This window comes from Sabethes cyaneus, chromosome 3, assembly GCF_943734655.1.
Source record: "Sabethes cyaneus chromosome 3, idSabCyanKW18_F2, whole genome shotgun sequence".
In the NCBI taxonomy this organism is placed as follows: Eukaryota; Metazoa; Arthropoda; class Insecta; order Diptera; family Culicidae; genus Sabethes; species Sabethes cyaneus.
Window position 1 is genome coordinate 221046585 of NC_071355.1, and position 221947 is coordinate 221268531.

Genomic DNA, 221947 nt, shown 5'->3' on the forward strand with positions numbered 1-221947 from the left:
TTTGTGGCTGATCTCGTTATACGACCTTGTTTCTGCACGACTTCACCGCAATCGTCAACTCGTGACACTATAGGTTTCATTGTCCTGCCGAGTTGATGCTTTCCCGTGCCGGAGACGGAGCGTCAGCGCTGTGGCACGGAATACTTATTACCATGGAGGTAATTAAATTATCTAAATAATCTTATTTATTTTTCTGTTGCTAATCTAGTCCCCACATGTTTCATCTAAATCGTCACGTTCATTAGTTAATTATTAAAATAATTATACATATTTTTGACGGTCGCTAAAACCCTTTCTAAACACAATTGAAGGATTCATGCATCCACTAAGACTGATATTAAACAAAAACGTGAAATAAATTCGAACAGAAAATGATGAATACACCCTATAATGTGATGGAATAATCGCTCATCGGATCTGGCGAGCAATCAGATTTAGGCTATCAGATAAGCGTGTACACGAAATGAAATTGCCTGCGTTAAATTTCCCAACGTTCCTACCTACTTTCCGGCTGTTAGTTTAGGCAAAGTGTGTATAGCAACCGTGGATTATGCAAATTTTTCGTGTAGTCGAAAATTGTGCTCGAGTTCAACATCAAGCGGATGTGTGCTAGGAACACGCCCGTTAGGGATTTTAATCAAAACAACAGATCAAGTATCAAAACCACCCACTTGGTTCCTGGCTGGTTGCATTGTGTTTGGAAAATGTTGCTGTAGATGAGGCTTGAAAAACAACTTGTCTGTTATTACCGGTTTTTTTCGATGCAAGAGTATGTGTTTTGCATCTTTTGTTTTTCGATGATTACGTATCCTGTAAAACACCTAGAAATTTAACAAAGTGAACTACTACTGATACTTTTAATGTTTTTTGCATTGTTTGCTCACTTTTTACTAGACTTCCATGCTCGGGTTACGATTGTCACTGTCCCGCCAGTTTAAACTACAAAACTGTTTCACTGATAGCAAACAAAGCTTCTCTCTTCGCCACAGAGTATAGCCACATATTTATAAAATATGAAACGAAACTCATGCATCGTGTTAAATGGCTGCAACTAGATTTGTTATATGCAATATTTCTCTCTTCTTTACAAAACCGAAATGGTAGATAAAAGTTGGTAGGTTGCAGCCCGGCCCTGCGGGCGAAAACTTTCATAACAATAAATATATTCGGTGAAGATGTGCGCAAAACATAGTGTTGATATGCAAAAACATCCAGCACAAAGAAATGTAGGTAGATACTACACATGAAGTGTTGAAGTTTCATGCGATTGTCACTAGTTTTGTGTCGCTTCCGGCTGCTTGACTAAAAAGTTCGAACGAATTCCTGCAGGAAGATACGCATGAGGTGGTAGTTATGGCAATGACCACGAAATTATATGAGTGTATGTCATACCTACGTGCAGCTCAGCACAAAGACTCGTTTTGGAACTTAAAATTGTGCCCCAAAACCCGGTTATATTTAATATTAATGGTTGACGAGTCACAATTGTGGTCAAAAGCTACTCATGAAAATGATCTATGCTGGACCACAGTACACAGTACAGTACTTCGCATTTATTCGTAATTTTGAATTTGTGAAGTGCAGTTGAGTTTGAGTTGCGGCTACAGCTAATTTTTAAAGTTAAATGTGAAAGCAATTATTGGTTAATTTGACAATAACAGTGCTGATATTTTCTTTCGTACCTACAGGCCAGTTTGGTTGAAATTTTTATCTTTTAGGATAGTCTGTTGATGATGTTGACGAAGATAGAAAACGAAACGAAATATGATTTCGTTTAAGACGACATGCAAATTTATGCACATTTCTTATCCTGAGATCAATATTCCTTCGTCGATGTAGTAAGTATAGTTTGGTTTTGCTGAACTTTTCCATTAATTGTCTAGCACCAAATCATGTCTAGCACCTGGTTCCAACTTTGTTTCGTTTTACATAAAAGTAAGGTCCATGAAATAAAGTAGCAAGATGCTGTTAAGGATATAATTTCAACTTAGACGTTAAATTAAAAAATCTAGTAGACATAAGTAATACTAGTGATTATGATTTGTCAATCCTCCTTAATCTGAGAGGCTTCCAAACTGACAACCAGATGATCATTAAGTTGATAGATCAATTATGTAGATCGATAATTGTTTTTTCCATATCTCATTCTAACGTTTTCCTTAACGTTTCCATAACCGTATGTATCCATTATCCGTAGGTATCCATTAAGTGAAACAACCAAATATTTCCCAGTCAACAAGGATCGACTTCCATCATTTGAGAACATACATATCTTTTCCCTCGTGCTGCATCCGGCTTATTCGTGTTGCGAACACTACTGCCGTTGTGTACAATTTTGCCAGCAACATCATCGTCGACATTGCTCCAGAGCCGTAACCCGTAACCCCTTCGACCACTGTGTGAAGCTGTGTAGTAAAAGGCAACCTGCCGTTCGTTCGTCGACCCAGTCAGTCTCGTTCCTCCGGCCTTTTCTCCCTCTCGGTGCGGCCTACGACGATCGTTCAGAACAGCCGGCAGACGCGAAAGCGGGAAAAAGAGTTTATCAGAAAAGTGCTTCCAATTTATTTTGATGGCACGATTCAATCATCCCTGACATGTCGTGGTTGAAAGGATAATGGAAAATTGAACGCCTCGCGCCCTCCCGCGAGGAAAGCGATTACGGAGCTCCGCCATCCAACATGCGACATGAACAAGTTTTGCGATGCTGCATCCGGGGCTGACAATAACGGTCCAGGTCACCGCAGTTGTTGAACTTGTGAAACAAGCGTCATTTTCATCATGATAAACAATTATTGTTATAGCCTATGACACTTGCCGGTTTTTATGGGAAAGTCTAGTTCATTAGAATACTAAAGGGAGAAAGAATTGCATTGACAGTTTGAAGAGAACTAGAAGGAACATCGACAAGACTCGGGGATAAAGTAATCTGAAAATAGAAATTGCAATTATTTGTAACTTAAAGCCAGTTGATTTATAATATAGTTTACCTCTGAGATGCAACTGTCTTGGTTCAGTAAGAATCTCAACACCATTCGTTTTAATTGCGAAAACCGAAAATGCCATATAATCCAGTAACGAATATCGGGCTTCTAGTTCACTCGTGTTGTAAATCATACAACGATTCATAATAGATGTGACACTTATATCTATCCTTTGTGCTTCACCCAATAGATTGCCACCAGCATAACTGAATAATTGTATCTCTAAGCTGTCGATCCACTTCGCTTTCGGTAAATACGCAGATGTTCCTTTGGTTGTATGAAATTTAAATAGCGGACGATATTCGGTAGCGTTTTTAGATGCTTTTGAACAATATGCGTTGGAAGCATCAGGACAAACACATCCTGGTGGTACAACGTAGTCTGTTGAATATAGAAAATTAAATTCACATCTCACAGTCGTTATTCAACGTTCACCTACCTGCAAATTGCACTACTTCCGATCGTATCACTCGCATTTCAACATCTCCTACGAATTTGGATACCGTAACCACCTTTAAAACATCCCTCATTTTAACGCTCAAAAGAGAACTCTTAATCTTAAAGCACCCATCATCAACCCGTGTTGTGTAGACACACAAATCACAGCGCGTCTCCTTCGGTGCACTACTGTCCGGATTTTTGTGAATCTCTATGCCAAACACTTTGTGCTTTCGATCCCGCCTAGGATAATAAATCTCCACACTCTTCGATTCTACGATTCGAAAAAACGGTCGATCGACACTGGAATTTTTGAAAACCTCTTGGCAAAGTCCTGCCAAAGCCGTAACAACACAGGCAGAAACAAGCAGCACTCTCCGTGGTTGCATTCCTTTCCCGACCGTTCCAATCGATGCGAATAAATGCGCGCGCGATGGAAATGGTTTGTTCGATCAGTTGTTGGCACCGACCTGCTGGCCAGCTTGATTAGATTCAAATCATTCGGATTCATCCAGTGTTAACTGCCTGTACCCGTAGGGTTCCGGTAATTTTTAACCGCTACTGTGGACAACAGTCCCAGTTTTTACCGGACCTTGCGAGATTGTGTTTTCACGTTAGCCATGGCGCTCATGTGCTCAAGTGGTTGACGTTCCATTTCTTTTTTTTTTTCATGTAACGTCTATGTGAACACTTTATATTAATGAACTGTTTTCTCAAATGGATAAAAAAAAAGTAAATTGAGCAAACAAAACCAATTTTGACAACACGCAGTTTAGTCAAAATTTCATTTTGTTACAAAAAATGGAAAAACCCTATACTTCTATCGTGAGCCCTTAATTGTACAAACATAATCTCAGCCAGTTGAGCTTTTTGGTTTCTGTTTTATAAACCGAACTCTCATTTAGTTACTGATCAGGTGTTTGGGGAGGGGAAATGCAGATGGGAAATAGGGTGTGTGTTTCGGGGCTAAATTATAACAAGCACATAACTTCACTCGGGGACAGCACTGTCGAAACCAACCAATTATCACGGATGACGATTTTACCAATGAGAAAATCTTTCCTTTCACCTGGATGCTGTTATAAACCCACGAAATAACAAATCAATATTCAAAGCGGAAACCAAACGACGAGGGCTGACAACTCCTTTCGAGTTCGGTTCGCGAATAGCAAGAGCTTGTAAAATTTAGGATAATGCTGTTGTATGTGGAAAAGGCGTATTTGGCTAACTGCATTACAATTTTTCAGTGGGGGGCACCGCTAACCGAAAATTTAGCGTCGCTGATCGCTAATCCGCTGACCGAAAAAGTTAGCTCGCTAATCGCTAAACGCTAATCGATAAACTCAGATTACCGAAAATTTCGGTAATCGCTAATCGCTAAATCTAAATTACCCAAAAAATACTACTTTTTTGTTTGAACATATACAATATATAGCGCAAATAACTGTCGACAATTCATAATTTTTGGACATATTATGTAAAAAATTAACTGATTTTAGCAATTTTTCGTGCAATTACCCAACCAACTGGTGATGAACCCACCTATGTACCGTCAATCGTAGGAATTGATTGTGTACATGAGGTATATAAATAATTTGACAGCGTTATCAATTGATTTTTAGCAGTTGTGACGAAAACAGACAAACAACTACACTCGATTCTTGTTCGTATTGCCAGATGCAGCCTGGAGTGAAAAAATTGGACATCGTGAGGCACTTTGTGTCCGCCGGATATAGCCGATTCCTTTATCCTCTCCCTCCTAGGGAATGGTTAAGTGCACTAGAAGCTAAAAAGGGACGCCGAGAGCAAGGTGCCCTCAGCCCTCCGCGCCTTGGGGAGGTCGGAACTAAACAGTAAAATGGACATTTTTATGTGGATGCGTCAGTCAAGGCTGGCTGAAGGTGCTGGTAAAAATCTTCTTTACGGCGAAGGATGACCTTGATGTTAGACGGCAACGACTGGCAAAGCACTGGGTACATTACGCTCCACCAAGAAGGTAAGCGATGGCGTCAAATATAGCTCCAACACAAAGTTCCCAAATAATGTCCTTCTGTAACTGACGATCAGCGAGAAGCGAAAGTCCAAGCTGTTATTCTTTCCTTCGGGACTTGTGGTGAACGGGGATATATGCAGTATGAAGTGCTTGCTGCAAGTTACCGCCTGGAGGACGTGGTCTTTTGGCCGCCCTGACCTCGGCCCAATATGCCAAAAGAGGAGATGTTCCGGATCATTGTACTGACTACCGCCAACATTTCCAGTATCACCCGCTGCAAACAAAACCTCTTTCATCGTTTCATCGGCCATGACTAAGGTTCCGGCTAACTGTCGTAAGGCCGACCGGCAGGGCGTCCAAGCATTTGTCGTAAAAGGCTTAATAGAAGTAACATTTAAGGAAACCTTTTGTAGTTCTTTTCATTGCCGTCCGTATTTTGTTCAGTTTTGTAATGCATATGTTATCTTGTATCTTGAATTACTATCCATAGAGAAACAAACTTAGAAACTAAGCATCTATTATCCAGAAATATTCGTGTTTCAGTTCCATATTGCATGCTTTAGTAGTGTTTGTTTCTTATATTATTATTGCCGGAAATCAAATTTCGATTCAATTAGAACTCGTTTGAAGTCGACTTGTCCGAAAACGCTGAGTGGAACTCTCAGTATATCATGATACTTCCTCTGTCATTCACCAGACAGTAATACTATTAAATTAGTGATTCAAACGCATACAAACTTGTTAATTTGTGACATTATTTCTGACCAACGGCAATGCAATGTAAAACGGCGAGGTAAAGTTTGAATGATCTCACAATTTTCATGCAACTTTAGCGATTTAGCGGTTAGCGATTTCAAGGGTTTATTTTTAGCAAAGCTAACGGTTTCGCTAACGTACGCAAAATTTAGCGAAAACGCTAAATCGCTAACCAGAATTTGGCGTCGTCGCTAACTAGCGATTTAGCGGATTAACGAAATTGTGCCCAACACTGCAATTTTTATTTACCCAAACCCTACATTTTCTGCTTAATCTATATCTAAGTTGCTAGCGTGCATTTTTGGCTGGTGTACAACTAGGCTAGAATCCGGATTCAGATGTCGACGTCTACGTTGACTTTTCGTGTAGGAACGGTTGGCCTGGTCACGGTCACCGTAACAGATGATTCAGCAACGGGTAGGCTGATATGCTCAGCAACGACCACCGTAACGGATGACTTGACAGTGGCAATAACCACCGTAGAATATAACTTTCAGCAATGGCCACTGTAGCGGATGATTCAACAATGGCAACAGACACCGTAGAAGATGATTTTCTGCGATGGCCACCGTAGCGGATGCTATACCGAAGATGGCTTGTTCGTATAGCACCTACAGAAGTGCCCGGATGATGCAGCGGCTACGTAGATCGTTGCTGCCACGGAAGCTGCTAATGACGGCAATCGGCCTTGCAATTCACCAGGCCTGTGGAAGATATCCGGAAACACCGGCACCAAACAAAAAAGGTCCCTCGAGGACCTTTTGTTTCGTTATATTTTGAATCCAATAATACACTGTGCAAAATCTCGCTTCGTCTTCGCTTATTCCTTTTATCGCACTATTATAACTTTTAGTTTAACACAATTAAACAACATTATTTAATTTTACATAATACGGTTTTTACAAAACATTTGAAAATTAATCACCGCGCGCACCCCAGGCTTCGTTCAATTTTCAAACTAGAATCAAAGTTTAATTATTTTACGATGAGCCTTTTAAAGAATCCGAAAGTTTAAAATCGGGCTTTCGGAAGCTTTCCGATTTTAAACAATAAGCGCTCTTGGTAACACATCTCTCGGCAATCTCACCCTGTGGCATTGAATACCTTGGTTGTATTTTCTGCACATCTGAACGCGGCTATGTAGGAGTGACCCGTCCTCCCAAAGGCTTGGATGGTTATCACCCATACTGTTGCGAGTCTTCGTGGTTGTATTAACGAAGCTTACCACCGTGAGTTACCGCGCCGTCGGCAGACATGGAGTGTTATAACCCATACGGTCATTGTGTTCCATTTGGACGAGCCGTTCCGCCTGAGTCCCACTCCGTCTATAAGACGTGGAACGTTATCACCCACACAGATGACAGCTCGCCCAGCGATGGATACTCGCTATCCACATTGGAGAAAACTTTCCGCTCGGAATCACCTCTCCATCCAAAGACTTGGAGAGCTATCACTCCAACTGTCGACAGTTTGCTCAAAGGTGGACTTAGGAAGGGGCGTTTTCAAGCAGTTTTAAATAGCATACTAAATTGGCGATGACAATACCAAACCAAACCATTATAACCTTCGGTTATAGATGTACTACCATTGTAGCACCGTAACTACAACAGATACAACAAAATCCATCAATCCATTCCTCCGCTAGCTTCTCCTTCCAAATTTTTGAAATAACCCAGCGTAGAGCCGCTGCCAGCGGTTCTCGGCCATGTTTATAATGCTCTGCCGGTAGCCGGTCCTTACGAGCCACTTTGTTGGCAACGTCTACGTCTCGGAGATCAGGCACTGGGACATTACTAGCTTTCATGGACAGCCTTAGGCTGACTTCCATCCGCCTCCTTCTACAACTTCGCCATTGGCTTGTCTATTGTAGAGCTGCTTCTACCTGTCGGGTACCTCGGGCTCGTCTGTGATTGGCATCCCACGTCCCTACACATTCCTTACCTGTTTTGTTCACCTTCTCGTAAAACTTACGCGTGTCATGAGCTCGGAATACTTGTTCTAATACATCACGATCTCTGTCCTCCTTTTGACGCTTTTTACTCCTCAGGATCGCAGTCAACTGGTTCCTTGCTCGTAGGTATTTGGCCCAATTCTCCATAGTGGTAATGCTCAGATAACCTTTTCTTTCTCTCCACAGCTTGTTGATATTCCACATCGAACCAATCATTTTGTATACTACGAGCCTTTTAACCTAGTGCCGCAATAGAGACCTCTCCGATTGCCGCGCGTTTTCTGCCTCAACGTGATCAATCTGGTTCATTGTACGTTGTTCAGCTGATCCCCAGGTGACTTTGTGGATATCTCTGCGTCGGAAAAAGGTATTGGTATTTTGAATTACCAGACTTCGGGAAGCTGTGAAGTTAACACATCGTTAGCCGTCGTTATTCGTGTCGGAGTGCTGGGTACGGGGTCCTACCACCGGTCTATACGTTTCTTTCCTACTGATCTGGGCGTACATATCCCCGATGACGATATTGATGCCCCGTGGCGAGCAGCTGTCGTACATTCCAGCCTCGCGTAGAACGCTTCCTTCTCATCGTCGGGTCTACCTTCGTGCGAGCAGTAATTGAAGAAATAGACTCAATAGACACATTCACTCACCTTCTCATCTATTGCGCGATCCTGCATTCTGCCCAACACTACAAGCCCGTTCCTAGTTCGTTGGTAGTGCCAACACACAGTGGTCCGGTTCCGAAAAAGTGCGGACATTAAATATTCGGTAAAAAATGCATAATTTTTCAAGGGTGGTGTCGGAGAAGTTTAATCATAAAATATAGTGCCTCTTTCTGCACTATTAGGGTTACCGTGATCACTTATTAGGGTGATATAAACTTTTGTGTTTTTAAATAATTTAAAAAAAAATCTCCAAAAAGTTGCAGAACATACTAAAATAAGCAACTTTACTGAATATACACTCAAGTCGCTTTTTACGCGAAGGATACGTTCCGCGTAAATCAAGATCGCGTAAAAAAACCGCGTAAATTCCGAAATTCGCGTAGAAAAGCCGTTTAAATTCCAAAATTCGCGTTAAAAAAACAAAAGCTCGCTAAAAAAAATTTCGTGGATTTCAATACTACGCAAAAAATAGACTAATTGACCACATCCGCGTAAATTCCGAAAATCGCGTAAATTCCGCAATTCGCGTAAAAATAGTCGCGTAAAAACCAACTGCGCGATGGTTCGATCACTTTGACCCAATTTTGATTCATTTGACAATACCGTCTCAGCCGAGCGAAACTTGACAAAGTTATATTTGGGAACTAGTTACTATCTAGTGGTTTGTTCCATCTATAAAAAGGCTCGACTGCTGCAACTATTGCGGCATAACGCTGGTAAACGCCGCCTCCAAGGTACTCTTCCAAATCCCGTTACGCAGGCTGTAACCGATAGCACAAGAGTTCGTAGGGAATTGACTGAAGTTTTAGGAAGTTATTTAATTTCCAGGTCGCAGGGAATTTCCTAGCGGGCTTCATGGGGGCTCGTGCACCTACGGACCAAATTTTTACCATCCGACGGATCTTGCAGAAATGTCGGGAGTACGACGTGCCCACTTCTTTATTGATTTCAAAGCAGCATACCATACAGTCAATCGAGACCAGCTGTGACAGATAATGCATGCACAGTGCACACGGTTATCCTGTTAAACTGATCAGAGTGATCCGAGCTACATTGAATCTAGTGATGTGTTTCGTGCGCATTTTGTGGACAGACGAGGGTTGAGACAAGGTGACGGCTTATCCTAGAACCTGTTTAACCTGTCAATCGCTCTTGAGGGGATGATTCGACGAGCGAACATCGAAACGAGAGGCACGATTTTCGACAAGGGTCACCAATTCCTAGGCTTTGCAGACGACTTAGATTTAACTTTGCGACGGCAGAAGCTATCTACACCAGGCGGAATCTAGGAGGATTAGGCTAAAAATAAATGTATCGAGAACCAAAAATTAATTGATTACAGTCTATAAACGTATTACCACAACTTCAGGAATAAAAAAGTTTCCGCTCCGTTAGATCCCAAACCCAAAAAACGTTGCGAATCAATTTAACGAGAATAGGCAATAATCAGTTTAACAAATGAAACAAAATTATTTTGTAATAATAAAAATAATTACACGAAGAATATATTACATAATCAGTCTACGCTACACGCTTTTAATTTAGATAAATATTTTACCACAAGCTGACATCAAATGATTGTACCGAAAAAGGTGAAAGGTATGTCCAATATAGTTTTCATGAAATACAGCTCGAAAATAATTTGAAAATCCCGATGATTCCACCGCAAGCCAGCCGACCGCAAAACGAACAACAGATGTCTGAAACGTTGAAAATGTGATAAACGAGTTGACACTCCACTCCGGACGGATTCGGTTGCGGTAACAAGATGCAAGCAAGGCTAACTGCGGCAGCTTTCCGTCGGAAACCGTCGGCCGGCCTACGGAACTGAACGGAACCAGCAAATGGGAAATCTGCAAGATAAAAGGACCGTTAATCCGCTTATCTGACCGCTTTCGCTTACGGGCAAATTTTACATTAAATGGATTTCGCCGGGGGAGGTTCGACGACAGTGAAAAAGGATGGATATTTTCGAGTTGAGGTTAATCCGTTGTCGTCGTCGTCGTCGTTGTTGTTGTTGTTGTTGTGGTTGTTGCGGCTACTGACGAAAAGGGAAAAGTTTGACGATACAGTCTTCGCGTGATTCAGTTTTTGGACAACTTTGCAGATTTTATCACATTGAGCTGATCTGACTGACAGGCACAAGATGACGGGATGAAATAATCTGAAACGAAATGGATTTTTGGTTAGGTTTTAATAAGAATATAAGCTAGATTTTTGGGAGAAATCACGCAGTGGCTAATAATGTCATTCAACGATTAAATCAATTTAGGTGTAAGAAATTTGTAAATGTTTAATTAATAACTTTTTGGTAAACGTCATTTTGAAAGTTCGACCGATATGATCAGCAATTGTGCACTAAAGAAAATCTGTTGACTATGTTGATCTCATCATTCCTCACTTATTCATATTCATTGATTCTTAATGCTTGCACATACACATGATAATGATTCGTGATTTTTTCCTTAGTTGTGTAAACAAACAAAATCCCCGCGCAAATGAAACGCGGTATATTGCTGGTAAAATCTGAAGCAAACCAGTTTGATAAACATTTTTGGACCCTATCAGTAAGTAAGATTATTTTAAATTTTGGATTTTCATTCCCGTGTGCAACTACTGCACCCAGAAGTATTTCACGAAACAAATAGCTTTTAGATCATTATTGCATTATTGACATCAAGAAGCTGTATCGGTAATTTCAGTCATTCCATACGTTTAAGTCTAGGCTTGCTGGGACGAGCCTCAGTCATACTTATAAAAAAAACTAATGAACTTCGTGACTATTCCAAAAATTTCAATAGAGACTCACTTTATGAGTATTTCAAGGATTAGGGTTATTGATCGTGGTTCGGCCTATGCAAAAACTGATCCTGGTTCGGCCCATCAGCTTAATCATCGATAATTTATTGAATATTTAAAGATTTAAAGGCGAAATAGTTTTATAAGCTGCTTATATTATTTTTCTATGCATTGCCTTCATTTATTTGCCATGATAATTAATGTAACTAGCTCAGATAATTAAATTTATAACGCATGTAAAAGCGGCTTCCAATGTCGTCATCAATGCTGCCTTTTCAAACACCTAGAAAGTGTTTTAGTCTGTGAAATATAGGTTAAAATCAATTTTAAAGCATAGTTTCATCTATATTCTTTCATTATTGGAAAGTGTTATTCCAAGCAAAAAGCGAGATTACGACTTATTGTGAAAATACGATTTTAATTTTTTGATCTTAGTTCGGCCTACAAATGATCGTGGTTCGGCCTATCAGCTTCACTGATTCGCCGCTAGTGGCACCGCGCTTCGCCCACGTTTTAACCAATTTCTGATTGCACATACCACTCGTGTTAAATTTAAATGTTGGGTTTTATTCCATATTTTATTATTTCATGCATTTCAGAAACAAATTTATTATCATCCTAAAATTGAGCTTTTCTTTTAACAATAAATATGAGGGTATTTTTTCCAAAGTAGCGTACAAACTGGGTTGTAATGTGTCAGAATTTTATGCAACCTTGTACACAGCTTCAGGGCTTGTGCATGAAACGATATTTGAATAAAAATCATCACTCAAAAAAATCGACACGTCGCATCCACGTGAAAAATCATGTAAACTTCTGTACAGCAACTTACGTGAACTTCATGTACTAGTTAATGGGAAAGTTGATAAAATTTACCAGGATCGCACGTAAACTGGTTAATATGAGTGCGAGTTACCAATAATTCACGTGAAAATTACATGAAAAGTGTGATGGACGAGAATTACGTATGTTTTCACGTAAACTTGACGTGCTGATTTTTTTGAGTGATGGTATCGTGTTTTCCTAGAAAACTTAAATGAAAATCTTCCGATTTTCATGTACATCCCCTATTTTGAAAATTCATAGCTGTTGAGCCAAGTATTGTAAAATAAATATTTTTTGATTGTAATGTAAGCAAATTTATTCACCGATCCAGAAAAATACTATCTGGAAAAAAATTTCTATAAAATTTCATGATTGGGGGAACTGCAAGGAAAAATCAATAAAAGTAGTATCACGAACTAATTGGAAATGAATTCCTTTCAGTTTTACTGTAATTTGACTTACGTCACTTATACGCGTTTTTCGGTTATTCAGCGAGGCAAATTTCATCAGCGTGGCAAATTTCTGCAGAAATTATAGTAGAACTAAAAGGAATTCATTTCCAATTAGTTAGCGACATTTCGCGAGTTCTCCTAAGACGCTCTTAAATAATTTTTTATAAAAGTATGCGTTGCCTTTTGCTTTTTTTAAAAAGTTTTTCGGTTCGCCAATTTCTATTCATTTAACGATAGAAATTTAGCATTATTTTTTGTCCCTGAACTAGGTCAAAAACCAATGACTAACGTCGGTGTATGACGGGTTATTAGTTAACACAGTTGTTATTTCAATAGCAGCTATTTTCTTTGGTCCATTGGAAAATATTCTGAAATTTAATGTAAATTCTGTCTTTCTTCGAAGGCATCTTTTAGAATACAGGACAATTACGAGGCTAGTGCTTCGATCCGATTGACTCCTTGACGTGTGGTTTGTAAGATCAGCGTTGTACCTCGTCTCCAACTGGGAGGAGAAAATTAATAACTGTATCTAAATTAACCTTATTTGGAATAACCACATTAATGTCTATGTATAAGTTTATTTAACACTGCTAGGTAGATAAGGTAAAAAAGATACTAAATTTAGCATCAAAAATACAACTGTACTACTTGTAATGCTTCAATATTCTTTTGAATATGACCGAAGAAAGTAAAAAATTGTCTGAATTTATATAACTCGAAATAGTTAGAATATTAACCATGTACAAGCTCATTTAACACTGCTAGGTAGATAAATTGAAGTAAGATACTATATTAGGCACCAAAAATAAGCTTATAGCATTTCTGATTGTTTAATATATAAAAACATTCGTTTTAGAAACTTTATATCGGAATAGGCCGAACCAAGATCATCGATGGGCCGAACCACGATCAACGTAGGCCGAACCAGGATCATAATTTGACTGTCATTAAAAGTCAAATTATAAATCAACTGGTCTTCTAAGGTTTCTTCTAAATTAAGAAATAGAATCGTCTTTAATTATTCTTGCTATACATTCTAATTTTTTTCAAAAAACATTGTGATTTAGATAGATATACGTGCATTAGTCCAAGGGTGCTAAGTGAAACAATGAGAATAGGCCGAACCACGATCAATCACCCTACATTTGCTCGAATTCCCAACTTGTTCCTGCAAACCTACTTACCAGTTAGGAATGCTTTCCTCGGCTCAGTGCGTATCTTTTTCCCATTGGGTTTTTTCCGGATAACAACATAACTCAAATGATCTCCCAATGAAAATTTAGGGGCAAGCACCAGCGAATCGTACACGAAGCAACCATTTCGCTCGGAAAATGATTGAATGTTCAGATCGAGTCTTTTTTCGACGCCTTGGTAGAAGTTAGCATTCCGTATTGCCTTCAAACCAACCGTCAGACCATTCGCTGACGCTTTCGGCAGGAAAACGGCAAATCGGGTTTGCTCGTGCAACTTGAACAGAGGCCGATAGTCGATTACTTTGGTCGATGCCTTTGCACAGTAACCGCCAGGCGGATCCCGGCAAACGCATTCCGTTGGAATTACAAAATCTATTGAGCGAAATGATAGCTTGCCTTCAGCAGTTCAATAGCAAAATATGTCATGCAAATTTACACACCTGTAAATTCAACCTTTTTGGCGGAACCAACCAGCACATCTGGTGATTCGTTGAACTTATGCAACGTAACATACTTCAACACATCTCGCACTTCTATGTTCAACAGGTCACTCGATATTTTGAAGCACCCATCCTCAACAAGCGTCGTGTTGACGCACAAGTCACAACGCAGATCCTTTTTTCTTAAATCCTGATTTTTGTAGATCTTGATTCCAAACATTTCCTGTTTATCCCGTTTGGGATAGAATATCTCCACTTTCTGTGATTCAACAACCTTGAACAATGGCCGATCATCCTTAGACTTCTTCATTAAATCCTGGCAGATTCCTGCCGATGAGTACGTCACACATGCTGCAATAATCAAAACAACCACTTGAAGCCGCAGCATTTTAGACAAACAGGCTCCTCGAAAGCACCAATCGAACGATCAACATGAACTGAGCTTCAGCGATCAACCGCATTCATTTTAATCACAATTTTTCCATTGCACTCGGTCTTATCCGGTGAATACTACTTTCATGTGCGATTATCAAGCGATGAGTGCGTATGCTCTCTGTTTATTTTGTTTCTGCATTTTTTTTTTCAAACAGAGTCAGATAATGGTGTACTACGAATTTTTAACAGTGACCGATGCTGATGCATAATTTAACTTTTGCTATATGAAAACAGAGGTATGAAAATTCGCTGGAAAGTGAGCCGGAGCCCGAAGATTTAATACATTTTGATTTATTTTCCAAGCATATGCCAAAGAACACTTTCTCACTTATCATATCTCAATTCTCATTTCTCATTTGTCAGTTTTCTCTTTTCACTTCTCATTTTTAAATGTTCTCTATTCTCATTCAAAGTCTCTATCCTCATTCTTAAATTCTCAAATCACAATTCTCACTTATGCATGTCTTTTTACTTCTCACTTTTAACTTTTCACTTTTCATTTCCCACTTCTTGCTTCCCATTTCTCAATTCTCACCTCTCACTTCTCAATTCTTAAAACTCACTACTTACTTCTCACTTTTCAATTTTCAATTTTCACGTCTCAATTCTTCCTTTCATTTCTCATTTCTCACTTCTCACTTCCATATTCTTACTGCTCATTTAGCACTTTTCACTTGTCATTTTTTATTTCCCATTTCTCAATTCTCATTTCTCACTGGCGTCCACAACCATGCATTGAGCTACTTCTTCCATTTCTCGCTTCTCACTTCTCAATTATTAATTCTCAATTCTCACTTCTCAGTTCTAGAATTCTCACTTTTTACTTTTCATTCCGTTTTCACTTCTCATTTCTAAATTCTCGCTTCTTAACTTTCTCCTTTCACTTGTCGCTTTTCACTTCTCACTTCTTAGGCCATTACAAATATTTAAATTGTCCGTCCGGTGTTTGCCAACTGAAGGGGGAGGGGGGGCCAAAAAAAAACTAAGATTTTTTAATCGAAACCCGTGTTAGAAGCATTAATACTCATTTTTCAAGTTTTTTACACAAGTTGATTTCATAAAAAAATTTGACATATATTCGACAAATTATTTATTTGTCCCCCGATTTTTCATGTCAATTTCAAAGGGGGGGTAGGTGACAAAAACTTTAAAAATAATTTGCAATGACCTTACTTCCTATTTCTCAATTCTCACTTATCACTTCTCAATTCTTAATTCTCAATTCTCACTTCTCATCTCTCACTTTTCACTCCTTTCTTTTCATTTCTCGCTTCTCAATGCCCAATTTTCTCTTTTCAGTTCTCAGTTCATACTCGCTTCCCACTTCTCACCTTTCACTTCTCACTTCCCATTTCCCACTTTTAATTCCTCACTTCTTACTTTTCAATTCCCACTTTTCATTCCTCACTTTTTACTTCTTACTTCCCATTTCTCAATTCTCATATCTCACTTAACAATTCTCAACCTTATTCTGCGAGGCGAGTGATATGACTAATTTGGAGTGATATTATGACTAATTTGGAGTGATTTGGAGTGGCGAATGAGGTGACAATTGTCACCTAGGCGACTCGCTTTGTCACCTAGGTGACACGGTTTATCACTTAGATGACAGGGGTTAGGTAACAGCACTCTATTCGACGCCGTGGCTAGTCACGGCGAGTGACAATTGTCGTATTGAGTCACGTGACTCGCAGAATAAGGGTGTCTGACTTCTTCATTCTCACTTCTCACCTATCCAAATTTAGCGTAACAAACGAATGCGAGTTGGTCGACAAATGGAAGCAGATGAGCATCTAAACGGCAATATAACAGAAAGAGACGCAACGAAAGTTGACCTACGAGTGCCGGCTCCCGATCTCGAAGATATCCGGCGAGAAATCGGTCAGCTGAAGAATAATAGAGCCACCGAAAAGGATCGGCTAGATTGATGTAAAAACTGCGCCATTATGCTGGTCAACGCAGTCTACAAGGTGCTCTTCTAGATTTTGTTGCGTCATCTATCCCCAATAGCAAGGTAATTCGTAAGGCAGTATCAAGCGATCTTTATGGACCCCGTGCTACTACGGATGAAATTTTTAGTCTCCGACAAATCCACCAGAAACGTCGGGAGTATAAAGTGTACGAATCATATTTTCGTGGAATTTAGGGTTGCATACGATACAGTTGAACACGAACAGATATGGCAGCTAATGCACGAGTACGGTTTTCCGGGCAAATTGACGCGGCTTGTTAAAGCTACCCTGGAGCAAATGATGTGCTACGTGTGTGTTTCGGGGGCACTTTCGAGTCCTTCCGAATCGCGCAGATGGTTGCGGCAAGAGGATTGACTGTGTTATTCAATATCGCTATTGAAAGTGTGATCTGCCGAGCAAGCGAAGATCGAAACAAGGTGAACGATCTTCAACAAAACTAGTAACCTTCGCAAATAACTTGGACATCATTACTGGAAACCTGGAAACTGGGACGACGAAAGCAGTGTCCAGCAAACAATTTGGTTTGTATATCTCGGTTGCAACTGAGAGATACGAAGTCATATCCGCACGGAAAAGTTACACTACATAAGAGCATATAAGTACCAAAGTGAAGGCAATATACGTACAAAAATTTTGTCAACCATTTGTAATACAATCTTGAATTCTATACTACAGTTTTAGGAACACGCAACTTATTACTCCTAAATATACGATTAAGATATAACTAACTGTCACAATCATCTATACCGCTTTATAATTCACAGCCATAAGTTGTATATGACGATAAGCATGACTGCTATACAACTTATTATACACTTCGCTTTGACATACTCTAATCATTATGCAATTCCGATGCTCCGAAAATCAAATATATGGTAGGAACAGGCTCCAAAGAAAATAACATTTGCCTCGCACGGATAGCGACTATTGACGGTGATGAACTGGAACTGGTTGATGAGTTCGTATATTTGGAATCTCTGGTCACCGCCGACAATAATACGAGTATGGATATTCAGCGACATCTTCAATCTGGAAGTCGAACCTATTTTTTCCTCCGCAAGACGCTTCGATCAAGGAGCATTCGCTACCACACTAAGCTGACGATATACAAAACGCTAATCAGACCTGTAGTCCTCTGCACACTTGTGACCGTAACTTTACTTACGGAAAACATACGTGCGCTTGCCGTATTTGAACGAAAGGTGTTGCAGACTATTTTTGGCGGAGTACATATGGATAGTCGAGAGTGGCGTAGGCGTATGAACCACGAGTTGCAGGCAATACTTGAAGAGATTCCCATCGTATACCTGGCAAAAGTGTCGAGACGCTCAATGAATTGGCGATGAATTGACCCAGGACCAAGGGCAGTAGAGAGGAATTCTTGATACGGCAAGAGCCACCTCGGCTCTCGACTGGTAGAAGAAGGAATTTAACAGTTTTACAATTCACTCAATGAAATGGCAATAGGTTTTATTTATGTAGGTCTAGGAACTAGCAACAATACGTATACTCCTGCCTGCCATGCACGAAAATGTGACTAGAGATTTCCTTTCAATATAAGAAAACATTTCAATTGGTACAAAATATGAATTGAATTTCAGGAAAAAAAATAAGCAACACGTCACCACACATATGCTCTAATTGTTTCAAACTTGTAAAAACTATTTTAAATAGAACAACTTCTAAAACAGCAGAGGAATGTAGCTCACAATTCAGTAAAAAATGTGAATTATAGTGGCAAGTAAGCATCGATCAAATTCGAAAAGTTTTGTTACCTATTGCACTCTTTTTAGCACTGTGGTAATGCATTTTCACACTATTAACCTAAAAAAAAGAGGTACTATTTGTGTTCAAAATAATTTTATTTCCGTTTTTTATTACACATAGGGTAGAGTAAGTAAGTCAATCAGCTCCTCGAAGAAAAAGGCCCGCTGCACTATTTTTTGACCTGGACTCGTTTTAAAGTGTTGCCCTGCGATCCTATCCAAAGTTGCTTTGCCTTAAAAACTACCACCTGCGACCTCATAATCCACTACATGCCTTAGGTTGTTGACTCTAGCGTAATACAGCACCTTCTGTTTGGCAACGTAATTGCGCATCTCAAAGATCACTCCCCGCCCGATGGCAGGTCCGGCCGGCATTACGCGAAGAATTTCACTTCCCAGCTGCTGTAGTTCGGGATTGACTGACAGATAAGATTGCACAAAGTTCAACATCTCGTCGATTTCGCTGACCTGAAGTGGCGCCTGTTTCAGTAGTAATTTATTACTACTCAACTTGGCAGTGCAACCCTGCGTTTTCATGTGATTTATGATCTCGGACAATACTTGCACCTCCCGCTGCAGAGCACTCGGATGTTGAGGCAGGGTTTTACGTTCCACCTTTGATGTTCTACACAAATTAGTCGCAGGATCAAGATCACATTCGAATTGCGCTTCTTCCGACGAATCAACACCATTATGATGAGTTTTTTCAACTTCTGCAAATTCAACTGAATGTTCCGTTGTGGACTCAACTGGTGGACTAGCTGGGTTCGTATCGGATATGCGAACATCAATGTCAGGATTTTCGGCGGCAGGCTCACAATTACACTTGTTTATGATGGAATCTGTTGGCAGTAAAAATAAAAGCAATAAATAACTATTATTGTAGAAGTTAATATAGCCTAGCGCTCACCTGTAACCAATAGTTTTTGCAAATGATGCCGGAAGACATTAGTTTCATTTCCTGATAACATATAGTAGCTTAAAACATCTCCTTTTCTAATTACGACCGTAGGATCAACAATAATGAATTTTTTATTTATCACTTCAGTGGTATTGTAACAAACATCACAGGATGCATTCGCATCTTCAGGGTTTTGATCAACGTACAACTCAATTCCAAAAAAGGTTTCGGAAGGTCCTTTCTGGATCATGGAAATTTCCAATCCTTTGGGTTCACGAACTTCAAAATTGAGAAACGAGTGATGCGGCCCATGATGATGTCTTCCATGGTGCCAATCGTGATGGTGCGGCCAGCCATGATGGTGATGGTGCGGAAAGTATCCTCCGCCTCCGTGCTGATGATGGTGGTGATGATGTTGATACTGAGCAGCAACTATATTGGCAATCAGAATGCATCCAAAAATCACAAACTGGTAACGTTCCATTTCGACAAATAAATCGTACAACCAACTGCTTCTACACCCGATCACGAAATAACAAATGTCACACTCAACAAATTGAATGAACCTTTTACCGCGGAGTTATCAGTTTTGTTATGACGAACTCAATCAACAATATTAAATTGAGTACGAAAAAAGTTGGTGCTTCTGCTACGGCTCAATTAAGACCGTGTCTTGTTATACACATAGGCATTATTCCTATACTTGAATATTTCACAGCTACTGTTGTGACTAAATTTTACTCACACTAGCTTACATCTGCTTAAAACTCTGCCTTCTAAGTACTACAACTGATACAAATTTTATTGTGAACAACGCACACTCAGCCTTATATTTTGTTAACAAATCAATTGTTTTTAAGTTGATCGTTCATAAAAATGGGAAACCCCCTTTCATGATATGATAGCACTAAGCGTGGAAAATCCTAACATAGATGATTAACTTAAGTAGTAAACAGTATGTTAATAAAAATAAATCTTTAGTTTTTCTTCTTCGAATTATAGTATACCACGTTTGAAATAGATTCTCCAATTCATCATGGTTTAGCGATTGCACTAGATAATAAATTTGGAACATTAATATTTAAAGTTTCGTCTTCTATCGATACATCCGAAATATCACAGTCGCACTTTTTGATTAGTGAACCTATAATTAAACAACGTAAGTATTAGTTAACAACAATGATAATCAGCTTACGAAGCATACTTGTAATCACCATTTTTCGCATTGGATACCGAGTAACCTTCGTATCGTTTCCAACCAACACAAAATACATCAGCTGATCTTCCTTTTGAATGACCACATCGTAATCCTCAATGATAAACTTTCCATACGTGATCGAAGTAGTATTTCTGCACACGTCACATTGACTCCCATTGGCTCGAGGATCCTTGTTGATGAACAACTCAATACCGAATAGGGTGGTGGTCTGTTTCTTATGCACCATTGAAACCTTCAGACCCCTCGGCTCATACACTTCAATGTTCACCGACGGTACTTGAGATCGCCATTTATGTCTATCCAACGGTCTCTGATAACCATGTGGGTGCCAGCCCTTATGATAGACACCTTTGTGGCGCCAGTTAATCCGATAGCTAGCGACAGAAATCGCTCCTAACAGCACTAACACGAAAAGTTTCATCTTTGGTACTTAAAAATAAAATACTATGCAGCAGAATGCAATTGATAAACGGTACTATGTTTCACGCCGCAAGGGGAGTTTCTTTTATATAAAGGACAACTTCTAAACCAATTTAAATTGGTATTCCGTAAACAACGAAGGAACATTCTTTCGTGTTCCATTTTGCAGCATACATCCAATGGCCAAACCAAACATTACGTGATCTAGCTTGTTAAATCAGAAAATATTCAGTATAGAAAACTCATTCCGCGAAAGATGGAAGAAAAGCAAAAATCAATGACAATGTGCAGGAGCATCGATCGACCCAGAAACGCTGTAATCGTCTATTTCGTAAACAACCGAAAGCTTGCAATGGCTGGCAAAACAAGAAATTGCTTCTTTTTCCAATGACTTATTGCACATATTTTAAGTTCAAATTAAATTACGAAAAATTGACAAAACTGGACAGCAAAGCATTCTAATCTTTAGTTCAGTAATTATAAGGTGTGCAATGCACTATGTTTAATTTATGCATACTTAGTTTCCTTCAAAATCAACAGTTCATTGCTCACACGTCAGCGACTGTGCGAGTCTTTAGCAATCAAAGCACTGATAGGTTTGTTTCACTCACGGTCGGTAAACATGGTGTAACAAGTTCTGCGTAGGTAAGGTTATTCACCATGAAGTATGTATGAATCAGTTTGTTAACAACTTTAGAGAGGACTCCTAACCCTGTCTGTGACTTCCAAATCTCGCGTAAAGACGTAAAATCTAATTATAGTTAAGGTGAAGAAGCCAAAATTAGACCCATTAGGGAGCAGTTCAATGTTTAGCTAATAACATGTTGAAATTCTTCATTGCCAATAAGTAATTTAATGCTAAATAATTATTATAAATAATTATTTGTCTAACACATAAGCTGTTGGTTTACTTGACAAAATAAATGAAATTTGCACTCCTGGCGATTCTGGTGACGATTTTGTCCACGACGGTTGTAATTTGTCGCGTTCGAAAGGGTGGGATATTTATAAAATTTTGCAATCAGCTTTTCCTCTGTTTTATTAAAAGTACCACCAACACCAAGGAAAGTACGGAAACATTTTCAACAGAGCAGCATAGGGGGGCATTCCGCTAGTTCGCTAACAACCAACCAGATGAACTAACATTTCGGTTGATGGTTAGCGTTTTCGTTCATTTTTGAAACCGTTAGCATAAGTGTCAGTTTCCTTTAATTATTAATTATTATTATTAAGCGCTAATTAAATCTCTAGCTTTTTTCTAAGCTGAAAATCTACAAAAAAATTGGACTAGTTTTGACAAGAGAAAAACAGTTATGAAATATAATATAAGTTATCCCGGGGCAAGTAGGATCTAAAAATTGGATAGTTAGGGTTTATTCGATTGTGTAATCTCACCAGTTCCAGTTGCAGGTTAGCTAAATTATATTAGCTTTGCCTTCCCAGATTTACATAACTTCGGTTATGTGTCGCCAGAACGGGCTCAAACTGTTTACTTCCTCATAAGCCAAGTTAATGGACTTATTTTTTGGGTCCCGTTGGTTTGGCCCTTTTCGATATCATTTTAAAGTTTTACCGATATAAATATTAACCAGTAAACCATTTGGTTTACTGCAACTGCAACTGAGATATACGACATCATATCTGAACGAAACAGTTGTAATTTACACCGTATAAGAACATATATGTACCAATGTGGAGGCAATATACGTGCGAAAATTTTAGCAATTATTTGTAATTCTATCTTGCGTTTTATACAGTGGTTTTTATAACACGCAACTTAATACTCCAGAATATATGATTAAGTTATAACTTAATATTGCAATCATCTGTACTGCTTTATAATTTACAGTCATGAGTTGTATATGAGGACACGCTTGACTGCAAAGCAATTTATTGTTCACATTGATTTGACATACTCTAATCATTATACAATTCCAATGTAAACTTGACATGAAAACGATTTAATGTGAACTTTCTATTACGATCTTGTGTTATCTAGGAAGCGAACTTGTTGCTTTGGTTATTTAGAAAAGTTTCTACTAAATAACGCGAAATAAGTCAACAGTATTGATATTAGCGGTCTATTCTGCTATAAATGCCAAACTCTAAACAATGATCAAAACGCGGGTTTTATTTATTTGGTAACAGTAAAAAATATGAGCGGTAAATGGCACCCATATGGGCGGTGAATGGATCATCATATTTCAAGTGAGCGGTAAAAGGGGTCATGAGATTGCATTACTTTTATTTAGAAATCAAGTAAAGTTTTCTTGTAAACACAATTGTTTTCTCTATCTTATGGCGCAAATTGGGTTTCGATGGACCTCAATTTAGATTTGTTATGGACAAACTAACTTAGAATCGTTTTTAAATGAGTGGAAGATGGCGACCATACGGTAGTTATTGTGTGTAACTTGTTGATACACTAATTACACAGGTCTACAAAAAAATTTCAGACGCATGAGATATTTTAGGTGAATTATATATTTTTTGGGGTGCTGAGTCCAAAACTGTTTTTCTCCATCACGTACAGATTTTTTGCAAAATATGCTTCTTATATGGAAAAGTCACAAATTAGATGCAATTATTATCACATATTCGTAAAAAAAACCAAAATAAGATTTTTTTCTATTCACTAGTATTTTTCGACTGAGATATAAATATCGAATAATTGGGATTTTGGCCGATCAGTCATTAAATAATAGTAGACGTTATATTTGCCTTTTTACGCCAACGTTTCGATTCGGATTTGGATCTTCATCAGGGCTTCTACGGACGGGTACTTTTATTAACTGTTGTTATCTGAGATATAAGCAATTCAATTCTGAGAAGCATCAATTCTGGATCACAGCAACAAACCAACACGACTACCGATACTGGAAGCATGTCATATAATGACTACGAACAATATCAACAAACGCTCCGACACAGATGGAATCAACATATGTTATACGGGAATACTAAGCACACTAAAACAAAATATGTAGTAGAAAAACAACCACACAGGCAAACACTAACACAGAAACACAAGACCGGACACAAACACAAATAAACATCATGAATACAAACCAATGAAAAATAGCACAGTTAAAATCAAGCCAATAGTAAAAGTATCGTGCCCAATGTAGAAAGAACTATTCACGACAGGTTAAAATAGTAATAAATATAACGCGAACAAATGACAGTTACCAGTAAGTCTAAACAATACTATATACACAGTAAGAAATCTTTACTAAATTCTGATTAACTTAAACATTATGCAGTAAAACAAATTGTACCAAAATCCAAAACCAGACAACACTGTATGCTAAAATAATTTAGACAAAGACGATCAACACTTTGTAAGTAACAAACAAATTTTATCTCAGATAACAACAGCTAATAAAAGTACCCGTTCGTAGAAGCCCTAATGAAGATCCAAATCCGGACCGAAACGTTGGCGTAAAAAGGCAAATGTAACGTCTACTAAAATTTAATAACTGAACGGCCAAAATCCCAATTATTCGATTTTTTTCTATTATTTTTGCAAATTTTTACTTAATATATACGGGGAAAATACTTCTGGATTGAAATATTTAATCTTTACTATTGTTTTCTCCCTTTAAGACAGAGTTACTGTGCTCAGGTACATTCACTTACGCACATTTAACTGCAGTGCCTTACAAAAGCAAAATCTGTCAAAACTATATGTAAAGCATTTGTCGAGCTGAATGTAATCTACAATTTTGCTGAATAGAGCAGTATTTTATTTTTTCGATTTATAATAGAAACGGCTTTTAAACCTTGTTATATAAATAGAACGTTTGTTTGCGATAAGGATAAAGTTGCAACACTATTACTGCGTAAATACAAAAGATAATGGAGTACTCAATTCAGGAAGATTGTAGATTGCATTTAGCTCTACAAATGTTTCATACATGACTTTTACCGAATTTTTTCTATAAGGCAATACAGTCGACTAAGCGCAAGTGTTGGTGTATTTGAGCGTACCAAATATGCTTTAACATAATATTCTCCATAATTTCTCCATCATATATGGTTTTCTTCCAAAAAATGGAAGAGTTTACATTAATAAATACAATTCTAATGTAAAAATTAATTTTTTAATGTAAATTACATCCGATATATTTCTGCTGCTTTAAGGTGCATTTGGATTGGCAACATGTGGCATGCAACTTTTTCAAAACAGTGGCCCGATGTTCAGATGGCGACAGAAGCAACATTGTGCAACAACTAGCAGCATATCGCATACCACATGTTGCATTCCACATGTTGCCAAAAAATTGTCCAATTAAAACGCACCTTTATGTCTAAAACCAAATTTCAAGATTATTCAACAAGTATTGCATGAAAACGTGACATGATGAACAATTTTTATTATTTTTTCTGAATTTAGTGGAAAAAAATCTATAAGAATCAGTTAAAAAATCCTATGCAGTTTTTTTATTCAGCCCTGTGTTATGTATACCTACTGCCAGAATAACATGTAGTGTGACGAACGCCTGGGACCAAAACATCATTTATAGAAAGGTGCAACCTAAAACGCAAATTGAAAACGGCACCCAAATGAAAAGTTCAATTGTGGTGTTTGGAAAGCTAATTATAATTAAACTATAATTTAAATGTATGCGTAGGAGTTGTATTTTTCATTTCTAGAAAGGTTTAGTTGGAGAAAATCAGTTTGAAGCGAGTTATGAGCTCCGTTCCCACTTTCCCCGCATTCCTACTTGCCCTGGGGTACTTTAAATTTGAATCATAATATTTATTTATTATTCTGACGGATATGGCCTCTAACGCCTCTGACGTATTCTGCGGAAGACTTCCAAGCTCCTTTAGTGTGTGTTTTTCTAAAATCGACAAATAGCAGGCAAAAAATATGTCTGTCACCACTGGCGTGCCCAGTGTGGGGCACGTGCCCCATCTTCTCTGTAGAATTTAATCGTAAAGTAAATAATTTCTGAAACTCAGAGGTCCGCAGTTTTTAATTTAACCGGCCACTATTTTTGTTATAAGTAAATTATTTGCGTAGAAATAGTTTCAGTTTCAAGACCATTTTCAAGTCTAGTTATAAATTTAATTGCAAGTTTAGTTTTAAACATAATTTAAGCTCAATTCCAAGTTCAAATTCAGTTCTAATTTCATGCCCAATTTGAACACCTATTTGAAGTCCAATTTTAGGCCTAGTTTCAAGTCTAATTTCAAATACAATTTCAAACACAATTTAAATCCCACCTATATTCAATTTCAATTCTTACTTCAAAATCATTTTTTTTTGGTTCGACCCATGCACCTTCCAGCATTGGACAAAAGGTAGGAGTCACAACGACGACTTGTTAAGCGTAACTACGTATTCCCCCCTTGCCTTTCCACTCTTTCCCCTCCATTTTTCCAAAAAAGTTCATTACTTTCCCCTACCATCCTTTCATAAAATGTAGAACAATCGTTTCAAAAAATATTAATAATTTTTTGCCTCCCGATTTTTAAAGGAAATTTTAAAGGAAAGGGTGGGGGGAAGACAAAGCTTTAAAAATAAGTTGAAATGACCTAACTGGTATAAAAAAATAAAAACAAAAGAAGAATTGTGACAGAATGGGAGGGATAAACGGGACATACAAGAAAAAAAAGAAAATGGGAGAGAAACGAGGGAAACCGAAGGAAACGAAGGAAAACAAAAAACGGGGGTGACTAGATAGAAAAAAGATGACAAACGGAAAAGAAAAGAAAAAAATGAGACAAAAGAAGAAAAATCAAAAAAAGGAAAAAACGAGTGAGAAAATGAGGATAAATTACACAGAAAAGAAAAGAGGGGCGAAAAAAGTAAAAAAAACGGGATATGAAAGGAAGAAAAGAAAACGAGAAAATACGGGGAAAGAAAGAAGAAAAACCGAAAACAGAAAACAGAAAAAGTGAAAAAAACGGCACAGAAAAGGAAAATATGGTGAGAAAAAATTAAAACGGGTGACAAAAAAGATAAAAAGAAAAACAGAACGAAAGAAGAGTTAAAAGGTAAAAAAAGACAAAAACAGGACCGAATAAGTATAAACATAGAATACCGCCCGTGTGCTGCTACTCCGTTATTGACCAGAACCGATAAGACAAAAAACAGGACCGAATAAAAGAAAAAGGTCGAAAATCGGACAGAAAACGACAAAACACAAGACAGAAAAGAGAAAAAACAAAAGAAAAAAAGACGAAAATGGAAGAAAAAGGACGTAAAACGGAATATGGGAAAATCAGGGTTCAGAAAAACGGCAAAACGGGATAGAAAAAAGGCAAAAGGAGAATGAAAAAGAGAGAGAACGGAACGATAACGGAAAACGGAACAGAAGACAACAGAAATCATAATGAAAAAAAAGAATAGCGAGTGAGAAAAAAATCGGTACAGGAAACGAGGAAAACGGAAGATGAAGTTAAACGGGATATAAAACGAGAAAGTTTGGCTATAAAATGGAAAAAAGAAAAGAAAAACGAGATTAAGAAAAAGGTAATAGGGTATAGAAAGAGGCAATAAACCGCGATACAACAAAGTAAAACTGCAGACAAATAAGGAAAAGGGAGTAAAAACACGGAATAAACGATACAGAAAAGACAGAAAAACGTAGCACCAAAAAGAGGACAAACGAAACAGACGAAGACGGAAAATTAGAAGAAAACGAGATAAAAGAGTTATGAAAAATGAAGAGAAAAAAGAAAAACGGGGAAGAAAATAACAAAAAATGAGTGAAAACAGGACTGAAATAGAAAACGAGAAAAACGGAAGAATGAAACAGGAAGCACGGAACAGAAAAAATGGAAAAGGAAAAACGGAAAAAATGAGAAGAAGAAGAACGATGAGATAGAAATAAGAAAAAAAACAAAACAAAACTAACAAAAACGGGTCAGAAAAGAGGTAAAACGTGTGAGATAATAAGACGAAAAATGTCAATTTGATTTCAAGTAAAACCTCTTGTCTATGCCCCATTCAAGTTCAAATTAGTCCAAATTCATTGTATTTAAAGTCCAATGTCAAGCTCACTTTCAAGTTCAGTTGCATGTCCGACTTTAAACCTAATTTAATTGTATTTTCAGATACAATTTTAAGTCAAATTTCTACTTAAATATAAGTCAAATTAAATCCAATTCTAATTATATTTCAATTTCAAATAAAGATTTTAGTCCAATTTCAAATAAAAACTTCAAAAGTCTGTTTAAATTCCGACTTCATGTCTAATTCCATGTAAAACTTCTAGTTAAAATTGCTCTAAATTTAAGTCCAATTTTAAACCTATTCCAATTCAATTGGTGGTAAGCTTCAAGCCTAAAGTAGTCCAAATTCAGGTTCTATGTCAAGTCTAATTTGAAGTTCCATTTCAAGTCAAATTTCTAGTTCAGTTAAAAATTCAATTTATAATCCAATTCAAGTTTGATTTTAAAAGCAATTGCACGTGAAAGTCCGGATTTTTCCATGTAATCGACCGTAATTTTTGTGATAAATAATAATAGATTCAAATTAATGGACAAAGTAGTCAAATCTCAGATCCCCTCAAATTCAAATAGGCTTATATTTTGTCTTATCGTTCTTTCAATTTTATGATTGGTTTCAGAAAATAATGAAAATTGGAAAAATTTTACACATTCTATGGTTTTATTCGGACGTAGTACTTCTAAAATATATTTCCAAATATATTATAAAAAAAACACATATTTTTTGCATATCTTTTTATGAAAGTTCAACTATCCCACGTAATGTTACTTGGTATAGTTTTCACTTTTTCTTAATCACTCGCTCTGGGAGCAATTAGATACTCATCAAAATCTACCAATTTAAGCCGATCACGGCCAAGTTCTAACACTTTGAGCTTCTCAAGAATGCTTCCCATACTAAAACCTACTCCATCCGGTGCAATAAAGACATTTCTCACATGATCTAGTAATGGTCTTAAAATTTCTACTGTATATAGACGACTTTTCACAAATTTCATTGAATCGCTGACTAGATAGTTGGCATTTTCCATTGGGAAGAACAGGGTTTCCGATATCTCATTCAGCTCACAGTTATTCAACATTTTCTCGACATATTTTTCCAAAAAACGAACTGCAGCATAATCGTCATGATCGTTACATTCGTGCGAGCAGTGTTGTCCAGTCTCCCCGAATAACGTTACTATCAATATAAAGTAGTTCAGTATAAAACATAACAAAACTGGAATTGATTAAAACATTTACTATCTACAAACACAGTTCTCCATGGTGACCACTTAGCCTCGTGGCATTCGACCTCCAAAATTCTGTACTTAATCGTATCACCTATCGATACAAACAAGTTGTCATCTTGAATGAAATACTTCCCATCCGTAGGAAAACTGACGTTCCTGCACAAATCGCACCCAACATCGGTCTTGTCCGTTGGATTTACAACCAGCTCAACTCCGAAACCCAAGCTTTTAGCTTTGTTTTTGATCCAAATCTGTATCCCACGAGGTTCCAGGATCTGGATGTTCACCTTGGTTTGATGGTAGAATACAATCCACTCGGGAACGGGCACAATATTTTCGATCGACCCACTGTTCGACAGATCAATGATGCACAGCGCGGTTACTACAACGAGCACAGCTTTCACATTCATTATTTCCCTGTAAACTGATTTCAATAATCAGGCTAGACTGGTACATAACACACGAGCAAGTGGCTTGTTGTTGATCAGCAGCAGGAATAAGATGAGCATAGCATACGCCGGTCAATGATACGCTATTCGGTGTCAGAAAATTGATTTTAAATTGAATTCGTAAAATATTGTCAACTAGGTATATTTTCTTTAAATTTTGCTTAGACACCATTCTGCTACAATCAATAGTGTTTGAGTCATGCTTTTTTAAATTTTTTATTAGGAATATTGACGCACTTTTTAAAACTTGATAGTATTAGTCAATAACCAACCTATGAAAAAATGATTTCCTTCACTGTCGACAGAAATACATTCCGTTCGTAATCAAACGGTGCCACACTAACGATGCATAACTTTAGATAACATTTTAATGTTAAAATGTTAGCAAAGCATCTTATGCTAATTTGGATCGAGCGGCGTGTGATTAGTAGATCGAATATAAACATCCCCATTTGATCGCAATAAATCATATTATCTGAGAACAAAGTGATATTTCTATAACAGCCTTAAGCCAATGCTGGGAAATCCCCTTCGAATCACCGCATCGATTACCTCGGCGGTAAATTCCTGAGAGAATAGGAATTGTTCTGCTCAGTGAGAATCCCACCTCAGTTGATGACCTGTTTCGATAGTGAATTAACGAATTTGTTTACCACTGCGATTCAGTTGCACGTCGTGTTTGAGCGGGTCTGGACAGAAATTCTTCGAAAATGGCGCAAATTTTGATGCTGCTATCAGTGATTCTGCTTTATGCGAGTGTGGCTCATGCTGGCTTTCTGGACTGGTTTCGCAGCAGTGCTAACAAAGGTCACCAAATATGTAAAGTTGATTTCGAAGTGATCGAACCTCAAGGCCTGAAAGTTTGGACACCTCAAAAACCGGAAATGAAAATGTTCGGCATCGAACTGTACATCAATCCAACCGGGAAAAAAGATCAATGCAATCTGTGTAAAAACACCACCGAAGTGACGCATGGCAAATTCTTTGTTAACGATGATAACATGATTGTTAAAAAGGGTGACGTTCTAGAATACATAGCAATAACAGATAACGGCAAGACGGTTCAGCGCCATAAACGCAAGAAGTTGGTTGTTAGCGGTAAGTGATTTGTTATTTAATCTTCCTTCAGTTTTTAAAAAAATATGTTTATGTTTATGGAACTGATTTTTTGGAATTTTGGAATGTGTTTTTACTTTCAGATTATATAATTAAGCGACAGGGTCGCTGTGCTTGCTCATCGCCTGTCCCATCATCGAGTGTTCGTGATCCAGAACCAAGCGGTGAAATTGAACTACTTGAACGCATTATCGCCAACTTATCCAACCACTGTGCCGAAGGAGTTGTTTCCAATTACTTGTTCCTGCAAGTATCAACTCCTGCCGGACCATCGAACCTAGTGGAACGTGTAAAATCATACCTTTCGACAAACGCAGCCTTAAAACCGTACGCCAGCACCGTTACTACAGCTGAAGACTATGCGGATGGAATTGCGTTCCAGGTGAAGTCGATTGTGGACAAACTTAAAATTTTGGAACTAACTAACGCCGATGGTGATATTCTGGACTACGATGGATTTACTACTGTCGATAAAATAGACGTTCGACTAGGAAATGATTGAAAAATTCTTATCGGTCAACCTCTTTGTAACATTTCCTACACTCAAAATCCGCCTTACGACTGCTAAATAAAAATAAAAATAAGCTTTTCCATTTACATAGTTGTTAATTGTTGTGCAGTCTCTTTTTTGCAATAATCAGGATAGCTACTCCTGAGCATCGTAGACTCAACCTCAAAAATGTGTAACGAGCGATCTATCCATTTAATATTAAAGGGAGACCTTACCTTGTCTTGGAACACAAAGACTTGTCGAGCAAGTTTGAGTGATCGGGTATAGGACGCCGTTCTCTTCAAGGCTCATACGGCATCGATGTCCGAGATCTCTTCGACAGCTTCCGCTTCCTGGTATTAGGCCGCACGAATAAAACAGTTTGCTTTGCTTTTCCCGTGTTAATCTTTGAGAGCATTATTGCTCTAACTCTTTTATTCATACGGCCTATTATAATTACATCCAATTTCGGCGATTCTCTCACTAACCTGACCATTAACGATTCTATAATCATGTAGACCGCTTTGAAATCTAATAGCTTAACCGCCAGTGGACCAGACGGTTTTTTTTTTTTTTTTTTTTTTTTGACCAGACGGTATACCTTCAAACTTTTTTCTATATCGATGCCTTGGTTACTCCAAACCGACGTCTGTTTAGCTTATCGATTAGCTCAGGTATATTTACCTCTGCTGGAAAATCCGCTTACATGTTTCCAGTAAATATACAAAAAGGGTAATAAAAAAACGTAGACAACTAGGGACAGAGGGATTTCTGCTTTATGTGCATTATCGAAACTCTTTTAGCTCGTTGTGATTGTGCCAATCTTCTCGTTCGTCCATACTCAATACCTACGAAAAGATTGCTTCGACAATCGTTCTCAGACAGAGGTCTTCTACATGAACTTCTCCGCTGTTTTTGACAAGCTGAATAATCAAATCGCCGTTGTCAAACTGACCAAAACTTGTAACGGAGGCCACTTCTCCAGTAGTTTAAATCGTATCTGTTGAACTGTCTTGTTAATGTATCTATCGTAGGGTTATTTTCGCCAACTTTTACTGCTTTTTCGGGAATTCCACAAGGCAGCAATCTCAGACCGTTGGTTTTTCTTCTTTCTTTTAACGACATGAACATAATGCTCAAAAGTCCTCGGTTTGCGTTCGCCGACGACTTAAAACTGTTCTCTAAAGTAAAGTGGTTCATCGATCGGATACTTTCGCACTTCAGAAACAGCTGTATAGATATTCGGTGGATGGTGCAATAACAATCGTTTGACACTAAACCCCAACAAATGCGAAGGGATTACGTTTGAAGGGATTGAGAAAGCTGAATCCGATTATGTTCGGATACCGACTATCAGGTGTACCTTTACGTCGTGTAGATTCCGCCAAAGATCTTGGGGTACTGCACGACTCTAAATTGACGTTGAAACAGCATTTTTCGTTCGTTGTTCACAGGAACTTGAGATTTATTATGCGTACCGCCAAAAACTTCAACGATATTTATTGCTTGAAATCGCTCGTCTGTGCATTGGTTTTGTCCAGTCTCGAGTACTGCACACCTGTATTACCAAAACGAGGTCAGCCGAATCAAGTCGGTGCAGTGAAGTTTATTCGCTTTGCCCCTCCGTAGGTTACCATGAAACGACTCGCTGCGACTACCAAGCTGCGAACTGGGTTACAGATTAATAAACTTGGATACCCTGCAAATACGTCTGGACGTAATCAGACCTGTCTTCACATCAGATGTTTTACGTCACGGATTGACTGCCGTAGGATCCTCGGCCTTGCGTAACACGGAATAATTCCTTCCAACATATACCGCACCGGAAGACTAATTGCAGCATGTACCTTTAGTTACAACGTAATTTAAACCGTTTTGTGCCCTATTTCGACATTGACTTCATCCACAACGTGCTGAAAATGCGCTTTAGAATACTCACAAGTAGTTTTTGAAGTACGGACCAATAAATGGAAATATTTGTTTTGATATTCAAGTACACGAAGTTTGACTTCTATCGTGCAATCATTTCTAACTCTATCGATGTTCGGATCCAAATACAAACAACCGAGCTACTAGCCTCAAGTTTAAGTAACATTTATACAAGTCAAAACCCAAACGAATACACACACGAAGACTAAAGTTCTGTTACGAAACAGCAAGATTTACCACTTCCGAAGGTCTTCGTCGGTGGAGAAAACCTTATTGTGTGACTTGATATGTTGCTCAAGAGTTTTCCGTCGGCGGAACTCGCGCCGGCACAGCTGGCACTGGTACTGCTCGGCGATGATGCAGGGGTGTTTCTTAAGCCGTTCGACAGACAGGAAGCAACAGTTACAATCTTTACAGCGGAAGCTTGGTGATAGAGCCGAACCGGTGGTCGTTTTCTCGCTCGGTTCGCGCGGTGGATTCGCCCTGGTGGCAGTGGTGTTTGGCGGGTTTCCGTATGAATTACAAGTAACAGTTTCAACAAGGGAGGTAGAATTGTTGCTGCTCTTCACAGACATGGCTTTCGTTTTTAGATAGGTGCTTTCCTCCAGCTTCCGCTTTCCTTTCTGAATATAATTATGCAGGATTGTCCTATAGTTCGTTGAAACAGAATATCGATCGCATGAAGAGCTTTTCGAGTTTTTCGGTTGAGGATAGAATTGTTGGTCCTGTTCGCTACTGTCATTTGTAATTTTTTCTCTACGCGACCAGGAAAACTCACTTGGATCCACAGCAATAGGCAGAATATGCGCAGGAACGATTGCCATTTCCGTTTCCGGTGAAACCTCAGTCAGGTATTCCATTTCAGAGAACAACGAAGGTATCTCTTTGTCAAAACATCTTGCCGAAGAGTAGTAGCTGCTACTCGGAGGACTTTCGCTTCCAGAGGCCAATTTTGAAGGATCCAGTTGATCCACCAGATGTGTTGCATTAGCAAGGCAAACAATATCCTCACAGATTCCACCAAAGTCGTCACCACACTCTATCACAAAGGAATCATCCGGAAGGTAAGATAAGGGATCGAAGCTTATCCTGCAGAACAATAAGAATTATCAAAGATATAAAGGTATTGTTTTAAATATTGTTAAATTACTTACCCTTCCATTCTGCTTACCCTAATAAATGCTTTCTGTTTATGGTTAAAATTAATATTTATTTAAGAGAACAACATTGCGCCAACGTTCTGTTTTCTTGTAGTTTGACGTTGAGCGCATGTTTTGGGTCATGCCAGTGCAGCCATACTGACAGCGAATTCGTTTACTATTGCCAAATTTTGCCTACACGGAAAAAAATATCACCTCAATTCCAAATTTGAAAATCCGCCAGAGCTGCCATAAATACAGACTGTTGTGCATGCACAAATTTGGAAATATTTAAACAGCATTTTTGACACTTCAATACAGTACCTTTTCTTTCCGCACGTTTCTTTGGTTTCGCCGTGAACTTGCGGAAACAAAACGTGCGATTTATCACTAAAATGTCGAAAATGCAGACTAAATAAAGATAGAATTAACAAAAGGGCGAATGTCGCAAGCGTAAACAAACCGAGTGAGGGTTGATTTTCCTATGCTGGCCCAGCAAAAAGTAATTCTCACCCGTTTTGTTTACATTTGCAACATTCGCCCTTTTGTTAATTCTAATTAGAAATACTCAGAAGTGAGAGATACGCGGAAGCAGCCATCTTGAGAGCCAATCGAGCAGCGAAAATTGTCAAAAGGGAGCCAATCGAACACGCATACTGTTTGCTTAAATGTTCAATTAACAAGTATTGAAATAGTTATGAAATCTATTTAAGCTATTGTCACGCACCTTGAATATTATACTCAGACACAGTGTGTATAAAACTTTGCAATGCATTACACTGATTAGGTTGAAAGATATATCGCTCTATTGTGCAAAATTGATGTAAACAAAACAGAAGCGGATCATGTTGAAAACAACGAAGTCACACTGCTACTGCATTTTGCTCCGCAGCAAATGCTGGGAGTTTTTGTACACTGATGTCAAATCGTTGGCTTTAGTTTCCGCGTATCTCTTACTGTGAGTATTTCTAATAAAAACTATTTACGAAAAGTTTTCTCAGTGTAGAGCAGGGATAGGGTTGCCAGTCAGAACCTATGTACACTATTACTAAGGTACGGCAAACGCGGCACGTTTGTGTTCGTAATATGCTAAAAAGTATAGGTGTGTTAGTGTCATCGTTGCACGGCACAGTTATGCTTTTTTTATGCCCGTATAAGAATAGTGCGAGATTGACGTCACCCCTGCTGTTTACATTACACTCAAGTCGCTTTTTACGCAAAGGATGCGTCCCGCGTAAATCAAAACTGCGTAAAAAACCACGTAAATTCCGAAAACCGCGTAAAAAAACCAAAATTTCGCGTAAAAAAACTTTGTGGATTTCAACACTACGTGAAAAAATAGGCGTTTTGAGCACATCCGGGTAAATTCCGAAAATCTCGTAAAAAGACCGCGTAAATTCCGAAAACCGCGTAAAAAAACCGCGTAAATTTCGAAAACCGCGTAAATTCCGAAAACCGCGTAAATTCCGAAAACCGCATAAATTCCGAAAACCGCGTAAAAATAGCCACGTAAAAAGCGACTTCAGTGTATTTGCGCTTCTAACACAAAAAAACGGTACGTTGCTCCACACCAATGAGGTTTAAAAAGGTGTGGCAGATGAACACATTTGATGGTATTAGTAGCGAAAAATCAGAAAACGACGTCAAACTACAAAAACAAACCGTGTCGGACAATGGGGTTTGTTTTTGGAGTTTGACGTCACGCTTCATCGTGATTGGTCGATTTTTGATTCCACCCACACCATGATGAAATTAATTCACTGCACTAACACCACTTAACCAACATTGCCACACCTGTATATATCACATTGGCTCCACACCTCTACACTCAAAATATTCTGCACATAACTAATGGTAAATTTCCATATGAAATTCCAGATAATTATCATGTGTCACATATAAGCACAATCCGCCTAGAAATACACATAAAAATTATACGGATATGAATAGTATGTGCAATTATACACATAAAAAATATGCGCATATGAATAGTATGAGCAAAAGTTTCGCGTACCCATAAATTATAACTGTTTGGCATATAAAGTTCATAAATGGGGCACATTGCAAAAATCTATGTGTGGGGCACATAGAAACTATACGAAAAGTTTTCTCAGTGTACTACTTCACCAGGGATGCCAGGTGATTTTTTGAAAAGTCTTCACGAATCAAGGAAAAATGTCTTAATTTGTCTTCCTTCGGCTTTCCGCCCATTTAAACTGCATGGTGAAGACATCTCGCGTCACTTTTGATTTCGTCCAATGTAACAATTCCACCATATTGAGAAAAACGAGATCGAAGTTCTTCGAATTGAACTTTAAATTGTTTCAAAATGAAATAATTTTCAGTCATTCACTCAACGTGGTTGATGAATAATAACATTCAATATTTAACGGAGATTTTAAAAATCTAATCAAAACTAAGCAGTTTTGGTTTATTATGGAAAAAGTTACATTGGACTGTTTACCATCTCGTGCTGTACTTTGGACGTTTTTATTTTTCCAGGCTATTGCACATAAATTAAGCGAGATCACCGTAAAATACGTGCGTTGCCGTGCTACGCTATTTTTCAATATTAGGCTGCTTGTTTCACTTAAAATGCATAAATAATGCGAAAAAAAACTTTCACTTGCTAAACGTCCAATGTACAGATTGGGTTTGTTTTGATTTTTTTTGCACTTTGGACATCAGATGAGAACGACCGAAGTAACAGTCAGTCATCCGTAATTCGAATGTGCACATTGGACATTTTGATAATGCTAACTTTTTAACCTCAAAATAATTCTATTTGGGCAGGCGTTTTTGTATAACATAGAGTTTAAAAAGAGCAATAATTTGTTGTGATAAACCGGATTTGTTTACATTTGTTACATTGGACGAAATGAAAAGTGACGCGAGACATGTCTTCACATGTCTTCAAGTGAAGACATTTCACTTTTTTGTAACAAAGATGTCTTCAAAATGAAGACATGTCTTCACTTCTGGCATCTCTGTACTTCACATCGGATCCAAGGGGTTTCCAACAGCAATGATTACTAAGCACCTTTGAAAAAAGTTCCTTTTGATTACTTTACTGATTACCTCTGATTACCAGTAATCTATCTCTTGTGATTACTATCAATTGATCATGATTACCAATGATTACTTAAGATTATTATTGATTACTCTACCGATTACCATTGATTACCTAATTGACTTGCAAATGATTACAAAAGTAATCTCTGATTACTACGCACTTATACGCCTTACTGGAAACCCCTTGATCGGATCACAACGTCCGCCCAGCTAACTGGCACCTTTATCTCGTTTGCTTTGCGTTGACGAGAGCTAACATCAGGCGGGCTCAGGAGTCGTGGGCCCCACTGACAGCTGAAGAGCTAACTTGTGTGAAGAGTGGCGAATATATGATTTCTCGTTTACGCTAACGCTAACATGTTGGCATCGAAAACATGGCTGCCTGCCAGCTACTTGCGTCCAGGCGTATGAAACTGAAGGGTAAAGAAGTAGCTAACATCTTTTTACGCTTCCTACACGTCCGACACAAAAAGAAAAAAAGCAAAAAAGTAACTTTGTTCGGGAGCTTACCAATACTGATTCATCCGAGGCTGAAGTTAGAGCGGGCTACTCACAAATACATTTTGTCCGAGGCAAAGTTTGTTGTGGGCTAGATGAGATGTTGGCTACACGAAAAATGTATGGGAATGACATTTGTGACAGCGGGGTGCTTGCGTCCGCCTCGTTCAATGTGATATACATAGGTGTGGCAATGTTGGTTAAGTGGTGTTAGTGTAGTGAATTAATTTCATCATGGTGTGGGTGGAATCGTAAATCGACCAATCACGATGAATCGTGACGTCAAACTCCATAAACAAACCCCATTTTCCGACACGGTTTGTTTTTGTAGTTTGACGTCGTTTTCTGATTTTTCGCTACTAATACCATCAAATGTCTTCATCTGCCACACCTTTTTAAACCTCATTGCGCGCCGTTCGCCTCGTAAAAACCTGGATTATCTGGCATCACTGACTGTCAGGTGCAGCATCTGCCAACCAAACAGAACCAAAATGTGCAATTTGTGTGTGTTTGTGACGTCTTCGTTTTCATCTCTTCAGAAATGACATTCCCATTCAAATCGCCTCCTAGCACTTAGCGCATTTGATTACGCTGAACGTGCGAACAAGTGAAGAAAGTTTTATCATCGAGCTGAGAACTCTTCCGGAAATTATCGGAATTGTGTGAGAAAAGCTAGCAAAACGTTTTAATTGTACGTAAGTCGTGATTAATGAACATTAAACAATACAATTATCATAGTTAGGTTACCGAAGTTGCGCAAATTTGGGCTTAATTCTCGTGAAAAAAATTGCGGTATCTGAATGGTAGATGGTGAATAATCTTCTAATCTGTTTCAGAACAACACAAAACATGGCTGCCAGTACCAGTGGCGATAAAGCGGCGGACGATTCCCTTTATCCGATTGCGGTCTTAATCGATGAGCTGAAAAATGAAGATATTCAGGTTAGTGCGAACAAAATTTCGGTGAATTTTTGGGTTGTTTCCGATGGCAGCTTGACCGGACGTATAACGACTGAGGTCATAATAGGTCAAGGTGATTGTGATCGATCAGTCGAAATGTCTGGTTCAGGGAAGTAGCCTTTTATTTTTAACTCCTCAATGGTGCGTACAAAATGCCAATTTCTTAAAAAACATTCGCAACAACTATTGATTGGTTTATTGAACGGGAAAGTTCCACTCTCTTCGGCTATAATTTTATTACTGCGTCACCAAATTAAATTTCAAGCGGAGTTAAAGTTTAAATTCTCGAACGTCGACTTATCTTCGCTTTTTAGATTGACTAAAATTTATTATTTCATTTATTCCTCTAGCTTCGTTTGAACTCGATTAAAAAACTTTCTACCATTGCGCTTGCCCTTGGCGAGGAACGAACCCGGACGGAACTGATCCCGTTTCTAACGGAAACTATCTACGATGAAGATGAGGTTCTATTGGCACTTGCCGAGCAACTGGGCAACTTTACCTCTCTGGTCGGAGGTCCCGACTATGCAATGTACCTAATTCCGCCATTGGAATCGTTGGCAACCGTCGAGGAAACTGTCGTCCGCGACAAGGCTGTTGAGTCGCTGCGTATCGTTGCTGCCCAACACAGTGCTCAAGATTTGGAGGTTCACGTTGTACCTACTCTGCAGCGACTGGTTTCCGGTGATTGGTTTACATCCCGTACCTCGGCTTGCGGACTATTCTCAGTTTGCTATCCACGGGTGTCCGCTGCGGTCAAGGCAGAACTGCGAAACAACTTCCGGCAACTTTGCCAGGACGAAACACCGATGGTACGGAGGGCTGCAGCTGGAAAGTTGGGAGAATTCGCTAAGGTGGTCGAAGTAGAGTATCTCAAGTCGGACTTGATCTCGATGTTCGTACAGATGGCTCAAGATGATCAAGATTCTGTCAGGTTGTTAGCTGTAGAAGCATGTGTTAGTATTGCTCAGTTGTTGCAGCAGGACGATGTAGAACACGTAAGTATTTTTGCTGATTCTTTGCCACTAGCATAGTCTTACAATGTTTTCTTCGATTTCAGAACGTTATGCCAACGTTGCGTCAGTGCGTGAACGACTCTTCCTGGCGCGTACGCTACATGGTTGCAGAAAAGTTCACCGATCTGCAGAAAGCCGTCGGACCGGAAATCACGAAAACTGATCTGGTTCCTGCGTTTCAATACCTACTAAAGGATACTGAGGCGGAAGTGCGCTCATCCGCTGCTACAAAAGTGACTGAATTTTGTTCTAATTTGGAAAAGAGTAGCCAAGAGCAGATTATCATGACTTCTATTTTGCCCTACGTCAAGGAACTGGTTGCTGACCCAAACCAACATGTAAAATCAGCTCTGGCATCGGTTATTATGGGTCTCAGTCCTATTCTGGGTCGTCAAAATACGATCGAGCATCTACTGCAACTGTTTCTGTTACAACTTAAAGACGAATGGCCAGAAGTGCGGCTGAACATCATTTCAACGCTGGATTGCATTAACGACGTCATTGGCATTCAACAACTCTCTCAGTCTCTGCTACCGGCTATCGTAGAACTCGCGGAGGATTCCAAATGGCGCGTTCGATTGGCTATTATCGAGTACATGCCTCTATTGGCCGGCCAGCTTGGTCAGGAGTATTTCAACCAAAAGTTGCGCGATCTTTGCTTCAACTGGCTTAACGATCATGTATACGCGATCCGTGAGGCGGCAACGTTAAACATGAAGAAGATCGTTCAAACATTCGGAACTCAGTGGGCTGAAACTAATATCATAAATCAAATTCTCGTTATGTATAAAAACAGTAACTATTTGCACCGTAAGTAATGCTATTAGAATTTGAACTATTGTAGTGCAGCCTCTTAATTGTTGTTATTATTTCCACAGGAATGACTTGTCTTTTCTGCATTAATGCCCTGGCTGACGTTGTCGGAGCAGACATTATTAAGCGTCTGTTTCTGCCAACCATTAAGGTTCTCGCCACGGACCCCGTAGCAAATGTACGGTTCAACGTCGCCAAGAGTCTGCAGAAATTATCCCCTTTCCTGGATCAGGCAGCTATTGACGAGCACGTTAAACCGATCCTGGAAAAATTGAATACGGACGCCGATGTCGATGTAAAGTATTTCGCCTCGGAAGCGATGGTTGGAATTGCAGGTAAGATTCGTTGAGCTTTTCCGTAAAATCCCGGTTCTAATTCATCATTTATCTTTCATAGCTGCTTAATCGCAACCGAATAATTTTGTATGCATTGTTGAAGATAAAGTAGAAGGAAATAAAAACATTAATGATTAAAGAATTACTACTTATCTAGAGATTGGCTACGCTCGACTGCGAAAGCGTGCAACAGCAACTATTTTTTCACGACGAACAGTCTCACTCAAATACTAATCAATTATTTATTTCCTTCAATCCTGGTGGAAGAGCCAACCAGCAACACGATTACGCGATACATTAGAAAGGTTAACCGTATTGAGAAATAAATATACTTATTGTTTAACATTCACCAACGCTATCATCAGAGACAAAATTGCCCGCAGGCGACGGCGACGCCCGTCAAAATTTCATTTTTTAACAACACTGACTGTGACAAACTTCACGGCTAAATAGGGACACAGACGCATTTTGACTTCGGTTTTGTTTTAGAACAGAAACTGAAAAATGTAACATGAATATGAGAAAAAAAAACCACAGAACAAGTATATCCATCTGCAGTAATCTAAGTTTAAATTTAATGATGAACACACATAACGTAAGATAATTTAACATTCAATAAAAGCTCCATCCGGAATACATGTGCACATTAGTAATTTCTTTCGAATAAAAACAAAACCTAAAGTTGCGGCAGATTAATTTCTTGTAGAATAGGAGACTTGAACGCACAAAAGATGTCACACATATTTATCATGACTCTTGAATGTTTGGATTCAAGGCGCAATACAATTCCCACTTAATGAAGTGGGCATGCGAGACAACGCGAAGATCAGTTATTCAACCTCAACATTTGAGGTTCAAGCAGCACCGTTTCTCACAATCGTGGGAAACATTTGTGCTTAACTAACCCCAGTCGGTAACATGTTGGCAGGGGAAGCGGACTTGCTTCTTCGGAAAGAAGAGTTTGGGCCGTGCGAGACATTGGGCATGCTCACGAGCTTTCAGGGTAGCACCACCTAAAGCTTATGCAACGAACTACATAAGTACAGCTATTGATTTTGCTAAGCAGAATGAAAATTCTCACCCTTTTTGATAGAAAAACCGATCCTTGGAAATACAGGATTGAGGCTAATTCATAAAATGTTTACTCGGCGAATAATTAGTACACAATCACCGCTATTCTATATCTCGAACAAATTGGTATTTCGAACGAAATTTTCGCCAGCAAAATCAAATGGGCAAAGCATCTCGTTCGAAACAAGTCGAACGAAATACAGATCCGTTTGAAATACAGAATACGTCATACGCCGATTTGAAGTCGAATAATAAATGATGCGTAGGCACGTTGTATTCGCGATATTTCTGCAACACTTGCCGAAGCGCGAAAATTTGATCCGTGATGGCTTGATATTGCCCCACGAACTCCTTTGCAAATAGTGATAATCAACGACATAAAAGTTGGGAGAATACCTTGTAGGCGGCCTTGTGGATATCTTTGCGGGGGAAGAAGGAACTTCGGACTACCATACAGCGGGAAGCTGCAAAATTTACGCATCGTTGGCCGTTGTCGTTCTTTGCGGCATGCAGACTGTTTGATCCGATTACCGGTCTATACATAGCTTCCCGTCCCACCTGCGCGTTTATGTCACCGATGACGATTTTCACGTCCCGTCGCGGACAGCTATCATACACCTGTCTGTTCCAGATGCACGTAGAACGCCACCTTCTCGTCATCGGGTCTTTCTTCGTGAGTGCAGTGCACATTGATGACACTGTAATTGAAGAAACGGCCCTTAATCCTCAACTTGCACATCTTTGCGTTGATCTGATGTTAACCAATCACACGCAGGCGCATCTTTCCCAGTACCACAGCTCTGGTAGAAAGTAGCCGCTCGATGCCCGCCTTTCCATACCTTCTGTCCTGTCCAGCAAAGTTCCTGCAGTGCTACGACTTCGCAGTTTCGGGGTTCGTTCATCATAGATTGTTCTGAACTATTCACGGGGAAGCCAATCCAGTGGACTGAAACATATATGCACAGAAATAAAAGTATTAGCAAAGTTGTTCATCAAAAAAGTTCATTTAATTTTGCACTGAACATAGATTATCCTATCGCAACCCGGGAAGCCGAGCGATTTGCAATTCCCCGCCCCGAGTTTCCAATCGTAGTCCTTATTACGTCGCGTAGGTCGACGCCGATTGTTCCGATCCGTATTTTGTTGTTCGTTGTTGGTAACTTTTTATTTTCCCGGGCGGGTTGTTGGGCCTGCCCCTAATTCCCTGTCTCGCCGGAAGACCATTGTGCACAGCACTGCTTAGAGCGCCCAACGTACATGTAATTTTCCTCGATTTCAGGGCAGCATACGATACTGTTGAACGCGTTCAGCTATGGCAGATAATACACGAGACTGGTTTTCCGGACAAACTGACGCGGCTGATCAAAGCTACCCTGGAGCGAGTAATGTGCTAGGTACGTGTTACGGGAGCACTCTCGAGTCCTTTAGAATTACGCAAAGGGTTGCAGCAAAGGAATGGACCTGTGTGTTCTTTAACATCGCTATTAAATGCGAGCGGGCTTCGAAAGGAAAGGAACGATCTTCGGCAAAAGTAACCTTCTAGCATTTCCAGATGCTCTTGACATCGTTACAAAATTGGAATAGCGGAAGTAATTTACGCCACACTGAAAACGGAGACACACAATGCAAAATTAGTTATTCCCTAATATTTACATTATCCCCTAATAATATTATAATTTATTGGCTATCATACGCGATCAATCAAAGTGTGCTGAGATCTATTTAAATGCTTTTTTCCATCAAAGAATTCCTAGCAGCCAACTTTCCAACGTTTTTTCGTGCGACGAAGAAGAAAATGTCGACTAATCGTTTCAATTTCCGTCATTCATAAAATGAAAATAATTCACGCAACGTATTGTCGTTATTCTGCAGCCGGGAAAACTTGCATGACCAGCAGAAATTTTGCAGAATAACATTTGTCATGCCGACCTATACAAATACATGCGCGCTTGCTTCGTAAACATTATTATTATTTTTAGCTCGGATGATGAAAAATTTTGATGGACGGATTTTAAAACGGTACGACGAATTTAAGAAATAAAGTCAGTTGCGTAATTTCAATAAAATGCTTTACTAATCGCTTTTTAGTGAATTCAAAGTGCACGGATCGGAAGGTAAGTGCGTTTAAGTCAAATCAGCACAAGAACTTTTGGAATATTCATTAAATCCACCCAAGAAATGATGAAAATTAGAGTGGCTTTCCTTGCTACGACGGGAATTAGAAATAAACCCTATTTAGTGGAAGATGAGACTCCTAAAAAATAATGCGAATTGAGAAGAAATTGAAAAAATCCATAACGTTAAGACTTTTTGCAAAACATGACGATCTGTGTTATCATCACACAGATTTTTTTTCATCCCACTCGTACTTTGCTGCCAATTGATAGGTTAGCCGATAGCCTCGGATAGCCTCCGAGTGCCAGTACCTGATACTAAAAATGTTATTAAGCTACTACACAAAATGACCCATTCTACGATACTTGACACTGGAAATTAATCGCATATTATCTAGTTAGCCATTCTTTGAACCGTAGTTTGCTTACAAACTACAGGTACCTAGGTACTATTAATGTAAACGATTTCCAATTTCCAAATGCTTCACAGGTTTAAGTGTGATGATCGCAACAACGAAACCGTTGAGGTACATTTACTGGCTATTGAATAAATTAGCTATCAATGAAATGAAACCTGATTGTGGTACAGGTCAATAAAGTGAATCGTTAGGTTAATCAGACTGTTAACTAGTTACGCAGTGAAACATAGGCCGTGAACGCAGGTAATTCCGATCCGTAGTCCGTAGTTAATTTTTAGAAGACTGTATCAAAAACCATAGTTAATGAGAATTCTTATGAGCAAAGCTTGCCCTTAAACTATGAATTTTAATTCAATCTTTTAAAAATCGGCGACTTTGATTGAGTGATCGGAATTAGGAACTGATCGGGATTAGCTGCATTCACGGTACTGGTAATCAACTTTGCAAGACTTCTATAAAGCGCGCGAGCAAATTTAGGAACCATTACCTTTAATTTTTAATATACGATGTATATACATAGAGGTTCGCCATTAAATAGATAGGAACGGCGACTCCGCGATGGAGGAAATTGTAACGGTGATAAAATTTGTAACTTTGAACTCACAACGTCGCAACTACAGTATCACGACGTCACTATACGCTTTCATATACATATATATGTTATTCATATGTAACGCAACGCTTAAAAAAAGTGTTGCATTTTATTGTTTTATCGAATTAGTCAAATTTGATCAATTGTTCTACGGCAAAAAAATTACCATATTAAACGGCCTGCTCAACCGTACAGATTTCAATTATCAGATAAGCCCGCGAGTATAACCAAAATCCGGAATCTAAAGCCGTCTATAAGGGGATTTGTCTGGCGATTATATTTTCATTTTTTTTCAACTTAGGTACTAGTCGGAGTCAGATGATAACGCTCGACTTGTCTCTGACGTCGTTGTTCACTGCGGGATTCGCCAGCGTGCAGTTCAGTTCGGACAGAGATTTCAGCGCCACCGCGAAAGATATTTTCGACTCGGCGCGGTCGCGTGCAATGCTCGACAGCAAGTGCTCAATGGACTTTAAAGTGGTGCTGACTTGACTGGGTCGTTTAGTTTTTGTAATTGTTTCTTTTTTAAGTTTTACTACACATTACTTGCAGTGATAATGGGTACAACGAAAACAGTGGTTGCTGTATCATCGATGCTGATTCTGACACTAGGTTCGTATGTGTTCAGTAGAGCGGCATCATGTCGAGAGAGTTAATTAGACAAAATTGATAAATATGCATGATAGACCGCGTAGGAAAATTATATAATTTGCTCCATGAATCTACCTAATCACTCGAAGATAATGGTAATGAAAAATGCATTGCTCGTATAATTCTAGTCCCGGAAACATTAAACTGTGGTTATCTGTCAGTTACAAGAAGAGTGCAGGAATTGTTTTGAACTTTGAATACACACAAGTCGCTCATTACGCAAATTTAAAACCGCGAAAATTTCGAAACTTTCGTAAAATCCGCGTAAATTCCGAAATTCGCATAGATATAACCGTGCGAATTTCAAAACTCCCCATAAAAAAAGACGTGTAAAACACAACCTCGCAAATTCCAAAATTCACATAAATTCTGAAATTCACGCAAAAAACAGCATTCAGTGTATACAGTTTTTCTAATGTGAAAACAGCAAGTGAATCACTTGTACTGCATTGATAACTGCTTCTTTAATGTTTTACACTGTGTATGCTATATGTGTGTATTTTTAAATTTGACCCACCGTAGTCCTTATCAACAACAAAAAACACAATGCCCAAGTACCGTTTATTAATTTCTGTTTACAAATTAGCTATATAGTTTATATTTACTAACTGCTCTGAAGCAAATAACGCTGAAAGTGGTTACTACGAATTGGTTACGTTTTGATTGTTTGCATAAACTTCGGGACTCAGGGTTTTGTGATTGACCCATTTTGTCATCAATAGTGATCAAAATCTCAGCACCTGCTATCTGACTATCGAATCTTAATTTTGTCCTAATAAGTATAGCAATTTCTAGAAAAAGTAAGCTTTGCGAAACTCTCAGTCACCTAAGTTGGGGGGGTGCGAGGCTAGGTATCCACAACACCGACTATTTGAGAGAAGTATTCAAATTTTGGAGGTTCAGTTACAAGACTTTCATTTTTACATCGCGTTGCATGCTTTTTTGTTTGTTGAGTAATCTCGTTAGCGTCGGGTCACTACTATGGTCGGACCATCACCATTTTACAGTCTTAGTAAATCGTACTATCTATGTTTTAGTTAGATTATGTTATGATTATTAATTAAAAAAATATAGAGATACAAATACACATGTTTGAGCCACGCGTGCAAGAACAGACATAGACAATCTGGAAATTCAATGATCAGGTTAAATTCCTGAACAAAGGGCTTGGAGAAGAATCCAAGTAACAATCTGGGTTTTATTACACTCTTATGAGGGCATTTGAGACCAAAGATGGTCATGAAAACCGTCATAAGAGCACAACAAAACTTATATTATTGCTTGGGAAGCTGGATTTGCTTGTGAACCTTAGGGCTCGTATCCCATAGCTTTCCTGCGGAGGTTTATATTGAACACCAAAGGACTGCAGGATCTCCCCCCTAGTTCTAGATTGTTATCTAAAAACAATTCTAGTCACAATTGTCGAGCTCTAAAACATTAGGGTTGATTCCTAATCAAGTCCAGATAATTTTCGGGTTGGAAACGTTTTGGACAAGCCTCGGGCAGTTTCTGAAATTTTGTATTCGCTTGAAAGTTTTATATGTCTGTATTAGAAGCCAGCTCGTTATTTGCTTTTACCACCTGGCTACATTGTTATATTATAAATATCTTCAGTAACCATCCTGCCTAAACCTTTGTAGGGGTATGAGGTGGGACCAAGGGGTGTCTCACTTCGCAATTTTGCATTAGCTTTTTACATTATTTGCAAAAATGCAAGCGAGATTTTTTTGCTGCAAATTTTATTTTTATTGACTGCAACCGTGGATGCAAAGCGATATTTGCAGTGATTGCAGCATTTGCAGTGAATATATTTAATATAAATCTAGTGAGACGCCCCTAGGGTGGGACCATAATTAAAGCTTGCTTCATTTAGAATTGGAACAAACTTTTGCTCATACTGTGGCAATCTCGGTGGACGGGTTTGGAAGTTCTTGGCGCCCACGTATCGGAAATTTTGTTAGCTTCACCTATGCATATTTGACATTCCGCAAACGACTGTATTTTGTGAAAACAAAGGCTAGCTAAACAGCCTGAAATTACCCAGAAATACCAGCGCGTTATCAAACGGTTTAAGGAAACATTGACGACGATTCGTAAATCAAACGTAAACTCTATTTTGATTAAAGCAGAGGAGCGTTTGGTGCGAAAAATGTTAGACTGAATACTGGGAAAATTTCGATCTGCGGCTAAAAATATTGAGTAGTTTGTGGTAGTGGGACTCCAACCCACAATTTCTCGGTTGGTACCCGAGTGAATTAGGCATTTAAACTATACCACACCCATGTTGTGGTCACTCAAATACAGCTATGTCAACACGACAGAAGAGTTTCAGGCGTAACTGCTTCGCATGTTGGTAGTGGTGTAAATAGGGCACCATATGCTGAAATTGAAAACAAAGTGCTGCAAATTGCTAGTGAATGAAAATTGTTTATATTTTCATATCAGAGAATGAGCTTTTATGAGACTGAGACTAATTAGTCTCAGATCTAGTTTTGTTCCAACCAGTCCAAGCGTTCCACTTTTCGCACATGTACGCTCCCCCGGCGACTGATCACGTTTACTTATTCTAGAAACTAAACAGCTGTGAATATGGTATCACAAAACAATTCTACTCTTTTTTTATCACGGAAGAACATAAAAGCTCCCCTCTGATATGAAAATATAAGTCAATTTTCTTTCACTAGCAATTTGCAGCATTTTGTTTTTAATTTCAGCATATGGTGCTCTTTTTATACTACTACCAATATGCGAAGCAGTTGCGCCTGAAACTCTTCTATCGTGTTGATATAGCTAGTATTTGAGTGACCACCACTTGCTTCTGTTGTTAGTGTATATGAACGATTCAATGATACACTAGCGCCAGTAGCAAGCTGGCTGTCATTGCAACACTAGTTATTTTCAATGGGCCGATATGTAGGCATTACCGACACGTTATCCGCTATCCGTTATCACGTTATCCACCTGTCTCTCTTTTGATCTGTTTTTGAAAAACAGTAATCTCTGTGTAGGCTTTTTCAGCTTGACGGTTATTTAAACAACACACACACCACTATAGAAAATGGGCCCAATTTAACCGCAGCGACTTCATCATTTCTCGCGACTATAGGTAGCTCAAATTCATTAGCGTTTCATTGAATGCGAAATGCAGGCCGATATCCAGTAAATATTATTCTATCAACTGGTATAAACATCTTGCCCCGAATAAATATAGTTTCAACATCATTTCCTGAATTTTTTTGAGGCTTCCGCTTAATGGGCTGAAAATATCCTCCCGTTCCCTATCTATTCTCTTCTATACATATAAAAGTTAGCGTGAGTATGTTTATATGTTTGTATGTATGTTCCACCATAACTCCAGAACGCCTTGACCGATCTCCACCAAACTTGGCACATATATTTCGTGATATAAGGGAATCAGCAGTGGGCGGTTGATAAGAGGAATGGGTTTTTAACAGGGGGCGAAATGCCTGGCCGATTCTTCACCAAAATTGGCATACATGTTCCTTGGCATAAGCCAATCAGGACTCAGGAGGTTGACAAATGGAGGGGGGGTTATAACAGGGAGAGAGCCATAACTCCGAAATGCCTTCATCAAACTTGGCACACATGTTCCTTGACATGTTCAGCACTGGGAAGTTGACAAAAGAGGGGAATCCCTAACAAGGGGGTAAGAAATATAAATATTTAAAAAGGGTTGCGTTTTTCGTGCATTTAAACCGATTGCAGGTGTGCAACTGACTTTGAGAAAAGGGGGTTCCACCGAGGAGGAAAATATGGTAAATAAACCTTTCATTGAGCAAACCAATACATAATTAGCTACGTGACAGAAGCTGACAGGGAGCTGGCTGGGAAGGAACCGACATGTAGGGGGACGAGGAACGTGAGTATGAATGTTCCGCCACAGCTCCGGAACTTCAGCACTGTTTTTCATCAAGCGTCGTTTGTCAAACGCGTGTTTTTTGGCATTAAAGAATCAGCGCCGGGGGTTGACAAAAGAGGGAGACGGTCTCTTACAAGGGGGTTGTACAAGTTGTTTTATTTCTGAAAGGGGTAATAGGGTGGCCATTGTGAAGCGTGTCACATTGTAGTAAACTAAAACGTAACGCTACGTGAAAACTGTCAGTTTCGTCAGTCTGTAGGTAGAATGTTCTGAACGTTATTTCACATTCAAGTTCACCTGGATAAATTCATATTAGCCGTTGAGAATATATGTAATGTGAACGTTACGCATCAGTAGCAATACCAACTTTACACTTTTGTATGAATTTTCTAATTTATCAATAAATTTTAACTTGCTAACACTCATAAAAGTATACTTGAAAAATGCCGCAAGCAGACCAGCCTATTGGTAAAACTTGCCGGTTCAGCGGGCACAAAATCGAACCATTACTGTATACGACCATTCTCACCTATGATGTTACAAAACTTGTATGACAATTCGCGACCGCCTCGCGGAGAGAACTATGCGCCGCTCAGTTTCAAGGCCGATCGAATTAACCTGCGCCGCACTATAGGGGCACTTTTGAGCGAATGTGTAGCACTGTTACTGGTAGGTGGTAGGTGTGCTACGTAACTTACATCAGTTTAGTTTATTTAATCGCGTCGTCTCGGTCAGTTGTGCGTTCATCTCTGCTGGGTTTCATTATTTACTGTGAACGTTTAGCAAATTGTCAATGTACATGTTTGAACTCGTTGCATTGTTATAAGTTTTTAGATTTACGTAAGATTGCTGAAATAAGTGAACTGCGTGGATTAGTTCAACGACTACCATTCGGCCTGGCGACAAAAAATCGAAAATTCTAAATCGCGAACGTGCCGCTACTGCCATTGTTGTGTCACTAACAAAATGCTGACGCAAGAAGTCATTTCGCATCGGCTTAGTTCATCGATCGATTTTGTTTCTCATATTCGGCTAACCGGTGTAACAAAGTTGTGTACCTTTTTGAATTTGTTAACTAAAGGATTCATTACCAGTATGCACATGAAAACCGGAAACTATATAACCGGGTCCCAAGAACAAGTGCCGATCGAACCAAAATCTGATGTAAATTAATGTTTTTCGAGTTCGTATAAATTTGCCATTAGGTTCTATTTTTGTTCGGTTCTCGATAGTTTCGCAGAAGCATAAACAGACTCTGCTCGCACTGCTTGGTTGCAATAAATAGTTCTAGAATCCGGTTTTGATCTAATGTGGTGGAACCGTTATTTAAGTGCAATTACAGTTCATATGTTTACGCGAGAACTAGAGTGACTATATACAGAGTGGCGACAATGTCAAAATTGGAATGATAATTATCTGTCAGTGTCATTCCAATCGAGCAGACGACCTATCCAACGCGCATGCAGGAAAGAGAAAGAAAAACCTTGGAAAACCCGCATTGCATACATTTGGGATGACTTGTCGCCACTCTGTATATAGTCACTCTAGCGAGAACGACTCTCAGCACATAATTAGAACAAATGTCAGTATGTGTTTGCTTCAGAATATTCTTTGGACGAGGCATTTGGAGAGAAAATCGAGACACATAGAGTATCACTTGGTTGGTGGCATGATTTTAGTATTCGTTCCATGGTCTGTGAAATTTCCATTAAGGTGGGGATACGAATGGACAAAAGCTAGTCTCCGGCTTGCGAATTTTCTTTTTTTTTAAGTTGGATATACTGCCAATAATATAATGTTCAACACAGACTAAACCAAAAATATAAAAATATTTCATTTGTTTCAGTTTAATGATACAAATGATCTTTAATTCAGTTCTCCAATATCTCAGTTAGTCTGAATATGTAAAATAGTTTATAAATAAGGAATATGCCACGTTTTTGTTTCATTTGAAAACAGGTTTTTGCAGCAACTGTTTTGTACAACTTTCTAATACTTTCGACATTAGTTATGTAAAAGGTGAAAAGAGCAAAATGTAAAGACATATGTACATTTACTAAATGAACCTATTACTGTCATTTTTCGTATCTGCGCAAACTAACATGCAGTGGACATTGTATTTACATACCACAGTCTACTATTTGGAAACATAGAATTAGAAGGCAAATTGTCACGTCATATTTACATGTGTCAGCTTAGCAAATGCTTCAGAAGCCAATTTTGGTAAATGTGTTTATACAGCGCACGCCATTAGCTCTTCAACAATAGAATATTTTGGATGAGTTAGTCATTTAATTTCTATTGGAAAAATTTCTCACAATTGGCAGTGGTTGATATTTGACAAGTTGAATGACTTCTCATGATGAGATTTCATCCGAAAATTTATTCAGGCTTACATTCACAACACAATATCTATGCCATCGAATGAAAAGAGCGAAATAAAACGTGTGCAAATATTCTGCCAGCATTGCTCTTACAATGGGATGAAATTCAAGGTAACTTGTGCCAACAATTCATTGCAATTCTCTGCATTCTGTTTTGCCAATCTACCTATCTCTCATCCAATCGACACAATGATTTTTCTGAAGCTGTGGCTTTCCACGTCAGATGCTAACCATCCATCGCGTGTTCTCCAGCCGTCCGTCTTTTCTTCATTCAAGACCAAAACCAGATGCCGTACTTATATACCTACCTACCTACGTACCTACCACTTTTTCTGCCAAAGCGCAATTGCACGCGATCAATGGTTGGAAAATTATCCCACCGCATTTGCACCAGAACCTTATTAACCTACCAAGGCCACCGACCGGTGTGGTGTTATGACTGAGTCGACCCGGCATTCTTTCTCGCCAACATTAAGGCAAAACGGAACCTGATTTTAAGCTGCCACCCGGTCACCAGTGCTTAGCAGCCCATTCTGTAAAGGTCCACGGTTTCTATTTCTCTGGGACAACCCGAGCGCTGTTAGAACTTTCTGGTTTGCGGTTCATTGGCAGACTAATTGCTGCTGACTTTCCGATTGCAAAAGTTCTGTTCCATTTCGGTTCATTGAAGGTGAGTAAGAGGTGCGCTAGTAATGAACTCTTTGAAACGGGTTATTGACTGCCGGCGATAGATACCACGTAGATAGGTACTACTAGCTAAACTAAGCGATGCGAAAAGACTTCGAGAAGGTGATCAACTGTGTGGCGGTGTGGTGCGGTGGCGTCAAATGGCTTTACATGGGTTGCGCACGGGGCTAATCGGCATGGGGAGGGAGTTCTTTGCGTTCTTGACAGCTCCGTTTCCTACAGTTCTATCTACTAGTGTGCGAGCTAGCAATTAACTGAGCGTTTTATTGAAGTCGCTGGAGAAGCTGATCAGTAGCAAGTCGGTGATGAAACAAGCAGGTCGGGAAGAGCGCCGTAGTTAGTGTTTTGTGAATCGTCTCACCTGCGTTCAAGTGATACGAACTAGTGAATATCGGACGTTTCCCCGTGTATGACGTGCGTCACTGAGAAGATGAAACGAGTCAAAAATCCAAGTAAGATGATAAATATTGGGGAATGATTTTGCACATTTCATTTCACGATGACCAAACAGTATACTAACATGACTTTAGCTTTGAGCTTTGTTTTCTCCGCGTAAACACACATCACAGTTTACTGTTTAGATAAATAATTTGAAGAGACAGAAACATTGTGGTTTTCTCACAAGATTTTCTTAGAAAATGTAGGTACACTAATTTATACTAATTATTGTTTGTGGTATTAACGTATCAGATTTTAATTAGGGTCGGAAGTCACAAGTGGAAATTACGGCAATTTCAACCGACAATAGCACGAATCAGTTGATGTCGTGCGTGATATTTATTGCGATAAGATACTACATTACTGAAGTGCTTCACCATGTCGAACTTCCTAACAAAGCAACTTTTTTGCGGAAATGAATTTTGCAAGTAGACTAGGATTTTTACATAATTTTCTACATTTATATAAATCACGATTTTTATAGTGTTACTCCAATTGATAATTTTTTGGTGGTACGTACATATATGAACGATTTTCATCACTCTTTTTTCTGATCCTGCAACGCTTCGTTTTTCGTAACTTTCATGTCAGCTATCTTCATATAAAAAGTTGATTCAGTTTAACGATGCTGATAAGCAAATTACGTTTCCTGAACTTCAAATATATGATTAGTATGAGAATCATCATTAGTGCAGCTACGACCAAGGACTACCACTACGACCAAGAAAAATTTTCCATTGAAGGGAATATAGTTTTCTGACTTTTATTTGGAGTTTTCTACCACCGTGAAAAATTTTGTGCAAAAGTTTTTCTAGATATTTTGACGTAGGACTACGTCTTACGGCAAGTTTTGAGATAAGGTGTCATTCCAAAAAATCCAAAACTGCGAGCGTCACGAAAAATGAAAGGTTTTGAGCGCTAATAGCTCAGCGGTTTTCCGATTTTCAATATTCTTACACCAATCGACCGGAAAATCTTCTAAGAATTGACCCAAAAGAAGAGAAGTATGGACTCTTGATGTTGAACTATAGAAAAATTGAAAATAATGAACCTATGTTTTACCAGAATTCTCGCTTCGTGATTGGTTGGAAGATTCTTTACGATGATCTAAACCTATACCAATTTGACATCTGTGCTTGGGAAATAATCCATAGCAAGTGACCAAGTTTTCTCATTTCAACAAGATTTCTTAACACCGCGGTTCAACCTAGACCATTTTGATGTCCTTGCTTGGGAAGTACGCCAGAGAGAGTATCAAAGCCCCCTCGTGCCAACAGATTTCTTACGAACGCGATTAAACCTAGTCCAATTTGATGTCTGTGTTAGTGAAGTGTGCCAGAAAAAATGACACAAGCTCGTTGTCCCAAGCCCAACAGATCGCAAATTCTTTACTGCGAGACGATTATACCTCGGCGAACTTGATATCTGTGTTGGAAAAATGTGCCACAGCTGTAGTGTTTGGTTATAATACGAATCTGTATGAATATGCATGCTTGCCGTTTCATTAGAAGTGTAGTGAAAAGATGCGCTGTTGATAAAATAGGATTGAATTGATAAAATCCCTTCAACGTGGAAAACCATGGATAATAAAAACAATCTTTAATTTCAGTAACGTAGCAGGAAAGCAATAGTTTGTGTTCTTGATTTTGTTAAATTGTTTTCAAATGCACAATCTTTTGAGAATTGAACGTATGCAATGTTACTACTTTGATAAATGTTACATACAACGCATGTAGCATGTATATATGTTGCATATAGCATGTATACATGAAGAATTGAATGATTACAAGCATGAATACATGCCACTATTACTACAAAGAGACTTACGTAGTCCTGCGTCACCTATATATGCGGTCGTGTCTTGTACACAACCCCTCCGATTTTTTTTGTGGATTATTTATCAAAGTCTACGTGCTATCCTATCAAACATTTTATTTGAATAGTAGCTTATTCAAACATTATACAGCCAATAATCAATAAACAAGCGCTTAATAAGTAATTATACAGCAAACATGTTTATTGGGATATTCCGTTATCGAAACTTGGCCTTCTATTTTTTATACATCAGACTTGGCAGTTAGCTGTTACAGTACAGGACAATTGCAGGGCTAGTGCTACGATCCTATTGACTTTAACAGCCTCTTCCAGCCAAGATTCGAACATCCGACGAGTCGGCTGGCTTGTTAGACCAGCGTCGTTCCTCGAGACCAACTGGGAGGCTGGATTATTTACATTTAGTTATTTACAATTTATTTACATTTTCATAAAAAAATGCTAGTTCTACGACGCTTGGTTCATGAGACATACATTTTTTAAATATTCTAATATTCAGAAAAATATACTTTTTTTAAATAGCGCATGACCGGTCATTTGTTCAAGATTAAACAAAAACTCCGTCATGAAATTAATCTAAAAGACTATGAATTGACACACACGAAAAACCAGTAAAATAGATAAAAATGCCCAAATTAGTTGTCACCAATGTGATACAACTGTTCGAAAAATATTTGTAGACAGCCAAGAAATCTTACCGCAGGAAAAAAATCGAAAGCCGCAGTCTCTCCGTTTTCGTCCGATATGTCGCCAACAAGCTGACAGTGTCAGCTACAACCATGTAGCGAACTAAAATTAAGTCGGACCATCTAGTTATAAGAAGATAGTGACTCCAAATCACGACGATAAACAAAACAAGACGGCCAAAACACGGTTCCGGAAACTGTACACGATGATGATGATGATGAAATTCGATTGTGTGGTGATTGACGGCACTCGAAGGAGCAACGGGGCAAACATTTTCAAGCATATGACTCAAGCAACTATGTGAGTTTCATTGTACTCTTATGGCGGTTTTCATGACCAATTTTGGCCTTAAATGCCATCATAAAAGTGTAATAAAATCCAAATTGTTACTTGGGAAGACTACCGCAGTTCGGCATTAAATAACTGGTTTGGCAAGCAATGTGCACATGTGGCTTGAAAAGTGACATTACAACCGGAATCATCAATCAGTAAAATTAGGCGAACGGCTGTCTTTTCTACAATTGTTCAATCATCAATGATTCTAAATACGATTGTTCTGTGCTGGCTTGATTGGATTTGGCCGCCTGTTATTACGGAATAAAGACCATGGATTGGTATTCTGTCAACAACAGGCAGGTAGTATCCGAGGATAAGCATCCTTCCAACAATCCAGAGCTCCGCCCACATGAGAAATACTGAGCTATCGTCAAGTGGAACCTGAGTAAGGCCCCAAAATATGAATGATAACGGCCAATAGTGTATCAACTTTGCAGCTTCCCAGGGCCTGATCATCAAAAACATTTCCTTCTTCCCACAAAGATATCCATAAGGTCACCTGGAGATCTCCTCCAGGAAATCCAGGAAAAATAACCCAGCTAACATTTTCGTACGTATATCAAAGTGAAAAATAAGAAATATGTACCGATATATATCTTGAAAAATCGCACTAGATGCATGAAACCAGCATATGCGTACTATTTTGGAGGCGATATACGTACTGTAGATAATTCGTAAACAATTCACATTCATAAGTATTTGTATACGATGAGATCCGACTCTACATGATTAGTTCCATAATGCTATACAATTCTGTGATGAAAATCGTATGTAAATCAGTCGTCATCATTTTGTACGATTGCATATAAACTAGAGTGCGATTTAATAAGCTTTGTGTACGATTTCGATTTTATTTAGAGACATTTAAGATGATTTTCATATATTGATATACGATTTGTGGCTTGCTGGGAACGACCACAAGTGATATATAGGACCACAAGTGATAGAATGAAAAAATCCTGGAGAAAACTATCTAAGTATTGCCACTAGGGGATATTTCGCTAAGTCTTAACGTGCACCAAACCAGTTAACTATGATCCTGATGCAGAAAAAGCACCAGAAAGAGGACATTGATAGCGAAGAATTAGAACAATTGATCTAATGACTAAAGACGCGCCCAAGGTCTATAAGAAGGTGAACCAATCCCGTAAAGGTTATGCACACCGAAAGCTGACATTTCTTGAGAAACCTTATTATAATCGAACCCAAGGTGATCAACAGGTGAAGCAGTTCTTCAATGAGAATCTCAATGGCGATATAACGGAAGGAGGCTATACGGAATTTAACCTGACTGGAAGTGTCCACAAATGATAGTAGCGTCTTGACTGCCGTTCTCGATCAGGTTGGGTGACAAATCGCACAACTAAAGACTAATAGAGCTGCCGGAGAGAAACCACTTCCGGAAGAACACTTCAAAAATGGATGATAACCACTAGTAACGTAACTTCATTGGATAGTTTCTAAAATTTGGTAGCAGGAGAAACTACCTGGGCGATTTGTCCCATCCTCAAGGAGCTTTGTGAATTCGTGGGATAATATAAAGTAAGCTTCTTGAGAGCTCGTGGGTGTAATCTGAAGCGAAAGAATTCCACAAGAATAGCTAATTCCTGGCTGTGCAGATGACTTCGACTTTATTACTAGAAACTGTGGGGGTGGAACGTCGTTTCTGTAAAAACACGATTTTAAAACTTCGTGATCGTTTTTCATCGATTACCCGTGATCGGATCATTACAAAATTTGTATCAAAATAAACAAGAAAATTTGTAAAATCGAAATCTGAAATAAAAGAAATAAGGATTGTTTTAAAATGATGTCCCCTTGAGAAATAATATAGATTAAATATTCAGTAGGCTATACTGAGCTGTAGTGTATATTATGCACGATGGAACATTCCGAAGCATACCTGGAAGCACCCTAATGAAGAGGTCTGCTCTCAAATCGACCACGTTCTGGTTGATGTCCTGTATTTTTCGGATGTCACAGACGTGCGGTTCTTCCGGGAACCAAACGTCGATTCGGACTACTATCTCCTAGTAAGCAAGACTTGCGCCGGGTTGTTCAACGTGTTCAAATCGATCCCAACGAGGAAGATAGACTGAACATTCGGCGGTTATCAGCGGAAGGAGTTGCTCCAGAATACTCTCGGAAAGCTGATGAGCGGATCGGTCAACTACTTAAAGAGAACCTGAACGAGCAGTAGAAACACATCTATTAAGTGACTGACGAGAAGAATCGAGCCAGAGTTCACAAATTGCCTGCAACTGTAACACACACTAGAGCAGAGAGAGATACCGAGGTATCTGCTAGAGCTGCCGAAAAGATGCTTCATCGTCGTAAGGAACGCCAGTGTGTTCTTGCAGTGGCGGAAAATTGCTTCGAGAGGGAGGATACGAGAAGCTTCTTTGAAACAATCAATGGAATTAGGAACTGGACCGTGCCAACCTCTGTTATGTGCAACGACAAGGAGGGGAACCTGATTATCGAAATATCTACTACCGAGTGATCGATGTACTAATGAATGGTGAATAAGATGGAGCTGTCAACAGAAACCGGATAACGATTAAATGATAACGAAAAAATGACGACAATGAACCAGCTGTGACTCTACCAACTTTAGACGAGGTTAAAAAAGCAGCTGGAGAGCTTAAAATGGCAAACAGCTGAAATCAATCAGTCCATTAGGTTATACTAAAGTCATGGACTGAAGAGGAACCTCCTATGAACCGGTTGGAAGGTTTCATACACCCTATATACATAAAGTACCATCGACTCGAATGCAGCAATTATCGGGGCATTACTTTTCTCAATTCTGCATACAAAATTCTCTCCCCCGTCCTCTTTTGTAGACTGAGGCCGTTATAGCAAACATTTGTTGGCGAATACCAGTGCGGTTTTCGAGAGACGACGGACCAAATTTTTGCTTTGCGACAAATCCTAAATATGTTCCGGGAATTCAACATGCAGACTCGCCATTTGCTTATAAACTACAAGGCGGCGTACGATTCAGTCAGACTGAACGATCTATGCTGGATTATGTTTGAATATTGTTTATCAACAAAACTGACTAGGCTGATACGTGCTACCCTTGATAGTTCAAAACCAACCGTCACACTAACAGGTGAGACATCGGACTTGTACGGACCTTGGTACGTTAGTAACATGTTAAACCGATTTGAGCCATGAAGTAAAGGTGGATAGCAGCTCCCGACTGTGCCTTCTACGAATTACGTAGCCTGCTAAGGTCCCGTTGCCGTACGAAACTCGGGCTCTATAAGAAGCAGATTCTTCCGATGATACTCTACGGCCAAGAAGGCGTGGATGTTGAAAGAGAGCGGCTGATGAGCTCTTGGCGTTTTTGTCCTAAGACCCTGCGATCAATTCTAAGCGGGATATTAGAAAAGGAGTGTAGTCCAGACGCGTGAATCATGAAATATACCTTGTATACTTAATTCTGGTATGGTGAAGCGACTAAAACAGGGCAGGATTTAGTGGGCTGGCCACGTAGTAAGGATGCCGAATGAGAGACCCGCCGAAAACAATTCAACAGAGAGCCCGACAGATGCCGACGACTTCGAGGCAGCCCCCTACCCGTTCGGTGTTGACAAGGATACTAATACAGTGGATATTAAGGGCGGTTGGATAACGGCAGCCCAAGACCGATAAACATGGAGACGAGTCCTAAATTCGGCACTGATTCGTTAAGCGGATTATCGCCGAAAAAGTGAAGTAGTTACGGTTCTACCCAAGCAGCACAATTTTCACACTACAGGTTGCAGCAGCTTATTTATGAGCAGCATTAGTCAAATGTCAGTTGCCACATCTACTTTGTAACAATTGAGTTAGTAGGGTATTATTCGTTAGAAAGTATTTCCTAGAAATATGACCCACATGCAATTTTGTTAAAAGGTTAACAAACAGTATTGTTCATTTTTGACCGGGGTCCAATTACGGACTCGATCAATTCATGATTACATAGTTGAAAGAATTATGATTTTCTTTATTTAGCACATTCTGCGTGTGTTCATGCAAGACAAGCATCCGTTGTGCGGTTAGTTAGATTGGCCCCCGCCAAGGGCACATACTCTTGGGGACACCAAAAAGGGCATGAGTTGCAGCAAGTAATAAACATAGTGAAGCACTGGTTAACGCCGTATACTATTCCTCTGTTTTAAGTTATTGTTCGAATAATAAATTTGGAAAAAAACTAGGTTAAGAAACGAGGATGGTGCCAAATCGGGTTTTCGACAAGGGTCGACACTAGAATGTCACGTTACAACTCTGCTCGTTGTGGATACACCGTGCCCCATGGCTAATCGAGAAAATTTCTAGTCTGAAAAATTCCGCACCATAATCGGGAATCGAAAAGACTGACATCACTGTTTACAGAACCACGAGAATCAACCCCTACTCTATTGATATCAATCAATTTAATTGTATTTGTAGTCCACCGTTCTGTTTTTAATTGTTTGATTATTTCTACTAGTGTAAACAATATTCATACAAAATGTCTTATGTCTTCATTATACTCAACAACAATACTTTGTAACATGAAAGGCTACATGAACATTCAACAATGCTTTCGTCGAATACATAAATTTCGAACCGCGTGATTATTAACTGCAAATGTAAACAAGCGTCCCATTGGGAGTGATATCGTTTCCAGTGCCACGCATATTCTATTTATAGCCCAAGTATGTGGCGAGAGTGTGAAATGTTCCATCTGCTGATTGGCAAGCCGCATATTGCCAAGCTATGTACAACTAGGGGTCAACCACTTGGTGCGAAATATTATCTGTGGTGGATGGACACGTGACCTTCGGGAAGTTAGCGTTCATCTGTTTCAACCAAAATCAATCCAATTTGCATAAGTCGTGATGGACACAGTAAACTAATTTGAGAAATACGCTTGTTATCAGCGTAAATGGTTACAAGAACCAGTCTTATTGTGTAGAACAAATAAAAACATCAATCAATGTTGTCAAATGTACAGAAGAAGAGACAAACATTTATTTGATCAGCTCATGCTTCTTAAACTATTACTCAATGGAATGTTTACTATATTGACACTTCAGAAAAAACAGTTGTAGGTTGCGTCCCACACTGTGCTTGTCGGTGTATCACCTACATGTATCGTATCAGAATGTAATTATTCTACTACAGTTTTAATTTATATCACACGCTTAACAGTCCGGTAAATGAGGAAGCTAAAAACGTTAGCTTCCTAGGTCATAAGTCTACAAAAAATTAATTTTAACGGAAGCGTTTAAAATTTTCATCCGTTTTTTAATCGATAGAGCAAATGTAACAAAACTTGATGTGAAACTAACTCTAGCTTGACTGTAAGGTTACAATACAAAGAGCTATCGGTTGGATTTTGGACGTTGGTAGATACGGACGAGAGAACACAATTTGCCTTTTACAGAGCTAACATGTCGCCGCTAATAGAAGGACGGGTTTACCTGTCTTGCATATTCAATTCTATCGGCGTGGTATTTATTCTACCTGTTAAGCTACCAGTAGACGACGTTCGGTCAAGAAGGAAGAGAGTATAGCGCACATTCAGCAAGTATCTATGAATCGATTTTATTGCTTTTCTCTAGCGGATTACCTTGAGAGAAGTTGACGTGTTTACAATCACAAGGTAGTGTGAAACAAGGAAACTTTGAGACTTTGATACTATCAAATGTTATTAGAATGTACAGAGCATTCTAACTAAAGTTAGGTTTAAAATCAACTCTTCGAAACATGCTTAAAGTTTACAAACCCCAGCTATTTGGATGCTGGTATACTTGTTTAATCGGAAATAAGCTGATTGTTCACCAAAATACTAAAAAGTCCAGAAACAATTTAAAATGCTCGTACCCATCTCGGAGTATACCAGTTTTAATTTTTATTGCCTGACATCAAAATAAATTGCAACTTTTGCCATTTTTCCGTGACATTTGAGTTAATAACTATCACACCAAATTTCTGTCTCGCAAAGCGTTGTACAATGTAAACGTTTTTGTGTACTCGCAATGCTCACTCGTACAAATTCAGCTGTTTCGCATGGATCAATAAAACTGATAACAATTCAGTTATGTAACGTGTCTGTACTAGAGTACACTGGGGCACGTGTCTCACCTTCTTTATAAAATACATGTAAGGAATACAATACAAAAATTTTAATTCTTTCCGGTGTAACACAAATTTTCATTTTAATACGATCATCTTACGATTGCCTGACTTCTAAGTCAAAACATAACTCGTTGGTTACTTTATTTTATTATTTATACTAATTGATTTGAATAAAACATCTACATGAATAAAACACTTTTTTTGTATGGACATTATCACTACGACCTGATCTATGTGATATCATCCAGTTGTTGTTCCGCACTTCGTTATTTTTGCAGTATCGCTATAGAGTTAGCGATCTGCTTATTATCCGTGCTTAATGTCGGTGTTTTCACCCCATTTTTCCTTCTACGCTTCGTCCTACTTTTAAACAAATCTAACTCCAGAGCCAGGAAGTACGGAGACTAGTTATAATTTAAGGTGCGTTCATTGTTAGTAAATGCAGAATGCAGTAGGAAGAATGTGGAGGGACCTGAGAATAAGCCCATGCTAAAGTAAGTCACTTATAACATCGCGAATGGCCTGTTTCTACTAAGATTCGAACCCACGACTACTCACTTGACAAGGCAGACTCGGTAACCTTGCGGGTGCGGCTACAGGGCCCCCTCTGAATAGAACATTACAACTAACTATTAAAGCCTGAGTACGGCAGTGTTTCCGTAATAGTCGTTATCAGAAAGACAAATATGAAGGAAATATCAATATTAAGCATGCATACACTGGCGTACCCAGCACTTGGTAGAAAGTGGGACACCAAACTTTAGCAACCATCGAGGATCAATTTTGCTATTTAGTACAATACACAATATAACTTTAATTTGGATTTAATTTCAATCTCCTTGAACAAAATTGAGGGTGGCACCGTAACGCCTTTAATAAATTCTCAAGAAATGCTGCAACGAAACACAATTAACACAAACCGACGACAAATTAAAGCAAAAAGCATCTATTTATATAAGAGGCTTGTGTCTGTACCGAAAACCAGATCTCTGACAGGACGTCATAAGAGGCTTATCCGTAACTAAAAACAGGTCCCTGACAGGATGTCATGCTTTCGTAGCAATGGGTTGTATTCTCAGTCACCTCACTGGTCGACTGCTGGACTGCTCGATTGCTCAACTGGTTGACTAGACTACTGGACTGGACTGGTCGATTAGACTGCTCGATTTGATTGCTCGTCTGGGCTGCTCGACTGAACTGTTCGATTCGACTGCTTGACACATTTGCTTGACTACTACTCGATCCGATTGCTCGACTTAACTGCACGATTGAACTGCTCGATTCGACTGCTCAACTGCACAGCATGATTTATCTGCTCGTCTAGACTGCTCGACTCAACTGTTCGATTCGACTGCTTGACACATTTGCTTGACTACTACTCGACCCGATTGCTCGACTTAACTGCACGATTGAACTGCTCGACTGGACTGTTCGATTCGACTGCTCCACTGGACAGCATGATTCATCTGCTCGCCTAGACTGCTCGACTCAACTGTTCGATTCGACGCTCGACTCAAGTACTCGATTCAACTGCTTGATTCCACTGCTCGACTGGACTACTCGACTCAACTGCTCGACTCGACTGCTCGAATGAACTGCTTAACTCAACTACTTGATTGGACTATTCGGCTGCCTGAACTGCTCAACCCGATTGCTCGATTCAACTGCTCGACTAGACTACTCGATTTGATTGCTCGATTCAACTGACAGCTTGATTCAACTGCTCGACTTAGCCACTCAACCCGGCTGCTCAACTCAACTGCTTGACTTAAATGTTTCATTCGACAGCTCGACTTAACTGCTCGATTCAACTGCTCAACTGAACTGCTCGACTCAAATGTTCGACTTAACGGCTCGACTGAACCGATTGACCCGACTGCTTGACTAGACCGCTTTACTAAACTGTTCTATTCGAATGCTTGACTCAACTGCTCGACTAGACTACTCGATTCAATTGCTCGACTAGACTACTCGACTTAACTGCTCGGTTAAACTGCTCGACTGGACTGCTCGACTCAACTGCTTGACTTCTGTTTTATTCGACTGCTCTTCTCTGCTGCTCAACTGGACTACTCAAATAAACTGTTCGACTGGACTACTCGACTCGATTGCTCGACTTAACCACTTGACCCGACTGCTTGACTAAACCATTCGATTCGACTGCTCGACTAGACTACTCGATTCAACTGCTCGACTAGACTGCTCGACCCAACTGCTCTACCGGACTGCTTGACTGAACAGCTTGATTTAACTGCTCGACTAGACTGCTCGATTTGACTGCTCGACTTGACTGTTCGACTCGACTGCTCGACCCAACTGCTTGACTCAATTGCTTGATTCGACAGCTCGACTCGACTGCTCAACTCGATTCCTTGTCGCGATATCATATGGTCGGTTTTAAATCAGACCGGACCGAATCGCAAACTTTTAAAAAATGAGTTAATGATAGCAAACGATCAAAGCAACATTTTACTCTAATCAGACTACATAAATATTGCAAACAGACAGATGTTTTTATTCAGTTAAATAAAATCAAATACGACCATAAAAACTATTTGTTTCAGTTTCCGGCTATGACTCTTATGTACAATATCTTAGTGCTATACTATGCAATATAAGAACTCAAAGAACTAATACAAAGATTAACCATCTTCGCAAGCACTGGCCAATTGCAGTTTTCTGAATTCTTAGCAGACATTTATATTTTCCGGGTCGTAAGGTTCGGGCTCAACTAGTTAAAATATAAATACTAGCATTTTAGGTAACTTTTCTGTTATTGTTATATAGTTTTGGTATTATATTTATCCTTCTTGTATTATATTTTGGTATTTTGACAGTTCTCTAACATTATTTGTATATTATTTTATCATTATTATTTTGTATCATTTATCATATGTGGCACTTTTGTAATGCTTCTTCACCATTTTCTAATTTTGTCCTATATAACCTACATTTGATTGACGACTTGTAAATAAATAAATATCTGTTTATCATCTATGTCGTTCTATTTCTGTAACGTTACTGTATCCTTTTTACGTTATTTTATGTTGCTTTTATATTATTTTTGTAGGGGAACTGTGGGTAAGACGAACAGGTTAAGAAGAACAGCTAATATAATACACAGAACTTATGATTTATAAAATCTAAATACAGTTTACTTCAGTTCAATATATTGTTTTCAAAAGCAGCTAGTGAAATATTTAGCAAAAAATGTTTTTCAATGTGTATTTTGAGTATTAAAAATGGTCCGAAAAAGTGAACTTTTTTAGTGCTGCGGGTGAAACGGACAATGTGTGGGGGTAAGATGGACAGGTATTGTAAATCGCCCCAACTAAGAGCATAATATTATTTTTGATCCTTAACAAATTGAATACGTAAAATATGATGGTGTAGCGTACAAAAACTGAAGGAGGCAGTCCACCCCCTCCCACTAGAGGCAGCCAATAGAAAATTGTTTGGCAGCGGCAATATGAACAAGCATTCCAAAAACTGTTTCATGCCTGGCCGCTGCTAATTTGTTTGAAGTAGGTACACATTTGCCGGTTAAATTTTCATTTATTTGCTTGAGATATCACTAAGCAGCAAAACCAACAATTTTTTATAATATGTTCACTGACCATCTTACCCACACTAGCAGTTATCCATTTCACCCCATCATTATACATTTTTTTAAAGCGTTCACAATTTTGCATACGCAAATGAAATTACGTATTATTTCAATGCAGACGTTACTTGAAAAGGTATTAAATCGAAATACGTGATGCTATGGGCAACATTTTGGAATTACACCACTCAAAAAGCTTAAAAAGCTTAAATAAAATGGCAAAAAAGTTACATCCAGACGCAGAATATTTTCAATTTTTAGTTTTTCTGTACTTTATCAAAATTGGAAAGTTCTAAATGATGATGGAAACGTTCAGACATCATGAGATAGCAAGATGGTTGGATGCCCATCAAAACATTACGAATTTTAATGCTGAACTGGTAGAATCAACCACCTGTCCATCTTACCCACCCTGTTCGTCTTACCCATAGTTCCCCTACTATTTTGGTGTTTTTTTTTGTATTATTTTGGAATCATTTTTGTAATTTCAATCGTTTTTATGTCTTTTTGTGTTATTTTCATTGATTGTTGTAATATCTTCATCATTTTTTCGCGTTGTTTTTTACCGGTTTTTTTTTATTATATATGTATTTTTGTGGTATTTTGATTTTTGCATCATTTTACAAGCAACAATGAGAGACTCTCTTTATGCCTCTCCTCTTTCGCTTGCAACGGCGACGTAAATACACTTTAAAACATTAGATTTGCATGATCGGTTGCATCCGTTGCTAGCGTCACTTTTTAGCTAAATGTTAAGAAAATTTTCATTGGAAAGCATTTACGTCGCGTAATATACGGACGAGAGGGACGCCAAAGAGAGTCTCTTAATTTTCCTTAGGTCCTTTTGAACAGTTACACGAGAAATCTTCCTAAACAATGTAGTAATTTGTATCACCCAGCGAGTTTTGCACCAATTGCAAAAACCCAACCTCTCAATCAAACCATTCATAAATATTTGACTAACGACATCGAAAATCTACAGTGCACGCAATCAAATGCATAAATTGGTTCAATTTATCTCTCTATTTGCTGTGTATTCATTATACAGCCGCAGTTCCACTGCCACTTAGAATTAATTGTTAACTCACGTTTTCTCTTCCGTCTCGTCGCAGGGCTGTGGATCGGTTTGCGGCCAATCAAGGCACAGCTGGAAACGGCAAAGTTTATGTTTTTCCACGGGTATGTCAGAATCAGCTTTTATTTGTGCTAGCCGGTCATACGATAAATTTTCCCTTTGCTTTCAATTTTTTTCCGCAGTACACAGTTCGGCGACCATGAAGTGTTTGAACTTGACCAAGCTGATAAAATCGTGCACCACCCCAAGTTCGATCGCAGCAAACGGACCGTCATGTACTTCCACGGGTACATCGAATCGCCGGAGGTGGAAAGCGTGCACGTGATCGTCGATGCATATCAGAAGCGAAACGACCATAACCTTATTGTTCTGGATTGGACTCAACTGGCCGATGGAAACTACTTGCTGGAAGCCGTCCCCAATTGTCGAAAGGTTCTTATTGAATGCTATTGTATGAAAAATGTTTAACTCACCAGAAACCCCACCTTACAGCTAGGACACAAACTGGGCACGGTTATACTAGATATGATTAACGCCGGATTAGATGTTGATAAGCTACACTTAGTGGGACATTCACTAGGTGCTCAGCTGGCAGGTTACGCTGGCCGAACCGTATTATCTAAATCCGATAAAAAGATTAAACTGAGAAGGTACACGTACTTACTCCTTTTCCCACTATGGTCAATTTATAATCCCTTCCTGGAACTCATTCATACAGAATTTCTGCACTGGATCCAGCCTTCCCACCGTTCTATCCTGGTGTGTTTGTGACGCACCTCAGCGAGAAAGATGCGCATTTCGTGGACGTTATTCATACGGACGCCTGGCTGTACGGAGCACCAGTGAGCACTGGAACGGCTGACTTTTGGCCAAACAACGGCAAAACGCTTCAGCCAGGATGTCCTAAGAGAAACTACAAACCACTGACAGATAATGGTAAAGTTTTCTAAAATCGATATGGTTAATTCCAGTGTTTATAGTGGCATATTGAATTGATCTTGCTTGCTTGTATTTATGTTTGTTCTTCATTTTCTACGTTTATGTTTTTGCATGGAATACCTGCTTCCCTATAACCCAATACCCATTCCTCTGCAGTAGTGCCATTCAAGCCGGACTCACCCGAAGCTCATGCCTGTCGCTATGCATGTGTGTACATCCTGCCTTGATATAATCTAAGTTAATACAAGTTACAGTTTACAGGACATTGCCGAAATACCATATACAATTACTATCTAATAAAGTCCGATTTTTTCCACAGATCTCTGCAGCCATCGGCGGTCCTGGTGGTTTTGGGCGGAAAGTGTTGCTGAACGACCAACGGCCAGCTTCCACTCGGTTCGTTGTAAATCCTGGGGAGATTTCAAAGAGAACAAAATCGACCGGTCGGCAAAGCTAGCACACATGGGTATCGACTGCAGTCCGGAGTAAGTTGGCGTACCTATTTAAATCTAAAGGTTTTTTTTTCACCGGACATGTCCATTTTAGTGCGAAAGGAGACTACTACCTGCAGACGAATGGAAACCCACCCTATTCGAGAGGTATCGCGGGTTCCACATATGAATAACAGTGTGGATCGCGCCGTTTGGCGTTACCAGCCTTAGCGTTAAGTCTAGTACAAAATTGTTTTCGATGTAGGCACAAAATTTATCGGGCACCCAAAGCATGTGAGATTATTTAGATTTTATTGCAAAGGATGTTGTGCTTCTACTAATATTATTCTTGAACAAATTGCAAATTTTCTGTTGCATCTGTAATACAGAAGATTTTACCGGAGTCGCCTGCAATCTTTTTTCGATCAATCAAAACACAATACATCCTTTCTAATAATCTCCATATTTGTCCAGTCTGTTAACATATTCCTTTTTATAAAATTGATGAAATTGTATAGTTTTTTAAATTTTATAGTTTGTGAATTGTGAATTATAGAATTTTGTTGCGGCTGCTTTTCAAATCTATGGATTTAATTATGTTAAAAGTACATTTAAAAAGAAAGGTCATTGGGTACAATTACTGTGCGATATTTCGATTTAATATAAAAAATCTCAATGTTGCTGATACTACTGAGCATCAATATCACTGGCTTCTGATCTTATATTTGTTGAATCGACAGAGAATAGCAGTTTTGGTAAGATAACATTGTTCAATAACAGCAAAAACTTTATTAAATAATTCACTTTTCTTGATTCCAACTAGGAAAGGAGCACGTCACTCCAGATCCTAAAGTTTTATATATGATTTCTATTTGGATTAAATCAATAGTTTTCTAATTCTTTTTCTGCTTAACATCTATACTATGAAGGATTTGCGTCATTCTCGGCGTTGATGGAGAACAATGGTAACAGACCAAAGTCCATCAACTATTTATCACTGTGATTCTGGAATGCATAATGAATGTCTCTGAACGGACAATGACGTCAAATTTATATTCATTTGGTTTTCTGTTTTGCCAGTTATAGCACAAATATGCGATCGAAAAAATATAAAGGAGAATAATGACTATAAACTAAGTAGATGGAAATATTAAAGCAGTCTCATCAACATTCAAGTCCATTCGTCATGCAAGTCTATATTATCTCAGTTCTTTCCTCAGTGTTAGTTTTGACCGGAAACATATCATCAAGAATATGCAAAAGTCACCAAAATCTGTACCATTGTTGAAAAACTTTGACCAAAATAGATATGTAGGAATTCCTTCTTTTAATCGTCTTTATAGAGTAGTCGAGGTGGCTCGCTCGTACTGTTTCAAGCAATCGCCTTCAGGCTTGGCATACACTTTTCGCTTTGATTTTGCTCTTTTGATTACTGCTCCTCATCCAAGCAGAATTTGAAAAAGTGGTGAACGGGGCATTTGTAGAGCTAGTAATTATCTATAATATTGCTGAAGAAAGTGAAGTTTTATCTTTAGTATTTACGGCGCTGTAGGGCAGCAATGCCGTTGGTAGCAAAAAGAGCGCTCTTTTTACTACCAAGAGGGTAGCAGCCTTATAGCGCCATAAATACAAAATGCACAGTAATGCTTACTTCAGCAATATTGTAAATAGTAACGAATTCTACAAACGCCCCATACAAAATGCACAGTAATGCTTACTTCAGCAATATTATAGATAATTACTAGCTCTACAAATGCCCCGTTCACCACTTTTTCAAATTTTGCTTGGCTGAGGAACAGTAATCAAAAGAGCTAAATCAAAGCGAAAAGTGTATGCCAAGCCTGATCGCCTTCATTCAACTCGATCGCGGGCCACTCGTCGCCAATTTCCTAGGCGCCTCAGAAGTCGCAAGTTGCTTGCCATCTGCTCGAGCCATTTTACACGTTGGGTCTTTCTGTTCCTGGTGCCGGTAGGATTGTTGAAGAGAACTGTTTTCGTCACACTGTCGTCCGGCATCCTTACGACATATCCGGCCCACCGTAGTCTATCAACTTTCGGTGGATGTACGATGGGTATCTCTCTAAACAGTCACACTCTGCTGAAAGTAGCTGAAAGTACTTAATGTGCTATTCACTGCTTGACGCTTTGTTCTACGAAGTTGTAAAACATAAACCCTGGTAAAAAGTTAAATCAGTCTGCTTTGTTAACTTGAGAATATATGTATATCCGTGAGCAGAAAAGTTAAACTTTTACTGTTAGATCAAAGCAAAGCCTAGGTGCTACATTCCGTTATCGAAACTTTACCTTCTGTTTTTATACGACAGTCTGCGCAGCCAGCTGTTAGAGTACAGAACAACTGCAGGGCCAGTTACTACGATCCTATTGACTCTAACAGCCTCTCCCAGCCGAGATTCGAACATACGACGACTGGCTTATTAGGCCAGCGTCATACCTCGAAGCCAACTTAGAGGCTCATGCTGTTAGATCAACCTGATTAATTTGATTTAAGCGACAATATTAAAATATCCGATAGAATAAATAATACATTTTAATAGTTTCCTCAGTTGTGCAGCACATACGCATTAAATTTTATCGTACACATTGTTATGATAGGTGAGAACGTCCTGGGCCGTGTGGCACCGAATCGACGTAACGAATGGTTTATCGAGGAATGCCAGCAGGTATTGGCTGAGAAGAACGCAGAGCGGTATAATTGCTGCGTAGAGCCACCCGTCAGAATGTGGAGCGATACAAACAGAAGCGGAGACAGCAAACCCGACTCTTCCAGGAGAAGAAGCGCCACCAAGAGGAGAAGGAGTACGAAGAACTTGAGCAGCTGTACCGCTTTCATGACACACGGAAGTTCTATCAGAGACTCAACGAATCTCGCAAAAACTTTGTGTCGCAGGCCGAAATGTGCAGAGATAAAGATGGAGGTATCTTGACTGACGACCGTGCGGTGATCGATAGGTGGAAGCAGCACTACGATGAAGGCGGAAGACCATGATAGCGGAGGAAGTGACCATATTGGTGTAGCGAGCAACGAAGATGTGCCACCCCCATCGTTAATGGAAGTTAAAGAAGCTATCCAGCAACAAAGCAGCGGGAAAGGAGGGCATTGGAGCGGAACTTATTGAAATGGGCCCGGACAAGTTGGCCGACTGTCTGCATCAACTGATTGTCAAGATTTGTGATACGGAACGAATACCGGAGTAGAACAAAGACGGGTTTATCGGCCCTATCTACAAGAATTGTTGTGAGAACTACCGAGCGATCACTATCCTGAATGCTGCCTACAAAGTGCTGTCCCAAGTCATCTTCCATCGACTACCGCCAATAGCTAATAGATTTGTGGGAAGTTGTCAAACCGGTTTCAGTCTACAATAGACCAAATCTTCAGCCTGTTGCAGATCCTCCAGAAGTGCCGCGAATTCCGAGTCCCCACGCATCACCTGTCCATCGATTTCAAAGCCGCATATGATAGTGTAAACCAACAAGAGCTTTGGAAAATTTTGGACGAAAACGGCTTTCCGGGTAAACTTACTAAATTTATCATGGCTACGATGGATGGGATCCTGTGCTGTGTGAAAATCTTAGGTGAATTGCCGTACCCAATTGAATCTCGCAGGGGACTTCGACAAAGAGATAGTCTCTTCTGCCTGCTATACAACATTGCGCTTGAAGGTGTTATAAGACGAACGGCGATTGAAATGCGGAGCACGAATCTCAATAAATCTAGTTAATTTCTCTGTTTTGCCGACGGCATGGATACTGTAGGCAGACCATTTGAAACGGTGGAAGATCAGTATACCATACTAAAACGCGGAGCAAAGAAGATTGGGTTGAAAATAAATATGTCTAAAACGAAGGATATGCTGGCGGGCGGGAGCAAGCGTTATCAACGGGAATGAGTTTGAGGTATTCGACAAGTTGGTATACCTTAGCTCAGTGGCAACAGAGGGCAACAATACCAACCGTGAGATTAAAAGGCGTACGATCAGCGGAAGTCGGGCCTACTACGGACTCCACAAACACTTGCGGTCGTACAATCTGAGCCACCGTACAAAGTGCACACTGTACAAAACGCTAATTAGACCGGTTGTCCTCCACGGGCTTGAAACCTAGACACTGCTAGAAGAGGACCTACGAGCACTTGAAGTTTTCGAACGACAGGTGCTAAGAACCATCTTTGGCGGCGTGCAAGAGAACGGTGTATGGAGGCGAAGAATGAACCACGAGCTCGCGCGTCTCTACGGCGAACCATCGTTTGGGTTTGTCACAAGAGAACTCAATCAATTGCGTTCGCTCCTCTCTTCAAGATATGTCCGATCTACTTCCATCTATACTCCAGAATCCCTGTTTCTATTTGGCACTGGTCACATTGAGCTGTATTCGGCGGTGACACAGAGTTCGGAATTAGAGATCCAAGTGTAAGGCTCCGTACAGAGTAAAAGCGACTGCGACGCGACTTCGCTCACATGTCGCTAACACAGTGCTACTTCGGGCGAAAAAGGGCTGCGCGTATAACTACAGCAAGAAAAGTCGCATCGCGTCGCAGATCGCTTGCACTCTGGCGGTACCCTAAGGCTACCAGACCCGAACGATGTATCGCTGGCATCGGATTACGAATTTTGGCTGCTTGCGCGTTATCTTCGCCGATATGCACCACATCTCGCAGGCGTAGACACTCTCTCTCTACTTCTCAGCCTTCCAATGGTGGTCTTGAAATGAAAATCGGTTTGGGGGGCTCATGACGAAAACGGCGATTTTTTGATAAAATCCAATATGGCAACTAAATCCAAGATGACCACCTAAAAACTATTGACTTTAGGACTACGTAGAACTATGCCATTTGTTAGTTGTTTGAAACAATAAGAGTTTTTCTTAGTTGTATCATTATTGTGATTAAAGTTAACGTATTAATTGAAAAGACAAAGTTGAAAATCCTAAAACTTGAGTCTTGCGAACATACACTCAATTCCCTGTGTGTCCAGAGGCGTTACTGAAAAAATCATTCCATTTGGTGAAGCTGATTTTTCCAAAAACAGCATGTAGCTCACTAGACTGCATAGAGACAATCAATAGAACGCGCAAATTCAACATCATCCTCTGAATATGTAGGTAAAAATATCTCTGAGTGCTATGGTTTGATATCTGTGTCACCGTAGAGGGAATATAATGAACTGATGTTTTCCTTTTTTCAAACTCATCGTTTTTTGTCAACTGTTTTCAGTTGTTTCATTGCAAATTTAGAAAATATCACATGATACAGTTCTCAAAGTTTACTAAAAAATCCGAATTTTTTAAGCTGTCGGGCCTCTTGGCTCCACTGTTTCGAGGTATAAAAAGTGTAATTCTCAGTTTTTAAGGTGATCCGCTACTGAATCCCTGCATGGCCGGAAAAATGGCGTCCATGTGAGGATATAGTTGTTGGATTCAGTACCGTTTCACCTTAACCATTTTCAACCAATCAAGTACAAAAGTTCTAATATTTGAAGACCTCGTGTTTAGTGTTCGACATTGGAACGAAAATTGAAGTCCGGGTTCCGGTCCGGTCCGGTTAAAAGTCGACACGAACTTTGTCTTTCCGACTATAAAAACTAATAATACGGTCCGATTTGGCTCTGTTCAGGATAAGAAAGTTCGTGCCAATTTTTAACCGGACCGGACCGGAACCCGGACTTCAATTTTCGTTCCGATGTCGAACACTACCCGTGTTAGTAGTAGCCCAGTTTCAACGAGAATTTCTCATATTTCATATTTTTTTAGGAAAACAAATTTTTATATATTTGTAGAAGAAATTTACCTGAACTCGAGGTGAACATATTTAATATTCAAAATTAAATTAAATTAATATTCAGTTCATTGGTGTTTACTTTTACTACTAAAACTTTCGGTAACCGGTCAATTCCTCATTACTCCGAAACATGATGACATGAAGAAAATACGAAACCCGTCAAGAAAGACAACTGAATGCATTGGAAACGCACCGCGTCGCGCGTGTTGCAGAACGGCAAGGCGTATTCTTCTCATCTATAAACTGTAAAACTTCATTTTAGCAGAATTTTGAGGCACATTCTAGCACTATTTTAGTTTGTATACACCAGTGCTACTAGTTTTATAAATTGTAAGTAGGACAACTAAACGATCCGTTAATGACCAAAATCATGAATGTTTACAATGAACGAAAAAATATGAAGTTTGCTACCTACCCTACCTATATTATTCGATATGCAATGACTTTTTTTGAAGTTTCAACGGCCCGACCGCTTCTTAATACATGAATGATAAATAATTTATCAATAGTAATTCGTGTGCCCGACTGTTTTGCCGTTTTGGGGCAAATACCTACATGAATTTTCAACAGTTTATAAAATACTTCTTTCTACCATACATCAGATTATCAATAAACCAGAGGTCTTTACGACTATACATACATCTCTCAATTTACATTTAAAACAATGGTACATGTGAGATGCACGGCAACTATTATACCTAGTAAATTTTCATGATGCGCAACGTGAATGAAACCTAACTTCAATCAACGATGTGATCCGGTACATACACTTTCATTAGAAGCACAAGTTACAATAGACAAACTGTTCTCTTCCTTACTCTGCCATATTGAAAACCGCTAAACCAATAGCGTAATCCCGCTGTATTATATCTCTTAATCGCTACATCGCTATCGTCAGTTTGTACAGAAAAGGAAGCAGCTGCTTCTGATTTATATCAATTTTTTAAACACGTGTGTCAGCTGTACATATGTGATATAGCGCACGGTACCGGAGCGCCGTGCGATTTACACCTTTCTACCACCCCACAGCGCATTGTTATTGTTTTCTTGTTTTGTCCTAGGTGCAGCCGATGCAACCACAGCATTCCTCACAAAATGCAACCAACTACCCACCCATATGATACCTCATCTCAAAGGTTTTCGTTGATAATCTGAAGCAAAAGACAGAAGCGTGCTCCAGTAGCAGGAAGAAATATTTATCGCGTGGAAAAAGTCGTGAGAAAGCAAAACCGACCGAGTTGAACTTCCACACACATTTTCCGCGTGCCGTGTTTGACGCGCGATGATGACTGCGTGGGTGCGAAATTGCATTGCATTGCATTGTTAGGAATCTGATTTACGCATTTTTATCTAGTTCATTGGGGAAGTAAGTTTTCTCTGGAGGTTAGCGATCAGTTATAAAACCGTAATGGTAAATAAGTCAATAAATCTTTTTTTCCCTACGTTCAATGAAAAAAAACTGAGTCGAATGGCATATGACATTCGGCCCGCAGGACCTGCTTTCTATTTCCGGTTTTCCGAGTGATTTCTATACCTTTATACTATATTTTCATATAGTAGAAAGGCAATAAGATAAATAATATAAAATAAGAGATAGAGCGGTGTGCTCTGTCGTAACGTTTACTTTTATTTAATGCGCATAGTGAAGATTTAAATCGTTAAAAACCATATTTCTAGCGTGTCTATTAAGCACAAGTGCTTTTCTCGGAAGTATCGTATTCTGCAGTCAAAATTTCTCAATAAGTAGGTATATATTTGGCATGTACATTTGCCACAGGAAATAAAGGAAACATAGAAAATAAAATTTGAGTATAATTTGTAATTTTGACATCCGTCAGCGTCAATGTGACAGTCAATCCGTGGGAAAACCTTTAGTATAACGCCGACGGACGCGCTAACGCAGCATTCTGTTTGGCCCTTAATTCAGCAGAGTCTATTATGTAGTAGATTCTGTAAATAGCGATTGATGATACTTTTACTTTTTAATTTACTATGTATTTAATTATTATTCTGACAGATATGAATTTCGCCGCAAATTTGCAAGTTTCAACAATGTAGGTTTCTACTTTGCGGAAAGTGTTCGAATCTTCCGAGAGCATCAACTAGAAAACAAACTGTGAAATACAGCTTTCAGTCTAGAGTAAAGCGACATTATTTAATAATCTAGTGTTCACATGTGCGACTTAAGAGTCAAACTGAATGCTGCGTCAACGTGTCCGTCAGCGTTCCCATGGGTTTACTGTCAAATTGACACTGACGGATGCGTTGGCGCAGCATTCAGTTTGGCGCTTTACTGTATTGTTCAGCCGAAATGACGTAATAACCCGTGAAGTGGCTTCACATAGCTCTTTAGTAGTGAATTATTCGATCGAGATACTTAGCTGCAATTAAACGGTAGCCTACTACTTACCGGTATAAGCAGAAGAATCATATTAGCCATAATTTCCATCAATCTCAAATCTACTCGTGAGCGCTTTGTTTTGATCTCTTGCTTCCTTCGTCTGTGAAAGGCTAAAACGCGAAGAAAAATTCATCGCCGGGAAAACGAACTCCAGCTCGGCGTCGCCGTTGCTCGCGTCGCTTCGACCAAGCCCGGTATGTAGTCACTCATCGAAAGAAAAATCACTTCTACCATGCGATCCTCTCGTGCCACAATAACCCGTTCGGTACCGAGATCATCGCGGGCTCCGTTGGCCGAGTAGCCTGTCTGATGGGGCTCCAGATAGCAGAGCGGTTTCAGTTCTATCCGCGCTTTCGTAACGATGAGGTGGTACTTTCTTCGGGTCTTTGGTAGAATCAGTTGTTGGCAGGCTAAGAGCAAAAAGTGCTGCTGACATATCTCGAGTGGATTTGCAGAAATTTAAAAACCATATTACAACCATACAGGATATACATCGTAAAAATCTTTTAGTAGATCATAAGACCAAAGTTAGACCTATTTAAAAAAAATATAATGAAAATGTTGGTGCGACTCTTGCTTATTTTATCGTTGTTAGCAGGTAATTTGTCTACATCAGTTTAGTAATCAAACAAAGTGTACCAATAATTTATAAAGCATAACGAGCACACACGATCACAGACCGATTATGGTTTCGTTGGTGGCGAAATGGAAAGTGTTTCCCGCGTTGGAAAGTGTATCTTTTCTGTGGAGAGGAAAATAATGGAAAATGCGATCAGAAACCAAACGCAATTTTTCACAGTTTAAATGTGCGAAATAAGGCCCAATAAAATGAATGTGCGATTGTTCCTTTCAGAGACGTGGGGCCTGTTTTCTGGTGGTGTTTTCGATCTGAATTTCTTGAAGTGCATGTGGAAAAAAGACTACGACTGCCCGCACGAGGATATACGATTTTTCCTCTACACAACGTAAGTATTAGGTTGCGCTCGCGCGCAAAGCATAATTACTAATTGGTGTTAGCTTAAGGGTCAGTAGTTCATACAACTAGTCAGACAGTTACGAACACAATAGGAACATCTGGAACGGTTTTATTTTTCTCTATGGTTGTTTTCAGAAGTCTTATATCAAATGGGGACCAACAATATCGCACGATTTATACCGGAGGTCTATTACAGTCACGATCAACTGATGCTTGTTGAGAGATATCGTTTTCCGGGGCATTTGGCATAGATCACAAGAATAACATATACTTTTATGAACAGAAATTTGGCTTTTAGAAGGCCCATTACGTTTTAAAAACTTTCTAATAAAGCTAATAAAGAATATACGAAAGTCATATAAAAAATAATGAAATTAACAAATAAAAAATCCAGTTAGGAATAGCTTATTGAAATTAACACAATTTATTTTTGAACTAGATCTGAACGCTGCAGAGTAATTATCTTCATTAGACAGGAAAGCAACATTTTTCCTAATGAATAGGCCGAAATTTTCAACCTATTCATTAGTACACTCCGCCTGAAACACTTTCCGATCAAATGTTTCTGCTGAGAACACCTAAGATGTTAAAACACAGGAACCACACATTACTGTTGCGACCGGATATAAGACGATTATTTCAAATGTTCCACTTCTCGGCAGTTTGCAATTTGCATGAAAACTGTTATTGTTGCAGTGAATGTTCTTGTTTGCTTTCGCTGCCTCCTTCAACCGTGTTAATTGACTTAATTGTGGATAACCCCCTGATTATGATTATGATTCATTGTGCAAACAGCATACTATGGTGATCAAACTACTGCTCCTATTCCTATTTGTGTACGAAACTGGTATTTTTGCACCTTTTTGAAGCTTTTCGTTTTCAATCAGCAATGTCCTGTATTGTTCTAAACAGATTTAAAGCTAAATAGTAGGATTTTGCCCACAAATTGACACGTCACTAATTCTGATGACCCAATCACAACATGGTTTTCTGAATGGAATTAAATTGAGATTAATTAAAATTAGTTTGTTGCTTTTTGACTTTGATCCAATGACTAGCCGCTAAACCCAGACTTAACTCATGGATCAGGTATAACTTTGTAGAAATTGTTGCGACACAATTTGTCTAAGAAGTATTTGACAATAAACAGAGTAAAACATTTTTGACAGTCGCACCAAGGTTTTAAACTCCGCTTTGATATTATATCTAGTTTTTTAAATATTTTCAGTACTTCAATAATCAGTTCAGGTCCTCCAGGGCTCCCAATAATACAAAAAATCCTTTAGGGCATTCTTACAACAAAGTACTTTGATGTTTTCATTTCAAAATCCTTCCACACTTCTGAAATTGGCACTTTCAGCTCAGCAATGCTGTTATTCCAAATAACACGCTTCTACTACATGTAGTTTAAATAGCCTATTTATGACTTGTATTAGTCGTATAGCCGTCAACTGAACTACTCTATAACAAATGTGTTACTAGGGATATTGCTTGTTGTTGGAATTGATCCGTCACACAATGATTCCTCACGTTCCCCACTGGATCCGGACTGTCGAACTAGAATTTTGTAACCGAACTGATGTGAATAAAATAACTGAAGGCATAAAGTTAGCCTGTTCTGCTATTTGTAGCTCTGAATTGATCTCAATTATTAGATACCGACAATGCCGTAGAAACGTTAACCTCACAGCTAATGCTCACTGTTCTTTTATCGCTTTGTTCCTGTTCAATGCCCTCGGAGAAAACCGCCTTGGTCGAATTAAAATGGATTCGCGCAGCCGCTTTGAGAAGATATATCAATTCTCACAACCCGTTTACAAAGGGTGAATTTAACATCGCTATGAGTAACCAGCGAGCTTTAATATACCACGTTTATTCAAGATATGCCCAGCGTAAGGAAGCTGTTCTAAAGCGCAACTCATAAAGCTTTTGGCGATTTTTAGCCAAAAAAGTAAGAGTGGACTGCCAATAATTATGTTTATTGCTAAAAGAGCTATACCGCCCAGTTAGCTTCGGGGTACAATGATGGCCTAACAAGCCTGTCGTCGGGGCTGACTCAGCCCTGCGATATTTCGAATGCTGCTCCTAATCAGGTGATAAATTTCATACGAAATGCATCACCTGATTGGGATAAATGCCGACAGTAGTTGAGGTGGCTCATCAAACTTTGATAGCTCACCGATACGACATGGCATAAATTAAAAGAGGACACACCACAATAGATCAAAATAATGGTCGCGGTGGTAAGTCCCCAACACGGAAAAAAGCCTGTCGTCGTATATTCTAATTTCGGCTGGGAGGTGTTGCTATAGAGTCAGTAGGATCGTTGATCTAGCCCCGTAATTGTCCTGTACTCTAACGTTTATACCCATGGCTTTGCTTTTTTGCTAAAAGAGCTAACGCTCGCGACGAAATCTGCAATCTGTTTACCGACTATTTTTCTAGGATTTTAAATCTAATTTTGCCAGCGTGCAATCCATAAATTTGGCACTGAAATCTGTGCCCAGCGACGCTATTGATGTCAGAGTCAGAGCTTCTGCAGAGGTTGGATCTGATGGGATCCCTTCGATTATGCTAAAAAGATGTACTGATTCTATTGAAATCCCGTTGACCATCGATTTCAATGGATCAATAATCCAGGCAAAGTTTTCTGAGAAATGTACAAAACTGTAATGTTTCTCATACATAAAAAAGAAGACAAACGTGACATCACTTACCACCGTGGGATCTCTTCTCTGTGTGCCGGATCCAAACATTTGGAAATTTTAGTAGGAGACATACCTCTTGCTGCAGTCAAATTATACATTACACCTTTTTAGCTTGGTTTCTTCAAAGAGAGATCAATAGGTATAAATCTTCTTTATATTTTCAGTCACCGTAACGTTGTTAATAACAGGTGTCGTTGATTCTTCTCGGTGAAAAAAGACTCTTTTCCTTTTCTGCGTAACGTTTCAGACTAGTACGCTTCACCTATCGTCAAACCTGTCGTCAGATAGGAGAAGCGTACTAACCTGAAACGTTACGAAGAAAAGGAAAAGAGTCTTTTTTCACCGAGAAGAATCAATGACACGTGTTATTAGGTATAAATCTTGTTAAATTCTTGTAAATTCTTCATGAAAACATCATCACCAAACAGATACAATTGTTGTGCTGATCATCAATTGTTGTCGGCTAAAATCAATTGCTTGGGTGCTTCTACACATTTCGTTCGATGGCTGAAATCCTACCTAGTTAATCGTAAAATAAGTATCAATCTGATCTCATGTCAGTCGCACAGGTTAACTAACAATCCTGGAGTACCGCAGGGAAACAACCAGAGGCCTTTACTATTCTCAATCTTCTTAATGATATCTGTCTGCTGTTACCAGATGCTTGTAAACTCGCATATTCTGGAGATGCTAAGATTTGTATTATCCTGAAATTAAATGAAAAATGTAAGGAATTACAACGACTAGTGAAACTGTTTGAAACTGATTCGTATTGCTGAAATCAACTGGTATTTAGCATTCAAAAATGTTGCGTCATATCCTTCTTGCGTCGACTACATATCGACTAAGCTTATGAAGTCGACGGATGCCCTCTTGGCACAGCACAAATGGTGAAAGAGCTTAGAGTGTTGGTAAATTTGCAGATTCACGTTCAGAGGTCATTACTCAATCATCGTTGTCAAAACTAAGATAAACTTAAGTGGCATATCTAAACCTACTAGCAGTTTTCGAGATCCCTACTACCTGCGATCATTATTTAACACCCTCGATCGCTCTGTTTTAGAAACAGTCCTTATCATACCACTGGTTTACTAGAGTTGAAACTATTCAAAACCGATTTCCTAAATTCGCTCTGAGGCTGCTTCCATGGAGTAACTCATGCATGCCAACAGGCTTCATTTTCGGTTTTTTGTTCAGTAGATGCTCATTTGACTACAGCGCTTCAGCTAAATAGAATTGTAAAGTAGTAATGTAAAGGGCCATTGAAAAGGTTATTATTATCTACAATATAGGTGAAGAAGTACAGTTTTAACTTGTATTTACGACGCTATGGGGCTGCTACCCCGTTGGTTGGTAGCCATATGAGCGCTGCATTGCGTCCTAAATACAAAAGATAAAACTGTACTTTCTTCAACAGTATTGTAAATAATAATAACCTCTTCAATTGCCCTTTACACTACGTTTTCGAATTCTGTTTCATTGAAGCGCTGTAGTCAAATGAGCATGCATTGAACAAAAAACCAAAAATAAAGCGTGCATGCCAATCCGGTTTACAGCGTCGTTGAAAGCCAATCAGAGGCACAATCGCAATTAAACTATTGCTAGGAAACGGCAATTCTCTACAATTTCTTGAGAAGATTAATTTGAACCTATCTGAGATCCAGAGAATTCATCAGGATAAATTTCAGACGGATGGACTACGGTAAAGGGTGTCCACGGTAAAATTGCAACACTCTCAAGATGCTATAACTTTTGAACCATTGGACAAAATTACTTAAAATTTTGCATGGAGAAAGTTCAAAGTCATTGTTTACACTGTGTGAGTCTTTTCATCAAGGGTGCAAAAATCTGAAAAATAGCATCGGAAGAACAGGTCGTTTGCGAAAAAGTTCTGCACAATTTGCACATCGAAAATAAGTTATGGACGACGAGACCTACGTGAAAGCGGACTTCAACCAGACTCCGGGGAACCAGTATTTCACTGCAAAGAAGAAGTTTGATGTCCCAGAGAACCCCCGAAAACTAAAGATGTCGAAGTTTGGCAAGAAATTCTTGATTTGGCAGGCAATTTGTTCATGTGTACGCCTTTTGTGCCCACAGATACCATGAATGAACCGGTGTATTTGAAAGAGTGTCTCCAAAAGTGACTTCTGCCTCTTCTGAAGTCTCACTACTGTCCTAGGAATCTTCTGAAACATCCCAAAGTAGTCAAAACAGCCGAAGAAATGAAGAAAGAATGGGTAAATATGCAAAACATGTCGATTTGGAGGTTGTGCAAAATCTAATGGGTGGGGTTTTGGCCGAAGTACAGGTAGTCGGATACGGAGGCGAAATTTGATAAAATAAAGACGTTAAAACTAAGTTTAATTGTTTCATTTGATGCCCTGAAAGTTTGATAGCAATCGGATACAAACTCGAATGTTGCGAATTAATTTTGTGTGTTGCCATTTTATCGTGGACACCCTTTAGAAATGGCCTCGCTTTTGCTAGTTACAGTGAATTGAACAAAGAGTACCATGCATTCAACTTTTCGAAACCTGCTACAATTGTTAAGACTCTAATTAGTAGTTAGATCTATTATAGGTAGTATTTATTTGTAAATAGATCTAGGAATTAGGAAACAAATAACAAAGATATTAGCACCGTTAGGCTGAACACGAACTTTTTGCGTGGATATTTCACTTTGAATGGAATCAAGCCGAAATATCAATTTATTTGACAAATTCACCTGTCAAAAATAAACTTTCCAGATGCACGAATTGGATCATCAAAAATCCTTCTCCGGAAATTCGAATATGGAGATACTCTGATTCCTTTAGCAGATCTTGTCAATAGTCGAAAAATTGATCGGGCCCATCCAAGCTGAACTTTTTTTTGTCTTACAAAATGGTAAGTTCAGTGTAGTCTTGATGTTCGATAGTGAGTGAGATAGTGAAATTTGAAGTGTAATCAACATCTAAATAGATCGTTAAACCCTTACTTTTTGATTTTCGTTTGATCAAAACATTGTTTTCTGGATGAATTTGAATAGTCTCTTGCCACTATTTCCGGTCTGTTAACCCTACGTCTGATTTCGCGACTTGATACACCTTTCTTTTTATAGGATTCAACCGTTGCCCTCTGTTTTGTATTTTGAATACTAATTTTTTAAAACCAATAAACCATAAACCAATCTAGCAAGAAAACCTTGCAAAAATAACCCGGCAGGCTAAACTTAACGGATCCAGGTTCATTGAAAACACGTGATTTTGATAGTCACAACATCACAGTACACCATAAAAACATATGCTGCAATAATACTGTTTTTCAGAGATTTTCTGTCAAATTTCCGCAACGTCATAAAATATGTAAGCTTTGTGTTTGGGCATTAACAGGCATTGGTTATGAAGTTTGGTTTCTCAATCAACATAATAAAAAACCCTAAATAACAATGAAATATTCTATTCGTCTTCCGTCTTACGATTTTTACGACGACATAAATATATTATAATGCAATCGTAATCGATTCATGTAAAACAGATGCGTCAAAGTATCATTGCATCACTGTGATAAGCGGAAGAGTAAAGAAATGAAGAGAATCTCTTATTGTTAGGGTTACGGACCCTCTTCGTCATACGTAAACACGATCCATACTTTATTGCGAGTTTTCATAAGAACTAATCCGCAAGTACTCAAGTTTTTTACGCCAGGTAAATCTGACACATCTTGCCTCTACATATATACCATGGACAGACAGCAATTATTTACAAAAATCTATGCATGTATTCTTTAAGCCGTGTGCAAGAGCTACCCACCAATTACAAAAGAAGTGGAAATAGTTGGAAGCACAGCTCAAAATTTCAAGTAGTTACTCTTCGTCATACTCAAACTTCTCTTCGTCATGCTCAAAACTGGTAGAAAAACCAAGAGGACTTCTATTTTGTTAACAAAAAAAAAACAAATCTATTTAAAAAAAAAACAAATCTATTTTTTGAAAAAAAAAACAAATCTTTTGAACAAATGAAAAAGAGCAATTTTCTAACATAATCTTTTCCTCGATAGCGAAGAGACAATCCATAAATATCAATATCAGGTTAGTTTGACTGTAATTCGCATCAAAATTGGTTATAATGCAGGTTTCTTGACCATATGTCTGGAAAGTAGACGAAGACCCGCCGTAGACGAACCCATCCAGCACCCTACCTGGTACCGTTTGATACGTTGCTCGAGATTTCACCACAAACCTAGATATAATAATACGATGGTTATAAATATGGGTAATAAAAATATTACGATATGGTTGTAAAAAATAATACAATTATTACAGTCGTCTAAAACAGCGGTTACTGGTTGTGTTTTATAGGAATTTATTTTACTGGGATTTTTCAATTACACAGCAGCGTCATCCGAAGACACTTGCAACAGTTTTGAATTTTCACTAGGTAGGTATAACTTGCGAAGTATTCCGCTTAGGTCCAAGTGAAGGTAATCACTTCTATAGTGGCTAGTGCTTTTGAATTATGATTATGAAAAGGAAAATCTGTGGAAAAAACCGAGGTTGATGAACAGTTGCATAGTGCGTAACATAGCTGCAGGTATAAAATAGCTTACACCGTGGCCCTTAACCTCTTAGTGCAGAATAAGTTGACAACGATACAGAGGAAGAAAAAAGCGCCAGAAGAAGGACAGTTATCGTGAAAAGTTAGAACAACTGTTCCAAGCTAATGAAACGCGCAAGTTCTTCCAGCAGGTGGATGAGAATTCCCTCCTTCTGGTCACAAACGAGCGCCAGCTGGTCGACAGGCAGAAATAACTTTTCGTTGGGTATCTCAATGGCGATGTAACAGGAAATTAACCAAGGAGTGCCTACAAACAATAATAGCGTGCCGTATTCCGAACTCGAAGAGATCCGGTGAGAAATCGGTTAGCTGAAGAATAATACAGCCGTCAGGAAGGATTGACTCCCGGTAGAACTCTGCAAAAATGGCAAAGAACTACTATCAGCGGCTCTTCAGTAGACAATTTCGACGATTTGGGTGAAGGAGAAACTGCCGACGGAGTGTAGGGAAGGCGTGTTTTGTCCCATCTACAAAAAGGGCTATCGGCTCAATTTCTGTAATCACCGCGCCATTAAGCTGATCAACGCCGCTCACAGGGTGCTCTTGGAGATCTTCTTACATCGTCTATCCCCAATGGCAAGAAATTTCGCAGGGCAATATTGGGCAGGTTTAATGATGGCGCGTATTACTACGGATCAACTTTTCACTCTCCGACAAATCATCCAGAAATGTCGGGAATACAACGTGCCATATTTTCGTGGATTTCAGGGCAGCAAACGATATAATCGAAAATGAACAGCTGTGGCAGAAAATACACGGTAATGGTTTCCGGACACACTACCCTGGAGCATATGTGTATGTTGGGAACACTTTCGAGAGTCATTTTGAATCGCGCAGAGGGCTACGCCATGGGGACGGACTGTCCTCTATGTTATTTATCATTGGTACTGAAGGTGTCATCCGCCGAGTGGGTATTGAAACGAAAAGATCGATATTCAGCAAAAATAGTCAACTTCTAGCGTTTGCAGACGACCTTGATATCATTACTAGAAATCTTGGGACGGCGGAGGTAATCTACGCCAGACTAAAAACTGAAGCTAGGAGTCAAAAACCAAATATATGGTGGGAAGAGGCTCCAGAGAAAACAACGTTCGCCTCCCAAGGACAGTGACTATTGACGGCGATGAACTAGTAGTGGTTGAAGAGTTCATATCTGTAGGGATCTCTGGAGACTGCAACTTTGTGGAGAGTGGTGCAGGCGCATGAACCACGAGTTGCAGGCACTGCTTGAAGAGATTCTCATCGTACACCTAGTGAAAGTAGGGAGGCTACGGTGGATCAGCCACTCCGCAAAGATGCCGGACGACTGTGCAATGAAATCAGTTCTCTTTAAGAACCCCACTGGCACCAGGAATACAGAACCTAACGCTCTGGTTCATGGCTGGACCAGGTTAAAGCTGACTTGCGTGCGTCGAGAGGTTCAACTGGCTGGCGATCAGTAGCTCAGGACCGAGTACAGTGAAAAGAAATTGTTGAAACAGGAACAGCCATCCCGGCTCTGTGCATGTGGTTACTTGCAAAACATTTCTGATTTTCTATCTCTAACTATAAAAATGATTGTCTGTCTGTCTGTTTGTACGATCCTTATAGACTCGGAAACTACTGAACCGATCGGCGTGAAAATTTGTGTGCACGAGTTTTTGGGGTCGGGGAAGGTTCTCATGATGGTTAGAGACCCATCCCCCTCTCTCTTTTAAGAGGGGGGCTCTCATACAAATGAAACACAAATTTCTGCATAACTCGAGAAATAATCAAGCCAATGTGATGATTTCGGAGAAAGTTATTTTTGATGGTGTATTGGGACCCCTCTCCCCTCTAAGACTGGGAGCTCCAATACAAACGAAATACAAATTTCCTCATAACTCGAGAACTAATCAAGCAAATGGAACTAAATTTGGCATGTGGGAGTTTTTGGAGGCAGGAATTTTTTCTATGGTGTACTGAGACCACAGAACAGAAGTGGAAGTAGAAAACCAAACACGTCGACGCTACTTTCTACAAATACTAGCGAACCTGGCGGTGGCGAGTCACTTTTTTCCACGAAAACACACGAACGCATACGAATGCACACGAAAGCATGTGAAAGCTGCTATACGATTGGCAGCGAGCGTTCTGCTTATATTGTGTTATTCGCTTCTGTGCGAAACCTTCCTAAAGAAAAATAAAAACAAAAAAGACTCTGTTACCAGTTTTGATCGCCGAATCGTTCGGACTTCCACTTCTGTTCTGTGCTGAGACCCCTTCCTACTTTAAGAGGGGGGGGGGGGGGGTTCTCATACTAATTTCCACCTAACTCAAGAACTAATCAAACAAATGGAACCAGATTACGCATGTGGAGGTTTTTGGAGGCAGGAATTTTCTCTATGGTGTATTAAATTTCCTCTCCCCTCTAAAAGAGGGGGAGTCCCATGCAAGTGAAATACAAATTTCCTCATAACTCGTGAACTAATCAAGCGAATGGAACCAAATTTGGCATGTGGTAGTTTTTGGAGCAGGAATTTTTTCTATGGTGTACTGAGACCACTCTCTCCTTTAAGGCGGGGGGGGACTCCCATACAAACAAATCACAAATTTTCACATAACTTAAGATCTAATGAAGTAAACGGAACCAAATTTGGCGTGTGGGGGATTTTGGAGGCATGAATTTATTTTATGATGGTTTGAGATCTCTCACCCCTGTGGTAGAGAGGCAGGGCTACAAATAAAACAAATAAAACAGAAATTTTTGCGGAACTCAAAAACTGAGCGAACTCGAGAAATTTTAGACTCTTCCATGAAACATTAGTCAATAACAAAACCACCAAAAACTAGGAAGCTCTTTTGCCGTATTTTTCTAGAACGTAAAATCACTATCATAGACGAAAATTGAAAATCACCAGAAGGAAGAACCCAAATAATTGCCACCACAAAGACGTATCCCGTTTCTAGACATTCCAATTCACTTTTTCCTGTACCAATAATGCATAGCACAGTGACCCAAAAATTGCTGCTACCTACCAGGTAGTGGTTCCCGAAGCGTTAAATGCAGCGGGGTAAATTTCCATCTTATCAACTCAGCTTGTCGATTCAACCAGTTTTTAACCGTGCAGTGCACAAAACCAGATTTTCCCCGGCGGCGGCAGCGGCAGCGGTAGCGGCGAATGTCTTTTTTCTATGAAACCAGAAAAGCACACCCGATGCCGTTACGGCCGGTACGATTCGCATCTATTGCCATTTTTCTCGATTTGCTTTCCGTTTTACAATCACACCGCTCAACACATTTGAAGTTGTGGTAGCTTATAGAGTTCTCCGTTGAGATTGTCATTATTTTTATTCCGATTATGCTCTCCACTATGAAATCGGCTAAAATGGCAAAAATGGAATCAGCCGCGAACATGCCATTACCTACCTATACTGGTTATTTTCTATGGTGCCATAAAAAATTAAAAAGAGAGCACTTGACTGTCTAGTCTGGGACTTACCGCTTGCAACAACCACACTAACATTCAACGATTCAAGATCAATGTCGAGATGAAAGTGAATTTTCCTGCTTCGTTGCACTTGCATTACATTGATTTACGTTGCGTGCGGTTCATCTTGCATGTGCCGAGTGGTACAGTTTTTTTTCTTCCAACAACCGGCTCGAGACTTACTTCCACTGCACTGTCTGTATTATTTCTAACCGATTCCTGTTGTTTTCCACCTTCCACCTACGGTGAAGAAAACAGTGAAAATGGATTTGAAACAGACTAGACGGCTTACCGATGTGGATGAATAGAAAAAAATGAAAGAATGGAAGTGGTTTAAAAGAAGGGTAATCACAGATTATATAATAATCGTCTATACGGGTGGTGGAACGGTGGGGTGGTGGTTACTTGCTTTGCGGAATCTCACAGGTGAAGTGAACGCTTGGTGGGCATTTCGTTTGCCATTATCGGTTAGATCGGAGTATGTCGGTGATTTATGTCATTATCGATGTTTATCTTTTGCTTCTGATCTGTAAAAGTTTCAGCGGCTTAAAAGGGATTAACCGTTAAAAGTTGGCCGAGGCATAGAATGGTTCCGATTTTTTTTTCTTATGGGAACACCAGGTGCCTGAAGCTAAACAAAACTAAGTGCATGTTCAGTAATATAATTGTTGCTTGCTTCCACTCGGTACATTTGCCGAGCAAGCAATTTATTGAACGGTCAGAAATGTTTATTTTTATTTTAATAACTTTAATAACGACAGCAACATTCAATAATTGTAGCACACATGATGAGATCCTTATTCAGTGCGTTCAATAGCAAATATTGTTACTTATCTTGTTTAACAGTTTTAATTTCCATTTTGCTTTTTTATACTCTGAAGTGAGGAATGTAAGTAATTTTTTGTTCCTTGTTTTAGTGACAAAATGTCAAGTTAGCTTACCTCTAGGGATGATCAATGACCAATTGGTTAAAACCACATTAAATAACGACAATACCTCTAGGGAACAACATCGTACCCACGTAAAATACAATTTATTCCTGCTCGATGTGCATCGCAAGATCGTGCTATTCCATTCATAGGCATTCTTCCGCACAGTGAACAGTTGACGAAGGACGGAACTGGAATCTGCTAACTGATGGTCGCAAAGTAGTACTGCAACTGCAATTGTATAAATGAATAAAAGATGTTTCGCTATCGGAAAAGCGAGTTTTGCACGATAACTGAAGGTTCATGAACTGTCATTGTGAGAAATTGTGTAAATAGGAAAGTTATTTCTTCAAATCAAACGGGTGAAGCGAATCGGCAGAGACATTGGGAATATTTTCTGATTCGCAACAACATAAACATTAACTCAATTAACTGTCATTTATTTCACCCTTAACGATTAAGAGCTAGTGCAGCATATGGTGGCTATGAGCAACCGCTGGTTGCGTTTTCACCATTTCCACTGTGGTCGCAGCGGTTATAAAAATAAATCGATACAATTATGCTATTTTTTATAATTCAAACATTCCTTCGATGCACCAGATCGGAACGAAATCTGAAATACAGTCAAGGGCCGATAGAAAAAATAGACGCCGATGAAACTTGTTGGAAACATCTTAGGGTTTTATCGTACAGGACGTGAATGCTGCGGCTTATACAGCGGCCTTGACGATGTTGCAGAAAATAGACATATGTAATCAACACTAAGAAACTGATCGAGGGTTAATAATCTTGCTACTTTAAATTACGAACTATTGAACTAATATTGAGCAGTAGTTGGACATCAATATCATCTTTGTTTCAACGGTTGCATGTCATAAATTGACAACGATTTTTAGATAAAGTTAAGAAGGAACCCGTGTAATACAGCATTAAGGCGGGACACAGACAAAGACTAGATTAAGATATCCAGTAAAAAGTAATACCGGGTTCCGTGGTGAATGACCCTTTGGGTTAAAACCACTCAAAAAAAAAATAATAATAATAATACCGGGTTTATAGAATTCAGATAAATTACAAAACTTGTGAAGAAATGTGTTATAATACGTTTACTGCCGTGAATCGCATAACAATCCCATTTAAATAGGAAACTCCATAGAAAATGGGACTGATATGCGATTCACGGCAGTTTAAAGCATTACCAAAAATCTCTAAAAAATCAGAATCAGTTTATTTTTAATAGTAAATACAAAGTGTTAGACAGATTGGTGCAGATATTTTAGGGGATGATAGAAGATCATACTTGACGAAAAAAATCCTTCTACGCATATGGTCAAATCTCAATCGGTACAGAGTTATTGAACATTTTTAGTTTTCGGTTCTGTTTACCTTAAATTAGCTCTGGTATAAAAACTATGCTAGCTAGCTCGATTTTGTTACTTTCATTCGAAAGCTGAGCAAATTTTCTACTGAAAATTGGTCTTAAAACATCTATCTCTTCTAGTTTCATTGTAATTTCATTTTTAACGTATGGTTTTGGATGTTGAATTAGTATCAGAAAACTGTTCGAACTCATACATCACGCATAGCACACATGATCAACGCGTGCGACGGACACGATTAACCGCATATGGAAAACAGTTTCGAAAATGACTTCTCGGATCTCTCTGGGACGTTTCTGAAAACGATTGCAGTATTACAATGTATTCTTCGGAAGGACTCGCGGACATCCCCCTTTGTTATGGCTTCGCTAATTATGTAGCAACGACAGCCCAGCAGGAGTATGGTTGTAGATTTTCTGATCGTCGGCTACCAAATGCAAGTAAGTGAACACAAATACAGAAGTGTTCGTTTTGTTGCACAATGATTTTAATTCAGGGACGTCTATGACAACGCACCGTCGCTTTCGATAAAGAACGTTGTTTTTAACCAGGCTTCGAGGGAAGCCTCAGCCTCATCAGCAAGCGGCGTCAGCGATTGACCATAAAATTTTGCGAATCGTGGGAAATGATTTCAAGACAAGAACAAGGCAAGTTGCGATACAGTCCATTGTCATCATGAAGGTGTAGAACGGGCTGAACAGGGTAAAAATGCGTTATTTTCACACTACAAGCTCAAAAGCTGCTGCCGGCGAATAAACCTAAGCGGCTTCAGTTTTGCAAGATTATGGAAGCAAAAGTGGCGGCGATGCAAAACATTGTTGTTTCTGTTGTTATTTTTCATACGTGTCAGAAGAATGTGTTCATCGCACGCGGTAATCTAGTGTGCTATGCGTGATGTATGAATTCTTGCAGTTTTCAGATACTAATTCAATACCCAAAACCATACTTTTGAAATGAAATCGCAATGAAACTAGAAGAGGTAGACGATTTACGGCAAAGGAAGAATTGTATAACGATACTAAAGCTTTAAATTGGTGAATAACAGCAATTAGTTTCACACATTTTTAGGAGAAAATTGATACTTACTTCTAAAAAGTAACTAAATCTCATGAAGTAGGAGGTTTAAGACTACTCTTCAATACAAAATTTTCTTAGCTTTCGAATGAAAGTAACAGAATTGAGCAAGCTAGCGTAGTTTTTGTACCAGGGGTAATTTGAGGTAAACAGAACCGAAAACTAAAAATGTTCAATAACTCTGTAACGATTGAGATTTGACCATATAGGTAGAAGGATTTTTTTCGTCAAATGAGATCCTCTATCACCCCCTGGAATATCTACACTAAACTACCTAACACCCTGTATTTAACTAGACTAGACTAAAGTGAAGCTGCTTTTTAATGTGCACATAAACCCTATGAACGGGATACTTAACATTCTGTAACTCGGAAGGATAATAAAAAAAATTGCATCTGAAGAAAATCTAAAGTCAAATATATTTTTCTTTTACCGATTTTGGTTATTATTTATATATTACAACTTTTAGTTTTGGGTCATTTACTGAACTGTTACAGAAATCTTTTTAAAATACTCAAAAAATAGTAGGAAATAACGTTCAAAATAACAAAGAAGTCGACGGCATAATTAATTTTTGATTCAATTTTTCCCATTTAGTTGTGATGTTTATTTATGTTTAATTAATTCAATTTTGCTTCAATCCGGTCGAACCATCTAGCACGATGGCTCTGTCTATTCCTTATGTCGATGGAGTTCTTAAAAAACACATATTTCACAGTCATAGTTCACAGTCATCCGGCATCCCTGTGACGTGGTTGGTCCAGCTTATCAGCATCTCGGGATGCTGCCAAATGGATGTGCCTGGACGTTCATGTCCCCGGTGATGATCTTAATAATCCGTGCCGAATAGTTGCTATACGCTACTCCTAGCTACGCACAGAACGCTTTCTTCTCGTCGTTGAACCTACGTACCTATGGGCAGTGCACGTTAACGATGCTTTAATTGAAGACACATTCTTTTGTCTTCAACAGACATATTCTCTCGATGGAGTCTTGCAGTCTATTACGCGATCTTGAATTCAAGCCTAGTCTGTTAATCTCTTCCGCTTTGAATTGCGCACTAATTGTCAAATTACTTACCAGTCGATAAACCTCTCTTTCAGAAACACTCAGCGGCTCATAAGGGGATGGAGGGGGGGAGATGTAGCAACCCTACCAACTATTCAGCCCGATTTTGAGATATTGCCTGGATCCGGAAGAGTAAATGCTAGTCAATGCATGCAAAAATGCAAGTAGCTGCATTGGCCTAAAAGTAAAACGACCAACGTTGGTATAAAAACATAACACATTTCCCAGAGCGCACGGCCCTGGTGACTGTTTATTCCGCATGCCTTGTGGCGGACGAAAATTAAACACACAATTGTGAAACAGCCGTATGGGCATTCAAGGGTTTACCTTTCGGCTTTAGCGAGAATACGCAAGTCAACTAAAGAGAGTGTCAGCGACGCGCATTTAACTCTGTTTATATTAATTGTCCTACCATGAGTGTTTGAGCCCCAAGATGAACATTTGCAAGAACGAATGGTCGATCGTAATCATATGCGGAGTGCAACGTAACTGCAGCTAAAAGAGGTAGGAGAGATTTCCGCATGGAGAGCTCGTATAGGGACAACAAGTAGGTGCGGGATTTTCCCTTTCATTGTCGTTAATAACAAAACTCAATGTAATGAGAAAAATAAGTGATTCGACTCTAGCCCGTCGACCCGTAAGGTCAGCGTGGCGATAAATAATTAAAGCGTTTTTTCTTTTCTTTAGATATAAGTCCGAAGGAGGTACCATCGCCGCCGCCCTCACACCAGTACGGGATCGAAATCAAACGTTCATCACACAAAAGAACGCAGTTATTCTAAAACTTTTTAAAGATTACCCGTCATAACCCTAAATATCATTTTCTAATCTCAAAAATGATTCGCCGTTTAGATTTTGTCACGCTCCTAGGTTTTTTGTACCCGTGGATTTGGTTGAATTCGTGAAAGTTGTAAGGCATGAGATGATATTCGTAATCCGTATTAATAAAACCACCGACGAACTGACATGACACATAGAAAAAAATCCTTTAAAAACCATCGTCCTACACATTTTGCTTGCACTCTAGCACCCTCCGTTATGCATGTTGCGGAGTAGCTTGCATTTGCAGGGTTTTATGCTGCTTGGTTTTTATATTTATACGGTTTTACACTGAAAACTCGAAGCAAAACATGCGCAAAACATGCGAAACATGCTTTTTTGACGAATGAGTAGTTTTCGATTGGACGATGGAATTAACGCGAGTGTCTCGTCTGTTTGTCTGTAATAAAACTGAACACTTTCGGAAAGTTTTTAAGTTTTCGCAAGTTTTGTGTGGATTTTTCTAAATTTTAGTCTGAAACTTAAGTCATTTTTGCCATTTCTGGGCAAATGACAAAGTACAAGACACGAAATATGTTAAACTTGAGTATATTGCAACTCAAATTTCAGAAATTTATTAGAACATAAACTATGAAAAAATATTTACTTTATAAAGTTTTGATTCCTAAGACCCAACAAAGTTAAAATTAAATTAAATTAAATTAAAAATACATATCTGGAAAGAGTCAAACCAAAGAGAAAGCAAATCTTGAGCAAATTTCGAAGAAGCTGATATAATATTAAACAGTTAAAAAAATTTCTAGATGGAATAGAATCAAATTAAGGTGTAGCCATGACATGAATTGAAGAGCACAATTAATTTTGTGGGGAAATTAGGCAAATCGGAGGGGATGGTTTTGAGATAATTGTCATTTTATGATTTTGATCATGGTTCTGAAAAGTTTTTTCTTTCAGTATAATTTTTTTCCTGAAAATACACTTAATTTTCTGCAACTTTTCCTTTGACGTCATTTTGATCAAATAAGTAGTTTTCAAGATAGGCATAATTTTAAAAAAAAAGTAATCTCATTTCTCAATACACCCTTTTGAAAAGTTACTCTTGACGAAAAAAATCAAATGACGAAATGAATTCTTGAATTTTGGTATCCAACACATCCGGGAAATTTCATTCCAATCAAAAATAGTCGAGTCAAACCATTTTGCTAGTTGAGCTGGAATTGCTCTTTCGGCGTATTCAAACTTCTTAACAAACTAAAGAACAGAACAGAAATTTTTTACACTAATGTTATTTTATTCCAATTTCATTGTTTTCAGTTATTACAAACGGGGGAAAATAGTGGATATGAATAGACCAAAAACATTCTTCAGAGCCGGATTCAAGCCGCATCGGGAAACAGCCATCATCATCCATGGATTCAATGGCACACAAACCAGCCGGCACATCATGTTCCTGAAAGATGGTACACAGCACTAATTTTTTAGCATTTTTATCTTCCCAGCAAAATAACCTAAAACCAAAGACAGCCTTTTGGTCGTTTTTATAATCAAGTTGCTTACTAAAAAATTAAAATCAAAATAATTTCAACCGTGCGAGTGCATACCGCCCTCACCGGTGGTGTTAGAAAACTTTCAAAGCTTCCTGCCGTTTGCTGCCACCCCGCCAAAGCTCATTCATTTCATTTTACTCTCGCACAACATAATTCACCTCAAGCTTACCTCTCTCGCAAGTACAACGTGATCGCCGTGGATTGGGAGAGGCTTTCCCAGTACCCATGTTACCTGTCGTCGCTATCGAACACGAAGCTAGTCGCGCAGTGCACAGCACAGGTAAGGGGAAGCTTGTTAGCAATAATTTAAACCGCGCAGAAGTCCGTCGCACCCGGCAATTATCAATTGTTTATTTACCGCTGCAATTTACAGATGTACTCTTTCCTTACCCTTGCCGGCAGTCGCAGCAAGCAGATCACGTGCGTGGGTCATTCACTTGGCGCCCATATCTGTGGAATGATGTCGCACCATTTGACCAAACGTCAGTTCAAAATCATAGGTATGTGCCCACGTTGATCGTTAATGTTGCTCGTGAGACGTTTAATTGGTAATTACCAGACGATCAATCCCGACTTATATCGTTATTATTGTATTATTGTTACTTACTTACTTACTTACGTATTAAAGTTAGGATGACGGCAAAATTGATGCTTTTATTGCCGAATCGATAATAATCTTTTGCGCTTTGTTATATTTATCTCAACATAACCAGGTTTGGATCCAGCGCGACCCCTAATTGAGAAGCACGCTTCAAATCGATTTCGTCTGACCAGGGACGACGCTCAAGTGGTGCAGGTTATTCACACAAATGCCGGATTCCTAGGGCAAACTGCATACACTGGATCCGTTGACTTTTGCATAAACGGTGGCCAACGGCAACCGTACTGTAACGGCGATGATATTAGTAAGTAGATAGAGCTAACGATCCGTGCTAGTTGCTAATGGTTGTGTCTCTTTCAGGGCAAGCACGTTGCAGTCATTTTCTAAGTGTGTGCTATCTGGCGAACGCCATTTTTACCAACATGCCAACAATGGCGTTCCGGTGCCCTAACGGCTGTGTGCGGAATAATCGAATACCATTTGTGCCGGTGCGGTATACGAAAAAGGGACGAATTAAGATTAGGTTTCTGCACATCGGACAGGATACGCCAGACGAGTAAGTTAAATATTGTATCGAAGCTTCTTTCCTTTTTCTTATTGATATGCTTTTCAGACTATCCGGAGGATATTGCATTCACATGCCACAAGCGATGAATTGTCCGTTCAACTAAAGTGTTCAACTGACAAAACAGTTACCTGACGGTGTAAATAATGTAAAAATGTGATATAAATAGATAAAATATGGGATTGTAGCTTAGTTGAGCTTTCAGTAATTTATAAGACTAGAATTTTGTAATAAACTAAGGGGGCATCCATAAAGTACGTCACGCTTATAGGGGGGAGGGGGGGTTGACCTAATCGTGACGATTTGTGACGTAGGGGGGAGGGGGGGTATGAAGTTATGTGACGTCACATGAAAAAAAATCATATGGAAAATTTATTCGGGAAATTATTATTTAGCCTTCATTTTAAGATACAACTATTGAAGGCTTCTATAAAATTAACGTACTGATGGATTTTAAAACAAATAGTAAAATTTTTTGAATGAACACTTTTTCATTTTTCTCATTTCTCATTTATTCTATGTAGTATGAACTCTCCATTAAGGCTTTACAGAATATGCAGTACTCCGCTGAAGAGCTGCTTGAGTACCGTCCTGCCTAAAAGATTTTTGCAACCGCAAATAGCAGTCGCACAAACTCCTGAAGGGTTACTGGAAGCTGCCAGAGACCCATGGCAATGTTTTACCTTGATATTCGTGCTGAACTCAATCGAAGAACAAAAACTCATACCGAAGTTCCACGGCTGCTTTTAAGGTTTTTCGGTATAATTTATACTGCCCCTCACTCAAAAGCTCTCTGAAAGATAGAGTTTAAGCCACTTGCGGATTAAATTTCGCATCTAAGTTAGTGTTGAATGATTACACGATTGAAGAAATACACAAAATGACAAAATCCGTCAGAAAAGTTCTTCCAAGGTGTGTTGCTGCAAGACGTCAGCAGGAAGTCCTGATTCTTTCAACTAGATCAGACGAATTTGAGTGGATGAATGTAAAGGGCGTGAATATGCGCGAAACATTAATCGACGGCACATCAGCGACTTCTGAAGCCTATCCGATTGTAGCAATTGAAGATCATCTTCAAAATCCGTGAATCGATGACTTATAAGCTCGAAAATTTTCCTTTTTTTATTCGCTGAATTTCATTTGATAGCTTTAAATAAAAAGGTTGGAATGAATATTTTGAAAATGAATGAAAATTTTTTTGTTGTGAAGGGGGGGGGGGGGGGTTTCCGTGACGTGACGTACTTTCTCAGGGAGGGTCACGAATGTGTGACTAAATGTGACAAGGGGGGGAGGGGGGGTTGATTTTGGTCAAAATTTGCGTGACGTACTAAATGGATGTCGCCTAAATAAACTTTTGAATGTCCCAAAGCTAAAGATACGTGTCGGGTGCCAGTGTATGCAAACGGTGCTAGAGAATAGCAAATTACTTTCGCCGAGGTCTCGTTTAGAATCTTTAGTTACAGTGTAACTATAGTTACAGTTAGCTATATCGAAAGCAGATCCATTGATAAAGTGCAGAAACATGGGTGTGATTTTTTCTCAAGCTGCCAAAAAAAGACAAAGATACATGAAGAAGATCTGATTTAGCGAAATTAAATACATTATACATTATCCATTGTTGAAAAAATAGTATACACCTGAATATGGTCCGTAATCGGCTGTTCGGCGAAGCTTTCGTTTGACGTCGAAACGGGAGCGTTGTACGGCCGTCATGTCAACTTTGCGACAGATTTTTCGGGTCGTGGTTTTTGGGTAAAAATGAGATCGTATGGGTGTTCAGGAACAATTGTGTTTTTTGGCGTAATGCGATGATGCTCTATCCGGCTAAAACACGTATTGTCCATCTGCATGATGTTTTTGTAGAAACGAGGTCTATCGCGGGACGTATCCTGCGCGTAAAAAGCGACTTGAGTGTATACTTATTTTTAACTGTCCGCAAAGCCACAGATTGCTTCTGTTCTTAGAAGCACTCTTAACGAAGTCATCAACCTCAACGTTTTTCATGTACTTGTAGAAACTGTTATCGGAAAACTAAAATATACGTTTGTTGCCGTACCAAACGATATCCTGTCTAGGGAATTAGGGAAAAACAGTGTTCTACTACTCGCTATTCCGCTTTCAATATTGTTTAATGTTTCAATCCACCCGGCTAGCACCAACTCGTATATCATTGTACGAAAATTATCGTACAGTGTGACACATATGTATTCGAACAAAAATCATTTTATGCTTTCAGCGGCATATGCAATTAATACAATCAAACTAAGACCATGTGTGTGTGGCATCATGACTTAAGTCTTACTTGACGTAGTTTCATTTTCGTATTGTGTCTCGCTCGGTGTGTACGTACCAGAGTTTAAATTACGGTCGTTGATAATAAATAAATTGTTCAACGGTGCTACATGCGGCACTATTTTTCTTGACCTCAAACATAACGGCATAAAAAGAGGATTTGTATACTATACACTAAAAAGATTGGTTAAGATGGGATCTGTTGAAAACCGTAAAGAAACCGGTAAAAAAAACGAAGCGTTAGAGCTGCAGAGGTCAAAAAGGTTGTTCGAGAATGAATTCGTTGCGGTTGCAAACGGCCCTCACGGAAAATGGCAGTTCAGCTGAATATCAAAAGGAAAACTCTTCGTCAAATTTTGAAAATGGATCTGGATATGAAAGCATTCAAAAAAGGAAAAATCCATGGATTAACGGAAGTAACAAAACAAAAACGGCAGGAAAGATGCAAACTGCTGCTCTGTCGGCACGGTGTTTCAGAAGTGATATATTCTGATGGGAAGCTGTTTGTTCTTCAAACACCGTATCATGCTCAAAATGATCGGTTGTGGTCGGTTTCGATCATGGACGTTCCAAAGCACAAACGGAATGTACCTCGATACCAAAATTCATCAACGGTCATGGTATAGGGAGGCATTTCAAAGAAAGGAAAACTTCCTGTTCTATTTATTGACAAGGGTGTCAAAGTTAATGCAAAATACTGTCTGGAAATAGTCTTAGAACAAAATTTGAGCTTACGTTCGGGGAATGTATGGTGAAGAAGATTACGGCTTTCAACCGGATAGAAATCCACCACACTGTAATTCCTGTGAGAAGACGTGGTGCAAAACCAATTCGACGGATTTTATATCGAAAAAGAAATGGCCTCCAAGTTCTCCTGATTTGAACCCATTGGATTTTTGTAAATGAGGTACTTGCAGCAGAAACTCAAGGATTATAAATATCATAATTTGAATGAATTTAAGTTAGTTATTAACAAGATATGGAATGATATTCCGATGGAAGTAGTGCGTGCCGCATGTAACGACTTTAAAAAGCATTTGAAGCGTGTTATCCAGGCAAAAGGCGATTCAATAGAGTAATGACTGTTGCATTCTGTGTCAGTGGGTAAACCACTTGTAAAAGTAAAATTCGAAATTCAGCCTTTATTTACAAAAATATAAGACTTTGTTTTTGTTCGAATACATATGTGTCACACTGTAAATATCCCCTAAGAAATTCGGAATCGTAACTAAAGCTTGATAAAGTACGCTCAAGTTGATTTTTAATCGGATATAATGATAATAACTGACATATATACGATTTCCAGCACAGAATTGTATAGCTTTACGGAGCGAGCCGCGCCTAATCGGATATTATCGTATATAACTACCTATATAGTCGGAACACTTATAATCAATCCTAATCACGTATATCCACAATAGTACGGATATGTCAATTTTGCGTATCAAATACGATTTATTAGCATGTACGTAATGCTGATTTTTACCTACATACGAAAATGCTAGTTGGACAACAGTGCAGGTTTCCTGTCCAAGAGATAGATTCAGCTACTTTCTTTTTCTTTAAAACATTCAGATTCTACGAATCTCGTTGATTTCGTCTCATTCTGTCTGCGTAACATCAACGAAGGAGGGTAAGCTGTTGCAATATACACGGATCCAAAGGCAGCGTTTGATCAGGTTGGGCACGGTATCATCCTCACAAGGCTGGAGAAACTTGGTGTTTCCTCATGATGACTTACTCCTACCTAAAACAAGGCAGGGCTTAGTGAGAAGATCGGGTCCGAGTTTCTCAATGCATTCAGCAACATCTATGGCATACCGGAGAAGTAACCATGAACTACTGCTCTTTTTTTTTATTCCTTAACTGATAACGAAAGCTTACTCAGTATAATATTGCATCCTCAATGCAGCGCACTAATTCAGCGAATATTATGGATATAGGGAGTATGGGCCTCATTATGCCTCACCAGCTTTTCTTTACTACAACTTAAACTAGAAATTGTATTGACATTAGGCCTCATATTGGATGAGAAATTGTACTTAAAATTGGAATAATTTAAACTTAAAGTTATTGAATTTTAAATTCGAAATCACGAAATTTGATTCGAAGTTTTACCTTAAATTAGACATGAATCGAACTTTGAATTCTGACATTAGACTTGGTATTGAGCGTCAAATTGGAACTGAAATTAAACATAAATTGTATTGAGACTTGGAATTACATTGAACTTGAATTTGGAGTTGAAAGTGAGCTTCAACTTGAAATCTTTCTTGAAATTAGACTTGAAACTGGAACCATTTTTAGTTTCTTATCGCGAAAGCGGTCTAATAAACTTAAAACTGAGTAATTCCGGGTTACACGAATTATTTTGTTTTACATTCAATTTTACAGAGAGGGAGGTGTGCTCTGCCCAGCCTGGATACGTCATTATCTATACCTATAAATAAGGATTTCTGTCTGTCTGTCTGTCTGTCTGTCTGTCCGTATGTTCCTTATAGAATCGAAAACTACTGAACCAATCGGCATGAAAATATGCATGTAGAGGTTTTTTGGGGCCAGGAAAGGTTTTAGTGATGGTTAGAAACCCCTCCCCCCATTAGGAGGGGGGGGCTCCGATACAAATGAAACACAAATTTCTCCATAACTCGACAACTAATCAAGCAAATAGAACAAAAATTGGCATGTGGGTGTTTTCGGTGACAAGAATTTATTCTATGGTAAATTGAGACCCCTCCCCTCTTTATAAGGGGAATTATAACTCCTCTCCTCTTTAAAAGGGGGGGCTTCCATACAAATTTTCTCATAACTCGAGAACTAATCAAGCAAATGGAACCAAATTTGGCATGTGGGAGATTTTGGAGTCTTGAATTTATTTTACGATAGTTAGAGACCTCTCACCCCTGTGGAGGGGGATGTGGACTCTCATACAAATAAAACAGAAATTTTTGCGAAACTCAAAAACTAATCGAACTCGAGAAATTCGAGACTCTTCCATAAAACATTAGTCAATACAAGACCACAAAAACTATCTATAGTAACACTAGACCATTCAGGACGAGACGGTCGCGAGTGTTGCCGGTGACCCGCCGTCGGAAGCGCCGCCCACTGGGGGGCTTGCAAAACTCGAGATTGTGACAAAGATCATCCGAGATTCATGATTTATGTACACCACAGGTTAATTTGTGGCAATACGAAGTTTGTCGGGTCAGCTAGTTAACTATAAAATCCGCAAAGGAGTTCCGTGACCCGTACTGTCTTGATTCATTGTGCCATCCACTGGTTCGATCTATTTCGGTGCCGTGATCTAACAAATTTGGATCGCAAGAAACACAAAATTTTTCATCGTTGTGGAAAACTCCAAGGAAATATTTGCAAAACAAAGGTTAAATCAGATCGGACCAAGTCGCAAATATAAAAATAAGTTAATGACAGCAAACGATCATGTATTTTCTAACCTACATTTTGTTCTAATCAGACTTCATAAATGTTGCAAACAGTCAGAGTTATGAGATGATTTTGAACTATTGATAGCTATAAACCATACAGATCAGCAAACTTTGAACGCGTTTTTCTCGAAATCTGAGTTTTGTTACTTGGTTCGATCTGACGTAACACCGACCAATTAATGAGAAGATACTTAACAATGTTGCCTCGTTTAACGGTACTTTTTCATTCGCGAAGCAACGTACTTTGCAACAGCAATTTTGAGGTTTTATGACTAACTAGTGTCCATTGTTTAATGCCATTTATCGAGAACTTGATCAATAAAAATCAACAAAAGCTTCACACTAAACCTTTGGTAGTGGCAAATGTAGCTTTCTAACGTTCTAGTGCGCATTATGCAATTAAGATGCATGAAAACAATTATTCGTTTCTACCGGTCATAAATGTCTGTTAGCCATAATTTTCATGAAGCAATTGCTCGCTTGAGAACAACACTTTGTTCTGTCTTTACAACCAATAAAAAATTCCTAAAATAGTTGATCTGTGGCGGAAGGTATCTACGTAGATGGAGTAACCGCGGCACATGATTGCAAACTTCATTAAGCATGAATACCCTCAGCGGACAGCGAATGCAGATGCAGAAATGAATTCATGATGAAAACGGTTTCTTCCCGTCGTTACGCATCGTAACAATGAATTCATCGGTATTGCTGTTGTAATTGAATAGCGTGAACAGTTGGCGAAATTTTTGCGTTTTTCAGTACAATTCTGTTGTAGATGCTGCGACTAAGCTGGTATCATATTTCCAGCTAAGTATGATTCGTAAATTTTTGCAAGTTTAATAAAGAATATTACTTTTATTCTCAAAAGTTTATTACAATTAGATTTATTGTAATTTAATCATTGATAAAATAATATATTTTGCAATAATCTTACAATCTTATTACACTTAGAAATTGAACAATCGTTTGCATTGTACCTGGTAATATCCAGTTTACAAGTATTGTATGTATGTAGGTATGTAGATATGCATAAATTCCATCGATCAATCAAACTAACGGTCAATTCACCGCGCATCCAGTAGGTACCTTTTGGTGCAGCACCTTCCAGTGACATGTATGAATGTTCCAGCAGCGAAACCTTTCTGGGTTAGTAATCAGCGCAAAATTACTCATGCCAAGCACTAACAGCATTCGACAAATTTGTCTACCGTACCAATTTAAGCATAGTTTTAAAAGCTGAGCATGAATTCATTGATGAAGATGTTTACGACAAGAATACTACTGTGGAAATAAATAACAGGCGTTTCCCTCCGTGCATGGTTTGCAGTGAGGCAGTCTAAGTGTTGATACCAGCGCTAGTTGATATTCATATCATGATCATGGTGGCACCCAAGAGCCGCCCGGCTTTATTAAGCTAGCGGGTTTTAACCGAAGATAACCCACTTCTAAACAGTTAAAACTGGCATAAAAGTAAAATTTCTGGTTGGAAATATTATTTTGGCAGAAATTATCTAACAAGTTATAAAATCTTTTGAAAATGTTTTAAAACATTTCAAAAATTAAGCTCACAAATCACAAACGCAGGAGAATCATTACCGAATAACGGTCCAAGTCCGTCACTATACTAACATAAGTAAAAATCTGCCATCATTTATTTCGACTCCATTCAAAGACCGTTGGTCACCGAGGATCGCCGCCGCGTTGTCGAATGGCGGCGCACATACATGGTGAGAGAGCTTCTAACCGCCAGCAGCGATCGAAACAGTCAGTCGGTATACTATTCGGTTTTGAGTGCATTGCATTAGCAAACGGCGAGGTTGCGCAGCCAGTTAAGTCCAACCGGGCCCTCGCAGCAGGCCAGAAGTGAAGTTAGTACTTTGGGGCCGTTCATTACGCGTCGGAGTGTTTTAGCGGCCTGTTGCTTCAAGAGCAGGTGGATAAAAAAGAACATAATCGTTTCGCGAACGTTGATTAACTGCCAAGAAGTCGAGCTTGACGGGGTAGAAAAGTGTGTTATTAGAACGTAAGCAAGTAATAGCTGAAACTAAAGACTAAAACTGGAAGTGTACAGTGCAGTTATTCTCTCCCGTGGCATTTGCAACTAGATAGTTTCAAGCTCAAGTGCGTTACGCACCAGGAGGGGCAAAAATGACGATGACAGTGAAATTATTTCTGATTTCTGTAATCGTGTGCAGCAGTTTTGTTATTTGTAAGTGAGAATTTCTACGATGTATTAAATTTGTATCATTCAAATCGAGGAGATCATCAAAACCCATGTCACAGTGGAGCTGCCCCGTAGAACCTGCTCATGGAATTGGATAGAGTCATTGTCATGCTACGTAATCAAGCAGTCATCTGGCATCTGGGCAAAGCAGCGAGCTTTACGCTATCGCAATCATCTGCAAAGGCTTGACATCGATTAAATAATTTCATTTTTTCCATTCTTCAATTCTCCATTCGCATTGTATTGCATGTATCCATTCTATTTCTTATTTTAAATTAACTTAATGTCCAAACTGTACTAATCACTTGTACTTCTTTTTTTCGCTGGTTTATCGATCTCTCATGTGGCCTTATATTTTCTTTTGTTCACCTTGCCACCTTCTCCAATGTGTCACGGAGAGTTGAAAGCATGTGATCCGATCTAGTGTACTTTACAAACCCTAAGACCATTTTATAGATGCGCAAACGCAGTATCTACTCGCCCAGGCCTTGTATCTTGGCGATCCGGATGCTTTCAACACCACCAAAGAGGACTGCGTATGGAAGCGGGAAGGTTCCGATTATCAATGCCCGGATCCGGCCATTCGAATCATCCTGTATACGTCCGGAATCGTGAAGGAACGACTGGTGGTAAGTTTGATTCGCATCAGTAATTGATCTCGTCGAAGTGTAATGATAGTCTGAGTTGTGGACTGCGAAATCCAAGTTATCAATCTCTCTTTGCTCTTCCTAAGAAAATGAATAAGCCTGACGCTTCAAGAATAGCCAACTTTTTTTCGAATTTAAAGAGAGTCAAGATAATAAAAATTTAGACTAATTTAGATCAAAAAATATAAGCGACCCTGCCAGTAATACACTAAAGAGAGAACTTTTCTTCCTTAGGGGTCAATTTAACCATAAAAATTCAAATAGCCATATCTCAGCAAAAAGATTTTCTAATTTTTAGATGTTTTACAAAGACAATTTAATGGACTACATGATAAAATTGTGAATGACGACTTGGGGGACCTTTTGCAATGATGAACTATCTTGAAAATATATCGAAGAAATCGGATTATTTCGTTTATATAACCCATTCCTATTTTTCCGATCGATTTTTGCAACTCCTCAATGCAGAAGATCCACCCCTCCAAATTACCATTTATTGATAAATAAAAAAGTTCTTGCTTCTCAAAGTGGTGTGGGATAAAATTGACAAAATGGTTGAAAACCCAGCGAACCATTTAGTTGGCATATCTCGATTGCAATTGAGAAATACTCATCGTATCTGAACGAAAAAGTTATATTTCATGTCAGATAAGAGCATATATGTACCAAAGTGGAGGCAATATACGTGCGAAAATTTTGACGATTATTTTTAATTCTATCTTGCATTTTATACAGCGGTTTTTATAGCACGCAACTTAATATTCCTGAATATATGATTAAGATATAACTAAATATTGCAAACATCTATACTACTTTATAATTCACAGTCATGAGCTGTATATGAGGACACGCACGACTGCAAAACAACTTATTGTTCACTTTGTTTTGACATACTCTAATCATTATACAATTCCAACGTAAAATTGACATAAAAACGATTTAATGTGAACTTTCTATTATGATCTTGTGTTATCTGGGAAAAGAAAATAACGTTACTTCAACAAGCAACCACAATATTCTCCTGTTAGAAGGTTACAATAATTCTCCTATCACGATTATACTGCTGAATCTAATTTTGCAGCAGTAAATGCGAAATATTTTAGAGCACACGTACAGGGTGTTAGGTAGTTTATGGCAGATATTTCAGAGGGTGATAGAGGACCACATTTGATGATAAAAATCCTTCTACGCATATGGTCAAATCTCAATCGTTACAAAGTTATTAAACATTTTGAACTTTCGGTTCTATTTGCCTTAAAGTAGCTCTAGTACAAAAGCTATGCAAGCTGGCTCAATTCTGTTACTTTTTCTTAGAAAACTGAGAAAATATTGAAAATTGGTCTTTAACCTCCTACTTCATGAGATGTAGTAACTTTTTAGAAACAAAAAGCTTTGAAATAAGTGTTTCTTAAGGCGTTTTTATCGAAATTCTTTTGTAAATGTGTGATAAAACTGATGGTTTTTTTTGCCAATTTGATGCTCTGGTACCGTTCTACAACTCATACATCACGCATAGCATACTAGTTCACCGCGTGCAACGTACACGGTCTGACGCACATGGAAAACAATAACGAAACAGACTTGTCGGATCTCTCTGGTACGTTTCTGAAAACGATTGTAGTAATGCAATGTCCGGAAGAATTCGCGGACATTCATCTTTGCCATCGCTAATTGTGTAGCAACGACAACCCAGCAGGATATAGGACACAGGAGGGTATTTTCAGCCCATTAAGAGATTGCATCTATTTTTTCGGCCTATGGCCTAGATCTAGTGGAAGAACAGGTGGTTTTGACGTTGTTTTAATGAAAGATTGTAGATTACTTACAGTCTTGAGAAAATAGTTATAACATATTAAAATTGTATGTCGGCAAAGTATTTTTATTGTCGAAAGAAAAGGCAAATAGGCTGAATTTAGAAGCATGCTGGAAAAACTCTCCCGGACCCTACTTGTAAATTTTCCAATCAACGGCTACCTAATGCAAGTAAGTGAACACAAATCCAGAAGTGTTTGTGAGAAAAACGAAAAAGAAGAAAAATAGATGGCTGAAAAAATAAAATTTTGTTTTCTTTTTCTTTTTTATCTGGCTGTGTTAAAAGTTATAAAAGTTTTTGCCAAGCTACTACCAACAAAACAAAAAAAAAGTTTGTTCCAATACGTTGTTGTAGTTTCTGAGAAAAAGGTACATAAGGTTTGAAAATCGTGGTTTTCCAGGAGTGGCGTTTTATTCCGCCGAAGTTGTGTATCGTTTTTCGGCCACTTCCCGTGGTCGGATCATTACAAATATGGTATCAAAATAAGCGGAAAAGCCTGCAAAATCAAAACCTGAAATGAAAAAATAATGATTTTTTCAAAAAAAATTGTCGTTTATGTCCCCTTAAGATGCTATCTATTTGCGTTCTTATTGGGAGGGTTGCTGTATATCAAAAATTTTGAACTTTTTGTTCTTGAGATTCAATTTTTATAAAAAAAAATTAAATAGTGCTATGAAGATGTGTAGTGTTTTCTTAACTAAAATGGAGAGAACCAGATCCCTTCCTTTTGAGATACAATCCGGTCTGCCCCAAGGAAGCCACCTTGGTCCACTACTGTTCATTCTTTTTGTAAATGACTTGTGTTCCACGATAAAGTCGTCCAAGTATATGTTTTCCGACGACCTGAAGTTCTATCGGGTAGTTGCTTCGAGTGTTAACTGCTCTGCCCAACAATCCGACATTGATTCATTGTCAAATTGGTGTAAACTGAAGGCAATGGACGTGAATGTGCAGAATTGCAATGTCATCTCATTCTGCAGAAACAGGCATCTCACCTTGTTCATTTACAAAATAGATTCCGCCAATCTATACCTATAAATAAGGATTTCTGTCTGTCTGTCTGTCTGTCTGTCTGTATGTTCCTTATAGAATCGAAAACTACTGAACCAATCGGCATTAAAATATGCATGTAGAGGTTTTTTGGGGCCAGGAAAGGTTTTAGTGATGGTTAGAAACCCCTTCCCCCATTAAGAGGGGGGGCTCCCATACAAATGAAACACAAATTTCTGCATAACTCGACAACCAATCAAGCAAATAGAACAAAATTTGGCATGTGGGTGTTTTCGGTGACATAAATTTATTCTATGGTAAATTGAGACCCCTCCCCTCTTTATAAGGGGAATTATAACTCCTCTCCTCTTTAAAAGGGGGTGCTTCCATACAAATTTCCTCATAACGCGAGAACTAATCAAGCAAATGGAACCAAATTTATCATGTGGGTGTTTTTGTAGGCAAGAATATTTTCTACGGTATATTTTCTATGGATTTCCCCACTTTAAGAGGGGGGGCTCCTATACAAATGAAAAACAAATTTCCTCATAACTCGAGAACTAATCAAGCAAATGGAACCAAATTTGACATGTAAGTGGTTTTGGACGCAAGATTTTTTTGTATGGTGAATTGAGACCCCTCTCTTCTTTAGAAAGCGAGTTATGGCCCATCTCCCCTTTAAGAGGGTGGGCTTCCATACAAATGAAATGCAAATTTCCTCTTATCTCGAGAACTAATCAATCAAATGGAACCAAATTTGGCATGTGGGAGTTTTAGATGGCAGAAATTTTTTCTATGGTGAATTACGACCCCTTCCCCTTTTAAGAGGGGAGCTCCCATACAAATGAAATTCAAATTTCCTTATAACTTGAGAACTAATCAAGCAAATGGAACCAAATATGGCATGTGGGAGATTGTGGGGTCTTGAATTTATTTTACGATAGTTAGAGACCTCTCACCCCTGTGGTAGGGGGATATGGACTCTCATACAAATAAAACAGAAATTTTTGCGAAACTCAAAAACTAATCGAGAAATTCGAGACTCTTCCATAAAACATTAGTCAATACAAGACCACAAAAACTATCTATAGTAACACTAGATCATTCAGGACGAGACGGTCGCGAGTGTTGCCGGTGACCCACCGTCGGAAGCGCCGCCCACTGGGGGGCATGCAAAACTCGAGATTGTGACAAAGATCATCCGAGATTCATGATTTATGTACAACACAGGTTAATTTGTGGCAATACGAAGTTTGTCGGGTCAGCTAGTAATTTTGATAAAAGATGTTATAGAGCTTTTCAGAAAAATATTTAACCGAAACGCGTTTTAAGCGCAAAACATTGAAAATATGCGTTTTTGTGTGTATTTTGGGTGAAGACCAAAGAGATCCTCACTTTTTATATTTTGTTCAGAAGGTGCTGGTTTGTCCAAATTATCTGTTTCATTGAAGGAACAAATAAGCTTCCAAGTTGAATTGACAGCGCGGAGAAGATTGATGTTTTCAGAAGTAATGGGATGTTCTTCTACGATTTGATTATTTCCAAGCAGGCTTCGTTTTCGGGTTTTTGCTCAGTAAATGCTCATTTGACTAGAGCGTTTCAACAAAACAGAATTTGAAAAAGTAGCGTAAGTGGCAATTGTAGAGATAGTTATTATCTACAATTTTGTTGAAGAGAGTACAATTATATCTGTGGTATTTACGCGCTATGGGGCTGCTACCCCGTTGGTAGCATTCTTCAGCACAACTTTCTTCAGCAAAATTGTAGATAATAAATTACTCTACAATTGCCCTTTGCACTACTTTTTCGAATTCTATTTCGCTGAGGCGCTGTAGTCAAATGAGCATCTACTGAGCAAAAAACCGAAAATGAAACCTGTTTCCAAGAGGTTATCGAAGATTTCTCGTTGCAATACAGAATACTAAAAAAAATGACACCCACATATCTTCACCAGATCTGGTCATATTTATTTACGTTTTTATTTTATTTTCTAAATTTGCCATAAATAGGTCACATACGGAAGATGACAGTGGATTCCCCATTGGGGCTCCCATCATTTTCTTATAACAATATGTGAAAAGTGAAATAGTTTTCCTCCACCCAAAGTTGCGTCAGTTTCAAGTAGCGTTTAATTGTTCTCCATTCATTTTCACTGCGTTGTGAAGGTAACCAATGTTTTACCAAGTAATTTCACCAGTAATTCGTAGCAGAAATTGTTTAAATTTTTTTACATCCCAGTTTACGTATTTCGTTCTTATTTGCAATGTTCAGTTGTCTTTATTTTTTCCAGGAAGTCTTGAAAAAATGGAGTAATTTTTGTTAACTTTAGATCCATTTCATCCATGTACATACATTTCATTTCTTAAAAGAATGGAACGGAACCATGGAACGAGGTGTTGAACATTTAGTTTTTTCCTTATTTCCTCAGAAAATGTCTGTTTTCGAAGTCCGATGAAGCCTGCATGCATGTAAATGAAATGCGTTACGTCTACTGTCTACTCTTTCTTTAATATTCGTATTCTACTAATACGCTAGTACAAAAGGAACATTAGAAAGCATTCTTACTACATTCTTGTTTTGGTTTTAGAATGGTTGAAGCATTAAAGATTCCGTCAGAAAAATAGATGCTATTCGACCCTAGTTATTCCAAAAATCATACGGATTTTTTATAACTTAACTATAAATTGCTGAATGCACTGTTCTTATGGTAGAACTTTCCACTCGAAACACACTGTATAAAATACATATCTATGCTTCACCACCCAACACAATAATGTTCTTGCAACATCAGTACGATATAAATTAAAGGCCGAACAGCAGTAAAACCATCCAAAGGTCGTAGCACTAAATCGTGAAACATTTTTAGCCTTAGTATGAGGTCATCTGTACCTACCGGCTATTACCAAGTAGTTATCGTTTACCTTGAAAGTCAATGGCTTACAAGATGGCAGCTTTTATAAAAGTTAGCCATCAACCTGTGAACCACTGATCGATGAACATCATCTTAATATCATCAGTTAGATGACACGGCATCATTTAACATAAACAATCAGGGTCAACAACACGCTCTTAGGGCCATTTCGGTTTCCTTAGGATCACGTTGCGTAATAAACGAAACTTCGCAAAAATGTCTGACCGAAGCTAGGTACTTCTAGCGGTGTTCGCGCAAGGCACAGCTGATAATTACCGTTGTTAGTTGCGTGCCACAGATCGTGGCCTACGAAACGACCGGCGGCGCAGCGCGCGTTGAACCGGTGCGGTGCTGGTTTAGCGCAATTCCTTTGCACCTTTTTTAATGTACACCCTCACCCTAGCTAGTCGCTAGAGCTAGGGGCTCGGTGAGGGCCGTTTCGCATTGCAGCAATTCTGGCGCCAGCCAAGGTAGAACTAAGTTTCTCGACCAATGGTGGTAAGTTGTTGAACAATATTGTTTATTTATTTCCAGCGCAAAGCACCCTTGAAAATCCTAGCAGGTCGTTTAGTGAACATTATTAGAAACAGCAATGAGCACAATTTTTTATAAATTTAAATTAGATTATTAACAACTTGAAAGTTTTGCAATGAACATTAATTCTAATCTTTTTTATTTCACGCATTTACACAACAAAAAATAAAACTTCTAAATTATATTACAATGTACCTACTAAATAAAATTCAAAACTGCCGAAGAAAATAAATTATTTGAATAAAAAACACCAACCTCCCGCCCAGATACTAACTAAACCCAGCAGCGTATATATTTTTAATCGGATAATTTAGTTAGCATGTAATTCACCTGTCGTCTGCGGTAAAGTTGTTTGTCCCACTAACCGTGATCGTTGTCATTGACACTATGTAGGTTAGCTGACGGTACCTATTAGTTACGTACGACGAGGGACGAGATCAAATTGCTTTTAACCTACCGATACCGCAAAATTGATACATATATTAATTCAATCTCCCCGTTCAGTTCAGCATGGATCACCCGGATTGGTTGAATGACTCCGAATGGGACTCGACGAAGGAGAACATACTTCTAGTTCATGGCTACGCCGGTGGTGACAACACTCTGCCGATCGCGGTATTACGTGATGGTAAGTACGCAGGCTACGGATTGAGTTCCTCCGGTATGAAAAATGATGATTTTTTTCAGCCTACATCAACCACGGAGGATATAATGTATTCTTAGTAGACTGGGGAACGCTAGGACAACCACCATGCTATGTGGCCGCAGTGTACAACCTCAGACCGGTTTCGGTGTGTTTGGCGAAAACGTTGATGCGCCTTCGTACGCTGGGACTTACACCCGAAAAAACTACCTGCGTGGGACATTCGTTAGGGGCGCATATCTGTGGCTTATTGGCGAACTTTTTGAACTTCAGAATGGAGCGGATTATAGGTATTTTACAATTACAATCGGTATTTTCGTACTTACTATAAATTTGAAATATTTGTACAGCACTGGATCCTGCGCGGCCTCTTATCAAACCCGGAAATATCAATCGCTTGGACAGTGGAGACGCCAAGTATGTACAAGTGATACATACCAACGCCGGTCATTACGGTGAAGGAGGACGGGTTGGACACATCGATTTTTGTATCAACGGTGGACGGCGGCAACCATATTGTGGCAATAGCACAAGTAAGTATACACGTAACTTAAAGAATTGAATGAAAAATAGTACCCGAAATCTGTTTTTTCTTTGTCAGATATAAACTTGTGCAGTCACATTTGGGCAGTGTGCTATCTGGCACAGTCACTCTACGAAGGATCAGAACCCATGGCAGAGCCATGTAATCGACGGTGTCCTACGAGTATTTTACTACCACCAGCAAGGTCACGAACTGGCCGCTTCGGCTATGCTCTAGGATATGCGATTCCTATGGGACAGAAAACTCCAATGAGGTGTGTTTTCGCATTATTATTAGCTCAATTTAATAAGTACAAATATATTGCTTTACCTTCTATTTTAGTGCATCCGGATCGTACTGTATTAAGGATACCAAACCACCCTTCTGCCCGTCGGATGCCAGTACACTAGGGGATAAAAGATGTTGCATTTAGTATTAACAGATAGAATAGGAATCATTTTTACAATGCACCAAACAATCAATCATGTTGACTGATTGCCCCGTTGATCGATGTTCCGATGGTTGAGCAATTCTTCTATTGAGATCGGACAAAAATCGTACCAATATAAATTCATACGGGGCTTCTTTGCATTTTTGTCTGAAAATGGTAGTTAATTGTTTCTTTCTCGTTAAGTTCTCGCCTAAATATCTTAATCAAAGGATGCATTACTATCGAGTAATCATTAAAATACAATGACTGACAAAAATTTGTAAACTTTCTCTGAAAGTATTTTTTGTATTATTTAAGTTTAATGTTAATCTGAGTCTGTAAATGACAGTTTAATTAAGGCATCATTATCGTTATTTTCATTTCGCCACTATTTAATTCGATACATTTAATTTTAACTGTAAAACTAGGAAATTGGAACACGACTATACAAGTTGAAATCTTTTTCTGTTGGATGTATGGTTTAGTAAACTACAATACTATTACTCACATCTTTTTCTTTGTAATATCATTGTTGAGAAAAGAATATTACTATCACATCTTACTGCTTTACTTCAAATTTCTTTAAGTAGCAATTCCTCGGCCGCAATCCTCGAGACGAAATAAATAATATTTTCCCAATTGAATAAGCCTGATCACGTTTCTCGGACCAGTATTACTCCTGTAATTTGGATTTGCATTTTCATCGATAATAACACATTAAACCTGAAGGAAGGATACAATAAGCTTAAAATCCATGTTTTGCATATTCAACAATTGAACTTAACAGTTACGTATCCCTCTTGCGTGCAATTGGCAGGATAGACCCTCGCCAATGGCATCAGTTCTTGAGGCACCAAAAAATGCCTGAATTTCAGCAAAGCACTAGTAATAAGTAAAATGCAGTATTAGATAAAGGGTGCCATGTGATTAATATAATTGTATAACTCGAAATGATGCTAAACTTGGGAAGAATACTGGATTAAAAAACAAGGTTGTGCCAAATCTTCGGCTCTACGCGAAAGGCGCTGTAATGACATGCATGGCTCTGGCTAACAGTAAAGGTAATTTGTTAAAATAGAAGCAAATTAATATTAATAATTTTAGTATAATTTTGAATATGACTCCGAAAGAAAAATAAAAATTTCTTCATCCATTTCTTCAATTTGTCAAGCCTCAATTACATTAGGCTAGTTTGCTGGTTGCTAGCAAATGAGTTTGCGAGTTGATTGCAAACTCGCCTAGTGTCACCATGTCCGCTCGCTAAATCGCTTGCTAGCAGCTGACAGACTTGCCTAGTGTAATTTAGGCGTTACTAAAAATTGTTTTTTGATTAACTATTTGCTATTTAATAAATCAATTAAATTCAAAACTACCAGTCCCAGTTTTTATTTTCACGAATATAAGCATTAAAGAGAAATGAGTCGTCATTGATTGTAAGAATTTCGCAATTTTTTCAATTAAAAAGAAATGCTGTTCATGAAAATTTTTTCTATGTGTTCAGATTTACAAGAAAAATACACTGAATATATTTTTTAAAGCAAAACCCTTATTTTGTGCCCAAAACTGCGTGTGGAATTCGAAAAGTTAATGATGACTCATTTCCCCTTAATAGACTTTTAGTTTAACATCATGATATGATACTGACCTATAAAACTTATCGTCAATGGTTGAACTTCAAGTTGGGAGCAACTTTTAGAGCCACTAAAATTCCAATATTCCCGTACACTTATAGTCGACTTCGAAGTCTGTCAGTCAGAAGTTTCTTGCGAACCGTCCTACGCTTTGTTTTCCTATATTGTTATTTATATTCTTCCATTTTTTACCGATAAACTTCTTGAAAGATTGAAATAAATGAAGTTATAACAACTACAAAATTGTGTGCATGATTTGACCTAACTAGAACATAAACGAATCAAATCCTAACTTACATAGAACTAGGATAAGTAAGTAAGTAAGTAAGAACCGAAACGAATGAATGCAACATGATAGATCACTTGATGATGGGCACCGCTTAATGATGATAGCACCTTTTAATATTTTGAGAGAAGTTTCGGACCCGCAGTGACAGCGGAATAATGTAACCATGTTGGGCCCTTAGTTTCACTGATGCACTTCTTTGTCAGTCGTTCAATTTTCTCTTCACGTCCGGCAAGCTACCACTTTTCATTAATTATTTTCCAATAACCACACAATGGCGTTAATTTGTTTGCAACATTAAACAATAATTTTCCGCTAATGGTGTGAACATAACTCATCAACTGATGATATTTAACATGTTCGTCATAGTCTAGGAAGAATGAACAGGCCAATCCCAATTATATACTTATATGTACATTGTGGTTGACTTTAGTATATCCGAAGATTCACACATTAATTAACGATTGTGCGATTCCTACGGCATGACCTTGTTCGGCGTAACGTACCTTTTAAACTAATCCCATGTCGGACGTACAATGATGATGCCCCATGCAGAGATTCTACCGGTAGCGGGTACTGTCATTGTGTACCGCAAAAATGGTGAAAAAAGCTAATAACTTTCTCATGTAAGAACGTCACGGTGCAGTCAAAATAATTTTAAAGACTAGACCTTATGCTAGGTATCACTCATTCGTTTCTGTTCTTGCATGACCGTTTAAATCCAGTAATAGGCACCGGCGTCGATTCGACTGATAATTAACATAAATATTTTCTGCGACCAAACAATTGTTACTAATTGTTGCCGTTTTAATTCACAGCTTATTTTTCCAATATAATGCATGCAAAATTGAACATCAGAAAACACACAATTTCGAAAACAATTCTTCTGAACAAAGTTATAGGTTAATGTCGGGCCATCTTCAAACAAATATGCATTGATAATCTTTGATAATCTGTTAATTTCTATATTCGAGTACAAAATAAATTTATTTGTTTTCTACACAACAGTTTTTGCTTTTTGCTGTTTTTGCTCATTGCTTAAATACTCTTCCACCGATAAAAGTACGGAACAATTTTCGCACATTTATAGAAGGCAGTATACATCAAATTTTTTCACAGAATGGTTTCATAGTAAACCTTTTTGAATAATTGAAAACTTGACAAAGAAAAATCCTGAAAGAATTAAAAAAATGGTTTTCGTCATGTTTTCATGAAAACTATGTTTTTAAAGTCTGTGAGCAAATTTCGAGAATTCAGCTTGCAGACTCACCATTTAAAAACTTTACGGCAGCGTACGATTCAGTAAACCGAAGAGATATTTTTTTGAAACGATGATTCTACAATTGATGAAGGGACGGTAAGGGAAAGTAATGAAGAAGGATTTTTTTCCTCGGACCACGGACCATTTTTTTCCACGCTTTCGGACGAACAGCGTCACACGCAGTACCTTGCTAGTCGTAAGGGCCTGCATAGTGTCGTCGTCCTGAAAGTAAAAACACGTTAGATTAAAACTTCTCGGTCGGTGGTTTCTACAGTAGGTGGAGGAAGAGGCACAATTTGTGTCTAAAAATAGACCAACCCATGTCGCTATGGTTACTAAGGGGGGTTGTGCAGACTTCTTTTGTCCAGCGCCTCTGTGGTTCAAAGGTAAACGGGTACCAGTGAGCGACACGCCCTGGCAGGTGTTGTGGGTTCAAATCCGGATATAATCTCTGATTACAGCTTGGTTCGACCCATGCACCTTCCTTGTTAAGCATAGTTACCTATTACCCCCCCCCCCCTTCCTTTCCACCCTTCCCCTTCATTCCCGAAAAAAATCCTTCTTCATTACTTTCCCTTACCGTCCCTTCATCAATTGTAGAATCATCGTTAAAAAAAATATTAATATATGCCTGACCGCATTTCAAGGTCATGACTAAAGTCACGAATTTGGTCAAACAAACCGAAGAGAGTTTTTGTGAATTCAAAATGAACATGATTTTTCAACGAAACTGATTAGGCTAATACGTGTCACCCTCGATTGTTTTCGACGTCAGAAGGTTTGAAACAAGGTGACAAACTGTACAATTCAACATAGCATCGGAATGTGTACTCGGATCTCGGAAGGCAGACGTGTATAAAAGAAGCTACAATCACAATAATGCATCAAATGCTCAAATGGTAGCTAGTAGGGAGTGTAGGCTACATACGTAACAAGAATGCCGGATGAAATACCAGCACAGGCAATATTCAGAGCAGAGAGCCCGAAGAGGTCAGCGACTTTGACGTAGCACCTATTGGATGAGCGCTGCCGGTGATGGTGCTCTAGTGATGACAACTGAGTGATACGGGGGCAATGTGGTTTAAAAAGGTCTGGAAGAAGAAGTAGACGTTTGATGGTATTAGTAACGAACAATCAGGAAACGACGTCAAACTACAAAAACAAACCGCGCCGAACAATAGGGTTTGTTTTTGGAGTTTGACGCCACGATTGATCGATTTACGATTTCACTCACACCATGATGAACTTTCTTCATGGCACTAACACTACTTTACCAACATTGCCACACCTGTATATATCACATTGATACGGGGGTAACTTCTGGGTTCGTCATAGGATCGATACCTCGAACTGAACCAGAAAACTAAAGTAAGTCAGAAACTGCAAGATTTCTCGGAAACAGCTGAGGCGGTCAGACCGAAATTTTAACACAAGTAGGTCACAGGAAAACAGATATAACACTCACTCTCCATTCGTCGCACGCTGTAACAGTCATTTCCAATGTATTGTTTTCGTTAAAATGGTGTTTTTATACAAAAGGAGGGGAATGCCCCATAAAAAATACTTGCTTGTTCGAGGGATACTTCTGTTGTAACGCAATATTTAGGAATGCCGATCATAGATGGTGCTAGGGATCAGGCAAAATGTGCATGACGACCATTTTTGTTAATTTTTCTTCCAAGAGTTTTGTCTATTTGTCTGTGCTTAGGTATTAGCATAAGCTTTGCTTACACTAAAAAATATCGACACGTCGCATCCACGTGAAAAATCATGTAGAATTCTGTACAGCAACTTACGTGAACTTCATGTACTAGTTAATGGGAAAATTGATCAAATTTACCGGGATTGCACGTAAACTGGTTAGTATGAGTGCGAGTTACCAACAATTCACGTGAATGTTACATGAAAAGTGTGATGGATGAGAATTACCTATGTTTTCACGTAAACTTGACGTGATGATTTTTTTGAATGTAGGAAGAAGTTTGAGCACAGCCAAATATTTCCTATTTTACAAGCAATTTAAGGGGTAATTTTTTGTAAAACGCCATTTTTTGATCTAAGTACACCCTCGTCGTTGCCACTTCTGTCTCAAAATTATCGCTCTCTACAAATAAAACTTATGCAATGTGAACATTTCTTTTCAAACTTTTATAGATAGAAGATATTTCGACGGTTCGTTGAGTGACGATAGACTTTCTGATCGGTCAGGAAATAACTAAAGAGAAAAAAGTTAATACTGCATATTATTTTAAAATTAGCTAAAATGCAACTAAAACAAAAATTATTGTACCAGTTATTTATCTAATAAACAAGAATTTTGTGATTTCGACGATTCAAGGAATGCGGGGAAAGCATAAATGACGACAAATGAGACCTTACAACTAATTAAAAAAAATCTCGCCTCTCTCTCTCTCTCCCTCTCTCTCTCTCTGTTCCTCTCTGTTTCCTCTTCTTTCTCCTCTTTGTTCCTCGCGCTCTCTATCCCTAACTTTCTCTTCCTGTCTCTTGCTCTCTCGCTCCTGATCTCTCTGTCTACCTCCCTTTAAACACTTGCTCTCTATGCTCCTGTTCCCCCAGCTTGCCACTCGTTTCCGCAAACGCTTATATTGCAAGAGAAATGAATCCCTTTTTCCTTATTAGAACTTGTGTACCCCACACAATTGCAATGTTTCATTTCGGAGGTTTTAATGACAAACCAATAAAGCCCTTTTTTCTTGCTTGGATCTCCCCACTTACCAACCTGCTGCCCCTTCGCCCGTATTTGCCACCTTGCCTACCTTTTGTGACCTTATTTTTTATTTAGACCTCACCTTGTTAGAGTTTACCACCCTCGCTCGGCCGATACCGTGCGATTAGACTATTTTTTATTTATTTGTGTTAAAAGTATTGAACAGATAATAGTTGCTAGTTCAATTTACACCCATACGTTTCAATACGTCAAAAACCCGATTCTAAAGAACGAACTGGGTCTTATGATATCTGTTGGACTCATCATTTGCGACTATAAAATAAATCGAACCCTCTCACATGCAGCTTATTGAATACAACCGTGCCAGTGTTCACAGCTCGAACGAATTCTGGTTAGAAATTTCATAAAACGTCTGTCTGCGACAAACAAAGCCCATACAGTTCTATTGAAACCCCAATAAGTCTGTTAGAATTTTTTCCCCGAGCGCTAGTGGCTCCCCGCCACCGTGTACCGGCAGCATTAGTTAATCTTCTTATTCATTTTCATCTATCCTCCAAAGCGCTACACAACACCAGTAGCACCAGCGTGCAAAACTTTTAGTTTGAATTTACGCGCCAAACGAACCGATAGGTTTTCGATACCCGATGGCGGGTGCTTCACACCGACTTAATCAGGTTGGTTAAAAATGTAAACGGAAAGTGAGGTATTGGGCTACCAAAAATGTGCTAGTGGACAAAAAGAAAGTGAAATTGTGAGGACGGCGTGGGTGAAAACTGTTCGATTAGAGTTCAATTATTACAGCGATCGAAGGTGATGTGTTTAAGTATATGAATTACCAATGAGACAGTAGTGTATCGTGACAATGCGCAGTTATCAAGCTACTTTAACGATTTGTATCATTCTGGCGAGCATAATCAAAATAAATGCGCGAGAATTTAAAATAGGATCTTGCAACGTACAGTATCTCGAACCGTGCACCTCGAAAACTATCAAGTTCTACCTATTTACCAGTGATAGCCCTGAGGCTGCACCAATCTTATTAGATAATATCGATCCAATAGTTCCTGATCACATAGACCTTACCTATAGGAACAAACTAGTCGTGCACGGTTACGGTGGCAGCAAAGACTACAATGTTACTAAAATGATTCGAAACGGTTTGTGTCGCAATTGCTTAAGCATCCATTTGTACGCCAAATTGAACGGATTCAATGCTTCAATTGCAGCTTATTTGGAGCAACCCAGCACAAACGTTCTAGTCGTCGATTGGAGTAAACTGTCCAGCATACCCTGCTACCCAACGGCGGCCTTCAACACCAAGCAGGCTGGCGAGTGCACGGCGACGTTCCTTATCGGTCTCAAGGCCAACCATCCGAAGTTCAGCTGCCGGGACCTGCATGCTATCGGTTTCAGTCTGGGCGCCCATGTGCTCAGTTTTACCAGCAACGCATTGGAGCAATCGATTGGCATTAAATTCAAACGCATCACAGGTTCAGTATGACCTCTTTGGAACATATGTATGAAAAATTTCAAACCACCAGCATCGGCACTTACTCGGCTCGCAAGATGTGTTGCTCTGTTCCTTCGGTTTCTAACTTCACATCGTCGCATCGCCATCACCGCTGGTCCGGGTGTCGCAGAACGGCTAAGCTTTGCTTATGAAGAGTTGCAAAATTTGCCGCTCGTGGTGATGCAGGAAATAATTTGAACACTAGTATGTACCAGCATCTGAATCTGACCCAGTCGTCATCTCACAACTGATTCGGTGTGAGTTTGGTGTTCTTCTAGTGTCTCACTGAGTGATATTTACTATGAGTTGATCAACGATTACTTCCCAATGGGCTGTTAATATGCGGTTGAAAAGTTTATCTTGCACACTTAAAAAACTCAGCAAAATTTGCCGAGATTTCAAATTTCAGTTTTGCAAATCGACGTTTATGGATCTTTACTAACGTTTCGCATCATAAAAAATTTTACCGAATACTCGGCTGTCCAAATCTCGGCAAAATTTTGCTGACTTCGGCACTTTTTTTTAAGTGTGTGGAATAGACTTCATATTTATTTACCTCTTGTGCATTTTCCTCTCAGAGCTATATATTTTTATGGGCTAAAGGTAACACAATTTGTTATCTGAATATGATAATAAATATGGTTCTTTTTGTTCGAGTCCCTCAGACTGCGAAAAAGCTTAACAGGAACCAATTAACTTGGTTCGCTATTAATGTACATAATTTTTGTACCACGCAGTACGAGGCGCATCCATTGAAGCTTGATGCATCACTTTGAAAGGACTCATCCGGCTTGCCGGTCGAGTGAATGGAAAAAAATTAGAACTGCAAAGTAGAGCATCACTTCTAAAATGCTTTAATGCCACCAAAAAATCCAAAAAAAATTGGCAAATAAACCGTTAAAGTCTGTCCTATCCTTTCATCAATCGCTAAAAGCTTATTATAAATCAACCATCGAGTTGATTTAGTACCACACGGGCAGAAATTTAATCTCCAAAATGCGCAACATTACTCATGATTTCAGGTTTCCAGCTTATGTTCTATGAAAATACACCATGAATAATAATCATGATATCACGAACTTCTTGCAGTACAACACAACGCAAAATCATGTACTATTATTCATGATTTTGTGCTGCCTGATATGGAAGTGCAGTCATGGTTTGACAGCAATTCAAACTTTATGATTTCATGATTTTATTCATGGTTGCGGGATCGGATTTTTGCCTTTCTACTATATAAATATATATTGCCTTTCTACTATATAAATATATAGTATAAAGGTATAGAAATCACTTGGAAAACCGGAAATGGAAAGAAGGTCCTGCGGGCCGAATGTCATATACCATTCGACTCAGTTTCGAAAACTGAGCATTTTCTGTGTGTGTGTATGTATGTGTGTGTGTGTGTGTGTGTGTGTGTGTGTGTGTGTGTGTGTGTGTGTATGTGTGTGTGTGTATGTGACGCTTTTAATCTCACTCACTTTTCTCGGAGATGGCTGGACCGATTTTAATGTTCTTAGTGTCAAATGAAAGGTCTAGGTGTCCCATTGGTCGCTATTGAATTTCATACTGATCGGACTTTTAGTTCAAAAGTTATGTATAAAAATATGAAAAATATGGGACTTCATTATCTCATAGGTCCCTTAACCGATTTGAACAAAATTGATTGCATATGAAAGAGGAGCCTTGCAAACCCTTAACTTCCAAATTTCATGACGATTGGGCTTGTAGTTTGAAAGTTACATATAGAAATGTGAAAAAATAGTATTTAAAACATATTTTTGTAACATATAAGCATTAATTCAATGAAAAACATCACACATTTTATTATTATTTGAAAATTACTACTGAGATCTATCAAACGAAACCGAGTTATTTAAAATCGGACAGTTCATTCAAAAGTTATTTAAACTTTAACACTTAAGCACCGTATATTAAACCGTTAAAACGTGTGAATTCAAAACAAATGTTGATTGTATTCAATGTGTGTGATGTATGTGTGTATGTATGTATGTATGTATGTATGTATGTATGTATGTATGTATGTATGTATGTATGTATGTATGTATGTATGTATGTATGTATGTATGTATGTATGTATGTATGTATGTATGTATGTATGTATGTATGTATGTATGTATGTATGTATGTATGTATGTATGTATGTATGTATATATGTATGTATGTATGTATGTATGTATGTATGTATGTGTGTGTATGTGATCCCAAGCCACAATGTGAGTTTGATTGTACTCTTCTGGTGGTTTTCATGACCAATTTTGGTCTTGAATGTCATCATAAGAGTGTAATAAAACTCAAATTGTTACTTGGGATGACAATTTACAATTTTTAAATTTGCATTGAAATTCAAGAAAATATGTTTCTAACTTTTCTGAATCAATTGTCTGAAATTTTTGAAGCCTCTTAGTGGAATACGAAATTTGAAATTAAAGAAAAGAAAAAACTTTTACCGACTAAATCCCACTATTTAATATTTATTCGCAACAGATACGTATACGCTTTGAAATAAGACGCTGTTGAAGCCTGCACGTCGTAGGCGAACTACGTATCTGTTGCAAATAAATATTAAATAATGGGATTCAATCGAAAAGCTTTTTCTTTTCTTTGATTTCAGATTTCAATTGTTATTTTGTTCACTTGCTGTTACTCACAATTGTACACGAAAAGCAAACAGCGAAGAAAAGCAGTTAATTTAAGCATGAAGGTATAGTGGTGTATAGGATTAAAAATGAGTTGATTTTTCCAAATAAATTTATACAAATTTCAAACAAATTTTGCGCATCAATAGATGCTCTTTTCAATCAATAGATAGAGCTTAGAAATGTTATATGAAAAATAGGAAGTAAACGTTGCACGGTAGTAATTTTGTAAGATTTGTTTTCGTTAATGACATTTTAAAGGACAGATGTCTTATGTCATGTATCATGTTTCAACAAATAAATCAAAAATGACAAACACTGAAAATCATATCGATCATATTTCCCATTCTCAAGCATGTTTAAGGCGCAGCTTTTGCAACCCTCTTGTTTTCCTAACCCTCCAACATTGTAAAAACGATGCGATCAAGCTAATGACTATCTTTTCATGAAAGTACATTCAAAAAAAGCATAAGTTTTGATTTTCATGCAAAAATAATTATCTGAAGGAGCGCCAGCTAAGAAAAAGTTCAATTTCTCTTTTTCATATCTAATGCTCTATTCAGTTATTTTTTCTAATTCAGATATATTGCAAAATTGAAGCCAAGCAAACTAATAGTAAAATTTTGAGATTAATCATTTTGTTGTCGATATTCTTTGTCTTCAAAGGCGAAGTATAATAATAATTTTTCTGAACTCTTGTTTTTCAAAGATGCTAACTTTTGAACACATGGTATTAATTAATTAGCAACAAATCTGTTCTGAACACATATTTCATATTGTCAATTCAAAACAAGTTTCCTATGTGGCTCTGAAGCCCGAAAGTTTAGGCCGACCGATTATAAAACTAAATAAGGTGTTACAAGTATCTACGCACACAAGGAAAGAAAATTTAATTATTCTACGCAATACGTTGTGAATTTTACTGGCAAATAAGGATTTTGAGGAATACGGAACGGATATTTAAAAATATAGTCAAGTTAATTATACATAGATGTTCCTGAGAAATTAAATGATGATTATTGTGACAGTAGAAAGGCTAGGTCACGCCGCTAGGTGGATTAATTCGGGTTTTTTCTGTGCAATAACCGTAAAAGTAATAGAACACTGAAAGCGAAGACGTTATAAAACTCCACAAAAATTAAGCCTTTTAATAAAGAAATTTCATGACATTCTATCTAAAACTTTTCACGGTCTTACAACACTCTTTAACTTTTTATTCTCTGGAAAAAATTAACCTCCTGGGGTTAGTCCCGGCATAGTGATCAGCATTCACGCCTCTCACGCCGAGGACCCGCGTTCAAATCCCAACCCCGCAGAAGTGACGAATGACATAAGCTGTTAAACTGACTATAATCTAACAAAAAAATTAACCTCGTAGGTAAAAACAAAACGCCACGCGGCTCCATTACATTAGCACAACTGCATTTTTTCTTTTTTTTTTTTTTTCAAATTGGTAAATAAAAATAAAATATAAATTTTTGATTATTTGATTGCAAAAATTAAGGTTTTCTCAAAAAATGAAGATCGAGGATTTCTCTAGTGCTTACACCATGACAGCAATTCAAACTTTATGATTTCATGATTTTATTCATGGTTGCGGGATCGGATTTTTGCCTTTCTACTATATAAATATATATTGCCTTTCTACTATATAAATATATAGTATAAAGGTATAGAAATCACTTGGAAAACCGGAAATGGAAAGAAGGTCCTGCGGGCCGAATGTCATATACCATTCGACTCAGTTTCGAAAACTGAGCATTTTCTGTGTGTGTGTATGTATGTGTGTGTGTGTGTGTGTGTGTGTGTGTGTGTGTGTGTGTGTATGTGTGTGTGTGTATGTGACGCTTTTAATCTCACTCACTTTTCTCGGAGATGGCTGGACCGATTTTAATGTTCTTAGTGTCAAATGAAAGGTCTAGGTGTCCCATTGGTCGCTATTGAATTTCATACTGATCGGACTTTTAGTTCAAAAGTTATGTATAAAAATATGAAAAATATGGGACTTCATTATCTCATAGGTCCCTTAACCGATTTGAACAAAATTGATTGCATATGAAAGAGGAGCCTTGCAAACCCTTAACTTCCAAATTTCATGACGATTGGGCTTGTAGTTTGAAAGTTACATATAGAAATGTGAAAAAATAGTATTTAAAACATATTTTTGTAACATATAAGCATTAATTCAATGAAAAACATCACACATTTTATTATTATTTGAAAATTACTACTGAGATCTATCAAACGAAACCGAGTTATTTAAAATCGGACAGTTCATTCAAAAGTTATTTAAACTTTAACACTTAAGCACCGTATATTAAACCGTTAAAACGTGTGAATTCAAAACAAATGTTGATTGTATTCAATGTGTGTGATGTATGTGTGTATGTATGTATGTATGTATGTATGTATGTATGTATGTATGTATGTATGTATGTATGTATGTATGTATGTATGTATGTATGTATGTATGTATGTATGTATGTATGTATGTATGTATGTATGTATGTATGTATGTATGTATGTATGTATGTATGTATGTATGTATGTATGTATGTATGTATATATGTATGTATGTATGTATGTATGTATGTATGTATGTGTGTGTATGTGATCCCAAGCCACAATGTGAGTTTGATTGTACTCTTCTGGTGGTTTTCATGACCAATTTTGGTCTTGAATGTCATCATAAGAGTGTAATAAAACTCAAATTGTTACTTGGGATGACAATTTACAATTTTTAAATTTGCATTGAAATTCAAGAAAATATGTTTCTAACTTTTCTGAATCAATTGTCTGAAATTTTTGAAGCCTCTTAGTGGAATACGAAATTTGAAATTAAAGAAAAGAAAAAACTTTTACCGACTAAATCCCACTATTTAATATTTATTCGCAACAGATACGTATACGCTTTGAAATAAGACGCTGTTGAAGCCTGCACGTCGTAGGCGAACTACGTATCTGTTGCAAATAAATATTAAATAATGGGATTCAATCGAAAAGCTTTTTCTTTTCTTTGATTTCAGATTTCAATTGTCATTTTGTTCACTTGCTGTTACTCACAATTGTACACGAAAAGCAAACAGCGAAGAAAAGCAGTTAATTTAAGCATGAAGGTATAGTGGTGTATAGGATTAAAAATGAGTTGATTTTTCCAAATAAATTTATACAAATTTCAAACAAATTTTGCGCATCAATAGATGCTCTTTTCAATCAATAGATAGAGCTTAGAAATGTTATATGAAAAATAGGAAGTAAACGTTGCACGGTAGTAATTTTGTAAGATTTGTTTTCGTTAATGACATTTTAAAGGACAGATGTCTTATGTCATGTATCATGTTTCAACAAATAAATCAAAAATGACAAACACTGAAAATCATATCGATCATATTTCCCATTCTCAAGCATGTTTAAGGCGCAGCTTTTGCAACCCTCTTGTTTTCCTAACCCTCCAACATTGTAAAAACGATGCGATCAAGCTAATGACTATCTTTTCATGAAAGTACATTCAAAAAAAGCATAAGTTTTGATTTTCATGCAAAAATAATTATCTGAAGGAGCGCCAGCTAAGAAAAAGTTCAATTTCTCTTTTTCATATCTAATGCTCTATTCAGTTATTTTTTCTAATTCAGATATATTGCAAAATTGAAGCCAAGCAAACTAATAGTAAAATTTTGAGATTAATCATTTTGTTGTCGATATTCTTTGTCTTCAAAGGCGAAGTATAATAATAATTTTTCTGAACTCTTGTTTTTCAAAGATGCTAACTTTTGAACACATGGTATTAATTAATTAGCAACAAATCTGTTCTGAACACATATTTCATATTGTCAATTCAAAACAAGTTTCCTATGTGGCTCTGAAGCCCGAAAGTTTAGGCCGACCGATTATAAAACTAAATAAGGTGTTACAAGTATCTACGCACACAAGGAAAGAAAATTTAATTATTCTACGCAATACGTTGTGAATTTTACTGGCAAATAAGGATTTTGAGGAATACGGAACGGATATTTAAAAATATAGTCAAGTTAATTATACATAGATGTTCCTGAGAAATTAAATGATGATTATTGTGACAGTAGAAAGGCTAGGTCACGCCGCTAGGTGGATTAATTCGGGTTTTTTCTGTGCAATAACCGTAAAAGTAATAGAACACTGAAAGCGAAGACGTTATAAAACTCCACAAAAATTAAGCCTTTTAATAAAGAAATTTCATGACATTCTATCTAAAACTTTTCACGGTCTTACAACACTCTTTAACTTTTTATTCTCTGGAAAAAATTAACCTCCTGGGGTTAGTCCCGGCATAGTGATCAGCATTCACGCCTCTCACGCCGAGGACCCGCGTTCAAATCCCAACCCCGCAGAAGTGACGAATGACATAAGCTGTTAAACTGACTATAATCTAACAAAAAAATTAACCTCGTAGGTAAAAACAAAACGCCACGCGGCTCCATTACATTAGCACAACTGCATTTTTTCTTTTTTTTTTTTTTCAAATTGGTAAATAAAAATAAAATATAAATTTTTGATTATTTGATTGCAAAAATTAAGGTTTTCTCAAAAAATGAAGATCGAGGATTTCTCTAGTGCTTACACCATGAAAATAACCAAAAAAACACTATTTTTCATGTTTTTGCAATCATGAACTTCGTAACAGGCATTTCACGGAAAAAAGGATTTCAGAATTTTAAAGTCCTCCGATTTTGTTCAAATTTTGTATACTTATTCCTTTACAAAACAATTCGACCCACAAAGCGCTTAGGGTGATGCTTTCTGAGTTAAGATGATCCCAAAAGTAGTCATTTTATTCCAACCTTTCTTTTATTAAAAATTCATAACTTTCGAACAACTGAACCGATTTTGAAAGTTTTTATACAAATTTAGATTGAGATAGATATAGAGCTCAAAAAGTAGCAGTTTTGGTTTTATTTTAATTGTAAAGTAGGTTTCAAAAGCAAATTTTAAAACACACTGTGACGACTTCGCTGTTATGAAAACCATCTAGCTAAACAATTACGGGTCCTGTGCGACGATCCTACTAACTCAGTTTATAAGTGCATTAAAATACACATTTCCTCTGAAGACTGTTTATCACTAGAATACATATTTAATGAGCTATGAAATATTTAAAAAAAATTACACTATTCAAAAAAACTTCTAATTGGCGTTGGTTTTAGCTTTTAGCGGAAAGTACTATAATTCGTCTACAAAACAAATATTTTCACCAACAGTACTCCGCAGGAAGCTCGGAAAAAATCAATTAAAAAATGTGTAACTTTTTGATAAAGTACTTTATAACTCATTAAATACTGCCACAAAAGACGATCATTAAGACTGTCGCAGTGGCCTTTTAACCCAATGCCCTTCTGGCATACAAAAAAACTTATTAAATATGCATCCTAACAATAAAAAGTAAAGCCTTGGGCTCAAACGTCTTTTAAAAACAACCCTTTTTATCGACCGACTTCGCAACCGACTGCTAGAGTACAGGACAATTACGGGGCTAGCACAACGATCCTTCAGACTCTATCTGACAGTAACCACCCAACTCAAAATGCAATTCTAAAGCTGCTTCGGTTTATTTCACTTTTATAAAGTTTTTATTGCGGTATTGCTCATTACCTCTGGTTTTATTATGGTATTTCGCAATACAAGATGATACAGGTCAAAAAATACTTATGACTAGCTATAAAACTTGCTTATATTACCGTCACAAAACTAGTTAGCCTCGCTACATGTCTTATAAACTTACTGTAAATGGGGCGTAGCTTCCCAGTTGGCTTCAAGGTATGACGCTGGCCTAATAATCCAGTCGTCGTATGTTCGAATATCGACTGGAAGAGGCTATTAGAGTCCATAGGATCGTAGCAACTGGCCCTACAATTGTCCTGCACTCTAACAGCTGGCTGCGAAGTCTTTTGTATAAAAACCGAAGGTCAAGTTTCGATAACGGAATGTAGCACCTAGGTTTTGCTTTATAGGAGGGACGTAGCAGTCAATATAAAGAACATTAGAGTCCAATTACCAAAAAAAATTTTGGTGTGAGACCATATTCCCTCATTCTAGTATGTTTTTAGCCCACAAACAAAAATATTCATCAAAGTAAAGTGTGAATGTTATTATCAATCGTTTTTCATGTAACAGGAATTGATTAGAATTATGTTGCTAGATATGGAGATTAAATTAAATATATTTATTTTGCTTAAATGACTAGTATTTCTTTTAATTTCTATGAGTTCCACCTATCATACCAATATGCACGATCAAATTTAATGTGCATATGCCTCACAACTACGGAAACTGCTGAAAATTTATTATTTATTCTGGCGGATATTTCGTTACGGTCGCTAGTAACTAAATCGAACAGGCTGAACACCAACTTAAAGGAGCCACGGTAAAACCAAGGTGGGCAGTTTTACCCCGGTAGGCGGTCTTGACCCTTCTACCCTTATAATTGAACCTTAATAAAGAAACTTTCTCCCTTTGAACCTTTGGACGGGCGAGGTCTTTGATATAACATTATGTGTTCGGTTTTAGCAATAGTCGTAATCCAGATCGTCGCGCGTTTTTAACAATTTTAAATTACGATCATTCTTCACTTTGTTTTGCAATTTCTCCAACCAATAAGGATCAATTTTTCTAGAAAAGTTAAAAACTTTAAATCATATTGTCCATAATAAAAACAGAAAATGCGTAGATTATTTTGACCGCTTGAATCGACCGCATTAAGTCCACCCTATTCACCTCTTCGACACTATAGAGTCGACAATAAAATAAAAACTACGCAAAAGGGATCATAGGCTAATTTGCATCTTTACTGGCTTTAATTAACCGTAGTTCTCTATTTACCACCCACGGATTAGTCACCTCCAACGAATGCTTAAATGTCACTCACATTAACACCATTTCATCTGAGTGTACCACAAACTCGTTGTAGAGAGATACAATTACATTGAGTACATAGCTTCGTTGAGTCAGTGTTGGACATATATAACGATTACTACATGTTCTTAAAATTCTATCGAAATCACACAAAATTTTGTAATAACTAGCAGACTGTTTCTTTAATTCGTTTTTCTAGTAGAAATTCATTGCAGTTTACTCCAGATCTTTTATTCGAAAAACACGACTTTCAACTTTAGTATAAACCTCATATATTTTTTTAAAACCAACCATCAATTTCAACTAAGGCTCAGAATTTACAAGCAAGATTTTTTTTCAGAAGGGTTTATGGCAATTACTAGCTAATTCTTAAGTTACTACCGGTTTACCATCAACGTTCTCATGCCGTAAACAGAGCACGCATTGCCGCACATCCAAACGGGTTGATGTCAAGTTCAAGGCAAAACCCCCTAATGTATGGTGATTGAACTAGCCATACAGAATTGTTTTATATTTTAAAAACAACTGTAATCTACCACCGTCCACCCTTTACAGGCCTTGATCCAGCACTGCCGTTCTTCGCTACGGCTCCTACCCAGTGGAAACTGGATATGACCGATGCTGATTTTGTGGATGTCATACATACCAATGCGGGCGTCTACGGTAAGATCGAAACCTGCGGTCACGTGGATTTCTACGTTAACGGTGGCCACAAGCAACCGATGTGCAAGGGAGACGATAGTGAGTATGCGTTCGTAGTAATTTAGATAATTACTTACTATTGAGTTCTAACCCACGAGCGTAGTTTTCTGATTTTTAACGTGATTAGGTTGTAACGTTATATTAGAATTTCACACTGTTATTATACACCGAACTTTTAGGACAGGTAGGTAGACCCATCCAATGTCCAATATTGCTTCAAGATTAGCACCGGGTATTACAACTCATTGGTAGAAAATTATACCGCATATTCTCCTTGAAAACTGCGAAAATATAAGCCCTGATCTCGATGTTTTGAAATTCAAATAGAAGTCAAACCCCTTTACTATTTTAATATACTAAACCAAACTTCAATAATGTTTGGAGCGAACTATCTCCCGTCGATGGTATTTTTAAGTTAACAAATATTTTAATTTTTTTAAATCGAGAAAACCACGTCTTTCGTCGCACCGGTATTCAGTTTGCGTATCGTTTAAACGTAGATTTAGTAGAATAGTAACAGTAGGAGTCTTGTGGTTTTTATGATTCAGTCATTCTTTGCGGTCTAAATTTTCAGTCAACTCGCATGGTATGCTTTCATAGCACCGCTTAGAAAATGGAAATTTTCCAATCGAAATCGCATTAATTGTTTATCAGAATTGTTCAATTTTATTGCGACTAATAAACCTTTCCGCAAAGACAGTAATTAGGTTTCATAAACAATAATGGTTCTATGGTGGAAACTAGCTATTAGCTATCATCCGACCTAGAAACTCGATCATTTTTATGGCGATGAATTTGAACTAAATTTTCCTTACATGGGGCTTTGTGCGAAGGGCATGCAGTTAAAATTAAATGGATTAAGCTAAACTTTTTCAATAACCATATTATTTTTATTGTGCCTTAAAGTTTTCACAATGTTTCCATTTGGAACGCGATTTACAATGAAAAGATTTCCATTGCCTGTCAAGATATAGTTAATCGTTTTGATGGCGTCGGCGATCTATCAAGATCATTACTCCAATTATCTGACCCGTAGCACATAACAGTCAAAAAGCACACCACCAATAGAATGCGATTTGTTCGACTCATTTAACAAGGAATAGAAACAGTAACAGTGCAATGGTTATTGGTTCGCGATCGCCATAACGATTTAGACTTTATGATCCGTACAACCTTCTCGATCTTGGCTACTAAACACGAACAATTTTTGTTTCTCTTTCTTTATCGATCACCTCTTCCTTCTACTTGGTCGAATGGTGTGGTGCTGTATTGACTACAGATGAGCCTCTCTGCAGCCACACGATGGCTCCCGTCTACTTTGCCGAGTCGATCTCCAGTAAGACTGGCTTCTGGGCAACAAGATGTACCAATTACTTTACGTACTTTTTCGGTTTCTGTCGGTTCAAAGTTGAACATCTACAGCCCCACCCACAACCGCCAACGACTAGTCAGGAAGTTAGCTTCATCGAAAATAGTCTGTCCGATAGCTATCGAGTATTGATGGGCGAGAGCTGTTCGATTACGTGAGTAGAATACATACTTCGTTCGATACATATCCAAATTATGCTAACTGTTTTGGCTAAGCGTGCGAAATAAATATATTTATTTTTTACTTTTTCCAACCAGTGCCGAAGGAGTATACTTTATACAGACCGGAATGAAATCGCCTTTTGCTATGGGATACTGAGAAAAGGAAGACTGAATGGAATTTCGACATCTCTTATTGAAAATTATTTATAACCGGTACTGATGCTAAACTATAGATACCAGCTCTGCGTAATTGGTAAGCAGTTCAAGGACGCAAGATGAGACAACCGATCGATTCTGGCCTATACGGAAACCAGCGGCTTCACAAAATGCACAGCAATTACCAACGATGAGCTTGACAGTCAATCTGCAGCACACCGTACGAGAGTGCAGGAATGAATTTAAATGCCAAGCACCAACTGTAGCCGCTTACCCAGTAAAATCTAAACAACAATTGTTGTACAGCTTAAAAATCTATCTAAGGTTACAGATCATAAAAATGAAACAAAAAAGTAGTTGAAAAAAAACCGGATGATAATGTATTGCGATGAGTGCATGATTTTATTATTATTTTCCACTTTGATAATTACACTAGGCACTCAAATTAAAATTTAGAAGTTTTTATACTTAACGACTATTATTATTATTATTTTTTGAGTGGAGCGCAATTAACAAATAATTTAGCTGTGTCGAAGAACCTTCAATTAAGTTATACATATAAATTATTGAACGTAATATGTATTTTGAGTCCCAACATTTACGGTAACAATACGTAGGCTTTAATCACTATATGATAACAAAAATAAAACACGTTGTAATATCAGAAACCAAGCACTGGTAATTTCATCGAAAATAAAAATAATAAATTAATTAAATGATTTGACTTTTGACCCATTCCATGTAAAGGAAAATCCCCGATTTAATCCACCTGGCTACTGATATAATGTATGAAAAGATATGACTGTCCTAGTTTTTCATACAAGACACAGATAGACCTACGCGAAAATATCTGCACATTTATATCTATTCGATTTATAATTTTAAGTTACTAGCCAATAATGTAAAAACCAATCTTCGCTCAAATGGTTTGTTGATATGAATGCTGCACTACTAAACGCACTACTTTCACCGCCCGCGAGCGCTCACTACTACCTGCGTATGCGCGGTTGCTGATAATAATACGGACTGATTCACTATACATAGTCTGCCGCTCGCTGCTGCCGCAGTGTTTTTATTGATCGAAATCAGATTTGTTTACGTCCAACCAGCTGGCTGGTTCTCCCAGTTAGAAGCTAGTGTTTGTGCGAAGTTTGTTCGCGTCACAATATGCGACCGACCGGGAACAATTTGAATAGCTAAACTAAAATCATCTACTACATGTTCTTAATAAGTGAATAGTGCACCGCTATGCGAAACTAGCTCTTAGTCATCAAAGGAATATTCAGCTACTATCCGATATTATCGGGTAAACGAAAGACACTGGATAAACACAAAAACATGTAGGATAAAGTGCGTATCAAAATGAAATGATTCAAGTTAAAAACAAAACAAATGTTTAAACTTTCGCGAAAACATTCCACAACACTTTTTAAGCAATTTCGCAGTGAAGTTGGAACGAATGTCGAATATGAAATACAATACATCATCAATGGAAACGCCTATCGGTAGAGAACATTCGCAAGATTCACCGGTGCCGTGGAACCGTGTACCGTTTTCAGATAAGGATTTTGTGTATACCTCGCTGTACGTGCAGCCATCGCGACAGCACACTTACCGGCAATGTGACTGGAATTAGTTGATGGAGCTAAGTAGGATTCGAAATTCAGCAAATCGATTTGTGATCGGTGGCGGTCAAATACGCCTTGGAGTGTGTGGCCCCTTCGGAAGGGAAAGCAGCCGAATGTGTCTCGTGCACGTTTGGCAAAGAAGAAAGTGCACGTAGGTTGCTGTTTAAAATTTTCATGACCGATACGCCCGGCTGGACGAATGTTTGCCATGCCAACGGGAGTGACCGACATGGCTCAGTTTAGTTGACGCGGTTCTAAGCTTCGCAGCGCACCTGGCCGCACCATCTGCGAGGAAGTTGCAATTAATGCTAAATTGGCATCAAGTGATTGGTTTAGTGAATAGCATACAAACAGTGAAGTGTTTGCACGGTGATAGTTACCGGAATTTGATTTAAGAAAATGCTAGACTAAAATTTCTAGTCAAAAGTTGTGTGTTTTAATTGAAAATATATAAAACAACACTTTAATACAAAAATGACTGTAAAGAATCTTACAACTTTGCAAAGAAGACTGATTATTTTAATAGGTAAGAGTTTCGCTTATGGTTATACATCTGTTAGATTCGTTAAATGTCGTCTAAAACAATAAGGATCCGAAAGAAACATAGAAAGTGTACCGCGCCTTATCTCCCGGAAGTCGCATAATTCCGAATATGAAAGGTCACGCAATGCTTACACTGTTTGCGAAAAACATTTTTGCCTATCTGCTATGGGATATTGCCTATCTGCTATGGCATAGCATTTAGGTATAGGAATCACTTTCTGTTGTTTGTAACGTTCCGCAATCACACTCACTTTTCCCAGAATTGGCTGGACCGATTTCAATGATCTTGGTATCAAATTAAATGTCTAATTGCCTTATAGATCGCTACTTTATTTCATGTTGATACGAATTTTAGTTCAAAAGTTACACACAAAAGTATGATAAAAAAGAAAATTCATTTTCTCAAAGGTTCCTTAACCAATATGAACGAAATTCAGTGCAAATTAAAGAAGAGCTTTTTACACACGTGACTTTCAAATTTGATAGTGATAGGACTTGTAGTTAGAAAGTTACGTGAAGAAATGTGCAATGAAGAACGCCAAAAATCTGTTTTTGTTTCAAAAAAGTGTCATTTTAATGAAAAACAATGTACAATTTATGATTATTTGAAAGGTACTGTTTAGACCTATCAAACAAGCCCAAGATATTGAAAATTGGTTGTTTTATTCAATAGTTATTCCAACTAACGCAAAAAAAAACGTTCCAAAAAGGTGAAATTACTATGGTGCGAAGTTATGCGATTGCTAACCGAACGCAACGATCGGTAGCGGTCGTAAAGCGAGTGATCGAATTACTATTTAATTGAACAGACCATTCGTGCCGCATTCGTTCTGTCATTCTCGATCATCTTTGTATCTGGAAATCTTTGTATGGTCTGGAAAGTTGGTGTAACTTGTCGCGCAATTCCAATCATAATTTATTTTATGTTTTATTTAGGTATTTATTAATGTCTATGGTTCTTCGTGGCAGACTGGTTAGGATTTTCTAGTGGTAAAATATATCGTAAAAAATTTAAGTTATAATATGTGAGCAAATGGGATAAATCACATTCATTCACTTGCGACAAGCAAATGGCTGCGCTGCTGGGCAAATGGCAATTATATTCGCGTGAACAATGGATTGATTGAGATTTTTGATACTCGGAATTTCAAAATATTGGTGCGTTAAACAACTAATAAAGTATGATTTCAAGCAATTTTCGACTAATTTAACAACTAATTTTTAGTAAAAGGCGAACCAGCCGCAGGTTGAAAACCTCTCAAATATAGAATAAAAAAATTTTTTTTAGTAACTTATACTCTTTTATTATCTTGCCCTGGCTTATCATCGCGTTCTACTGTAATGTAGTAGAGTATGTTGCTGCTTCGTCGTAATTGCCTATTCCCGTCCTATCCAACACAAATTATTAAAAATATCAGCGATTATTATGACACACAATGCAAAATTAGTAATTCTCTAATATTTTTGAGGCAATCTCATACGCGATCAATCAAAGTGAGCTGAGACCTATTTAAATGCTTTTTTCATTAAAGAGATCCTAGCAGCCAAATTTCCATCGTTTTTTCGTGCGACGAAGAAGGAAATGTCGGCTAATCGTTTCAATTTCCGTCATTCATAAAATGAAAATAACTCACGCAACGCATTGCTGTTATTCTGCAGCCGGAAAAACTTGCATAACCGTCAGAAATTTAGCAGAATAACATTTGTCATGCTGTCCTACACAAATACATGCGCACTAGCTTCGTCAACATTATTGTGATTTTTAGTTTGGACGACGAAAAATTTTGATGGACGGATTTTAAAACGGTACGACGAATTTAAGATATAAAGTCAGTTGCGTAATTTCAATCAAATGCTTTATTAATCGCTTTTTAGTGAATTCAAAGGGCAAGGATCGGAAGGTAAGTGTATTTGAGTCAAATCAGCAGCAGAGCTTTTGGATTATTCATTAAATCCATCCAACAAATGATGAAAATTAGAATGGCTTTACTTACTACGGCGGGAATTAGAAATAAACCCTACTGTTTGATTTCTTAATTATTATTTTTTCTTAATCACCATTGAGAAGAGTTGGACACAGCTTACCAAAAATCAAAATATGTATTTTAGTATGTAAATCATAAAAGTTGCATTTGGCAAGCAGAACATTCTTATAAACTTTATCGAAGAATGTCAAATATAAATTTTGATATCTAAAATTTAATAATATAGGTATGTAGCCAACTCCGAGTGTCCAAGCCACATGTAATCTACTGACCGTTTTTGTCAAATCCCCTCATTTTCCTTTGTTTGATCACCTCGCATAGAATGACCCATATTCATAAACTTAGAAATCTAAAATAATTGCTTGGCAGATAGGCAAAGTCGCCCCACTAGGTGGAATAATTCAGGTTTTTGAAAAACAATTAGGTAGGGTCGTTTGGGGTGTTTTAACACCTGGGGTAAAATGGGCAGGTACTTTATCTCGGAAAGTACCAGTTTCTCTGGTTTCACATTATTCTCAACTTCTTCCTTATCTTCTTACACCGTTATTAACGTAAAAAATTGAGCTTAATTTTGACAGGTGTTGCCAAATGTAAACGTAAACAAAACAACTGCCTAAAACGACACCAGATGTAATTTTTATGCTCTATGGTGTTTTTCCAGTGATTTAACAAACTTTTTATTCTAATTATTATGCAGTGCAGTGCATATTGTTGTATGCTGTGTGGGATGAAATAGACAGTTTTTTAGGGGTGAAATGTTCAAGTTGATTTCAAACCATTTCTTCAGTCTAATTGATTCTAGATACCGTAAAAGTACTAAAAAAATGTGCATGTGATGTTAAAACAAGAAAAGTCTACCGAAAAGCCCACTGTAGGCAATCAAGAATGGATATTGAGTACTTGAGAGTGTTTGCAATCCCGCCAATAACGTATGATCGCCAAAGGGAACATTCGCAACAAAAGTCAGGCCTTTTAATAATCGGGTTTCAATGTCTTTGAAAACAAACTGAATGGAATATTTCTCTGGTCATTTCCCCTCATACTCAGATTCATATTAAAATATGTGATTTTTGAGGCACTCGGGGCTGAATGTCTATGGTTGTGCAAAATGCAATGACACATTCATTTCGTTATCGTAAGTATTTTATCCCAATCGATATGTCGAACCGTCATTCTATCTTCAGCTTTAGGTTTGACCACCCTTTCTGAGCCATCAGAAACTAATGCAGGAGCACTTGCATACAACAAATGTGTAATAAGACTTTAAATAAGGTCTAGATTCATCGAAGTATGGTTTTGTATACTTGCGAAAAAACTAAAGTGATATTGGTATGATTTATGAACTGGCTCTTCCATTCAGATAGACGGAATTGAGCTCGAAACACTATTACTAATTAATATGTGTTCCTAAGTTATCTGTTATGAGCCACCGTATGTTATTTCGTTAAAAACAACAATTTTTTACACATTGTCCATTTCAGCCCAGTGGGTGTCCATATCACCAAAACAAAATGTTGATGCCAAAAAATAATTGTTTTTAATTTAACATATTTTAGCAAAACTAAGCTAGATACAATTGTTAAACTCCGCTGATAAACAGAAAACAAGTAAATCTCAGTATACGATTCAACTTTTTTGAGTTATGATGCATAGATTTTGGGATAATAAGTGATTTGCTTAGGGTGCCCACATTCCTCTTCTAGCAGGGTCCACGTTTCATGCCCATAGAGACCAACCGGTCTAATTAGCGTTTTGCCGAAGACTACAGAACTCAAGACTGGGCATTCTGTCGAATCTCGACGAACAGGGTGAACATGCCGTCTACGGATGACGGTGGTAACTTTTAGGTTGTATGTGTGCCATCACTCTAGCATCACAACCACAGTGACATCATTGCATGACACCATACATGAACATCACACGCATACATTCTTTCAGATGGTAGCGATCACTAACACTTATAAGCAGTGGAAACTCCCTTGGGATAAGAGATGGCGTTAGTAGTATCGTCCTTTGCTGTGTATATGCGAATCTTCTACTATGTCCAGTCTTGAGATCTGGTGTCTTCGGGTTTGCGCAAAGTGTGTACGGATACTCGGTTCATTCAACCCCAAAAACTTGTGGAGTAGTGCTTCCAGTAGTACCTGACTTCCACCGATAACACACTTTTTAATCTCACGGCTTTGCATTGTTGTCCTCCGTTGCTAGTAAGCCAGGGTACACAAGATAGACTCCTCAAATTCATCCCCGTCGAATACCACAGTCCTACCTAAACGAACGTAATAACTTCCAATGAATCTATTGGCTATTTTCGACGGTCGATATAGGCTTACTTGGGAAAGCACTTTGTAGATGGCATATAGTGATCCCTCATTAGTTCTCACAATCCAGCTTGTCACCTTTCTTGTAGTTTGTAGGTTGGACAAATAACCCCATTTTTCCATTCCTCCAGCCACTGAGAACATAATTTCGAATTTATTTAGTAAAATCATACAACTACATTCATAGTTGATAAAAAAGTCAATACCATTTAAAAACATTCGTTCTATCGCAAATGTTGTTATTACAATATTACGAATGATTCGTATTTGGTACGAGAACACATTCGTAGTACATTTTGCACCAGAACGCATTTGACACACGGTTATTATCTGGTATGACCTGCCTAATATGCAGTCGTCATGGTTTTATTGCAAAGCTGGCCTTCAAATCCCTGCCATGTTATTAGCTGAATGCTATTATTTTCTTTATTATTGAAGCCTCAAATTCACCTCTTGGACGCAAAAAAATGGTGCACTGGACAAAACTGTTTGTTTTTACAATATTACCATCAAATGAAGGTTTTGTAATGCTTTGCTTCCTGAAATCCAAATAAATCTGCAGGAAACCAGATTTTTAAAAAAATGAACATGTTTAAGCATTTTCCCAAATATCGTTCAAGTAAAATTTAAAAACGATCTTCTTCTGCTGTAAAAATTGGACTAACAAGTAAACATCACTATCGATCACCGGCTTGGGCTCAACCATATACGCCATTGTGGAATCCTATCGATTCAGAACTTCACTGCACTGCTAATACAGATGCAACCTGACGAATTTTTTTGAGAAAACTTGACTTGAAATTTGTATTAAAAAGTAAGTCAATGGAGACGTATGGTACATGATAATAGTGTAGAAGCACCTGAATAGAGCAGCAGAAGCACTGAGATACCGATTTGATTTTATTAGTCTATGTTACATATTAAGTCCACATTTCGGCGCAAAAAATTGTATTTATTTATTTGCCTCTTATTTTTCAGCATCTGTTCTGCTGGCAGGTGTTACTAATGCCATCCCTGTAATAAGCCGCGAGTCACTCCACAGTGTCACGATCGGCTCATGCACGTGGGTGATGAATCGTCCATGCCCTGATGAGGACGTAAAGTTTTATCTCTATACCCGGTCCAACCCGCAGGACCGCCAGTACGTACATATCGACGAGAGCTTGAAAAAATCCAATCTCAGCTCGTCGTACTTCAATCCGTCGCTGCCGACGAAAGTAATTATACACGGTTATAATGCAGACATGTTTTTGGCGCCACTGATTAACATGAAACAAGGTACCGTTTAATTTTCCTGTTTCATATAAAAAATTTCTGTCTTTACAGATACTTGAATTATTCCTACTTGTTATCTATGTCATTAGCCATATCTACTTTTTAAATTGTGTTTTAGAATACCTTCAACGCGCTAGCTACAATTTGTTCTACGTCGATTGGAGTCTACTGGGACCGGGTCCTTGCTATCCATCCGCGGTTCACAACACTAAACACGTGGGGACGTGCATAGCACAAATGGTACAACGGCTGCTGGATTCAGGAACGGACAACATCCATCTGATTGGTTTTTCGCTAGGCGCCCAGGTAACGAACTATGTAGCCGTCAAACTTCGACCTTTTAAATTGAAGAGAATAACCGGACTGGATCCTGCCATGCCACTCTTCATCACGGCCGATGCAAATGATAAACTGGATCCCTCGGATGCGGACTTTGTTGACGTGATACACACCAATGCTATGGTGCAAGGAAAAATAGAGCGATGCGGGCATGTGGATTTCTACATGAATGGAGGCATTATGCAGCCAGGCTGTTGGACACTAGGACAAAGTAAGCTTTCTTTAATAAATGATTCAAATTGACTTATTTATGACCACTTATTTTTCAGATCCAGTGGCATGCAGTCACCATAGGGCTCCAGACTATTTCGCAGAATCCATTCGTAGCCTGTCTGGATTCTGGGGATGGAAATGCAATAGTTACATCTATTACTTACTTGGATTTTGTCGTCACAAAAACTACCAAGTGATGGCAGGTGAAGATTGTACCCCAGGAACGGAAGGAATGTACATTGTGACAACGAATTCTGATTCTCCATTTGCCATCGGTAGATGGACCGATACGGTTGGTTTACAGAAAAAGGATCACGTGCTCAATAAATTTGGTTTAAATCGAGATCCATTCATAGGCGATATCGACCAATGGGGTAAATTAGACAGTAACTTCAACAACGTAGAACACTTCCCGACTCCCTATTCCCAAGACCCTAACAACGTCAACGGTGATGATTGGCCATATTTCAACCACATTGGAACCAACAAACTGACCAAAGAGTACATTAAACAAATTTTGGAACAGGACAAAAATAGGTACGATGATTCGGCAGCTGTAACGCAGTATGTCGCAATCCCTAGTGAGCTAAGCAATAACGTAGATCAGAATAAAAATGACCTAAACGATTTAAGAAGGCGCCTTCAACTAAAAGAAGCAAGCATTATGGAACATTACTCACTTCCAATATTCAATGCACAATGAAGTAGTCGTATGTTCACAAAAAACCATTACTAAAAAATAAAGAAGATAAATTTAACTTGAATGTGACAGTTTTACATTTCGAACACCATTATAAACTTATAATTTTTAGTTTGACCGATAACGTGGCGATACGGCTGAAAACCGTACTAAATGTCAACTATTATCAGGATTAATGGCTTTGTTAGGCTGTTCCACTGATAGATTACCCCGCCGAATTGGGGACTGCGTAAAACAGGTTGACTGCACTTTGAGTGACAGTGCAACATATTAAATTGGTCTCTACCGTCTCCCTGGTTCTTGATCACATAATGGCATTTCAATACAGGAAAAAATTAGTAGGCACATTAGTACGTTAGTTCTAAGCATAGCTAATTTCCGCAGCCGAACGAACCTGTTTCTAATCAATGCTGATAAGGATGATATAACTATTATAGTGAATGAAAAGAGTGGCAAGGAAAGGTGCGTTTTTCTCTTTCATTATGATTGACGCACGTCGGCGGGTATTAGAGAGGTTCAATCAAAGTCGGTTCATGCTATTAATTAATTTTGATGGAAAAATTATTTGAACAACAATTATGTTACTACTGCCATTGAATTGTAATCAAATATTGAATTTCAAATTGATATTAGGTATTTTTGAACTCAACAACATTCAACCTAATTTGAAGTTAAGTTATTGTAATGAAAACCAGTTTTTTGTCATTTACCTTTGACAAAAACCTATCATATGATTAATGTAGGTACCTGGGCAATGGGTTGCAAAAGTGATAACAACGCTACTTCTGGTATGAATGACTTTAAAACCTACCAGAAATTGAAAGAAATACGTCAGTTTCTTGCTAATTGTTGTAAAATAAACATCGCAACAATGCCAAGATTTGGTGTTTTAGGAACCATATTACTTATGGCCGTATTATCGGCATCCTCAGGTTAGTAAATTCAGTTGCAAATCAAAAAGTCAGCAAGATGGTTTGATGCATCGAGAACATATACTTTAACGTTTACCGGTGTATAATTTCGAGAAACCTAAACAAGTAACGTTATCTTTCCTTAGCAGCACAAAAAGTGTAAGAAATTAAAGTGCAGCAGTTAATTATTCTAGTTAAGTAGTTTATGTTAGAGGAAAGATGCACGTTACAAATTTGAATGGTTGCACGTCACAGGGCTGTTTCGTTCAATTTGACTCAATTTTGATTCATTTGACAGTACCGTCTCAGCCGAGCAAAATTTGACAAAGTTGCATATAGAACATTTATAGAACTTTATAGATCTTCTATTTTGTTGAATAAAGTTTTGCTGTATCTGTTGTAGTTACGATGCTACAATGCTAGTATGTCATTAGTAACTAAATGAACGTTCATTTAATCACTAATAAGGTACTAGCATTGTAGCACCGTAAACACAACAGATATAGTAAAACCTTTCTCAACAAAATTGTAGATAATAACTGGTTCTACAAATGTCCCATACATAACTTTGTCAAATTTTGCTCGGCTGAGACGGTACTGTCAAATGAATCAAAATTGAGTCAAAGTGAACGAACCAAAACAGGCTTGCCGGCCGACATGTACAGTATGTAATAGAAGATCGGGAACCTAACTTGTAACCTAAGGTGGATTAGCTTGTTTATACGTTATACTGGATGTTTTTTAACCCTATAGTGCCATAGTATTTTCTTAGATTTCAAGAACTTTTTAACTTATCATGGATTTCATGCTAGCCGTTGTTCAATTCAAATAATTCAAAAAAAGATGAAAGATTTTGTGCCCCGAGTGTGCTGGAGTATGCGAATTAATTTGTTTAATGTGGAATTCCAAGAAGCGATATTGAGGAAAAATGGTTTGGAAAAATTATGTGCGCCAAATAACGACAAGCAAAAAATCTGTTAACCACGATTCTATAAGGAGTAAAAAGCCCCAGAAGGAGACCAGAGAAGGTGAAGAATTTGAATAACTATTCCGAGCTAATAACACGCGCAACTCGGTCGACACCTGGGAGCAGTTTTTCGGTGAACACTTCGATGGCAAAGTTGTAGAAGCAGGCGGAACGTAAATTAACCTTGGAGCGCCCATGGAAGACAGTAATGTCCCAGCATTTAAACTCTAAGAAGTCAGACGAGAAATCGGGTTACTAAAGACCGACAAAGTTGCCGGGAAGGACCACCTACCAGCACTGCTTTATGAACATGACGGAGAAACCCAAGCAAAGGCACTACACTGGGTTATTTCGATGATTTGGGAGGAGGAGAAGCTACTGGAGGAATAGATGGAGGGATTGGCTAGTTTTATCTACAAACCATCGCAGAAACCGGCCAGATCCTGTTACGCCGATTGTCATCGCTACACAAGGTTTCGTAGCGAATTATTAGGACACATTCCAGCGTTACGGGACACAATTAGCACCCATTGTTACCCTGTGAATTGCCTAATGTTTCACCAAATTTTTGGCAAATACCTGTTGAAATAGTTGCTAAAAGAGTACTTCATTTTCCACTAGAATTAAATGAAACAGGAACTGATCTGCATAGTAGGGATAATGTCCTGTAACGCTGGAATGTGTCTTAGGCGGACTTCATGGAGTCTCACGGACTAAATTTTCACTATCCGACAGATCTTTCACATCTTTTTTGACTTCAAAGCAGCATATGATTAAGTTGATCGAGATGAGCTATGGCAGATAATGCACAAACACGGTTTTCCGGACCAACTGACGCGATTAATCATAGTTACACTGGATCGAGCGATGTGTTCCGTGCGCATCTCAAGGACACTCTCGAGTCACTACGAGGCGTGGCGAGGGTTGAGCCTATGTGTTGGCTAATCCTGAATGCTGATCAATATCGCTCTCGAGAGGATGATCCGAAGAGCGGGCATCGATACGAGAGGCACAATGACCTTGATATCATAGCCAGAAGTTTTGCGACAGCGGAGACAATCTACATTAGACTGTAAGTAGAATCTAGGAGGATTGAGTTAAAAATAAATGCGTCGAAGACCAAATATATGAAAGCGGTACCCGTTGACAACGACGAACTGGAAGTGATAGATGAGGTCGTGAATTTGGGATGGATGACGGCCGGGAACAATAACACTAGTCAGGAGGTCCAGCGGTGCATTCAAACGCGAAATCGGGTCGACTTTGCCCTTCGCAAAACGCTATATCGTGAAGCAAACGCCGTTATACAATGCCGACATTGATACAAAACCCTTATTGGCCTAATATTAGTTCTTTGTGGACTTCAGGCTATGACGCTGCTCACGAAGGACATACACACACCCTGGTCACAGTGGAAGGTGCGGACGTTATTTGACGGAGTACAAACTAAAACGGGGATTGGCGGAGGCGTTCATGTGTTGCAGGCACTGCTTGAAGAGATTCGCATCGTACATCTGGCAAAAGTCTGTAAGCTACAGAGGGTCGGACACGTCGTAAGGATGCCGGACGACAGTACAATGAAAACGGTTCTTTTCTTAACCCCATCGGCACCAAAAATAGAGGGGCACAACGTGCGAGATAGATCAATCTGATCAAAAAGAATTTATAATTTCTGACATGCTTGAAAAATGTCCGAAATTGGAATGTTTATTTGCTAAAGTTGTAAAAACAAGCAACTTTGTTAAAGGACTATCCATCTAAAAAATAGAAGATATCTATCTACATCGAGTGCGTACAGTTGAGCTTTTTTTTTTTGAAAGTTCTTTAAAAATTTGATTTTAATACTTAACTATTGTTAGTTACATTTTTCTACTGTTCTAGATAATTATCGAAGCACTCAAAACACACGTTTTGGGAGAAGACTGCAAATTTCTAAGACCTTTCCCTGCAAAGTTATCGCTTATTTGAATTTAAAATTGGGCAAGTGGAGACTTGAAATTAATACTTCATCTTGAAGCTTAGATCAATCATTACAAACTTGCATATGTTCCGCATGTCTTCACCAGCCCATGTACGGCAAGCATTCGTTTGTTGCGTTTTCGTGATCATAAGCTCTGGTCTTCTTCTTCTACCAACAGAGAGCCAAGCACAGGTAACAATTTAGGTTTTATTGCACTCTTATGATGGCATTTAAGACCAAAATTAGTCTTGAAGACCACCATAAGAGTACAATAAAACTCACACTGCTGCTTGGGGAGTGGCTCTTGCCGTATCAAAAATTCCTCCTCTGCGAATTTCTCCTCGAGGCTTTGTGACCAATATGAAGTTGTTGCCAGTATGTATGTTGACAAGTTATAGATATTGTGCGGTTGAGCCGAATATTTTGCGTTTCAAAATCCATAATTTTGTATGTGAATTTTCTAAATTTATTTTGAAAATTCTTTCAAATATTGTTCAAACAGTAAACTATTCAGTTAAGCAGAAGTATTTATGATACTAAACTTCCAACATAATGTTAGAAAAAACGCAGTATCAAAATAATGCATCAAAATAATGTTTTATTTTCTTTTTCCAAAAGTCGCAAGTAGAAATTAGTTAATCACTCATTTACGCATAATTTTTGAACTGCATGCACAAAAGATTATTGCTTAATGATGATAACAAAGCATTTTATTTCACGATAAATCAATGACTGAGTGTATTAACAAATCTGCAGCACGTGCATTTCACCTTTTCATTCATAACTATTAACTATCAAACGAAACATCCATTGAGAGTAAATTAATGGTGAACAACTAGACAATAGCTTGACCGGTGCTATATGGTATACGCGACTTGTTCCACCTATTTTTTGGGAAGTCGTGTTGCAAACAGCTTAGCTTTTAACGAGATTGAAGTCGTCTTGATAATATTGCAATTTACAAATTCTATCTCGGTTACAGTTTAAATTGTTCTCTTGAAAAAACTGACATAACAATGCATAATGAGATATTTCTGAACGATAAATTTTAAAATGTTGCCTGAATTTGGTAAATGAAAATTCCTCTGAACTCGAATCGTATACTGAGAGAACTTCCCACTTTCATCAAATTCAGAACTTTCAAGTGTGCTTATTGTAATAATGCCTGCCTTTTTACTGTGCTATAGAGTAGGGCGGGGTATAAGTGCGATGTTTGAAGTTGTCATCAATTTTCGTGAGAAAGAAGGACAACAACAAAATATCTTTTATAGTGATGAAGTAACTCAATGTCTTCGCATTCAACTATAAATCATCTGGAATAATAGTGTTATGCAAAATAAATTCTTCATTCTTCTGATCAAGTGCCGATTCGCACTTTTACCCCACTGGCGGGGCAAAAATGCGAATACCGCAGGGCAAAAGTGCGAAGCTCGAATCCTTGAAATTATCACACCAGTAGCTAACAAATTCATATTATCTTTAATCTGCGGTATGTTTCGGTAAGAAATATTCTCAATTTGCACCTTTCCTATTTTGCGCCGATGTATTTCAGGCTCCGCCAGATCGAAACTTTTCCAAACGTTTGTTTTTTGTATCATCAGCGGAAAAACATTGTTTTCCTTTGGCCAACATCTGTAGAGCACACAGTGTTCTGCAGATCTTCTATTTCTAGTATCTGTAATATAGTGCCTAAAGCTGTATATAATTAGCTATACATTTTTGCCTCGTCCATGAATCGCACTTTTGCCCCGTCAGTCAATCGCACTTTTACCCCACTAGGCGCTTGACGGGGTTTGATTAAATTATGGAAAAGCGAAATATATTTTGCAAATTCATTTCACCGTATTTTCAAAACAGATATGTGAGTGATGTAAAACGCTGCTACAAATTTTCAACAAGTAATATCCTCCTGTTGATATCGTATTTGCCGTATAACGAAAAATAACATCTAAACCATCCTAAAATAACATTTGCACATAACTCAGCAACTATGCTTCGTAAACAATCAAAGTTTACGTTAGATTCAAGCTGTCAAAGTAATCACCTATCCACGTCAATGTAGTCAATTTACTCGGTATCTGCGCAGATAAATCATTGAATCGCACTTTTACTCCCATCGCACTTTTACCCCTCCTTCCTCTACTGAATATTTTTTAACCTATTTTATGAATCAATATTTGTATCGTGTTTTGCGTGTATATCTAACTCACTACTAAGACTGCTCCATCGACTTTGATAATTTTTCTATACACACAGTTTAGCCCAAACCAACGATCAGTTATCAGCTTCTATATTCTAAGCTACTGCAACATTATTCACTGGCCGTAGCATAAGCTATCACCATCCATACAGAACGAAGTCCGAACACAAAAATGACAGTAACGGCTGAAGCGTGACCTGTTATGTGATTTTAACTGCCACAAACAATAATTTATATCTGGAAGATTTATAAATCACAGCCGAGTATACTTAGCCAATGAAAAAAAAACAATAACTTAATAATCGCCGAACGGAACGCACGCTCTGTCAGTGATGTATTGGACTGTACCAACAGAACGGTAATGATGGACGCGACGACCAAAGCGTGATTTTAATAGTTGCAATTTGAACTTCAATTGGAGTATTAGTTGGGCTTTTGCAGTGAGCCGACCTTTGATTAGAAGGTCGCTTCTTTTGGCTCATTTTCAGTAATTTGCAGTTGAAATAGTATGAACGGTGCTACCAGTAGCGGAACAGTGGAATAAGTTAACCAAAAGTTATCATGATTGACTTTCTGATCACTTTGGCGTGTCAACATTTACTACTGAAAACCATATTCAATTGTGAGAAATTATCGAGCAGCTGATGATGCTAAAGTGGATTACTAAAGTTTTATGTTCGGGTTTCCTTTTTCTCCCAGCAGTGAAGTGCGATATGGAGCAAATGAGAAGCATAGACCCAAGCTATGGTGTCACATGGATGTTCCTGCCGGATGATAAAGGAATACCACATGTTGTAAACTTAACTACGCCCAATGACACTTCACTGGAAAGGAACGGTAATAACTGTGATGACGATGTCACGTTCTACCTCCATAGACAGTGAGTACAAAATATAAGATGTAAAATTTTCTGGTCTTCGCAACATTAACTTTTTGCGTACATTTTAGACAAACCAAAAACAATCCCAAAGCATTTAAATTCATTAACGACCCAGCGGCTCCATTCCGACTTGATCCTTCGTACAATCCTAGCCTGCCTACAAAATTTGTTATTCATGGATGGCGTAACTCCATCAGCAGTCCCGTTAGTCAAGAGATCAAGAACGCATACCTCCAACGACAGGACATGAACGTCTTTGGTGAAGTTTCTTTATAATTGTGTAACAAAAAAAATCATGTATTCATAAAAAATTTATTTTCACAGTGGTGGATTGGAGTCCGTTGGCACACGATACGTTGTACTTCAAATCAGCTTCCGCTACTCGGGATGTGGGTCGGCATGTTGGTGCGTTGATAGATCGAATGGTTGCAGAACAGCGGACCAATCTAGACTCGGTCCATATCATAGGGCACAGCTTGGGAGCGCATACATCCGGATTTGCCGGAAGTTATGTCCGATCAGGTAAAGTTTCTCGAGTAACCGGGCTCGATCCGGCTCTGCCCGGTTTTACAGATAACCAGCCAGACCATTTGCTCGACCCAAGCGATGCGCGGTTTGTTGATATTATTCACACGTGTGCCGGTTTGCTGGGACACGATAAAAACCTAGGACATGTCGATTTTTGGCCGAATGGAGGACGCGCTAACCAACCTGGATGTGGGGGTATGAACGACTTCACAGGTGCTTGCAGTCACGGAAGATCATTTGAGTACTACACTGAATCCATTCACACACGAAATGCCTTCATGGCTTATCCGTGTAAAGATATGAAAGAGTATAACAGAAATAACTGCCGCGCTGAAGGTGTCCCGATGGGTGACGGAGTTCCGATAGATGCTCGAGGCACTCATTTTTTAGAAACTAATGCACCGCCCAAATTTAGCAGAGAATTAAGCTGATTAAGCTGCTTGTACTATTGAGATATACGTTTTTTTGGACCGTTTTATTATAATAAATAATCCGAATAGTTAACATAATCATTACTTTAAACGCATTTGAATTGAACAAGTTAAATAAAATTTAAACCTATTTTTGGTTACTCGCAACTTATGAACACGCGGTTTGTCAAGGAGATATCCATACCAATGCATTGGTACGTTAGTCAATCACATCCGTTCGGGCAATTATTTCATTTTCAGTGCCATTCATCAGTATATCTTCTGGCCGTGGTTTGATTTCATAGGCAAGAAAACCATCGACATCATCCAGGTCTTTAGAAGTGAATTTAACAGCTAACGTAGCACGTCCTACAAACTCCGGTGTTAAGCTAAACGTGTTGCTAATAGTCTCATCAACGGCCACCTCCGAATGCTAAAATCAGAAATCTTAATGAAAAATTCTTCTGTTGTTTGAGTCCCTTCATTATTTACCTTAAAAATAAATGGTTTCGCAATACCGGACCCTTCGACGTGGAAGATTCCTTTCCGAAGCGCTATCGGAAGTGGATTTAGTAGCGAAATCGTTATATCTACCGGGTTTTGGAAGACCGGAGTATCGGACAATTTTATCTTGATATCGGGCTTTCGAACTCGAAAATCATCCTGTGCGAAAAATTCATACTCAGTTTCCTCGACAGTTGCCAAACAGGAAATGTTAAACGCCGCCTGGTCACGAAGCTTTCTGTAGTACTCATCAAATGTGACTTCCATCCTAACAAAGTCTTCCGAATTTGGCTCAATAACGATACTAAATGGTTCCACTTTGACCGTTTCACGGTCTTTTCCTGTGTAGAGCACGGTGTCAACATTCAGAGAGCCATTTACCGTATGTGTTCGTTCTGATGAACGATTTTTGATTTGTAGAATCTTAAATAGAAACAAAACAATTAGGTAAGCACGGACGGGATAAATGGTTAAAACCGTAAAATAATTCCGTCACTTACCACTGAAAACGGCTCGCCAATTTTGATGTCGTCATGAAGCTCAAAGTTGAAATAAATCTCATTAAAATCTTCGTTCAGATAATATCTGCTAAAAGCACTATTAGCTTGCTTCAGTGCTTTCATCATGGTATCTCTTTCTTCCTGAGATTTCTCGGCAAACTTATAACTGCTGGTGATGTCTTCTCGTTCCCATTTTCCAACGGCTTTCGTACTAATAAAATGGCCAATTCCATACACATCCTTACGGAGCAGTTTCAAAGGATGAGCCGGACCAGTATAACGCCAAAATACTTTGTCCGCGTTTACTTCGGCAAACAGGAAGTTATTATCGTATGGTTTAGCGATTTCTCCCAATTTCACAGCTAAAACAGAAGCCGGCCCACAGCGAAACATCCCGTCGGATGTTTCCTGCGGAGTTGCATCGATCGCCTGCCAACCGCCGTAGTCACCATCAGAGCTCATTCCCAGATCAGGACGTAGCATCCAAACTTCGTTCCAAACGTGATAATTCCAGATCGAGTCCGAATTCAATTCCTCCATAACTCTCCCTTTTTCGTCGACAAAATAGTCCACCGTTAGGGACGCTTGGGTGTCGTGGGCACATGAGTAAGTCGTTACCACACGCGAAGGAATTCCAATTGCTCGGGCGACTGTAGAAAAATAGTGATTAATATTCATCAAAACTGCAGAAATTTTCACGCAATTGCCAACTTACTAGTGGAAACAACCCCAGAAAACACCCAACATTGTCCGAACTTTACTGGCTTTTGCTTCTTGTAGTACTGCTGCATTATCTCCACCGATCCAACCCACTTCGTTGGGGACGTTCCACCGGAAAAATCGCCACTCCAATTGCCGAGCAAGACACCGTCATCATCCGGCGAATTAACAGCTGCCGAAATAGCCCTACTGACACGAATGGGGTCACCCCGATGGGTGGCGGATACTTTCCCGACTTTCGCAATCACCATCAGAGAGCAATCCAGAATGTGTTTCTCAAATTGGCCAAACTTCCAAACCGACGGTCGTAAACGATTGTAGGACCCTCTCCAAATGAGTGTCGTATCATTTTTGATACATTCATCTCGAAGGGCCTTATCTAAAATGAAAATAACTTAAAGTGATATCCGATAATAAAATTTTAGTTAATGCTACCTTCTAAGTACACCTGATCGTCTTCGCACCACGGGTTGAACAGCAAATAGAACGGCTGAGGCAGCGAGTAACTTTTGCCATAACCTTCGGACAGCAATTTGGTATCAATATCCAGCTTCCATTTGGTAACCGGTGCGGTAACGGCTGATTTGACTAAAATCTCCAGCACGTCACCGCTCACAAAGTCAATCGCAGCTCCCCATTCCAGCGGATCCTCGATCATGTGTGGATACTGCTGCAATGCCACACCAACCAGCGTTCCGTGTCCGTGGGTTGGCCGTTCTTCGTCGTCTACGCTAAAAATCAGACTCATGGCATCCTGGCCCCGATCAAAAGGACGATCGCACATCAGCCGCAGGCGAAATATTTGACCCCTCCGTATTACCAATCGCGCCAGCGGACCGGTGTTACTGTCTCGGTTCATTAGCTCGAACCGTTTTGTGTGGTGCAGTTTTCCATTTTCTCCGATACATAAATCTACTGCTTTCACGGTAAGGACGTTCGCTGAAGGTGAGTCTGTAACAAAAACAAAGTTGATTGTCCATTATTCATGCGCGGGCCACTAATTATCATTAATACTTTATCAGGAAATGAAATGGAAATGATTTTCTCCCGTACCTGCTCTTCTAAATATACGGGCTAATTACTACTTGTTTCCAAACAGAATGAAAAGCAAGGTTGGTCATGAAATGAAGCGAATAACCACCAACTAGTTCGAAAGGTATTTTTAGACAAAACGCTCTCCAAGGCGTGTGTAATCTAATACGTTCAGCGTTAAGATTGCACTGTTGCAGCATACTGTACTTTTCGCCCTAATAATTTTCGGATATTTCAAACAAAACGATGTGATTTACAAGCCGCTTATAGAACAACTGGACTATCCACGCGTTTTATATTTTTTATCAAGAATATCCATTATTCGTTATGTCGTAGACAAACGTCGACAAGATAATGAACCCGGAGAAAACTGGAAACCCCATTTGCAGATTTAAAAGACACAACCAATTAACAAAGCAAATAAGTAGCTGATCATTTATAGCGCATAACAATTTAATGATCATTATTTAACCATAGATAAAAGTCATCGCCAAGCGGATGCTCTCACGGTAGGAGGCTCACACAGATGCTGTCAGTCAATTCAGTTCGATTGTTGGCAATACCGTAATTAATTGTCATGATATAATGATCCCAAGTATGTGACAAGTATGTGACACAACGCTCTGTGAGATTTGTGAGTTTCATTAATACCCAGATAAAAGAAAAGTAGGGTTTATTTCTAATTCCCGTCGTAGTAAGTAAAGCCATTCTAATTTTCATCATTTGTTGGATGGATTTAATGAATACTCCAAAAGTTCTTGTGCTGATTTCACTCAAACACACTTACCTTCCGATCCGTGAACTTTGAAATCACGGAAAAGCGATTATTAACCCTTTATAAGGCCGCAGCAATAAAATTGCCACCAACGAAAAATACTTGTTTTGCGTCTATAATGACATCAATATAATTATCGAAGCAAAATAAAAAATGTTTGTTGGTGGCAATATAGTTGCCACTGCCTTATAAAGGGTTAAAGCATATTATTGAAATTACGCAACTGACTTTATTTCTTATATTCGTCGTACCGTTTTAAAATTCGTTCATCAAAATTTTTCGTCGTCCAAACTAAAAATCACAATAAAGTTTACGAAACTAGCGCGCATGTATTTGTGTAGGACGGCATCACAAATGTTATTCTGCAAAACTTCTGCAGGTCATGCCAGTTTTCCCGGCTGTAGAATAACGACAATGCGTTGCGTGGATTATTTCCATTTTATGAATGACGGAAATTGAAACGATTAGTCGACATTTTCTTCTTCGTCGCACGAAAAAACGTAGGAAACTTGGCTGCAAGGAATTCTTTAATGAAAAAAAGTATTCAAATAGATCTCAGCACACTTTGATTGATCGCGTATGATAGTCAACAAACTAAAATATTAGGGAATTACTAATTTTGCATTATGTGTCATAAAAATCGCTGATATGTTGGATAGGACGGGAATAGGCAATTACGACGAAGCAGCAACATACCCTACTGAGTGGTTGATAGCAAATTTTGTTTATTCAAAAAGCTGTACTTTTCCTTTCTTTACGGCACAATATAATGCTTTTAACGAGTTGGAGAAGAATCCCATATTTTTGTATTTCATTACAAATAAATGTACAATCATACCACAGTTTTGGATAACCCACAGCGTCGATACTCTAGCTGCTAAGGTCTTGCACCTTTTGTGACTGGCTTTGATATGTATTGCACATTGTAAATTGTAAATAAGGCATTTCACATTAACGCATATGCGGTTTTTTGGGAAAAACATGTTATGTCAAAATAGCTCAAATTTAAAAGCACGCATTGCAGATAATAGTATTTATTAACGGTTTTAATTACTATCTTGCTTAGAAATAGTCCATGTTTTTGCTGTTTTGTACATATACTTTTGTTTCCTACCATTTGCCTGTAAGAGGTAAGGCTCAAATAATTTTCAATGCATATCGTATAAAAATAAAATTTGACTGTTGCTTAAAGAAATCTAAATCTCTTGAATTGAGACCTATCGAATTCAAAGCTGTCATGTTTTTTGTACTCCAATTTTACTGACATATTTGACTGTACCACCGCAGACAAGCGAAATTTGAAAAAGTTTTATATGGAACATTTACAGAGCTAATTATTTTCTGCAATATTACTGAATTAGGTATTGCTCTATCTTCTGTTCACACTCATTGAAGCATGAAGAGTGCCTCTTGTAGGATTTGCGACAAATTTGTCCAGAGAATATTTTAAAAATTTACACACTGTTCTACTATGCTTGGCTTAAGAGTCAGAGCAAATTAGAAACTTTTATTTGAAACTTTCTGGAAAAATGGGAGACCTCGAATTATTAAAATATTGTGTTTATTCATAAGCCCATTAACTATACCCGAATGCAAAATTTCGTAAATCCAACTTCTCTTTGGAGATTTTGTGAAAGCTTTTTCCTGATAACATTTTTCCTGGATAATTAAGAAAATTTATAAATATTATCACGGTGTTCCGTTTTTGAGCTATATTGAGACTATCTAGAAATGTTCCGGATTAACTTGCCATTGGGGGAAATGGCCGCTTTGCGACTTAGACTAAAATATATCACGCGAGATCTCATATCAAACTAGAGTTCAAAAACTAGTCCAATGAAGACAAAATCAACTACGTAGGGCCGCGTCGGTCGTAACTGGACATGTTCCGGAGACTCTCGAAAACCCCTAGACAAGTGGCAGGTTTAGAACATGAACAAAAACTCGTCATACGAAACCTCAAATCACACTAAAATTCTGAAGATAGATCCGTGTGAGCCAAATTAAAACCCCAGGGGCAGCAATGGCAATACTCTGGAACGAGTGATGTGTTACGTACACGTTTCGGGAACACTCTCACGTCCTTTCGAATCGCGCAGAGGGTTACGGCAAGGGGATGGACTGTGCTGTATGTTATACAATATCGCTATTGAAGGTGTGATCCGGCGAGCGGGCATCGAAACGAGAGGAACGATCTTCAGCAAAAGTAGCCAATTCCTAGCCTTTGCAGACGACCTCGACATCATTACTAGAAACCGTGAGACGGCGAAGGCAATCTTCGCCAGACTAAAAACGGAGGCTAGGAGGATAGGGTTACAAATTACATTTAATGCGTCAAAAACCAAATATATGGTAGGAAGAGGCTCCCGAGAAAGTAACGTTTGCCTCCCACGGACAATGACTATTGACGGCGATGAACTGGAAGTGGTTGATGAGTTCGTATATTTGGAATCTCTGGTCACCGACGAAAATAATACGAGTAAGGAGATCCAACGACGCATTCAAATTGGAAATCGAGCCTACTTCTCCCTCCGCAAGACGTTTCGATCAAGGAGCATACGCCGCCGCTCAAAGGTGACGATGTACAAAACGCTAATAAGACCGGTAGTCCTCTACGGACTTGAAACAGTAACTTTGCTTACGGAAGACATACGTGCACTTGCCGTTTTTGAACGAAAGGTGTTGTGGACTATTTTTAGCGGAGTGCAAACGGAAAGCGTAGAGTGGCGGAGACGTATGAATCACGAGCTACAGGCACTGCTTGGAGAGATTCCCATCGTACACCTGGCAAAAGTTGGGAAACTACGGTGGGCCGGCCACGTCGCAAGGATGCCGAACGACTGTGTAGTGAAATCCGTTCTCTTCAAGAACCCCACCGGCACCAGGAATAGAGGGGCTCAACGTGCACGATGGCTCGACCAGGTTAAAACCGAGTTGCATGTGTCGAGACGCGCAACGAATTGGCGACGAGTAGCCCAGGACCTAGTACAATGGAAAGGAATTCTTGATACGGCAAGAACCACCCCGGGTCTCGGCTGAATAAGTTAATAGTTAAGTTTGGGGCAGCAATGACCAATTACGAACATTGTTTTTAAAATATGCACCATACTGTGTTATTGTATTGAAATTTTATATAGAGAAGTTTTTATAGAGTAAGTAATATCGTAATCGTAAATAAAAAAAATTATTATCAATATTTTAAACATATGCACGTATACCACTCTGGTACACGACGATTTATTTGCAACTTTCGATGTGACTGAAGCAAATTGATCATAGACTTTCCTCGAAAAGAAAGATAGAACGAGAGAATAACGAAGCGATTGCCATCGCTCGTGTCACCTCATGGTCACACAATTAAGTCCAAATGCAAATGACATTTATTCTTTCTTGCTACTGTGTATGATTTCATCATACGAGTAAATAATCAAATATCATAGCCACGTAAGAGTAACGGAAGGCAGTTTTCCATGGAATTTTTTAACTTCTAAAAAATGGTCTGTTTTTCTAGACCCGATTCTGTTCCTATTTATTATCCACTACAGGGCAAAAGCGTAGGATTTTAACGGGAAATTAGCAGTCATCAACTTTTCGTCGGAGAGCCCAATTTCGGAAGCAGTTTTTGGGCCCAAGCGCGGGGTTCTGTTTGTAAAAATTTAAATACTGATTTCTTCTTGTCAATATGAACACAGCGAATATATTTCCATGAACAGAATTTTTGTCTCAAACAAAAAAACTGCTTTTGAAATTGACAGAATCGATGACTGCTAATTTCACCTTAATGTTAAATTAGATCGCAAGTAAACTCGCGATGATATTTTTAATTGGTCACACTATTTTCGAAATTGATATTTAAAAAAAAAGTATCGTTTCTCAATACCATCCCCGGTCATATATTTGCAACAAACTAGCGGCTAAATTGGAAAAAATAAATATTGAAAAAACATATGAAAATAGTAAAAACAATTACAAGTATGATTAGTTTGCCTGCATTCAGCTTTAATACCCGCAGAAGTTGCAGACGATTTATTATTAAAAATAACGTAATAGGTCAACAAGCATGAACCTATAATTGAAATTGAACCATAAATTATAGCGGGTGCCATCATTATCAGTCAACGGCTAGAATTCAAAACAGATCGAAGTGAATCAGACTATCATACCAAGTTATTCTGATTATAACACTGGATGGGGAATTCCCATTTTCAATAGGCCACTAAGATTTAGTATGAGTAACAAATTATTGGTGTCGCATGCTGTATTTGGTGTCCAGAAAAATGGTTTCCTAACATTAATACTATTCGATTACCATTACAAAATGTTGGCTTCAGTCTGATCCAGTTCAATCAGTTCTGTCACAGAAAAAAATATGACTTAATTTATTGCATACAGATATTGCCGATTAAAGGAAAATGGCAAATAGTTGATTCGCGTATGAAAGTATATTTCAAAGGCATCATCTTCCAAATAAGGCAACAACCAGCTAACCACTTTTCAACTCCGACAGAAACTGAACGTTCGTTGAGAAAATTAATAATTTTCTGTTGATTTAATTTAGACAATCAATCATGGAAAGCCAATCAATGGTCCTGGCCCAAACAGTTTCCTAGAGCAAGCGTGAGAACCCAGTGAATCTGGTCAAGGTCGCCTCATGAAAACATTTACAATGTGTTGTCAGAAGAATGGTCACTTCCCGAAGGTGCTTTCATGCTTAAAAATAGCACCTACACTGAAAGCTGACGCCTGGCACACCGCGCGATTCGATCGAATGATGCGTGCTTCCTAAGCGCCACGCGAGTGGTCTGTCCTCGCGGTGTGGCGGTGGGTAGCGGATGGAACAACGCGAATCAAAACAATCGCTGTGGCTGCCTACAACACCCACGGAACGCGACTGCGTGTGCTTCGCAAGTCGCGTTAATTCAAATTAGCGAATTAGTCATATTTTGGTCGGCTGAAAACGAAGAACAGAACCACCCATTAGCAACGAAATTGCAAATTGCACGTTGGTTAAACAGTGCGCGATTACTGATCGGTTGGTGTTTGCACGGGCAAACATCAATGCCACATGATTGGACAATGCAGATGTAATACGCCAAAGATCTATAGTTTCTTGCTGGTAGTAGAAAACGATTTGAAAACATCAAATTATATATAGACAGCAGCACAATTTTTTTCTGTTTATTTTAGCACTTGCTATTTTTTCTTCAGTTTCAAAGAAGCAAGGAGAATAAATCTAGTTGCAAACTTAATTTGAAAATAACAGAAATAACATGGCGACATCCATTTAGTACGTCACGCAAATTTTGACCAAAATCAACCCCCCCTCCCCCCCTCGTCACATTTCGTCACACATTCGGTGACCCCCCTGAGAAAGTACGTCACGTCACGGCAACCCCCCCCCCCCCCCTCCTTCACAACAAAAAAATTAAATATTCATTTCAACCTTTTTATTTAAAGCTATCAAATGAATTTCAGCAAATAAAAAAAGGAAAATTTTTGAGCTTATGAGTCATCGATTCATGGATTTTGAAAATATCAGAAGTCGCTGATGTGTCGTCGATGAATGTTTCGCGCATATCCACGTCCTTTACATCCATCCACTCAAATTCGTCTGATCTAGTTGAAACAATCAGGACTTCCTGCTGACGTCTTGCAGCAACACGCCTTGGAAGAACTTTTCTGACGGATTTCGTCATTTTGTGTATTCATTCAATCGTGCAATCATTCAACACTACCTTAGAAGCGAAATTTAGTCCGCAAGTGGCATAAACTCTATTCTTCAGAGAGCTTTTGAGTGAGGGGCAGTATAAATTATACTGAAAAACCTTAAAAGCAGCAGTGGAACTTCGGTATGAGTTTATGTTAATCGATTGAGTTCAGCACGAATATCAAGGGAAAACATTGCCATGGGTCTCTGGTAGCACCCCGTAGCCTCTCAGGAGTTTGTGCGACTGCTATTTGCGGTTGCAAAAATCTTTTAGGCAAGACGGTACTCAAGTAGCTCTTCAGCGGTGTACTGCATATTCTGTAAAGCCGTAATGGAGAGTTCATACTACATAGAAGAATAAATGAGTGCTGTTCACACATATATGTTGAAAAAAAGTTTTCATTCAAAAAATTTAACTATTTATTTTAAAATTCATCAGAACGTTAATTTTATAGAAACCTTCAATAGTTGTATCTTAAAAGGAAGGCTAAATTATAATATCCCGAATAAATTTTCCATTTGATTTTTTTTTCATGTGACGTCACATAACTTCAAACCCCCCCTCCCCCCTACGTCACAAATCGTCACGATTAGGTCTACCCCCCCTCCCCCCTATAAGCGTGCCGTACTTTATGGATGCCGCCCATGACTGTTGACGTATTTGTAACCTCGCCTCGTGCCGGTAATCGGCAACCAACATGCCGTTCCCGAATCTACGTGCTTGAAACGAATCATGACTAGAAATTCGCAGTCGATTTACAATACCTATAGGTAAGCACACCCTGTTTGCAACATCATATGGGTCTTCGGAGTTCACATATGCACATAGGAATCGAATTATTCAGAGATATACGGATCATTAAAAATCGGACCATTGAGGAAATATCTCGGTAATGGGTTATGATTATGAAACAAACGAATGCTTCCATTTGTCAGTCTATTAAGTAATGTAATACGACTGTCTATACATCGCATTTTTTATTTCACTATTCTATCGGAACGGTTGTCTGATGACGTTCAAAGTTCTACCCACTCCATCAGTCATTAATTCCTCTTACATATTCACTGCAACGAACAAACAAATCGTTTCTGTCCCGTCTGGGCTGGACTCAATCGAAAGTCGGCTCCCGTAGTCCGCCACATATCTCACAAATGATGTAATCGTTTCTAACAATATATACTTCAGATACCTGCACTGACGCACCAAAAAAAATCAAATGTTTACCTTCTGGCGGCGACCAATGCACCATCGGTCGTCGTATCCGCTTCCGTCTCCAGGATGTAGGCAGAAATCGTTCCACATAGTCGTATAGGTAGCTCATGTTCTTCTATTACACGATAAATAGTTGCGTTTGTCAACGATTCACACTAGCCACCGTTTCATCAATCGATACTCCTCGACTAGTCCACGCGCGATTGAAAATACAACTGGTAGCAATGCAGATCGCGACCGATTTTCTTATACAGAATCTCTCCTCACAAATGAATCTAAAGAGAATCAGCCGCCTGCTGGAATGCAACAAACTATACATCGCTTAACACATACTTTACATCCGAAGTTTGGCTCTGTCTCACGCCTCCTAGCGTGCATCTCATAGATCAAATTATCCGCGCCTTATGAATGAACGTGCCGCCATGCGCGCCAGTTTACGCCGCCAGTTCAGGAAAGAGAGAAGCCGATCGTTTGATCGCCAGACTCGACCACACAAGAGAATCACGGATACATAGCCGTCGCCGCTAATGACGCTGTGGAGTGGAATCCCCACCGGCAAACCATGATTCTCTCGCAGCTTTGTATCCGCCGGTCATCCCGGACGGTGTTACATCGACGGAAAGGAATAGTCAGCGGACCATTCATCGTCGCTTCGTCGTTCGCTCTTCTCACGAATGGACTGCTGATTCATGGTGTCAGAAACGCTTTAACGTCATTGTTGATCGCTTGGTATGGCGTGCCCCCAGAGGCCGTAAAAGAGTTAGGGCACGCAAAATTACAACAGCGAAAAATCGACGCAAAGACGCAACTATGATGTCATACCTAAATGCGACACGACAATGAATTGGTTGCGACTAATGGTACTTAAGTTTTTTTCTACTTCAGCTTTAGGTTTCCAACAACAGCACTAAAATAAACAGTACCAAAAAACGACTGCCCAGTAATAGATATTTCGTGACGTGATCTTCTTTTAAATTTTATTTTTCTTGTGTACGTTCTTCGCGCAGATCTAGAATACTTAGGTGTATGATTGTTTTCATCCAATTCTGCTGGCCGGATCATTACAAAATATATATCCAAATACGCAAAAAAGCCTATAGAATCTAAATCTGAAATAAAACATAGCGATTTTTTGACGTCTTTTATTTCTATTTTATCTATATAGGGGAGCACTTTAGAAAAACGAAAAGGGAACATGTAACGAAAAGTGGTTATAGTTTGCACGCTTATAACTCAGTCATCCGTCTATAGAATCTAGAGATATTGGTATCAATCGATTGGAAATTTTTCAAAAAAAAAACACTGCCACTTCTTTTACTGCTTATCGTCATTCGGTCGCGACACATCGGCAGGAAAGGTTGTATTTGAAACATTGCTTCTGCTTGCCTGCCTTTTGCTGCGCATCGTCATTCGGTCGCGACGCGACGCATCGGCAGGAAAGGTTGTATTTGAAACATTGCTTGCCTTACGGTGCGCATTGTCATTCGGTCAGCGGCTTTCGTTGGCGACACATCGACAAGCAGCTAGCTTGCGACACACCGGACAGGCAGCTTTCGAGTCACATCAGTGGCATAATTTTAAAGGTTTTATTTGAAACATTGCTTGCCTTACGGTGCGCATCGTCATTCGGTCAGTGGTTTGGCGACACATCGGCAAGCAGCTAGCTTGCGACACATAACGTCATCATAACATAACATCATAAACTTAAAAGTCTATCTTGATTATAGATCCTACCAGTAAGGTTTGTCCGGTAAAAAGTATTCCCACCATTAATCCACACATCAATAACCTATCTGATGGACGCAAGTAGACAATGGACACCACGAGTCAGAAATTAGAGAATTTGAGATTAACAAACGGACCTTTTTAAATTAGCTGAAGAGTTGAAATTATGAATTTCTCACAGGTAAGAACACAACCCTTTAAGGCGCAACTTGGGCATCTATATATGAAATTCGTACAAAAATCTCCGGTTTTAGCATTGGGAGATGAATTGCTCTACATTCGTAGTCCTACGTCAAGCCTACGCCCGTGCCACCCGTGGCATGGACCTTTGTACTTTTTGCATAAATTTTCGTCGGCCATGTTCCCTAAGCAGATTTATATTCATGGTTTCACGCCGTATCAAAGTTTAAACTTCTGTTCAAATTGCAAGAATGAGGGTCTTGTGGCCTTCCAGATGGCCTCGGGGTATGACGCTGGTCTAACAAGTCAGTCGTAAATGATCGAATCTCAGCTGGGAGAGGCTCCTGGGGGTTTCACCTAAATTTAACGAAATCGTACGAAATTTACGGTAGATTTTATGGTAAATCACCATTAAACTACAGTTGAATATATGATAAATTTCGCATGATTTAGCTTAATTTCGGTAAAGACGAAATTTTGCGAGATCTCGCATAGCCTTACTGGGGTCAATAGAATCGTAACAGTAGCCCCAAAAATTGTCCTGTGCTCTAACAGCTGGCTGCGAAGTCGGTCGAATAAAAACAGAAGGTCCGAGATACGAAAATGAAATGTAGCAACTAGGCATTGCTTTGCTTTTTTCCTTGAGAATCTTGCATTGGCTATATTTACAGTTTCTCCAAGAAATTCTTGTAACGTGCGATACTCTAAATCGCCTAAATAATGCGTCATACTAACAATTACTAAGTCTGATAATTAATCAACATATCCAACGGCGTCGAACACCATCTTTGCAGAGTAGTTGTTCGGCATTCTTGCAACATGTCCTACCCATCGTATCCGTCCAGCTTTAGCCACCTTCTGGATACTGGGTTCGCCATAGAGCTGAGCGAATTCAAGGTTCCCCAGGTAACCAATAAGCATCACCAATGGTTGGAGGTAATGGTTGGAGAGCCAAAAATAAAATTTTCCTTTTGCATTAAAAAAACACGAAATTATGTACAGAAAAGAAATAAAAAACTTTTTTTTCTTGATTCGATTATATAGAGGACTCGATTATATGCAGTGAAAAAATTTTGGCGACTCTATATAAACGAGTCCGACCTGTACCTTCATAGAAATAAAGATGCGATAATGCAATGGGGACGCGAATGTTCTTTGTTTTTGCCGGCAAGGAAACGGGTATTTCTGGCAAGAACACATATATTCCTGGTCTGACTTTGCAAGGTGATAAACAATATTATTTCCAACGATAATCTGCTGCGGCTCGTAAAGTAAGGAAAACACAGGAATAGTATTTGAAAAACTACTGATATAAAAATGCGCGCTGGATTCCATCGTCAGGGAGTATAACTTTTATAACGTAAGCAAAACGTTCAACTATTCAACAAAGTTGAGTTGTGACAACGATTGAGTCGAATACACTGCGAAATTTTTCAAGGTATGATAATTCAATAATTCAAAAACATGCTATGTATTACTGATAAAATAAAATGACGATCCGGGCGGTTTATTGATTTATTGATAGTGAATGTCCCTGTATCACATAATTACAGTGTACTTTAAAGATTGATATCAGACAGTTGATCGTTATTTTACGATCTTAAGTTTACTATTTTCAATTTATGATAAACTACAAAATAATGATGAATTTTAGCAGCAATATTTCCATAAATAAACATAAATAAACATACATAACATTAAATTATTTTTTGGAAACTCAGGACACTAATGCTAATTACACCTACGTAAACACAAGTGCATCCTTCAGGCAGCGACCAGCGTTCTGTTCCGCATTTTCTTTAACTTCAAACGCCAGGAAACCGTCGACATCATTCAATTCGGCAGCATTGAACTTGGCCGCAATCTGTGCCCTTCCTTCGAATTGAGGCATCATGCGGAACCTAACGGTTGACATTTCACCCGCTTCAATGTAATCGCTAGGAATTACCACCGATTGCCAAACTCCGGAGCATTCGAACCGGAAGGCTCCGTTCGTTAGTGGAATCGGCATAGGGTTCTGAAGAGTAGCCGTGATATAAAGCGGCGCTCCGTTCGTCGGTTCATTGTCCAGTGTTATTTTGATGTCCGGTTTTCTAACGCGATAATCCTCTTGAGCAAAATACTCGTAGTTAGTACCCTTTACACTCGCAGAACAAACAATCTTGAAGTATGCCTGATCTAGGATATTGTTATAGTATTCATCAAAATCGACAATTAATTCAAGTGAGCTCGAAGAAGATGGTTCCACATCGATGTTGAAAGGAATTGCCTTCAAAGGTTTCCTTAATCTTCCTGTGTACAGAACTGTATCTACATGAACAACTCCTTCCACTGGATAGATTCGCTCCTCAGAATTATTTTTAACAGTCAAAACAATCGTAAATGGTTCGCCAATTTTAACATCATTCCGTATATCTACTTTAAAGTCAATATCATGGAACTCCTCATTCATATACAATCTTGCGAGCTGGCTGCCTGTCTGTTTCAATGCCTTCATCATTGTAATTCTTTCGTCACATGACCGCTCTTCAAATTTATACACATTTGTTATATCTTCCCGCTCCCATGATCCAACCGCTTTCGTACTAATGAATTGACCAATCCTTAACGGATCTTTGCGCACTAACTTCATAGCCTTATCGGGTCCCTTGTAGCGCCAATATATTTCATCGGCATTCACCTCCGCAAAGACAAAATCACAATCATACAGCACATTAACCTCGCCTCGTCTAACTGCTTTAACCGGTGCGGGTCCCAGTTTATACATTCCATCCGACATCTCTTGAGGAGTGGCATCAACGGCCTGCCACCCGTCATACAATTCATCGGACCCTGCTCCAAGATCCGCTCTCTGCATCCACAATTCGTTCCACACGTGGAAATTCCACGTAGAATCCGAGCTAAACTCTCTCAAATGTACATTATTTTCACCAAAATAATAATCAATTGTAAGTGATGCTTCCGAATCGTGAGCTGAATTAAAATTGGACACAACCCGGCATGGGATCCCTAGAGCACGTGCAACTGCGAAAAAATAAACCTTTGTAAAAAGAAAAGCAACATATTACCATATGCAGTCTCACTTGTTGTTAAAACTCCAGAAAACACCCAACACTGTCCATACCTAACGGACCGTTTTGTATGGTAGTACTGTTGGAGAATATCCACAGATCCGACCCAAGCAGTAGGAGCAGTACCATCCGGAAAATGTGTATTCCAATTGCCCATCAATGCTCCATTGTCGTCATTGCTGTTGACTGCAGCGGACAGAGCTCGAGCGATTCGAACTGGATTTCCGCGATATGTTGCACTCACTCGGCCCACGCTAGATAACAGCAAAAGTCCACAATCCAATACATCGCGTTCGAACTGCCCCAATTTCCAGATAGTCGGATGAAAACTGCGGTCGCATCCACGCCATATAAGCGTCGTGTCACTAAGAACGTACTCATCCCGCATTTGCTCATCTAATGCAATGAAACATCTGTTTATTTGTTGAAAAAATATTGGCATGAGCTTTGCGAAGAATAATGTTTACCAAGTGTGAATCAAGGAAATATTACCTAGGTGAGTAGACTAAGTAAGATCAATATTTAAACTACACTTTGTAACATCAATCTTCATCTTTGTCAAACTCATCACTGATTTTACAAACCTTCCATGTAAACAGCATCCTTTTCGCACCATGGATTGAACAGTAAATAAACCGGGTCAGGAACAGTAAAATTTTTAGTTTGTTCCGCATCGGCAAACTTTGTGTCTATTGCAATTTCCCATCTTGACACGGACGCATTCACTGAAGTTTGAATACTAACCAAAAGCATGTTGTCCTCCACTGCATCCAAACATGCTTTCCAACCGAATTCATCTTCACTCACGTTATCATCCGCTTTCATCAACGGTAAGTAAACAACGGTTCCATTTCCATGACTTACTTTCTCACCATTCATGGGTTGAACGGACAACATGATGGAAACAGCGTCATGATCCTCGTCGTATGGTCTGTTACAGTAGAGTTTCAATCTAAAAGGTTGACCACGTCTCACGACCAACAGCGAAGGACTTCCATCAATTCGGTGTCGATTCATCAATTCAAACCGCTCGGTATGATGTGCCACTCCGTTTTCCTCAATACAAGGATCCACGTGCACAATTCCGAGCACAGCATCTTCCTCTCGTTCGTTTTCATCTGTATGTACAAAAAAATCATAATTTTATATTCACTATTTGGAACACCACCTTCTAATGTTAACAAATCAAAAACAAACACTCACGATCGGTTGGCTGCCATATCAAGAGAGGAGGCAAATTTGCATAAAATCCACTGTTCATCTTTGCTGTGTTCGGCTGGATAACTGGTCTACGTCACACGCGTATTTATTGCAGTGCACAAGAACTGAGTTATGAACCGCACGAATGATTGATAAAAACGTCGATCAGCAGCAAACCACTCGCGCAGACTGACAACCCGCTTTCGGTGGGAGAAAGAATTTATACATTGCGGCGTACGCGTCCTGCGGCGTACTTCTGATTTATTTCAACGTCGTGGGCTTAGTCACTCACGCGGGCCAACGATGATGATCTTCTTTCTTATTTATATTTTTTTTGCTGGACCGACAAGGCGTTGAAAATGTGGTAACGATAATAATAATTTTCCATTTGTGATTTATGATGGCATGGGCATTGATGGGCATGGGCAATGCTCATTCCAATTTGGATAGGGACATAGTGCTATTAATTGGTGTGAATTACGTACAATAGAGAGAAGGTTCTTCGCAATTAACTATTTGCAACATTACATTTTTCATGTCCCATAAATACATTATGACTCATGCAATATGCGGGATTTTCCAAAGACTCTTTAAATCTTCACTTATCTGACATGCAACGCCCGTCTTTCTTCTGAATTTGGTAATTGAAATCTATCAGACGGACGACGACGGCCTAATGTAGGCAAATTTGGTTACCAGTAGAAGACAAACTTATTTTTAATCAAATGAATGACAATAAAATTATTCAAATTATTTCTCGGCACATATTAAAAGTTCATACAAACAATATATTGATTATGACTGTATGGTAACCAAATAAATTAAAGAATGTGAGACGAAATATTACGAATTACTAATCCCGGTATGTAGGTGGCAATTGTAAGTCAAGTTTCGCATTGAATTCCAGTCAGAGTTGATATTCAAGCTATTTGAACTGATTGATATTTTTTTAAATGCAAAGCATATTTTTCAAAATACTGTTGAATTCTGTTAGCAAATCTCATAATAGATGATAAAGGTCGAAACGAATTCCTGGCCTCATAGGCGCAGTTACATAATTACTAGCTGGGTGCCCGATTTTACTCGGGATTCAAAATTAAACACGAAAATCGAATTCAGGTTTTGTGCATTCTAAACATTGCACTTTAGACTAAAAACAACCATTTAGCTTCCTACCTTACGGCTCCATGAAGATATCATCCAAAAAAACATAAAATGTAGTGTCATGAATTGGCGCTCGAGGGTTCTCCCAAAATGAAAAATTCCAAAACAACTTACTACCAATACCTACTACTACAGGTATATTAAATTATCTGGTATTTGACTCATTCTTTTTTATAAATGGACAAATGGATAGAGAAACTGGGTATGACAGTAATAATGTTTGTAGTTCTATAGTTAATATGAATGTCATTTGTTTGATGGGGTGTGAACAAAACATTAGTTATGATGGCGTGTGAACAAAACACCGACCCAATCGTCGCAGCCGTATGCTGTTCTAATTCACTATCGCTCGGTCGGACTAAAAACTGAGGAATAACTACTAGATTTCGGTAATCCTAGGACACCAGTAAATCTGTTATTTGCATACGACTCACCGCACCACTCATTTATCCCGATACTCGCTCAACCCTTCTCATCCTTTGAGGCTTATTGTGCGAGGTGAGTGATGCACGCTATATCCGAAGGTACTTATTATTTAACTTTCATGCATCTCAAATTTCTCTTCACAGGATGTTAGTATTGGTTAAAACGATTAATTTGTAAAAGGTCTTAAAATGTTCTATCATGGGTTTATTGAAAAATTCAATTTTGAAGTTTATATAAGGGTCATTCCCTATCAAGTGATCTTACCCGTTGTAATCGACCACCTCCGATTTCCACCAAATTTGGTATAATTACTCATTACGACCCCACTTTCAATTTCTCAAAGTTTTGAACGGATTGATCAATCCCCCTTGCAGTGAAAAATGAAAATAGAGAAGCGGTACTGCAAGGGGGATTGATCAATCCGTACAAAACTTTGAGAAAATGAAGTCGCCTCCAATTCCAGCTTGAATGCGTCGATTTAGTTAGAAAAACTTTTTTCCCTTAAATTTGCTATGTATAGAAGATTTGTAGGCTATATAAGGCCATTGCAAATCATTTTCAAAGTTTTTGTCACCCCCCGCTTGAAAATTGCCTTGAAAATCGGGGGGCAAAAAAATAATTTGTAGGATATGAGTCAAATTTGTTTTTATAAAATCAATTATCTGTGGGCTCTACAGTCTGAAAAACTCGGAAAAGTTGTTGAGTTAACGCTTCTAGCACGAAACAAAAATGGAAATTCGATCTATGGAATTTCCGAAAATCGTCCAAGAAAATTTTCCTTCGTTTTTGTCTTTTTTTCGTAGCTTTTGCATAGAAAATAATAACGTATATATTATAAGCAAGAATAGATTCTGTTTTCACGTTTAAACTTTAAATAAAAATACTTAAAACCCATGTTTTTTGCTCGATTAAAAAATTCACTTTATTTTTTTTTTTTTGCCCCCCCCCCCTTCAGTGGCTGAACATTGGAAGGACAAAAACTTTATAAAATATTTCAAAAACATGTTCATCAATATCTGAAATGACTTTTTTCGTAATATTGATTTTTAGTTGCTTTTGCGTTTTTTCAGTGTAGTAATTAATTTTCATTTTTTCAGTATTTTTTTATGAAAATTCAGAAGATTTTCTAAAAGTCACCCCTAAATCATTTTTTTGTACGTCCTATAGTTTTCGAGTTATATTTTTTATAAAAAATTAGCCTATTTTGTAAATCATGTTAAAAATGCAAATCACTTGAACAACATTTTCGAAGAGCGCAACATTCTAGAGAGTCATTAGCGCAAGATACAGCACACACAAATATTCTACATGCTGGCGCCACGTAATGAGGCAATTCTATACTATTTTCCATACTATCTACAAAGCTGCTATTCTGGTTATTTGTATCATAATATATAACATATACGCTAGCGCCGACCGATGAGAAAATTCTGAACTATTTTCCATACCATCTTGAAGGTGACAGTTATTTGGGTAAACTTCTCGAAGATCACTACTTTCTAAGTAATCAGTAGCGTAAGTAACAGCCCATACAGTAATATTACCTATACGGTAATGTCACGTAGTGAGACAATTCTGCACTATTTTCTATACCATCTACAAGGCTGCTACCGCCTGCCCGCTAACCTACCTTTCAATGAAGATGATTGCACCCTTTTTACTCCAAGTAGTAATTCCTTATAATCGCTTGGAATGAAAGGGGTACAAGTGCATAACTTAGAAGGAAAGGGGTGTATATGCAAACAATTTTTTCAAAAATGTCTTATAAATCCCGAAAATCAAAATGCTTTTCCAAGATTTCAATAGAAATTGATAAAGTGAAGTTAACAGAACCATAGTGCGTCATTAGTTTTGTATTATATAACCTGACGAATTTTCTAGATGATGTTAACTTTGGGTCCGATTTTCTCGAAATTTACTTTTTGTCACTTACACCCCTTTCCTTCTTAGCCACTCATAAATTTATTAATTTTTTTAAATTTACAAAAAGGTGTATTTGTAATCTTAATTTTCGTAATTACTACAAGAAAACTTTCGAATATCCAGGTTAGTTTCAAATAAATGGTGTTAACATAACGAACATCGTTTCGTATGACAATTTAGCATCGTTTGTTTTTGTGCCTCGTTTGTTGCATTATTCCACACCGAAACCGCGCGTAGTTTTCGACAAATTACATTTCAATGAAATTGGATCTTTAGCTAGCTCCCCCTTTTACTAACAACAATTCCTTTCCCGGAATGCTTGTGAAGATGCAGAGGATTCCCTGGTCTTTAATAGCAACATGTATTGGACTAACATTTCTTCCCATCCCACCAGAACCCGCATTCGGACGTGGCCGGCGTCGGTATTAATCAGCATGCAGGGACCTGATAAGGTTGTACAATGAGGAACAGTCTGTTGTCCCAAGCATGCTTTTTCCAGCCATCATTTTGCAATTTTCATCGGTCCTGGTCAATAACGGAGTAGCAGCACACGGGCGGTATCCTATGCTTATGCTATATTTTTTACAAAAAATTTGCCCTTTCCAAAATTTATTCCAGACCAATTTTGAAAAAACTAAGTGTACAAAGCTGCTCTTTACCCTTGCCGCAATACTCTGCGCGATACGAAGGGACTCGAGAGTGCCCCCAAGCACGCACGTAGCAAATCATTCGCTCTAGGGCAGCTTTGATCTGCCGCGTCAATTTGCCTGGAATACCGTTCTTGTGCATATCTTGCATTATCTGCCATAGCTGTTCTCGTTCGACTGTATCGTAGGCTTCCCAGAAATCTACGAGAATATGCTGCGTGGGCATGTTATACTCCCGACATTTCTGAAGTATTTGTCGGAGAGTGAAGATACGAACCGTAGTGGCAGTCTGCCGAATACTGCCCTACGAATTCTCTTGCAATTGGGGATAGACAACATTTGGAAAAGTACCTTGTAGGCGGCGTTGACCAGCTTAATGCTGCGGTTATCCTGTATCATAAAACTAACCAAGCACGTAATGAAAAATACAGTCCCTAAGTTGATAAATATTTCCTTCTCTCAACGCACATATGCAGAGATACTGTCCTGATCAAGAACAGTTAGCTTCAAAGTCTATCGAACTAAAAAGCAAGAGACCAAATTTCGTCGGAATGTTGCTTTGCTTTTGCTATCGGGAAATTTTTGGCCAACAAAAAAATCCAAGAATTAGAACATAAGCTTTGCGACTTTTCTTTAGAGCTCGCCACAATGGAAAATTTTGTGACAATTTTTTTCCAATTGTTATTTTTCCTGGCTTCCTGATTTGTTTTTCGGGAATACGATGGAGACGCATAATTCGTCTATGCTAAAAATATCCGTTTCGTTGCAGGTAAAAACAAAACACCCATCCGTTGCATTCTCGCAACTTCATTCTTTAAAATAAATTGTATCTCGGAAACTAAATGTTATACATTTTAAAATTGTTGATATTCTGTGCAAAAAAAACCTGCTTTCTAGAAAAAATATAAATCATGGGGTCTCTTTGGTCTTCAAATTATGAACTCGCAGAAAAACCTAAATTTTTGAAGTTTTCGCAATCTTAAACAAATTAAATCTTAAGGTGATATTTTATATTTCAAGCCTCATTAAATAAAATATCTTCTAGTACTTTTTCAAATGCCATAATCACAATAAATCACAAGGATATTTATAGGCAAAAACCTTGCTGTAGTATTAAAAGCTACTGCAACCAAAATTATTCAATCGGTCTGACTATTTCATAGGCACATATACACTACACATGTTCAGCAGACAAAAACAAACAACTGTTTCAATATGGGAACTATCAAACTTTGCAACAATCATATTTTCAGGCATCTCTTAAAGTAGCGTTTCAGTACCTATATCAATTCTGTAAAAAACATTATTTGTTTTTCAATAAAACCTACCTGTTTCATCTAGATTTTTCATATCCAACATCGGAATGGCCAAAGGGTTTCTCCCTTCAAGCAACCGGCCGTGTTCACTCTTATCCAAATCGCCCAATGATGAATTTGAGCAGCACGGTTTTTTACAGCATCCACTGGAACCACTGCCCGAGCAGCCGCAACAACAACTACTCAATTTATTACCCATATTAAACCAGTTGATCGGACGGGCAAACTATTGTTCAAATGCAAATGCGCTAGTCGGTTAGCTGCGTGTTAAAAACAAAACTTCACTCAAAAACTCTCATCCGATCATCACGGCAGCCTTCCGCCTTCTGATTGACTCATATCGAACGTGTTAGATACAGTTATGATATGATACTAGCAGTAAACTGTTGAGAGTTCAGCGAGGTCAACTGATGATATTCCTTCTGAAGTGAATTTATAAAGCACAGGTTAATTCATTGATAGATTTTGAGAGCAAATAAATTTTAAAGGAACGTAAAAAACTGGAATTTTAAATAATGTCGTAACACAACAACATCACGTCTGTTTAACGTGTTTAGCGAAACCAGCAAAGATCGAAACACAAGGTAGGTACATTCTGAACCGCCCATACAGCGACGATGTATTGTTGATGATGTCACTACGGATTTTGAAAAACCAATCTCCTACTCAGGGTCAATTTGGCTAGTATTTCAAATTATTCATTAAGTTTTTAGGCATCAACATAAGTAAAAATAAAAACACTCGCAAATGTGCATAGTTATTGCATTTTGATCTGAAAATATTAGTTGATAGTTTACAAAAGCACTTTACCACTCACGGCACCACGGTTATTTATAGTTAGCCGGCGATCAGACTGCAATTAACATACAGGTAATCACAACGAATAATCACTTGTAACCGACCTAAATAGGAATTCTAACGTAGCTCAAATAAAGGCACCTTATTGTACTTAAACACAGTGACAAGGAGGAATAAAATACAAGTCGCGACAGGAATCACAAACTAGTGTATCGTAGTGATGCAGTTTCAGCATCAAAGCACAAACGCGTGTTTGATTCGTCCGACTTACGCAGGTAATCTGAATCGTTTTCCGTTGACCGCATCGAACAAAGCTGATGTAATAGCGAAACTGTGCGTAGCATCCGTCCCTGGATGAACTTGAGAACATCAGTTTTTTTATGTTGTTCATTCTCAAGTAGTTTGTTGCAAATGCTGTGGGAGTGTACACGGATGACATTGAACATCAAGAGCATCGAATCAAGCGCGATTAAAATTATTTTTAAATATTTGCTTTCATGTTTTGGAAAATTACTTTGGGTGCTATGAATTTGGGAGAGTTTTAAGCTAAATCAATGTTAATTCTACATGCTTGCAAAAATGTGCGTATAATCCACACCATATTAACTAATCTAGTGCTGCGTATGTTGAAATCCTCCTTCAGCATTAGATATGAACAAATTTACCAAGATTGAGACTCCCTTAGAAATAGACTAAGTTTCTTTCACGAGGAGCAAATCAAGTACCGTAAAAATCCTTCTTTTTCTCTCGCTGTCTGGCGCAGACCTTTTGGTCCATTTCAGGTGAAAATCCTTGATCTGTTCTATTATCCAACAGAACTGTCAATTCATTTACATTTAACAATTACATCTGACAGGACATATACAAGTGAAGTTTTTTACCTCTTACTTAGATTTAATATTTAGTATTTAGTATTTTGTATGTTGTATTTTGTATTTTGTATTTTGTATTTTGTATTTTGTATTTTGTATTTTGTATTTTGTATTTTGTATTTTGTATTTTGTATTTTGTATTTTGTATTTTGTATTTTGTATTTTGTATTTTGTATTTTGTATTTTGTATTTTGTATTTTGTATTTTATATTTTGTATTTTGTATTTTGTATTTTGTATTTTGTATTTTGTATTTTGTATTTTGTATTTTGTATTTTGTATTTTGTATTTTGTATTTTGTATTTTGTATTTTGTATTTTGTATTTTGTATTTTGTATTTTGTATTTTGTATTTTGTATTTTGTATTTTGTATTTTGTATTTTGTATTTTGTATTTTGTATTTTGTATTTTGTATTTTGTATTTTGTATTTTGTATTTAGTATTTAGTATTTTGTATTTTGTATTTTGTATTTTGTATTTTGTATTTTGTATTTTGTATTTTGTATTTTGTATTTTGTATTTTGTATTTTGTATTTTGTATTTTGTATTTTGTATTTTGTATTTTGTATTTTGTATTTTGTATTTTGTATTTTGTATTTTGTATTTTGTATTTTGTATTTTGTATTTTGTATTTTGTATTTTGTATTTTGTATTTTGTATTTTGTATTTTGTATTTTGTATTTTGTATTTTGTATTTTGTATTTTGTATTTTGTATTTTGTATTTTGTATTTTGTATTTTGTATTTTGTATTTTGTATTTTGTATTTTGTATTTTGTATTTTGTATTTTGTATTTTGTATTTTGTATTTTGTATTTTGTATTTTGTATTTTGTATTTTGTATTTTGTATTTTGTATTTTGTATTTTGTATTTAGTATTTAGTATTTTGTATTTTGTATTTTGTATTTTGTATTTTGTATTTTGTATTTTGTATTTTGTATTTTGTATTTTGTATTTTGTATTTTGTATTTTGTATTTTGTATTTTGTATTTTGTATTTTGTATTTTGTATTTTGTATTTTGTATTTTGTATTTTGTATTTTGTATTTTGAATTTTTTACAAACTATCAAAACGGGAGTCATTGTAATATTGAGTAAAATTTGAATTAGATATTAGGGCCTGCAGCTGCACAGTCATTTATTTTATTCATGGTGAGACAAAAATGACATTATCTTTTCAATCCCTGTTTTCAAGCACTTCAAAAGCAAGGAACCCATCTACATCATTCAGTTCAGTCGAATTGAATTTTGCGGCTATCTGAGCAGCTCCTGCAAATTGTGGAATTATACTAAACACTACAGTTGCCACTTGGCCCGGTTCGATACAATCTTCTACAATGTCTATCGATTGCCACACCCCCGAGCATTCAAACCGAAATGCTCCGTTTGTCAGAGGAATAGACATTGGATTTTGCAAAGTCGCCGTAACACTAAGCGATGATCCGGTTACAGGTTCGTTGTTCAGTGAAATATTGATATCTGGTTTTCTGACACGGTAGTCTCTTTGGGCGAAAAATTCGTAATTTGTTCCCTTCACATTGGCCCAACAGACAATCTTGAAGCACGCTTGATCCATAATATGGCTGTAATATTCGTCGAAATCAACATGCATTTCTAACGAACTAGTATCGTTCTGCTCCATGGTCTTCTCGAATGGGATCGATTTCAATGGTTTTCTCAGTTTACCGGTATAAAGAACCGTATCAATATGAACGATGCCTTCAACGGGATAAGCTGTCTGTTCAGACGTGTTCTTAATATTTACGAATATCGTAAATGGATCACCGATTTTAGTATCATCTTTAACCACTATTTCAAAATTAATGTCGTGTAACTCTTCATTTGTATAGAGTCTAACGAACGGACTGCTTATCTCCTTTAGTGCTTTCATCATTGTAATTCTTTCTTCACAAGTATGCTCTTTAAATTTGTATGAATCCGTTATATCTTCTCGCTCCCAAACACCGACTGCTTTAGTACTAATAAACTGTCCTATCCGTGAAGAGTTTTTCCTTATTAGTTTCAAAGCCTGATTGCGTCCTTTGTAACGCCAAAAAACCTCATCTGCGTTAACCTCGGCAAATACAAAATCGCAATCATACAACACATTAACCTCACCGCGTTTAATGGCCTTAACCGGTGCGGGGCCTAACTTATACATTCCAGCCGACAACTCTTGCGGAGTTGCATCGACCGCCTGCCAGCCATCGTATAGGTCTCCAGCATCTGTTCCAAGATCACATCTACGCATCCACACTTCATTCCAAACGTGGAAATTCCACGTTGAATCCGAAGTTACACCATCTACCTGCTCGTTTTTGTCATCAAAATAATAATCGATTGTAAGAGATGCTTCCGAGTCATGTGCAGAATTAAAATTGGTCACCACTCGGCAAGGAATCCCGAGAGCACGTGCCGCTATAAAAATGATACACTTTGCAGAAACCCCTTAGACTTAATGGGTATACAAACACTCACCTGTTGCTAGAACTCCGGCAAACACCCAGCACTGTCCGTATCTTACTGCCCTCTTGGTGCGATAATATTCCTGCAAAATATTCACCGATCCAACCCATGCCGTCGGGGCCGTCCCGTCCGGGAAGTCATTTCCCCATTTTCCAGCCAGTGCACCATTGTCATCATTGCTATTGACGGCAGCCGAAAGTGCTCGTGTCACTCGAACCGGATTACCACGATAGCTGGCACCGACTCGTCCGACAGTGGACACCAGCAGCAGACTACAATCCAACACGTCCTTTTCGTACTGACCCAACTTCCAAATTGTGGGGTGAAAGCTCTGCTCACAACCACGCCAAATCATTGTCGTATCGCTGAGAACGTACTCCTCACGCAGCTTTTCGTCTGCAGTTCAAAATGGTTATGTTCTATAGGAAACATTCCGTAAAAGAAGATTCAAACCTTCCAAATAAACGGGATCTTTTTCACACCACGGATTGAACAATAAGTAAATGGGATCCGCCACGTTGAAATTGTTGGAATCATTACCGTCGACTAGTTTGGTATCGATGGATATTTCCCAACGAGAAACCGATGCCTTTGCAGAAGTGCGGATACTTACCGACAGCTCATTACCTTCCACCATATCCAAACGAGCACTCCAACTGGAGTCATCCTCATCCACGGCGTCATCTGGCTTCGATAGAGGTAAATAAACAATAGTTCTGTTCCCGTGACTGACTTTTTCGCCATTCATTGGTTGAACGGATAGCAGGATGGAAACCACATCTCGATTCTCGTTGAAGTTCCTGCTGCAACAGATCTTCAACTTAAACGGCTCTCCCCGTCTAACAATGAGCAACGAAGGACTTCCATCGATACGGTTTCGATTCATCAGTTCATATCTCTTGGTACGATGTGCGTCTCCATTCTCTTCGATACACATGCTCACCTCCACTACCTCAAGTACGCCATCCTTAGCTTCCGGCACGTCTGAAGATAAATTACAGGAACGAATGATCGTTAACATTTGAAAATAATTTTGTTATTCGATTAAATTCACGAAATTTCTCTTCCTGGGCAGAAAACAGAACTGTTTCTTCTCCCAGCTTAGCCGGTGGCACTGAAGCATAGGAGTTGTATTTTGGTTTGATTATTGTAAATCGATTACAGCCTATCAGTTGAACAATTCAGGTATACAAAAAGTTATCTTATCCCAGTTTATAATTTTATTGACCTATGAAAATGGCGCACAGGTTAAGAAGCTAACAATGTGTGACTTTCGGTGACCATAATTTAAAATCCAGATAACAGTGTGATTAGAGGCAGTATTTATTTCCTGGATTTGAAAGTTTTTCGGCAATAAGAAATCGGCGTTTCAGCAAGATTCAATGCTGGTGTACACAAAGGAACAGCCGTTTAAAAATAGTGTAGAACTTAAGTTCAGTGTTATCACACCCCGAAGAATGGACACCTTATTTATTGGTCCATGTCCGCCGGTCTGGCAGAACAAAAGGATGAAATCACATATCTTCATTGCCCAATAGCCTTTCGGTGTGCTGGTGGCCGACCAAATAAAACAAAAAATATATCTTCATTGGCCCTATGGCCTATGGCCAGACAGGTTTTCGTCAGGTTCTGTTCAACAAACATGTTTGTTGGGCTGGGTTTACCTCTTCTTCATTGTCCTTGCGGATTCCACTCGAGTACATACTTGCCTGTAGATCCTGTAGAAATTAGGTTTACAAAATTGAAGAAGAAGCAGATGAGTTTTTTTGTTTAGATTATAGTCACTTTAACCAGTTTTGGGTCATTCGTGACTTCTGCGGGGTTGGGATTTGAACCCGGGTTCTCGGCGTGAGAGGCGTGAATGCTAACCCTAACCACTACGCCGGGACTGACCCCAGATGAAGGTGAAAGTAGTAAAATATCTTAAAAATTTGCTAGATTTGCCACTTCCACCAAGATATCATTATTTAAGCATCCTTGCCTAACCTAACAGAAGCTTAGATTTCATCACAAGAGCGATCAGCACTTCCGGGATCCCACTAATGCCTTTGATCGGTATTTTACACCCACGTTTTTGGCATCCTAATCAACGGCAGAAGATACCACCATTTCTACTTGAAAGAATGCGTCCGACCCACATTAGTTTATCCGGATATATGCCGTATATCACTTATAAACTGTAAGATGAGTTGCATATGTCTCTCCTCATGAGACAGACGAGATGAAGAATGTGATCCAACTGCATGTGTCATTGGTTTATGATCTGTATAAATTGTGAATTGACGAATATCTATCATATGATTACATATAACCATCTATCTTCCAAATGTTGAATATCTGTTGTGAAGACGAAATTTTTTCAGAGTACAAACCAAGAAGCATCCATGTCTCTTTGACGAATGGCCGTAACACAACGCCAGTTGATATGCTAGATGCATCAATCATCAGACCCAATGGTTTTCCGAGAATAGAAAAATGCAACAACGTTCCATTAGAAAGGGACTCATTACATTTCGCCAAGGTCTCCTTAGCGAGTACTGTCTATTGGAGATTTCGATTATCTTATTTTCTGTTTGCTTGGAATTAATTTACCAGCTCTGCTTGTTGATCAGTCACCTGCCGAATGAAGTGCTTGTAACCGTTAACTGAGGCAAAAAACCGACGTAGCTGCCGCATAGCTCCCACCCGCCCAGGAAGAGGCAATATTCCATACTCGCGAATAGTGTAATCTAGAAAATTCACCTGTTTTTGCACAAACCGGCATTTATCAAAATTGATTACAAGTCCGTTATCTTTTAGACGTTCGAACAGAACTCTAACATGTTGTCTATGCTCTTCTGCATTAGAAGATGCGATAGAAATATCGCCGATAAAAATTACAACGAACTCAAGTTCACCAAAGAGTGAGTGCACATAACGTTGAAACGTTTGACTTTCATTACATAGCCCATTTTGCTTAGACAAAAATACGAAAAGACCGAAAGGAATCACCACTGCTGTTTTCGGGATACCATCCTCGTAAAAAGGAATGTGATAATATGCTCGTTCCAAGTCAATTGTAGTAAATGCCTTTTTACCATAAAAAGCGTTGAGTAAATAAAGCGTTGGGCATATTCAGTACAATACACAAGAAGTCGAAGGACATGAGGCTGGCGGATAGATCTTGGAGGCACGTTGATTGAAACACGGCTCAGCAAGTCGGGGCAGTCGATAAGTAAGTAAGTGATAAGTAAGTGATTGACCTACGACTTCCAGTACCGAATAATCGTATAGCATTATAAAACTAATCGCTTTGAGTCGGATCTTATCGCATACAAAGACTTATAAAGTTGAATTGGTAATGTATATTGTGTAGTACGTATGTGGCCTTCAAATTAGTACGCATATGCTAGTTTTGTGCATCAAATACGATTTTCAGGGTATATCTAGGTAGATGTAACGCATTTGTTATTCTGATATGCATATGAAAATGTTTTTGGGGAAGCTCAACAGCTCGAAAAAAGACCAAATATCGGCTCATAGAATGGCGATACTCAGGTCAGCTATCAAGTAATTCCAGTAAAAACGTTAGTGAAGACTCAAGTCAGTGGTAATGGCACCAGCCTCATATTTTAATGTTGGTTCCGTTGACAGCATGTGGTCAAAATACGGTCGGACGTTTTCAGTTGCTCCTGGAGGCTACTGGGTTGACCTTCAGCTGACAATGACGTAACAGCAATAGCTGAGTACGTAGATTCGACCATCTTATCCGACATCTCCGCGAGTTTTGCGCAAGCGCAATTTATTTAACCTTGATCGGCATTCGTTGTAAAAATAGTACCTTCATCACATCTTTACTGATATTTATTCAGTTCCCAATTCTTGCATATGAACTAGCTTTAGCTTCATCATATTTTTCTTCTGCAGACGGATTTTAGATTAAATCGGATTCATGACAAATGACTGATTGATCGATTTCGTGTCGTCTGTTACAACGCCTACAAGCTCGAACTGTGCTTCCGCTTATGCAAACCACATTGCAGGATCATTTCTACAAAAATTAGAAAGCTTCACCGAAATGGCTGCCGTTGTAGAAGCTGTTTACAGAGACTATAGATCACAGAGGCGACAAGGCACTCAAAATCCGCTAACTTTTGTAATGCTAACTCTGTAATGCTGCTGCAGAGAAAACAATATGGCGTTGGCGTTGGTCGAGTTTTCGATACAATGTTTTACCAAATTCGAGTAAACACGAACCACTAACAAGGAAACATCACTATCGGTCACAGGTTTAGAGCTTAACCATATACACCGTAGTGTAGTCCTGTCGATCCAGAACTACACTGTACTGCTTGTGTTGGTGTAGCTTATGGAACTTTTTTGAGAAAACTTAACTTGAAATTTGTATGGCAATGCGACTCAATGGAGACGCATGGTACATTGTGAATATCCTGAACACTTGATTAACAGGGGCCTTATTCTCACAGTCACCTCACTTCTTTCACGCGCGCTATTCTCACTGTCACCCTCACTTTACCTTACAGGGCCCTTTTGATTTGTGATTTGCAATTGGCATTATACGGTATATAATCCAGGCTGCCAGGTTACAATATTAATTTAAGTAATCTCTTACTTAAAGCATGAGCTGTATTTGTAATAAATCGAAATTTATGGTACACTGCTATCGCCGTAATTTAAATACCTTTCTATCCCGATGCTCGAGCACATCATTAAAGCAGTAGTGTAGCTCACAAAGAGAACATCTCAAATAGCAAAACTTAGTACAAGATTCTTTTTCGCATTGTGCGTACGTTCTGTAGTGTATTTTGAGGTGAGACACTGTCAGCCAACCAAATCTCCTTGGCTGCAAATAATTTTCCGCTTTTTGGGCTTTCGTTGAATGTTATTAATGTGAGCGCTGCTATGATCCAAAAAGCCATCTCCGAAATGATGCCGTCCACCTCCGTTGGACCGGCCGGGATACCCCGCTATTCTCAAGAAATGCACCACAGGGTTGCTTGCTCCTCTTCGTCCTCTTTACAATTTGTCTCTAACGGCGTTTATGTTTCCGGTTCATAACAAAGGCGATAAAAAGGACATCTATAATTATCGAGGTACCAACGAGGTCGATCAACCACGACGAATTTCCTTTCATTTACTACTTATGCTACGGATACCATGTCGAGATGTTTCCAAACGGATACAATCTACACCGACCAGAGAAGATTTTGATAAGTTAGATCATGAAATTTCGATTGCCAAACTCGAGAGGATGGAACTTGCACCCTACTTCTCTAGCTGAAATCTTATTTGGCTGATCGGTATCTGGCTATTAAAATCGGAGAATCAATATCCAGCCAGTTTATTGTTACGTCCAGTATTCCACAAAGCTCATATTCGTGCTATACTTAAACGATGTAAACTTTTCGCTACGAATCACAAAATCATACTTTTTCAAACAATATCATTTCCTTTTTGTTCTGTTAGTCGAGTGTTCACGATATTACCATACAAATTTCAAGCTAAGTTTTCGCAAAAAAGTTTCATAGGCTACACCGATACGAGCAGTGCAGTGTGAAGTTCTGAATCGACAGGACTACGCTATGGTGTATATGGTTAAGCTGCAAGTCTGTGACCGATAGTGATGTAAGCAGGGCCTTTAATTATCACCGAATTTCAAACAAAACAGAAAATCTTTTTTCTCAGCATACATTGTTTTTTATGCCTCTGAGTTTCGTATGTATAACTCCACAGCGATTTTCATCGTAGCATACAAGTTCAATATATCGTGAAAATAGAACAGGAGAAAGTGATTTTCAAATCCACAAGGTGATATTCACTTCAGGAAAAAAAAAATTTAAATGCAGTAAATGAAAAGAAAAATCTTATGTTCAACAGCTGAACGCAATAGATGCTAAATAACAACATAATTTTTTTTTATTGATTTTCACTGCTCAAACGTGAATATCAGTTTGTTACAATATCACAGGGCGCTGATATTATATATTCTCGTGCATGAAGTTCATGCTTGCTGTATATAGTTATTATGTACGTTTGATCAAAGCAAGCAGATTTTCAATGCAAGGTAGACTGATAATCCAGAAGTTTGGACGTTATGCTGATGAATATTAACAGCACTGGATGTAAGTCACTTAATTTACGCGTAACTGAAAGTCTGGGTCACCAATGTGAGATTCTTATCAGTAATGTGGATAAAACACAGTTTGTTATTGATATTCTACGAAGTTTTAATTGACCCAGATTTTCGCTTGTATCACGTTCGCGATGCTTACTTTTTATGGTGATCATATTATATATCACACAGACATGTGTGAGCCCAATAAAGACACAGGGGTGGAAGCGGTTAGTTAACTTGAATAATATCCAGAGGTAACCAATAATATATACCGCTAACACTGGCCAAAACATCTAACGCACCGTCTATAAAAATATTGATCTCACTTTTTGGCCTACGGTAACCAAAATCGTAGATAACTGGATACGTCCAGATACCAGCTATAACACATCATTTAAATCTTCATACCTAATCTGCTTTTTAACTAAACACACTTATAATGTGAAGCGGAATTTTTTCTACCGGTATTCAAATTTGATTCCAACTATTCCATAAAAAAAAAATTTTGCACAATTTGTTTGAACGCCCACGCCCAAGATGATGACCTACCATCTGTGTTAATCCGGTCACTCAGCCCCCGGCGCATGAATGGAGAAAAATAGGTCATCTTTCATATAGGTACACTAATTCTACACGCCCAGTATAGGTAATAAAAATGATTGGTACAATACACAATATTCTTCGAACTGCACTTGTCAACTAAAGCTCTGTAAAATACTAATGACCACAATTGATGAAACAGGACATTTATAGTCTTGAACATTGAGGCACTTGTCAGTGTCGTAGCGAGAATTTCCCTTAAGGGGAAGGGCAAGACGTTACTCACAAAACCGATTATTTGAGAAAAGTATTAGAGATAAGATTCAGAACTTTCATTCTTACATTGCGTTGCTTGCTTTTTTGTTTGTATCTCGAGGTACGACATTAATTTAACAAACTTGTTTTTTAGTGATATGTATCGCATAAACTGATAAGCGAAACTCACAGTGCAGTAGCTTTACTGATTGTGCTTTACGGAACTCCGAGCTAGCTACGTGCCTGACACTTGAACAGGTACCATACATTTAATAAATAATTAGTTCAAGAGATCGGAGTTTGAAAGGATTACTACTAGAAGCTCGAAGTATAACACTTAAGCATTTGAAAATATACTACAGGTGTGTCTTATGGTCTGCACATGGCTTCAATGATAATCAAACAAATGTGATATTTACAGAGCATTTTAGCCATCTTAGAGATACAGAACATAACGAATAGTCTGAAATTAAAGAAAAGAAGAAAACTTTTTCTAAATTCTACTATTAATATTTATTCTCGACAGATACGTATTTCGCCTACAACTTGCAAGCTTCTCCAATGTCAGTTCAGTTGTCTTCTTTTCTTTAATTTCAGGTTTCGTATTCTACTAATACACTTAAAAAATTTCAGTCATATTTAATAGCTTCATAAAAAATTGATTCTAAACCTATGGTCCATCGTATATAAAAATATCAACTCATTTTCGCTGCTGAAACATTGTCTTCAGTGATTATCGAAATTATTTACACACGTGAGTGCAAATCCGACTGATAGCGTATTTCGAGTGCCCTTCTGTTGATTTACTCATACTCATCCAATTATTTGTTTATTACGATAATCACCCCTAGATATTGCCGGTATTACGAGATTAATTTTCAGTCGAAGTTTTGAAGTATCCATTTCAGTTGAGTGCAAGACATGCATTTTGCAACTATACTGGAAGAAACGGACGTTCAGTAAGAAAAAAGTGTCGTGTTCACTTCACGCGTCTGCTGCAGTTTTCCGAGTAAATAGAAGCCCATTTCCGAAGACCTACACACATTTGCAGAAGTTACACATAGTTGATTGTAATATGTAATTAGATGATAACCGTAATGTGAAAGTGATATATGCAGAATCGAACAACGCAAATCTTTTCGGATTAACATAACTTGTTTATTGCTACATGCACTCTGTAAAGTTGCAAAATTCTAACAAGAATAGTTTTTAAAACATATCGTTCAATAACCCTATCATATCGTAATTACCTTTTCTCACCTTCATTCAAACGCTTTTTTACTGCAGACCATCTCAATGTTGAGACCACTGGATCGTTTTGATGTCTATCCCTTCCTGCACCATTTCCCACAGCGGGGACATTTCACGCAACCGTGTGACGTGTTTAATACATTTTTCAGCTGTATAGTCAACCTCTTCGATCGTTGTGAATCGGCCAATTCCAAATCGGATCGAACTGTGTGCAAGATCCTCATCGGCACCGATGGCACGCAGTACATAAGAAGGCTCCAACGACGCAGACGTACACGCTGATCCACTCGACAGGGCTACATCCTTCAAGGCCATCAGCAAGGATTCACCTTCCACGAAGGCAAACGAAAGATTTATGCAACCTGGATACGAATGCACTGGATCCCCATTACGAATCACTTGCGGCAATGCCGAGAATATCTTGTCCATCAATCTCTGCGAAAGGAACTTCATCCATTTGTGATCGTATTCCATTTCGCGACTGGCGATATCACACGCTGCACCGAGCCCAACTACAAGAGGTGTTGGTACGGTTCCACTTCGAATGCCACGCTCCTGGCCACCACCGCTTTGTATGGCTTCTACTCGAACGCGGGGCCGTCGTCTTACGAACAAGGCGCCCACGCCTTTTGGACCATAAATCTTGTGTCCTGAAATCGACATCAGGTCAATATTCATTTTATTCACATCGATAGGAATTTTTCCAACTGCCTGGGCAGCATCTGTATGAAAAAAGACATTTTTTGATTTGCAAAGCTTTCCAATGTCCGTAATTGGTTGCTTCACTCCAATCTCATTGTTTACTGTCATAACTGAAACAAGCGAAGTTTCTGGCGTAATAGCTTCGTCCAATGCCTCCAGACTAATAAGCCCGTTAGTTTGCACGGGCAGATACGTTACCCGAAAACCCTCGGCTTCTAGGGCACGACAAGAGTCCAGTACGCATTTGTGCTCAGTCTGTGTAGTAATAATGTGCTTCTTTTTTGTTCCATAAAATCGAGCCACTCCCTTAACGGAAATGTTGTTGGACTCGGTAGCACCGGAAGTGAAAATAATTTCCCTAGGATCGGATCCTATAAGGTGGGCCACTTGAGCTCGCGCTTTTTCCATAGCCGTCTCCGACTCCCAACCATAGGCGTGCGTTCGAGAGTGCGGATTGCCATAGTAGCAGGTCAGGTAAGGTAGCATTGAATCCAGAACGCGAGGGTCCTACAGTTAAATAAAAGAAAGCATTTGTGGTAATATTTGCTCAGTTTAAAAAATATTTGTATTTTAAGTTCTGAGATCAAGGTCATCTTGTCAGCATAATGTTAAAGTCTAACGTTTTTTTAATATTAAATTTAGTTTGTTTCAGTTGCCACTGCATTATGTCCGACAAACTGTTTTAGGTAGGTAGATATTAAATTGAGATAAACGAAATTTGAACACTACCTGAGAATGCCGCATCACTTTATGATTTAGATTAATCTTCTGCTTTCAATGCCTTTTACGCAGACATTACTGTCTTACCAATAGAATTCGCTGTAATTATATGATACAATAAATACTTACGAGTGAAGTTGTTGCTTGTGCGTCCAGATAAAGTGGCCTACCATCGAGAACCTCATCCTTAATGCTGAATTGTTTATCTGCAATAAAAGATTTGATTTTTACTCGTTTCAAGTCGTTAGTAATAAATATGTGTAATGAACTATCAACATAAAGAGTAAAGCAACGATCTTGACTACAATACTCGTTACAGATGTAATATTATGTATTTTTATACAAAAAGGCATTACTCACCGGAACTTAAACCTTGTCTTTCGACATTTGCCGACACAAAAGTACGACGCACAAATTGTCGCGAAATTGCTCCGCCAAATTTAAGCGAAACGTTCAACATTTCATCGATTTAATGTTCGTTTCGATAGTATTTTAATACCTTTGAAGAATATAGAGGACAATAATATTGATTCCTCCTATCGTTTCACAATATTTTGCTGATATAATTGGAGAAGAATGCACTGCACAGCACAGTTCACACTGTTCACACACGGTAAATAATACGAAATAACAAAATGAGTTGACTGACAGGATTGAAGGACTTCCCTTGATAGGGTGAGCAGCAAATAAAAAACAGGAAAGTGCGGAATAAGTTATTTATTTAACTTTAGGTAAATTTATTACCTGCTTTTGGGTACCAGCACCAAGGGGTTTGCAACAGCTGGTATTACAATTCAACGCTGTACAAAATACATACTCCCGAAAAAAAATTTACAATTAATTTTGTAGTAGAAACAATGCATCTACAACAGTTTTTATTGTCAACATTGAAACTTATGGTAAATTTATTGTAAAAGTGTCTTAAATTCAAATTTTCTTAAAGTTTTTTTTATATTATTTTACGCTATAAAATTAACCATATTTCATCATAATTTTACTGCCTTTTTTAATTATATTTTGTTTTTTCATCTAAAATAATTACTATAAAAGAACGATAACTTTTACTGTAAATGAAAATTTTTGTTTGTTTGCGAAATACTAGATTTTTTTATTGTTACGATACTTAACAACCCGTAATTTTTATGGTAGAATCACTGAAAACCATGAAAGTTATGGTCGAAAACAATAAGTTTGAAAGTTTGGTTATCGTTTGGTTTCGGAGGATAAATTTTATTGTTTTACTATATTTTGTATCCTACTGTTACCATAATTTTTACTATCGTGTTATGGTTATTTTTTCCGGGTTCATAATCTGTGATTCTATACCGTGGACCCCCGTTCGTTTGACCATTTTTAATCTGAACACTATTTAATTTGAACCCCGCTGGTTTGCACGACGTGCAAATTAAAAATGGTTCAAATGTCATTCTCAACATGACATCATTTGTTTATGCGGACAATGCACATAAACACGATTTGTTTGTACTCACCTAGCGTGTTTAATCGGTTTCACATTTCGTTTTCCTAATGATTAAGATAGAAATCCGATCGGAAAATGCAATATTCGCACTTGCAACTGCCAACTAAAACAAACCACCAAAACAATAACAAAGAGCAGGGCGCCCAGTTCACACGGGTTTCAGCATATTTCGGGTTACCAGTTGTTCAAATTAAAAAGTAACCCCGTTAGTTTGCATGAGGAATCGTTCAAACGAACGGGGGTCCACTGTACAGATAACCACCCCATGACATCTCTATAACGAGATGCAGTGAACGTCAGCGACAGCATGTCCTGGGCTCAAAATTTGACAGCAGGCCCAAATCAGACTGCTGGCAGTTGAGTGAAACGCAGTGCTGACATGCTATCTCATTTTCGCACTCACGAGATGTTGGCAGCGAAAACATGGTTGCCTGCCGATGGGGTACAGATAACAGACATCCAAGCTAGAACAAAATGGTTCGTGATCCGCGTGTAAAATGACTCAAGCGACATCTAGCTGCTTATTGCCACTTGCATTCCCTTAAGAGCTTGAAGCGCCATCATGCGAAACCTGCCAGCTGATGTTGGACAGAGTTGCTAGACATATAGCATTATTTAGGTTATGCCAATTATATGTGAATATCGCTACTACGCCTTGGTTCGAACATATTTATATAGCGTAAGTATTGCGGAGATTCCACCTGTTTAGAGTCCTACGCGAAAATTATTAGCGTGGTTATTTTCTGCGTTTACCACACATGTTTGCAATTTAGCAATTTGAACCATCAGTTTTTCGTTATTGCCTCCCCACTGACTCCTTCTTGCTTGACAACCATATTTTCAATGTATTTAGTAATTACAGGAATATTTGAATTAAAAAACGAATTTGTGTAGGACTCGTAAAATTGCTGCAAGGTATTGTACCTTGCAGCAATTTTACGAGTCCTACGCAAATACGTTTTTAAATAATAATTATCCTGTACTTACTAAATACACTGAAACTATGCTTATCAAGTAAGGAGGGGTTCAGTGGGGAGGCAATAACGAAAAGCTGATGGTTCAAATTGCTAAATTGCAAACATGTGTGGTAAACGCAGGAAGTAACCACGCTAATAATTTTCGCGTGGGCTTCTAAATAGGTGGAAACTCCGCAATATTAACAATAATTAATATATTTCTAGATAGAATTAACAAAAGGGCGAATGTCGCAAATGTAAACAAAACGAGTGAGAGTTAGTTTTTGCTGGACCAGCATAGCAAAATCAACCCCTACTCGGTTTGTTTACGCTTGCGACATTCGCCCTTTTGTTAATTCTATCTTCATTTATAGAGCTTTTGCTACACACACATGCAAGACATCTGTTGGGTACACATTGCATATTTTCCTATGCACTGCAGAAAAAAGGGGCCGGATAAAATTATCATTTTTTCTAAAATTATTCATCATTTTAAAGCAATTAATAGTTAAAGTAACCGATAAATGTTCCCTAAAATATATGCTGACATTTGGTAGCTAGGGTTTAGGTGAATTCGCGTTAAATCGGTGTCCCAAATATATTGTTTTTTGAAGCAGTATACGGCATAGGCCAAGTTGAAAGTAACGGAATATAAAATTGGTTTTAGCATAATAAATTGCTTTCTTAGACGAAAGCAACTGCTGGATATTGATATTTCTGGCTATAGTTTTCAGAAGGTCGCATAATCAACCCTTTTACATGCATTATGCGACCTTTTGAAAACTAAAGCCAGATTTGTTTAGTTTTATCCCACTAATATAGGTCATAGTTACATTTTTGATCATTGCTCCCGTGTCTTAGCTTATTTGTTGAAAATAATTGTTTCATTTAGTAAACAGATATACTACGTTGCCATATGTATAAAGCAATTTGTAATTTTTGTTTTAAATGAAGAAAATAAATCATTTAAAAAATCTTGCTCTTCCCTGCCCGTATGTTTTATATGGAGCTGTCACTTTTGCCTGCCCAACAGATCTCCAATACATATTGCCCCTTTTATGACTATTTAGACTACTGTGATAATCATTTAATGCAACGTACCGCATTTTGCAGTGGTAATCTGTCACTAAAGTGGCTTTTAGTTTGATCTTCTAATGAGTTTGACTTCTTTTTCCATCTTCCCCTTCTTTTTCACTTCATATTCTTTGAGCGAAATCGTGTGCGAGATTCGACTGTGATAATCGTGTAAATCGGGGTAGTCTAAATAGGGGCAAATGTCGCAATATGCACTCTGCAAACACCCTATTTAAAACAGATGAAATCAAAACTAAATGCACACAAAATCGTCGTATTCGTAATTTGTGTTAAAAGTTAAAGTAATCTCTGATTACTTCGCACCATAGACCTGACTGGAAACCCCTTGGATACACGTTAAAAACAATCAAGATCTGACAGACTCTCATGATTCTATCATCGCCGACAAAAGTAAACAAAATCATTGCAAATAAAATACAATATTTTCAATTTTGCGGAAAATCGGACGATTCCGGAATTTAAATACGCAAATGCAGTAGGGCAAACATGAGCCTCTATCAGTAAGTTTGTTTTCAATATCGTTGAAAATTCTGGTCAATATAGCTTGCTAAAATAACAATCGTATTTGGTTCACTGCTAATTTATTCCCTTTTCTAGTGCGAAAATAGACAATATTTGCAGGCTTTGCTTATCCGGCGATGACAATTTGGAATCTATTTTTGGTGGGAGCGGGAGTGAATTGCTTCAAATGGTCATCTACGACTGCACAACAGTTAAGGTTTGTGTAGTATATTTTAAATACATTGTTCACGAAATTAATGCAAACTGTACGACTATCATCGTAGGTATCACCCAAGCTGGGGTATCCAAATGCTATTTGTATTTCATGCAAGTCTAAAATCGAGAGCTTCCATCAATTTCGTGAGAGATGTATTCAGAACGATGTATACCTACGATCGACCTTCCTCGAGCCAGAAGTGGTAATTAAGACAGAGCCTGACTTTGTCTTCAGTACTGCTGACGAGGAGGATGAAAATGATGATGACATTAATGAGGACGATATCGAAGAATGGGATGAGTCGGATTCAAACGACACATCAGACGATATTAGACCGAGCGGCTTAGCTAAACAGGAACTATCACAAGCGGAAACTCTGCTTGACAGTGGTATGAGTTTTGCAGACCATAGTTCACTGGTCCCTCTATTCAAATGCGAGTTTTGCTCAGCTGAATTTTCCACACTCGAGCAACTTGAAAAGCATATCACTAGTCACAAGGAAGAAAAGATTTTTAAATGTTTTTATTGTCCAAAGACGTTCCACTTTGCTAAAAATTTGAATATGCATGTTGAGTATATACATTCAAAGGTAAAATATTCACAAAAGTTGAGCCTGAAAAATGCAAGTTTTACACACAATTTACTAGTCAATAACGAGAAAAGTATAACGTTAGTTAATAGTAATAGCGACGTAAACATCAACAACAATGTTTTGAGCCGACCTGGGAAACATGTACCGATTCAAAACTCCGGATTAACAACTCGCATACCTATCACACGCATCAGTAACCACGAGTGTCATGTGTGCCACAAGACGTTCAGTGATCTTCGACACCACATGCTACTACACGATGGAGAAAAACCCTACAAATGTGATATATGTTCAAAATCGTTCTTCAATGCTTCGACGTTAAAAACACACTATCGGGTGCATAGCGATGAAAATCCTTACCGTTGTACCACATGCACAAAAGTTTTCGATAATGCACGAAGCCTCGAACTGCATTATCGGACACATACAGGTAATATCAGCACAGGTTTCGTATCAGCATTGTTTTAATTGAAATGGATCATTTTTAGGAGAACGCCCATATGCGTGCGATGTTTGTCTGAAAAAGTTTTCCTGCTCATCTAATTTGAAACGGCACCGCAAACTGCATGATCGAGATTGAGCAACTCGTCGCTGAGTCAAACTCTATTATAGTTACGACATTTCATATCCACTTGTACATTTGAAAGCCAAAAGATGTGCATTTAAATAACAAAGTGAATTAAGCATTTTGGACTCACTAAAGCTTCACTCAATGTTTACTAACATATGCGCAAAGAGAAATCTTACTGTGAACCAGCAGCGCAAGGAACTGCAGCGATATCCTATGTAAAAAATTAACCTAGTCTATGGTTTAATTGTTTAGTGCAATAACCTCGATATAACGCCATAGATCTTCTGTGCTCTAGTAACGCATGTCTAAGTCTAAGTCATTGTATTTATTTTTAATAACTTATCTAGTCCGTATTCAAAGATTTGTATATTGTAGAATTGTTTTATTTACTGTTGAGATGTTTTAGTGCTGTTATAAAACTAAAAGCGATGTAGCCGGCAATTGCTCCTTTACGAAAAAGGAATGTCTACCACACAAAAGCTAGTTCCGAACAATAAAATTACCTAATGAACGAACCATAGAGCCTGTTGTATATTCGAAAATCCTTTGCATTAACTACGCGTTCTGTCTACCGTTCGAATATCGGCGACAGTTATACATGGAAGTGTCATCGCAAAGCAGATCAAACCACTCTTATATTCGGCATCATAGGGCTTATTATATAAAATGAAAATACAAATATTCACAGCTTGGCTTCATACCGGATAGAAGTAACTACGCTTCGGTTAGCGTTGCCCGTCCAACGGTTTTGGGCATTTTCTTATTAGTCGAATCTTCCAGCTCCTTCGGTTTGTAATAATGGGGAGCCACTTCCAGCAGCCACTTACTTTCGATTTCGATGACCGATCGCATGTATTCTTTGGTGGTAAAAACTAACTCATGATACAAGACCCACCGTGGCAAATCCTCAAATAGTGCGGAATTTGGATGTATCATTACCGTTTGGTTATGTTTTACAGTTTTATAATTGCCACCCTTCGAAAGGCGCGAAATGTGATAAAAGTAGCCGGCGGTGATCGCTTTTCGTATGTTGATCGTCTCCGGCAAACCTGAAACCATTTCAATTTCAACTCGCTGCATCAGCCCTACTAACTGTTCGCGGACATCACGTGCCCGTTTCATCGAACGAAACTGTATGTAATTCTCGTAACACCACTGGGTGCTGTAGTCCGTCTCAGCCCACTGATTGTACACCTGGAGTAGACTAAGGTGGTCACCGTGCACATGATTAAAGTTTTTCCTGGCTGTATCAGCGTGTATGATTTTATCCTTCGGTCGGTAGAAGATAGCCCCGTTTACGGAAAGCATAGCAGCAATTGAAACAACCTCTTCAGAGCATTTGTATTTTTCACTTGCAAGCAACATTTTGGCCATCATAGGATCGACAGGAAATTCAGCCATTCGACGACCTAACTTTGTAAGCTCTCCATGATGATTGAGAGCTCCCAAAGCGTACAGTTGTTCCAATGCTAGAACTAAAGTCTCATGGGGCGGAGGATCCAGAAAATCAAAATGCAGCAAATCATTAATACCCAATGCCTTTAGCATCAGCACAGCATTGCCCAGATTTATCCGTTGAATTTCCGGAACAGTATTATCTTCCAGTTCATGTTTGTAAGCCCAAGCAGTGTACAATCGGAAACATTTGCCCGGTGCCACTCGACCTGCCCTTCCAGCTCGTTGGTTAGCGGACGCCTTGGAAATCGGAACCACCATAAGGGTTTCCATTCCTGTGCGAGAATTGAAATTATTTTGCTTTGCAAAGCCAGGATCAATTACGTAAATGATGTTATCGATGGTAAGCGATGTTTCGGCGATATTTGTAGCCAACACCACTTTGCGTGCGTTTGGAGGTGTAGGTTCGAATATTTTCGCTTGCATATCCGACGGAAGGTTAGCGTAGATGGGTAGAATCAACAGCTCCTTTAGTTTGGAGCCCAGCCGTTTAACGCGATCCTGCAGCATTTCCTGACAAGCTTCTATTTCTTCCTGACCTATGAATAATAAATTACATTAGAGTTTAAAAAATGTTCATACAAAGCTGTAGTAGGTACAAACCAGTTAGGAAAACCAGAATATCTCCTAGCGGTTGAGTAGCATGGATTTGTAAGACGGATACAACACACGCATCGATATAATCAGCCTCGGGAGCTTTAGTGTAGTAAATATCGACCTAGAAAAGCATATGATAGATTAAAAATCAAGACATCATTTAGTGCGGTTCAACTTACAGGAAAACGCCTTCCGGGGATTCTAAAAATAGGCGCATCATCGAAAAATTCCGAAAACTTCTCCGCATCTAGCGTTGCACTAGATATCAACAGCTTCAAATCAACCCGAAATCTTACAATGTCTTTTACCAAGCCAAAAAGAATATCCGTATGCAATGTCCTTTCGTGAGCTTCATCGATAATCATGACACTGTACGATCCAAGATCTGGCTCGGAAAGAAACTCCCGGTGAAGCGTACCGTCTGTCATGTACTTGATGACTGTTCTTTCCGAGGTGCAGTCTTCGAATCGAATACTGTAGCCAACTTCGTTGCCCAACTTAACGCTCATTTCCTGTGCGACACGTGCCGCGACGGACATGGCTGCTACACGACGCGGTTGGGTACAGCCAATTTTTTTACCATCGTTGGTAAATCCGGCCTCATAGAGGTATTGTGGAATTTGGGTCGTTTTTCCTGACCCGGTTTCACCTTCAATAATCAAAATCTGATGTTCCTTGACGGCAGCAATTAGATCTTCTTTGAACGGAAACACCGGAAGCGACTTCTTGGTTTCTTCAATATCCATCTTCTTTCGTTCCGCTTCGGTGACTCGGGGTTTGTCATCCCTCGACTTCGTTCCGTCTAGCCGTAATGCTTGAACAAAATCAATCTGGTCGTCCAACAACAGTTCATATTCTTCCTGCTGTTTAGCTTTAGCGTCTTTAGATCCAAACTTGTAGACCGCTGATGCCAATTGTTCCGCTTCCCATTTCTTTTGTTCCGAGTTGGGCATCTTTTCGCGTTCATCCACTTCGACATACTCCTCTTTTTCGCCCTTCTTGATATCTTTCGGCATATGATATCGTTGAATGCGCTCCAGTTCCCGTGCCTTCTCATGCTCCTTAGCAATCTGCAGCAAATTCTTCTTGTACTCTCTATCCTGACGTTCCCGTTCGGTGATTTCCGTATCTTCAAACAGGTATTCATCGTCAAGGATATCGGCCTCGAGCTCAGCAACTTTGTCATCTTTACGTTTTTCCAAATACTGTCGACGAGACTGGATTCGAAGTTTGGGCATTAGCTTGTCTCGGTCGTCGGCCTCCAGCTTCAACCGTTTGGCTGCCTCTTCGTATGCTTTCCGGCTAGTCGACTCCACCACCTTCCTCGTTCGGTCCTCATCTTTCTTCTTAAGTCTTTGCGAAAACTCATCCCGTTCCTGGATGTCTCTCCGACGGGCTTCCTCCTCGCTATCTATGCTGCTATCTTCCGAAGAGGACGTGCTGGCTTGTCTTCTGCGACTCATATTTGATCGGTTCAAATTGGGTAATTTGTTAAGGATTTCGCACAAAAACAGAATAATTCACCAGGCGAAACAAGTTTTGTTCAGCTTTCTCGTTTTCTGAAGTAAATACACCAAATACACAGATGCAATATTATGTTTTTGCCGTTTTTCACTTTCTACAAGACTTTTGTTATTCCAAAATGTGACAGCACCGACAGCACACACGTTCAAAGATTTTTACCTATACATTGCTTAAAACAACCTGAGCTTGTTCAGAAGTTTTAAAAGGGTTGAAAATACCTATCCAGCTTTTTATTTGCCATATTCGCCATGACGGCACCGGACGACCTCTTTCCCACTTACAGAACTGCCCGTAGCTGAATGTGTGAAAATTATTTCCGACATATTTCTGTCTTTTGCACTCTTTAACAAATCGCTATTCTGCTTCACGAAAACTCTAAACTAATGTAGGTGTCTCCACTGAGGCTGAGACACACTGGTTTTCCTCGAGATAATTAGAAGTTAGAGGGTAGATGCTCCAGTAGTTGTGGTAGTTCCTGTAGTGGTGGAAACTCGAATTATTCCATTATTTTTGCATTTTGGTATAAGTTTGATACACACTTAAAAAAAAGTACCGAGTTCGGTAAAATATCGTAAATTTTACCGAACTCTGAGCAGCAGAAAAAATTTCATGATGCCAAACATTATTAATGATCCGTAAACGTCGATTGGCACCATCGAATTTTACCGAACGTTCGGCTGCTCAGAGTTCGGTAAAATTTACGATATTTTACCGAACTCGGTACTTTTTTTAAGTGTGTATCAAACTTATACCGAAATGCAAAAATAATGGAATAATTCGAGTTTCCACCACTATTCGCGCACATTCGACATGTTTTCAAAACGTTTGTTTTCGTCAAATCAAAACAACAAGGGGAAAACGAATAGAGTTACCAAATATTCAGATTAAAAATGAAACCGCCAGATCTGAACGGGGTGTTTTTCATATTAGCGGAGGTTGAGTGTAACTTCGTTTGCCGAACAACAGCTCCCGAATACGCCACAGTTTAAGCGACCAAAATCATGTTTTGCATTTCATTTTTAAAATTAAAATTCGTGTACAAACAAAACTAATTGTGAACTAAGCATAGAACTACAGAATACAAAATAAATCAAAATTCGGAAATAACTTATTGTCGTAATTCCACTAATGAGTTTTAGCAACACTGAAAGCGAAACCGCGTTATATTTTCCAGTCAACGGTTGCTTGTCGTTTTCAGCCAATCAGAAATTGGGTCAATTTTGGGTCAACGCCGCGGTTGACACTTGGCACGTCCTGTCCTATAGAATAATAAATTATTTGCTTCAAGATTTGCTTTTACAAAAAAAGGTGTGTAAATGCTACTCAGTTAAAAGTAAAAATTAGAAAGCGTGTAGGTTAATGAGATTTTATGGCACAGCATACAGCAACAGCACCAGAAACAAAAACGCTATAAAAACAAAGTAAAGAAGAGGACAAAGAGGACGAGAAAATCGAAAAAAATACACCGATGTTTTTAAATGATTAAACGTCAAAAATATGACTCACCCGCAATTAGTGCAGTTAGTCCTCGTCCTCTCGTCCACAAGTAGTCGTAATCAGTGAGCTGCAATTCTGTGATAAGCAATATCCATTGCAATTGTAAGCCTCAATCAAATAATTAGACAAAACAAAGAATTTTACACTGTTGTTGGAACACCAGTAATTACGTTAGTGCTAAAATTTGTCTATCATGGTAGTTATCTATAGGTCAATTAAAACAATCTGAAGAAAAACAAAATTGTTCAGTATTTTTGCAGTTTTCGTAATTGTGTTTATTGTGATTAAAAAGTAAGTACTGCATGCTTATTTTGTCACTGCTGTAAGCTAAATGAATCTTCTTTTCCTTAGTGCATTCAGCAGTAATTGGTCATCACATCACGGTTGATTCCCTCAATGAAGCGACCGGAGGCAATGCAGTCGAAGATGATCCAGACAGTCCCGTGGAAGCATTCGAGCAAAGTATGTTAACTATAAAAACACAAACCAGAGGCCCAATTCAAGGTACCCCTTGCAGTCTAATGACTGCCTTTCTCTAGCATAGCTGGAACAAAATTAGTCGTTGTTTCGTTGTCTGTGTCTCTAATATGTCTCGAACGTTAGTAATGAGTTGAGTCATATTTGCGTGTTTGATTTGAACGAGAGTGTGACTTACTTGATACTTTCCTGCGCAATTTTCACACCTTTTGCATGCTCACTATTAGGTGTTTGGTTTTCGGTTACCTTTTTGTATGAAATTTTCTTTGTTTTCACATAAAGAAATTTAGTTTGCATGCATCAGTATTCTATTTTTCTGCTTTTTATGAATTAGGCACATTATTGAAGAATTTTATTTGTGCCGAAATTCTTAATAAGTTGTTTCGACATTTTTTATACCCGATAGGTTTTATATTTATATGAACATAAGTCTTTGTTAGTTAATTACAAAAATATTGAAAATTCGGTTGAAAATTTTCAATCAAGCAATTGTATTGAAAGCATTTTGTAAAACATTTATTTTTAAGGTATTTGGCAGCGCCCAACTAGTCGACCATTGCCAACCGAGAATGGCCCCGTGCTATGTTTCGAGATCCCTTACGCCCGTGTACTTCCACCAGCAGACGAGAGCAATACTGTAAGTGGCAAAAAATACGTCGTTTACGAAGTTAACGTCCGTATGGACTCTAGAGAACCGGATCCTAACCCAACTAGCATCGAACGTCGATATACACATTTTTTGAAGCTATACGAAAGTCTAAAAAAGGATCACCCAACACTGGTTCAATGCGTCGTTTTCCCAAAAAAGGTCCTGATGGGAAACTTTACCGCTGAACTGGTTGGCGAAAGAAGTGCTGCTTTCGAAATCTTCCTAGATTACATTATTTCGGTGCCTTCACTGCGTGACTCAGAGCATTTTTTAGAATTTTTACAAGGGGACGAACTGAGAAAAGCCTGCCAACTGCTGGATGAAAGACGAAATGAATTCGCTGTCCCGATTCTGGAGAATACCTTCCGAATACTGAATAAAATCTTTCTCGATAAAAGCAAATGCGTATTGCTGGTCTTGTGTCGTCTGGTTGCTGCCTGTACCACTTCTCCAATACCGCACCCCTTAGCCGAGCAATGGGCTGAGCTGGCACTTCGACGCTACGAGCATGTGTGCGATACGGATCTGCTTGTTCTATATATACCATTGTTACAAACCTGCTTACATTTGTGGTATGAGTACCGTAAATTTTTCAGTTTAGTACGAAAAAGTAAAATTTGTACTTTTTACAGGTGGCAACGTGGACGCGATAGAACACTACTTGAGGAGCGCTTGGATCAGATGGGTAAAAAAGGAATCAAGGTAAAGGGAGGACCGACACTAGCTAAAGCTATCCATGCCCTTGAACCGAGAGCCGAAACAATATAAGCAGCAGAGGTGCAAATGAGATCTTTGGCAACAGCAATACCTTTCATATACTAGGAACATGAAAATGTTACGTGTCTATTATACATTTTACATCACACATATGTGCATTATCTGTAGTAGATTTAATTTGTCTTGTCTTATTTCCCAACGAGTTGTTAGATGTTTATGTTCAACGGTAGTTATTTAAGTGCAAGCAAAACATTGGCAGGTTGTGATTTACGTAGTATAGTCATTTGGAAAGTACAATATTTACTCCAATATAAGTTTTATGTTTAAATATTTTCTAAATTCGTCCAGCTGATTTTTTCAAAATAACCAGGTTGAAACATTAATTAACGCTCTTCTACTCATATTGCCAATACATCATGTCAATGAAATCCACTTCTATTCTACTCTTAACTATAATAACTCTGCACTACTCATTAAAGGAACGCATTGTGACAACCATTTTTTCAATACTGCTTGCTCAGTGGTTATCATATCAATTTTATATGCTATATGGTCGAATAAACTTCGAAATTTTAAATATACAATAATTTGTATGTGTATTGCTTGGTAGGAAACTATCACAGCCAGTAACAGTTAAAAGAAAAGGCTATACGTGGACTGATTTCATAGACAAATTTACCTTTTAGCACAAATAATGTTTGAATAAGATGAAATATAAATTACCATAAATCGCAAATGTTTAGTCTGTTGTACCGATTTATCAAAGGTTGGGTTACCTTCATAATAATCCTACGTGGCGGTATACTTCACGATTCCTATCTTTTCCGATACCGGATTATTCCAGATGTGTAGATTCATATCCAATAGCTGAAAGTTGCCTAAAAATATCGTTTTATCTAGGTTTAATTTGCTATAGAAATAAGAGTCACATAAATACTAAACCTTCCAAAACGAGGTAATCGTAAATGTCGCAATTTTTGATGGCAATTGCACATGGATATTGTACATAGAAAGTAGATGCCAGCCACTAGGTTACGAGCAAAATTAAAACCAGCTTCTTCTTCGGAAGCTTTGATCAATTTAGATAACAGTCTCCGAGTTCTAGCGAACTTCTGCAGATAGCAAAATATCAGGCGTACAGTAACTGCCTGTAAATGGTTTGACTGATAGTTTCTTTTTCTCTAAATTAATGATATAATTTATACATACCAATATTTTTTCATCTCGCAAATACCGAAGCAAATAAAGGGTTGGTATCCACAATAATCGCAGGGCAAGCTCACATATCGTAATATTCAACACTATCTGCGAATCGAAGTTGAAGCAATCCATCTCAGAGGACGTTTAAGAAATAGTATTAGATCAAATTCACGGAAAATAGGTTTTTCTCAAAATGATTATTACACTACAACAAAGTGTAGCTTTTAAACATAAATGCTAACAAAATTTCTGCTACGAAAAGCTAACCAGTTTTATCTCATCAAATAAATAATTTTATAACCTAAGCTTTCGTGAATGTATAACATTTACATCTCTATAACATTTATATATACCTTACAGACAACCAGGACGAAGGTCTTTGCTGAATCAATCCTTGGACGGAGCATATAATTTTCGAGCCAATTTTCAACAATGATACTGGTTGCAGCAACGAACATCAAGGATGCAATATCGGGTGACATGGATTCTGGTGCTTTCCGGAAATGTTCAAACAGGTCAACTAGACTCAGCGAAGCGGCATGACTTAAAATGGGCCCGAATACAATCGCAAGTCGATGATAATCAAATTCCATTGTTATAATTTGAGTTCAGTTGCACTTTTGTCACTGACTTATTCTAAAGTCAAAGGCTTCTTTGATGCCCACTCAGCGATTCCCCACTGTGCACTGGTGTGCCCAGCCTGGAGCACGTGTTTCACTTCTCTGCAAATTTAAAAATAATTCCACAAGGTGCAATATGGAAAGCCTGGAGTTGTCACTTCAATGACCCGATATTTGTGCGATAAGTAAATTACTAGTCTAAAACTGAGTCTTGATCTATAGTCTAATACGTTTTAGTGTCTCAAACTAGAAAAAATTTCGTTACATGTCTTTTAAAGCCTACAAGCGTTTTGATAACAATACACGCACAATAAATAATGCCCGGCTGAGCATATAAAATATAAAATGTTTTAGACACTACAAAGATGTTGTACTTATGAGTTTATTTTCGAAATCAAATTTCCGTTGTCAAGTGCAAAAATCCTTTCTTTGTAATTGAATCCAAAAGAGAATACGTTGGCCTTTGTTGCTTTCAAAGCGCTTCGTGCATAGAAAATACGGGTAGATAAAGTTAAACGACTCATAACGACGTTGGGACAGCATGATTTAACCAATTAGGATAGAATCTATCGATAACTTTTCAGCGCTTCAGGGATGCTCGATTTGCTTTCCTCCGCGTTGTGGTGGAAGCGTTAAGAAGGCGAAAAGCAAACAGACGAATTGATACATCCCAAGCAACAATGTGAGTTTTATTGTACTCTTATGGCGGTTTTCATGACCAATTTTGACCTTAAATGCCATCATAAGAGTGTAATAAAACCCAAATTGTTGGGTTGCGACTTGGGATATGTTGTCGGAATTATTTGCATTCTAGGGATAACAAACAATTTTAAAGACAAATCACCTTCCCATCCTATCACGTGCAAAAATTCTATTATAATTTTAATTACTTTTTATTCGGTTTAAATTTATATAGCATTCTTCAGAAATAACGGATTTAACATTCATACATAAAACTGGTTTATACTAATCTGATTCAAAACATTGTATAATATGAATCCAAAGTATTCATCTTCAGTTTCAGATTCTAGGGTTAGAAGGTCAACATTATGGTTAGCAATCTTATCAGCTGTTTGTTAAGTAATGGATGTGTTGCATATTCGCATTGTTGTATAATGTAGTCTTAATCTGTTTTTTCATTCGGTACGAAAAATGAGTGCTGTGATATGAATGTGATATGAAAATGTGAATTTAACGCACATAAATGGTAAATTTGAAAGTAAGCACCCATAATATACCCACTTTTCCATGTTTCTGTTTTCCACTTAAGCATCCCTGGACATTCGAGCCATCAGCTCCTCGTCATATAAACCTAAACCTATGCTATGGTGGCGCTGCCCGCCTCGTTTCGCAATAATAGCGACGATAACGAAGCCACTCGTATCCTGTCTGCAGACGACCAGTTGCTGAGCGAACCTCTACCGCCCGCCCGTATATTCCGGCGACGCTCTTGAAAGGCGACAAATTCAAGAACAGTTAAGCGGAAATTGTGTTGATTCATTCCTTCTTTGATTTGATGTTTCTGAGAGTCCCCGGTGGATAGGGAAATCCTCCTCCCACGGGGACATGACTTTACTTTCTATAGAAGAGATTTTCTGCTGAATGAATCCACTTGTTGAATGAATTGTAGGGTTGTTATGTTACTGAGATTCGCTGATAGCAATAGAAGTCAACATTTTCCTGTTACGCACGCCCTGCCATTTTTGCTTTGATTTTTTTTCTGAAACTACTTCTATGCTATTCAGAGAACTTTCACTCGTTGGCTATCACTTGAGAACTGCTCCAAATCTTTAGCAACTTTGTAATATAGAGGTTTGGCACTAGCATTACATGACGGAAGTCATATGTTCGAGACTCAGCTGTTATCCTTTTTTTCTGTCAGACCAATGTCTAGTTGGAAAAATACCTACCTAACTAAGAAGAAAGTTAATACTCTTCCGAGAGCATTGCTTGTTTTACTATCGCGGAACGTTTTCTACCCACCTAGCCCGTTTTATTTACGGAATGGGAAAATAATGGGCGAGAATCTTAGCTGGCAATAGGAGAAAGGAATACACGATAAAAGCTTTTCGCGGTGTTTCATGAGATTGTCAGTGATTTATTTCTGCGTTGTGCATACTTACTAAAGGAACTATGTACATATAGTGTAGTGAAGGGTTCTTTCTTTCAAAGATAGGGAATAGAAGAATTACAGAATAATGTTTATATAGTTTTATTTAAAATTTAAATAGCACTATGAATGGAAATGCGAGAAAGTTGGGCGTGTTTCAATATTGTTGCACAAAATGGGCCGAAGAGTCCTAAAATTTCATAAAATAATGTATGCTGGTCTAGTTATTGAACTTATGAAGGAATACAGTAATGAAAAATGTTCTAAGTCTTTTCTAGGGAGGGCTCAGCCTGCCAATGACTATTTCCATAATTCCCATCAGCATCGCTAATCATAGAAATGTACTGATCTATACTGCAAGCAACATTTAGTTAACCACCGTCCCATTTCGATGCTCAAAATAATCGATGACCAAGGCTTCGTAGGGCGAAAAAAGAATCTTCATTTAAGCTCGAATGAGCCACTTGACTTGGATTTGCAGATTTATTCCTCACATCTACTTCATTCATACATATGTATAACTGTGGCACTTATCACCACCTACACTGCCTCCAGTAGTTCACGAGGCTGACCGTCAGGAGTGAAAACCAGTCCTGTGATTTTTCTACTTCTAGTAACGATGTTCACTGCTTCTGAAATGTGTTCCTTCACACAGTCTTAAGATGTATGGAACGCACTACGTTCTGCTAATTTTTTTTATGGATGCAATAATCTTCTATGCAACTTTTGCTAAATAATTCTTTCATCTATGAACGATAATAGATTTTATTTAATTGTTCCAGATCTACACATTTTCTATTTTTCAGGTAGGGCTAACTGTATGGCATTGCTGTATAATATTCATAAATGTATCAAATTGCGAGCTTCTCTAATAGCAGTATTGACTTTCCACTAAACATCTCTAATTAATAAAAATTGATTGCATTTACATTTTTACAAAAATACTTCCCATCACATCCCAACTGCTGTTGAAATGAAAAATATTACCTATTTACTCAGCAAATTGAGAGACCCCAAATTAATCACTAGTGTCTGTTCATTTACTGCCAGGTGCCAGAATGTGGTTACACTATGCATCTACCCCTTGTGGGGTATATTGAATCTCGGCTATCACTAACTAGCAACTGGCCCCACCAGAGACGATGAATATTCGCGCATTTTCGCAACGGCCGCAACGGACGACGACGTCACTGATGGTTGTCCATGTCGGAGCTACAACATATAGAGTTCGAGAATGAGAATTGAAGTGAATGAAGTGCACGTATTCTGTGATACTGCTTTAGTGAAGAACGAACTCTGCTTTAAAAGCCTGTCACGGCCAGATTTAGCTTTCAGTAGCATATGAACAGTGCGGTCGAGCACACAGCGGTTGTATACTAGATTGGGCGGAAATAATCCGGCGTGAGTGAAGGTGGAATAAAGCTGGGGGTTGAAAAGCTCGTTTTGATATAACCTGTTGCATTCGCACGCCAGCTCTCGAAGGTGTGTGTCGATCGAAACGACAATTGCAGAATCGGTCAAGTGCGAAAAATCGTTCGGTGATTTTGGTCTGAGGCGTTAGAAATCAACCCCCTACTTGTCGTGTTGTGTTCAAGCTGCTGCTGCTGAGTGACATTGAGAATAGGAGCTACTTAAGATTTTAAATTCGATTGGTGTGGAGAAAAAGGTATTTTTTGTTCTGTTTTACGGTGTTGTACCTGGGACTGTCAGCGTGTTATTAACAATGTAGAGAAAAACGGAAGTAAATGGAGAGTTGCGAAACCAATTCCTTTCATTAAACCCGCCAAGGCCACCGCCGGACACACGGCTGGTGAACACAGCAATTGCAGAAAACAAGTTTTGGAATACGAACGGTTCCGTAAAAGTGAACGCTTACATGTTGTTACTGTTGAGCTAGAACGGAAGTGATTTTAAATCTTGTTTATTTCTGGGTGAATTGAAAGTCTTCTATAGTAATGAAAATGATATTCAATTCAATTTATGTCAGAAAGCTGTAACTGTTTCATATTTCAAATGATAAAAATAATAATTTCATTCTCTGTTCTCTGTTGTCTGTGTTGTGTTGTCTGTCAGCCGCTAAGCATAATAAAATAATATTAATTTCTAGTTAACCTTTAAATAAGTACTTAATAAGTACTTTTTAATTTTAGCTTTAATTACAATAAAACATTGTTTGGTGAATAATTTACATTTATTTATTAGCAATGATTCTTAATAGTAATGCTGCATGTAAAGCCTATGAAGAGATTGCTTAATGATAACCCTCACTAATCTATTGATTTATAGATACAGAGATCCATAATGGCACAGCTGAACAAATAAGTTTCAGTCGCCAAAGAAAACCCAATTTTACTAGACGCTGCATCTACGTCAATACTTCTGAACGTAATACAGCCAACACCGCCCGTAAATTAACTTATTTGCTCTTTTCAATCGGAAGGTAATTGAGTTATGTTCGTCAGAGATTGTTCTCCGCCTATACATTTCGTAAGCGATATGCTTTTATGCCAATAAAATAGTTTCTAGAGCTTTATCGTTTTATTACCAATTACAAAGTAAAAATGTTTGTAACATTCAAAGTAAAAATGTTATTAATTAGTTCTACAATATTTTCGCGATACCAATAAAAGTAAAGCAATTCTATTTGCACCAAACTAAAAAATATAAAAACCAAATTTTAAGACATGCTAGGAGGGTACTTTTAACTTACGCTTCATACCTAACAATTTTGATTAGTAGGGGGAAGTCCCCTAACGCCGGGCAGTTCCCAATACCGGACACTTACTGCCCAAACGGCGTAGTTTGGCCTCGGTTCCCCTGACCAGCATGTACTTGGTTTTAGACGTACTTACCTTTAACCCAATCTTTTCTGCTTCGCGCTTTAGTCTGGTGTACTGTTCAGCCACCGCCACAGATGTTCTGCCGATAATATCCATGTCATCGGCAAAGCAGGCGAATTGACTAGATTTGTTAAATATCGTGCCACGCGTGTTGATATCCGCTCGGTTCATAATACCTGTAGCGCTATGTTGAACAGCAGTCATGAAAGACCATTACCTCTACGAAGCCCTCTGTGTGATTCGAATGAACTTGACAACCACCTGAAATCCGAACACAGCACTGTGTACCATCAATCGTAGATTTAATCAGTTTGATGAGCTTCCTGGGGAAGCTGTTCTCGTCCATAATTTTCCATAGCTCTTTCCGGTAAATGGTATCATATACGGCTTTGAAGTCAACGAGCAAATGATGCGTGGGAACTCTGTATTCACGGCCCTTTTGGAGGATTTGCCGCAGTGTAAATATTTGATCCGTTGTAGACCGACCTTCGACGAAGCCGGCTTGATAAGTTCGCACAAATCTTTTCGCAATTGGTGATAGTCGGCGGAAAATGATTTAAGACAGCACTTTATAGGCGGCATTGAGAACGGTGATCGCTCGATAGTTCTGGCAGTCCAACTTGTCGGGCAGATAACCCCATCTTTCCACTCCTCCGGTAGCTGTTCCGTTTCCCAAATTCTAACAATTAGTCGGTGTATACAAACTGCCAGTTTTTTTGGTCCCATTTTAATAAGCTCCGCTCCGATGCCATCTTTCCTAGCTGTTGTTTAGCTGCATGATGGCCTCCTTAATTTCGCCTATTGTTGGGGCTGGCACCTCTTCCCCGTTTGTTGCACCGTCGAAATCGCTTTCTTCGCCGCCATGGTTCTCCGCCTGGGCGCCATTCAGGTGTCATGATAAGTGTTGATTTTATATATGTCAACATCCTTAGGTGTCCGGTACTGCGGGACTTCCCCCTACGCTAGAAAAACTAATAGTAAATCTCCTATTTCAAACTACATGAAAAGGTTTTTTTTCCGAAATTTAAAAGTAAATATTTCTGATTCGTCTTGCCAAAAATATCTGTTCTAATCCAGATAAACACAAAACACTCAGCGTCTCCATTCCATTCTCGCAACTTTATTTCTTTAAAAAATTGTAGCCTAAAAACTAAAAATCATAGTTTTCTGAATTATGTACATGCTATGTAAAAAAATCTTAGCTTTCCTGAAAAATATAAATAATGGAGTCTCTTTGATGTACGCTCCATGAAAACAAGGGAAACCAAATATTTTTAATACTTTGGTGATCTTTAAAACCTGAGCAGCTTTGAGCTGCAGTCCTATTATTTTTTCGATAGACGTACCTATTATAATTTTTGGAACAAACCTAATTCAGAAAGGGAAACAATTACGAGTCTAAATTTTTGTGGAAAGGAACAAATACATATAAAAATTTATGCAAAATCGGAACTCCTTTAAATTTTGAGTCCTTTTTCTTGAAATTGCTGTTTTTTCATAGCTTAAAGACGAAAGAGGCACCCATTTTTATTATTTTTTAATTGTACGTATAATTCCTGGACGCATAGTGTTTGGTGTTTACGAGGAAAGAAACGGATATTTTTGCCAAAAAAAAACCGAAGTATTCACTTCCTTGGAACCGTTAACATCTAATATTTTATTTTATAAAGCATTTCTTGAAAAAAAAAACGCCTATGAAAGACAAGGTTGGCAGATCACAAGCCACTTTTACACGAAGAAAATTTCTGAATTTACGTAGAGCTTAAACTCCGAAATTCACGTAAACCACGTAAAAGGCAAGCTTGCCAGCATACTCTCATTGCGCCAGAAAACCACCATAAAATAACTAATAAGAGGCTCTGTAGCCGCAAGGTTACCGAGTCGGCATTGGTAAAGCAGTGCACAGTAGGGATGTTTTTTCTTCGAAAACCTAACCTTTATGTCTATATTTCGAAATTCCGTAATTTCCGAAATTTCCAATTAAATTCTTCTTTAATTTTAGGTTTTATTTTCTACTAAGACGTTCCAAAAACTTCACTCAATTTCCACGATATGAAGAGATGTAAAAGTCCATATCTCCGGTTTTTTGTGGGAAAAAATTAATCGTTTTTCGCCAAAAATAAGCTATTTCCAAAAGGAATCCGATCGCATGATTTCTATTTCCAGAATTTGGAAGTATTTTAATTTTAAAGTCAAATAAACGGCAGGTTACCCAAATTTTATTCATATAAGAGTAAATATCTCTGAATTCCAGTCAGCAAGATTCAATTTTTTGACGCGAAAAAATGTTTAATGTTCATTCTTTTAGCTTCGTGTTTGTTCATAACACCTTTTTGTCTCTTGTAGTTTTGATCAAATAGAGATCATGCTACCCCAAGCTCCGCGACTTTAACTGGAAAAACCACATCATTGGAACTGCTATGAAAATATCTTTCTTTTGACTTCAAATAATTGGATGTAGCCTAGTGGATGTAGCCTAGCCTAGTTTTAACACCTCGTTAAAACGAAGACACATAATTCGAACAGGTTCATGAGATCCATATAAATGACTCCGTGGTTCCAAATAGAAGTCGTTTCTCTGACGTAACGGTCATTCGGGAGCATATAGGGCCAGTTGTTCTAATAACGACGGGCAGTCGATGCGATTCGTCAGTAGTTTAGCAGCAAAAACCGCCTGTGCAGTTCATCGTCTGAGTTCCAGTGGCTGAATGCCAAGAAGTCGGCAGCGATTTTCATACGACGGAAGGTTCAGTCGATCGCGCCACGGAAGATGGCGAAGGGCATTGTTCTTCTGTACCATCTCGATTCTGCGCGACCAATTTGCGTAAAATGGACACCAAATGACAGCATTAGTCTCGAGAATTGACCGCACAAGTGAACAGTAAAGCGATTTAAGGCATAGTGGGTCTCGGAACTCATCCGCAAGCTTGAGCATGAATTCAAGTTGACGGTGGATATTTATTCTAGACAAGATTTTTATACCAGTTGATGCAATAATATTTACTGGATATCGGCGTTTATTTTGGGCTTAAAAAACGCTACTGAATTTGAGTTATAGTCGCGAGAAATGATGAAGTCGCTGCGGCTAAATTGAGCCCATTTTCTATAGTGGTGTCTGTGTTTTTTAAATCCGACCGACCGAAATAGCCAGCATAAGGATTAAATGCTTTTCAGATCAAAAAAGAGACCGATGGATAACGTGTCGGTATAGCATATATACCGGCTCTTTGAAGATAACTAGTTTTGCAGTGACAACAGCTTGCTGCTGGCGCTAGTGTATCATTGAATCGTTCATATACATTAGCGCCAGAAGCAAGTGGTTATCACTCAAATACTAGCTATGTCAACACGATAGAATAGTTTCAGGAGTAACTGCCTCACACATTGGTAGTAGTGTAAATAACGCACCACATGCTGGAATTAAAAATAAAATGCTGCTAATGGCTAGTGAATGAAAATTGATTTATATTTTCATATCAGACGGGAATTTTTGTGTTCTTCCGCGATAAAAAGAAGTAGAAGTAGGATCAACTTACTCTTTTTTTTGTATGAATATTATCACTACGACCAGTATTTTCATCTATTGTGATATCATTCATCAATATCATCATCAATTAATTTGGTTCATTCTTCAGAGTGTTCTGTCTGCTAAATAAAAATAGCGTGGCCGTTTGAAGCTATTAAAAATTTACTGCAATTTTTTTTGTTTATTTTTCCTTCTGGTTTCCGGTTGTCCGAAATCTTTCACTCAATCTTTCGTTATGTCCAATAGATTTATTCATTGCGTAGAAATAGTCTAAATTGTCTCATTCTTCAAAGCCAAAATGCCAAAAAGATAAGCGTTCAAATCTGGCCAATCATTTCAGTGGTTCACTTGTCAGCTTTAAACATGCTCAGAATTTTTTTATTTCGTATCGAACTGCGTTGAATCGTATGTGCAATTCGTCTCTTTAACGAATCCCATATCACTTTCGAATTTTTGGCCAATTTTTATATCTCTATAACTTTATAGCAAATCCATTAATACACTTACACATGCATAAATATTTTTACCCGATATTGTGTCGCATTGAATAGCGTCCATTGTGTAGCATCATTGCTATCAGTACAGTAGCATTAAACGATTTTACGTATTGCACAGGAACTGTGTTTAAAGTTTTAATTTTACTTAGTGTTTATTTAAAATATTTTTACAATGCCAGTCCCAGCAGAAAAACGAGTAATGTATTGCTTCTCAATAGATTTTATTTAATGATTAACACGTACCGTTATTTTAATCTCATGCTAACCTTGTAAGCTCACTAACCACTTTCCATAATGGGAACCAATCGGTTTGAGGCTCCCCCAGTTGTAAGTAGTCTTTCCGTACTAACAATTAATTCTGCAGTGAGTTTATTAAATATATTTAATTACTTTATTTTCTTCCCATTTCAATAGACTGAAATGCAGGCTCCTCAGTTCAAAGAGTTCGCCAAGGAGATGGTGGACTACATTGCCGACTATCTGGAGAACATCCGAGACAGGTAAGAAGCTTTTACTGGTATGAAATTAGAAACGAACGACGTTAACATGTCTCTAATTAGCGTAGTTTATTTAAACAGTACTAGACTTCACTGTAATTAGTAAGAGCTCACCTATTTGCCTCACTATCAGTGCTCTAATATTACCGTGAACTTGACCTACAGACAGCAGACTGTTGAATGATTAACCGAGAGAGATACATGCATTTCGGTGCCGCTGCCGGTGAGCTTAATCGTGCAATAGTACAAAACTGCATTGATTCATTTGTAGGTTCTCAATGTGCGCACCTGCGCTGCTCGCTCAAGGTTTAACTTATAACTTAGTTCAGCCTGTAAATCCGAACGAAACGAAAACCGCAATAAAGTGTGACGCGCCGGCAGACCCAGGAAACGGTTTCAATCAAGAAATGAAACTCGATGGCTCGACTTGGCTCGACTAATTTCGTGGGGCTTTCAAGGTTCTGTCTTAACCGTGACGTCAGAACATAGTAGCCACACATTCCATTTTTGAGTAGCCGGGCTTTGTCATTGACGTAGAAACTAACCGGTCGAATATTTTTCTGCATACCTACTTTGTGATCATATTGTTAATAATTCATTAAAGTGTAAGACTGAATTGCAAAAAAGTATTGCAATGCAAATTTAATCTCGCTGTGAGTGTAATGTAGTAATAAAATTTATTCCACGACTTAGAAGATAGAAAAAAACGAGTCAGTAAATAAAAGCGCGCTGCTAAATTTCTGCACTGATATGGCAAATACTGATAGCTATTTCCGTTGGTAAACAAATTTAATTTATTTTGACTAATCATTAAATTGTTTCCATGTAGCATTACATTATGCTGGTAACGCTTATATCAGTATTTTATAAGAAGTTGAATGTTGGATGTTTATGGGACTTCAGCATCATATTCAAAGAAAATATTTCTTCGATCAAATGACAAGGTATTCAACGTTAACCTGATCTCTAATAAAATATATTATTTTCACAAACGATATTTAACTATAACACTTCTGACAGTTTGGTGTGAAAAATAACCCGCAATAAAACATGCAATGCAAAAAATGATTTGAAGAAAAATGCGGTAATAAAAAACTAGATGCTTGTTTCAGGTGTGGAAACAAGACAAGTTTATTATGATAATCGTGAAGCGTGACCTGTATAAATTGAACCAATAATCTAGCTGCCAGCGTCAAGGTTCATCACGAATTGCAACTCCTCGGGGTTGAAATGTTCGATTGATTCAAGTGCGAGACATGATCTTTTATACATTTTTGTTCTACATAAATATTTAGTTAAAATCTTGGTTACTCGTGTTTCAGTGCTAGTTTATTCCATTTGTCTTATTTTTAACTATTAACCAAATTTTACTCTAAACAAAAGTCCTTGCTTAGCGAAAGTGTTTTTGATTCGATCGCAGTGTCACCTGGACGAGTGTTAATGAATGAGAATTGCTGCACTCGACGGTAAAACCAGTTTTATTTACGCTCGTTTAACAGCCGTGAGTCACGCAATTCGGGGTGATTCCGCGCAAGGTCGGGGAAACCACTTCTTATGTTGTCACTTGGGTATTTTTTTATTTTTGGATTAATGATTATGGATTTTCACAAGACGATTGTCAGTTGATGCCAACAAAGTGTACGAGATATTTTAGTTTTTACAATCGAGCCCTTGAAAATCGAATATGAAAAAATACAACTATTTGTGGAAATTCAAATATGGTATCTAAACTAAATCTATTTTTTTTTCTCTTAGGCGCGTCCTGCCGGAGGTTCAACCGGGATACCTGAAGCCCTTGATTCCGTCGGAAGCTCCCCAGCAGCCGGAAAAATGGCAGGACGTTATGGCCGACATCGAACGTGTCATTATGCCCGGTGTTACCCACTGGCACAGCCCGAAGTTCCACGCGTATTTCCCAACGGCCAATTCCTATCCGGCGATTGTGGCCGACATGCTCAGCGGTGCTATTGCGTGCATCGGATTCACCTGGGTAAGTCTGCTGGAAAGTGTTCGTATAGTTCGATAATAATTAAGTGATTTCTTTCAGATTGCTAGCCCAGCGTGTACTGAACTGGAAGTGGAAATGCTGAACTGGTTGGGCAAGATGCTAGGTCTACCGGAGGAATTTTTAGCATGTTCGGGAGGTCAAGCTGGTGGCGTTATTCAAGGAACGGCCAGTGAAGCTACCCTTGTTGCTCTTCTCGGTGCGAAAGCTAAAGCCATAAAGCGAGCTCAGGAGGAGCATCCGGAATGGGATGAAACCTATATTATTTCTCGTCTGGTGGGATACACTTCAAGTGAGTAAATCTGAATCAGACTGACCATTGCATTTTACAATATCACATGATCGAATAATTCTAGTCCAATCACACTCTTCCGTTGAACGGGCCGGATTGCTCGGAGGAGTCAAACTGCGTTCCTTGAAGGCTGATTCGAATCTTCAACTGCGTGGTGAAACTCTCGAGGAAGCCATCAAGCAAGATTTGGCCGATGGACTAATTCCCTTCTACGCTGTCTGCACCTTAGGAACAACCAACACGTGTGCGTTCGATCGTCTCGATGAATTGGGTCCGGTAGCCAACAAGTTCAATGTTTGGCTGCACGTGGATGCGGCTTACGCTGGATCAGCCTTTATCTGCCCAGAGTATCGTCACTACATGAAAGGTATTGAAACTGCTGATTCCTTCAATTTCAACCCTCACAAGTGGATGCTAGTCAACTTCGACTGCAGTGCCATGTGGCTCAAAGAACCGTACTGGATTGTAAATGCTTTCAATGTGGACCCTCTTTATCTGAAGCACGACATGCAAGGATCAGCTCCGGATTACCGCCACTGGCAGATTCCATTGGGACGTCGATTCCGGGCCTTGAAGCTGTGGTTTGTGCTGCGCTTGTATGGTGTAGAAAATATTCAAGCTCACATTCGTCGTCATTGTGCATTCGCTAAACAATTTGAATCGCTCTGTCTGGCAGATGACCGTTTCGAAATTTTCACTACCGTTCAGATGGGTTTGGTTTGTTTCAAGCTTAAAGGAACAAACGAACTCAATGAATCTCTGCTCAAGCTCATCAATGGACGTGGCAAAATTCATCTGGTGCCATCGAAGGTCAACGATACGTACTTCTTGCGCATGGCGGTTTGTTCAAGATTTACCGAAGCGAGTGATATTGAGTATTCGTGGAAAGAAGTTGCTGCTGCTGCCGATGCATTACTTAAGAAGTAAAGAGGCCCATTGAAAAGTTCCTGATAAGGTGCAATAAGCTTGTCTTCTCCCTATTGCTTGTTACATGTGAAAACTATATGCGGGACCATACAAAGTAACAGAAAAACAATCATTCCATTGATGTATATAAAAACTGCATTGATGCAGATCGTATTCTCATTGTTATTTATAAGATGTCCCTTGATGTTGATTAGCCGTTGAATGCATTAAAATAAACTAATTTATTGTGGTTAACATTTAGTTTGATGGTTTTAAAGAACTGATCCGTATGAAAGTTTGACCCGTAATGTTGCAATGATTCGCAAGTTAAAATCCGCCCTTGCGTTAGCATCAACTAGATTTATAAAATTCCATGTATTCATTCAACATCTGATTCCATTCGATAAAATACGAAAAAATAGTGTGTCTCTCTCTGTTAATCTTTTTTGCACATCTCTAAGCACAATGGCATGTCTCATGTCTCAATGTGCTTCTAATATCTTGTATCTTAATACTTTTTTACCTTTGTTATACTATATAACAAAGGTTTAGAAATTGGTCGAAAAACACGAAATTGATCCGAGGCCCGTAGGGCCGAATCACATATACCAATCGATAGAGCTCGACGAACTGAGCAATGTCTGTGTGTGTGTGTGTATGTGTGTATGTGTGTATGTGTGTGTGTGCAGCTCATTTTCTATCGCCTGTTTCTCGAAGATGGCTGAACCGATTTGATCGCTTTTACTTTTGTTTGAAAGGTATTATTGTCTAGTATATCACTATTGAATTGCTTTGCGGTCCGACGTTTCGTTTAAAAGTTATAAGCAAAAATGTGAAAACTACGTGACACGCGTTTCTCCTGAACTACGCAACCAATTTTAACGATCTTAGTACCAAACGAAAGCTCTTGCTGTTACTAAACTATTTACCAAGTTTTATTGAAAACGGACAAGCAGTTTAAAAGTTAGCCTTAATAAACCATTTTTGATAAGGTTCAAATGATCGCCTGTTTCTCAGAGATGGCCAAACCGATTTATGCGCTACAAGTTTTATTTGGCAAGTAATATAGCCGGATAGATCACTATTAAATGGTTTTTGGATTGGTCGTTTAATTTGAAAGTTATGAGCAATCGTATACACCACACTAAAATTAACAATAATTTATAATGATTTTAACCAAGATAATTTACCTAATTTCAATTATTTTAATATCAAACGAGAGGTTTTGACACTACGAATATATATGCAAAATTTCATAAGAATTGGTTTTACCGGTCAAAAGATATCAATCCTCGAACGCTCGCGCCAACTTTTGCAACACAGTTACTCGCGCGCACAATAGCCCAAAACCAAAGAAAACGTGCGCACTAGAGTTTTGACTAGGAAAACTTGTTTTTAAGTTTATCGAACCTGTGGAAGAGTTTCTTGAAATTGAATGCTCTGTCATTTAGTAGAATTTAAATTTTGATTAATCCCCCTAAAAGTGAAATAAAAAAATTATTTTTCTTCAGTTTCAATATAACACACTGATGTGTTCTGCAAAGTTTTAGAGCATATTATTACAAGAAATTTTGCTGAAGACTGTAACCTTCTATCTCTTCAGCGAAGACAGAGAAATCTTATTTATTGTTTCTGAATTTGTAAAATCAGTTTTTCTAGTTTGACTCTTTTTGTAATTGTTGTATGACTTTTTCATGTATTACAAAGTTATACAAATAGTAAAAATACACAACTTTGCTGAAAATAGTATACCTCTATGTTTGCTTGTTTAGGAACTGTAGAACTTTGATTATAAAAATACCCTGATTTTAACCCCGAATTACTCGACTATTAACTGACGGATACATTTTAAACATTTTACATTTGCTGATAGTTTTGCTACATACAGACGGCATTTTGCCATATGAAGTAACGTGAAAAAATTCCAGTTGGGGCCAATAGCGATACACTTCACATGCTGTTTGCTTCGTTTCTGTGCTGTCGGTTTATGCTGATCTATTTTCCTAACAAATTTAAAGTATTATTACTTTGAATAATTCAGACATTTTGCTCATAACAAGTTTATTGAAGAATATACGTTAGTTAAACAACGATTGGTAAATATGGCATTCAAAAACCTACACATGTTGTTCAGAATACAACAGCGTGAGTAACCGAAGGTTAATAAAAATTGATGAAATTTTTTCAAGAAAACTTTATTGATGTGAATCGAAAGAATGGCATTACAGGAAATTATGCATAGTTCAAAAGCTATAAACTAGACCTTTACTACGCAATGTATATGTTAAAGAATAACATTTCTACTTACAACTTACTTTTACTTGCACTTACCCACATTAGTAACAACTTACTCAGCAATTTCATGAGAAAAAGAACTATCAAAATTTGTAAGTGCTTCTATTTTGTTCAAATTTTGTAAGCTCTTCAATTTCCAAAATTTTTATGTAAACCAACGCACAATGCAACGTTAACTAATAGATGAATTATGTTCCGAAGACATGTCGATTTCTATCTCATATAGCAAGTAAGACCGTATAACAAAGGTTCCTTTCACCACTAGGTGGATTAAATCAGGTTTTTTAACAAAGCTTGCATTGAAACAGCCAGATGCAATACTCGCATACAATAAATACTTGCAAGCAATTTTTATATAACGCAACATTGCGTTATACAAAGTGATGCCATCAACTTCGCAAAACGAACGGATCGTATCATAACATTGCGTGCATTACAATGCGTGGTACAAAATATTGCAGCAAATACCTAAATACGAAAAATTGAATTGTGTGCAACAGTCCTTTGATAAATCCCGTCACTTTTCGTTGGCGGCATTTGATGCATGATGCACATACTATATCAACCGGAAACCAACACAGGTCCAACAGCAGTTTCGCTCTTGAAATTATATAGTTTGTATAATGTTTAAATATGAATATTTTGTTACATTTTTTCACATTTACATTACATTTTAAGTGGAAATTTGAATATAGAAATCTGCGCCAAGCCATGAATAATTATTATCCAAGTCACATCAATTCATCAATAAAAAGTCAGGATTATTTAGGCATTCAGAGTAATTCATATCTTTTTTGATCAAATTTAATTAAGATATAAAGTTTATGATAATTAAAATTGAACTAATAAAACTAATTGAATTGATTATCATTCAATTATGATATAAAATTATGGAAATTAATATTAAACTATTATGCTTATTTACACCGGCTTGCCCAGGCTGGGACACGTGCCCCACCTTCTCTGTAACATTTAATTATTTGCGTAGTTTCAGTTCGAAATCCACTTTGAAGTCCAGGTATAAAATAAATTTCAAGTTTAGTGTCAAGGCTAATTTAAGCTTAATTTCAAGTTCAAGTTTCGATCACCCAGTTAGCTTCGAGGTACGATGCAGGTCTAACAAACCGGTCGGTTTGTGTTAGAGTCTCGGTTGGGAGGTGATTCTAGAGTTAGTAAGATCATTGCACTAACCCTGTAATTGTCATAGGACTCTCAACTATAATAATCGGTTGTGAAGTCTGTGTTGTTCCTGAGTTATGCCATGTTTTGTTCTTCCTGAGTTATGCCTGAAAAACTCGGGTTTCCTGATTACTTAATACAAAAATTCATATCTCAGGAACTCAGGTATTTTTTTAAATAACAAAATCAAATTCTTTACTCATCATTTTGAACAAAATCCTTATATAAACTGTTTCTTGGGCCCAGCCGTTCTCAAGTTAAGCAAAATCTAAGAATTATGTATTAGGTCAATTCACGCGTATACAAAAACCGTATAATCGACCTTCACGGATTTGAACCATATTTTGTTAAATTGCTCGTTTTAGATCAAAAATCAAAAATCCTAATTTGGTGCCGATTGGTCCTACACACGATTAACGTCAGGCCTGTTTTAAAGTAAAGACCGGCTTTGTCAAACCCTTTTATTTTATTTTCCTTATAGGTATATCTGGAAATATTAGGTTTAGAAGGAGACTATTTGCACATTTTCACATTCCAATTTCAATCATTCCAATCAAAAATAGCTTTTTTAGCATTTTGAGCTGGAAATGTTCATATAGAAATCGACATGTCTTTGGAACTTAGTTGAACTGTGTTAATTATCATCCACATCCATCCTAGCAATAAACCTTCAGAGTATATTTTAACATACTGATTAACTTTGTAGAACATATGAGAGCAATAAAAAAAATCGTGTGCAAAGCTTTTGAGCAGGCTTGATTTCCAAGTGGTTTCTTTAAACCAATCATTATATGTCGCGATCAATAAAAGATAGATAGTTACTAAATATAGGAAAGTTGCTTTTTAAAGTGTGTTCTACAATTTTTGTAATGACACTATATTTTTTTGGACGCATTTAAAAGAAACTAAAATTGTATCACCCTATTAGGTAGTTCAGCCTAATAGTGCAAGAAAATATGCTATATTTTATTAATAAACTGTTCCAAAGATACACCCGTTGAAAAACTACGCATTTTTACGCTATAGTTGATTATCGCGTTTTTGAGGTTTGGTCCCACAGATTCATAGTAGAAGAGTTTTCTTCAATAAATTTCATCAAATATTTTTAAATATTTTTTGACCGATAAAACCAATTCTTATGCAATTTCGCAGATATATTTGCAGTGTTGAAACCGTTCATTTGATACTAAAATATGTGAAACTTGGTAAATTATCTTGTTTAAAATCATTATCAATTATTATTAATTTTGATATGTTGTACACGATTGCTCATAAAGCCTGGGTGCTAATTCCGTCGAAATCGAAATCGAAATTTAACCTTCTGTTTTTATACGACAGACTTCGCAACCAGCTGTTAGAATACAGGACAGTGCGGGGTAAGTGCTACGATCCTATTGACCCTAACAGCCTCTCCCAGCCGAGATTCGAACATACGACGACTGGCTTATTAGACCAGTGTCTTACCTCGAGGCCAACTGGGAGGTCTGGGACGATTGCTCATAGCTTTCAAATTAAACGTCCAATTAAAAAATCATTCAATAGTGATCTAGCCGGCTATATCGGCACTAACTTTTCAAAAGGCCCAATCTGCAAAATGTAAACAAATCGAGTGAGGTTTTCTTTCCCTATGCTAGTCCAGCAAAAACCAACCCTCACTCGGTTTTTTTTACATTTTGCAGATTGATCCTTTTGAAAAGTTGGTGCCGATATTACCTGCCAAATGAAACTAATAGCTCATAAATCGGTTTGTCCATCTCTGAGAAACAGGCGATCATTTGAACCTTGTCAAAACTGAATTTTAAGGCTAACTTTTAAACTTATTGTTTGTTTTCAATCAAACTTGGTAAAAAGTTTAGCAATAGCAAAAGGTTTCTTTTGGTATTCGTTGAAATCGATGGTGTGGTTTCGGAGAAAATCGTGTCACGTAATTTTCATATTTTTACTTATAACTTTTGAACGAAATGCCAGTTCACGAATCAATTCAATAGTGATATACATACTAGGCAATACAGTGGTATTCCGATTATATCTATACCTGGTTTATTCTACACCAGATTTTAGGTACCCCCGATTTTGTCTACCATTTTGACCCGGTTTTATCTATCTTTTTTTAAATTGTCATTTCAACCATGCGGCATGAAAATTTGGAAGATTCCATGCAATTATGCATAACAGAGAATATTTCTTTGTATTTTATAGTTTACTATATGGCATTTATGGTATGTAATTATACACAGAATGGGTATAATAATGCTGAAGTCAAATATGAAAAGTAACTTCCATTTATTTTGTAACGCATATTTTTAACATTTCATAATGATCCTTTGTGAGATTTTTCTATACCGTAACGCTCACGGGCATACCCCGTCTCCGCTAGGAACTATGGTTGTCACCTTTCTTGCCTTAAAAATTCTAATCTTTTAAACCTTTGCACCAATTTTAATAATTTTATCTTATATATAAAAATGGATTTCTGTCTGTCTGTCTGTCGGGATGTTCTTTATAGAATCGAAAACTATCAACCAAAATACCGAACCAATCGGCATGAAAATATGCATGTAGAGGTTTTTGGGGCCAAGGAAGGTGCTTATGATGGTTAGAGACCCCTCCCCCCACTAAGAGGGGGGGGGTCCCATACAAATGAAACACAAATTTCTGCATAATTCGAAAACTAATCAAGCAAATGGAACAAAATTTGGCAAGTGGGTGTTTTTGTGCCAAGAATTTTTTCTATGATAAATTGAGACCTCTCCCTTCTTTAGAAGGGGAATTATGACTCCTCTCCCCTTTAAGAGGGGGGGCTTCCATACAACTGATATACAAATTTCCTCATACCCCGAGAACTAATCAAGCAAATGGAACCAAATTTGGCATGTGGGGGGTTTTGGAGGCAGGAATTTTTTTTATGATGCTTTTAGTCGCCTCACCCCTGTGGTAGGGGGATAAGGACTCTCATACAAATAAAACAGAAATTTTTGCGTAACTTGAAAACTAATCGAACTCGAGAAATTTTAGACTCTTCCATAAAACATTAGTCAAAAACGAGATCACCAAAAACCATCAATTAGGTCTATTTATTTTCCTAGGTCTACTGACCTCTGTTACTTTCTTTCAGTTGGGTCCGAACAAGCGACAGCGAGTAAGGAGAGAATAACCCCTGCGAAATGGTACTTTCCACGAAAAGATTTTCCGTGAAATGGTACATCCCGCGTAAGGTTTTTCGCGAAATGGTATTCCGCGAAACTCTATATTCCGCGTTATGGTCAACCGAGAAGTGATGTTCCGCAAAACGGTAAGCGGCGAAATGTTATATAATCATGTTATATATTTTAATGCTATCCGCTTTATTTTAGCAGGCTAAGCAATGGGGGAGTTGTTTTCTACTTTACTGTGAGGAAAATTTGTATACTAAACCACCCAGAACCCTCAGAAACTTGCAAAACTCGAGATTGTGACAAAGGTAATCCAAGATTCACGATTAATGAACAAGTTTAATTTGTGGCAATACGAAGTTTGTCGGGTCAACTAGTTACCAAATAAAAGACGAACGAAGTTTTTTATGATTGCAAAAACATTTTTTGTAGCAGCCTCTTAAAATTACTTAAAACATTTAATATATTCGTTTTTTATTTTTTCATTATACTTTCAATGGCAAGCTAATTGTTTACAAATGATATCAAAAACAGACCTGTGACATTTTTAGTTTTGGAGATACCTTTTTTTTAGGAAATAAAGATGCGTCCATGCAATGGACTCGCATGGCATTTTATTTTAGAGACGCATTTCTTTGTCTAAAACCCCTTTTATTACAAGTAAAAACAAAAACCATGCGTGTCCATTGTATTCTCGACACTTTATGAAAACTTAGTTTCTGTGGTCTACACACCATAGGAACATAAAAAGTGAATGCTTTAATGTTTTTGAGCTAATAATAAAAAAAAGTTTGAGCTTCAGTCTAATATTTTTTTCTGATAAGCTCATTAAAATGCTTTCCATTTGGTATTAACATCATTTGAATCGGTTTAATGGATCAAAAGTTATGAATTTTTGGAGAAAGAAAGGTCGAAAAAATGGTAACTTTTGGGACTATTCTGACTCAAGAAAGAGAACCCAAATAAAAATACTGATCTAAAATTTACTGCAAAGGAATAAGTACACAAAATTTGAATAAAATCGGAGCAATGTTGAATTTTGATGTCTTTTTACCTTTGTTATACTACACTCAAAATAATTTTCACGTCGAAATTATAGGAAAAGTTATGTGAATATTTTCCATCTAGCTTTTCCTGTACTATTTACGTGAATTTCAGGTAGTTCGCATACATACTAATGCGTTAACGTGAAAATCAGGTGGATGTTATTATTTTTTCCAATAACAATCAGCTGAAAATTACGTAACTCCCTGTAGAGAAATCTACGTGATTTTTCACGTGGAAAGGACGTGTGGATTGTTTTGAGTGTATAACAAAGGTTTTTCATAATATTATTGAGTAGATTGAGTAGTAGAATTATGGCCAATGGTTGATATGAATAAAATGCGTATGCGTATGAAAATATGAATAAATGCTCTATGCGTAAAATTACGCTGAAATATTACATAATTGAAAAAAAAATTAGGCCATTGCAAATCATATTTAAAGTTTTTGTCACCCCCCCCCCCCCTTGGAAATTGGCTTGAAAAATCGGGGGGCAAAAAATATTACATAATTGAAAAAAAATTAGGCCATTGCAAATCATATTTAAAGTTTTTGTCACCCCCCCCCCCCCCCCTTGGAAATTGGCTTGAAAAATCGGGGGGCAAAAAATAATTTGTAGGATATGAGTCATATTTCTTTTTATAAAATCAATTGTCTGTGGGCGCTACAAACTGAAAAACTCGGAAAATGAGTCTCCGAGTTGAATTAACGCTTCTAGCACGAAACAGAAATGGAAATTCGAACAATGGAATTTCCGAAAATCGTCCAAAAAAATTTTCCTTCGTTTTTGTCTTTTTTCGTATATTTTTGCATAGAAAATAATAAAGTATATATTATAAGCAAGAATAGATTCGGTTTTCACGTTTAAACCTTAAATAAAAATTCAAAAACTTTATAAAATATTTGTAATGGCCTCATTAACAATAATATTTTTTGTTCATTTAAATTATTTTGGAGCAATTTATTTTTCCCCAAATTTGACTACTTTCCAAATATATGTACCAAAAATTTTTAGATGGGTAGATAAAATCGGAAAACCACTGTAATACTATTCAAACAAAAGTAATAGCGTTCAAATCGATTCAGCCATCTCCGAGAAATAGACGATAATAAATCAAAGCCTCACACATCTATACCTATAAAGAAGGATTTCTGTCTGTCTGTCTGTCTGTCTGTCCGTATGTTCCTTATAGAATCGAAAACTACTGAGCCAATCGGCATGAAAATATACATGTAGAGGTTTTTTGGGGCCAGGAAAGGTTTAAGTGATGGTTAGAAACCCCTCCCCCCACTAAGAGGGGGGGCTCCCATACAAATGAAACACAAATTTCTGCATAACTCGACAAATAATCAAGCAAATAGAACAAAATTTGGCATGTGGGTGTTTTCGGTGACAAGAATTTATTCTATGATAAACCCCTCCCCTCTTTATAAGGGGAATTATAACTCCTCTCCTCTTTAAAAGGGGGGGGGGGCTTCCATACAAATTTTCTCATAACTCGAGAACTAATCAAGCAAGTGGAACCAAATTTGGCATGTGAAGGTTTTCGAGGGCAAGAATATTTTCTATAGTAAATTAGGATCCTTCCCCACTTTAAGAGGGGGGGTCCTGTACCAAAGAAACACAATTTTCCTCATAACTCGAGAAGTAATTAAGCAAATGGAACCAAATTTGGCATGTGGGTGTTTTTGGAGACAAAAATTTTTTCTATGATGAACTGGGACCCCTCCCCGTTTTAGGAGGGGGGATCGTATACACATGAAATACAAATTTCCTCATAACTGAAGAACTAATCAAGCAAATTGAACAAAATTTGGCATGTGAAATTTTTCGAGGGCAAGAATATTTTCTATGGTAAATAAGGACCCCTCCCCACTTTAAGAGGGGGGGCTCCTATACAAACGAAATACAAATTTCCTCATAACTCGAGAACTAATCAAGCAAATGGAACAAAATTTGGCACGTGGGTGTTTTTGGAGACAAAACTTTTTTATATAATGAATTGGGACCCCTCCCCACTTTAGGAAGGGGGGCTCCAATACAAATGAAATACGAATTTCCTCATAACTCGAGAATTAAGCAAATGGAACCAAATTTGGCATGTGAAAGTTTTCTAGGGCATGAATATTTTCTATGGTGAATTAGAACCCCTCCCCACTTTAAGAGGGGGGGCACCTATACAAACGAAATACAAATTTCCTCATAACTCGAGAACTAATCAAGCAAATGGAACCAAATTTGACACGTGGGTGTTTTTGGAGACAAAAATTTTTTCTATGATGAACTGGGACCCCTTCTCACTTTAGGAGGCGGGGCTCCTATACAAATGAAGTACAAATTTCCTCATAACTCGAGAGCTAATCAAGCAAATGGAACCAAATTTGGCATATGAAAGTTTTCGAGGGCAAAATTATTTTCTATGATGAATTAGGATCCCTCCCAACTTTAAGAGGGGGGGCTCCTATACAAACGAAATACAAATTTCCTCATAACTCGAGAACTAATCAAGCAAATGGAGCCAAATTTGACATGTAAGTGGTTTTGGACGCAAGATTTTTTTCTATGGTGAATTGAGACCCCTCTCTTCTTTAGAAAGCGAGTTATGGCCCATCTCCCCTTTAAGAGGGTGGGCTTCCATACAAATGAAATGCAAATTTCCTC

At 38.2% G+C, this 221947-nt stretch overlaps 20 protein-coding genes across 28 annotated transcripts; 10 read left to right on the forward strand and 10 right to left on the reverse strand.

Moving 5' to 3' along the window:
• Window positions 1-10287: 10287 nt before the first annotated feature.
• Window positions 10288-14886, reverse strand: LOC128743720 (uncharacterized). Its single transcript, XM_053840349.1, has 4 exons — window positions 14494-14886; window positions 14045-14425; window positions 10701-10948; window positions 10288-10637 (listed from the first exon to the last, which is right to left on the reverse strand). The coding sequence occupies exons 1-3, from the start codon at window positions 14879-14881 to the stop codon at window positions 10869-10871; spliced, it is 849 nt and encodes a 282-aa protein (XP_053696324.1). The 5' UTR covers window positions 14882-14886; the 3' UTR covers window positions 10288-10637; window positions 10701-10868.
• Window positions 14887-18755: 3869 nt separating this feature from the next.
• LOC128743371 (uncharacterized) lies at window positions 18756-20081 on the reverse strand. The gene is made up of 2 exons (XM_053839927.1): window positions 19578-20081; window positions 18756-19509 (listed from the first exon to the last, which is right to left on the reverse strand). Exons 1-2 carry the CDS (start codon window positions 20050-20052, stop codon window positions 18902-18904), a joined length of 1083 nt encoding a protein of 360 aa, XP_053695902.1. The 5' UTR covers window positions 20053-20081; the 3' UTR covers window positions 18756-18901.
• Window positions 20082-28926: 8845 nt separating this feature from the next.
• LOC128740751 (uncharacterized) lies at window positions 28927-29812 on the reverse strand. The gene is made up of 2 exons (XM_053836315.1): window positions 29413-29812; window positions 28927-29350 (listed from the first exon to the last, which is right to left on the reverse strand). Exons 1-2 carry the CDS (start codon window positions 29810-29812, stop codon window positions 28962-28964), a joined length of 789 nt encoding a protein of 262 aa, XP_053692290.1. The 3' UTR covers window positions 28927-28961.
• A 730-nt stretch (window positions 29813-30542) lies between these two features.
• On the forward strand, window positions 30543-31526 carry LOC128743670 (uncharacterized). Its single transcript, XM_053840292.1, has 2 exons — window positions 30543-30949; window positions 31051-31526. Exons 1-2 carry the CDS (start codon window positions 30562-30564, stop codon window positions 31467-31469), a joined length of 807 nt encoding a protein of 268 aa, XP_053696267.1. The 5' UTR covers window positions 30543-30561; the 3' UTR covers window positions 31470-31526.
• Window positions 31527-33540: 2014 nt separating this feature from the next.
• Window positions 33541-34640, reverse strand: LOC128743639 (uncharacterized). The gene is made up of 2 exons (XM_053840252.1): window positions 34541-34640; window positions 33541-34475 (listed from the first exon to the last, which is right to left on the reverse strand). The coding sequence occupies exons 1-2, from the start codon at window positions 34546-34548 to the stop codon at window positions 33620-33622; spliced, it is 864 nt and encodes a 287-aa protein (XP_053696227.1). The 5' UTR covers window positions 34549-34640; the 3' UTR covers window positions 33541-33619.
• A 4017-nt stretch (window positions 34641-38657) lies between these two features.
• LOC128741460 (serine/threonine-protein phosphatase PP2A 65 kDa regulatory subunit) lies at window positions 38658-41853 on the forward strand. Of its 2 annotated transcripts, none has more exons than XM_053837288.1 (6): window positions 38658-38790; window positions 38932-39037; window positions 39406-40053; window positions 40116-40881; window positions 40950-41219; window positions 41281-41853. In XM_053837288.1, exons 2-6 carry the CDS (start codon window positions 38945-38947, stop codon window positions 41286-41288), a joined length of 1785 nt encoding a protein of 594 aa, XP_053693263.1. In that variant the 5' UTR covers window positions 38658-38790; window positions 38932-38944; the 3' UTR covers window positions 41289-41853. The 2 variants fall into 2 exon arrangements, with proteins under 2 accessions (XP_053693263.1, XP_053693262.1); XM_053837287.1 differs by having other exon boundaries at window positions 38658-38786.
• A 3942-nt stretch (window positions 41854-45795) lies between these two features.
• LOC128741236 (lipase member I) lies at window positions 45796-69058 on the forward strand. Of its 7 annotated transcripts, none has more exons than XM_053836886.1 (8): window positions 50677-50786; window positions 53240-53469; window positions 67145-67211; window positions 67290-67539; window positions 67600-67757; window positions 67826-68043; window positions 68366-68531; window positions 68593-69058. In XM_053836886.1, the coding sequence occupies exons 2-8, from the start codon at window positions 53427-53429 to the stop codon at window positions 68669-68671; spliced, it is 981 nt and encodes a 326-aa protein (XP_053692861.1). In that variant the 5' UTR covers window positions 50677-50786; window positions 53240-53426; the 3' UTR covers window positions 68672-69058. The 7 variants fall into 7 exon arrangements, with proteins under 7 accessions (XP_053692860.1, XP_053692861.1, XP_053692866.1 ...); XM_053836891.1 differs by having other exon boundaries at window positions 50685-50786; window positions 53290-53469; XM_053836889.1 differs by having other exon boundaries at window positions 50693-50741.
• Window positions 69059-77220: 8162 nt separating this feature from the next.
• On the forward strand, window positions 77221-96455 carry LOC128743705 (phospholipase A1 member A-like). The gene is made up of 8 exons (XM_053840331.1): window positions 77221-77273; window positions 77529-77640; window positions 94951-95096; window positions 95348-95463; window positions 95557-95683; window positions 95897-96088; window positions 96145-96340; window positions 96398-96455. Exons 1-8 carry the CDS (start codon window positions 77228-77230, stop codon window positions 96453-96455), a joined length of 993 nt encoding a protein of 330 aa, XP_053696306.1. The 5' UTR covers window positions 77221-77227.
• Window positions 96456-104238: 7783 nt separating this feature from the next.
• LOC128743791 (phospholipase A1 member A-like) lies at window positions 104239-112808 on the forward strand. Its single transcript, XM_053840457.1, has 7 exons — window positions 104239-104299; window positions 104771-104943; window positions 111714-111837; window positions 111897-112142; window positions 112203-112385; window positions 112454-112649; window positions 112718-112808. Exons 1-7 carry the CDS (start codon window positions 104239-104241, stop codon window positions 112806-112808), a joined length of 1074 nt encoding a protein of 357 aa, XP_053696432.1.
• A 6726-nt stretch (window positions 112809-119534) lies between these two features.
• LOC128740752 (lipase member H-like) lies at window positions 119535-133751 on the forward strand. The gene is made up of 5 exons (XM_053836317.1): window positions 119535-119829; window positions 119899-120162; window positions 130283-130468; window positions 131709-131952; window positions 133550-133751. Exons 1-5 carry the CDS (start codon window positions 119535-119537, stop codon window positions 133749-133751), a joined length of 1191 nt encoding a protein of 396 aa, XP_053692292.1.
• On the forward strand, window positions 133283-148996 carry LOC128740753 (uncharacterized). Its single transcript, XM_053836318.1, has 9 exons — window positions 133283-134269; window positions 139571-139870; window positions 139986-140417; window positions 140476-141113; window positions 144365-144524; window positions 147714-147779; window positions 147860-148037; window positions 148106-148296; window positions 148362-148996. The coding sequence occupies exons 1-9, from the start codon at window positions 134218-134220 to the stop codon at window positions 148994-148996; spliced, it is 2652 nt and encodes an 883-aa protein (XP_053692293.1). The 5' UTR covers window positions 133283-134217.
• A 146-nt stretch (window positions 148997-149142) lies between these two features.
• LOC128742645 (annulin) lies at window positions 149143-159549 on the reverse strand. Its single transcript, XM_053839069.1, has 6 exons — window positions 159439-159549; window positions 151135-151650; window positions 150695-151078; window positions 149980-150629; window positions 149468-149902; window positions 149143-149408 (listed from the first exon to the last, which is right to left on the reverse strand). The coding sequence occupies exons 1-6, from the start codon at window positions 159533-159535 to the stop codon at window positions 149196-149198; spliced, it is 2295 nt and encodes a 764-aa protein (XP_053695044.1). The 5' UTR covers window positions 159536-159549; the 3' UTR covers window positions 149143-149195.
• Window positions 159550-162833: 3284 nt separating this feature from the next.
• On the reverse strand, window positions 162834-165803 carry LOC128742277 (annulin-like). The gene is made up of 4 exons (XM_053838584.1): window positions 165606-165803; window positions 164987-165520; window positions 164415-164798; window positions 162834-164355 (listed from the first exon to the last, which is right to left on the reverse strand). The coding sequence occupies exons 1-4, from the start codon at window positions 165661-165663 to the stop codon at window positions 163073-163075; spliced, it is 2259 nt and encodes a 752-aa protein (XP_053694559.1). The 5' UTR covers window positions 165664-165803; the 3' UTR covers window positions 162834-163072.
• An 8119-nt stretch (window positions 165804-173922) lies between these two features.
• On the reverse strand, window positions 173923-178954 carry LOC128740754 (annulin-like). Its single transcript, XM_053836319.1, has 6 exons — window positions 178861-178954; window positions 177804-178048; window positions 177584-177752; window positions 175665-176195; window positions 175224-175607; window positions 173923-175163 (listed from the first exon to the last, which is right to left on the reverse strand). The coding sequence occupies exons 1-6, from the start codon at window positions 178952-178954 to the stop codon at window positions 173923-173925; spliced, it is 2664 nt and encodes an 887-aa protein (XP_053692294.1).
• A 4311-nt stretch (window positions 178955-183265) lies between these two features.
• Window positions 183266-185411, reverse strand: LOC128742483 (cysteine desulfurase, mitochondrial). Its single transcript, XM_053838858.1, has 3 exons — window positions 185155-185411; window positions 184924-185000; window positions 183266-184581 (listed from the first exon to the last, which is right to left on the reverse strand). Exons 1-3 carry the CDS (start codon window positions 185252-185254, stop codon window positions 183415-183417), a joined length of 1344 nt encoding a protein of 447 aa, XP_053694833.1. The 5' UTR covers window positions 185255-185411; the 3' UTR covers window positions 183266-183414.
• Window positions 185412-188723: 3312 nt separating this feature from the next.
• On the forward strand, window positions 188724-190692 carry LOC128743405 (zinc finger protein 728-like). The gene is made up of 4 exons (XM_053839968.1): window positions 188724-188825; window positions 188923-189043; window positions 189111-190065; window positions 190124-190692. The coding sequence occupies exons 1-4, from the start codon at window positions 188812-188814 to the stop codon at window positions 190213-190215; spliced, it is 1182 nt and encodes a 393-aa protein (XP_053695943.1). The 5' UTR covers window positions 188724-188811; the 3' UTR covers window positions 190216-190692.
• A 162-nt stretch (window positions 190693-190854) lies between these two features.
• Window positions 190855-193835, reverse strand: LOC128741571 (pre-mRNA-splicing factor ATP-dependent RNA helicase DHX16). Its single transcript, XM_053837493.1, has 3 exons — window positions 192438-193835; window positions 192265-192379; window positions 190855-192200 (listed from the first exon to the last, which is right to left on the reverse strand). Exons 1-3 carry the CDS (start codon window positions 193719-193721, stop codon window positions 190921-190923), a joined length of 2679 nt encoding a protein of 892 aa, XP_053693468.1. The 5' UTR covers window positions 193722-193835; the 3' UTR covers window positions 190855-190920.
• A 1487-nt stretch (window positions 193836-195322) lies between these two features.
• Window positions 195323-197798, forward strand: LOC128742513 (sorting nexin-20). Of its 2 annotated transcripts, none has more exons than XM_053838904.1 (4): window positions 195323-195570; window positions 195631-195783; window positions 196284-196977; window positions 197038-197798. In XM_053838904.1, coding segments are annotated over exons 1-4 (984 nt in total). In that variant the 5' UTR covers window positions 195323-195569; the 3' UTR covers window positions 197174-197798. The 2 variants fall into 2 exon arrangements, with proteins under 2 accessions (XP_053694879.1, XP_053694881.1); XM_053838906.1 differs by having other exon boundaries at window positions 195631-195741; window positions 197038-197796.
• Window positions 197799-197911: 113 nt separating this feature from the next.
• LOC128740755 (uncharacterized) lies at window positions 197912-198915 on the reverse strand. Its single transcript, XM_053836320.1, has 3 exons — window positions 198676-198915; window positions 198332-198427; window positions 197912-197989 (listed from the first exon to the last, which is right to left on the reverse strand). Exons 1-3 carry the CDS (start codon window positions 198913-198915, stop codon window positions 197912-197914), a joined length of 414 nt encoding a protein of 137 aa, XP_053692295.1.
• Window positions 198916-202449: 3534 nt separating this feature from the next.
• On the forward strand, window positions 202450-211826 carry LOC128742909 (aromatic-L-amino-acid decarboxylase-like). Its single transcript, XM_053839404.1, has 5 exons — window positions 202450-202718; window positions 208330-208415; window positions 210168-210402; window positions 210460-210709; window positions 210774-211826. The coding sequence occupies exons 2-5, from the start codon at window positions 208336-208338 to the stop codon at window positions 211634-211636; spliced, it is 1428 nt and encodes a 475-aa protein (XP_053695379.1). The 5' UTR covers window positions 202450-202718; window positions 208330-208335; the 3' UTR covers window positions 211637-211826.
• Window positions 211827-221947: the final 10121 nt, after the last annotated feature.

Coding starts and splice junctions, on each gene's coding strand:
- LOC128740752 (XM_053836317.1), top strand. CDS start 119,535: ATGCGCAGTTATCAAGCTACTTTAACGATTTGTATCATTCTGGCGAGC. Junction 119,830..119,898: donor TACTAAAATGATTCGAAACG/GTTTGTGTCGCA, acceptor CTTCAATTGCAG/CTTATTTGGAGCAACCCAGC. Junction 120,163..130,282: donor TAAATTCAAACGCATCACAG/GTTCAGTATGAC, acceptor CACCCTTTACAG/GCCTTGATCCAGCACTGCCG.
- LOC128741460 (XM_053837288.1), top strand. CDS start 38,945: ATGGCTGCCAGTACCAGTGGCGATAAAGCGGCGGACGATTCCCTTTAT. Junction 40,054..40,115: donor AGCAGGACGATGTAGAACAC/GTAAGTATTTTT, acceptor CTTCGATTTCAG/AACGTTATGCCAACGTTGCG. Junction 40,882..40,949: donor AAACAGTAACTATTTGCACC/GTAAGTAATGCT, acceptor TTATTTCCACAG/GAATGACTTGTCTTTTCTGC.
- LOC128740754 (XM_053836319.1), bottom strand. CDS start 178,954: ATGGTCGAATCTACGTACTCAGCTATTGCTGTTACGTCATTGTCAGCT. Junction 178,049..178,860: donor GCAACTGAAAACGTCCGACC/GTATTTTGACCA, acceptor CTTCTAATGCAG/AAGAGCATAGACAACATGTT. Junction 175,608..175,664: donor AGATCCCGTTTATTTGGAAG/GTTTGAATCTTC, acceptor TTTGAACTGCAG/ACGAAAAGCTGCGTGAGGAG.
- LOC128743720 (XM_053840349.1), bottom strand. CDS start 14,881: ATGCTGCGGCTTCAAGTGGTTGTTTTGATTATTGCAGCATGTGTGACG. Junction 14,426..14,493: donor CAAAAAGGTTGAATTTACAG/GTGTGTAAATTT, acceptor TTCGCTCAATAG/ATTTTGTAATTCCAACGGAA. Junction 10,949..14,044: donor GAGGAAAGCATTCCTAACTG/GTAAGTAGGTTT, acceptor ATTTCGTTTCAG/ATTATTTCATCCCGTCATCT.
- LOC128742277 (XM_053838584.1), bottom strand. CDS start 165,663: ATGAACAGTGGATTTTATGCAAATTTGCCTCCTCTCTTGATATGGCAG. Junction 165,521..165,605: donor GATATGGCAGCCAACCGATC/GTGAGTGTTTGT, acceptor TTGTACATACAG/ATGAAAACGAACGAGAGGAA. Junction 164,799..164,986: donor GGATGCTGTTTACATGGAAG/GTTTGTAAAATC, acceptor TCATTGCATTAG/ATGAGCAAATGCGGGATGAG.
- LOC128743670 (XM_053840292.1), top strand. CDS start 30,562: ATGGCGCAAATTTTGATGCTGCTATCAGTGATTCTGCTTTATGCGAGT. Junction 30,950..31,050: donor CAAGAAGTTGGTTGTTAGCG/GTAAGTGATTTG, acceptor TTTTACTTTCAG/ATTATATAATTAAGCGACAG.
- LOC128742645 (XM_053839069.1), bottom strand. CDS start 159,535: ATGAGCTACCTATACGACTATGTGGAACGATTTCTGCCTACATCCTGG. Junction 151,651..159,438: donor GCATTGGTCGCCGCCAGAAG/GTAAACATTTGA, acceptor TTTTTGTTACAG/ACTCACCTTCAGCGAACGTC. Junction 149,903..149,979: donor TTGGCGAGCCGTTTTCAGTG/GTAAGTGACGGA, acceptor TTTCTATTTAAG/ATTCTACAAATCAAAAATCG.
- LOC128741571 (XM_053837493.1), bottom strand. CDS start 193,721: ATGAGTCGCAGAAGACAAGCCAGCACGTCCTCTTCGGAAGATAGCAGC. Junction 192,380..192,437: donor TCCCCGGAAGGCGTTTTCCT/GTAAGTTGAACC, acceptor ATGCTTTTCTAG/GTCGATATTTACTACACTAA. Junction 192,201..192,264: donor TATTCTGGTTTTCCTAACTG/GTTTGTACCTAC, acceptor TATTATTCATAG/GTCAGGAAGAAATAGAAGCT.
- LOC128742909 (XM_053839404.1), top strand. CDS start 208,336: ATGCAGGCTCCTCAGTTCAAAGAGTTCGCCAAGGAGATGGTGGACTAC. Junction 208,416..210,167: donor CTGGAGAACATCCGAGACAG/GTAAGAAGCTTT, acceptor TTTTTCTCTTAG/GCGCGTCCTGCCGGAGGTTC. Junction 210,710..210,773: donor TCTGGTGGGATACACTTCAA/GTGAGTAAATCT, acceptor GAATAATTCTAG/TCCAATCACACTCTTCCGTT.
- LOC128740751 (XM_053836315.1), bottom strand. CDS start 29,812: ATGAATGTGAAAGCTGTGCTCGTTGTAGTAACCGCGCTGTGCATCATT. Junction 29,351..29,412: donor GAGAACTGTGTTTGTAGATA/GTAAATGTTTTA, acceptor TTATATTGATAG/TAACGTTATTCGGGGAGACT.
- LOC128742483 (XM_053838858.1), bottom strand. CDS start 185,254: ATGTTGAACGTTTCGCTTAAATTTGGCGGAGCAATTTCGCGACAATTT. Junction 185,001..185,154: donor AAGACAAGGTTTAAGTTCCG/GTGAGTAATGCC, acceptor CTTTTATTGCAG/ATAAACAATTCAGCATTAAG. Junction 184,582..184,923: donor CACAAGCAACAACTTCACTC/GTAAGTATTTAT, acceptor ATTTAACTGTAG/GACCCTCGCGTTCTGGATTC.
- LOC128743405 (XM_053839968.1), top strand. Junction 189,044..189,110: donor ACGACTGCACAACAGTTAAG/GTTTGTGTAGTA, acceptor CTATCATCGTAG/GTATCACCCAAGCTGGGGTA. Junction 190,066..190,123: donor GCATTATCGGACACATACAG/GTAATATCAGCA, acceptor GATCATTTTTAG/GAGAACGCCCATATGCGTGC.
- LOC128743371 (XM_053839927.1), bottom strand. CDS start 20,052: ATGGAACGTTACCAGTTTGTGATTTTTGGATGCATTCTGATTGCCAAT. Junction 19,510..19,577: donor GCAAAAACTATTGGTTACAG/GTGAGCGCTAGG, acceptor TACTGCCAACAG/ATTCCATCATAAACAAGTGT.
- LOC128743791 (XM_053840457.1), top strand. CDS start 104,239: ATGACGATGACAGTGAAATTATTTCTGATTTCTGTAATCGTGTGCAGC. Junction 104,944..111,713: donor TCGTGAAGGAACGACTGGTG/GTAAGTTTGATT, acceptor CTCCCCGTTCAG/TTCAGCATGGATCACCCGGA. Junction 112,143..112,202: donor CAGAATGGAGCGGATTATAG/GTATTTTACAAT, acceptor ATATTTGTACAG/CACTGGATCCTGCGCGGCCT.
- LOC128740755 (XM_053836320.1), bottom strand. CDS start 198,915: ATGGAATTTGATTATCATCGACTTGCGATTGTATTCGGGCCCATTTTA. Junction 198,428..198,675: donor TCGTCCTGGTTGTCTGTAAG/GTATATATAAAT, acceptor TTCGATTCGCAG/ATAGTGTTGAATATTACGAT. Junction 197,990..198,331: donor TGCGAGATGAAAAAATATTG/GTATGTATAAAT, acceptor GGCAACTTTCAG/CTATTGGATATGAATCTACA.
- LOC128742513 (XM_053838904.1), top strand. Junction 195,784..196,283: donor AACCAGAGGCCCAATTCAAG/GTACCCCTTGCA, acceptor TTTATTTTTAAG/GTATTTGGCAGCGCCCAACT. Junction 196,978..197,037: donor CAAACCTGCTTACATTTGTG/GTATGAGTACCG, acceptor TACTTTTTACAG/GTGGCAACGTGGACGCGATA.
- LOC128741236 (XM_053836885.1), top strand. CDS start 45,973: ATGGGTACAACGAAAACAGTGGTTGCTGTATCATCGATGCTGATTCTG. Junction 46,028..67,144: donor GATGCTGATTCTGACACTAG/GTTCGTATGTGT, acceptor GTCTCGTCGCAG/GGCTGTGGATCGGTTTGCGG. Junction 68,532..68,592: donor GGTATCGACTGCAGTCCGGA/GTAAGTTGGCGT, acceptor TGTCCATTTTAG/TGCGAAAGGAGACTACTACC.
- LOC128740753 (XM_053836318.1), top strand. CDS start 134,218: ATGACTGTAAAGAATCTTACAACTTTGCAAAGAAGACTGATTATTTTA. Junction 147,780..147,859: donor ACTGAAAACCATATTCAATT/GTGAGAAATTAT, acceptor TTCTCCCAGCAG/TGAAGTGCGATATGGAGCAA. Junction 148,297..148,361: donor ACAGGACATGAACGTCTTTG/GTGAAGTTTCTT, acceptor TTATTTTCACAG/TGGTGGATTGGAGTCCGTTG.
- LOC128743705 (XM_053840331.1), top strand. CDS start 77,228: ATGAAAATGTTGGTGCGACTCTTGCTTATTTTATCGTTGTTAGCAG. Junction 77,274..77,528: donor TATTTTATCGTTGTTAGCAG/GTAATTTGTCTA, acceptor TGTTCCTTTCAG/AGACGTGGGGCCTGTTTTCT. Junction 95,684..95,896: donor ACGTCAGTTCAAAATCATAG/GTATGTGCCCAC, acceptor CAACATAACCAG/GTTTGGATCCAGCGCGACCC.